This window comes from Heterodontus francisci, chromosome 31, assembly GCF_036365525.1.
Source record: "Heterodontus francisci isolate sHetFra1 chromosome 31, sHetFra1.hap1, whole genome shotgun sequence".
Taxonomy (NCBI): Eukaryota; Metazoa; Chordata; class Chondrichthyes; order Heterodontiformes; family Heterodontidae; genus Heterodontus; species Heterodontus francisci.
Genome location: NC_090401.1, coordinates 26,542,594 through 26,798,944, shown reverse-complemented (window position 1 = coordinate 26,798,944; position 256,351 = coordinate 26,542,594). Strand labels below are relative to the sequence as shown.

Below are 256,351 nucleotides of genomic sequence, written 5' to 3'. Positions count from 1 at the left end.
CATTAAAATCTGAGTGGATAGAAGAGTGGAGTAATGTTGCTCTGGGAAAGAACAATATTGCACAGTGCAATGAACTGGTGAAGTACTGGATTATGTGAACGGATTCCCATATCATACAGTGTGAAATACATTGCCCATTACCTGCAACATATTTGGACTACTTTTTATCACGCATGTTTTAAATACCCAGCTTAATAACTTAGTAAATTCCATACTATTTTCTGCTATGGCTGCACATATTTTATACGTAGTGTAAAATGTTCGCCTTGCCTTCTGTTTGTGCCCTGGATATTGGACCTTCATCAACACCACACATTTAGTTAAAGGCATCATTGTGTATTTTGAGTTACTTGTTTCATCCATCTCATATGTTTGATGAAAGTTTCTCAAAATTACGTGAGTGACAATACTTACTTCCTTGGTTGTAACGTGCTTTGGGATATCCCGAGGTCCCATCCAAAACCCTATATTAATACAAATTCTTTCTATATTTCTTCTTCTTTTGTAGATTGAGGATCTTCCGTTATAAAATTGTCCTGATTCCTAAACAATATCAAAGTCTTCTATTTCCCTAAATCAAACACCAGATACTGTATAATTAAGCCGTGAAAATAGATATTAAGAATAGGTCACATGTAAACATTACAGTGCAGTAGTTTGGGAAAGGGGAAAGTAGCCCCTTTGTCCCCATAGCTGGATGTCTACAACTTTTAATTGATGTATTCCCAATGAGATGAGTGACATCAGTCTAGTCACATTAAAGAATTGTAACAATAAAAGTTACATTTTATTTATAATTGTAATTCCTTAGAATGAAAAAATAGAGGCTACACAGCAATCAGATATGTACTTAATTACATAAATAATTCAGGGGAACAGTCAAACAAAGAACTAATGAGAAACACACAATAATACAATAAAATATAAATAAGAATCTTACCAAGTTGAATTTTACCACAGCAAATGTAAATCCAGAAAAGCAACCTGATATATCTTGAACCAATTTCCATTACAATGACTATAAGAAACTTCACAATGTTGTCCATACATCATATCCATATGTTTGCATGATGTCTCGTAAAGCTATATACATACATATGAACATCCGAATTAGGAGAAGTCAGCCATTCGGCCCCTCTAGCCTGCTTCGCCATTCAATAAGATCATGGCTGATCTGTGAGTCTCAAATTCCACACTCCCATCTACCCCTGATAACCTTTGATTCCCTTGCCTATCTATCCCACCTTAAAATTATTTAATGACCCTGCCTCCACCACCTTCTGAGACAGAGTTCCAAAGTCACACAACCCTCAGAGAAAAAATGTCTCCTCATTTCTGTCCTAAAAGGGCGACCCCTAATTTTAAAACTGTGCTCCCTAGTTCTGGACGCCCCCATAAGGGGAAACATCCTTTCCACATCCACCTTGTCAAGACCGTTCAGGATCTTATACACTTCAATCAAGTCTCCCCTCACTCTTCTAAACTCCAGTGAAAACAAGCCCAGTCTGTCCAACCTTTCCTCATAATACAACTCGCTCATTCCATATTTTTCATTCTATAAGAGAGATTATATACCATTCCCTCATTTTTTGTGCATTATACTGTAGGGTATGTTTGTACTTTTTTTGGGGGAGGCAGAAAATTTTGTATCTCCTATAATCAGAGGCTGATTGCTTTCTTAAAACCACTATGGAATTAATGTATTCTTCATTATTATTGATGGGCTCTTCGTTGTGTCAGTCATTTTCCTTGTGATAATCTTTTCATTAATGAAAATATAGTGAGCATTATTAATTGTGAGTGAATTATAGAGTATGGAATCCTTGTAATTCATCAACTTTCAATTGTTCATTGAAGCACAACCATGTCTGTGATACAGGGTGTCAATATGTTGCTGACCTAACTAATTATTGCACACCTACAATATTCAAATTTAGTAAGACAGTTAACCAATTCCCTTTAAAGAAAGACAACTGTAAATAATCCACTTATTTATTCCATACATGTACTTTGTAAAACTCTACATCTTGTTTAGCAGATGAGCGTGGTTCAGTAACCAATGCTGGGTTATTTCTAACTTTGATCAATATGCAATAATTAATTCTAATATATCCTGTACCTCTAAACATGGCAATGTTAATAACAACTTGCATTTATATATTTATTATAACATAGAAAAACATTCAATTTGAAGACACTTTAAGGAGGTGTAATCAGATAAAGTAGATGCTGAGGCAAGAAAGAAAATATTTCAAAGGGATGACCAAATGCTTTGTTAAAGAGGTGGGTTTTGACAAAGGTCTTAAAGGAGGGAAAGGAGATGGATAGGTGGTAGGGTTAAAAGAGAATTCTAGACTGTGGTTGGTTTAAAGTTACAGCTGCCAATGGTGGGATGCAAGGAGTGATGCACAAAAGGCCAGAGTTAGCAAACCAGTGAGTTTTGGTAGAGGGGAGAATTTTACAGCTGGAGGAGATTATAGAGATGGGGAGGAATGAGGCCATAAAAGGCATTTAAATGCGGGGATGAGAATTCAATTGGATGCACATAAAAAAACGAGCTGATGGAGGTCAATGAGGAAAGAAGTGATGGGTATACAGGAATTAGTGCAGGAAAGGATATGGGCAAGAGAATTTTTGATGAGCTAACGTTTACAGTGTGGAGAATGGGAGGCCAGCCAGGAAAGAATTGGAACAGTCGAGTCTAAACGTGACAAAGGCGTGAATCAGAATTTCAACAGGAAATGGGCTAAGGCAGGGTTGGAGGTGGGCGATGTTATGGAGGTGGGCGATGTTATGGAGGTAGGCGATGTTATGGAGGTAGGAGTAAGCTATGTTTCTGATGGAGATTAATTGTCTATTTCCATTATGGTTTATGTATTCAACTGGGATAATGGGGATATAATATATGCTTAGTAGCAATCTTAATCAATATTAATGTTTAAATGGAGTCTCTATCCTACATCCCAATTTATAGAGCCTCAAGTTGTTAACTATTGGATCAACACATCCATTGCATATAAAGTCAAATTTACATATACATAATATTAAATGACAGGCCTAAAGGCTGCTAAAGTTCAACAATTCTTTACAGTTTAATGGTGTAGCCTATTTGGTAGGAAATTGAAACTTAGAACCTTTTGTTAAGTCCATGAACCTGTTTACAATTTTTATTTAAAGGATCTCCTGCTAAGTAAATCAAATTTATTTGCATAATAGGTAATGGCTGATGTGATTCTATCTCAAATAATCTGTCAAATTAACCTGTTTAGTCTTTTCCCATCACTAATTTTGTTCCCCTTTTCTTCTATATGCATTGGCCTTTTACTCGGGTACAGTTCCACAGGCAGCAGTTCACCTTTGGTACTGCTCTAAGTGAAAGACATTCATGTGTGACCCTTGACACTACCAGAGAGCGTCAACTGGATGCACTGGAATAAATTTGTTGTCTCGCAGCTATTGGATTGGACCAATATGTTCTTTAAGATATCTTCTCAGAATTTTCCCAAAATACTTACCCAAGAACATTAATTAAGGTAGGGTTGGGGAAGTGGAAGCTATGTACCCATTGCCTAAATGTTTAAGAACTATTTATCTGTTAATGCATATCAACATCGTTGCAGGTTCACTACCATTTCTCTTGGTTATAAAAAAGGACAGTCATGGAATAGTTTGAATTGAGGGTTATGGAGAGTTACATGGAATTTACAGCACAGAATCAGGCTGTTCAGCCCAACTGGTTATGCTGATGTTTATAAAAGCAAAATACTGCGGATGCTGGAAATCTGAAACAAAAACAAGAAACGCTGGAACCACTCAGCAGGTCTGGCAGCATCTGTGAAAAGAGAAGCAGAGTTAACGTTTCGGGTCAGTGACCCTTCTTCGGAACTGACAAATATTAGAAAAGTCACAGGTTATAAGCAAGTGAGGTGGGGGTGGGGCAAGAGATAACAAAAGAGGTGCAGATTGGACAAGGCCACATAGCTGACCAAAAGGTCATGGAGCAAAGGCAAACAATTAACATATTTTCATTAACATATTGTTTGCCTTTGCTCCATGACCTTTTGGTCAGCTATGTGGCCTTGTCCAATCTGCACCTTCTCCTTTGTTATCTCTTGCCCCACCCCCACCTCACTTGCTTATAACCTGTGACTTTTCTAATATTTGTCAGTTCCGAAAAAGGGTCACTGACCCGAAACGTTAACTCTGCTTCTCTTTTCACAGATGCTGATGTTTATGCTGCACACAAGTCTCCTTGCACCCTACTTCAATTAACTCATCTAAGGGTGCTTAATCTTAACCATGTTCTAAGTCTTTTACAAGGACAAAGTATTGCGAATGTTGGAAATACGAAATAAAAGCAGAATATTCTAGAAATGGTTCTGGCGAGGGGTCACTGACCTGAAACTTTAACTCTGTTTCTCTCTGCACAAATGCTGTCAGACCTGCTGGGGAAATATTTTCTGTTTTTTTAAAATATATGTATTTTAGTTTTCTTTAAATATTGAAAGAATGTTTGAGGATAAATACAAGTATAATTGTGTATACTGGTCTTTTAGCTTTATTTTTTTTAAATCCACAATTTTCCTGGAAAATAAAATAGAATGTTTATTGCTAATAAAATGACAACGTTTAAAGCATGGTGGTAGCATTATTTATGTATGTCATGGAGACTAAAATCATGTCAGTAACATGCAAACAGTTGGCCTCAAATCCCTCCAGCAGGTCACAATGAACCATTTTACTTACAGCAAGAAATCTTGAAGATACCAAGAATACATCTGAAAATACAAAGCTGCCAATAGGTATCTCTGCAGGATTCCAACGGCAACACATGATAGGAATTTAATGTGAGGTACTATGGTTTTCTTCCTGGAAACATGTAAAAGAGGGGAGGGGAGTCTTATTAAGTTGTATCTTGTAGGATAATTTGTCACACAGCTTGTGCCGCAGATCTAGGTAGACGAACACAGTCCACCCTGAATGAGCAGTGCTAACAGTAAGATACAATTTATGTTCCAGCTCATGAGTAGTAAGACTCCCAAGAATCACTCTCTGAACTGTGCAGCTTTTCAATCGTCCTGTTGTCTGTAGTGTGGTGTGATGCCAGCAGCCAATGGAAAACAAAATGCTAAATGAGAGAACTGCTTTATTCTTATTTGAGAGGGATTTCTGTCTGATTCCACCCTACTGCCCTTCAGCCTCCCACTGCCCCCCACCCCCACACACACAAACACTCACATTTTTGACTGTCTTCCCAATTTCCATCACATTAGTTTGTATTTTTTTCTGATAAGTATATATGAATACTCCATTATTTTTCATCTGTAACGTTTCTGGATTCTTTCATTTCTGTTCAATCTCCTATTTTCCCTATTCACATCTTTCCATTACCTTAAACTTCTTAGGATTGACCTACTTGCTGATTGTCACAATCTATTTCCATCATGTGTCCCTCTGATTCCAGTTTGTTTTTAAAGTTCTTCAATTGCCATCCCTCCTTCAAAGAATATCAATGCGAGATAGTACAGTGTTAATCATTATGTAAATGTGTATCAATGTAATGTACAAAACTGCTGGTGGATTATTTCGATATGTGTGTCCCCATCTCGAACCTCCCTTTCCTCTCCAAAGTCCGTGAACATGCTGTCACCGCTCAAATCCATGCCCATCTTTCCCGGAACTTCACTTTTGAATCCCTCCAATCAGTTTTCCAACTCTGTAACAGTACCAAAATGGTTCTTATCAAAGCCACAAATGACATCCTATATGACTGTAACAAAAGTAAACTATCCCTCTGCAGCCCACAACACAGTTGACCATACCATCCTCTTCCAATGCCTCTCCACTGTTATCCAGCTGGGTGGGACTGCACCCACCTGGTTCCATTCTTATCTATCCAGTCAGAGCCAGAGAATCACCTGCAATGGATTCTCTTCCTGCTCCCACAACATTAACTCTGGTGTTCCCCCAACAATCCATTTTTGGCCCTCATCTATTTCTCACCTACATGCTGCCCTTTGTGAACATCATTTGTAAACACAGCATCAGTTTCCACATGTGCGCTGGTGACACCCAGCTCTACTTCACCGTTTCTTTCCATTCCTCTACTGTCTCTGAATTATCAGACTGCTTGTTCAACATTCAGTATTGGATGTGCAGAAATTCCCTCCAACTAAATGTTGGCAAGTCTAAGCCATTGTCTTCAGTCCCCACCATAAAGTCCATTTAAGAGCCACCAACTTCAACCCTCTCCTTGGCAACTGTCTGAGGCTGAATCAGACTGTTTTGCAATCTGGGTGATATTTTTAACCCTGAGATGAGTTTCTGACCACATAGTTGTGCCATCACTATGACCACCCATTTCCATCTCCATAACATCGCCCGACTCTGCCCCTGCCTCAGTTCATCTGCTGCTGAAACCCTTTGTTACCTCTAGACTTGATATTCCAATCCACTCCTGGCTGGTCTCCCACATTTTACCCTCCGTAAACTTGAGGTTATCCAAAGCTCTGCTGCCCGTGTCTTAACTTGCACTAAGTTCTGTTCACCTATCAGCCCAGTGCTCACTGACCTGTGTTGGCTCCCGTTTAGCAACCTTACCTTTAAAATTCTCATCTGTTTTTTTCCAATGTCTCCATGGCCTCATCTCCATCCTAACTCTGTAATCTCCTCCATCCCTACAACCCTCTGAGATACCTGCACTCCTCTAATTCTAGTCTCTTGAACATCCCCAATTTTAATCACTCCACCATTGGCCATGCCTTCAGCTGGAAAGGCACTAAGCTCTGGAATTCCTTCTCTACACCTTTCTTACACATTTAAATGCTTCTTAAATACTACCACATTGACCAAGAAGCTGCCCTAATATCTCGCAGCTCCGTGTCAAATTGTGTCTGATATCGCTCCTGTGCATCACGCTTTGGGACGTTTTACTAAGTTCAGGACGCTATGTAAAGACAAGTGTGTGTGTAGGTATAGTTATAAAGGTTGCGTTATAGTTTGATTTACCTTTGCAGCGGCAGTGTCAGTTTGTTACATAAAGCAGAAATTAGGGCTCTATCTGACTCTGGAGCCAAGTAACGGAGACTCCCTCCTGACGTTTCACTCCCCCTGTCTCCTGCGTGAGGTCTGCTGCTCCGGATTTAACTTGAGTTTCGATATGAAGACGCTGTGATTTATAGTGCAAATGCGTAATAATCTTTCTCAACCATCTGTACACTTAAAAACTGACTTCTGATATTGTATTTAGCACTACATTTATAATATTTACAATATGGGGGTGGGTGGGGGAGTAGAGAGAGCCTTGGAGACCACCCAGACAGTATCAGCTTAATCCTGTGACATACTTGCCACCTACAGGCGCCTCTCTGCAACACAGCACAATTTTATATATATATATATATATATAAGAGAGAGAGAGAGAGATATGGGGAAATTACTTTTTGAATAACCAGCTCTACGGATTGCTTGAAAAGAACTTGACTTTTTATTTTGACAAACATTTACATTATGTTCAGCAGTCTGGTATAAACGTGTTACAAAAACACTTCACTGAACAGATTTCAATCGTTAAAAGGCAACGTAGGTGGTTTAGGCGTCTGATGCACCTCGTGGAATTTAAAATGAAACTAATTTATAGACTGCAGCAACACCGATAAATAAATGGAATCCTATCGCCCGAGAAAGTTGGTGAAGACTCAGAACTGGAAAACAGCTAAATAAGTGGGTTTATTGGGAGAGTGGTGAAATCCTGAAAAATACTCCGCTTCATGGCAATTTCCGTTATTAATATTCTGATGGGGTACATGTTATACTGCATATAGGTAACTGGCATTGGTTTTCTTCACCCCAGTTAGGTATGAACTGTGGTTACTGCTTGGCGGCTCCAGTCCCTTCAGTCACCAGCTGCTTGATTCCAGCTGGAGCCTCGGTGAGAGTTGAGCCGAGCCCAGTGCGGGGCTTTCGAGCAGGACATCTCCACCTGGAGACTTCCCTGAACTTCACGGAGTGCAGCAGCTTCCAGTCTGCCACCCACGCACGGCTATGTGTCCACACAGATAAATAATATCATCTGCACCTCGACATAGCAGCTCCTGTAACCCATGTTATTGCGTCGGACGCAGAGGGAGGGGACATCAACAATGGAGACCACACATTTAAAATAAGAACTTGAAAACATTTTCAACTTCAATAAAAGGGTCGTCACTTTTCACATACGATTAACCCCAAACCTCTGCACTTGGACCAATATTCAAAGGAAAACACACACACAAACCTGGCCTCCTGCGCCTGAGGCAAACATACGGTTTTCTGACCATAAATATAGTTTTTAGAAAATACGTCAAGTGTTTGTTTTTAAGCAGCAAAATAAACAGAGGTTTGTAAGAAATAGTCAAGAGGTTTACTTATACCCGGGGTGGCTGTCTTTCAAATCAAATGACAAAGCAATAATTTGAAACAATGCACTTACTCAGTGCCCATTGGATATGGTGGAAGCTTTTCTCCCCGGGGTGCCTTGATGCTCGAGACAGGTGCACATTCAGCCGAGAGCGTGTGGATAAATAAACAAGCATGCAGGTGCAGCAGGCAGTTAAGAAGGCAAATGGTATGTTGGCCTTTATAGCCAGAGGATTCAAGTACAGGAGCAAGGATGTCTTGCTGCAATTATACAAGTCCTTGGTGAGACCACATCTGGAGTATTGTGTGCAGTTTTGGTCTCCTTGTCTGAGGAAAGATGTTCTTGCTATGGGAGGGAGTGCAGTGACGGTTCACCAGACTGATTCCTGGGATGGCAGGACTGATGTATGAAGAGAGATTGGGTCGATTAGGCTTGTATTCACTAGAGTTTAGAAGAATGAGAGGGGATCTCATAGAAACCTACAAAATTCTAACAGGACTTGACAAACTGGATGCAGGAAGGATGTTTCCGATGGCGGGAGAGTCCAGGATTAGGGGTCACAGTCTAATGATAAGGGATAAGCCATTTAGGACTGAGATGAGGAGAGATTTCTTCACCTAGAGGGTGGTGAACCTGTGCAATTCTCTACCACAGAAAACAGTTGAGGCCAAATCATTAAATATATTCTAGAAAGAGTTAGATATAGTTCTTAGGGCTAAAGGGATATGGGGAGAAAGCAGGAACAGGGTACTGAGTTTGGATGATCAGCTATGATCGTATTGAATGGCGGAGCAGGCTCGAAGGGCCAAATGGCCTACTCCTGCCCCTATTTTTCTATGTTTCTATTTTCAACAAATCGGTAAATGTTCAATACAACTGCTGTAAGGCAACTTTTTAACAACTTAATATTGGCAGCATTTCTGATTGAGTAAATAAAAGGATGAGAAGGATTTGCGTATGTCAATCTGGATGAATAGTCATTTTTTTAAAAATGGACATCTCTGGTCATAAAGAACACAAAACTAATGAATGCTGTCAGACTCCGGATCTGAACAGAATAAGCTACCTGAAGATTTGAATATACTTGGGAATTGGACAGACAGGTGACAGATGAAATTCAATGTAGAGAAATGCAAAGTGCTTCACATGGGGACAAAAAAAATCCAGAAATGGCCGATTACTAAATGGAAAGAAAATAATAATGTCTATGGAAAATGAAAGAGATCTGGGGTTCTGATTGACAATAAATTGAAACTATCACAACAGAGCTCTTTGGCAGTGTGGAAAGCAAATTATATACTTGGTGAGGGGAGGGGAATTGGAAGGTCAATATCGAGCCAAAATAGTATGTGAATCCTGCCACTGGTGTGCCTGGACTCAGAACACTGTGTTCAGTTCTAGTTGGCACAGTACAAAAAGGATACTGCAGTTATTAAGGGATACAGCAAAGAGAAACCAGAATGAATGAGGGGATGGAGGATTGGATTATGAGGAGCAATTATGTGTTGTCACTGGAAAACAGAAGGTTGAGAGGGGATGTGAATGCTGTTTTTAAGCTCATAAAGGAACTAGATAATATTGACCATGACAAGCTATTTTACCTTTTCCAGAACAGTAGAATCAAAGGATGCAGCCTTGCTTGACAGGGAGTAAACTCAAAACTAATCTGTGAAAACACTGGGCTGGATTTAAGCGGGTGACGCGCTCGGAGCAGGGTTGGGGGCAGTCCCGTGCAGGAAACCTGGAAGTAAGTGCAGTGCGTCTGTGAGTGGATTTTCACCCAACTACTGCATTACTATATGATCTGAGGGTTTCTTGACCAGTTAGCATCAGCGGATATGATAATTCCCCACATGATGCAATTTCAATGTCACTATTTAAAGGGAAATGCCAAACATACAAGTTGAAGCAATTGGAAGTGGGAAGGAGAGAGAACCAAGTCCTGCCTTGGCAGGTGAAAGTCAAAGGCTGCACCTCACTTCAACAGGGCTTCCATGGGTGGCTCAGCTGCACAGGAGGGGAGGAAGAAGAGCTGAAGAGCAATAGTCATTGGGGATTCGTTACTTAGGGGAACAGACAGGTGTTTCTGCGGCCATTGACATGACTCAAGGATGATATGTTACCTTACTGGTGCCAGGGTCAAGGATGTCACAGAGCGGCTGCAGGACATTCTTTTGATGGAGAATGAACAGCCAGAGGTCATGGTCCACATTGGTACCAATGACATAGGTAAGAAGAGGGATGAGGTCCTGAAAGCAGATTTTAGGGAGCTAGGGAAGAGATTAAAAAGCAGGACCTCAAAAGCAGTAACCTCAGGATTACTTCCAATGCCACGTGCTAGTGTGCATAGAAATAAGAGTGATTGAACACGTGGCTGGAGAATTTGTGTAGGAGGGAGGGTGTCATATTTTTGAGGCAAATGGGACTAGTTCTGGGGCAGGTGGGACCATACAAGATGGAGAGGTTGCACCTTAGCAGTACCAGACTAACATCGTTGCAGGGAGATTTGCTGGTGCTGTTGGGGAGGGTTTAAACTAGATTGATGGGGATGGGACCCTGAGAGGGAGCTCAGATTGGAGGGAAGCAAAACTGGTAACAGGAAGTAGAAAAGCTGGAAGCAAAATTCAAAGACAGATGAAGCGAAGACAGGCATCAAATAGGATCAGAATATGGAATAATGTTAAGAAGATAATGTTAAGGGCACTCTATCTGAATGCATGTAGCATTCACAACAAGGTAGATGATTTGAAGGCACAAATAGAGGTAAATGGATATGATTTAATTGTCATTACAGAGACGTTGTTACAAACTGACCAAGACTGGGAACTTAATATTCAAGGATATTCGTCATTTGGGAAGGATAGGCAAAAAGGAAAAGGAGGTGGGGTAGCACTCGTGGGAAGGGATGAAATCAGTACATTAGTGAGAGAGGATCCTAGTTCGAAGGATCAAGGTGTATAATCAGTTTGGGTGGAGCTAAGAAACAGCAAGGGGCAGCAAACATTGGTGGGAATTGTTTATAGACCACAAAGAGTAATGCTAATGTTGGGCACAGTATAAATCAGGAAATTAGAGATGCACGTAACATGTGTAATATAGTAATAACGGACAACTTCAATTTACATATAGACTGGGGTAAACCTAATCAGCCCTAATGCTGTGGAAGATGAATTCCTGAAGTGTGTACGAGTGGGTTTCTGGAGCAGTACGTTGAAGAACCAACTAGAGATTGGGCTATTTGAGATTTAGTACTATGTAATGAGAAAGGGCTAATTAATAAACTTGCTATAAAGGAGCCTTTGGGAAATTGTGACCATAATATGATAGAATTTTACATGAAGTTTGAAAGTGATGGAGTTTATTCTGAAACTAGGGTCTTAAATCTGAACAAAGGAAGCTATGAAGGTATGAGGGGCAAGTTGGCGATGGTGGATTGGGAAAATACACTAAAAGATTTGATAGGAGACAGGCAATGGCTAGTATTAAAGAAATATTACATAGCCTACAACAAATATGCATTCCTCGAAGACACAAAAACCCAACAGGAAAGATGAATCAATTGTGGCTAACAAAAGAAGTCGAAGATTGCATTAGATCAAAATAGTGGCTTATAAGATTGCCAGAAAAAGTGGTAAGCCTGAGGATTGGGAGCAATTTAGAATCAAGTAAAGGATGACCAAGAAACTGATAAAAAAAATGAAAAGAGAATATGAATGAAAGCTAGCGAGAAACTTAAAGGCTGACTGTAAAATCTTCTTAAGGTATGCGAAAAGGAAAAGATTAACAAGGACAAATGTGAGTTCGTTACAGGCAGAGAGAGGAGAATTTATAATGGAGTATAGGGAAATGGTGGAGAAACTAAGCAATTACTTTGTGTCTGTCTTCATGTAGGAAGATACAGAAAATCTCCCAGAAATAGGGAATCAAGGGATTGTGAAAATGAGCAACTGAAAGAAATTTATACTAATAAGGAGGAAGTACTCAAAAAATTAACTGGATCGAAGTTTGCTAAATCCCCTGGACCAGATGAGCTACATCCTGAAGTGTTGAAGGAGGTGGCTATACAGATAGTGTATGCATTGGTGGTGATCTTTCAAAATTCTATCGATTCTGGAAAGGTTCCTGCAGACTGGAAAGTAGCAAATGTAACCCCACTATTTAAGAAGGGAGGGAGAGAGAAAATGGAGAACTACAGAACTGTTGGTTTGACATCAGTAGTAGGGAAAATGTTAGAATCTATTATAAAGAATGTGATAGCACTTAGCACATCGAAAATAATGATATGATTGGGCAGAGTAAACATGGATTTATGACAGGGAAATCATGTTTGACAAACCTGTTTGAGGATGTTACTTGTAGCATAGATAAAGGAGAACAAGTGGATGTGGTGTATTTGGATTTTCAGAAGGCTTTTGATAAGGTCCCACACTGGAGGTTAGCAAACAAAATTAGAGCACAAGGGATTGGAGGTAATATACTGCGATGGTTTGAGAATTGCTAACAGACAGAAAACAGAGATTAGGAATAAACTGGTCATTCTCAGGATGGCAGGCTGTTACTAGTGGGATACCACAAGGATCAGTGCTTAGACCACAGCTGTTCACAATCTTTTTAAAATATTTGGATGTGAGGACCAAATGTAATGTTTCCAAATTTGCTGATGACACAAAACTAAGTGGGAATCTAAGTTGTGAAGTGGATACAAGGAGGGTTCAAGGGATTTGGACAGGCTAAGTGAATGGGCAAGAACATGGCAGATGGAATATCATGTTGTCATGCAAGCCCTCACCAGATGTGGTGGAGTATTGCAGGAGTTGCCACATGTGCCAGGTTGAGGGAAACCCCAACCTACAGTGAAACTTACACCCCTAAGTCCTGTACTGGTGTTAGGAGGACCCTCCAGCAGAGGGCTAGTGAACTGTAAAGGACCCCCACCAAGAACAAAAGGGGACATGCAAGCACACAACTGGCAAAAGTTTAGAAAAAGAAGGTAAAAGAGTAAAGAGGGGAGGCTAAAGGAAGTCCGGGAGGAATCCCGGATGAAAACCCCTATTGTCTGGTCAGTCAACCCCAAAAAATTTGAAAAGTTAGACCCCAGATCCTCCTATGTAAGTTCAGACTCTAGAAGCACCCCGCCAGAGTTGCTAACAGCATTTACAGGAACCTGCAGAGATATGGAGAGACCTCTAGGGAGGAGAGAAACTGTGAGGGTGATGCCTCACCTAGTCAAAGTGCCACAGGAGAGTGAGTGCAGTCATGTCTGCACACATACCTGCAGGCAGAAATGTCCCAGAGAACAAAGGGGAGATTAACACATAGTCAGAGGACAAGGGAACCACCCATCCTCTGAAGGCAAAAGTCTTTGCATGACTCAGCACAGCACTGAGAGAAAGAGAGTTCAGGATAGACCTGCCCACTACTAACTCTCCTGAAAAACAAATGACCTCAACAGGAACAAACCCCGAGACAGTCATGGCAATGGGCAAACTGAAGAAAAGCTTCCCCAAAGAACCACATGGCTACTGGGGTGCCAAAAAATGGGAAATTAAAGCAGCACTGGCACCCAGAAAAGACAGTTTTAATCAGCTTTAATCATTATGAATGGATGGAAATGAATGAAAGAAATGCATGGTTTTTATTTCTGTATCTTATATTTCTCTCAAACATTTTAATGAAATGCGCCGGTTTTTTTTCAAATCACATTTCATTCCCCTGGGTGTGGAGGTGTCATGCAGGCCCCCACCTGCCAAGAATGAAGCACATAATTTCACCACATGGACATTAATCTTAAAATTGTTGCTGGGAAGAAAAGAGGGCCTATCACAAGGAATTGCCAGGCTCTCACCGGAAAGACCTTTTTTGCATACCAGCAGACAACATTGAACCAAAGGAACCAGACCCTGCGTCCCCAATACACAGAAGACATGGTCAAACCAGTTTAGTCACATGACTAACTGGCTGCTAGAGTTCTTTGAATTTAAACTTGCCACAGAGAATTTGAACTCAGAAAGCTGTTTGCTCCTGGATTGAAAAGACCTCTCTCCTGTTTGCTCCCATCTCTTTCTAATGGAACTGAAGACCCATTGAAAACACATGAACCCCAAGAGAGAAAAGTCTCCTACAGTGAACAAGGTTTAAGAAGAATACTGGGCCCCAACGAAAAGCAAGACTACCTACAATCAGGAACTCTACAGCGAGCTCGAAGCACAGTAAAATAACTCTCTTCAGAGATTGCCTCAAACCTCTCCACTATTTTTCTTCTGTTCTTTTCTCTCTCTATTTGCATGTGCATATCGCGTTTGTATGCTAGCGTAGGGCACGCCGTGTTTTCGTAGGCATTAACAAAATTAGAGTTTAAGTTAAAGTTTTAATAAAATTTCACCTTTCTTCTCAAAACCTAAGGAAGCCTGTTTGTGCTAATTTCTTTGCCTTATAATTTGAAAGCAGTGAACAAAGATTCACCAAGGGGGATCTCAAAACGCAGTGTGTTTAAATCAAACCCTGTTACAACCAGACCAGATGAAGGCTAAAAGGGACCCCTAGAAACCTTTCTCACCTGGTCGTAATAATGTAAATAAGTGTGAAGTGATCCACTTTGGCAGAAAAAAACAGAAAGACAGAGTATTTCATAAATGATGAGAGGTTGGGAAGTGTTGATGTCCAAAGGGGGTCCTTGTTCATGAGTTACTAAATGGTAGCATGCAGGTGCAGCAAGCAATTATGAAGGTAAATGGTATGTTGGCCTTCATCACAAGGGGATTTGAGTACAGGAGTAAAAATGTCTTACTGCAATTGTATCGAGCAGGGTTGTCCAAAATCTTCATGTGGTAGGGGTGGGGAACGAGCACATCACAATATTTGTCTTACATCGGGAACAGTGAGACAATTTCAGACAGATAAAGGCATTAAAAAATTTTCTTACTATTAATCAAAACGTCAACAAATGTACATTTTTTTTGAAGAAGCTTGAAGTGAGAAAATACATTTATTGACTTACTTTCTCATCACTATGTTTGGACACTGATTTAGTGAGATACATGGCATCTTTTGCTTTCACAAGTAGTCAATGTGAAACTGACAGCATGATATTTTTTCAAAGTTGTTCTGAAATTAGAAGACAATGGAAAATTTCCCATCTCTGAAATACATACACGGGCTGGGTGGAAACTTTTGGCAGGCTAGATCCTGGTCTGCGGGCCGTATGTTGGACACCCTGGTATAGACCTTGGTGAATCCGCACCTGGAGTATTGTGTATGGTTTTGGTCTCCTTAGCAGTAGGACTGTGGTGCCGCACTCCTGGATTCAAAGCAGGAAGTGGTTCAATTACCTATTCGGGGCAGGAAAGGCACATTCACCTACATCCTGATGTGCACATCATCCCAACTCCCTCAATCCACTTGTCAAGCCTACTCCAGCAATCACTCTTCATATCAACTTACAGCCATCCCTCTCTATGAATTTCCTCATCCCCATCTGTCTATTCATCACTGACACCCTCATCCTTATGCAATGTCATGCTTCTCTCTCATATTCACCCCCAACAAAATGTTCTCCATTCATCCATTCAACAGATGCTATTAATCTCACACATAGGTCTCTTCTTTTCCTCCTTGCAGCAAACGAGAGAAAAAAACACATGAGAGAGGCAGAGAAATGGAGGTGGCCCTCCAACCATTTCATAGCTGACCAGTGCAGAGGAGCAGGTGCCGGAAATCAGTCGAGTCTTGGTGTGCCTGGCCATCAGAGATGGGGGGCCTCCCAGCTACCTGGTGCAAAATTAAATATCAGACAGCCATCGGGCATAAAACACATACTCATGTTCACTTATAGAATCATAGAATGGTTACTGCACAGAAGGAGGTCATTCACCCCATCATGTTTGTGCCAGCTCTCTGCAACAGCAACTAACCTAGACCTACTCCCTGGCCTTTTCCCCATAGCCTTGCATTTTTCTTCTCTTCTGTTAATTATCCATTTCTCTTTTGAAGGCCTCAATTGAATCTGCCTCCACCACATGCTCAGGCAGTGCATTCCAGGTTCTAACCACTTGCTGCGTTAGAAAATTTTTCCTCATGTCGCTGTTGCTTCTTTTGCCAATCACCTTAAATTGGTGTCCTCTGATTCTGGATCCTTCTGCCAATAGAAACAGTTTCTCCCCATCTACTTTTTCCAGACTACTCATGATTTTGGACACCTCTGTCAACAGCCACTGAAATATGATTATGTGCATAATAATAAATTCAAACATTCTTACCTTCATAGTACTCATTCGGCAGGCGGACCTGGGAGAAATCGCATCCTGAGTGGGACCTGAAAAGGAGAGAGTAGGGCTCGAGGCCCTTACTTACCTGGAGACCGGAATGGCGGCGGCTCTGTCTGTGTCTCCGCATGCTGAGATTCAAAAGAGGAAAAAAAAACTTAGTGACATTATGGGAAATCTGCAAGGTGATTGGTTGGGTAAGTAACAGCTTTAAAAAAAGGGAAAGTGTTTTTTTTTGGAAAAAAACCTCAAAACCTACCATATAAGTGATAAGGCTAGTACTACTAAAGTGTTTTTTTTTAAATTAGTGTAATTTATTAAGGACTTTAGATTGTAGTGGGTAGTGTTTGGAGTAGAACAAGGAACCTACTGCAATTAGTATTTTTTATAGGGAGTAACTAAGTAATCTAAAGGGTAAGTCATGGCAGGAGAGCTCACACCTGTGATATGCTCCTCCTGCGCTATGTGGGGAATCAGGGATGCATCCAGTGTCTCTGACGACCATGTGCACAGGAAGTGTATCCATCTGCAGCTACTGGCTACCCGCATTATGGAGCTGGAGCTGCGGGTGGATTCACTGTGGAGCATCCGCGATGCTGAGGACACATGGATAGCATGTTTACGAGGTGGTCACACTGCAGATAAGGGCAGCACAGGCAGAAAAGGGATGGGTAACCACCAGGTGGAGTAGTAGGTGCAGGCAGGTTGTGCAGGAGTCCCCTGTGGCCATCCCCTTCTCAAACAAATATATCACTTTGAATACTGTTGGGGGAGATGACCTCCCACGGGAAAGCAGCAACAGCCAAGTTCGTGGCACCATGGATGGCTTTGCTGCACAGCAGGGGAGGAAAAAAACTGGGAGAGCCATAGTGATAGGAGATTCAATTGTAAGGGGAACAGACAGGTGTTTCTGTGGCCGCAAACAAGACTCCAGGATGGTATGTTGCCTCCCTGGTGCTAGGATCAAGGATGTCTCTGAGCGGCTGCAGGACATTTTGAAGGGGGAGGGTGAACAGCCAGTGGCCGTGGTACATGTCGGTACCAATGACATTGGTAGAAAAAGGGATGAGGTCCTGCAGGATGAATTTAAGGAGTTAGGAACTAAATTCAAAAGCAGGACCTCAAAGGTAGTAATCTCAGGATTACTTGCTGTCCATGTGTTAGTGAGTATAGGAGCAGGAGAATAGACCAGATGAATGCTTGGCTCGAGAAATGGTGCAGGAGGGAGGGATTTAGATTTCTGGGACATCGGGACCAGTTCTGGGGAAGGTGGGACCTGTACAGGTGGGACGGGTTACACCAAGGCAGGACTGGAACCGGTGTCCTCGCAGGGACATTTGCTAGTGCTGTTGGGGACAATTTAAACTAGAATGGCAGGAGGATGGGAACCTGAGCGGGGAGACTGAGGAGGAGGAAACAAGGATAGAAACGAAAGACAGGAAACAAAAAGGCAAAAGTGGAAGGCATAGAAATCAAGGGCAAGAAACAAATCGGGCCATCGTGCGAAATAATGGTAAGATGACTACGAATGTTAAAAAGACAAGCCGAAAGGCATTGTGCCTCAATGCGCGAAGTATTTGCAATAGGGTAGGCGAATTAACCACGCAAATAGATGTAAATGGATATGATATTGTTGCGATTACGGAGACAAGGCTACAGGGTGACCAAGGATGGGAACTGAACATCCAGGGGTATTCAATATTTAGGAAGGACAGGCAAAAAGGGAAAGGAGGTGGAGTAGCGTTGTTAGTAAAAGAGGAAATCAACACAATAGTGAGGAAGGATCTTAGCTCAGAGAATCTTGATGTGGAATCTGTATGGGTGGAGCTAAGAAACACCAAGGGGCTGAAAACGTTGGTGGGGGTTGTATATAGACCCCCAAACAGCAGTGGTGATGTAGAGGATGGCATTAAACAAGAAATTAGAGACGCATGCAATAAGGGTGCAACTGTAATTCTGGGTGAGTTTTATCTACATATAGATTGGGCAAACCAAATTAACAATAGTACTGTAGAGGAGGAATTCCTGGAGTGTGTACGTGATGGTTTTTTGGACCAATACGTTGAAGAACCAACTGGAGAACAGGTCATCCTAGACTGGGTATTGTGCAATGAGAAAGGATTGGTTAACAATCTTGTTGTGAGGGGTTCCCTGGGGAAGAGCAACCATAACATGATAGAATTCTTCATTAAGATGGAGAGTGAAAGAGTTGATTCCGAGACTAGGGTCTGAATCTAAATAAAGGAAACTAAAAAGGTCTGAGGAGCGAGTTGGCTATGATAGATTGGGGAACATTACTTAAAGGGTTGACAGTGGATAGGCAATGGCTAGCATTTAAAGGGCGCATGGATGAATTACAACAATCGTTCATTCCTGTCTTGCACAAAAATAAAACAGGAAGGGTGGCTCAACCGTGGCTTACAAAAGAAATTAAGGATAGTATTAGATCGAAGGAGGAGAAATATAAAATGGCCAGAACAAGCAGCAAGCCTGAGGATTGGGAGCAGTTTAGAATTCAGCAAAGGAGGGCAAAAGGATTGATTAAGAATGGGAAAATAGAGTATGAGAGTAAGCTTGCACAGAACATAAAATCTGACTGTAAAAGCTTCTATAGATAAGTGAAGAGAAAAGGATTAGTGAAGACAACTGTGGGTCCATTACAGTCAGAAACAGGAATTTATAATGGGGAGCAAAGAAATGGCAGACCAATTAAATACATACTTTGGTTCTGTCTGCACAAAGGAGGACACAAATTACCTCCCAGAAAATGTTGGGGAACATAGGGTCTAGTGAAAAGGAGGAACTGTATGAAATCAGTATTAGTAGGGAAATGGTGTTTGGGAAATTGATGGGATAGAAGGCCGATAAATCCCCAGGGCTTGAAAATCTACATCCCAGAGTACTTAAGGAAGTGGCCCTAGAAATAGTAGATGCATTGCTTGTCATTTTTCAAAACACTATAGACTCTGGAACAGTTCCAATGGATTGGAGGGTAGCTAATGTAACCCCACTATTTAAAAAAGGAGGTAGAGAGAAAACAGAGAATTATAGACCGGTGAGCCTGATATCAGTAGTGGGGAAAATGTTAGATTCCATTATAAAAGATGTAATAGCAAAGCACTTGGAAAACAATGGCAGGTTCGGACAAAGTTAACATGGATATACGAAAGGGAAATCATGCTTGACAAATCTATTGGAATCTTTTGAGGATGTAACTAATAGAATAGATAAGGGAGAACCAGTGGATGTGGTGTCTTTGGACTTTCAGAAGGCTTTCGATAAGGTCCCACATAAGAGATTAGCGTGCAAAATTAAAGCACATGGGATTGGGGGTAAGGTACTGACATGGATAGAGAACTGGTTGGCAGACAGGAAACAAAGAGTAGGAATAAACGGGTCTTTTTCCGAGTAACAAGCAGTGACTAGTGGGGTACCGTAGGGATCAGTGCTTGGACTCCAGCTGTTCCCAATATATATTAATGATATAGATGAGGGAATTAAATGTAATATATACAAGTTCGTAGATGACACAAAGCTGGGTGGGAGTGAGGAGGATGCAAAGAAGCTCCAGTGTGATTTGGACAGGTTGAGTGAATGGGCAAATACGTGGCAGATGCAATTTAATGTGGATAAACGTGAGGTTATCTACTTTGATGGCAAAAACAGAAAGGCAGATTATCTGAACGGCGATAGATTGGGAAAGGGGGAGGTGCAGCGAGACCTGGATGTCCTTGTGCACCAGTCACTGAAAGTAAGCATGCAGGTGCAGCAGGCAGTTAAGAAGGCAAATGGTATGTTGGTGAGAGGATTCGAGTACAGGAGCAAGGATGTCTTGCTGCAATTATACAAGGTCTTGGTGAGACCACATCTGGAATATTGTGTGCAGTTTTGGTCTCCTTATCTGAGGAAGGATGTTCTTGCTATGGAGGGAGTGCATCAAAGGTTCACCAGACTGATTCCTGGGATGGCAGGACTGATGTATGAAAAGAGATTGGGTCCATTAGGCTTGTATACGCTAGAGTTTAGAAGAATGAGAGGGGATCTCATAGAAACCTCCAAAATTCTAACAGGACTGGACAAACTAGATGCAGGAAGGATGTTTCCGATGGTGGGGGAGTCCAGGTCTAGGGGTCACAGTCTAATGATAAGGGGTAAGCCATTTAGGACTAAGATGAGGAGGGATTTCTTCACCCAGAGAGTGGTGAACCTGTGGAATTCTCTACCACAGAAAGCAGTTGAGGCCAAATCATTAAATATATTCAGGAAAGAGTTAGATATAGTTCTTAGGGCTAATGGGATCAAGGGATACGGGGAGAAAGCAGGAACAGGGTACTGAGTTTGGATGATCAGCCATGATCATATTGAATGGCAGTTCACGCTCGAAAGGCCAAATGGCCTACTTCTGCTCCTATTTTTCTATATTTCTATGTTTTTATCTTCCACAGGGCCTTCATGCATGCTGCAGAAGTTGGTCCAGGTCATTGATGATGACTCCTGAGAGGAGGTGATTCTGTCTGAGGATGCCCGTCATAAAACTCTTGCAGACCGTGCACCAGCTCAGAAATTCAGAGCAAGGCAGATAGTTGGGTTTTCACCTGGTAATTCACACATCACAAGTGGTCAAGAGCAGATAATGGAGACAGGGACACTAATGGAGAGGCCACATCAGAGGATGCAGGATGCTCCAAGCTCTGCTTAGATTGCCGCAGTTGCTATACCTCAGGGACCATCAACAAACAGGATATTTCTGGAGTGGCAGCAGAGAACGTGCGATGTACTGGCAGATGTTCCTGCTGCACTGTGCATGCTTTCAGAGAGAGTGGAGGGGTTTGTCTCATGCACAAGTGGCATGATGTCGCAGGTCATTGCAATGATGTCTTCATTCATGGAAAGAGTGGCCACCTGCATGAAGCATCAAATGCAGCAATCACATAAGTGCTTACAGGCCCTCACCAATTGCTTGCATGCTAGGAATGCCACCTTAAATTGGATGAATGATACCCTAGGCTTAGCCGTTCATTGCCCCACTGATCTGTAGCAAAGTGTTCTCCAGTTCATTTCGAGCAAGGAAGTGTGGCCGGGCCAAAAAAAGGATGATGGTGAAAGTGGACATGGATATGGGGTCTCAGCTCAAAATGCATCCAGCTCCATTGTTCCTCTTGAGTCAGGACCCTGCTTGCTGCCTTGTGTCTTGGCGGCTGCGCATGCCTCTGCACAGGTGTAGACAGAGTAGTCTTTGACAGGACCCTCCTGGGCTCCAAAATCCAGAGGACATCCGCCAAGACCACCTCAGCAGTGTTGTGTGGCACTAGCACCGTGCTAAATGGGATAGATTTCGAACAGATGTAGCAATGAAAAACTGGGCATCCATGAGGCGCTGTGGGCCATCAGCAGCAGCAGAATTGTACTCCATTACAATCTGTAACCTCATGGCCCAGCATATCCCCCACTCTACCATTACCATTGAGCCAGGAGACCAACCCTGGTTTAATGAAGAGTGCAGGAGGGCATGCCAGGAGCAGCACCAGGCATACCTCAAAATGAGCTGTCAACCTGGTGAAGCTACAACACAGGACTACTTGCGTGCCAAACTGCGTAAGCAGCATGCGATAGACAGAGCTAAGCGATCCCATAACCAACGGATCAGATCTAAGCTCTGCAGTCCTGCCACATCCAGCCGTGAATGGTGGTGGACAATTAAACAACTAACTGAAGGAGGTGGCTCCACAAATATCCCCATCCTCAATGATGGGGGAGCCCAGCACATCAGTGCGAAAGATAAGACTGAAGCATTTGCAACAATCATCAGCCAGAAGTGCCGAGTTGATGATCCATCTCGGCCTCCTCCTGAAGTCCCCAGTATCACAGATGCCAGACTTCAGCCAATTCGATTCACTCTGCGTGATATCAAGAAACGACTGAAGGCACTGGATACTGCAAAGGCTATGGGCCCTGACAATATTCCGGCAATAGTACTGAAGACCTGTGCTCCAGAACTTGCCGCGCCCCTAGCCAAGCTGTTCCAGTACAACTACAACACTGGCATCTATCCTGCAATGAGGAAAATTGCCCAGGTATGTCCTGTACACAAAAAGCAGGACAAGTCCAACCCAGCCAATTACCGCCCCATCAGCCTATTCTCAATCACCAGTAAAGAGATGGAAGGTGTCATCAACAGTGCCATCAAGCAGCAGTTGATGAGCAATAACCTGCTCAGTGATGCTCAGTTTGGGTTCCACCAGGGCCACTCAGCTCCTGACCTCATTACAGACTTGGTTCAAATATGGACAAAAAAGCTGAACACAAGTGGCAAGGTGAGAGTGACTGCCCTTGACATCAAGGCAGCATCTGACCGAGTATGGCATCAAGGAGCCCAAGCAAAACTGAGGTCAATGGGAATCAATGGGAAAACCCTCCGCTGGCTGGAGTCATACTTAGCGCAAAGGAAGATGGTTGTGGTTGTTGGAGGTCAATCATCTCAGCTACAGGACATCACTGCAGGAGTTCCTCAGGGTAGTGTCCTAGGCCCAACCATCTTCAGCTGCTTCATCAATGACCTTCCTTCAATCATAAGGTCAGAAGTGGGGATGTTCGCTGATGATTGCACAATGTTCAGCACCATTCGTGACTCCTCAGATACTGAGGCAGTAGAAATGCAGCAAGACCTGGACAATATCCAGGCTTGGGCTGATAAGTGGCAAGTAACATTCATGCCACATAAGTGCCAGGCAATGACCATCTCCAACAAGAGAGAATCTAACCATCTCCCCTTGACATTCAATGGCTTTACCATCGCTGAATCCCCCACTATCAACATCCTAGGGGCTACCATAGACCAGAAACTGAACTGGAGTAGCCATATAAATACCGTGGCTACAAGAGCAGGTCAGAGGCTAGGAATCCTGAGGCGAGTAACTCACCTCCTGACTCCCCAAAGTCTGTCCACCATCTACAAGGCATAAGTCAGGAGTGTGATGGAATACTCTCCACTTGCCTGGATAGGTGCAGCTCCAACAACACTCAAGAAGCTCGACACCATCCAGGACAAAGCAACCCGCTTGATTGGCATCACATCTACAAATATTCTCTCCCTCCACCACTGCGCACAGTGGCAGCAGTGTGTACCATCTACAAGATGCACTGCAGCAATACACCAAGGCTCCTTAAACAGCACCTTCCAAACCCGTGACCTGTACCAACTAGAAGAACAAGGGCAGCAAATGCATGGGAACACCACCACCTGCAAGTTCCCCTCCAAGTCACACACCATCCTGACTTGGAACTATATCGCCATTCCTTCACTGTCGCTGGGTCAAAATCCTGGAACTCCCTTCCTAACAGCAGTGTGGGTGTACCTACCCCACATGGACTGCAGCGGTTCAAGAAGGCAGCTCACCACCACCTTCTCAAGGGCAATTAGGGATGGGCAATAAATGCTGGCCTGGCCAGTGACGCCCACATCCCATGAATGAATAAAAAAAGTCAGAGCAGGGATCTGAGTAGCCTGCCTCAACCTCTGCTGAAGCCACTACAAAGGAACAACTTCCTAGAAATGCTCAGAAAAGCAACTGCAAATATTTACCCTGGGGTATTGCAGTTGTTTCATTCCTGATATCACTACGCTATCTGCCCCCCTATGGGATCTGACAAAAGAGACCACCAAGTGGGAATGGACGAAATCACACCAACAGGCGGTATACCAGATCAAACAATGTTTGACAGCAAGTTGCACAAATGGCTATTTCGACCCTGAGAAAGCCACCCAGCTAGTTGCGGATGCAGGCCCGGATGGCTTAGGTGCAGTTCTCATACAGAAAGACAAGACAGGTAACCCATCATCGTTGCGATGGCAAGCAGATCACTAAGCCCTGTACAGCAACGTTATTCGCAAATAGAGAGGGAAGCGCTCTCAATAACCATACGTGGATAACCATATGCGCAGCAAGTGTCTTCAATTACAGCATCTTGAGCCCCGGGTTTTGGAACTTGAGCAGCAGCTGGCGACACTGCGGTGCATCTGTGAGGATGAGAGTTTCGTGGATAGCATATTTATAGATGTAGTCACCCTGCAGCTTAAAAGTATGTAGGGAGAGAGGGAATGGGTGACTGCCAGACAGTCCAGAAGAAACAGGCAGGTAGTGCAGGAGACCTCTGAGTGCATCTCACTCTCCAACCGGTATTCAATTTTGAATACGGAGGAAAGTGATAGTTGGGGAGTGCAGTGAGAGCTAAGGCCATGGCACCATGGGTGGCTCAATTGCACAGGGGTGCACAAGGAAGACTGGAAGAGTGATAGTGATAGGAGATTCGATAGTCAGGTGAACAGACAGGCATTTCTGTGGCCAAAGACGTGAATCCAGGATGGTGTGTTGCCTCCCTTGTGCCAGGGTAAAGTATGTCACTGAGTGGCTGAAGAGCATCCTGAGTGAGGAGGAGGAACAGCCAGCAGTTGTGGTCCACATTGGTACCAACGACATAGGTGGAACGAGGGATGTGGTCCTGCAGAAAGAGTTTATTGAGCTGGGTAAGAAATTAGCAAGCAGGACCTCACAAGTAGTAATCTCCAGATTACTCTCAGTGCCACGCACAAATGTGTACATGAATAGAAGGATAAGGCAGATGAATGCATGGCTGGAAAGTTGGTGCAGGAGGGAGGGCTTTAGATTCTTGGGACATTGAGACTGGCTCTGGGGGAGATGGAACCTTTACAGGCTGGACCGGTTGCTCCTGAACAGAGCCGGGACTGAGTTCCTTGTGGGATGTTTTGCTGGTGCTGCTGGGGAGGGTTTCAACTAGTTTGGCAAGGGATGGGGACCTGAGGGTACACACAGTTGGGACAAAAGCAGAAATGAAAATGGAAGAGAAAATTAGTGGATGAGTCTGGAAGGCAGAGGAAACAAAGGTTAGAAGATAAAGAAAAAAATTTGGCAGTGCTCAAGGTATCTACTTCAATGCAAGGAGTGTAGCAAGTAAAGAAGATGAGCTGAGGGCACAGATAGACATGTGGCAGTATGATATCATAGCTATTACAGAAACATGGCATATGGAGGGACATGAATGGCGGCTCAATGTTCCTGGTTACAACGTTTTCAGACATGATAGAGAGGGGGGTAAAAAAGGAGGGGGAGTGGCAATTTTGGTCAAAGAAACAATTACAGCTGTAAGGAGGAATGATATGTTAGAATGTTCATCAAATGAGGCCATATGGACTGAGCTAAGGAACAAAAAAGGGGCAATCACACTGCTGGGAGTGTACAATCGACCCCCAAACAGTCAGAGGGAGATAGAAGAGCAAATATGGGGGTAAATTTCTGAGAAGTGTGAAAACAATAGGGCAGTAATAGGAGGGGATTTTAACTACCCGAATATTAACTGGGATAGTTTTAGTGTGAAAGGAATTGAGGGAGCAGAATTCTTGAAGTGCATTCAGGAGAACTTTTTTGACCAGTACATAGCAAGTACAACAAGAGAGGGCGCAGTTTTAGACTTAGTTTTAGGAAATGATGCTGGGCAGATGGAAGGAGTGGCAGTGGGAGAACATTTTGTTGGTAGTGATCATAATTCAGGCAGTTTTAACATAATAATTCCATAATAATTATGGAAAAGGACAAGAATAGTACAGGAGTTAGAGTTCTCAATGTGTGCAGGCGCTGACACCATTTTTAAAGGGCTTTGAGTCCTACTGTTCAATTTAAATATTTAAAGAAACAGTTAATAAAAAATTTAATTTTGCCCGTCTCCCACCCCCCCAATAACCATAAAATTAATTACTTGCCCTCTCCCCACAAAACATTTACCTTGACCACCTGACCTGCCCCCCCCCCACCCCCCGAAAGTGCATAAACTTTAACCTAAAGCCCTTCACACCATCCCCTACACCAATGATGTTTCTTTGACTCTGTTTTAGTGATGTGGCTGTCATGATTGAACAACTGGCAGTGTGTGCAAACTGTGGGATCTGGGAGTAGGGCATGCAGCAGTGCTAAGGACTCGACGTTAAAGTGAAGTCTGAGTTGTGATTAATAGAGGTTGGTAGTAGGTGTGTGATGGGAGTGTGATGCATTAAGCAGTGTGTGAGGCTAGTGGTGCAGTTGGTGGAAAATGGCATTTGAAGATGCAGACACTGACCTTGACCACTTGTGTGAGGTCATTGATCTTTTTGCAGCACTGCATCCAGATCCTCAGGAATAGATTCTTGACTGTCACAGCTGTCTGTTCCTACTTCCTTCACAAAATTTGTCTAGAGAGCCACCTGGACCCCTGTGGATAGCTGATATCATTCATCCTGTCCACCTCCTCCATCAAGTCGTCCAATACAGCATCAGAGAGCTTTGGAGCAAGCTTTCTCCTTGGTTGCACACTAATTAAGTTTTCTTCCTGCTCAGATTCTCTTCCACAAACTCTTCTGGCATCTACTCCAGCCAGAATTCTTCCCTTTAAGAGGTGCAAGTTGGTTTTAAGGAGTGCAGGCTAGCTTAAGTAGTGCTCGCATTGCATAACCTTGGGCCCACTGCTAAGGTATGCAGCCACTCAATAGCACACTTAGCAATGGCTGTGGTGGGGAAGAGACGGTCGCCCACCTCCTCCTGGAATGTGTCTTTGCAAAGCAGGTGTGGAAAGAGATGCAGTGGTTTTTGTCGAGGTTCATCCCAAGCAGCTCTGTAACACAGGAGTCTGTGCTCTACGGGCTGTTCCCAGGGACGCACACCGAGACAAACATCAACTGCTGCTGGAGGACTATCAATTCGGTGAAAGACACCCTTTGGTCTGCCCGAAACTTGCTGGTCTTCCAGCGCAAAGAGTTGTCCACCACCGAATGTTGCAGACTGGCACATTCCAAGGTCCAGGACTACGTGCTGAGGGACGCACTAAAGCTTGGGGCAGCCGCAGCAAAAGCTCATTGGGGAAAGACCACAGTGTAAGGTCCCCCCACCAAGCTGAACTGAGGGGCTGGATCCATGGGAAACCCCTCGAACTGTATCGGGGAAATTTTGTGTGCTGTAAATGTAAAAATGTATATGGCATGACAATGAAACGGAAGAGTTATGAGGCAACTCATGATTGTATAGAAGGAAACTGATCACCTTTGCACTGTTTGTATTTTTTGACTTGACGCTGTTTTAAACTGTTTGGGAATGTAATTTTTACAGATTTTTATGAATAAAGTATATTTTGGAAATAAAAAAAAACTTAGCAATGGCTGCATGCAGCAATAATCAAAATTAGCAGGCAGCACAAAGTTGGCATCGTAAACGCATTGGAAGCAACAGCGCAGGTTAACCAAGCATTGCGATTCTCACACCTGTTTTCGGGGGCTGTTCAGTTCAGCCCCCACAGACTTCAAATGACTACTCTCCATTAAAAATAAATACATTTCAAATACCTTCCATCAAGTAAGATTAGTTCTAAAAAACATTAAACTTTCAACAATGCGAGTCACTGTTTTTAAATAGGTTAACCATGACGTTGAATAATTAAGTAATTTTGAGCATATACAACATACAGGACTTGTAGGCACAAATCTACATCTCTGGTACAGCTTGTTGGTAAACAGCATACTACACAGTGAGCAGCCTCAGTCAGTCAGTTTGATTTCTAAACATGCTGCATAACTTGTTCCTCTTTTATAATATTAACTAGTTAGCACAATCAAGTTCCATTGCTTTTGTGGCAGCATGCTTACCTGATTCAGGAGATTGTGGGCCCCAATTCCATTAGAGGACTTGAACACATAATCTAAGCTGAAACTTTTGTGCAGTACTGAGAGAATGCTGCATTGTTGGAAATACTATTTTTTGGATGGCGCATTAAACCAAGGCCCTGTTCACAAAACTACTTTTTCCATGGAAGATCGAGGTGGTATACAGACAGACATTCATTCATTCCTCAACCATCACCAAAATTGTGCAATGTGCCAATTGGTCACAGATTGACCTGCCAAAACATCAGTGATTGCACCTCGTTAATTAATTAGTTTGCTGCAAAGGACTTTGTGCTGTTCTGAGGATGCAGAAGGCATTGTATAAATGCAATTCTTTTTAACTCAGTGAAATAATAGAAAGACACAGGTGGAAACGAATATAACAGAGCATTTTTTTCCCTGAATGCAGACATGTAAATACATTTTTTGTGATGCCAGGTTTCATGCTTTAGCTAATGGTAATTTTTCTTTTGCACTTCTGAAAGATTGACACAGAATATATTTCAAAGTTTGTTTGTATTTGAATTGGAGGCAAACTTTTAACTGGGACTTCATTCACAAAATATTTTATTTTACAGACATTCCTATAAACAAGTAGCTCAGCCCCTTGAAGCTTTGAAACAAAATCAAATATGGTTAAAAGCAGCAAACTGTATCCATCATAATGACCACAGGAGATGGCCAAGCCATACATTGAAAACTAGTTTGTTATCCTGCTATCAGTAATGTGGTTATTCTGAGCCATTGCTTTTCTTCAGTTATTGAATTGAATTGCTTAGTGATTATAGGAAGAAGAACAGCAGTGTGCAGTACTCTGTGCTTGCTTTGATTGTGCATATGTGTGCTTTTGCTTCACCAAACTTCAACAATGAAAGGAAGCAGTGAAAACAAGACCCCCACTTGCACTGCTATGAACAAAGAGCAGCCTTCAGTATAAAGCGTCTGTCTTCACAAAAGAGGGGGACAATGCAGATATTGTAGTTAAGAAGGAAGAGTGTGAAGTATTGATGGGATTAGCATCCTTCAAAGTTGATAAATCACCAGGGCCAGATGAAATGTATCCTAGGCTGTTAAAAGAAGCAAGAGAGGAAATAGCAGAGAATCTGACCATCATTTTCCAGTCCTCACTGGATACAGGTGTGGTGCTGGAGGATTGGAGAATTGCTAACGTTGTACTTCTGCTTAAAAAGGGAGCAAAGGATAGACCGAATAATTACAGGCCAGTCAGTCTAACCTCAGATGTGGGCAAATTATTGGAATCTATTCTGAGAGACAGGATAAACTGTCACTTAGAAAGGCACAGGTTAATCAAGGATAGTCAGCATGGATTTGTTAAGGGAAGATCTTGTTTGACCAACTTGATCAAATATTTTGAAGAAGTAACACGGAAGATAGATGAGGGCTGTGCAGTTGATGTGGTCTACATGGATTTTAGCAAGACTTTAGACAAGGTCCCACATGGCAGACTGGTTAAAAAAAAAATCCCATGGGATCCAGCGAAATGCAGCAAGGTGGATACAAAATTGGCTCAGTGGCAGGAAACAAAGGGTAATTGTTGACGGGTGTTTTAGCAACTGGAGGCCTGTTTCCAATGGTGTTCTGCAGGGCTCAGTACTGAGTCCCCTGCTTTTTGTGGTGTATATTAATGATTTTGATGTAAATGTAGGGGGCATGATCAAGAAGTTTGCAGATGACACAAAGATTGGCCATGTGGTGGATAGCGAGGAGGATAGCTGTAGGCTGCTGGAAGATATTGATAGTCTGGTCAGATAGACAGAAAAGTGGCAAATGGAACTCAACTTGGAAAAGTGTGAGGTGATGCATTTGGGGAGGTCAAACAAGGCAAAGGAATACACAATTAATGGGAAAATACTGAGAAGTGTAGAGGAAGTAAGAGACCTTGGAGTGAATGTCCACAGATCCCTGAAGGTAGCAGGACAGGTCGATAAGGTGGTTAAGAAGGCATATGGAATCCTTTCCTTTATTAGCCGACGTATAGAATACAAGAGCAGGGAGGTTATGCTGGAACTGTATAACTCATTGATTAGGCCACTACTTGAGTACTGTCTGCAGTTCTGGTCACCTCATTACAGAAAGGATGTAATTGCACTTGAGAGGGTACAGAGGAGATTTACGAGGATGTTGCCGGGACTGGAAAATTGCAGCTATGGGGAGAGATTGGATGGGCTGGGGGTTGTTCTCCTTGGAACAGAGAATACTGAGGGTAGATCTGATTGAAATGTACAACATTTTGAGGGGCCTGGATAGAATGGAGGTGAAGGGTCAATTCACCTTAGCAGAGAGGTCAGTGACAAGGGGGCATAGATTTAAAGTGATTGGTAGAAAAATTAGAGGGGAGATGAGGAAAACCTTTTTAATCTAGAGGGCGGTGATGGTCTGGAACTCACTGACTGAAAGGGTAGTAGAGGAAGAGACCATCAACTCATTCAAAAGGAGTCTGGATATGCACCTCAAGTGCCATAAGCTGCAGGGCTACGGACTAAATGCTGGAAGGTGGAATTAGAATAGGTGGATTGTTTATCGGCCGGCACAGACACAATGGGACAAGTTGCCTCTTTCTGTGTCTTAAACATTCTATGATTCTATGAGTGGAAAAATGTATTTGCATTTTTTCCCTTTGCTATTCCATTTTCTCTATTTATCTTTTTCTCCCTTTTTCTCTTTTAATCTTCTGTTTTGGCACAATTTGAGAGTGTTGTAGTTGTGGGGGTAGATTTTTACTTTTTGACTAGGTAAGTCCAAGCCCACACCAGAGGCAGAGGAGGGAGTCCGATATCTGACCCTGGGTGATCCAATCCTGGAGTAAGGTGGTTAAAGGCCTAAGGGATCAGAAGCCAGGTTGGGAGCTGGGGTGTTGGAGGCCTCAGGTGTTGGAGAGAGGTCAGAGGACTCTGGTGAATGTCGGAGGTCTCAGTGAGAGATTGGAGTCCTTGGGGGTGGGGGAGGTTGTTGGGGGGAGGAGGAGGGGGCACAACCAATTGGAGGGGTTGGGCAAGGTAGATGTGCTGCATCCAGCATGTAAATAGAAAGGCACATACCTCCTAAATCAAGCGGGGTCCTCACCTTCCTGTAGCTGCTGGGTTTCCTGAGGTCCAGGAAACCTGGCCTTTCAGAGTTAAATTGGAAATGGTACATAATAATGAGGCACACAGCCTCATTATAATATTTTAATTGCCAGCACGCATCCTGGGAGCAGGTTTGCTGCCTGTCCATCAATCCCCATTCACCACCATTTGAACCGGGATTGGGTGGGTCGGAGGCCAGTTGGGGTTGGGATTCAGATTTTTAACACTTTAACCTACATATGACCCAAACCCGCCTGTTTTTTGGGGTTAAAAATTTCTCCTTTATTTTCTCGAGTTTCACTAGAACGTTTTCACATATGTAAAAGTTTCAAAGAGAAAACATGCAAGATTGCAGTCCTGGGACTGAGAGCATGATATTGCAATCTTTCTTTCAACTCCTGGTAAATGTAGGATTGTTGTGCAGGAGGATGGGGGGTTGTTTATCACTCATGATAATTAACTTTACCACAAAGAGATTTACAGTTAAGACGATATCCTGTTGGTGGTATTCTATCATTTGAAGGATTTTGAGATAATTACTTGACATTTCTCCAAAAGAGAACATGACTTGATATACCTTGAAAAGAGCCTGTTATTTCACATATCTTGAAAAGACTTGTATGGGTCAGTAGATCAATCTTGGAAAATCTGGTGTGAATCAGAGGAATCATGCGATGCCCTCTGGTCTTACTTATGAATTGTGGTCAATCGGGACAGTTCAAATAATTTAAAGCTGTGAGTGTGTATACATGTGGTGTATCATGATTAGCAGAGATAATGCTCATGAACGTATGGATAATGATGACAGGAAAAAGCTTGATGCACAAAGAAAGGTAACCTATCAGGAATGATGATCACCCAAAAGACAAACTATGGGTGGTTGAAGAGTACAATCATGCCAGCAGTCACATGCTGCCCATACCACTAAGGAAGAAGATAGAATTAGCTCCTTAATGTGAGCTGATGGTGAGGAAATATCCAAGAAGATATACATTGGGAAAAACCCTTGAGAGCAAAGAGACTGATCACCTCAGTTTTCGAGCACTGTTCAGCCCATCCAAAGGTTGTATGTATCTAATCCTCTAAAGTTAAGGGAACTGTATCGTAATATGCTGACAATTGCATGAATAAATATATGACAAACTAAAAAGTAATGAGTGTTGTGAGAACAACTAAATTTGTTTGAAATTCATTACACCACTCAGTATATTAAGACAGTGAGATCGGAAAGTGAATACACTTACACATTTGATTTGCAGAAAAAAAGGAATACAGACAGCAGAAAGATCTGGGCACCTGACTTGATAGTGTGAACAGAAAGAAAAAAAATTGTTAAAAATAATTCTCCCCCCCCCCAATCAATTCCCAGTGGATAAATGCATTGCTTGATGTCGTGCTGAATCACACAGACCTTAAAGATCTTAGCCAGGGCAGTAGTGGGAGCATTGCTACCTGCATCACTATCCCAAGACTTGGAGATCTGAGAAAGAAAAGGAGGAAGGTGGGTAGAGAGAAAGAGAAAAACAAATGGTCACCAACCTGAAATATTAATTCTGCTTCTCTGTCCACAGATGCTGAGTATTTCCAGTATTTTCTGTTTTTATTGCAGATTTCCAGCATTTGCAGCACTTTGCTCTTGTAAAAACAAATGGTTGCTCGCCAGTGATTCAGGCTAGAAAGTTCTGTCACCTTCAAATAGTATGCTATTTGCAAAATGTCTCTGTATGGGTCCACACATGAAAAGTGGCTATTTGTATGAGGCTTAGGAGGACGATGAGTGCTTGTGAGTCAATATACCAGAATGTGACACCCTTCAATACAGGATAGCAGAAAAATGGAAGAAAAATAATTTGTTTCTGAATAGCATATAAATACATGGCTGCAGATATACTGATGGATGGGATGGCTCCAGCCTTACAGTCGAGAGGGGACTTAAAGTTCGAAAATAATTTTCCTATTCTCCACCATTAGTCTATTCCACTCACAGCAGCAGCATACCAGTAACAGTAAGTGCGGCAGCCATTAGGGAAGTTGTTCTACCTGATATTTGCTCTTACTAATGGGAAAAAACATTAGAGAACTATCTGGTTCAAAAATAAAATGGAATGTCCAGCAATTTATTTCTGTATTTCAACTACTTTTGCTTCCAGCAGAAATTCCCAGTGAAAGAATGAGGTGTTGCATTTCTCTCCAATCAGCAACAGTAAAGTAAATACTAATTCGCTTTAAATTAAAGTAAAATATTGGTATCTATAGTTTCACAAAAATTTCAGGCAAAGTAAAATGATACAATATTTTGCTATCTTGTAAGAAGAGTAATCATGGAAAGGAAATTGAAAATATTAATAAATGGGCACAGTCATCAGCCGCATTGTTGCTCCCTGATCTTGAGAGACCCACTGACATGCAAAGTCAACAGCCTAAACAAGTGTGATTAATAATTTATTTTGAAAAATTAGAATGTATCACTGTTTCCTGAAAGTCAAACAGTTGCGAAGAATTAGTAAATTCAGCATCCTCCTTTTTTTTCCTAAAATAAACTTAATTCATAAAAATCTGTAAAAATAAAACTTAACAAAACAGTTCAAACAGTTCCAAGTTGACATTCCAGAAAGTGCAAAAAAAATCAGTTTCCTTCAATACCGAACATGAGTTGCCTCACGACCCTTCCATTCCATTTTACATGCAATGTACATTTGCATTACATAGCAAAACCATATTTTGGTGCATACAGCCCGAGGGATTTTACACAGATTCCAGCCCCTTGGTTCACTATGGCGGGAGGACCTTACACAGTGGCCTGCACTTTGGAATGTGCCAGTCTGCAACACTTGGTCATGGACAACTCTTTGCTCTGTAAGACCAGCAAGTTTTGGACAGACCAAAGAGCGTCTTTCACCAAGTTGATGGTCCTCTGGCAGCAGTTGATGTTTATCTCGGCGTATGTCCCTGGGAACAGACCGCAGAGCACAGACTCCTGTGTTATAGAGCTACTTGGGATGAACCTTGACAAAAACCACTGCATCTCTTTCTACACCTGCTTTGCAAAGGCACATTCCAGAAGGCGGTGAGCAACAGCCTCTTCCCCACCACAGCCACCTCAAGGGCAACGTGCGGAGGTGGTGAAATTCCGGGCATGCAGGAAGGATCTGACCGGGAGGGCCCTTCTCACCACCAGCCAAACTATGTCTTGGTGCTTGTTTGAAAGTTCTGGAAGAGCAGAGCGGACCTGGGAGGAATCGGCATCAGAGATGGAGAGGATAAATCCAGCCTGCGGCTCGAGGCCCGCACTTACCTGGAAGAGCGGAGTGGAGCGGACCTGGGAGGATAAAGACAGACACAGTCCGGAGTGTTTAAAAAAAAAGCATCAACAGTGACATTACAGGAAAGCTGCAAGGTGATTGGTTGGTGAGTAACTGCTGTTAGGGAATAGCTCTAAATAGCTGGCTCAGTAACTAAGGTAAGAAAGGTCTACAGTTTATTTTCATACATAGTAAGTAGTGTTTTTTAGCGAGTTCAGTAGTAACGAGGAGCAGGGAAGAAGGGTCCTAGAGTAATTAATATTATTTGATATTAAGCATCTTCCAAAAGGTTTAATTTAAAGGGTTAAGTCATGGCAGGAGAGCTCCTCATGCTCTATGTGGGAAGCCGGAACAATTCCAGTGCCCGGGACCAACATTTATGGGAAGTGTCTCCAACTGCAGCTCCTGGAAGCCCGGGATTCAGAGTTGGAGCGGCGGTTGGGGACACTGTGGAGCATCCGCGAGGTGGAGAGTATCGTGGATAGCACGTATAGAGAGGAGGTCACACCGTAGGCTCAGACTCCACAGGCATGAAGGGAATGGGTGACCATCAGGCAGAATAAGAGGACTAGGCAGGCAGTGCAGGAAGCTCCTGTGGGCTATTCCCCTGCAAAACAGATATACTGCTTTGGATACTGTTGGGGGGAATGGCTTCTCAGGGGAAAGCAGCAGCAGCCCAATTCGTTGCACCACGGTTGGCTCTGTTGCACAGGGGAGGAGTAAAAAGTGTGGGAATGTAATAGTTATAGGGGATTCAATTGTAAGGGGAATAGATAGGCATTTCTATGGCTGCAAACAAGACTCCAGGATGGTATGTTGCCTCTCTGGTGCTAGGGTCAAGGATGTCTCAGAGCAGTTACAGGACATTCTGAAGGGGGGGCGGGGGGGTGAACAGCCAGTGGTCGTGGTACACATTGGTACAAACGACACAGGTAAAAAAAAAAGGATGAGGTCCTAAAAGCAGAATATAAGGAGTTAGGAAGTAAGTTGAAAAGTAGGACCTCAAAGGTAGTGATCACGGGATTACTACCAGTGCGACCTGCAAGTCAAAGTAGAAATAGTAAGAGATATCAGATGAATACGTGGCTGAAGAGATGGTGTGAGGGGGAGGGTCATTGGAACTTGGGACATTGGGACTGGTTCTGGGGGAGGTGGGACGAGTACAAACTGGACGGATTACACCTGGGCAGGACCAGGACTGATGTCCCAGAGGGAGTATTTGCTAGAGTTGTTGGGGAGGGTTTAAACTAAAATGGCAGAGGGATGGGAACCTTTGCAAGGAGTCAGAGGAGGGGGGATCAAAGACATGAACAAAATACAGTAAGGGGAATAAGAAAAGTGATAGGTAGAGAAATTAAGGGCCAGAATCAAACAGGACCACAGTGAAAAATAATGGGAAGGGGACAAGTAAAGTTAAAAAGACAAGCCTGAAGGATCTGTGCCTTAACGTGCAGAGCATTCGCAATAAAGTGGATGAATTAATCGCACAAATAGATGTAAATGGGTATGATATAGTCGGGATTACAGAGACATGGCTGCAGGGTGGCCAGGGATGGGAAATGAGCATCCAGGGGTGTTCAGTATTTCAGAAGGACAGACAAAAAGCAAAAGGTGATGGAGTTGCATTGCTGGGTAAAGAGGAAATTAACGCAATAGTGAGGAAGGATATTAGCTCTGACGATGTGGAATTTGTATGTGAAGAGCTGAGAAACACTAAGCAGCAAAAAACGTCAGTGGGGGTTGTATATAGACCCCAAAACTGTAGTGGTGATGTTGGGAATGGCATTAAGCAGGAAATTAGAAGAGCATGTGATAAAGGAACATCTGTAATTATGGGTGAATTTAATCTGCATATAGATTGGGCAAATCAAATTAGTCACAATACCGTAGAGGAGGAATTCATGGACTGTATACGGGATGGTTTTCTGGACCAATACATTGAGGAACCAACTAGAGAACAGGCCATCCTAGACTGGGTATTGTGTAATGAGAGAGGAATAATTGACAATCTAGTTGTGCAAGACCCCTTGGGAATGAGCGACCATAACATAATAGAATTCTTCATCAAGATGGAGAGTGACATGGTTGATTCTGAGACTAGGGTCCTGAATCTTAATAAAGGAAACGACGAAGGTATGAGGCACGAGTTGGCTCTGACGGATTGGGAAACATTACTTAAAGGGATGATGGTGGATAGGCAATGGCAAACATTCAAAGAGCGCATGGATGAACTGCAACAATTGTTTATTCCTGTCTGGCGCAAAAGTAAAATGGGAAAGGTAGCCAAACCATGGCTTACAAGGGAAATTAGAGATACCATTAGATCCAAGGAACAGGCATACAAATTTACCAGGAAAAACAACAGACCTGAGGATTGGGAGCAGTTTAGAATTCAGCAAAGGAGGACCAAGGGATTGATTAAAAGGGGAAAATAGAGTACGAGAGTAAGCTTGCAGGGAACATAAAAACTGACTAAAAGTTTCTATAGGTATGGGAAGAGAAGAAGATTGGTGAAGACAAATGTAGTTCCCTTCCAGTCAGAAACAGGGGAATTTATTATGGGGAACAAAGAAATGGCTGATCAACTAAATGCATACGTTGGTTCTGTCTTCACAAAGGAGGACACAAATATCATACCAGAAATGTTGGGGAACACAGGGTTTAGTGAGAGGGAGGAACTGAAAGAAATCAGTATTAGTAGAGAAATGGTGTTGGGAAAATTGATGGGATTGAAGGCTGAGAACTCCCCAGGGCCAGATAATCTACATCCCAGAGTACGTAAGGAAGTGACCCTAGAAATAGTGGATGCATTGGTGGTCATCTTCCAAGATTCTATAGACTCTGGACATTTCCTACAGATTGGAGGGTAACTAATGTAACCCCACTATTTAAAAAGGGAGGTGGAGACAAAACAGGGAATTATAGACCAGTCAGCTTGACGTCAGTAGTGGAGAAAATTCTAGAGTCCATTATCAAAGTTTTTTAGCGGAGCACTTGGAGAACAGTGGTAGAATCGGAAAGAGTCAGCATGGATTTACGAAAGGGAAATCATGCTTGACAAATCTACAAGAATTCTTTGAGGATGTAACTAGTAGAGTTGATGAGGGGGAGCCAGTGGATGTGGTTTATTTGGACTTTCAGAAGGCTTTTGACAAAGTCCCACATAAGAGATTAGCGTGTAAAATTAAAGCACATGGGATTGGGGGTAGTGTTTTGCGATGGATAGAAAATTGGTTGGTGGACAGGAAACAAAGAGTAGGAATAAACGGGTCTTTTTCCGAATGGCAGGCAGTGATTAGTGGGGTACAGCAGGGATCGGTGCTAGGACCCCAGCTATTCACAATATATATTAATGATTTAGATGAGGGAACTAAATGTAATATCTCCAAATTTGGAGATGACACAAAACTGGGTGTGAGGGTGTGTTGTGATGAGGTTGCAGAGAGGTTTCAGGGTGATTTGGACAAGTTGAGTGAGTGGGCAAATGCATGACAGATACATTATAATGTGGATAAATGTGAGGTTATCCACTTTGGTAGCAAAAACAGGAAGACAGATTATTATCTGAACAGCTATGAACTGAGAGAGGGGAATATGCAGCGAGACCTGGGTGATCTCGTACACCAATCGCTGAAGGTAAGCCTGCAGGTGCAACAGGCGGTAAAAAAGGCAAATGGTATGTTGGCCTTCATAGCGAGAGGATTCGAGTACAGGAGCAGGGATGTCTTGCTGCAATTATACAGAGCCTTGGTGAGGCCACACCTGGAATATTGTGTGTAGTTTTGGTCTCCTTATCTGAGGAAGGATGTTTTTGCTCCAGAGGGAGTGCAGCGAAGGTTTACCGGACTGATTCCTGGGATGGCGGGACTGACATATGAGGAGAGATTGAGTCGGTTAGGATTATATTCACTGGAGTTCAGAAGAGTGAGGGCGGAATCTCATAGAAACCTATAAAATTCGAACAGGACTTGACAGGGTAGATGCAGGAAGGATGTTCCTGATGGTGGGGGAGTCCAGAACCAGGGGTCATAGTCTAAGGATACGGGGTAAACCTTTCAGGACTGAGATGAGGAGAAATGTCTTCACCCAGAGAGTGATGAGCCTATGGAATTTGCTACCACTGAAAGCAGTTGAGGCCAAAACATTGTATGTTTTCAAGAAGGTGTTAGATATAGCTCTTGAGGCGAAAGGGATCAAAGGATATGGGGAGAAAGCAGGAACAGGTTTTTGAGTTGGATGATCAGCCATGATCATAATGAATGGCGAAGCAGGCTCGAAGGGTCGAATGGCCTGCTCCTGCTCCTATTTTCTATGTTTCTGGTGATGAGGCATTCTGCCAAATGACTTTGGCAGTCTGCTCGGGGAACCAGCCGACAGGATCCACCATCTCCTTTTACCCTAGGGCCTTGAGGACATTCCATGCAGACGAATGCCTGATGGATTGGTGGTCAAAGGTGTTTTTCTGCACAAGCTTTTCCATGAAGGATAGGTGGGTACGGCACAGTCCAACTGGATTTAACGTTCCGCGGCAATGTGGCCAGACCCATCCTTCACAACACCTGGGACAGATAGAACCTCAGCACATAGTGATGCTTGGCGTTTGCATACTGGGGTTCTCCGCACAGCTTGATGCAGCTGCACACAAAAGTGGCCATCAGGATGAGGGCAACATTGGGTATGTATTTTTCCCCATTTATCTAGCAGTTTGAACATCGTGTCCTTGCAGACACGGTCCATGTTGGATCTCCAGACAAAGCAGAATATGGTTCGGGTGACCGCCACAGCGCAGGACTTTGGTATCGGCCAGCCCTGCACCACGTATAGTAACAATGTGACTGCCTTGCATCTGATGTCCAGGTTCTTACTCACAATGAAGAGAGAACGCTGTTCCCACATGCTCAGTTTATGATTTCCCATGGCAACTCACTCCTTGCAGGTTTTGGCACAGAGGCTGACCCCTCTGAACCATATCCCCAGCACCTTCAGGTAACCTGCCCTAACGATGAATAGGGACAAAGGATCGGTCAGCCCAGTTCCCAAAGAACATGGCCCTGCTCTTGCCACGATTTTCTTTGGTTCCCGAGGTCAGTTCGAACAAGTTGCAGATGCTCATCAGCCTGCAGACGGACAGCAGGTCCAAGCAGAAGACGGCGAAGTCGTCCATGTACAGGGAGGCTTTGACCTGAGTGCCTCCGCTGCCTGGGATTGTCACCCCTCTTGTGCCCGCATCCTTCCTAATGGACTCAGCAAAAGGTTCGATACAGCAAACAAACAAGACAGGGGAGAGAGGACAGCCCTGTTTGACTCCAGATTTGATCTGGAAACTTTCTGATTCCCATCCATTGATTGAGACTGCGCTACTGATGGAGCACGTCCATTTTATATATATGTATGCACGATATCCTGTCAAAAGCCTTCTCCTGGTCCAAGCTGATGAGGCAAGTGTCTCCCCTCCTGTCCTGCACATAGGCAATCATATCCCTGAGTAGTGCGAGGCTATCAGAGATCTTCCTGCCAGGTACAGTACAGGTCTGGTCAGGGTGAATCATCAACTCCAGAGCAGACTTGACCCGACTGACGATGGCTTTGGACAGAATCTTGTAGTCTACATTAAACAGTGAAATGGGCCGCCAATTTCTGATTTCCATCCTCTCCCCCTTCTGCTGGTAGATGAGGGTGATGATGCCTTTCCTCATGGATTGTGATATGCTGCCGGCCAGAAGCATACTCTCATACGCTTCCAGCAGGTCTGGGCCAATCCAGTCCCCAGAGTCGAATACAACTCAACCGTTAAGCCGTTGCTTTCAGGAGTTTTACTTGTGTCGAAGAACCTGACGGTCTTTGTCAGCTCGTCCAGAGTTAGCGGTTTGTCCAGACTGTCCAGCATGCTGTCATCTAAGACCTCCGTGAGAGATGAAAGGAAAGGCTAGGAGGCCGTGCTATTCATGGGCTTCATGTCGTACAGCCCAGCATAAAAGGATTTGCTAATCCTTAGTATGTCAGACTGCGATGATGTTACCGAGCTGTCCAAATGCAGCATCCTCCTGTTTGTTGATTCTGAGGAATAATTAACATAGTGTGCCCTGATGTAATTGCAGAGGGGACCTGGTTAGAAACAGTTACTGGTACAGTGCACTGGATCCAAGTTGGAATGCACAACACACAAACCCTTTATTTGTAACTGTAATGGAGAGGAAGTCAATTCAGCTTTGTGCATCTCCATACGATGTCATCAGTGCTCACTGTTTGAACAAAATATTCAAAGACAGTCAGAGCAATGACCAACTAAGAAATAAATCAAAGCGAATTTGAATATTAAAAATGGATATTGAGACAGCATATTGAAGTACTGCAGAATCGTGGGATGCAGATCACATGAACAATTTCGTACACTGCTAAATTTCCAACCTCAGTAGCATTAAGCCAAGTAGTTCCTACGAGGGAGTAAAGCACAGGGGGAGAAAGAGATCAGTTATCTGGGCTGCTGACACATATCTCTTGGGAATCACATTAGAGTGACACTGATGGAGGCTCTATGATCATTTTTGTACTTAAAAAATAGACAAATGAAAGAGTTTTATTTCAAATCAGTAAAACAGTGTAATTTGGTCTTTAATCTTTGACGTTTCTATCTCTCCCCTACCACCTGTTATGCATAGCGTATACATGTAAGTAACCAACAGGACCCAACGGAATAATACACAAGTAAACTTGCATGTGTTGTATTCAATCATTCAAATACTTCTCCTGTAAGCTGCTAAATACGGATGTATTTAATATTTCTACAGATATTAATTCACAATGTGTATTCCACATCACTTAGTTGTTCAAAATAGGCCTTTTCTGTTTTTCTATCTTTAAAAAGGTATAAAACTCTTTTCAAAAACGAACCCAAAGAATATCATGAGTGTGATACACAGAACACTCAATGCTGCCTCATTCAGTTTGCATTTCAATTCCACTTACAAGGTCGACTATTATTTAGTCAGTCTCATGCAACGAATTAAAATTCCTATTCCAAAGGGAAGCATCGCATATCGTTTATGCAGTAATCAGTTTGCAAGCCATAGATTTAAAAAAAAATACAAGAGGGACTCAAGTTCAATAGCGACCTTATCCAAGCATCTCATCTCTAGGTACAACAATCACATATCCATTTAACTTTATTTCAAACATCTGAAATGAACTGGTCACAAGATCCAAGAACGGATAAAATCTGCACAGTAGGAAAAAAAGAACAAGTTGAAATAGGTAAAGAAAGCTTGACAGCTCCCCACAAAGAAACTGCTATATTAATCAAACAATAACGAAATATATTAAATAAGATGATACACAAGAGCTAGATTCTCGCAAGAATAAATAAAAACAGTATTCCAATAAAATATTGGGGCATGATTATCTCTGCACAATGCCTGTAACATAATCATTAACCTGTGCATTAAAAAAGATTGATACTGTTACATATTAGTAGATCTTCCAAGGCATTGATCACAGTGAGGCAGAAGGTTATGCTGGTCTATGGGGGTGTGGAAGACCATTACTGTAAGAATCTGGAAAGAAGTTTGTAGAAGAGCTCCTCTAAAATAATGAAGTTAGTGCTTTTTGATTTTTCCTGGAAAATAGATAAATAGCTTCCTTACTACAATTGTCTGTAAATAAAGTTCTGTTCAGAGTGCAGAAATCATTAAATATATAAAACTTGAAAGATCAAATGAATGTAATTTCCGAATTTACCAAATTACCAAGCCAACATGGGAAGAAAGCATTCAACATTAGAAGCTTGCCCAGAGGAGTGAAGCAACCTTGTATTTACGACCAATTAATATAGGCAGAATCTTCATGTCCTTCAGACAAACTGAACACCAGAGGATACGACAGTACTTAGAGTTATCAAAAAGTTTTATGCGAGTCAACCTCTTTCGATTCAGGACTTTTATTGAGAACCCCTCCAAATTGAATAACAGTAGAATCTTTCTAGAAGGTGCTACAGTCTATATGCATCTTGGGTGTTTTATAAGTTCTGGGATATATATTAAAAAAGTGGTGTAGCCATTTAGAATACATTATAGGAGCCACTCAAAGTCATTCTCCATTTTACTGGTTTGCTTTTCAGCTGTTTCTGTTTTGGTCATCTTACTGTACTCAGTGACCAGCTGCAGGTATCAGTTAGTATCCAGTACTAACTTTCAAAGTTACCTGAAAAAAATGCTGTGTTCATGTTTTGTCTTGGTTTCGAACTTTTATACAAAAATATGTCAAAATCTCTCTTTTTTTGTTCCTAGACTCATTTCCTGGATAATTTGGTGTTCATCTGTAAATTTTCATTGATATACAGCAATGCATAATGGGGCTAAGACTTACTAACAACAGGTGATAGCACACACTGCAAGTGGACAATCTTGCTGTCAGAATTGTAGATGCAAATACATGCTGGTTGCTGTATCTTAGAAAGCTGGAAATGCTTTTCTTCTCTTTGTCATTACCTTCGGGTACAAACATCAAAAATACATTTACTGCAATAGTGTGTGTCCCCTAAATCTGATTGAACACGCTTCACCCACAGCCAACATGTGGATGAATAGCAATGGGAGTTATGCTCATTGGATTATGTGATCGATAATCTGTCTACAACTGGGGAAATAAGACGCTGCCTAGGACCCTTGTATAAGAGTGCACAAAAAATAAACTTCATTCTGAAACCACATCCCAGAAACAAGAAGCAAGCCAAGATGGGAAGAAGGCAGAATCTTCATGTCCCTCTGCCAAAGGGAACACCAGAAGACACATATCAAAAAATGTACTCAATCATTAAACACACACACTTCCCAATTTTTGCAGGGGAACATCATCAAAACTAACATCCAATATATTTTCCATAATCTGACTATGAAACAGAAAACAGAGAGTAGGGGCTAAAGGCAAATTGGCAAATAGTGGAAGTGGTGTTCCATAGGGATCAGTGCTGGGACCACTGTTCACTATATATATCAATGATTTGGAGTCGGAAATTGGAAGCACCATTTCAAACCTGGTGCATGACACCAAATTGAAGGATATAGTTAATACAGAGGAGGACTGGAACAAAATATAGGAAGGCATTAATGTGTAGAATGGGCCTGTAATTGGTAAATGATCTTCAATATAGACAAGTGTGACGTAATATATTTTGATAGGAAGAATAAGGAGGCCACATACTCCTTGGAAAGGAGGGCTGGAATTTTTTGCCACCATCACCTCCCCCAATCCCACCCCGAGAGCAGGCTGGGAGGCAGGGGGGTGGTGGTGGGAGGGAGCGTAAAATCGAGTGGGAGGCAGGGGGTGCTGCGCCTGTCGCTGGCCTGCCCCCGCTGCTATTTTACCAGTGGCAGGGGAGGTGGCAAACGGCCTGCCCACCCCAGGCCAATTGATGCCCTTAAGTGGCCAATTAATTGCCACTTAATGGCCTCCTCCTGCCGCTGCTGGCTTTTTACCAGCAGCGGATGGGCAATTCAGCATCTGAGAAGGCTGCCCAGTAAAACCTGGCAGCCTACTTGCTGGCTGGGGTGGCCCTCCTGATCGAACACTCTGTGCCCCACAGAGTGCCCCCCCAGCAGCATGGGCCGCCCCCGCTAAAACTAAAACCCCTGCCCTGCTCTCCAACTCCCACCCCCCTCCCCTTGCTGGGGCCGAGCCAATTTTCTCCGATGACGCCCAAACCTCATTTACTTTCCTGAAGGACAACATCCATAGTCCTCATTGCGGGGTGCAGTGCCCGCTGTGGCCACCATTCCGGTGGTGCTGCTGGGACTCAAGAGCTGCTGGCCCTCTGATTCGCTGGCAGCTCTTGGAGGCGCGACTTCCTGCCTCAGAGGGGCAGAAGTCCCGACCGAGACCAATTAAGGGCCTGTGCCACACAAAATTGCTGCGTGGCTACCAGACCCGGCAGAGGTGGGCTCACCTCCGACTTTTTAACTGGTGGGGCACTGCCTCAACGTAAAATTCCGGTCCAGGTGTCTAAATGGAGTAGACTGTAGAGGAACAGAGGGATCTGAGAGTACAGTTACACAAGTAGCAATGCAGGTTAAGAAGGCCATTTAAAAAAAAAAACAAAGGACAATCAAAATTTCGAGAAGGATAGAATTGAAAAGCAAGAATGTTATATTAAACTTGTATAGGAACCTGGTTAGACCATACTTGGGAGTATCTTGAACAGTTCTGGTCTCCTTGTTATAAAAAGGTCATGGGGCACTGGAGAGGTTACAAAAGAGGTTTACAAGGATGATACCAGGAAAGATTGAACAGGCTGGGTGTCTTTTCTGTAGAAAAGAGAAGACTGAGGGGTGACCTGATAGATATCTTCAAGATTTTGGAAAGTTTTATAGGGTAAATGCAGAGAAAATGTTTCCACTTGCAGGCAAGACCTGATCTAACTGCCATAAATATAAGATAGTCACTAATAAATCAAATAGGGAATTCAGGAGAAACTTCTTTACCCAGACAGCGGTTAGAATATGGAACGTGGCACCACATGGAGCAGTTGAGGCAAATAGCATAGATGCATTAAAGGGGAAGCTAGACTAGTACATTGGGGAGAAAGGAATAGAGGATATATTGAGGGGTTAGTTGAAAAGGATTGGGAGGAGGCTTATGCGGCACATAAACACTAGCATGGACCTGATGGGCTGAACAGCCTGTTAATGTGCTTGAAAATACTTTGCAATTCTTAGAAATAGAAACACTTGACAAACTCCACATGAATGCAATAATTTCTTGATGTTTATGAGGTAATTTTTGTCTTTCCACAAAAGTAGAATATTGTACTTGTTAGCTCTTAGTAATAAGTGGCCATGATGGTATAGCAACACAATGATGTTTGCCAGTCATGTTTTCTTTTATTGATCCACCCGCTGGATTAATGTCACATGTATAATGACATGCATTCTGTATAAAACTACAGGAAAAAATACTCCAAGGAAGCTTAACACCTCCACTTCTGAGTCAAAATATGAACTGTCAGGACTGTAATATCACCAGAGATATGCAAAGCATTTCTATTCAGAATTTGTTTTGAATTTTGTGGTATGCATTAAGTTAGGGAACACAAGTTTTCTGGAGTACTTTTTGTTTCACAATGATGATGCACATATACTTAAAAAATCTTGTCACAATAAATTTCATGAACATCCATAAACAATAGTTTCATTTCTGCACTGTATTAATAATGGGCCAGAATTTGCTGTCAAAATAACAATGAGCTGAATTCTAACTGGTGGCGGGACCAGATGAAGGCGGTGTTGCAGTTTGTCACATGTATGGCTGTGTGACCATGATCACGCGGTGACTGACCCATTTGAATGCAGGAGGTGCAGGGCCCGTCCCATTGGAGGACAGGGGCATGTGGCGAGATGCTGATGATGTCATCGGTGAAGATGAACGCAGGCACTGATGCCATATTTAAAGTGCTGCCAGCCCTTTTTAAACTGTTGCTTCACTGACTGACTTTGCTGCTGACTCCCCTGCTTGGAATCCCTGTGCTGCTGTGCTGTTGCCGCCCCCCCCCCACCCCACCCTCCTGCCTGGAGTCCCTGTGCTGCTGACCCCCTACTTGGAGTCCCCATGGTGCTGACCAAGGCCCCATAAAGCCAGGCGCTCTCGGGAAGCTGAGGCACCATGTCAGGCAGAAGACACCAGGTGGACCCATGGATCAGCTATGACTCCCTGGGGATTTTCCTCCCGACTGTAAGGGAAAAGCAGGAGCTCCTCTTCCCAAAGGAAGCCAGGAAGAGACCCTCCTGCTTGACCAAGCAAGCCTAGACAGTAAAGCTTGACTCAGGTATAAAATTAAAACCTGACTTGGGCCCAACCCGACCACAGCCAAACCGAACCCGACCCGAGCCCGAGTCCTTTAATTTTTTTTCATGACCGACCCAAACCGACCTGACCTGACCCAACACAAATATCCTTCATCCCTTCTGGCAGCAGGCTATTCCTGCAGATAGAGTTGTGGGGAATCATGGGTAAGCCTGATCCCGTGACTTCCCGGAAGCAGCACTGTCCTGCCCGACCCAACCCAAGCCTGAATGCTTGACTCAGAATATAGACCCGACCCGACCCAAACCCGACACATGTAGTCGGGTCTAGTCGGGATCTGGTTGGGTAGCCAGGCTTTAATAGACGGAAATCATAGAGAAGGTCAGCTGCCATGCGGTTACTCTCTAAAACTGGGTCCAGTGCCGCAAGAAGGTCAATGAACTCCTTTGCTCTGCAAGGTGAGTCCTCCATAACCATCCCAACTTTGGGGCTTGCACAGGGTCATGTGGATGGGAGCATCACATGATCAGGGAACAGCTGCAAAGGGGGTGGCAAACAACTGAGGCAACAGCAGATCATGTCAGATGTACGTCTGCATCTCCAAGACAGCCTGCCTTCTGTCCTTGCTTGCCCCTGCATGTCCTTTGAGAGCAGACGTGGGGAAGAGGCATTTGGGGGCCCCCATCAGGGACCATAGTGCTGCCACCAGAACAAGTGTCCTGCTGGTCTCCATGGGAAGATGAACAGTGTCCCTCTTTCTGCTCACAGAAGAAAATGGCTCACAACACTAAGGAAATGGTGAAGACTGGAGGTGGGATTCCGGACATCTGAGAACTGGCCACGGCAGAGGAGGAGGACCTGGAACTTGCGGGCTCCCAGGATGGCCAATCCATAACAGATGGAGAGCCTAGAGTGACCACCCAAGAGAGTGGAGGCACTGTGGTCTTGTGGCAATCACTGACCTTCCAGAGAACTACATCACACATGGCTGACATGGGCAGACCAATGCAGCAGAACGCCTCAATATTTATGCTTTCTCATGTAGGACGGGGCACCTTGCAGGGAAGATTGTCTGCTGGTGCTGCTGGAATCCCACTGTCTGCTGAGGATGAAGAGGAAGAATCCTCAGCGGGTGCACCGTCACACTGTTCCCTGCACATTCCACCAGTGCAGAAGCTCTCACCTCGGTGGGTATGTGCTCATGTTTAGATGCTGAGTCACAAGCAGGTGACAGCACCACACACAGTGCGAACAGCTGACAGAGGCCGTGACTGGCGAGGCCACTGACAATCGGGGGACTGTGTCAGGCCTGGCCCATGCTGAGCCCCCAGCTGATGACGAGCCTCTGGTTTCGGCAGCACAAAATAGATGGAGTTTCAGAGAGAGCTAAGGGAACATCTGGCGGAGCGTCCAGAAGCAATGCACCGTTACGAGTGGACGATAGAGTCCATCCATGCCATGACTGCTGCCATGTCTCAGGCGTGCAACCACATGGCTTCCTCTATTGAGAGGCTGGCGACCCTCCTAGAGAGCCAGATCCCAGAGATGCACACAGACCTGCATGCACTGACCTTGACCATGAGTTCAACGCAGCAGTGGCAAGGCGAGAGGGGGAGCGAGATGCCCGATGTTTACTCCAGGTTCTCGTCCATCCATGGTCATCAGGGATGTTCAAGTGAGACTTGAAAGGGAGGAGGAGAGGCTGACCTCCACAACTGGGGGCTCCCCTCAGGGCACTCCAAGTGTGGACAGTGGCTTCCCTGCCCCTCCATTAGTAAACTCAGCTCCAGTAGCTGTGACGACTGAGGAGGCTCCTGCACCTATGCAGGAGCCCCTCAGCCAGCTGGGGCCCTCCAGGCCTCAGGCCAAAGTCACTCCAGCCCTCGGGGCAGCACGTTCAATAGCTGCCTCTACCTCAGCTGCCAGCACAGGCGGAGCACTTCATAGAAACTCATGGAAGCCCATGAAGAAGAGCCCTTAGACGCACTTGGGGTTTCACGGGTGTGTGCAACTTGCTCTTGTTATTAGGTATTGTAAATGTTTCAATAAATGGAGGTCACTTTCACTGCTGAGAATCTCTCATGCTTTCCCTGCTGCTATGTCAGATGCCACCTTCACCCAAGCTCCCTCCAGGGGCTGCCAGTGCAGGGGCAGGTTTATATGGGTACCTTCTCAGTTTTGTACATGTGCCTAGTGAACCTGGGCAGAAGGTACAGGAGTACAATAGGAAGAGGTGACACACAGCTCCTTGGAATGGGCATCATGGTCGCAGAAAATGGGTATTTATGGGATTGACCCGAGCGTCCCTTGCATGGCTCTCAATGGCCTCACCTCCAGTGCAAAGGCTTCATCATCCCACATTACATGCTCAGCATCTTCTTCCATATCCTCCTCATTGGATGGGAAATGGCGATCAAACATGTCCTCTTGATGTAAGGCTTCCCCCCTCTGCAGTGCTAGATTGTGCAAAGCACAGCAGACCACCACGCTATGCAAGACCCTCACTGGTGCATACTGCAGGGCTCCACTGGATCGATCCAGGCACCGGAATCTCATCTTCAGCAGCCCAATGACCAACTCAATTGTTGCTCAGGTGGACCCGTGGCAGGTATTGTATATCTCCTCTGCCGAAGTGCGAGGGTTCTCCAGAAACATAAGCAGCCATGTCATCAATGGATAGCGCTTGTCCCCAAGAATTCATCCCTGAAGACAAGCGGGGGGCCAGAAAAGCTGTGGCACCTGGGACTGTCGAGTATAAAGGCACCGTGGCTGCTTCCTGGGAAGGGGGCACACACCTGCAAGAAACGCTTTAAGTAGTCACAGACCAGTTGAGCGTTGATGGACTGGAAGTCCTTCCTGTTGTTGAATGTAGCTGGCTGCTCCGTGGGAGCCTTGATGGCCACATGCGTGCTATCAATGACATCTTGCACCTATGGAAATCCAGCGATGGCCCTGATGCTGATGGCCCTCTCCATCTGACTGCCAGGGTCAGTCCAGTACCACACATAGTCACTGGCCCTCTTGAACAGGACATTGATCATCCCCCTGATGCAGTGGTGAGCTGCTGCCTGGGACACCCCACACATCTACCTGGTGGATCCTTGGAAATAGCCAGAGGGGTAAAAGTTGACTGCCACGGTGATCTTCAGGCCCACAGGCATAGGATGTCCACCAAAGACCGTAGGTTTCATCTCATCCTGCAGCATGGCACATAAGTTGGTGATAGACTCCCTGGACAGCCGCAGTCTTCGCTGACACTGACGTTCAGACATCTTGAGGTAACTGAGTCACGTCCAGTACACGCGCTGCCATGCATAAGCTCTTTTTGGCACAGATGGCTGCTGTAGCTCTCCGAAGTTGATCTTCACCAGATTGCCACTGCCTGGCCCTGCCTCTGTCTGAGTCTCTGCTGCACAACACGGGGATCTACAAAGACTGGGTGAATGAGCCCCATTCCAGCTGGTCGCGCCCCTTCCTGTCATCTGTCCTTGGAGAGATGAGCTTGCCTTTGGAGCCATTCCCTTGCCACTCCCCTCTGATCAAGGGCTAATGCCCCTCTACGCCCACCCTTGCCGCACCCCCTTTGCACCCACCCTTGCTGTGAGGGCTGCGCCAATGTTGAGCAATGGCCGCTGCACCCCCGTGCCCCTTCGTGGAGTCATGTAACATTCCCCATGGCTGTCTTCCCGTGGCAGCACTAAGGTCTCGCCTCGGTGCTGCCACCTTTAAATGGCCAGGAATCTGAAAGCACGTGATCCCCCTGCACCATTCACTCAATAGGAAACCCCCATTAAGTTCGAGGCAGGCTGCTGCAAATGCATGGTAAATACCTTTGCAGCAATTATAATTGCAGTCCCGCCTCATAGTGGTAACATCACCTTGGATCTATCCTGCCACTGTCAAAATCCAGAACTGACATCACGAAGCCAGGCTTCCTGGTGGGCGCATCCCCTCCCAATTTTTTGGACCCCGATACCTCCACTCCCACTCCTGCTGGCTGGATAACATTCAGCCCAATGAGGCTAATGGCACTCAGTTATTTATACACAAATAGTATGGCAACTTCAGGGAGGGACAGTTAAATGTGGATATACAAAAGTCAATGTTCGAGATGTGCCGTTCCGCCATTAACTTCAAGAAAACAGCATTTTATTGTCTGCCTCATCACTGGCATACATTGAACGGCCGGATATTTATGCATTTGCACAGTAGATATGCACTAAATTCACCACAGAAAGTTGTCTTGTCCATTTCAGTCTAAGATACCCTTTTAATGATGTTGCAAGTATTATTTACTGCTAGTCAACTTCTCTGGCACTGAAAATTAACTATGACAAATGTGCAGTCTCATTCCTTCAGGCTTGTACTATGGCAGATTGTAAAAATGCAAAACTTTGCCTTTTACTTTTTTCTTACCTTCCCTTGCTGTCTCTTTTCTCTCTCTCAATCCATTTTTTCTTTGCCTCTCTTCATTTCTCTTTCTGTACCTGATTTGACATTAGATTTGCCAACTCCAATATATACTTACTTCTCAGTTCTTGTGCTGCTAATTTTACAATCCTTCAATCTGATTAGTTCAGGAGGGTAGCAGGCTGATGAGGGCACTGAACCCTGAAAAAGGGTTTGGCCCTTCACGAAACCTCATCTTTAAAAGCAAGGGTATGATCCTTCAAGAACCTTGCTTTTAAAAGGTAATTGCAACTGGAGTGAGGATAGACATTCCCCAGATACCTGAGCAAAAAAGGGTGAGATTCCAGAGAGGTAGAGTAAACTGAAAGCTGTGGTGTGATTTTGGTTTGTGTTGTGTGAATTATGAAAGGATTTTGAAACATGGATTGTTCAAGGACTACTGTTCATCGGAGAAAGGAAATTTTGGGACAGTCAGGCCATGCAACAGGAGGTATACAGTTGGTTCCCAAATGCCTGGTTTCCTTGCTGCAAAGTTACCAGTTTGGACTTTCAGTAACATGCCATGCAAAAAACATAAAAATCTAAACATGCATGGGCAAGTCTAATTAATTTCAGACACCAATCAATGCCCTGATACAGTAAATTATGGCCCAATATTTTGAAATAGTGTGATGAAAAGACCTCAGAAGTTTCATGAATGTAAAGTTCAAAGGTATTGATTGCTATTGGAGTGAATTCTGATGAATAACCTGAATAACATACCAAACACCCCTCCTTCATAAGTATTTTTCTGTCTCCATATTGCCTCTCAAATGCTCAGTAATTCAATGCCTCCAGCAGTTCTAATGAAACGTTACTGACGTGATAAGTTAATTCTGTTTCTCTCTCCACAGATTCTGCCTAATCCACTGAGTATTTCCAGTATTTTCTGTTTTTAATTAGGGATCCTTCTATATTGTGATGACTTTCTGGCATTTATGTTTTATCCATCAGATTCTGGAGTTAATCTTTGGCTTAGTGCTCTCATTCCTGCCACTGAAGTTAAAGAATTTGAGCCCCATTCCAGCCAGCCCTAGTGAACAGAGACTACAATATGGTCTCTAAGTACTGGGTTGGCATCCAGTGGGGTATTTACATCAGGATAGAGACCACTGGCTCAGTGGTAATATTCTTGCCCAAGTCAGAAGTGTGGGTTTGGGCCATATTCCAGACAGGCTCATTGAGTAGAGCAGAACATTGGCTCTGAATACTGGGTTGATGTTCAACAGGGCTGCTTGCATTTCCACTCCCCACCCCCACCATTATAAAGAGTAAATGACCCTCTTTAGCCATGGTTGCAACTCACTGAGGAAAAGATCTTCCAAAGATAGAAACTGTGAGGCAACAGGTAACTACGTCATCTACGCTTCCCTCGTAAGTGGCTCAAGAAACTCATGTGTGAGACTTGAGTTAGAACACAATGATCAGATAGATCTCGCTTTCCAAAGTGACAGTTGTTGAAAATAACTGAGGAAAATAGGGGAAAGTAGTCCTGAGACATGCCTGTTGATCTGATATTGCATGAACCAATCAGATCATTCAGTCGTACTCAAGGCTAATTACATGTGTTGAAGAGAAGAAATTTTGAAATGAAAACATTAAAAAAGTAGGTAAATACAATTTTTTAAATTGTTATATGAAACAAATTTTTACAGGGAAGTACTTCAAGTCTGCAATCTGTACATGGAGTATAAAATGTAACACATGATGTTTAAAACCCCATATTGTGGGAAATAAAGAACAAAGAACAGTACAGCACAGGAACAGACCATTCGGCCCTCCAAGCCTGCGCCGATCTTGATGCCTGCATAAACTAAAACCTTCTGCACTTCCGGGGACCGTATCCCTCTATTCCCATCCTATTCATGTATTTGTTAAGATGCCTCTTAAACGTCGCTATTGTACCTGCTTCCACCACCTCCCCCGGCAGCAAGTTCCAGGCACTCACCACCCTCTGTGTAAAGAACTTGCCTCGCACATCCCCTCTAAACTTTGCCCCTCTCACCTTCAACCTATGTCCCCTAGTAACTGACTCTTCCACCCTGGGAAAAAGCTTCTGACTATCCACTCTGTCCATGCCGCTCATAACTTTGTAAACCTCTATCATGTCGCCCCTCCACCTCCGTCGTTCCAGTGAAAACAATCCGAGTTTATCCAACTTCTCCTCATAGCTAATGCCTTCCAGACCAGGCAACATCCTCGTAAACCTCTTCTGTACCCTCTCCAAAGCCTCCACGTCCTTCTGGTAGTGTGGCGACCAGAATTGCACGCAATATTCTAAGTGTGGCCGAACTAAAGTTCTGTACAGCTGCAACATGACTTGCCAATTTTTATACTCTATGCCCCGACTGATGAAAGCAAGCATGCCGTATGCCTTCTTGACTACCTTATCCACCTGCGTTGCCACTTTCAGTGACCTGTGGACCTGTACGCCCAGATCTCTCTGCCTGTCAATACTCCTAAGGGTTCTGCCATTTACTGTATACTTCCCACCTGCATTAGACCTTCCAAAATGCATTATCTCACATTTGTCCGGATTAAACTCCATCTGCCATTTCTCCGCCCAAGTCTCCAACCGATCTATATCCTGCTGTATCCTCTGACAATCCTCATCACTGTCCGCAACTCCACCAACCTTTGTGTCATCCGCAAACTTACTAATCAGACCAGCTACATTTTCCTCCAAATCATTTATATATACTAAAAACAGCAAAGGTCCCAGCACTAATCCCTGTGGAACACCACTCGTCACATCCCTCCATTCAGAAAAGCACCCTTCCACTGCTACCCTCTGTCTTCTATGACTGAGCCAGTTCTGTATCCATCTTGCCAGCTCACCTCTGATCCCGTGTGACTTCACCTTTTGTACCAGTCTGCCATGAGGGACCTTGTCAAAGGCTTTACTGAAGTTCATATAGATAACATCCACTGCCCTTCCTTCATCAATCATCTTTGTCACTTCCTCAAAAAACCCAATCAAATTAGTGAGACATCACCTCCTGTTCACAAAACCATGCTGCCTCTCACTAATAAGTTCGTTTGTTTCCAAATGGGAGTAAATCCTGTCTCGAAGAATCATCTCTAATAATTTCCCTACCACTGACGTAAGGCTCACCGGCCTATAATTTCCTGGATTATCCTTGCTACCCTTCTTAAACAAAGGAACAACATTGGCTATTCCCCAGTCCTCTGGGACCTCACCTGTAGCCAATGAGGAATGCAGTGAATGTCCTCATAGTTTAACATCTGTAACAGGACAGCATCTAAAGTGGGGAGACGCTGAGGTGGTAGGGAAAATGTGAGGGGAAAGGTACTTTATGATCAAGATCCCTTTAAATTCAGTGCCCTACAGGACCTGCCTGGGTCAGCCCCTCCCTCTATACAGTGTCATTCAGCTCTTTGTCTCCAATCAGCAGCAGTCTGTTCCATTCACCTCAGGAAAACAAATCTGAAGCATTTCATTTGTCCATGAACAAATTATGCAAAATGTCAGTGTTATTTTCCAATATAAGATTTGTTCTATTTTAACTCTCCTTGTCTCCCTCATTTTCTGTTTGTTTTTCCCTCCTTTTCACCTCAGTCTGTATTTTCCTATATTTCTCCTCATCTTTTTTCATATTTTCTATTTCCTACCAATCTAATCCTATCTTCAACACTCTCAAATTGCCTGCCTTGTTTCCTCCATTACAACAGTGACTACATTTCCTTTTATCTGTCCTACTCAGGATGTTTTTCTTTTCATCTTAATCCTACTCCTTTTTTCCTATTCCTTCCTTTCTTCCTAATATCATTGGTTCCTCATGGTCTTTTCCCCTCCGCTTGTCCTTTTTTCCACCTTATTTGTTATTCTCCATATTTTATTTTTATCCTCTCCTTTTCTACTCTGCTGCATCCCTCTCATGTTTTTGTTCTGAACTTTCCTCTGCAGAACTCCTTTTCCTGTTTCAATTTCCCTTTTCTTGTCTCTTTTATTTTCTACTTCCCTTTTTACGATCTTGAACTGGTTTTTCTGTTGGCTGTTGGAGGCCTATCATCACAGCCCCAGGACATCACTGCAGGAGTTCCTCAGGGCAATGTATAGGCCCAAACATCTTCAGCAGCTTCATCAATGACCTTCCCTCCATCATAAGATCAAGAATGGGGATATGTTCGCTGATGATTGCACATTGTTTAGTAACATTCAGAATTCCTTGGATAATGAAGGAATCCATGCCTGCACACAGCAAGACCTTGACAACATCAGGGTTTGGGCTGATAAGTGATATTCATGCCACACAAGTGCCAGGCAATGACCATCTCTACTGAAAGAATTTAAGCATCTCCTCTTGACATTCAACTGCATTACCAGCGCTGAATCCCCCACCATCAACATCCTGGGGGTTACCCACAACCAGAAACTTAACTGGACCAGCCACATAAATACTATGGCGACAACAGCAGGTGAGAAGCTAAGATTCTGCAGCGAATAAATCACCTGCCATCTCCCCAAAGCCTTTCCACCAGGCACTAGTTAGGAGTGTGATAGTATACTCTCCACTTGCCTGGATAAATGCAGGTTCAACAGTCCTAAAGACGCTTGACAGCATCCAGGAAAAAGCAGCCCACTTCATTGGCATCCACCACCTTAACCAATAACTCCCTCGATCACCAGCACACTAGGGCTGCGGTGTGCACCATCCACAAGATGCACTGCAGCAACTCGCCAAGCCTCTTTCAATAGCACCTTCCAACCCTGCGACCTCTACCAACTAGAAAGACAAGGGCAGCAGGCAGATGGGAACAGCACCACCTGCAAGCTCCCACCCCAAGTCACACACCATCCTGACTTTGAAATTTATTGCTGACCCTTCATTGTCACTGGGTCAAAATCCTGGAACTCCTAACAGCACGATGGGTGTACCTACAGCACACGAACTGCAGTGGCTCAAGAAGGTGGCTCACTAACACCTCCTCAAGTGCAATTATGGATGCGCAATAAATGTTGGCCTCACCAGTGATGTCCACATCCCATGAACAAAGGAAAAAACAACATTGCTCTCATTGTCTACTAACCATTTAATAGACTGCATTATACATCCCTTGGTATATTCTGCCCCATCTGCAGGATAGAACAACAGAGGTGGCAGGCAGTGGTATAGAGTTGGGAAGTTGTCATCCTGGAGACATCAACATTAACTCAAAACCCCAGGAACTCTCATGTCACCAGGCCAAACATGGGCAAGGAAACCTGCTGAATATCACCTATCACCCTCCATCAGCTGATGAATCAGTACTCCTTCACATTGAAAAGCACTTGGAAGAAGCACCAAGGTTGGCAAGAGTCCATACTCTGGTTGGGAGACTACAATGCCCATCATCCAAGATTGTCTTGATAGTGCCGCCACTGACCGAGCTGGCCAAGTCCTGAAGAACGTAACTGCCAGAATGGGCCTATGTCAGGTGATGAGAGAACTAACACAAGGGAAAACCTACTTGAACTCATTCAATCTGTCACAGATGTATCTGTCCATGACATTGTTGGTAGCAGTAAGCACCACATAGTCCTTGAGGAGACAAGGTCCTATCTTCACACCGAGGACACCATTCATGGTGTTGTTCAACAATCCCATGTTCTAATTGGGATAGATTAAGATCAGATTTAGCAACTCACAGCTGGGCATCCAGGAGGCACGTGGGCCAGCAGCACCAGCAGAAGAATTGTATTCTGCTAAAATTTGTAAACTCCTGGCCTGACGTATCCCTTCACCATTAGGCCAGGCAACCAATGCTGGTTCAATGAGAAGTATAGAAGAGCATGCCAGGAGTAGCACCAGACATTCCTGAAATTAAGTGTAAACCTGTTGAAGCTCCAACATGGGATTACAGACATGTTAGACAGAAATAAACGATCTCACAACCAACTCTGCCATCCGATCACATCCAATCGTGAATGGTTGTGGAAAAGTAAACAACTAACAGGAGACACCGTGAAACTCCCCATCCTACAAGATCATGAGCCCATCCCGGTCTTCAGCCAAATCAATTCACTGCTGAGTGCACTGGATACAGCAAAGGCTATGGGCCCTTAACATCCTGCTATAGTGCTGAAGACTTGTGCTCCAGAACTAGCTGTGCTTCTAGCTAAGCTGCACCAGTAGATGTACAATGCTGGCATCTACCTGAAAAGGTGGCAAATTGCCCAATGTAAATGCTGTTCCTCAAAAATCAGGAAAAATCCAATTCGGCCAATTACCAGCCCATCAGTCTACTTTCAATCAATAGCTAAGTGCTGGAAAGTGTCATTAACATTGCCATCAAGCAGCTTTAATTGCTAATAGCCTGCTCACTAATGCACATTTGGCATTCTGCTAGGACCACTTAGCTCCAGACCTTGTTCAGCCTTTGTCCGAAGGTGAACAGAAGAACTGAATTCCAGAGATGAGAAGAGGGTAACGCCCCTTGACATTAAGGCAGCACTTGACAGAATACCACACTGAGGATCCCTGGTAAAACTGAATTCAAGATGGATCGGTGGAAATCTTTCCACTGGCAGGAGTTATACCTAGCACAAGGAAGATAGATTTATAAGCCAAGCATCTCAGCCCCAGGATATTGCTGCAAGAGTTAGATTCACAGAAAGTTTAGGACACAGAAAGAGGCCACTTGGCCCATGGTGTCTGCGTCAGCTGAAAAACGAGCCACCCGGCCTAATCCCACCTTCCAGCTTTTGGTCCGTAGCCCTGCAAGTTAAGGCACTTGAGGTGCATATCCAGACTCCTTTTAAATGAGTTGAGGGTTTCTGCCTTTACTACCCTTTTGGGCAGTGAGTACCAGACACCCACCACCCTCTAGGTGAAAAACTTTTTCCTCATCTCCACTCTAATCTTTCCACCAATCACTTTAAATCTATGCCCCCTAGTCACTGACCTACCTGCTAAGGTAAATAGGCACTTAACATCCACTCTGTCCAGGCCCCTCACATTTTGTACATTTCAATCAAATCTCCCCTCAGTCTTCTCTGTTCCAAGGAGAACAACCCCAGCCTATCCAATCTTTGCTCATAGATGCATTTTTCCAGACCTGGCAACATCCTCGTAAATCCCCTCTGTACCCTTCCAGTGAAATTACATCCTTTCTTTAATGAGGTGACCAGAACTGCACACAGTACACAAAGTTGTGGCCTAACCAATGATTTATACGGTTCCAGCATAACCTTCCTGCTCTTATAGTCTATATCTCGGCTACTAAAGGAAAGGATCCCATATGCCTTCTTAACCACCTTATCGACCTGTCCTGCTACATTCAGGAATCTGTGGACATTCACTCCAACATCCCTCACTTCCTCTACACCTCTGAGTATTCTCCCATTAATTGTGTATTCTGTTGCCTTGTTTGACCTCCCGAAATGCAGCACCTCACACTTCTCCGGGTTCAATTCCATTTGCTACTTTTCTGCCCACCTGACCAGTCCATCGATATCTTCCTGCAGCCTACAGCTATCCTCATCGCTATCAACCACACGGCCAATTTTTGTGTCATCTGCAAACTTCTTGATCATGCCCCCTACATTTACATTCCTCGGGGTAGTGTCCTGGACGCAACCATCCTCAACTGCTTCATCAATAGCCTTCCCTCTATCATAAGGTGAGAACTGTGGATCTTCACTGATGATTGTATGATGTTCAGCTCCATTTGCAACTCCTCAGATACTGAAGCAGTCTGTGTCCACCTGCAGCAAGACCTGGACATCATCCAGGCTTGGGTTGATAAGTCGCAAGTAATATTTGTGCCACACAAGTGCCAGACAATGACTTTCTGCAATCAGAGGAAGTCGAACCACTTGACTTTCCTCCACTTGACATTCAATCACATTACTGTCTTCAACCCCTTGAACAGCCTGGGGATCAATAGCCTTCCCTCTATCATAAGGTGAGAACTGTGGATCTTCACTGATGATTGTATGATGTTCAGCTCCATTTGCAACTCCTCAGATACTGAAGCAGTCTGTGTCCACCTGCAGCAAGACCTGGACATCATCCAGGCTTGGGTTGATAAGTCGCAAGTAATATTTGTGCCACACAAGTGCCAGACAATGACTTTCTGCAATCAGAGGAAGTCGAACCACTTGACTTTCCTCCACTTGACATTCAATCACATTACTGTCTTCAACCCCTTGAACAGCCTGGGGATCAACTGTTGACTCGAAACTTAAATGACCAGCCATATGAATGCTGTGGCTACGAGAAGAACAGAAACTGGTTAATCAACAGTGCATGACTCACCTCCCATCTCCCAAAAGCCTTTCAACCATCTGCAAGGCACAACTCAAGATTGTGATTGAATACTTCCCAGTTGCCTGCATGAATGCAACTCCAACATTCAAAAAACTTGGCACTATCCAGGAAAAGCAGTCAGCTCGATCGGCACTCTACCCACTACCTTAAACATTCATTAGCCTCACCACAGACTACAGTAGTTGCAATGTGTACCATCTACAAGATGCACTGCAGCAACTCATCAAAGTTCCTTCAACACCACCAAAATCCATGACCTCTACCACCTTGATGGATAAAGGCAGCAGGTACATGGGAATACCACTACCTCCAAGTTCTTTTCCAATCGCATACCATTCTGGCTCGAATGGATATTACTGTTCCTCCATCGTTGCTGAGTCAAAATCATGGAGCTCCCTACATAACAGCACTGGAGGAATACCATCACCACACATACTGCAGTGGTTCATGATAGCATCTCACTACTATCTTCTTAAGGTCAACTAGTGGCAAGAGAACCAACACGAGGGAAAATCCTACTTAACCCTGTCCTCATCAATCTACCAGTTGCTGATGCATCTGTTCATGAGAGAGAGTATTGAGAGGAATGACCCACCGCTCAGATCTTGTGGAGAAATTGTCCCGTCTTAACACTAAGGGCGCTTTGTTAACATGTGGAAGTGCCGCACAACCATGCTAAATAGGATAAATTAATAACAGATCTAGTAGCTCACTACTGGGCATCCTTGAGCCATTGTGGGCCATCAGTAGCAACAGGAGAATTATATTCCATTACAATCCATAAGCTCATGGCCTAGTATCTCCCTCACTCTACCATTATCACCAAGCCAAGTGACCAACCCTGATTCAATGAGAAGTGGAGAAGTACATGCCAGGAGCAACACTAGGTATTCCTGAAAATGAGTTGACAATCTGGTGAAGCCACACCACAGGACTACATACATACTTAACAGTAAATGCGGCATGCTATAAGCAGAACTAAGAGATACCACAACTAACGATCAGATCAAAGCTTTACGACCATACAAGTTAGGAGCAGAAGTAGGCCATTCGGTCCATCAAGCCTGCTCCACCATTCAATAAGGTCATGGTTGATCTGTTTCTGTCACGAATTCCACACTCCCATCTATTCCCGATAATCTTTGATTCCCTTGCTTAACAAGAATCTATCTACCTCCACCTTAAAAATATTCAATGACCCCGAACTCCACCACCTTCTGAGGCAGAGAATTCCAAAGTCATACAACTCTCAGAGAAAGAATTTCTCCTTGCTTCTGTCCTAAAAGAGCGACCCCTAATTTTAAAACAGTGCCCCCTTGTTCTGGACTCACGCACAGGAGGAAACTTCCTTTCCACATCCACCTTCACCTTGTCAAGACCGTTCAGGATCTTATGTACTTCAATCAAGTCTTCCCTCACTCTTCTAAACTCCAGTGAAAACAAGCCAAGTCTGTCCAACCTTTCCTCACAAGACAACCCGCTCATTGCAGGTATCAATCCAGTGAACTTCCTCTGAACTGATTTCAACGCATTCACATCCTTCCTTAAATAAGGAGACCAAAAATGCACATAGTATTCGAGATGTGGTCTCACCAATGCCCTGTATAACTGAAGCATTACATCCTTACCTTTATTTTCAATTCCTTTCATAATAAAGGATAGCATTCCATGAACCTTCTTCATTACTTGCTGTACCTGCATACTAACCTTTTGTGACCCATGCACAAGAACACCTGGATCCCTCTGCACCTCGGAATTCTGCAGTAGTTCCCCGTTAAAGAAATACTCTGCTTTTTTATTCTTCCTGTCAAAGTGACCAACTTCACATTTTCCCACATTATACTCCATCTGCTAAATTTTTGCCCACTGACTCAGCCTTTCTGCAAACTCCTTATGTCCTCTTCACAACATGCTATCCTACCTATCTTTGTGTCATCTGCAAATTTAGCTACCATGCCATTGCTCCCCTCATTTAAGTCATTGATATAAATTGTAAAAAGTTGAGCTCCCAGCACAGACCCCTGCGGGACTCCACTTGTCACATCCTGCCAATCAGAAAAGGACCCATTTATGCATACTCTCTCTTTTCTGCCAGCCAGCCAATCTTCTATCGATGCTAATATGTTACCCCCTACACCATGAGTTCCTACTTTGCACAATAACCTTTTATGTGGCACCTTGTCAAATTCCTTTTGGAAATCCAACTACAATACTTCAATGGCTCCCCTTTCTCCACAGCGCATGTTACTTCTTCAAAGAACTCCAATAAATTAGTTAAACATTATTTCCCTTTCACAAAACCATGCTGACTGTTCCCTATTACTTTGAGTTTTTCTAAGTGCCCAGCTATAGCCTCCTTAATGATCGATTCTAACACCTTCCCCACGACAGACATCAAGCTAAGTGGCCTATAGTTACCTGTTTCCTGCCTCCTTCCCTTCTTGAATAGAAGGGTTATATTTGCAACTTTTCAGTCTGATGGAACCTTTCCAGAATCTAGTGAATTTTGAAAAATTAACACCAACGCATCTACTACCTCATTAGCCACCTCTTTTAAGACCCTAGGATGAACCCCATCAGGATGAACCCCATCAGGACCCGGGGACTTTTCAGCCCGCAGCTTCATCAGTTTGCGCAGTACCGCTTCCTTGGTAATTGTAATTTCATGAAGTTCCTCTCTTCCTTCCACCTCCTGATTTACAGCTATTATTGGAATATTTTTTGTATCCACTATAGTGAAGACAGAAGCAAAATATTTGTTCATTTCATCCGCCATTTCCTTATTATCTACTATTCACTCCCCATTCTCACTCTCTAGAGGACCAATACTCACTTTTACTTACTATTTTCCTTTTCAAATACCTATAGAAACTCTTGCTATCCATTTTTACTTTTCTAGCTAGCTTCCTCTCATACTCTAATTTCTTTCTGCTGATTAACCTTTTAGTCATTCTCTGCCGTTCTTGATATTCTGACCAACCATCTGATCTACCACTCATCTTTGCACAATTATATGCTTTTTCCTTAAGTTTGATGTTTTCCTTAACTTCTTTAGTTAACCACGGATGGTGGGTCCTCCCCTTAGAATTTTTCTTTATAGTAGGAATATACTTATTCTGAAATATCCCCTTAAATGTCTGCCACTGCTTCTCTATCGATCTATCTCCTAGCCTAGTAACCCAGTTCACTTTAACCAGCTCAGCTTTCATGCCCACATAGTTGCCCTTTTTTAAGTTTAAAATACTAGTCTTAGACTCACTCTTCTCTCTTTCAAAGTGGATGTAAAATTCAATAATGTTGTAGTCACTGCTACCTCATGCTGCCTTCATACTGAGGTCATTAATTAATCCTGTCACATTACACAATACCAAGTCTAATATAACCTGCTCTCTGGTTGGTTCCAGAATGTACTACTCTAAGAAACTATCTCGAAAGCATTCAATGAACACATCATCCAGGCCTCTATTGTCAATCTGATTTTCCCAGTTTATATGTAAATTAAAATCACCCATGATTATTGCTGTCCCTTTATCATAAGTATTTCTCCTTGTATACTTCGTCCTACATTGTGGTTACTGTTACTTTGCAACTCTGCCACATCTAGTCATGAATGGCGGTGGATAATTAAACAATTAATAGGATGTGGAGGCTTCATGAACATTCTTATCTTCAAAGATGGCAGAACCCAGCAGGTGAGTGCAAGAGACAAAGTTGAAGTGTTCGCAACCATCTTCAGCCAAAAATGCTGAGCGGATGATCCATCTCGCCCTCCTCCTGAGGTCTCCAGCATCACATATACCAGTCTTCAGCCACCTTAATTCACTCCACATGCTATTAAGAAACTGCTGAAGGCATTATATACAGTATAGGCTGTGGGCCCTGACAGCATTACAGTTGTAGTGCTGAAGATTTGTGTTGCAGAATGAGCTAAATCCCTAGCCAAGCTATTCCACAGTACAGCTACAACACTGGAATCTACCATATAAAATGGAAAATTTCCCACTTGAGTCCTGTCCACATAAAGAAGGGCAAATACAATTCGGCCAATTACCTCCCCATCTGTCCACACGCAATCATCAACTAAGTGAAAGAAGGTGTTCTCGACAGTGCTATCAAGCAGCACTCACTCAGCAACAACCTGCTCACTGATGCTCAGTTTGGGTTCCATCAGCGCCACTTGGCTCCAGACCTCCTTGCAGCCTTGGCCTAAAAATGGAAAGAAGGGCTGTAATCCAGAGGTGAGGTGAGAATGAGAGCCCTGGACATCAAGCTTGCATTTGCAGAGTGTGGCATCAAAGAGCCCTAGTAAAATTGAAGTATATGGGAATCAGGGAAAAACTCTCCACCAGCTGGAGTCATACATATAGCACAAAGGAAGATGGTTGTGGTTGTTGCAGACCAATCGTCTCAACCCTAGAACATTGCTGCAAGAGTTCCTCATGGCAGTGTCCTGGACCCAACCATCTTCAGCTGCTCCATCAATGACCTTCCCTCCATCATAATGTCAGAGGTTTACTGATGATTGCACAGTGTTCACTTCCATTTGCAACTCCTCCAATAATGAAGCAATTTATACCCGCATGCAGCAAAGGCCTGGACAATACTCTAGGCTCGCTCTGATAAGTGGCAAGTCACATTCGTGACACACAAATGCCACACAATGACCATCTCCAACATGAGGGAAGAATATAACCACTTTCCCTTGACATTCAACGGCATTGCCATCACTGAATCCCACACCATCAACATCCTGGGGGTTATCATTGACCAGAAAATTAATAGGACCAGCCACATAATACTGTGTCTACAAAAGCAGATCAGCGACTGGGTGTTCTGTGGCAAATAACTCACCTCCCATCTCTCCAAAGCCTTTCCACCATCTACAAGACAAAAGTCAGGAGTGTGATGAAATACTCTCCACTTGCCTGGATGAGTGCAGCTCCAACAACACAAGTAGCTCGACACCATCAGGGACAAAGCAGCCGGCTTGATTGGCAACCCATTCACCAGCTTAAACATTTACTCCCTCCACCATCAGCGCACCAGGGCTGCAGTATACCATCTGCACAATGCACTGCAGCAACTTGCCAGGACTGCTTTGACAGCACCTTCTAAACCCATGATCTCTACCACCTCGAAGAACAAGGGAAGCAGGCACTTGGGAACACCACCAAGTCCCCTCCAAGTTCCCCTCCAAGTCACACACCATCCTGACTTGGAAATATATCACATTCCTTCACTGTTGCCTCGTCAAACTCCTGAAACTCCATCCCTGACAGTGCTGTGGGTGTACCTACAGCAGTTCAAGAAGGTGGCTCACCACCATCTTCTCAAGTGCAATTTCAAATGGACAATAAATGCTGGCCTCACCAGTGATGTCCACATCCCATGAATGAACAAAAAAAAATCATTGCTCATTGTCTACTTAGCATTTAATAGACTGCATTATATATCCCTGGCTATATCCTGTTCCAGCTGCATGATAGACCCGCCAGAGGTGGTGGGCCAGTGGTATCGAGTTGGGAGGGTGTGTCCCTGGAGACATCAACACTGGCGCCAAACTCCAGGAACTCTCATGTCACCAAGCCAAACAAGGGCAAGGAAACCTGTTGATTACCACCCATCGCCCTCCATTGGCTGATGAATCAGTACTCCTTCACATTGAACAGCACTTGGTAGAAGCACTGAGGTTGGCAAGAGCACAGGGTGTACTCTGGGTGGGAGACTATAATGCCTATCACCAAGAGTGCTTCGATTTGCCATTGACCAGTGGCAAAGTCCTGAAGAACATAACTGCCAGAATGGGCCAATGGCAGATTTGAGAGAACAAACAGAAGGGAACCTGCTTGACCTCACCCAATCTTCTCAGATGCAGCTGTCCATGATGTTGTTAGTAGCAGTAAGCACCACATAATCCTTAGGGAGACAAGATCCTGTCTTCAAACTGCAGACCACCCTCCAATGTGTTGATCAGCAAACCCACCATACTTAATGGGATAGATTAAGAACAGATCCAGCAACTCACAACTGGGCATCTTTGAGGTGCTGTGGGATATCAGCAGCAGCTGCAGTATAGTATTTCCACTACAGTCTGTAAGCACATGGCCTGGCATATCCTGCACTGTACTATTACCACCAAGCCAGTCGTTCAATGAGGAGGGTAGAAGAGTATGAATGGTGGTGGACAATTGAATAAATAACCAACATTTCCCATCCTCAAAAATGATGAACCCATCTCAGCCTCCTCCTGATGTACCCAGTATCACAGATGCCAGTCTGCACCCAACTTGATCCAAATTGCATGATCTCAAGGAGCAGCTGAATGCACTTGATATAGCAAAGGCTGTGGGCTCTAACAGCATCCCGGATATAGTGCTGAAGATGTGTTCCAGAACTAGCCGCAGCTCTAGCCAAGCTGTCCCAGTAGAACTACAATGCGAGCATCTAGTGGAAAATTGCCCAGGTGTATGCTGTTCCTCAAAAAGCAGGACAAATCAAATCTGGCCTATTTGCAGCCCATCAGTCTACTTTCAAACATCAGCAAATGATGGAAAGTGTCATCCGTATTGCCATCAAGCAGCACTTATTCACTAATAACCTACTCACTGATGCTCAATTTGTATTCTGCTGGACCACATGGCTCCACTTTGGTCCAAACATGGAGAAACAAACTGAATTCTAGAGATGAGGAGAGGTCAACTCCTCTTTGACATCAAGACAGCCTTTGACTGAATGCTGCACCAAGGAGTCCTGGAAAAACTGAAGTCAAGGTGAATTGGGGGAAATCTATCTGCTGGCTGGAGTTACACCGAGCACAAGAAAAATAATCCTTCTCCTGAAATCCCAAGCATCACAGTGGCCAGTCTTCACCCAACTTGATTCACTCCACGTCATATCAAGAAATAGTTCAGTGCATCAGAACACCACCACCTATAATTTTCTCTAAAAATACACACCATCCTGACTTGGACACATAGCGCCACTCCTTCAATGTCACTGAATCATAATCCTGGAACTCCCTAACTAACAACATTGTGAGTGTGTCAACACTACACAAACTGGAGTGCTACCTTCTCATGGGCAATTTGGGATTGGCACTCCCTGAGGCATGCCAATCACATGCCAGCAACACCCACATCCTGTGAATTAATGAAAAAAAGTTTTTCTGTTTCAGTTTTACTATTTTATCAATCTTACCTTAGTTCTTTTGACTTAACATTAATTTTCCGTTTGACCATTTTCCATTCTCTTGTCCTCTTTTCGTACTATTTTATTCTCCACATCTCTCACTTGGTTCCATATTTATATCTGTCATTTACTACTTAACTTTCCTCCCCTTGTGTCACATTTTTCTAATTGCTTGCTTTGTCCTCTTTAATTGCTTGTCCATGGTTTCTTCCTTATCAGTTCCTCACATTTCTCTTTTTTATTGCCCTATTGAGCACTACATCTCTCTTATATTTTTTAACCATTTCTCACCACATCTTTCATTATAAGTTTTGTTTAACTCCTCTTCCCTCATTTTGTACTCACACATTTTTGTCTCAATCTTTCCTTTCATCTTACTCATTTTTCAATATCGTGTTTCTTGTTTTTTGTAATTGTTGCTTAATTTTTCATTTACTCAATTCCGGTCTTTCAATCTACCCATGCAACTCCTCATTGCTTTCATTTTTGACTTATCTATTACTTTCCTAACCTGCATTTTCTGGTTCAGTTTTATTATCTGGTCTCTCATCTCAATTCTACTTACCTCTTTACTGGTTTCCTTTTTCTCGCCTTCTCATACCTTTAACTTTCTATCGTTCTTTTCCTAACTTCATGTTCTCGACTTTATGATTAACTTTTTCACTCTTCATCACAACTTTCTTATCTATTTCTCTCTCTCATTTGTTAAATTCCTATTCACCATTTCCTCTTCAGAACTGCTTTCTCAGTTTACCTATTCTCACTGCAAATTCCTCTCCTCTCTTTCATTTTCCTTCTTCCCTTCCTTTCCTCCTCTTTGCTCATCATGCTTACCTTTCCCTTTCCCCAGCTTTCATTTTCAACTTTTTTCCTTCACTTCTCACCCATCTGATGAACTCCTTTTCTTTTCAATTTTTCTCTCATTGCCTTCTTTTTCCTCTATCATTTTCTGTCTCATTTATTAAGGGCCATTTAAGGGCCTCTTCCCATTGCCACTGGGATCTTACCCCTGGGCGGGGGTGGGGGGATGGAGGGGCGAGGGGAACTTCCACCAGGTCGGGAGGAAACCTTGTAAAATGAGGCATGCTCCCTATGGGCTTGGGGGGCCCTCCTTCGTGAGGAATTTATGGCCCATGCAGGACCCTCACCGGGAACAACTTTATCTCCTGGGACGCACCTTGCCCCAGATTGAACGACCATCCCATTCCATTCCCTCTCTCCGCGGCCTTCCGGACTGGCCCTGAGGACCCCACCTCACCTCTGTTCTGGGGTTCCACTGCTGGGCCTAGTTCCGAGGCCTCTGCTGTACTGGCCCTCTGATTGGCCCGCAGCTCTTGGAGGTGGGATCCCTGTCCCTTTTATGTCTTTAAAGGGACGGGGATCCCGCCTCCTAAAAATCTGACTCAAAAAGACCAGAGGATGGCTCCAGGGGTTGGGGGTGGGGCGGGGGGGGGGGTGGGGGGGGAGGTGGGGGGGTGGGGGTGGGGGGCGGTGGGTGGTTGTGCATTCAAAGGCAGAGGTAGGGTTTTTCTCACTGTTCTGGCCCAGCAGCAGGAGCTTCGCCTCCAGCATAAAATCCAGACCAATGTGTGTGACCAGTTGTCTCTGTCAGCATGAATGGAGGCTGCCAATAGACCATGTACGTACACACTGGATGTTCAGCCGTCGTCATACATACCTTACAACCTTGGACTCATGGCTTAACTGCAGGGGTTCTTGTTCTTTTAACTGGCTTTGCCAGACAGAATACCCTGGCCTATATATCACAATCATGTTATATAAGTTTAGGTCAAGCTATCAACTTTTGAGTTAAGGAACCTGTCTTAATGGAAATGACAGACCAATAGGAACTGTTGGCATCAGATCTTTTGGGCTGTATGGGAGCATATGTGGATTATGCAAATTGAATGAAATCCTGATATGGGACGGGGCAACATGTGCAAGTGAGTACAGTTAAACAGCCTGAGACCTATAAGCCTCCTATCCATGGACAGGGAGGGACAGGATATCAGTCACACACAAACATGATTACGGCTGGTTAGCAGGGGTTGAGAAGATTAATGGGCCACAACACTTCCCCCCACAACCAGTATCCCAAGCCAGATGCTGACCATCTGATGCTGAATTCGGTAACTCCAGTGTGCTCACCCATTGCATGTGAAGGGTCGATTCTGTTCTAATGAATTTCACCCTATGCTTAATGATTCTCCACCCTGAACACATCAAATGGGTATCGGAATATCCAAAAGGCATAGGAGGACCAGCATACGCTTGCTTTTACGTTCAACGATCAACAATATACAAGGACATGTCGACCCCAAGGGTTCCACAGTTAACCCACAATATTCCACAACCCAATGGTGTGAGCGGTGAAGAATCTCTCCAGTCCAGTGTGTTTGCTGCAACAGCTGGATGATTTATTGTTAGCCCAAGAAACAGCTGGTGTTCACAAGGAACTGTTGCTGGAAATACTGCAGCTGCTGCAGCAAGCAGAGCTGGAAATAAATCCAAGAAAAGCCCAGCTCCTACAGCCCAGCATTACTTTTCTTGACATTGCTTTGCCATGGAGCAAAAAGTAGACAGCATCGAGAGGTTTCCTCTGGCAACATCACACATTGCTTTGAGATCCCTTTAGGGGCTTGTCGGTTACAAGATTGTTCATCCCACAGTTTGTGGAAGATGCCAAAGAACTGTCTTATCTCTTAAATGCACATTTCCCCGATGATCAGAGGAAGAAAAAATGAATGGCAAAAAAATGAAAGAGCAAACCAAAGTTGTGCAGCAGCTCAAGTGTGGCGTTATGCAAGTTATGTGCTTGTTTTTTTCCTGAACCCTCATGATCTTTCTGCTCTGAGGTTGCCACCATGAGCAGAACGTCACAGCTGTCTTGTGCCAGGAACAACACTCACTGCGGACAATTCAACTGCATGTGAAATAACCTGGTAAAGGTTACCCACATTCTGCCCAATGTGATCGAGTCTCTGTCCAAGGTTGTTGTTCATAAGCCCTGTTATTCCCTTGTATCAAGCTGTGATGAAAATTTATTTTGATATTAAACGTGCCAGAGAAAGACAACTAATGGTGCATCCGCAAAATGCCATATTCCAGTAAATTCTGAACCAACAGTTATTGAGAACTGTTTAATGATGATGTCAATTATCATGGTCAGCATTAGAACATTGGACATTTGAACATGAAGCAATCAAGAAGTCACCTCCACCCCTCTTCCTCCAGGAATTTCGGATGTTAAGCGTAAAGTCACTTTTTAAGTTTAGAGCAACAGTGAACACTATTCAGAAACATAATCACGAGTATAAGGCATATTTATTTTGAAATACCATCTAATAAAAAGAATTTGATTTCTGCAATCACTGTAAATCGATGGCCAGAGAGTTTTCTCCTTCATAGCATAAACACCTATTGTTGCAAAGCTGTGTATCCCCAACTCATCTTGGACAGCACAATATCTTCGAGCATATCTATAGGATAGTAACAGCTTTTGAACTGCAGGCACTTCCTCTTGTTAAACTTAGTGCTGATTTTGTCACACCTGTGACACTTTCTCATGCCTGCGCAATTCCTAAGGCCTATACTTAAACCTGCAAAAAATTGCTCTCAGTCAAGCTATAACATGCTTCACACACTTTTCTTAATATAACTTTCAGTTTTCACAACTCTAGATGGAACTTGTTACGGTCAAGTGAGGAGAGGTCGAAGGGCTTCCCTCTTTTCCCTCCCCTTCTTTGACCACAACAGGTTTAATTCTTTCTGAAAATGGATGTACTAAGCAATTCAGTAAGTGTTTGATTACTTGCTTTCTATAATCATAACAAGAACCAGACAGGTTTTCGAGAGTTAACAAAGAAAGAAGTTAACTTTATTGTATCTAAACTGAACATATAAAATAATAAATAATGTGCCAACTTTCACTCACACACACTCTGTAGGTTTACACACATATAAATAAGTTGCAGAGTGGGGAAAGGTAGATTGGTTGAGTTAGAGTCCATAAAAAAGGTATACAGTCAGTGGTGTTTGGTGATTCAGCTGGTTTTTAGCTGGATTCAGTGGTCCTGAGGCTTTTAGTTTGAAGAGGTAGATGACTGGTTCAGTGAGTCTCTTGGAAATAATGATGCGGGTGATTTCCTCCAATGGGGTTTCGGCTTGGTAGATGGAGTATGCAAAGGTGGTCAGTCAACAAGCAGAATTTGAAAGCTTTCGAGCTGGAATGGAAAGAGAGAGAGGGAGATAGAGAAACCCCCACTTCGGTGCTGCTCATGTCAGAGTCCAGTTGCTTCTTCTCCGCTGCAGAGAAAAACACCAGCTTAAATCCACAGATGAAGAGGAGTTTGTCACATGACAGTCACTCAGTCATTCAAACATAGCAGCTAGCAGTATTTCTCTTCTTTCTGAGAGAAAAGGTAGTTCCTTTAAACTTCCTTGGTCTTGGTTCTTGCTGGGGACTGAGCAGACATTTTGTCTCTCTCCTCACAGTCCTTTGCAATTTGGGATGCAGGGTAGCAAACTAGGTGATCATCTTAAGCTGAAAGGATGACTTTATTGGCAGCTTGTCTTTTTAAAAATGTCTTTTAAAAAAATACAAGTTCAGGTCTCCAGCCAGTGAACCAAAGAAAATTATCATTCAACAAAACACATTGGTGTAACAAACTTCTCCCATTCTAAAATTTATGTCTTCCAGGTTTCTTCATTGAGAGTTGTAAGCCTTTTTCCTGACTCCAATAAGTTCAAGGTATTTTCCACACTCCTGCAAATCTGTATTTTATATTTTAAAAAATCTGGCAGAGGATTTGCAGAATCCCGGCAAAAAGAGGCCATTTCCATGGTTTGTTCATGCTTTTACTGATCTTCTGTCAAAGTTACGGTAGGAGACGTTGAAAATCCCATTCCATCACCCACCCCTCACCTTCCCCATCATCATCCTCCCACCCCACCTCAGTAGTAGATTGTTATAGCTGAGCATTTTGTTATACTGCCCTCTCTGCTGGGGAGATGTATATAAAATTAATTCAATAATGGCTACTTGCTGTGTTAAGTCTGCCTCAGTGAAATACACAACAACCCTGCACATACCTGCATGTGATTTTAAGCTGCAACCCTTAATTTCTCTTGTTACTTTTCCTACTGAAAAATTCTTATATTCATATTTACCAATCTATTTTCCTATAAATTGTCTCTTGTTGCTATGTAATTACAAACACTGGCCACTAGAGAGTTCCATTTATCTCTTACACACAAGTCACTCAAAATGATTTCTTAAAAAAGTGCAACAACTGAAAGAGTGAACATAATTACCTCTCCTTGACATTGAATAGCATTACCATTACCAAGCCCCCTCCATCAATAACCTAGGAGCCACCACTGTCCAGAAATTGAACAGGATTAGCCTCATAAATGCCATGAGTACTAGAGCAGGTCAGAGGCTGGTAAGCTGTGGTGAGTTGCTCACCTTCTGACTCCCCAAAGTCTCTCTATCACCTACCAAGGCACAAGTCAGGACTGTGCTGGACTGTTCTCCATTTACCTGGATGGGTCCAGCTCTAACAAGACAAGAAACTAGACACTATCAGGGACAAAGCAGTTCACTTGAGCAACAACCCAATCCACTGGCTTCAGCATCCATTCCCTCCACCATCGGCATTCTATGGCTGCAGCGGCGCTTGAGATGGCTTGGCCATGTGAGCCGCATGGAAGATGGCAGGATCCCCAAAGACACATTGTACAGCGAGCTCGCCACTGGTATCAGACCCACCGGCCGCCCATGTCTCCGTTATAAAGACGTCTGCAAACGCGACATGAAATCGTGTGACATTGATCACAAGTCGTGGGAGTCAGTTGCCAGCATTCGCCAGAGCTGGCGGGCAGCCATAAAGACAGGGCTAAATTGTGGCGAGTCGAAGAGACTTAGTAGTTGGCAGGAAAAAAGACAGAGGCGCAAGGGGAGAGCCAACTGTGCAACAGCCCCAACAAACAAATTTCTCTGCAGCACCTGTGGAAGAGCCTGTCACTCCAGAATTGGCCTTTATAGCCACTCCAGGCGCTGCTTCACAAACCACTGACCACCTCCAGGCGCGTATCCATTGTCTCTCGAGATAAGGAGGCCCAAAAGAAGAAAGAAAAAAGAAGTGTGTATTATCTGCAGGATGTACTGGAACAACTCACCAGGGTCTGTTCATGAACCACTTCTATTCTCTGTGCACATCAATGATTTGGATGTGCAGTTAGAGGAAGTGGTGTCCAGATTTACAGATGATATTAAAATAGGAGGTATGATAAACAATCCCAAAAAGCTGCAAGGGGATATTCATAAGATAAAACCCACAAGAACTGGATGGTACAAATGCCAGCTTCCATATTGAAATTTTTTTTTTTTTAATTCATTCTAATTTCAGTATTTCCAAAAGAAAACATTAATTTTGAATCAAACAAAAAATCCTCAAATTACCTTGCCCATAATTTGCTGACAAAAAGATGTAAACATTTTTATTGTTGACATCTGTGAGGGAGATGGAGAAGCTGTAGAAAACAGGCAGGTTAAGAGAACGAGAGAGATGGTATTGTTGGATAAAAACAGAAAGGTCACAGAAACATGATACTTAATAATAGTACAGGACTGATATACTCTAGAGGCTAATCAGGTGCTTCTGCTACATGCCCCCTCTCCCCCTCCAAGTATGAGAAGTGACTCACTGTAATATTTGCAGTATAGGCTCCTCAACTGGATAGCCCTCCAAAATTAAGAAGTCTGCCTGTGTACTTTTTTTTGCCTGTGCAGAGACATCGTGCAGGGATAGGGGTGGGGTTGCTGACTGAGGTTCTGACTGTGTTGGCATCCTGATAGACAACACAATCATTCCATAATTACCTCAACTATTGGGCACCATTTAGCCAGACCCACTGATCTACATGACAGCAGACCCAAATGAAGCAATGAGATTATTAAGGCCTTAGGGTCTTTTCCATGGTGCTCCATCGGAGATGTCCCTGAAGCTGCCCATTCTCCTGGACAGACAATTCCATGCAAACACAGCACCTTTGTAGATACAAGACTGCACTAGCTATCATTTGTTAAAGGACGATTTAAGGTCTGTGACAACTACACCCATCCCTGATGCTCAAAAAGGATCCTTTTGAAACAGGTTTCCTGTGATCAGGATTCCTGGCTTCATCAGCTAAGGGTGACTATAAACCATACTTCCTGACAACAGATTCCTTTTACTACTGACTTGACTTCTTGCACATCACTCAGCCTACTGTCTGCAATCAAAATTCTACATCTTGGATGTATCCAAGTAGATGATTTGCTGGGTTGAAGTGAGGGGTAGTGGAGGCTGGCATGTGCTGGCTTCCTCAGGTTTACTGGAATCTAAGCCAGCTTCACTTACACAAGAGGAGGCAGAAATGTCACAGTGCTGTCTCAGTGACTATTCTTGAGATGTAGTATTCCTTTAAATGACTGATATAGAAATTTGCTTCAGTATGTTGTTTTCTTCCAGTGAGTGACTGAACAGGAATGAAACAAAAGAGAAGTGAATACAAACACTGTTGTACTCTTCACTTCTCTATGTTTTCACAATGTTCTCTCTGCCCTGGATCTTTTCAGTCTGATCTTCAAAGGGGGAAAGACAGAAGTTATGGATGTCTGCTCCCATGCAGACTTCACCTCATTACATGCAGTATTTTCCTGCAAACAGGATAGATACATTTGACAAATTTTAATTACCAGGAAGTCATGCAGGATATCCATGTATCTGTGTACACCGCATAGTATGTTCAATTATATGAATATGCATCATTTCGGTGCAGTAGATCAAAGGCTTATTTGGGGGAAGTATTTGAGATTGTGAAGGAAGGACCGCATAGTGGAAAGGGCAGCTGCTGTGAAGTATATACGTTCAAAGTATATACAATATAGCATCTATGTATGGTTCTGGTGGTATCTACTACCTTGACACAACTGGTGAGGTCATTAAAATTTTTGCAGCACCATCATTCCCTTTTGCAGCCAAAAACATATATGCCCTATTAAACTGCCACTCCCTGCTTATTAATGAATGGACTCCTAATGACATGTGTTGTTCACAGTGGGAATTCACCAGCAAAATGAAAATTAGCTGACCCAGAAAACATACATGGACTCAGCACACTAATCATCAGGTGTGTGCTAGTAATGCACTGTCTAATCCATGTTACAAATGGCAGCTCCATTGTGCTTCATTGTCTAAATTTCTAGAGATGCAAGAGAGAGAGAGAGAAATGTAGAAAAAGCTTAGAACAGGAAAGAAAGAAGAAACCACTTAAAGTCAAAGGAGCAAATAATCTTCCAGAGAGAAAAAAAAAGAAAAAAATTACGTGCACTTTTTTTCCCTTTTTGTTTGAGGCAATGGCTGGGACCTGTTCCCGGAGTGCTCTGCAATACCATTTAATAGTTAGCAGCTGCAAAGTGACTGCACATGTTTCAGGTGACTGGTTGTCTGATCTACCTTCCCTTTAAGAGAACCTTGACTTCCAGTGTGGGGGCAAGCCTAAGAACAGAACTAGATTGCATCATTCCATGGAGCAGTATTGAAGCATTCCAACAAAAAATGAGCAACACTGCTATAGCTGTACCAGCAACAAAGCTTTAAGATCATTCACTATATTTACAGAAGTAATGGTTTCACACTAGCAGGCTGTATGCTTTTGAATTGTGAATGTGTTGGTTCATTGTTAAGACAATAAAGAATTACTTACACTTAATTGCATCAAGAATTCCTTGCAATGCATTTGTCAGGTACCATTTCTTCTAATTGTCATGCAGGTCCCTACCTGGCAAGAATGAGACATTAAAACTTTAAATTGCAGCTGGGAAGAAAAGAGGGCCTATCACAAAGAATTGCCAGGCCCCTCGCTGGAAAGACCTTTTTTGCATACTAGCAGACAGTGTTGGAACAAAGGACTCAGTCCTTGCTTCCCCAATACACAGAAGACCTGGTCAGACCAGTTTAGTCACATGACTAACTGGCTGTTGCAGGTTTTTGAGTTTGAACTTGCCACAGAGTTTGAAAACTCAGAAAGCTGTTTGCTCCTAGACTGGAAAAGACCTCTCTCCTGTCTGTTCCTATCTCTTTCTCACAGAACTGAAGACCCATTGAAGACACGTGAACCCCAAAAGAGAAAAGTCTCCTATAGTGAACAAGGTTTAAAAAGAACACTGGGCCCCAACAAAAAGCAAGTCTACCTACAAAAAGTCTACAGTGAGCTCCAAGCACAGTAACAAGAAACTCTTCTGATATTGTCTCAAACCTCTCTATTTTTTTATTCTGCTCTTTTCTGTCTCTGTTTGCATGTATTTATTGTGTATGCATGCTCGCATTGGGCTCGGCATATATCCGTAGGCGTTAACCGAATTAGAGTTTAAGTTTAAGTTTTAATAAATTTCACTTTTCTTCTTTAAACCTAAGGAAGCCTGTTTGCGCTCATTTCTTTGCCTTATAATTGGAAAGCGGTAAACAAGGATTCACCAAGGGAGAGCTCAAAACACAATGTGTTTAAAAAATAAACCCTGTTACAATAAGACCAGGTGAAGGCTGAAAGAGACCCCTAGATCCCTTTCTCACCTGGTCGTAACATAATGTTGTATTCTTTTACCTTCAGGAAAACTTTATTTCACTTTTCCAGTACCACAGTGTTTTAGTCAAAACTGGCAGTTGATCTGTTCCCATACTAGTGCAAATATTTGTCAATAACTAATCACCAGGGTGAGCACAACAACAAGGTGAACCAACTGCACCATCAATTTCCCATTCCTCCAAACTGTGTAACAGAAACACATTCACAGTGACTGAGTTGAGACCAGGTTCGTCCATGTTCCTATAATAGTCATAGAATTAGAGAAATTTACAGCTCGGAAGGAGGCCGTTCGGTCCATCATGTATCCACTGGCCGACATGCTGCATCCTGCCTAATTCCACTCTCCAGCTCTTGTTTCCATAGCCTTGAGGTTACAACACTTCAAGTGCATATCCAAGTACTTTTGAGATCTTATGAGGGCTTCTGCCTCTACCACCCTTTCCAGCAGTGAGTTCCAGATCCCCACCGACCTCTGGGTGAAAAAATCTCCCATCAAATCCCCTCTAAACCACCTACCTCTTACCCTAAATCTATGCCCCCTAGTTATGGACCACTTAACCAAGGGGAATAGGGCCTTCCCAATCACGCTATCTAGACCCTCATCATTCTATACACTTCAATTAGGTCTTCTCTCAGCTTCCTCTGTTCCAAAGAAAACAAGCTTAGCCTATTGAATCTTTCCTCAAAACTAAAATGCTCCAGTCCAGTCAATAACCTCATAAATCTCCTCTGTACCTACTCTGGTACAATCATATTTTTCCAATAGTGCAGTGACCAGAACTGCATGCAGTACTCCAGCTGTGGCCTAACTAGTGGTTTATACAGTCTGGCATAACCTCCCAGCTCCCATATTCTATGCCTTGGCTAATAAAGGCTCATATCCTGAATGCGTTCTTGACCACCTTATCCACCTGTCCAGTCATCTTCAGAATTTGTGGACATGCACTCCAAGGTCTCTCTGCTCCTCTTCAATTCTCAGTATACCACCATTTTCTGTGTATTCCCTTGATTTATTATCCTTCTCCAAACGCATTACCTCATACTTTTCCAGATTGAACTCCATGTGCCACTGTTTCGTCCACCTGACTTGTCCATTCATATCGCCCTGCAGTGTACAGCTTTCTAACTTTATTATCAACCACAGATCAATTTTTGTATCATCTGCAAATATTTTAATCATATCCCCTACATTCAAGTCCATATCATTGATATAAACCACAAAAAGCAAGGGACCTAGTATTGACGCTTGTGGAACCCCACTGGATCAGCCTTCCAGTCACAGAAACACTCATCGACCATTCCCCTTTGCTTCCTGCCTCTGAGCCAATTCTGGATTTCTGGATCCAACTTGCCACTTTGCCTTGGATCCCATGGGCTTTTAGTTTTGTGACCAGTCTGCAATGTGGGAACTTATCGAAAGCCTTGCTAAAATCCATATAGACTACATCAAATGCACTACCCTTATTGATTTTTTTTAACAGGTAACAAGGAGGGTCAATCATGTTAGTCAGACATGACCTTCCCTTAACAAATCCACGCTGACTGTCTTTGAATAATCTGAGTCTTTCTAATTAAAGATTTACCCTGGGCCTCAGAACTTTTTCCAATAATTTTCCCACCACCAAGGATAGGCTGACTGTCTATAATTACTTGGTATATCCCTTTCTCCCTTTTAAAACAATGGTACAATATTAGTTTTGCTCTAGTTCTCTGGAACCACACCTTTAGCCAGAGAAGATTACCATTTTTTCTCTTGCTTCCATTAACAGCCTTGGATACATTTCATCTGGGTTAGGGGATTTATCCACTTTCAAAGATGTTAAAGCCCTTAATACTTCCCTGCCTATGTTAATTTCATCTAGTATTCCACACTCCTCCTCCCTGATTGCAATGTCTTGTGACAGAAACCACACCTGCTAAATGAAAACATATTAATTTCGTCATATGGAACATTATTCGAACATTTACTAGACATTGAAACAACTTGTTTAAAAAGATCACAGGACTGAGTGGCTGAAAACATGGCTGCACATTTGCATTCCGAGAGACAGTTGCCCAGAGAGACAACAGAAATACTCCTGGATTCAGTTAGCCAGATGGGTTTTGTCAATAGTGATGATCAAAAGACGGAGAGTCATTGAATGTGTAAGAGCCAGCATTCCAGCACCCCCCAAACCCCCACCACCCCCACTGAATATGTCTGGTAAGCTTGGAAGAATCCACAAACCTCACCGGCGAGGCTGTTTCAAACAAGGAGCTAGTTACATGACTAACCTGCTGGCCAACTTTGAATTTTTTGAATTGTGCCCGACACAGAAAGGAGCTGATTGTAAGTTGAGAATGAAGGAGGAAGATGTCCCTCTCTCTGTTTCTCTCTCATGCAAAGTTCCAGGGACCCACGGAAGTAATTTAAGCCTCAAGACAGAAGACCCCTACAACCTTCTGGTACCAGCGAAACAAGTTTGAAAGTGTGTACTGGGCCCAAACTAGAACTGAAAGACTTAACTTCAATCAAGGACTTTACATCCAACCCAAAATCAGTAACTGAATTCCATCTACTATTTCACACCTTTCCCCTTTAATTCTTTCTCCGCCTCTGTATTAATTTATGTGTGTGTTTATTGCGTATGCATGCTAGCGTGGTCGTGTTGAGTATTTTTAGTAGTTTTAACTGAGTTGGAATTTTAAGGTTAATAAACTTACACCTTTCTTGTTTAAACCTCAGAAAAACTGTCTGGTTGATTCTTTTACAATTACAATTAGAGAGAAGTGAGCAAGGGGTTACTGAGGGGAAGCTAAAAACACTGTGTTTTAAAAGTTAAACCCTGTTACGGCCAAACCAGGAAAAGGCCAAGAAGGGAGCCCTATTCCCCTTCCTCACCTGGTCATAACAGTTTGCATCGTCCCTTTCTTTTGTGAAAACAGACACAAGGTATTCATTAAGAACCCGTACCAATGTCCTCTGCCTCCACACACATTACTCTTAAGGTCCCCAATAGGCCCCACTGTTTCTTTAGTTATCCTCTTGCTGTTGCTATATTTATGAAAAATCTTTGAGTTTTCTTTGATTTTACTTGCCAATATTTTTTCATTCTCTCTCTTGGCTTTCCTAAATACCTTTTTAATTTCACCCCTACACTTTTTATACTCCACTCAGTTTTCTGTAGTACTGAACCCTTGGTATCCGCCATAAGCTTCCCTTTTTGTGCTCCAAACTCAGTCTTACCACTCTAAAAATGCACTGTAATAAATACACTACATATCGAGTAAAACATGAGCGACATGCAGATCAATAAGATTATAAAGTCAATTTGGAAGATTTTCTTCCAAATCATTACCTGAAAACAGCCAATCACTGAGCGCAGAATGGCAACATTACAATCTGGCTAATTTTCCCTGTCTGAACCTTTCCAACTGCCATTTTTATTTCCTTCAGAATCAATTAAAATTTTTGACTGGAACATTTGAGGTGGTGGGGGGCACCCCTCCCACCCCACCCCGCTCCATTAAAAACCAACTCTTCTCATTTGGCTGCTGCAGTATCATGGCATTTCCTTTCCCACATTGATGGATGACCAGCGATCAGTAGAGATACAACGGGGAGTCTGCCCTACAAACTCAATTGATTTGGCAATCAGTTATATCATCACGCTTCACCAGATCATTTGATAAAGGACGTAAGAAATGATTACTTGCCCCTCCTCAACCTTAATCAAACATCCCAGTAAGTATCTTATCTCCTTACACTGTGATTTTGAGTCTCTTTGTGAGACTGCTGAGTAATGTCAATTTGAGGTCATATTTTGAGCAATGAACATTTAACTTCTGCGAGATGGGAAGTTACTAATCAACCCTATTTTAAGTGAAGAACTTTAATCCTGTCTGTCTGAACAGAGTTTGATCTTTCCCCTAGTTTCAAAGAGTGGTTTAATAAAATCCTCACTTATCAAATTGACTGAAAGTAGAAGAATTTATGTATTTTATAGCTTAACTTTGTAATAAATTTAAGAGCAATACATTTAACAAGAAATGAGATTCACTAGTTTTACAAAATTACAAATCTGTGGGGAAAGTTTCATATGCTGGCAGCACATATGACAAAATTCAGAGTTTTGCCTGTTGGAAGAAAAATTTAGTAAAGTTGGCCATTGCTTTCTCACAGCCTTATCTTTTAAGGCTATTTTAAGAGATTTTATATCAAAAGATTTGTAACATTTTAGCGACATAAAGTTAAGTATAGCTTGAAGTGAGGAAGAAGACTAATTTCAGTCAACGCGTTCATAACACACTGTCACTAATGAATTATGTTCAGCCTGAATGGAAATGTTTATCACCTCACACACTTGGTTACCTTATGATTTAGATGGAACATTTGCAGTGGATTCCTACTGAGATTAATGCTTGATTGCTCTTTAAAGGGGAACAAGCATTGCGAGGTAGCTACGCAGGAAGCATCATATCATGTATCAGATACAACTTTTAACATAGGTTCGTAACCTCAAATGTTTGCAGAAGGAAACAGTTCAATTCTTTATATTAACTTTAGCTGTGAAGTGAGTTTCTGTTAGTTAAATGGACTCCAGTCAGACAGTGTTTCAGCTGATGAGGAGAAGCCACAAAATGCCTCTGTTACCTCTAGCTTTGAAAGGACACCTGCCACAGGTCAGGAAAATTATGAGCATGAGTTAAGCTTAGTGAGTTAAAGCTGAAGTCCAGCGATTTGAATGAGCTAATACTTTGAAAGATGCAGTTTCTTACGTACCTAAAGTGAAAGGTATAAAAAGAGGGGTGTTAGAATAGATACTACAGAATTCAACAAGGTTTGGCCTGCTGTCCCCCTCATTTCGAAACGTGATGCAAGGAATTCTCTCGGACATTGTATCTTAAGTGTCTCAAGCATGTGTGTAATTATTGGTAATGTTTATTGTTGTGTATATGTAATTGTTAGTAATAATAGTTATCATTGAAAATTTAAATTCCTAAGAAAGCCAATAAATGCCATTGAACCCCATTATCTGTGGAATAACTTATCAACTTGAAAGTAGAAAAGTTCATTCCCTAATATTTGAATGAGTATTGAAGTTGAAGTCACTTTTCAGAGAACAAAACTGTCGGTGATATCAAGCATTTGGAAACATAAAATTCAAAATTACTGTTGGCGATATTAGTGGACAAATGCTTAAATGAATTTGTATTATATTTTTGCTGTCTACCATTTTAACAGAGATGTCAATCAATTTAAAATGGAGCAGTTACTGCCTGTGGATAAAGGAATATCATACAAAGACATAAAATATTCTTCCTTTAATATCTCCACAAATAATTTCTAGGCTATATATTTTTTTCTATATTGTTATTTTTCTACCCCAGCGTTACAGGCATGAAAAGGTCAAGAAATGCCCATCAGGCCCACTCCATCCAGGTTTTAAAAAAAAATCATTCATGGGATATGGGTGTCGCAGGCAAGACCAATGTTTGTTGCCCATCCCTAATTGGCCTTGAGAATGTGATGGTGAGCCACCTTCGTAAACTATTGCAGTCCATGTGGTGTAGGTGCATCTACTGTGCTGTTAGGGAGGGAGTTCCAGGTTTCTGACCCAGAGACAGTGAAGGAATAGTGATATATTTAGGATGGTATGTGACTTGAAGATGAACCTGCAGGTGGTGGTGTTCCCAGCATCTGCTGCTTTTGTTCTTCTAGGGTGATAGAGGTCATGAGCATGAAAGGTGCTGTTGAAAGAGCCTTGGTGCATTGCTGCAGTGCATCTTGTAGATGGTACATACTGCTGCCACTGTGCGCTGGTGGTAGACGTGGAAGGAATGAATGTTTAAGTTGGTGGATGGGGTGCTGGTCAAGCAGACTGCTTTGTCTTGGATGGTGTTGAATTTCTTGAGTGTTGTTTAAGTTGCACTCTTCCAGGCAAGTCAGAAGTATTCCATTACACTCCTAACTTGTGCCTTGTAGATGGTGGACAGGCTTTGGGGAGTCAGGAGGTGAGTTATTTACTGCAGAATTCCCAGCCCCTGACCTGCTGTTGAAGCCACGATATTTATGTGACTGGTCCAGTTCAGTTTCTGGTCAACGGTAACGCCGGGATGTTGAAAGTGGAAAGTCAAGGGGAGGTGGTTATATTCTGTCTTCTTGAAGATGATCATTGCCTGGCACGTATGTGGCATAAATGTTACTTGCCATTTAGCAGTCCAAGCCTGAATGTTGTCCAGGTCTTGCTTCATGCAGGTATGGACTGCTTTGTTATCTGAGGAGTTGCGAATAACACTGAACACTGTTTAATCATCAAATAACATTCCCACTTCTGATCTTATGATGGAGGGAACAGCATTGATGAAGCAGCTGAAGATGATTGGGCCTAGAACCCTGCCCTGAAGAACTCCTGCAACGATGTCCTGGGACTGAGATGATTGCCCTCCAACAACTATAACTATCTACCTTTGTGCTAGGTATGACTCCAGCCAGTGGAGATTTTCCCCCCTTATTCCCATTGGCTTCAATTTTACTGGGGCTCCTTAACACCACACTCGATCAAATGCTGCCTTGATAAAGGACAGTCATTCTCACCTCACCTCTCAATTCAGTCTTCCATCTGTTCATGCACTTCCTCACCATGCAGTCATTTGGGACAGCAAAAAACAAAGATAACTGTTTCCAAATACTAAAATCTCTGGCAGCCTCTTCACAGACTCCTGCAGATAATAAGGCAAGTTCTAGGAATCCAGTTCATAATCCATCCTAATCGCAGCTAATGAGCAACTTAACCTCGATAACTGGATTTGCTCTCTTCACTCAATAACTTGGCAAATTTCCCTTTAGAGTGCATTTGTAATATAATATTACAATTGTAGTGCCAAAGCATCGTGGTTTTGCTTTGCACAGACGCTGCATGTCTAGTGTTACTCTAGACTGAGTAGGGTGCCATGCATTACCTGACAAATGATTTCCACAAGTAGCATGATTTCTGATAAAGGGTCGCAGACCTGAAATGTTAACTCTGTATCTCTCTCCACAGATGCTGCCAGACCTGCTGAGTATTTCCATCATTTTCTGTTTTTATTACATGATTTACACTCCAAATTTAGCACTACTGTGAAGTGGTTTTAGTTTCACATCAGTACTTAACTTGTGGAGCACGAGTGAGTGCATTGCTAAAGGAGTCATGCATGCTTACCCACCACAAGCTTCAGCAGTTTGCTCCAGAGGGTGATGACTTAGCAAAAAGGAAATACTTCCTAGCATGGAACTCTTTTTCTGCAGACTTTATAGGCATGACTTATCGCTCTACGCATAATGTTTCCAACTGGAGTGAGCGCAATCCCTTCATGATTTTAAAAATCTCACTAAAATTCTCTCTAAGCCTGCATATTATCAAAGTATATAAGCTTAATGTTGGAAACCTTTTCTCATAACCAAGAGCTCAAGGTTCGATATCATCCTGTTCTACAATGACTGCACCTTTTCCAAAGCCTCGATATCTTTCGCCACATGCATAGATAAAAATTGACAAAATATTTTAAGTCGCCCAAGTGTAGTGCTCTTCATTTTGCAATCTATGGTCCTGGCAATACAAGTTGAAACACTATCTGCTTTCCCTGTAACAAGCTCATCCTACTTGTACACCTTAATGAGCAATCAACTCTAGTCTCTTGTTATTTCTGTTACCTTTAGTGATGATTACACCTGCATGGTCTAAGTATACCTGAAGTTCCGTAACCTGGAGTGCACTTGTCCACATTAAAACCACATGTGCCACATACATTGGACCATTCACTTCTCTAAATTATTCTGTAACCTTATGATTCAATCTGAATTATGAGCCCACCACATACATTTTCATATCAATGAATCTCATTATTGTTCCATTTCAGGCCTCTTCTCAATCATGAATAAAACAAAAATTAACAGCACTGATCACAATGCAGAACATACAATATTCCTCTCATGACTAGGCTCCAATTCAACAGTTCCTATTAATAATAACCAATTTTTAAAAGCTAGCTATTCAGAATAATAGCTGTCGTATGATCCCACATGATCTAGATTTTTTGTAATTGTGGTCTGTGTTGTACTTTATCTAATTGTTCTTTGGAAGTCTAAATATTTGTAACTATCTTCATACACCATTCTAGTTGCTTCCTCAGAAGTGCTTAAACAGATTAGAAACAAAATGTGGCTTCTGAAAGCTATGTTGGGAATTTCTAATAATCGCCAAACTCTTCCAGTGAGCGTAAATCACATCCCATATAAATACTTTTAACAATTTCCTATAATTGATGCCAAACTCATGTACCTGTAATTACAGGGCTCTGATTTCTTCTGATTCTTAAATAATGGATCACATGAGTGACTTTCCAATCAATAGGAACCAACCAAGACCTCAATTAAGTATTGAATATATGAGCCAGGAGCTTACAAATGACCTCTTCCCATTCAACTGAGCATAGAGCGCTGCAATACTAGCAACTTTCAGCTTATTAATCTTTCCTAAAACCTTTTCTTGCAGTTTCTTAAATTGAAGCAAAGACAGCACGCACCAATTTTGCACTACTGGAACTGTGGTGCCATTTTTATTAGAAGTGAAAACTGATATAAAGCATCTCCTTAGATCTTCAGTCTATCTTTATACTTAATTTGCCCCAATAAATGCCTCAAAAGACCACTGAAATCCTTGATTGTTTATAGACCACAATAATTGAAACCTTGTCATTATGACAACAAATGTTTGCCATTTTAGCCTTCCTAAATTGGCTTTAGATGTCTTGAGTTGAAGCCTTTATATGTAGAGCATATTTCTAAAAAAAAAATCATTTAAACTCTACAAATACCTCCACTTCAACAATTAGACTTCATTTTACCTTGAATCCTTTAAGCCCCGATCTTCAGCAAAGATTCAAAATGTTCCATTTATTTTTCATATTACAATTTTTCTTGCTTAAGAGCATCATATCCGAATCCCCAAATCATCACTCATAATTGACAATATAGTCACACTAATGTTATGTATTATCATAAAATGATCAGCAGCATTAAGTCACTTCATCCACTGACATCTAACACAACAATCAATATTCCCCAGGTCCCCAGATGTTTCCTCACATAACGATTGGATATCATCTCCGGATCACGAATAAGTAGTGAATCAATTCAGCTGTACCCTCCATAACATGTTGAAGAAGGAAGCAATAATTAATAGGATCAATAAATAATTTATCCTTACCTCTGTCTGCACCCGTGTCGCTCTTTGGAATACTTAATAATCCCCCAATAACAACACAAGACTGTTCTGATGCTCTTCTAATTTGTTCATCAGCTTTGCAGGCTTATAAATTACAATAACTGTAATGTCAAAAGGTATGCCAGCTATTAATTCAAACAGCACATTTTCAGTGTCGGGAATTATTGCAGCATTAGATGTTTGCATGAGGCTGTCATATTTTTCTGTCTTGATGATATGCTGGTGCTGACACTGGGCACATACATTGAATCTCATTACTTGTTAAAGTAGGACATTAGAAAAATCAATGGCTATGGAACAATGCAAAGTTCCCAGTAGTAATTTCCCAGCCACTACATTTTCTGATCATCTTATTTTGACGTGTTAGTATTAAAACCAGGATGGATAAATCCATTTCTGTTTCTTCCTTTATTTTACCTGTTGTGCGCTCAAAATAAAATGGCTAAATCAGATAAATCATAGCTCCAAAATTACCGTTAGAGTCTGTCCACTGTTTCTCAGTCAATGATTTAACCACATTTTACTTTAGAATGTGCACTTTTTGAAAAATGGGTGAGAAAATAAATTGTATATTATAATCAACAGCAAATGAAGGTAGAGTGCATTTAAACCAAACTTTTGACCGAAGTATAAATCTTTATGTGTCAATGTATTAGAGAATCATCCCTCCCTTGTCATCAGGATTCACCTGTCTCATTTAAACAGTTTCATCAGGTCCAGGCCTACTGCAGGTGCAGTCCAAACTTTCTGATTATATTTCAGGTTTTCAGCATCCACAATATTTTGCCTTTGTAGACGTTTTCTGGGCAGGGACCAGAAAAATTCACTCTCGGTATTGCTGTAGTTTCCTTGGGAGAAAAGGGAAGGAAAAGTTCAGGGGTGGGATGGCATGTGGAATGCTCAAATATGCCCAGGTCAGACACAACATGGATTAAATACAGGATGAAACTATCTCCAAGAATGTGGCTTGATCAGAATTTCAGGAGGACATCGCTAATGCACTAAATAGACTTTCATTCCATCTGGATTTGAACCTTCTTCAGCGATGTTGAGGAGTAGTTTTCCATTTAACTGCATCAACCAATCCCTCAAATATCTAACGTATATTACAGAAAACAGTGCATCGTACCAATATAGTCCTTCAATGCAACACTTATACAAAGTATTAAAAAGAAAATTTGTATTGTACAGAGAAACACCCTCATGAAAGGATACCATTCTCATCAGTAAGAGTCAGAAGATCTGTACTTACTGATTGACCTTAGCAATACCACATAAGAAAGACAAAGAAAACCAAGCCTTTCCAACCTAGATTTTAACTTGCTATCTGAAATTTCCAACAACCTTCTACATTGCAAATCTTCCTCACCAAAATCTAACTACACTTTGATTGACCTCATCCTGTATTCACTTAACAGCAATTAAATTTTGTGTCCTTAAAAGGACACCACTTTATCTTAACAATAGAGTAATACATTCTCCATTAAATGGTATAATGCTCCAGCTTTTATGAAACATTATCTCATCCAATTGTATAAAAGGGAGTCTCTTTCTTTCGAACTTTAATAATGATTAGATTAGATTAGAGATACAGCACTGAAACAGGCCCTTCGGCCCACCGAGTCTGTGCCGAACATCAACCACCCATTTATACTAATCCTACACTAATCCCATATTCCTACCAAACATCCCCACCTGTCCCTATATTTCCCTACCACCTACCTATACTAGTGACAATTTATAATGGCCAATTTACCTATCAACCTGCAAGTCTTTTGGCTTGTGGGAGGAAACCGGAGCACCCGGAGAAAACCAATGCAGACACAGGGAGAACTTGCAAACTCCACACAGGCAGTACCCGGAATCGAACCCGGGTCCCTGGAGCTGCGAGGCTGCGGTGCTAACCACTGCGCCACTGTGCCGCCCTGTGAGTAATGCCACAGTAAATTGATTGAAATGAGGTGAAATTTCTGTCGAGTTTCCATAGTTCTCAGCAGCAACAACCTTTGTTATCTGATGGCTGAATCATAACATATGCTGACCCAGGTAAAGGGGTATTTGGATGGCTGATTCATAATACTGGTTTTATGTCCGGGGGAAAGTTCAAAATCCACCCCAATTTTTCCAGCACAGTGTAATGGAATGTAACATTGTTTTGTGCTACATAAAAATGTGAAATGAACCTCTTGGGGATTCCTTACAAGTTCTGTTTCTATTGGTTTTTTAAAGGAAGACCTAGGGCTGAATTTTCCCAGGTGGGTCGCGATCCCAATGGCAGCCTCAATTCCAGGTTGGGAGCCTGGAAGAGGCCCTGGCAGCACATCAGACGGAATTTTCCGGGAGGCGGCCAATTATGAAGCAGTCAGCGGGAGCTCTGTCCAATTAGGGACAGCGGCTAAGCTCCAGCATCAACAGTCCGTTCAGTACGGCCAGTGGGTCGTCTTCATCGTGTAGACAGTGCTGAGGGGCCAGCAGCAGTAGTGTCAGTGGTACTATGAAGGCACTTTCAGTAGGAGGGCAGCGGCTGCCATTGCAGCAAGAGCTTTATTAGTGGAGACCTCAGTCTCCATGGAATGGAAATGACTGTAATGGAATGCCTTCTGCTTGTGGAGATAAGAGCACTGTGATTTAATGCCAGCAACTTAATAAAATGCCTCGCATGGATCATGGCTTGGACCTCCCGCAGTGAAGCTGCCTCTGCTGAATTTTTGGGCTCCTGACACAACGGGGCCCCATGCACCATCGGACAAGTTGTAATCCATGTCCACAATACAAGCTAATTGCCCTATTAAGTGTCCTAATTGTCTACCTGCTGCTTCTGGGCGGGTAGCCATCACTGCTGGGACCTCACCTCCAGCAAAAGCGTACTGAGGTGGGAACATGTCCCAGACCCTGCCCGTCACAAGTTGATCTCATTTTCCTCGTCCCCAACCCCTCCGCCTCCAAAGCCGTATCCACGGGGCTGGGAAAATTCAGCCTGTAGTGTCTCTCAGTGTTTGATTTAATTTTCCAATGTTTTGAGCAGAGTTGAGAGGAGCAAGGTGGGGATGGAAAGAAAGAAGAAACAATTGTTCACTCGGAGGTAAGATGAGCTTACATGGTTTATCTATAGATTTATAATTGTCTATCTGATATATTCAACATTGTGCATACTGCATACATTCTTCGATCATGGTTTTCAATTAGTTATTGTCATTATGTTTTCATTCCAATGCATTTCTATTGATTTTACTTGCCTCTGGTTTAAGTCCTCCATGCCTATTCTTCAAACAAACCAATGTTACCCAAGTGCTTTTGAAACTTTCTAGATCCATTTCTAGTCTGGTGGCACTGTGGGATAATTTCAAGCTTATATAAACCTTCAGTTGCTCCAAAATTCAACTCTTTTTGGATAAATGAACTGAAATTCTGATGAGGAAAGACTTTCTGATGCCAAAATTCTGTTGAGATGCTCAAGCTGCAGGGAAGATGCATTTTGGGACAGAACCTAAATCTGCTGGTTTTCTGTCCTGTGCATCCTGCATTCCAGTTGGAGGCATGGGCTAGTCTTCAGTGTCTTCCTGAAGACTGCTGACGACTTTAAGGTGGGTGTAGGGGTATTCCCAGGTATCTTGAAAATGCTTCCCATTGCACTTTTCCAAAACCCAACAAAAGCCATGCCTGCTGAAAGCAAGTGTGGCTCAATTTAGTTTAGTTTAGTTTAGAGATACAGCACTGAAACAGGCCCTTCGGCCCACCGAGTCTGTGCCGACCATCAACCACCCATTTATACTAATCCTACACTAATTCCACATTCCTACCACATCCCCACCTGTCCCTGTATTTCCCGACCACCTACCTATACTAGGAGCAATTGCTAATGGCCAATTTACCTATCAACCTGCAAGTCTTTGGCAAGTGGGAGGAAACCGGAGCACCCGGAGGAAACCCATGCAGACACAGGGAAAACTTGCAAACTCCACACAGGCAGTATCCAGAATTGAACCCGGGTCGCTGGAGCTGTGAGGCTGCGGTGCTAACCACTACGCCCCTGTGCCATGTATTGGCATTACATGGACCACACACAGCATAGAGAGAAATAATAATCTCTCCCACAGGGAATCAAATATCTACTCTGGTCACAATTTAAACGGGCCACATTTTGTACATAATTCCTTTTCAGCCCACCAAAATCCTCAATTCCCTCCACCTCTGTCTGCCATTTGGAGCGGTAGGATGCTTTACTTTCTTGACACTTCTTCGGGACAGGTACCATTACGTTGTCTTTCCAGTATGGCCACCTGCACAAAATAATTAAGCGACATTGTCCGGTGATTTAGAGTAAGACCTATATCCGCAGTAAGGTGTTTCACTGTACTGCATTTCTGGCATGGAGGTGCAACTATAAAAGATGTCATGATGACTGCTTTTGTATTTCTGCAGTAAGTAGCTGGACCATAAGGGTCAGGAAGGTACCTGTCAGCACTGAGTTGAATGATCTCAGCTGCAATAACATTAGGGGCATTACAGTTCCTGAGATCAGAAGAGAAAAATTTGTCAAACTCATAATTGGTGCCTCGTGACTTTGATTGAAAAGCATTGGAATGTGGGCATACGGTGAGGTGATATCTCCCTGGTCAAACAGCATGCTAACTGTCCCTGTAAAGCATGTCCCTGTAAAAATGGTGGTCACTTGGGCCAGATAACAGAGCACCACCAGTGCTGATGGAAACACATCCCGAGCAAGGTGGGGAGAAAAGTAACAGCATTTCATTAAATTCAGTTAAATTTCCTGTGGACTAAGCACTAACACAGCACAATTCTATATTAAAGAAAAACTACAAAGTCACCAGCATGAGAGTTAGCTGTGAAATGATTTTAACTGGTTGACAGATGATTTATTGGCGAGTTTCATACTTAATTGCTTCTAATAGCAATAGGCATAAATTCTTATTATATACTAAAGATAAGTGTTGCAGCATAGTCTTAAATCTGCATATTGTTGGGATTCTAATCTAATTGAATTTTTTGAGCTTGACCAATCTAATTGAATTGTTTGATGCAGTAACAGAGAAGGTTAATGAACGGAATGCATTGGATGTTTTTTATATTGATTTTAAGAAAGCATTCGATAAGGTACCACATAAAAGGCTGGTTAACAAAATTGAGACTCATGGAATAGGAGGATCAGTGTCCCATTGGATAAAAAGTTGGCTTAAGGATAGAAAATAGTAAGTCATCGTAAATGATTGTTTTTCAGACTGGAGGATGGTAGACAGTGGTGTTCCCCAATGATCAGTGCTGGGAGCACTGCTTTTTTTGCTATATACAAATGACTTGGATCTTGGAATACAGAGTAGAATCTCAAAATTTGCCGATGACACCAAACTTGGAAGTGTAGTAAACAATGAAGATGATATGAACTGCCTGCAACAGGACACAGATAGGCTAGCAGAATGGACAAACAGGTGGCAGATGGAATTTAATATTGACATGTGTGAGGTGATGCATTTTGGAAGAAGGAATAGGGAGAGGCAATCTATACTTAATGACACAGTTCAAAAGAGTGTGTAGGAACAGAGTGACCTGGGGGTGCAGGTGCATCGATCTTTGAAGATGGCAGGACATATTAACAGAGTGGTTAGAAAAGTATATGGGATCTTGGGCTTCATAAATAGAGGCATTTTATACAAAAGCTGGGAAGTTATGCTTTGCTTAGACCCCAACTGAAGTACTGCGTCCAGTTCTGGTCACCACACTTCAAGAAGGATGTGACAGTCCTTGAGAGGGTGCAGAGATTTACTAGAATAGTTCCAGGGATGAGGAAATTTAGTTACAAGGTTGGTTAGAAAAGCTGGGATTGTTCTTCTTCGAACAAAGGAGATTGAGGGGAGATTTAATAGAAGTGTACAAGATTATAACAGGCTTAGAAAAGTTAGACAAGGAAAAACTGTTCCCATTAACTAATGGTACAAGGACCGGAGACAGAGACAGAGACAGAGACAGAGAGAGGAGCACGGCAGGAGCGTAGGTTTAAAAAGTGATCCAAAAGCCCAGAGTCACAGACCAGAGACAAAGCGAGAGAGAGAGAGAGGACCAAGGCAGGAGCAGAGAGAGAGAGGAGCATGACGGGAGCAGCAGAAGCAGAGCAGGGAAAAATCGAAAAGTGGCAGGGAAACAGAGAGTCGCCGGGGTGAGTATGCAGGCAAGCTTTTAATATAATTTAATTTAAATCAAACATAGCATCAAGTTTGCAGTAAGTGTTTGCGGCTCGAAGAGCTTTGGCTCAGAGTCATTGAACTGGAGTCCGAGCTGCAGACACTGAGACACATCCGAGAGGGGGACGTTATCTGGACATTTTGTACCAGGAGGCGGTCACACCCCTTAGGATAGGGTCTTCTAATTTGGTCAGGGGTCAGGGACAGGAGTTTACGGCTGCAGCTGAGGCCGGTAAGGGGAACCAGAGGACAGGAGCAGGAGCCTCAGCCTTTGCAATTGCCCGACAGGTTTGAGGTTCTTTCAGCTTGTTTGGATGAGAGTGGGGGCTGCAGGGCGGATGAACAACCTGACCATGGCACCATGGTACAGGAAACCTTCAAGCGGAGGGAGAAAAAAGGAATTTAGTGGTAGTAGGGGACAATATAGTGAAGGGGATTGACTCAGTTCTTTGCAGCAAAGAGCGAGAGTCCAGACGGCTGTGCTGCCTGCCTGGTGCCAGGGTTCAGGACATCTGCTCAGGGCTGGAGAGGAACTTACAGTGGGAGGGGGAAGATCCAGTTATCATGGTCCATGTAGGTACCAAAGACATAGGCAGGACAAGGAAAGAGGTTCTGCATAGTCGGTATGAGGAACTAGGCGCCAAATTAAGATGCAGAATCTCAAAGGTAATAATGTCTGGATTATTACCTGAGCCATGTGCAAATTGGCATAGGGCAAATAAGATTAGCGAAATTAATGCGTGGCTCAAAGACTGGTGTGGTAGAAGTGGGTTCCAGTTCGTGGGGCACTGGCACCAGTTTTGGGGAAAGTGGTGGCAGTACCGTTGGGACATTCCACACCTGAACCATGCTGGGGCCAGTGTTCTAGCAAGCTGCATAACTAGGGAAGTAGAGAGGGTTTCAAACTGAATCGTGGGGCAAGGGATCAAATTTGGGAAGATATGGTAAATTGAGGAGTAGAGACAAGACAAGAGAGAAAGGTATTAATATGGGAAATGATAAACAGACTGTGACAGAAAGGGGCAGGGCATACAAATCTAAGAGTAAATCAACAGTTAAGGCTAGAGGTGACAAAAATACTAAAAGAACAAAACTAAAGGCTCTGCATCTGAATGCATGTAGCATTCAAAACAAAACAGATGAACTGAGAGCGCAAATAGAAATAAATAACTACAATCTGATAGACATTACAGAGATATGGCTGCAGGATGACATAGATTGGCACCTGAATATTGAAGGGTACATGGCATTCAGGGAGGGTAGGGAGCTAGGAAAAAGTGGAGAGGTAGCTCTGTTAATTAATGATGGTATTAGCGCAATAGAGAGGGATGACCTAATTTCAGGAGACCAGGATGTAGAAGCAGTTTGGGCAGAGATGAGAAATCATAAAGGCAAGAAGTCACTTGTGGGAGTGGTGTACAGGCCACCTAACATTAACCACACTGTAGGATGGGGTATACAGGAAGAAATAATGGCAACCTGCCAGAAAGGTACAGCGATAATTATGGGGGATTTTAACCTACATATAGTCTGGAAAAATCAGATGGGCAGAGGTAGCCTAGACCAAGAGTACGTAGAATGTTTTTGGGATAATTTCTTGGAACAATACGTTCTGGAACCAACCATAGAGCAGGCTATACTAGACCTGGTTTTGTGCAACAAGATAGGATTAATTAATGACCTCATAGTTAAGGCACCCCCAGGTAGCAGCGATCATAATATGATTGAATTTTACATTCAGTTTGAGGGAGAGAAGAGTGGGTCCAAGACTCGTATTTTCAACTTAAATAAGGGCAATTATGAGGGCATGAAAGCAGAGCTAGTTAAAGTGAACTGGCAAATAAGGTTAAGGGAGGGATGCAGTAGCAGACATTTAAGGGGATATTTCAGAATACACAGAATAGATACATTTCAATGAGAAAGAAAAATTCCAAGGGTGGGACCTGCTATCCATAGTTAACTACAGTTAAAGATAGTATCAAACTTAAAGAAACTCCGATAATTGTGCAAACAGGTCAGAAAATTGGACAGAATATCAAAAACAGCAAAGAATGACTAAAAGATTGATAAGGAGGTAAATTAGAGTACGAGAGAAAACTAGCTAGAAAAGTAAAGACAGATAGTAGGAGTTTCTGTAGATATTTTAAAAGGAAAAGAGTTAACAAAGTGAGTGTTAGTCCTATAGAAAGTGAGTCTGGGGAATTAATAATGGATAATAAGGAGATGGCAGATGAATTGAACAGATATGTAATTGGTCTTCACTATTGAGGATACAAGTAACATCCCAGTATTAGCTGTGAGTCAAGAAATGGAAGGGAGGGAGGAACTCGAGAAAATTACAATCTCCAGGGAAGTGGTACTGAACAAGTTGTTGGAGCTGCAGGCTGACAAGTCCTAGAGTCCTAAAAGAAATGGCTAGTGAGATAGTTGATGCGTTAGTTTTAATTCTCCAAAATTCCCTAGATTCAGGGAGGGTTCCGTTAGATTGGAAATGAGCAAATGCAACTCCTTTATTCAAAAAGGGAGGGAGACAGAAAGCAGGAAACTACAGGCCAGTTAGCTTAACATCTGTCTTAGGGAAATGTTAGAAACTACTATTAAAGACGTTATAGCAGGGCATTTAGAAAAATTCAAGGTAATCAGGCAGAGTCAACATGATTTTGTAAAACGGAAATCAAGGTTAACCAATTTATTGGAGTTCTTTGAGAGAGTTACATGTGCTTTGGATAAATGGGAACCGGTGGATGTATTGTACTTAGATTTCCAGAAGGCTTTTGATAAGGTGCCACATCAAAGGTTATTACGGAAAATAAAAGCTCATGGCAAAGGGGATAACATTTTGGCATGGATAGAAGATTGGCTAGCTAACAGGAAACAGAGTAAGCATAAATGGATCATTTTCTGGTTGACAAGATGTAATAAGTGGTGTGCTACTAGGATCTGTGCTGGGACCTCAACTTTTTACAATTTATATAAATGACTTAGATGAAGGGACCAAAGGTACTGTTGCTAAATTTGCTGATGACACAAAGTAACTTGTGAGGAGGACATAAGGGGCCTACAAAGGGATATGGATATGTTAAGTGAGTGAGCAAAGACCTGGCAAATGGAGTATAATGTGGGAAAGTGTGAAATTGCCCACTTTGGCAAGAAGAATAAAAAAGAAGCATATTATCTAAATGGTGAAAGATTGCAGAGCTCTGAGATGCACGGGAATCTGGGTGTCCCAGTGCATGAATCGCAAAAGGTTAGTATGCAGGTACAGCACGTAGTTAGGAAAGCTAATAGAATGTTATCCCTTATCGCAAGGGGAATTGAATACAAAAGTAGCGAGGTTATGCTTCAGCTATACAGGGCACTGGTGAAACCACATCTGGAGTACAGTACTGGTCTCCTTATTGAAAGAAGGATTTGACAGGCTGGGCTTGTATCCGCTGGAATTTAGAAGAGTAAGAGCGACTTGATTGAAACATATAAAATCCTGAGGGGTCTTGACAGGGTGGATGTGGAAAGTATGTTTCCCCTGTGGAAGAAGCTAGAACTAGGGGGTCACTGTTTTAAAATAAGAGGACGTCCATTTAGGACAGAGATGTGGAAAAAAAAATTTCTCTCATTGGATCGTGAGGCTTTGGAATTCTCTTCCTCAAATGGCAGTGGAAGCAGAGTCTTTGAATATTTTTAAGGCAGAGGTAGATAGATTCTTGATAAGCAAGGGGTGAAAGGTTATTGGGGGTAGGTAGAAATGTGAAGTATTCAGTTCAGCCATGAACTTATTGAATGGCGGAGCAGGCTTGAAGGGCCGAGTGGCCTACTCCTGCTCCTAATTCGTATGTTTGTATGTAAGGACTAGAAGACACAGATTGAGGGTTTTGGGCAAGAGATGCGGGGGAATATGAGGAAGAACTTTATAATGCAGAGAGTGGTAATGACTGGAATTCGCTTTCCACAAGGGTGGTAGGGGCGGAGACAATCAATGACTTCAAAAGGAAATTGGATGGCCACTTGAAGGGAATATATTTGCAGGGCTGCGGGGATCGAGTGGGGGAGTGGGACTGACTGGATAGCTCATGGACTCGATGGGCTGAATGGCCTCCTTCTGTACCGTAAATGACTCTATGACTCTCTGGTGCAATGCTATACATCATATAATAGTTTATTCATTCCAATTTCCCCACATAATGAATCCTGGACTTAATATTCCCTTAAAGGTGGCTGGAATTCACAGTTGGAAAGGATTTTTACTGATAATAGTTATATGTGAAAGTTTTCACCAGCACATTTATGAATAATCAACATAGAAACTGATCAGAAGGCACAATACTGGTATTCACCAAATTATTGAGTGATTGTCAGCTGAGTGCACAGAAACTCATGATTAGGTTGCAGAGGTAAGATGTCAAGTGATCAAGGCACAAAGCACCATTGAAAATGCAGGCTATGTCGGCATAAATCTCAACATTCACACTGGCATCAAAATGATTCAATAAAATTAAGATAGAGCATATCAAAATGATGCTTATAGCTCTGATTGAAGTAATTATGGACAACTTGTTGGATGCAAAATAGGATTATTCTCCACATGTCAATGAATATTTAAAATAGGAAGAAGTGACAGTGGTGGATTGGATCATCTACAAGAAGAGATAGTGATCTTAGCAAGATGTGGAAATTCACATCTTCTGTGGTAAATGAAGGTCATATAGATATTGAAAAGTGTTGATAGTGTGCACAAGAATGAATCGACACCTCAGAGATAGTAGCAACATACAGATCAAGCAGTTTGTACAAATTTAGATACAAACCACAATCCACATTTACTTACACTGAAACCATGGCAACAAATAGGAATAGATTTATTTACATCCAACTGACAAAAATGTTCGTCACAAACTTCTATTCTAACTTTGTTTAAGTAGGCACCCTGCATAGTACAGCAAGCAAGATTATGATGAATGCAATGAAATCTATATTTGCAAGACAAAGAATATTGGATGAAGTCTATTCAGGTCATGGTCCATAGTTCATTCGTGCAGAATTTGCTGCATTTGCCTATGACTTAGGAGTTCCAACTCTCACTTTGCATGATCGGATTGTTCAGTGGAAACATCAGTTCAGATGACAAAGTCTAGCCCAATAAAACAAAACACAGCAGTCAAGATCTGCACAAGTTTCTTCGATTAATCATTAAAGTGAGTTAAATCACTGACAAAACTACTCTTGAATCATCGGGTAAGATCAAATTTGCACATAAATGAAAACCTGCTTCACTCAGAGAGTTCAGTGAGGAAGAAGCTAGTGCAGAAATTTAAACAGAAAATACACTGTGACCACACGCATTCACCTCCACTTTCAACTGGTGATCAGGTCTGGCTGCAGAACCCCTGACACGACATGGCTTAAACAAGGGCTGGTAAATGAGCTCCCTGAAGACAGGCTGGGAGATGGGAGGCCTTTTAAAATGGCAGCGGAAGGCATCTGGAGAGGAGCCTGATATCTTCCCGCTGCCATGGGATATTCTGAACGGCCCGCCGATTGGAGGTGTGTGGCCATTTAAACAAATTAGTAGATCGATTAAGGGCTGCTTCCTGCCCCTGCTGGCATTTTACCAGCATTGGGACGCGCCCCTGCAGCGTGGGGAGACCACCAGGTTAACTGTGGCAGCCTTCCAGTGGGTTCCTGGGGCGGGGTGGGGGGGGGGGCTGCGTGGGGGTGTGGGGGCCTTCCTTAATGGCTGCTCCATGGTCCACGGGGGGTCCCCCAGCGGCAACGGCTGTCCCCACAGCTCCGCGCACCACTGGAAGGTTCACCCCTCCTACCGCTAGGGCCTGCCTGCCTGGCCCAGGCACATTAACTACAAAAAACTTACTTGGCTTTCAAGGGTACCTCAACATAGAGGTGCCCTCTTCTTTTTCCAGCAGCCTCAGCAGTGCCCACATCAATTGGTGGCGTTGCCGAGGCTGCCGAGTTGCCAGCCCTCTGATTGGGCCAGCAGCTCTGACAGGCAGGTCACCATCCTCAATTGAGGATGGCAGTCCCTGCAGCGGCCTCTTAATTGGCTGCCCTGGTAAAATGCCACGCAGGGTCCCGCCACCTATCCGCTTGGGCTTGCAGCCTGCTCTCAGTCCTGGCAGCGGAACGACCCTGGAGTTGAGAAAATTCCTGCCAAAGTGTCCTTCAATAAAAACAGCAGCTATGTTATACTCGGTGAAGATGAACAATGACTCTGTTTGTTGCCTGAGATATATGCACTCATCTAATTCTGGCTTCTTGAGCATCTCCAATTTTAACTGCTCCACCATTGATCGTCATGCCTTCAGCTGCTTAGGCCCTAAGCTCTGGAATTCCCTCTTGAAACCTCTCCATATCTCTACCTGTCTTTCCCTCTTTTAGACACTCCTTAAAATCTACCTCCTTGAGCAAGCATTTGGCCATCTGCACTAGTATTGCCTTATAGAATCATAGAAAATTTATGGCACTTAGCTCATTGTGCCTGCACCAGCTGACAAAAAAAACCACCCAGCCTAATCCCATTTTCCAGCATTTGGTCCGTAGCCCTGCAGGTTATGGCACTTCAGGTGCACATCCAGGTACCTTTTAAATGAGATGAGGTTTTCTGCCTCCAGCACCCTTTCATGAAGTGAGTTCCAGACCCCTACCACCCTCTGGGTGAAAATATTTTTTCCTCCTCTCCCCTCTAATCCTACTACCAATCACTTCAAATCTATGCCCTCTAGTCATTGACCTCTTTGCTAATGTCAATAGGCCCTTTACATCCACTCTATTCAGGCCCCTCAATTTTGTACATCTCAATCAAATCTCCCCTGAGCCTTCTCTGTTCCAAGGAGAACAATCCCAGTCTTCCAATCTTTTCTCATAGCTGCAATTTTCCAGTCCTGGCAACATCCTTGTAAATCTCCTCTGTACCCTCTCTAGTGCAATTACATCTTTTCTGTATAGCGGTGACCAGAACTGCACACAGTATTCAAGTTGTGGCGTAACTAATGTTTTATACAGCTCCAGCATAACCTCCCTGCTCTTATACTCATGCCGCTGCTAATAAAGGAAAGGATTCCATATGCCTTCTTAACCAGCTTACTGTCCTGTCCTGCTGCCTTCAAGGATCTGTGGACATATACCCCAAGGCCCCTCACTTCCTCTACACCTCTCAGTATTCTCCCATTAATCATGTATTCCCTTGCCTTGTTTGACCTCCCCAAATGCATCACCTCATAATTCTCTGCGTTGAATTCCATTTGTCACTTTTCTGCCCGCCTGACTAGTCCATTGATATGGAGTAATAGAGTTTTAGAGCACAGAAACAGGCCCTTCGGCCCAACATGCCTGTGCCGACCATCAAGCACCCGTCCAAAACTAATCCCACTTGCCCGCACTTGACCCGTAGCCTTGTATGTTATGACGTTTCAAGTGCTCATCTAAATACTTCTTAAATGTCGTGAGTGTTCCTGCCTCTACCACCCCTTCAGGCAGTGTGTTCCAGATTCCAACCACCCTCTGGGTGAAAACATTTTTCCTCAACTCCCCTCTAAATCTCCTGCTTCTTACCTTAGATCTATGCCCCCTAGTTATTGACGTCTCCACTAAGGGAAAAAGTTTCTTCCTAACTATCGTATCAACGCCCCTCATAATTTTGTATACCTCAATCAGGTCCCCCCTCAGCCTTCTCCGCTCCAAGGAAAACAACCCCAGCCTATCCAGTCTCTCCTCCTAACTGAAATGCTCCAGCCCAGGCAACATCCTGGTGAATCCCCTCTGCACCCTCTCCATTGCAGTCACATCCCTGCTATAGTGTGGTGACCAGAACTGTACACAGTACTCCAACTGCAGCCTAACCAGCCTTTTATATAGCTCCATCATAACCTCCCTGCTCTTATATTCCATGCCTCAGCTAATAAAGGCAAGTATCCCGTATGCCTTCCTAATCACCTGCGCTGCTGCCTTCAGTGATATATGGACAAACACTCCAAGGTCCCTCTGAGTCTTTGTATTCCCTAGGGTCCTACCATCCATTGTATATTCTCTTGCCTTGTTAGTCCTCCCAAAGTGCATCACCTCACACTTCTCAGGATTAAACTCCATTTGCCACAGCTCCGCCCATCTTGCCAGCCCATCTGTATCGTCCTGTAATGTAAAGCCTTCCTTCTCACTACTTATATCTTCATGCAGTCTACAGCTGTCTGCCTCACTATCAACCATGTGGCCAATTTTTGTGTCATCAGCAAATGTTTTAATGATTTCCCCTACATTTACATGTAAATTGTTAATATATACTATAAAGAGGTGATTTATTACAGAGCCCTGCAGAACGCCACTGGAAAACACCCGTCAACAATTACCCTTTGCTTCCTGCAACTGAGCCAATTTTGTATCTAGCTTGCTACATTCCGCTGGATCCTATGGGCTTTTTTTTGTAACCAGTCTGCCATGTGGGACCTTGTCAAAAGCCTTACTAAAATCCATGTACTCCAAATCAACTACATGACCCTCATCAATCCTCCTAGTTACTTCCTCAAAAAATTCAATCAAGTTAGTCAGACACGACCTTCCCTTAACAAAACCACGTTGACCATCCTTGATTAATCTGTGCCTTTCTTAGTGACAGTTTATCCTGTGTCTCAGAATTGATTCCAATAATTTGCCCAATACCGAGGTTAGACTGACTGGCCTGTAATTATTTGGTCTTTCCCTCGCTCGCTTTTTAAACAAAGGTACAACGTTAATCCTCTGGCACCACACCTGTACCCAGTGAGGACTGGAAAATGATGGTCAAACCTTCCGCTATTTCCTCCCTGGCTTCTTTTGATAGCTTGGGCCACATTTCATCTGGCCTTGGTGATTTCTCAACTTGCAAGGATGCTAATCCTATTAATACTTCCTCTCTCCCTATGTTTATCACATCCAATACTTCACACTCCTTCAGCTTAACTATAATGTTTACATTGTCCCAGTCTTTTGTGAAGACATACACAAGGTATTTATCATGAACCATACCCATGTCTTCTGCCTCCACACATAGGTTACCTTTTTGGTCTTTTATGGGCCCTACTCTTTCCTTAGTTATCCTCTTACTCTTAAATGATTGATAAACATCTTTGGGTTCACCTTGATTTTGCTTGCCAATATTCTTTCATGCCCTCACTTCTGCCCTACTTTCCTTTTGATTTCACCCTTCCACTTTCTATACTCCTCTCTGCTTTCTGTAATATTGAGTTCTCGGTGTCTGTCATAAGCTTTCCTTTTCTGTCTTATTTCACCCTGTAAGCTCCTTGACATCCTTGGGGCTCTAGATTTGGCTGTCCCAGCCTTTTTCTTCATGGGAACATGTTTACTCTCAACCCCCTGAATCTCGCCTTAGAATGCTTCCCATTGCTCTGACACTGATTTACCTTCCAGTAGTTGTTTCCAGTCCACTTTCGTTTAATCACTCCTCAGCTTAGTAAAATTGGCCTTACCCCAATTTAGAACTTTAACTCCTGATATATCTCTGCCCCTTTCCATAATTATGTTAAAAGTAACTGAATAATAATCATTACAACCTAAATGCTCTCCCACTGCCATTCCTTCCCAGCCTCATTACCTAAAACCAAGTCCAGAAACCGTGTCCTCTCTTGTTGGACATGCTACATACTGGCCAAAAAGTTCTCCTGCATGCACCTTAAGAATTTTCTTCTCTCTATTCCTTTCACACTAAAACTATCCCAATTAATATTGGGGTAGTTAAAATCTCATACGATTACTGTCCTATCGTTTTTGCACTTCTCAGAGATTTGCCTGTGTATTTGCTCTTCTATCTCACTCTGACTGTTTGGAAGTCTATAGTACACTCCCAGCAGTGTGACTGCCCCGTTTTTGTTCCTACACTCAATCCATATGGCCTCAATTGATTATGCTTCTAACATATCATCCCTTCTCACAGCTGTAATTGCTTCTCTCCCCAAAATTGCCACCCCCCCTCCCTTTTTATTCCCCTTTCTATCTCATCTGAAAATCCTGAAGTCAGGAACATTGAGCTGCCATTCCTGTCCCTCTTTAAGTCATGTTTCCATAATAGCTATGATATCATACTGCCACATATCTATCTGTGCCCTCAGCTCCTCTGCTTTGCTCTACCCTAACCCTAACCCTTGAGCACTGCCAAACTCTTTTTTATTTTTTATCCTTTGTTTCCTCTGCCTTCCAGACTCACTCACTAACTTTCTGCCTTCCATTTCCATTGCTGATTTTGCCCCATCTGAGTCTACTCTCAGGATCCCATCCCACTGCCAAACTAGTTGTCACCCTCCCCAACAGCACTAGCAAACCTCCTGGCAAGGATATTGGTCCCGGCCCTATTGAGGTGCAAACCATTCAGCTTGCACAGGCCCCACCTCCCCCATAACTGGTCCCAATGCCCCAGGAATCTAAAGCCCTCCCTCCTGCACCATCTCTCCAGCCACACATTCATCAGCTCTAACTTCCTATTTCTATGCTCACCAGCATGTGGTACTGGAAGTAATCCGGAAATTACTACCACTGAGTTCCTGCTTTTCATGACTTACCTAGCTCCCTAAAATCTGCTTTCTGGACCTCATACCTCTCTTTCACCTATGTCGTTGGTACCAATGTGAACCATGACCTTTGGCTGCTCACCATCCCCCTTAAGAACGTCCTGCAGCCGCTCTGTGACACCCTTGATCCTGGCACCAGGGAGGCAACATATCATCCTGGAGTCACGTCCATGGTTGCAGAAATGCCTGTCGGATCCCCTATCGAATCACCTACCACTATTTTTCTCACACTCTTCTTCCTTCCCACCCATGCAGCTGAGCCACTTGTGATGCCCCGAACTTGGCTCTTGCTGCCCATCTCTGAGGAACCATTGCCCAAACCAGTGTCCAAAGTGGAAAACCAGTTCGTGGACAAGATAGGCTCAGAGGACTCCTGCACTACCTGCCTGGTCCTCCTAGACTTTCTGGTAATCACCCATTTGCTCTCTGCCTGCACACTCCTAACCTGCGGTGTGACCATCTCCCTAAAAGTGCTATCAATGTAGTTCTCAGCCTTGCAGATGCACCACCGTGACTCCAGCCGCCGCTCAAGTTCTGAAACCTGGAGCTCAAGTTTCAAGCTGGTGACATTTCCTGCAGACATGTTCGTCAAGGCCACTTGAAGTGTCCACGACTTCCCACATACCACAGGATGCACATTCCACTTGGCTGAGCTGCCCTGCCAAAACCTAACCTTACTTTTAAAATAGTTGCTAGTAGAATATAGAATTACAGACCCTCATTCACCAATCAGCTCCTTCTCCTGTTCTCCTGTAGGTAATTAAGTGTTATTTAAAAATTTTATGCAGCTATTTACACACAGTCCCTTACAGTGGATACTCACTAACCAATCAGCTTATGAGTTAAGTTGCACTCTCCTAGCTTGGAGGCAAAGGAAAAAAGCTCACCAACTACTGGAGGCTGAAAAAGGTAGAAGAAAAGAGCACCTCCTTCTCCCCTTCCCTCAATTCCCTCACTTACCAAACTCCCAGCTTCATACTTTGTGCCCAAGCCTCACTCTGTGACATGTTGCACTCCAGACCCCCATATTTATACTATAATACATGTCACAGACCTGAAACATTAAATCTGTTTCTCTCTCCATAAATGCTGCCAGATCTGCTGAGTATTTTGTAACAACCGATTGTTCCAGTCAAAGCCCCCAATCAAAATATGCGATTCTGATTGTGGTAGGAGAAGTGCACTGTTAATTCAATTCTGACCCTCCACAGATCACCTAACATATCATTTTAAACTTTCCAAATTAAAGAAAGACCCAGCCAAATTGTACTAGCTATTAACCCCTGAATGAGGCTAACTAAACCATGTGTCTTTAAATTAATAAATTAAATGTTTAATTAAAAAGCAATATTCTTAAACACTATGAAGATATAAACAACATTTAAAATAGAGAAAAAAAGAATCTTTGCAAATTTACAGTCCAATGTTGCATGAAGTCCTCACAGCCATTTGATGGGGAAAAAAGATTCTTCCACAGTAGAACAGTCAGTCGTCTAATTCCAGCAGTAAGTGATGCTTTCCTTCCCTCAGCGATGGATTTCAATAATGAACAACTTGCAAACACTTTCAATAATATCAATCTGACTTTAGAATTTTTGAGGGATAAAAGGTTGTCACAGTCTAACTTCCTTTCCTTCAGTTTAAATTACCAGAGATCTCAGTTTTGGCTTGACTTTTTTTAGAACTGTGAGAGATAATAATAATTAAACAGACAAAATTCTCTTCCTTCTGTTTAAATGGCAGAGAGCTCTTCTTTCAGCTGTTGGTCTGTGTTCTCTGTTAGAACAGACTGTCTTCAACTAAAAAGCCAGTTCAAAATTGAATTGTAACATTGTATATCCAGTCCTGGGTCCCTAAATGGCTGCTGCCGGGTAACCAGGATGCATTCTTTGAAGCTGGTTGGTTCCCTCTCCATATGGTTGTATCCAATGGCAACAAAAATGCATTTTATCTAACTCCTGAACTTGCTCATTCTTAAAGCAGTACGGCTCCTTTTCCAGCCTTAAAGACACATCACATATTCTCCCGAGAAAAAAAAACTACAGGACCATGATAATTTCCAGCACTTTCTGTTTTTATTTCAGATTTCTAGCACCCACAGCTTTTATCCCTGTATTTATATTACTTGAAAATCAGAGATGTGTCAATTTTACTGCAGCTACAGAAATCATAGAAACATAGTACTGAAACAGGCCCTTTGAGTCTGTGCTGACCAACATCCACCCATTTATACTAATCCTACATTAATGCCATATTCCCTACCACATCCCCACCGTTCTCCTACCACCTACCTACACTTGGGGCAATTTACAATGGTCAATTTACCTATCCACCTGCAAGTCTTTGGCTGTGGGAGGAAACCGGTACACCTGGCGGCAACCCGCACGGTCACAGGGAGAACTTGCAAACTCCGCACAGGCAGTACCCAGAACCGAACCCAGGTCGTTGGAACTGTGAGGCTGTGGTGCTAACCACTGCGCCACTGTGCCGCCCAGTTTAAATAAGCTGTTTAATTAACAAACTGATGTGGCTCAGTGTCAAATTTTCCTTTATAACACTCCTGCTGACTGCCTTAGGATGTTTTATTATATTCAAGGCATTCTATAAATACAAATACAAGTTGTGCTGAAATACATAACGAGTCAGTCATCAACCGAGGAACAAAATGAAGGAACATTTGAAACAAATGAGAAAATATCATTACAACATAACAAATAGACACCAAGTTCAGCACTGTTGGTTAGGCTTAACTAATTTAAATTTGCTCTGAGAACAAGTGATTTGGTGGGGATGGTGAGGGAAAGGTGCCGATATTAAAATATGGTATCATCTGGTTTTGAGAGCCGTTACTGCACCTGAATTAAACATGTGAGGGATAATTCTCAGTGGGAGCTCTGCAGTGGATATGTGCAGGCAAGTTCTTTGTGTTTTTTTGATATGCATTGGTGTTGGTGAGGTTCTGCACTGCTACCTTAACCAACCTTTTGTGTGGAACTTGCAGTTACTTAAACTGATTTAATTTGACAATGGACATGAAGTCATCCACATCAATTCCACTGTAAGATCTATTCTCGTGTGGCAAGATGGTTTGCCTGTTATGCAGAAAAAACTATAGGTGGATGTCCAACTATCCTCACCTTCATCCCGTTGTGTACTAAAATGCTAGAACTTCTTCATTGGAACTGTGCTCATATCAGAGGAATCCAATGCATAAAGGTTGCAGCCAGTGAATAGGGCTGGATACCTTCTAATCTCAAGGGTGCCTCGATCTAAAAACTCTGAAATGGGAGGCTTAATTATTATGTCAGGAGAAATACCCCAAAATTTTACAGTCAGTCGTGAACCAACAGTGCCAGCTGTTCAGTACACTTACAAATGGCCACAGACTTTCTATGCATTTTTGCACAGAAATTTGCAGTGATAAAAAATCCAAAAAGAGCCCTCTGCAGGGATTTGGACCCTGTCTTAACCAATCAGATTGAAGAGTCCTTACTGAAACACACAGGGCTAAATCTTCACTCACAAAAACGGGTGGGTAGGGTTTGTGACGGAGTTTAAAATATATGGAACAGGAACTAAACCTGCCTGCTTCCAGTCTTAACAGAGGTAGAAGTTCACAGGAAGTGGGTTGATCATTTAAATATTATAGTGAGGCTATGTGTCTTTACTTTGATAGTCATTTTAGAGTCATTCTAGATTTAACCACAGTATCCCAGACCTCAGGAAACTCAACAGCTTAATGGAGGTGAGAAGAGCTGAATCTATGAGGCAAGTGCCTTTAAGCACTGCTGGTGGGGCTGGAGAAACAAGAGTGTTTCCTTCAGGTCCAACAAGCTACCTAGTAAACTCCATCCCACTACAGCTCCCACGATGTCTGCTCCCCCAACTATCACAGAGAGCCTCTGTCCTCCTGAGCCCTCACACCCTGACCACCTTGGGACTTTTCCTACCCCAACCTCCCAAGTGATTGGGATCCTCTGCACCAACAAGGGACCACACCCCAAAAGTGGGACCCCTGAACCACATTGGTTGCACCCATGCCCATGCGATCGAGACCCCTGGACAAAAATGTGAACTATTCCCTACGATTCAGAACCCCTACCTCCTTGAAAACAACCATGCTATGACCGCCACCCCCCATTTCTGTAATCTGGAACCACCCCCCGTGAGCTCTCTCGCTCTCCGAGGCTTTGACCCTGAGAAGCAGGATTCCCTCCTGAAAGGCGTCCAGTCTATCGGTCAAGCTGCCTCTGGGCAGGAATTATGCAGGGCCTCAGAGGACCCCCCTCCAGGTTAAAATCCAGGCTGCAGAGTCTGAACCAGGATGTGAAAGTGAGAACAGTTTAGAGATACAGCACTGAAACAGGCCCTTCGGCCCACCGAGTCTGTGCCGACCATCAACCACCCATTTATATTAATCCTACACTAATTCCACATTCCTACCACATCCCCACCTGTCTCTATCACCTACCTATACTAGGGGCAATTTAGAATGGCCAATTTACCTATCAACCAGCAAGTCTTTGGCATGTGGGAGGAAACCGGAGCACGAGGAGGAAACCGACGCAGACACAGAGAGAACTTGCAAACTCCACACAGGCAGTACCCGGAACTGAACCTGGGTCACTGGAGCTGTGAGGCTGCGGTGCTAACCACTGCGTCACTGTGCCAATGTCATTCACAAAAAACAAAATAGAGGGAAAGAAAGATGGGATGAAAACAGAAAGATAAAAGAGACAAAAAGAGAAAATAAAAAAAATTCTTAATTTTTTAAATTATCAGCAAGAACTAAAGTCTGAAGGACTGAATCTCCACACTTGTAAGAGTTAATTTTCAGTGCCAGAGAGGTTGTCAACAATGTTATCAAGCAGCAGTTACTCACTGATCCGAAGTTGGGTTCTGCCAGGACCATTTGGCACTGTAGTGTTGTAGTGTTTTGAAATTGCAATTGCATTGTGCATTGTGTACTCGAGAGGCTACTGTGGAACACACATGCTAGAAAAGAGAATGTTAAACTAAGACAGAATAGAAAGAGAAACCTTTATGTTCAGCTGCTGCAGTCTTTGTCTCTGTGTCTTTGCATCATATCCTATACCAAACTCAACTAAACCTCACGCAAGTCCTGAGGACATCACAAGCTCCAGACCTCATTACAGCTTTGATCCGAAAGTGGACAAAGAGCTAAATTCCAGAGGTCAGGTGAGAGTCCTTTGACATCAAGACAGCTTTTGACCAATCACCAAGGAGCCCTAGTAAAATTAAAATCAATGGAAATCGGAGGTGGGAGAATCTCTCCATCAGCTGGAGTCACACATAGTACAAAGGAAGATGGTCATGGTTGTTGGAGACCAAATATCTCAGGCCCAAGCCACTAGTCCAGTAGTTCTTCAGACAGCGTTCTAGGCCCAACCGTCTTCCGCTGCATCATCAATGAACTAATCTCCACCAAAAGATCAGACATGGGGATGTTTTCCGTTCATTGTACTTTATGCAATTCAATTCGTAATTCCTTAGCTAATGAAGCAGTCCATGCCTGCATGCAACAAGACATGGACAACATTTAAGCTTGGGCTGATAAGTAGCGAGTGACATTCATGCCACACAAGTGCCAGGCAATGACCATCTCTAACAAGAGAGAGCCCAAACATCTTCCCTCACCATCAGTGGCATTACCATCATTGAATCCACCCACCATCAACATTCTGGGGGTCACCATTGAATGAAAACCTCAATAGACCAGCCAGAGTGGGTCAGATGCTGGGAATTCTCTGGCGACTGACTCACCTCCTAACTCCCCAAAGACTTTTGACTATCTACAAGACACAAGTCAGGAGTGTGATGGAATCCTTTCCACTTGCTTGGATAAGTGGAGCTCCAATAACACTAAAGGAGATCAACAACATCTAGAACAACCAACCCGCTTGATTGGCACCCATCCACTACCTTAAATATTCATTTCCTCCATCACCGGCACACAATAGCTGCAGTGTGTACCACCTACAATATGCTCTGCAGAAACATGCCAAAGCTTCTTCGCCAGCATCTCAGAAACCCACAACCTTCACCACCTAAAAGGATAAGCACAGGCAGTACATGGGAACACCACCATCCTGAGCTGAAATATACTGCCATCCCTTCATCATTGAGGGGAGGGGAGGCGGTGGCGTAGTGAGGGGAGGTGGTTACCTAGTGGCATTGTCATGAGTAACCCAGAGATCCAGGGTATTGCTCTGGTCACATGGGTTCGAATCCCACCACAGCAGAAGGTGAAATTTGAATTCAATTAATAAATATGGAATTAAAAAGCGAGTCTAATGATGGCCATGAAGCCATTGTCGATTGTTGTAAAAACCCATCTGGTTCACTAATGTCCTTTAGGGAAGGAAATCTGCTGTCCTTACCTGGTCTGGCCTACATGTGACTCCAGACCCACAGCAATGTGGTTAACTCTTACATGCTCTCTGAAATGGCCTAACAAGCCACTCAATTGTATCCAACCGCTACAAAGTCAATAAAAAAGAATGAAACCAGACGGACCACCCGGCATCGACCCAGGCACTGAAAACGACAATGGCAAACCCAGCCCTTTCAACTCTGCAAAGTCCTCCTTACTAACATCTGGGGGCTTGTGCCAAAGTTGTCCCACAGACTAGTCAAGCAGCAGCCTGACATAGTCATACTCACGGAATCATACCTTACAGACAATGTCCCAGACACTGCTATCACTATCCCTGGGTATGTCCTTTCCCACCGGCAGGACAGACCCAGAAAAGGTGGCGGCACAGTGGGATACAGTCGGGAGGGAGTTGCCCTGAGAGTCCTCAACATCGACTCCGGACCCCATGAAGTCTCATGGCATCAGGTCAAACATGGACAAGGAAACCTCCTGCTGACTATCACCTACCGCCCTCTCTCAGCTGATGAGACAGTACTCCTCCATGTTGAACAGCACTTGGAGGAAGCACTGAGGGTGGCAAGGGCACAGAATGTACTCTGGGTGGGGGACTTCAATGTTCATCACCAAGAGTGGCTCGGTAGCACCACTACTGACCGAGCTGGCCGTGTCCTAAAAGACATATCTGCTAGACTGGGTATGCGGCAGGTGGTGAGGGAATCAACAAGAGTGAAAAAAATACTTGACCTCTTTCTCACCAATCTGCCTGCCGCAGATGCATCTGTCCATGACAGTATTGGTAGGAGTGACCACCGTACAGTCCTTGTGGAGATGAAGTCCCACCTTCACATTGAGGATACCCTCCATCGTGTTGTGTGGCACTACCACCGTGCTAAATGGGGTAGATTTCGAACAGTTCTAGCAATGCAAAACTGGGCATCCATGAGGTGCTGTGGGCCATCAGCAGCAGCAGAATTGTACTCCATTACAATCTGTAACCTCATGGCCTGGCATATCCCCCACTCTACCATTACCATCAAGCCAGGAGACCAACCCTGGTTCAATGAAGAGTGCAAGACGGCAAGCCAGGAACAGCACCAGGCATGCCTCAAAATGAGGTGCCAACCTGGTGAAGCTACAACACAGGACTATCTGCAGGCCAAACTGCATAAGCAGCATGCGATAGATAGAGCTAAGTGATCCCATAACCAACGGATCAGATCTAAGCTCTGCAGTCCTGTCACATCCAGCTGTGAATGGTGATGGACAATTAAACAACTAGCAGGAGGAGGTGGCTGCACAAATATCTCCATCCTCAATGATGGAGGAGCCCAGCACATCAGTACGAAAGATAAGGCTGAAGCATTTGCAACAATCTTCAGCCAGAAATGCCAATTTGATGATCCATCTCGGCCTCCTCCTGCAGTCCCCAGCAGCACAGATACCGGACTTCAGCCAATTCAATTCATTCTCCGTGATATCAAGAAAAGACTGAAGGCACTGGATACTGCAAAGGCTATGGGCCCTGACAATATTCCGGCAATAGTACTAAAGACCTGTGCTCCAGAACTTGCCGCGCCCCTAGCCAAGCTGTTGTGCAGCCACCTCCTCCTGCTAGTTGTTTAATTGTCCATCACCATTCACGGCTGGATGTGGCAGGACTGCAGAGCTTAGATCTGATCTGTTGGTTATGAGATCACTCAGCTCTATCTATTGCATGCTGCGTATGCAGTTTGGCCTGCAGATAGTCCTGTGTTGTAGCTTCACCAGGTTGGCACCTCATTTTGAGGTATGCCTGGTGCTGTTCCTGGCTTGCCGTCTTGCACTCTTCATCAGCTGAGGGATAGCTACAACACTGGCATCTACCTTGCAATGTGGAAAATTGCCCAGGTATGTCCTGTACACAAAAAGCAGGACAAATCCAACCCGGCCAAATACCACCCCATCAGCTCAATCATCAGTAGAGTGATGGAAGGTGTCATCAACAATGCCATCAAGTGGCACTTGCTTAGCAATAACCTGCTCAGTGACGCACAGTTTGGATTCCGCCAGGGCCACTCAGCTCCTGACCTCATTACAGCCTTGGTTCAAACATGGACAAAAGAGCTGAACTCAAGACGTGAGGTGAGAGTGACTGCCCTTGACATCAAGGCAGCATTTGACCGAGTATGGTATCAAGGAGCCCTAGCAAAACTGAAGTCAATAGGAATCAGAGAGAAAACTCTCCGCTGGCTGGAGTCATACCTAGCGCAAAGGAAGATGGTTGTGTTTGTTGGAGGTCAATCATCTGAGCTCCAGGACAACACTGTAGGAGTTCCTCAGGGTAGTCTCCTAGGCCCAAGCAGCGATAGCTGCTTCATCAATGACCTTCCTTCAATCATAAGGTCAGCAGTGGGGATGTTCTCTGATGATTGCACAATGTTCAGCACCATTCGCGACTCCTCAAATACTGAAGCAGACTGTGTAGAAATGCAGCAAGACCTGGACAATATCCAGGCTTGGGCTGAAAAGTGGCAAGTAACATTCGTGCCGCACAAGTGCCAGGCAATGACCATCTCCAACAAGAGAGAATCTAACCATCTCCCCTTGATATTAAATGGCATTACCATTGCTGAATCCCCCACTTTCAACATCCTAGGGGCTAACATTGACCAGAAACTGTACTGCAGTAGCCATAGAAATACCGTGGCTACAAATGCAGGTCAGAGGCTAAGAATCCAGTGGCGAGTAACTCACCTCCTGACTCCCCAAAGCCTGTCCATCATCTACAAGGCACAAGTCAGGAGTGTGATGGAATACTCACCACTTGCCTGGACGGGTGCAGCTCCAACAACACTCAAGAAGCTCGACACCATTCAGGACAAAGCAGCCTGCTTGATTGGCACCCCACCCACTCACTCACATTCACTCCTTCCACCACCAACGCACAGTGGTAGCAGTGTGTACCATCTACAAGATGCACTGCAGCAACTCAACAAGGCTCGTAGACAGCACCTTCCAAACCTGCGACCTCTACCAACTAGAAGGACAAGGGCAGCAAATGCATTGGAACACCACCACCTGCAAGTTCCCCTCCAAGTCACACAGCATCCTGACTTGGAACTATATTGCTGTTCCTTCACTGTCGCTGGGTCAAAATCCTGGAACTCCCTTCCTAATAGCACTGTGGGTGTACCTACCCAACATGGACAGCAGAAGTTCAAGAAGGCAGCTCACCACCACCTTCTCAAGGGCAATTAGGGATGGGCAATAAATGCTGGTCTAGCCAGCGATGCCTACATCCCATGAATGAATTAAAAAAAAAATCATTGCTGAGTCAAAATCCTTAACTCCCTACCTGACAGCGCTAAGGCAGTACCTTCACATACAAACTGCAATGGTTTAAATGGATCACCATTACATTCTCAAGGACAATTAGGAATGGGCAATAAATGCTGGCCTTCTAGTGACACCCACATTCCATGACTGAATAAAAAAAACAGGAAAACAATCACTTACACTTAAACGAACAAGTTCCAACTTTTTCTGGCACATTTAATGGGTATCTAATAGTAAATATCCCAAGTTGAAGCCCTTTCATTTATTTGAATGCTGAGTCTCTCAGCAGGATACCGTCACAGCAAAGTTTCTGGAGGAGCAGGGCAGCTCGGACAGCAACTTCCTGATTCCCACATTTAACTGTGCATGTACTGGAGCTGGAAGATTTTTCTGCAATAACCGTGAGCGCTGATTGTCTGACTGTTATTTTTTATCATAAAATCTGTGCCAAAGACATTTCAGGATTTTGGCAGAAGGAGTTGAGGATAGCAACTGACATGAACCACCCTTCTAGATGTATGTATTGGAAATTGCAACTTGTGTAATAGGACATATGTGTTTATTACATAGTAATTATCCCACAGAAACAGGCTATTAAGTGCATAATTTCTCTGCTATTGCAAATCATCCATTGGAAAACAATGTGAATTCGATATTGCAATCTGTATATATTGCCAACTGTGCAACAGCCCCGACAAACAAATTTCTCTGCAGCACCTGTGGAAGAGCCTGTCACTCCAGAATTGGCCTTTATAGCCACTCCAGGCGCTGCTTCACAAACCACTGACCACCTCCAGGCGCGTATCCATTGTCTCTCGAGATAAGGAGGCCCAAAAGAAAAGAATATAGTGGGTCTCGAAGCAAATGTTTCTGGGTTGCCATCGGATGTAGTTGGAATCCTATTTAGATTTCAGCGCACAATATTGTACGAAGTAGTGTTATCGTTAGGTTTGGGCTACCTTATGAAAGGTGCAGATGACCATGTCATTTGGCATCCGACTCACTGTAGGAAATCATATACAACTGTTGAAAGGGACATAGTGCTTAAAAAGCCTGAACCAGAATACATACATCTACTCAGCTACATTTCCACAGCACCCAATATATTCCAGTTAGCACCGCATGCAGGCGGATAGCTAAAGTTCATCATCAGGATAAACTGTTTCCAATTCAAAAATGGTCACCTGTCTGCATGGCTATAAGCAAAGCATAAGGTACAATCAATCATATCTGAAATGTTTGAAATTGGAAAATTATGCAGAAAAATAAAATCTGTTTGATGCATTTTATGTTGGACAGCTGTGGGAAATATTGTTGTTTGATGTATCAGCCAGTTATGGAATTATAGATGATAGTTCTGACATACAGTGTAAACCTGAGTTAGATTTTTGTATGCTCCTGGCTACAGAAAAAGCAAGAGCTATTAAAACCACAAGCATAATTGCAGTACCGTGAGATCTTTAGCTGAAGCTTCAAGTGCTCTTTGAACAAATTAGCTATCTCTTAAGAAAAACAGAAACTGGAAACAAGTTAAAATGTTCGAGTAATGTCTCAGACTGAAACCTTTCCAGTATTACTTGATTTGGAATAGATCAAAGCCTTTCCAGTCAATTTTATTTTGCAGCTAAGTGGAAAAACATCATGTTCTCAAGCTACAGTAAACAATTGGTTAATGTATTAGCTGCAAAGGGAAATAAGTGAGCTGTTGTCAGATTTCTGAAAAATTTTCTATAACTAGGCAGCAAAAAATGGTTAAGAGTGAGTAATAAATTAACTCACAACTACTTGGCATTGTCCTGTGATGGTGCTGTTTAAGTAAAGATCTCATTGTGGCCCTCATGGTCTGCTGATTAGGGTAATGATTATCTGGTCTGTGTTGCCGAACTAGTCTCCAAGTTCAATCCCCAGGCTGTGCTGAATTTTCAGGTCTCAAACAGGATGGTACAAGGGTCTGCTACAATTGTCCTCTGCTCCTACTGACATCAGTAGTAGGGAAAATGCTAGAATCTATTATAAAGTGTGTAATAACTGGACACTTCGAAAATAATGGTAGGATTGGGCAGAGTCAACATGGATTTATGAAAAGGAAATCATGTTTGACAAAGCTTTTAGAGTTTTTTGAAGATGTAACTAGCTGAATAGATAAGGGGGAACCAGTGAATGTCATGTATTTAGATTTTCAGAAGACTTTCAATCAGGCCCCACGCAAGAGGTGAGTCAGTAAAGTTAGAACAAATGGAGGTAATATACTGGCATGGATTGAGAGTTGGTTGACATACAGAAAACAGAGTAGGAATAAATGGGTCATTTTCAGGTTGGCAGGCTGTGACTAGTAGGGTACCGCATGGATCAGGGCTTGGGCCCCAGCTATTCACAATCTATATCGATGATTTGGATGTGGGAACCAAATGTAATATTCCCAAGTTTGCTGGTGACACAAACCTAGGTGGGAATGTGAGTTGTGTGGAGGATGCAAAGAGGCTTCAGGGGATTTAGACAGGCTAAGTGAGTAGGCAAGAATATGGCAGATGGAATATAATGTGGAAAAATGTGAAGTTATCTGCTTTGGTAGCAAAAACAGAAATGCAGAGTATTTCTTAAATGGTGAGAGATTGGGAAATGTTGATGTCGAAAGGGACCTGGGTGTCCTTGTTCATAAGTTACTGAAAGCTAACGTGCAGGTGCAGTGAGCAATAGGAAGGCAAATGATATGTTTGCCTTTATTGCAAGAGGATTTGAGCACAGGAGTAAAGAAGTCTTGCTGCAATTGCATAGAGCCTTGGTGAGACTGCACCTGGAGTATTGCGTGCAGTTTTGGTCTCCTTACCCAAGGAAGGATATACTTGCCATAGAAGGAGTGCAACAAAGGCTCACCAGACTAATTCCTGGGATGGAGGGATTGGCAGAGTTGATGCAGGAAGGATGTTTCCCCTGGCTGGGGGAGTCTAGAACCAGGAGACACAGTTTCAGAATAAGAGGTAGGCCATTTAGGACTGAGATGAGGAGGAATTTCTTCACTCTTTGGTGATTCTTTGGAATTCTCTGTCCTAGAAGGCTGTGGAGGATCAGTCATTGAGTATATTCAACACAGAGATCGATAAATTTCTTGATATTAAAGATATCAAAGGATATGGGGATGGTGCAGGAAAATGGTGTTAAGATAGAAAATCAGCCAAATCTAGTTGAATGGTGGAGCAGGCTTGAGGGGCTGAATGGCCTACAACTGCTCCTATTTCCTATGTTCCTGTGTTCCCCAAAATTGGGGGATTCTGAGCCGACAGTATAACCAAAATCTGATTGTTTTCTAAAGCATTTAATTACTGAAGATGTAAAAAACCACAAATGTAATACATTCTAATTATTTACAATTATAGCATTTTATTTGGGACAGCTACGCTATCTTTGTATTAACAATTTGGATCATTCAGGATTATTCCCTCATCTCAGACTCACAGAATCATTACAGTGACGAGGAGGCCATTCAGCTCATTGTGTCGGCATCGGCTCTCCGAATTAGCAATTCATTTAGTGCCACTCCCCTGCCTTCTCCCTGTAACCCTGCACATTCTTCCTTTTCAGATAACAGTTGAATTCACTTTTGAATGCTTCAGTTGAACCTGCCTCCACCACACTCCCAGGCAGTGTATTCCGTACCTTAACCACTTGCTGCATGAAAAAGTTTTTCTTCATGTCACTTTTGATCCTTTTACCAGTTACTTTAAATCTGTGCCCTCTCGTTCTCGATCCTTTTATAAGTGGGAACAGTTTCTCTCTATCTACTCTGTCCAGATCCCTCATGGTTTTGAATACCCCTATCAAATCACCTCTCAGTTTTCTCTTCTCCAAGGAAAACAGTCCTAACTTCTACAATCTATCTTCACAATTGAAGTTCCTCATCCCTGGAACCATTATCGTGAATCTTTTCTGCACTCTCTTCAATACCTGCACATCCTTCCTAAAATGCGGCACCCAGAACTGGATACTGAGGTTGAACTAGTGTCTTATACAAGTTCAACATAACCTCATTACTCTTATACTCTATGCCCCTATTAATAAAGCCCAGGACAATGTATGCTCTATTAACCACGATCTCAACCAGTCCTGGTTCAATGATTTATACACATATACACCAGGTCCCTCTGTTCCTGCACCCCATTTAGTGTTGTACCCTTTATTTTATGTTGTCTCTCCATGTTCTTTTTACCAAAATGAATCACTTCACATTTCTCTGCATTGAACTTCATCTGACACTTGTCTGCCCAATCCATGAACTTGTCTGTCCTTTTGAAGTTCTACACTGCCCTCCTCAAAGTTCACAATGCTTCCAAGTTTCATATCATCTGCAAACTTTGAAATTATGCCCTGTACACCAAGATCTAGGTCATTAATATATATCAGGAAAAGCAAGTATCATCCCTTTCACATATTTTCATGGCAGCTTCTGTTTAAAAATAATAGGCCATCCTTACCAAAAACCAACAAGATGAACCAAGGAATAAAAGTCTTCCGTCAGCAGGTACAACCTATTTTGGACAATGCAATTCTCAAGCTACCTAGCATCAAATAATCTATTTGTTTTGCACGAATCACCAGAAATCTGAAAAAGGTAGTTGCAATATATTTTTAATTAAATCAATTATATGACGCTCTCATTGATTCCAGAATATAGAAACAATCACTCTCTTGGTGCTCTGGGTTATGTCATTTTAATATCTACACTGTATTCAGTGTTTCCTATTCTGTGATATTTCATTTTTTCCATTTCAGGTTTGATAGAAAAGATTGGCTTTGTTTTCCCTTGCAGCCAGCTTCTTGCCACTCCAAATGTAGAACAAATTTCCTTCCTTAATAAAACGGAAATGTTCTCATGCATTTTAAATTCCAACCTTTATATACCTTAATCCTAACGAAAATCAGTTTCAGATCTATTTTTGGACACCCCAAACTTGTGTAAAACACTTCCCAGCAATAAAACCAAACTAAAGCCAACATTAATTCATAACTCACAAGCTCATGATGATGCAGCAAGCTATTTGATTTTTAAAAAATTAATCGTACATCATAGAGAACTGCTAACCAATGTTCCCTCTGATTTTTTTTGCCGTCTGCAGGTGATTTATTTAAGTGCATGCCCTCTTGAATTTTTATTGCGCAGCCATGTATGTGTGGTAATGTAAAGGGGCCGACTTGTGCTTGGCCTGCACGAGGACTTTCGGGTCAGTGCAGCTTAGTGGGAACATTGCTGCTAACATATCAGCATTCAAACACTGTCTCCATCATATACAATGGTAAATGGTCCTTCATATTGAAGTGTTTTGTGCCAGCAAAGCATTACTTTTTTTTTTGAATTGTAACATTTTGCAAATATTGCAAAATATTTAAATTTATGGATTATAAATGTCAATGAGATGGTGCAAGGACAAGGTAAGCAAAGATTTTCCTCAGATAGTAGATTGAAATTGGGAAAGTAAATCAACCAGAAAGCATTCTTGCAGACTTCTGGAGTGGAATAGACAACGATAGGAGCAGATCATGGGCTGTATGATCCTCTCCGTGATGACTTTAACAAGAGTGAAAATGAGCAAACAGGTAAGCAAGGCTGAGAAAAATCAGCAAGCAGCCTTTTGCTCACTAACGCGACATTTTCCTTCTTATTGAGCATGTGTTACTGAAAATTGGGTTAAGAAATTTTGTATTTTTGAGCAGGAATTTGGAGGCAGAAAATATCAAGTGAGTTCTGAATTCGGACTCAATCCGAGAATTAGCAAAACAAAGGTCAAGATTTGTAATCTGTGCATGCAACACAATTATTCTGTCCGAGACGATTGGTGCAGAGCCCATGGTTAACTATGTCATAATGCAGAGGTAGTTGGAGGACAGGGTAGCTCAGGTTAATACTAGTTACAGAACAAACTAACTCACAGTGGTAAATCTTCCAGAAGAGATTTAGCAATCTTGGCATAATGGAGGAACAGAACTTGGGTTCCTTGATGGTAATGATCAAGCCTTACGGTGCTCTAGCCAAACTGTATCCTGAAAGTAGCATTCAGTTCAGGCTGCCTAGAAATGTGACATTCAAAGCCTGGTGGCAGTGCAGAGAAGGGTCTTCTCCAATATTAGAGGCCTAAGTGAACAGTGCAGTCAACAGAGCCTCCATATCCAAAGGATTATCCTCCACCATTTCCACCACCTCCAGCGTGATGCCACGACAAAAGGCATCTATCCCTCCCTTCCCCTGTCAGCATTCCGAAGGGATCATTCCCTCTGCGACATCCTGCTTCACTCCTCCATTACCCTCACCATCTCGTCCCCTTCCCACGGCACCTTCCCCTGCAATCGGAGGAGGTGTAACACCTGCCCATTTACCTCCTCTCTCCTCACTATCCAAGGCCCCAAACACTCTTTTCAGGTGAAGCAGCGATTTACTTGTACTTCTTTCAATGCAGCAAAGTGGTTAACTCTTAGATGCCCTCTGAAATGGCCTAGCAAGCCACTCAGTTGTACCTAACCGCATCGAAGTCAATAAAAAGGAATGAAACCGGACGGACCACCCGGCATCGACCTAGGCACCGGAAACAACACCGGCAAACCCAGCCCTGTCAACCCTGCAAAGTCCTCCTTACTAACATCTGGGGGCTTGTGCCAAAGTTGGGAGAGCTGTCCCACAGACTAGTCAAGCAACAGCCTGACATAGTCATGCTCGGAATCATACCTTACAGACAATGTCCCACCGGCAGGACACACCCACTAGGGGTGGCAGCACAGTGGTATACAGTCGGGAGGGAGTTGCCCTGGGAGTCCTCAATATTAACTCTGAACCTCATGAAGTCTCATGGCATCAGGTCAAACATGGGCAAGGAAACCTCCTGCTGATTACCAACAACCGCCCTCTCTCAGCTGATGAGTCAGTACTCCTCCATGTTGATCACCACTTGGAGGAAGCACTGAGGGTGGAAAGGGCACAAAATGTACTCTGGGTGGGGGACTTCAATGTCCACCACCAAGAGTGGCTCGGTAGCACCACTACTGACCGAGCTGGCCGAGTCCTAAAGGACATAGCTGCCAGACTGGGTCTGCGGCAGGTGGTGGGGGAACCAACAAGAGGAAAAAACATTCCTAACCTCGTCCTCACCAATCTGCCTGCCGCAGATACTTCTGTCCATGACTGTATTGGTAGGAGTGACCACCGCACAGTCCTCATGGAGACGATGTCCCGCCTTCACATTGAGGATACTGTCCATCGTGTTGTGTGGCACTATCACCGTGCTAAATGGGATAGATTTTGAACAGATCCAGCAATGCAAAACTGGGCATCCATGAGGTGCTATGGGCCATCAGCAGCAGCAGAATTGTATTCAAATACAATCTGTAACCTCATGGCCCAGCATATCGTCCACTCTACCATTACCATCAAGCCAGGAGACCAACCCTCGTTCAATGAAGTGTGCAGGAGGGCATGCCAGGAGCAGCACCAGGCATACCTCAAAATGAGGTGCCAACCTGGTGAAGCTACAACACAGGACTATCTGCGTGCCAAACTGCATGCGATAGACAGAGCTAAGCAATCCCATAAACAACGGATCAGATCTAAGCTCTGCAGTCCTGCCACATCCAGCCGTGAATGGTGGTGGACAATTAAACAACTAACTGGAGGAGGTGGCTCCACAAATATCCCCATCCTCAATGATGGAGGAGCCCAGCACATCAGTGCGAAAGATAAGGCTGAAGCATTTGCAACAATCTTCAGCCAGAAGTGCCGAGTTGATGATCCATCTTGGCCTCCTCCTGAAGTCCCCAGCATCACAGATGCCAGACTTCAGCCAATTCGATTCACTCCGCGTGATATCAAGAAACAACTGAAGGCACTGGATACTGCAAAGGCTATGGGCCCTGACAATATTCCGGCAATAGTACTGAAGACCTGTGCTCCAGAACTTGCCGCGCCCATGGCCAAGCTGTTCCAGTACAGCTACAACACTGGCATCTACCCTGCAATGTGGAAAATTGCCCAGATATGTCCTGTACACAAAAAGCAGGACAAGTCCAACCCAGCCAATTACCGCCCCATCAGCCTACTCTCCATCATCAGTAAAGTGATGGAAGGTGTCATTAACAGTGCCATCAAGCAGCACTTGCTTAGCAATAACCTGCTCAGTGATGCTCAGTTTGGGTTCCGCCAGAGTCACCAAGCTCCTGACCTCATTACAGCCTTGGTTCAAACATGGACAAAAGAGCTGAACTCAAGACGTGAGGTGAGAGTGACTGCCCTTGACATCAAGGCAGCATTTGACAGAGTATGGCATCAAGGAGCCCCAGCAAAACTGAGGCTAATGGGAATCAGGGGGAAAACCCTCCGCTGGCTGGAGTCATACCTAGCGCAAAGGAAGATGGTTGTGGTTGTTGGAGGTCAATCATCTGAGCTCCAGGACAACACTGCAGGAGTTCCTCAGGGTAGTGTCCTAGGCCCAAGCATCGATAGCTGCTTCATCAATGACCTTCCTTCAGTCATAAGGTCAGAAGTGGGGATGTTCGCTGATGATTGCACAATGTTCAGCACCATTCGTGACTCCTCAGATACTGAAGCAGTCTGTGTAGAAATGCAGCAAGACCTGGACAATATCCAGGCTTGGGCTGATAAGTGGCAAGTAACATTCGTGCCGCACAAGTGCCAGGCAATGACCATCTCCAACAAGAGAGAATCTAACCATCTCCCCTTGACATTCAACAGCATTACCATCACTGAATCCTCCACTATCAACATCCTAGGGGCTACCATTGACCAGAAACTGAACTGGAGTAGCCATATAAATACCGTGGCTACAAGAGCAGGTCAGAGGCTAAGAATCCTGAGGTGAGTAACTCACCTCCTGATTCCCCAAAGCCTGTCCACCATCTACAAGGCACAAGTCAAGAGTGTGATGGAATACTCTCCACTTGCCTGGATGGGTGCAGCTCCAACAACACTCAAGAAGCTCGACACCATCCAGGACAAAGCAGCCCGCTTCATTGGCACCCTGTCTACAAACATTCACTCTCTCCACCACCGATGCACAGTGGCAGCAGTGTGTACCATCTACAAGATGCACTGCAGCAATGCACCAAGGCTCCTTAGACAGCACCTTCCAAACCCGTGACCTCTACCAACAAGAAGGTCAAGAGCAGCAAATACATGGGAACACCACCACCTGCAAGTTCCCCTCCAAGTCACACACCATCCTGATTTGGAACTATATCACCGTTCCTTCACTGTCACTGGGTCAAAATCCTGGAACTCCCTTCCTAACAGCACTGTGGGTATACCTACCCCAAATGGACTGCAGCGGTTCAAGAAGGCAGCTCACCACCACCTTCCCAAGGGCAATTAGGGATGGGCAATAAATGCTGGTCTGGCCAGTGACGCCCACATCCCATGAATGAATTTAAAAAAAGTATACTGTATTCGCTGTTCACAATGTGGTCTCCTTGACACTGGGGAGACCAAACGCAGACTGGTTGACCACTTTGCGGAACACCTCCGCTCAGACCGAAAGCATGACCCCGAGCTTCCAGTTGCTGGCCATTTCAACACACCCCCCTGCTCTCGTGCTCACCTCTCTGTCCTGGGATTGCTGCAGTGTTCCAGTGAACATCAATGCAAGCTCGAGGAATAGCATCTCATTTACCAATTAGGCACGCTACAGCCTGCCGGACTGAACATTGAGTTCAATAATTTCAGAGCATGACGGGCCCCCCATTTTACTTTTATTTTTAGTTACTTTTTTTTCCTTTTTATTTTTTGTGTTTATTTTATTTTAGTTTGTTCAGTTTATTTCTATGTGCCTACCCACTGTGTTTTTTTTTATGTTTGTGCTTGTGGCCGTTCAGTTTTCAGTCCATTAACACCCTATCTATACTAATGCTTTGTCTTTCAGCATGTCATTAACATATTGTTTGCCTTTGCTCCATGACCTTCTGGTCAGCTATTCTGTGACCTTGTCCTATCAATGCCTTCTCTTTTGTTATCTCTTGCCTCATCCCCGCTTTACTTGCTCAAAATCTTTTACATTTCTTATATCTGCCAGTTCTGAAGAAGGGTCATTGACCTGAAACATTAACTCTGCTTCTCTCTCCACAGATGCTGCCAGACCTGCTGAGTATTTCCAGCGTATCTTGTTTTTATTTCAGAAACTTAGTCCCTTCAGCCTACAAAAGGAGGCACCTGATCAGCAATCTTACACAAGTGTATGATTGTTAAAGTTGTAGGAAAAGTTCACTGAACATTAGTCAAATTGAACTGAGGATGTCATACTAGATGGGCACGTGTTCAAATGAGTAAAATGTAGATTTAGGATCAATATCAGGAAATTCCTCTTCATTCCAGGAATGATCAGTGTAGAATCAATTTTGAGATAGAGTAGTAGAAACAAAAACCTGGGGATCTTTTGAAAATCAATTAGATGCTTCACTAGTAGCTAATATCAGGACCTCTGGTGGATGAATGAAGATGGGCCGAATGGCCATAACTATCTTGTAGTGATATAGGCGACACATGATGCAACAATAGCTGATTAAATCAGTTGTGCAGGCAGGAGGTTTATTCCAAAAATCTCATAAAACAACCAACAGGCCAACTGCTTGTCAGCCTGGTAGCAGGTGATATTATTTTTGGTAGACAACAGCATAAAGGAATATGGAACCAAGGTGGGTGAAATGGAGTTAAGATACAGATCAGCCATGACCTAACTTAATGGAGGAACAGGCTCAAGGGGTTGATTGGCCTACTCCTGTTCCTATATCCCTCCTTTCCTCAGTTCCTCAAATCAATCAGAGATCAAAGATTGAGAGAAATAAATCCCAAATTATTCATTGATTCGCAACTGCTTTTCACACAATAAAACAAAATGACAGACTGCAAAATATATTAAAAAGTTACATTATTTCTTTTCAGTCTGTGCACTGTTTCGGTGACAGTGGTCGAGACTTTTCCTGAAATGTGCGGGCAGGAATGACGGCAGATAGACATTTAAGCCCGCGTTAGCGTGCCCATTTCCCAATGTGAAACTGACACACTGAAAGTTTAAAAGGCATCGAGGAAAGCGGGAAGAGGAAAGCGGGAAGAGGAAACCCACCCACAATGGATAAATGGCTAGCTAAGGCTGTTAACGATCTTGTTGTAGCTCATTAAGGGCCAGTTTAGAATTTTCTTTTTTAAGGTACGGGATCCATGTAGGGCCTCAACCATGGCAGGGAAGAGGAGGTGCTAACTCAGTGGGAGCGAGTCAGAACAGCAGGACAGCAGTCGGAGACACCATGAAGAGGGTAAGTCCAGAGTAGGCCCTCATTCACAGGCAACCAGTTGTATAGCATCAGGAGAATTATCTGTAATATCCTGCCTCTGGAGAAGGGCATTTTGGGGGACAGCTTTGGGAGGATCCATGGATCCTTCTGCATACTGGCCTCACAGGTTCATGAGGGAGAGCTTCAGGAAGACTCCAAATTCCAATTGAAGGGAAGGAAGTACCTAACAGGTAATGGGATGAAGCTACTCTAAGGTAGGGTCAACTAGTGACGAGGTGCAACATCTGCAAGAGCAGAGGCAGATGCCTGGGCAACAGGGGCAGTGGGGTGGGGAACAAGGGGCAGGAGACAACAAATGTGACACCCTTAGCATAGGGTCAACTGCCAAAGGAGAAGCTACCTGGACATGTCGGTGTGTCAGTGCCACAGAAGGCTGTGCTTGTCCAGGCAGATTGTTGCAGAAACTGTTGCCATGCCTTCCCATGGCTGTAAAAGTCATAGAGCCCTTGTACTTTTTTGGAAGCGGTTCCTTCCAAGAAGCGGCAGCAGACATTGGTGGCATCTCACAAGCAGCAGCACATCATTGCATCATGGAGGTAATGGATGCTCTGTTCAACAGGAAAGGAAATTACATTGAATTCAAGGCGGAATGTGGCACTCAAGCTGAAAGGGCAGTGGGATTTGCCTCCTTCGCTGGATTCCCTCAAATGCAGGGGATCATCAAATGCACCCATGTGGGCATCGAGGCGTCGACTGATTGGCCAGGGAGATTCCTCAATAGGAAGGGATTCCACTTGCTAAACCAACTGGTATGCGACCATAGCAAGTGGTTTATGGAGGTGACTGCATGCTATCCTGGAAGCTGCCATGACGCCTTCATCCTCCGGCAATCACAGGTGCCGCAGCTCTTTATGGAACCATCGAAAATCCGTGGGTGACTGTTGGTGGATAAAGCTTGTCCCATGAAGAGATGGCTGATGACACCTTTGTGCCACCCCGCCACGAATGCCAAGAGATGCCACAATCGATGCCACCTGAGCACAAGGGTCATCACTGAGCATGCCATTGGCTTCATAAAGATGAAGTTCAGGTGTCTTGACCGGTTGTGTGCCACCCCTCCAGTACACTCCCTCAAGAGTCTTGTGCATTGTGGTGGTCTGCTGCACTCTCCATAACATGGCCCTGCAGAGTGGTGTGGACCTTGAAGCGGGAGAAGCCCTGGAATGGCACAGATCCTTGGAGGAGGAAGAGAAGGAGAAAGACAAGTAGGAGGAGAAGGCTGATGGAGAACTAGAGAACAGTTCCCACTCTTTGCAGGGATGTTACCGTGGTAGGCTCAGGAGGCGGTGTGTTCATCAGGATGTCAGGGATGCTAAGGGCACTCCGATCCAAACACATTTCACTTGAGTGAGACTCAGTCTGCAGGACATTTGAGAGGAGAGTCTCCTTCATCTGAGTAAGAGCAGGCATCCATTAAGAACAAAAGTCAGCAACCTTCCAATGGCACAATCACTGCAAGGCTCCAGAATCTCCACCTGACACACTCTTCCCCAACACATTGCTTTGCTTTGCTAACTATTATTTTCCATTCTCCTGCCTTTCGCCATGATGAAATGGAAACATACAAGTCTGCCTTAGGGCAACAACATGCCCCGTGCTTTATCACATAACAGTTTAATGTGAAACAACAGATACAACAGAAACACCCGTGACCCATAAAGTGACCTCACCAATGTGATGGTCTCCGCTCATGGCCAATCCCGCTATGACTGACAATGGTGGAGGCAGACTGTTCGCTGGTGCCTGTCTGGGACTGATATACCCATGGTGGTTGGCCGCGTCCTGGAGGTGTGAGGTGAACACCTCCAAAGGTTGCTGCAGCAACATCACTGCAGGGGCAGCCTTTGCCACAGGGCGTAACTCGACAGATGCTTCCTCCAGTGGAGGCCATGGAAGTAGATGATGACGACGGAGTCCTGTGAGGGGTGGCCCCCTCATCACCATCTGTTGCCTCCTCACCCTTTCATGACACCCTCGCCAACAACTGGGGCACAGCTGGCATCCACTCCATGATTCTTTGCGCCATTTGGACCACTGACCAGTCAATGCTACAGACATGGCATGCATTCTGTGCATGTCAGTGTGCTGTTCCCCCATCCACTCAGAGTGAGGTTGCTTAAGGTTGGCAAGTCTCTCAAAGGAGGAGCTCATGCATGCAAAGTATTGAGACATTGTGGAGCATGTGAGATGAATGAACTCCTCCTTTCTCACCCCATGACTCTACATTGCCTCAGGTAACTCTGACATCTGGGCACACATCTCACATTGATTCTCCAGGTAGAGCTGCTTGCTTAGTGACTCCCGAGGTTCTGCATCTCCGCCCCGCTGAGCAGGGCTACGCCTGTCCTCAATCCTCTGAGGGGGCCTGCCCACAGCTGATTCTGCCTTCTCTATCTCCTCCTGCTCTGAAGTGATGTGCGCTTCACCCCGTGCCATCGTTTTTAATACTGCACGAGGACTCACTGAGGTGCGAGTATCTGTGTTGATGGAGAGTGTACAAGAAAAATGATGGTGCAGGCTCCGATCTTTCTTCCTCTTCTGACTCCTCCCAACATGTTGGTGGGGTGTCAAGTCCTCCACCTCTGCTGCTGACCCTGTGGGAGACAGAAGAGAAGGTGGTCATGAGAAAATGGTACAATCAACAGATGCTTCTGCTGCTTAAAATAATAAGTTGACAGCTTATGCATTGAAAGCTTGTTGCATGGGGATGATTTTCATTCATGCCCTGAACCTGGAGATGTTGAGATCTTTTCATACTGTCTATATTGGACTCTTATTTCTCCATATCCAACGTCCTGGTGGATTGCCACTCTAGCCAGATCAAGGGCCAGCTCCTCAAAATGCATTAGTGACACGAGCTGGGATACCCCACCATCCAAATGTGCCCTCTCGCTCTCCCTGGTATTGTTCTCCCGTTTGGCCTGTAAGATGCCTTTAAGACAGTGCCTCTCTCTGTCACCACTTGCAGCTTTTCATTCACATAAGATGTTGCAGTCTTCAGTGTCGCCTACTGTCCAATAGTACTAGGGTTATGATCTTTGCTTATGGGTCATGAATGCTGCTGTGCACATACTCTCCTATGGTCAGGAGAACTCTAGGCGCTCTAAGGATGTTCCTCCCTTTTGCATTCTAGTGACTGCTGACCAGGAGACACGCCATCTGCGTCTATCTTTGGACTCACCTTGCCAGACATAAGGAGGTCGTTGAAATTTTTCCTGCACTAGACCCAGTTTCTCCTCACCACTCCTCTGCTGCTGACCTCATGAGCTATCTCAAGCCATGCCTTCTCGGTCTACCTTGCAGGCCTTCTTGTGCCACATGCAGGGAATAGAATATTTCTCCATGATATCATCCCCTCCAGCAGCAACTCAAGTGAGGAGTCAGAAAAATGGGGGGATGCCTTGGCACAGGACCCTCCTACCCACTGCCTAGCTCGTTCCATTATTGAGCAAATGGCAACCACAGCAATGGCTGCCGCCTGCCCTTTAAATTGGGCCCACTTCTTCCTGTGCCCTGCCTCCTTCCTGTGCCCACCAATACTAGTTGGATGGCAAACCCAACCCTGGGCCAATTAACTTTATTTTCAATTGAAATAGCAACGTGTTGTGTTGCCGGCGCAGTGCAGGGTCGGGACCTGAAAATGAATGCGACGTCGGGGTCCTGACCCGTGAATTGAAATCCCGCCACTGAGCGAATCTTTAAATTGGACAAGGGTGCAAAACAGCCTCGTGTTATACACCCTGCCAATCTGCTGTTCCATTGAAGCTGTATATGTGTTAAATGTATTTTTCTCTTGTAGTTACTTTTTTGTGAAATTTCATTTCTACATGTAGTTTCTGTGATTTATCGTTAAGTGTTCTCCCAACTGAGACAATAAAATTGGAGTGTGGCTGTTCAACTAACTGGCAAGCTGCAGAATTCAGAAGATCCACTGTCTTTGTTATTTCCCTTGATGTTCCCATTAATGATTGGAGCCGCGGCTCCGAGAGCCTCAAACGTGTGTAGACACAAGCTGGAGATGAAGCAACTTAACACTAGAATGCACTATGCCCAGACAAGGTGGTTACTCTACCAATTAGGAACTTGGCCTGCACTGATACCCTAAATCTATTAGTCTCAGTCTTGAAAATTTAAATTGACTCAGCATCTACAGCCTTTTGGGGAAGTGAGCTCCTTGCATGAAAAAGTGCTTCCTGATTTCACTCTAATTTATGCCCCTTTGATTTCCCACCCGAGAGAATATTTTCTCTGTATCTACCCTATCAAATGTCTATCATTTTAAAAACTTGGATTTGATTACAATGAACCTTCAAAACTTAATGGAAATACAAGTCAGGTTTATGCAATCTGTCCTCATAATTTAACTCCGGCATCATTCTCATGAATTGGTGCTGTTCCCCTTCCAAGGCCAATATACATTCCCTGAGGAATAATATGTAATTGGCCTCATCTCACTAAAGTGTTTTTTCAGTCTGCCAACTGATAGATTAGAAGAGCACATGCCAGGACACATTTGGAAGACACGCTAACCAATGCGCATCATAAGGGCAGTGGTGGGGTGAGGGGTGGGGGGTGATGTGGGGAGTGGGTCATTGCTATTGATACCTGTCCCAAGATTATACTATCACATGATTAGATCTTGAGCAATATGGGTTCATTCCTGAATGTAAGATGAGGGGATTGCTTATGGGAGTCACCAATACTGCTGCACCCAAGGGAATATCTAAAGTAGACCCAAAAATTCGAACACTTGGGTTTCCTGTTCAAATTTGCCATATCTGGGAACCTTGTTTAATATCTGCAGATATGCTTTATTCCCTAAGTAATCACTCTGAGTTGGATTTATTGGATTTTGTATAATGTTAATTGTATTATTGAAGAACAAAGGTACTTTTCCCCATGTTAAATCATTTTCAAAACCAACCACATTATTATGGCAAAATAGGTAATGAATTAACTGTGATGACAGCAGATAATTTGATTTAATATTGCATAAAGGTACTGAAGTATTTACGACGTTTTTTCAAATGGTGTAGCATTAGATTTCTTATGCTGTGTGTAGATGAGACCAGCTACAAACCATTATTACATTCTGCCACTATTTGCAACTAACTGGACTTGCATTGTGTAGTTACAGTAATAATAGTTTTATCTTTCCAAGACCCAAGTCTGAAGAACACCAAATTCAGCCACGATTAATAAATGTACTATTAATGAGGTTGACATTCAATGCCCTCATATGTACCCATATAGTGCCATATAGTGCAAACTGTTTAATCAGTAAGTCAGAGTGCTCATGGGTACCATTTAAAGTAATGGACTGAACCTTCAGCATCACTTTATCATTCTGCTATGATTCTGGATTTGAAATCACAGCCTCGCGCATCAGTTACAACATCAGAATTATTGAAAGAAGAAAGAATGCAGAAGCTAGCGAGCGATAGTAATGTGAAAATAAATAATTAAATAGGTTTTGTGAGAAAATATTTTTAAATAGTTCTAAAGCAAATAAATTTGAAATTGCATCGTCTGCCATTTTTATATAAAAAGTGTTGGTGAAAACAGAATTTGAGCTGAAGAACTGAAAGTCTATAGGTTAGGAATTGCTGAGAGAACAGTTTGCTTTGAACCCTTTTCACTTTTTTGTAAATCAACCTTGAATAAGGCTTTTCACCATGTGAAGAGAAAGAAAAATAATAAAAAAAAAGATAAAAGGGAATAACTGATTGCCTGGGAATTTTGTCTTTATCAGCTATAGATCACTATCAGACAACAAAGAGAAATTTTGCAGCACAGCCAGCAAAATCATTTGAACTTATTACAGTTTCCTGTAATAGGAAAGTAAATTGTCAGTGAACTTCAATGATAAAATTCTCCCCTTATAAACTCTTTTGGTGTATGCTGTGAAAGAAGCTTGGGCCATCTTAATTGAATGTTGGTTGTATTAATTGATGTTATATTAATTCAATGATCTTGTTCGAGAAAATGTTCGGAATGGGTTGTGATGCAGTAGCGATATTCTTCTAAAGAAATATCTGAGAATCATTGCATCAAACATTCCCCATCACACAGTATATTTATCATTTCTGACCTAGTTGTATTTAACATGGTCACTGATTACATGTTCCAAAAGCCTAGAATTCCACTTTTAATGAAAGAAATGGGAGAATATCGACTTCTCTCAATAATCAATAATCCACTAATGAAATCAGGGAAATGTGTAACTCTGATTTATGGGAATGACATTTTGTTAACAGGTCATCAATTATGGAGAAAAAAAAGCACAATTCTCCTGTCTTTCTGTTAAAAGTTTTATTTTAGCCTTTTAAGTGTCCCATGAAGTGAGCATAGTCTTTGTAGTAGCATTCACATCTCTGAGTAAAAGATAATGGGTTTCAGGCCGACTCCAGAAAAGGAGAGTTCCAGTCTCTGAATACTGGGTTGATATCCAGCAGAAACCTTGTATCTAAGTGATCTTCCATCATAGTCTAGGTGAGCAAGAGGCTCCAGCCTCTGAATACCGGAATATCTTTCAGGGAGAGGCCCGCTATGGGCCTCAACGCCAGGAAGGCCCCACCCCATTTTACCGGCAGCAGCGAGGCCTTGTGGTGGCCTCCCCGCCCCATGGTGACGGAGACTTTATTTAAATATATTAATTACATTTAAATTAATGAATAATGACTTACCTTGTCGCGATGGCTGTCCCATGCCGATATTCTGGCTGGTTGCCAGAAGTCCCGTGCCTTTGGATCTCCGATCGGAGACCTGAGGGGGAACACTGTTGGGGAGTGGGGAGGAGTGAAGTTTTCCGGCCGGAAGGGAGCAAGCAAGGAAAACTTTTATGATTGGCTGAGGGGATGGTGGCAAGGGGTTGAAGGGCAACAATAATAAAGTTTGGGGATGAAAGGTCGGGACCGGGAAAAAGTCTTTTTGGAGGGGAGAGGGAAATAAATATCTTATTTGGTCATTGGTGGGGGGTGGAAGAGTGGCTTCGATCTTTCATTGACTGTTTTCATTTAAATTCAAAGTGCAGTTCTCTTTAAAAATTTAAATTACCTGTCAGTGCATGAAGCACTTTAAAAATGGCACTGGCGCTTGTGTGGTGGCGACGGACGACATTGCCAGGGATGAAGTGCGTGTGCCATGCACTTATTGAAGCTCATTGCTGAGAATGGCGGTGAGCTAATAAAATTCAGCCCCTAGTGGGGTACTCAGGTCTGATGAGAGTGGAGTAATGACCTCATGGCACCTATCCAGACCTGGATTGAGAGTCAAGCCAATGACTTGTTCACATAAAAGAAAAGGTTCTTGTTATCGAAAAACCAAGAGCACGATCTTCTGGTTGTAAAGCAGTGAAACAAATGGGTTATCTCATGGGCCATTAGGAATGGAAGGAAAAGAGAATAAAGTATTCTATTTCATAACACCTTTACTACAGCCTAACAAGTGCACGTAAACATATAAAAGTTATGAGAAAGAAATGAATTAATATCTAGTTGTGAGGCGGCCAAATTTCTCACGCATAAATCCTTATTTATTTTATGTTCTCATTAATTCAATGACTGCTTCATTAATTTTTTAGAGGAAGAGTAGATAGTTTGTAGAGAACTTTTTTGATTACTATTTGATGATTAGGGTGTGTCTGATACATGCACAAACACCATAATTAAGAGTTTCAATTATCCAAACATGTCAATTTGACCTGAAAGAGACACAACTGCCTCCTTCCTTCCTCTTTCAAATCATGCATCTGTCATTAGATAACTGACAAGCACATATTCTAGCCCTCAGTTGACAGTTAGGCACTAGGAATTCTTCTTTAGTGTCATGGCCGGAAAAGACTTTTTCATATTAACAGACAGTGATTGTAAAGACAAAGGACTATTCCCTGACACATTCAACCCACAATGGACCTTGATCACCAGGTATTGTGTGTAAGAGGGGCATTCCAGAGACTGCAAAGTTGATACAATCCAAGACATGGTCAGACCAACTAGTCACATGACGAACCTGCTTGGCAAACTGAGGGGTTTTCCTGAATTGTACAAACAGTTTGAACTGAGAAAATCTGTTTGCTTCTGGACTGAGAAGATCTCTCCTGTCTGCTCCCATCTCTTTCTCTCAAGCCTTTGAATCCACTGAAGACACATGAACCCCAAGAGAAAAAAATGACCTACAGTGAGCAAGGTTTCAGAAGAATATTGGGCCAACGAAAAGCAAGATCTATCTACAATCCAGGATTCTACAGTGAGCTCGAAGCACCGTAACAAAAACTCTTCAGATATTGCCTCAAACTTTTCCACTTTATTTTTCTTCTGCTCTTTTCTGTCTCCATTTGCATGTGTATTGTGTATGCATGCTAGCGTGGGCATGTCTTGTATCCATAGGCGTTAACTGAATTAGAGTTTAAGTTTAATAAATTTCAACTTTTCTTTTCTAAACCTTAGAAAGCCTGTTTGTGTTGGTTTCTTTGCCTTATTTTTAAAAAAAAGCAGTGAACAAGGATTCACCAAGGGGGAGCTAAAAACACAGTGTGTTACCTGTTACGGTAAGACCAAGTGAAAGCTAAGAGGGACCCCAGACACCTTTCTCACCTGGTCGTAACACTGAGCAATACAGCTCATCATACAATTTGTGAGTGCGTTGCCTTTGTTGTCATGTTAACAGCAAGGATAACCACAATCCAAATAGTGTTAACAGTTGGAGTCGCACAGCTGCAGCAGCAACAGCTTGCCTTATGACAATCCAATCAACATAGGCGCTTGAATACACGAGGATATAAATTAGTTCAACTGCAATGGTGGCTGGAACCTTTTGCATCTAATTTCTGGATTGGGTTCAAATGTTAATTCGTAAAACTGCTGGACACTTGATATCCTATTTTTCCCCATTACCTTCTAATTTCTCCCCCAGTGGTGTTAACCCAGTTGCAGAGATTCTTCCAGTATTCTCTGTGATGGGTCAGCAAAAAGTACAGATGAAGGATACCAAGATTAATTACTTCTTTTCATTTTAATATCCTACATATCTCCATCGGTTCCCTTTTGTTCCCATTCTAACCTTTTCTCATAACTCAGTCTTCTAAACTCTGGAGGCAAGCTTCAGGGTCATGGAGAATGAGCTAATCCACATCTTTGTTCCCCTCACTCAAATTAGATGATCTCACCTCTCCATATTTATTCATCCAGTAGCCCAGGTGAGTATTGAAGAAGCTATGGCCTATGACTTGATCTTTTAACTTAAAAGTTCATCGGTCAAGGTTCCTATTGGTTGAATTTCTGGGCCATCGTCCATCCTCAGTTTGTGGTTATTTTTCCCTTTTAGTTTAGGTTCTCTCAAACTATGCTTATCGGGCTTTCTTGGAAAAGTCCCAAACTTCTCATTGATTGAAAATGTTGTTGGTGTGCTGAATATAGGTAGACTAAACAATAACAGTTTATTCGGACTCAGAAAATGGGTTCCCAGTCAGTCAAGCAGATCACAACCCATGCTGAAATGAAACTTGACAACATTAATAATTACCATGCTGTTTCAGCAGATTTCACTGCCAAACAATTAGGCAAGGCAGTTGGCATCAAATAACTGTTGTGCTACAGAAGCCACATGAGCTCTGGACGTACAGGTACTCATTTGCTTCATAACAACAAGAGAGCAAACAAATGAATGTGAAGAATGGCAGACTCAGACTCAGACACAGTACGTGAACAAAATAAGAGCTCAAATTTAAACTTTTTAAACAGCAACTGATTAATTCTGAGCCACCAGTACAGACAGGACAGAGATACAATTTCTAATGGAACAAGGGAACAGGTAAATAACTTACTCAAAATATTTCAGCTTACAAGTTGTCCAGTTTCCATTGAAATGTAACTATTATGGGATCCCATGGTCTAGTCTCCACTCGAAACTTGGAGCTGCAAAAGCCACTAACTTTGACCTTGTTTTGACTGCTTTCTAGCTCACTGTCAAGAGTCCTTAGCAACACCAAGAGATAGCTGTTCTATTAATTGTTGACCTATTGTTGGCATGCCCAAATCATTTCCAAACTTGCCTTGTCCACCCCAAACTGCCCTGATTCTCTTCTAATCTGCTGTGCCTCATTCTGTGCCTTCCAGGTTGACCCTGGATAGTTATGCCCTCTCCCATTTTGTTGTGTTATTATTGTATTTACTGACTGCAAAATGGTTTCAGGTTGAGGACAGGGTGTGAACTGGTTGGTCGAGGATGAGTGAAGCTGCCTGGGAACAGGACTGAATGTCAGGGCAATGATTCATGACTTGTATCCTTCCTCCCCCACCCACTCACCCCCAGAACATCTCCTGCTCCCCCAGTGGTTCTTACACTTCAGTGCCTTCCTATAACCTAGTGCATGTTGCCTAGCATCCTATTGTGTATCCAAGGTTCTATCTAGTGTGAAAAACTCCATGGGAGATATATTGTTATATACCTAGTTAATATGCCAAAGATGTCCTCCTAACACCATGTTTCCATACTGTCTGCTGATCATGTTTCTACCTTTTATTGTTGCCTGTCTTTTGTACTTAACTTACATTAATTTCTTCCAGCTGCCACTGCAAGTTAGTTTGCACAGTGCTTGAGTCATCCTATCTCACATCCCGAAGCCAGGTGATGCTCTGATCACAGACTGATAGTTCAAGCCACCTGAGGCAAATTCCATTTTGGTTCCTTGCAGTCTGGCCTTTAGTTCCTTCAGCACTTAAAAAAAAAAATTACTTTAAAAATATCAAAAACAGGTGTCAGCTCAGCTCCATTTGATTCTTGCCTTTGAGTCAGAAGGTGAGGAGTTCAAGCCCCACTCCAGCACATAAACTAGGCTGACACTTCAGTGCAGCACTTGAGGGAATGCTGCATTTTTGGAGGTACCATCTTTTGGATGAAATGTCAAACTGAGGTCTTAACTGCCTGTTTAACGAGTGGGAAGTTCTGATGTCCAGGTCAACCAACACCACTGGGAATCATTGCTGTTTGTGGAAACTTGTGCACAAACTGGCTGCCACTTTTACCTGCATGTACAGTAACCACACTGCAAATGTAATCCAATAACTCAAACAATTTGGGATGTCCTGAAAGGGTAAAAGGTGTTAAGTAAATCCAAAATAAAAACAGAAAATGATGGAAATACTCAGCAGGTCTGGCAGCATCTGTGAAGAGCTAACATTTCAGGTCAGTGACCCAATGTCAGATTCAGATGGGATGAAAATGGTTCTAATGAAAGGTCTTGAAACATTGGTCAGAATTTTACACCACCCCAACGAGCAGGATGTTGGCGGTGGGGTGGCGTAAAATGGAGCGGGAAGCTCCAGAAGGCTTTCGCGACCCACTCCTGCCTCCGCCGCCCTTTACAAAGGACGGGGGGTGGGGGGGTGCGAGAAATGGCCCACCTGTCCCAAGCCAATCAAGGCCCTTAATGGCCACTTAAGGGCCTTTGTCCGCCACCATGCGGATTATATGCGTGGCAAACGGGTGTCCTGGAGCTGGGAAAAGTTGCCTGGAAATACCAGGCAGCTGATGATCGTCCTGGGGTGGGTGTCCTGCTCATCAGGCACAGCCCACCCCCACTACCCCAACCACCCCCTGCATCCAACACACCCCCTTTCCCCCCAGCTGACCACCCTTGCCTCGCTGGGGCCCGACCAATTACCCCCGGCGAGGCAAAAAAACTTACTGAACTCCTGGCAGTTGGACTGCAGTCCCAGCAGTGGCCACCACTACCGGTGGTGCTGCTGGGACTAAGAGTTGCTGGCCGGCTGATTAGCCGGCATCTCAATGAGGCGGGACTTCCTCCCTCAAGCGGGTGGAAGTCCCGCTTCAGAACAATTAAAGCCTGGGGACCCGTAAAATACGGAACGGATTCCCAGGCAAGGCGGAAGTGGTTCGTTACCAACTTGTCAGTCGGTGGCCAGCTCCCGTCTGCCCAACGTAAAATCCCAGCCATTAACTTTGCTTCCGTCTTCACAGATGCTGCCAGACCTGCTGAGCATTTTGTGTTTTTACTTCAGATTCCCAGAGTAGTGTTGTGCTGTGTTTTCTTAAATCTTCATAAAATGAAGATTCAACGCAAACACTATTTATTGTCTTACTTATCTATATTGCACAATCTCTGGTCCATGTCTTTTCCTCTCTGGTGTGTGTGCTCTTTGCAAGCCCTGTATTGAATGTATCTCTCAGAATGGCGTTGTCTCCTTATTTATGTATGATGCTGTCATCAGTTGCATCAGTGGCCTGGTCTCTTAAAGGTACGGTTTCTTAAAGGTGAAGTCACCACAACACAATGTTACACCCAGCATTCATAGTATCTTGTTTTCATATTTGTGTTAAATAAATCCGAGTTCTTTCCAGTTTCCACAGGTGCTACATTTCCTACAGGGATTTCCGACCACTGTGGGACATCCCACAGCCACTGGGTCCCAACTCTCAACCTTAATCAGCCAAGGCCCTGATTCCATGGCATCAAAAATAAAGGCTCTTGAAATGAGCGTGAAGTGGCTTTAAACTCCTTAAACAATTTGGGCATTTTTTTTAATAATGTGGTGAAAGCACATAAAGGATGTAAAGTCAGGTTTTGCTGGCAGCTTTTGATTGAATGTAGGCTGAACTTCATATCGGACATTTGCACACTCTGGAGAAATATCTGTTTTGTTTAAATGGCATGAACTTAAGTAAAGTTGAAATAAATGTCCACTTCAGCTGGGAAACGCTTCTAGATTTCCTGTAAATTATAAAGAGGAGGAAGTGAGTGAGACGATTTTCCTTAGCTTTCCACTCCTGCTCACTCTTAAATTCAATTATACTGTTTAAAGTACACATATCTTCCTCCCTCCAACATTTTGCAGTCTACACCCACTCAGAGTGAACATGCCTTTCTGCATCTCCTTGCTCCTTCTGGAAAGGCCTTGATTTAAAAATTCTCATCCTGTTGTTCAGATCTTTCAATGACCTCACTATTCCTGATTTCTATAAACTCCTCCAGCCCTACAACCCTCCATGATCTCTGCAGTCCTCCAATTCTGGTCTCTAGCACATCCCCAATTCTCAACACTGGTGGCCTTGAATTCAGTTGCCTAAACTCTAAGCTCTGGAATTTCCTCCTTAAACTTCTCTGCCTTTCTACCTCTCTCTTCTCTTTTAAGTCGCTTCTTAAAAACCTCGCTCTTTGACCAAGCTTTTGGTCACCTGTCCTAATATTTCTTACATGGCTTGGTGTCAAATTTTTGTCAACTAATGCTCCTGTGAAATGCCTTGGGAACATTGTTACAATGTTAAATCATAAAATGATACAGAGCACAAGGCGGCCATTTGGCTCATCGCGCCTGTGCATGTTCTTTGAAAGAACTATCCAATTTGTTCCATTCCCCTGCACTGAAAATTTTCCCATTCAAATTTTTATCCAATTCCTTTTTGAAAGTTGTTCTTGAATCTGCTTCTGCCATCCTTTCAGGTAACGCATCTCCAGATCATAATTTGCAGGGTCAAAAAAACTCATCTCACCTCTATTGCTTTTGTCATTACCTTAAAGAAGCTACATAAAAGCAAACTGTTGCTATCGATTTTCCACAAAATATCAAAAACAAGTTTATTGTCTCTTTAAAAGATTTCTTGCAAATCTGAAAATGTACACCCTTTCCCCACTTTCTCACTCCTCCTCTCACAACTTCATAATCCCTGAATAATTGGCACAGCATTGTGCAATGCAACAGTTTGGGGATATTTATGTGATGTCTCTCACTGCACTGATTTCACAGCATAGGTAGGATACACACATTGAAGGGAGACTCATTACTGCTCTTCCCATATTTCTGATGATCTTGCCTCAGAATAACACTGCAAAGTTAGGAGCTGATGACCTATCTTCCTTCTTTTAAATGTGCTGGTCTAGGGAGATCAAAAGGAGAAAAACATTTAGAGGGGAATGAAATCGTTCCTCCCAAAAGCGAAGTACAATGGGGTATTCACTATCACCCAAAGTCAGAACATACCCTCGTGAATCTATTACAAACGCAATGCAATGGTTGGACTGCAATTGGGTCAAAGCCTGCAATTCAGCTGTGACTGTATCTTTATGGGTTTTTTTTTAAAGAGAATGCCAGGGAATATATAAAACTTGAAAAGGTTCAACAAATTTCTGAACTAACAATCTGCAAGAGTAGTGTTAGCTAAAATCAATCAAAATGAAATGAAACATTTCATCCATTCTCATTTTTTTTTCTTTCTCAGCAGTAAGATTTCTGAAAAAATTGTACTTTCATCTGTCGCCTGATTGCAGCTTGTTGTTTAATTTCAAAACAAAATCTCTTATTCTCAAATTCTTGCTCTATCAGAGGTTATAAACACATGGATATATAACAGTAAATGTACTGCCCCTTAGTGGCTATGAGGTTTTAAATACAATGGATATATTACAGTAAATGTACTGCCCCTTAGTGGCTGAAATCTATATTCAGCATTGATCCCTGCAAGTACAATTCCTCTCGCTAAACTGAAACAACTGTTTACATCAATGAATCACTTTACAATAAACTTCATGTTGGTTAGTTTTATACTTCAGTGTCTAATTATTGTTCCGATCAGATGAGAAAGAGGTCTTTGGTTCCCTTTCAGACCTGGTCCTACTGTAACAAGGTTTAATTTTAAACATACAGTGTTTTTAGCTCCCTCTTGGTGAGTCCTTGTTCACCACTTTCCAATTACAAGGCAAATAATCCAGCACAACAGGTTTTCTCAGGTTTAAAGAAGAAAAGTGAAATTTATTAAACTTAAACTCTCATTCAGTTGACATCTACGGATACACAACACGATACACACATGCAAGTGGGGACAGAAAGAGCAGAAGAAAAATAAAATGGAAAAGTTTGAGGCAATCTCTGAAGAGGGTTTTTTGTTACTGTGCTTCGAGCTCGCTTCAGAGTCCTTGATTGTAGGTAGATCTTGCTTTTCATTGGCGCCCAGTATACTTCTTAAACCTTGTTCACTGTAGGAGACTTTTCCCTCTTGGGGTTCATGTGTCTTCAGTGGGTTTTGGAGTTCCGTGAGAAAGAGATGGAAGCAGACTGGAGAGACTGTGGCGAGCCAGCCAGGAGAGGTCTTTTCAATCCAGGAGCAAACAGCTTTCTGCCGACTCTCGGTTCAAAACTGTACAATTCAGAAAAAAACCCAGACTGCCAAGCAGGTTAGTCATGTGACTAACTGGTTTGACCACATCTGTTTGTGGATTGCATTGAAGCAGGGGATAGCTCCTTTGTTCCATGCACTGTCTATTAATATGCAAAAATATCTTTCCAGCCAGGGGCCTGGCAAACCCTAACCACAGGCCTTCTCGTCTTCCCAGTAACAATTTGAAATGTAATGTCCATGTGGCGAAATTAATGTGCCTCATTCTTGGCAGGTGAGGGCCTGCATGACACTTTCAACATTTTGCAGTGTGACAGGAGAGGTAGGCTTGTTTGATAGTTGCTGATATCACAATGTAATTTTATTGTTAAAAAATATCAAGTTATGGTTTGAAGTAACAGCAACCTTTTTTTGAATAGCACTGTTTTCACAGGAAAGCATCCTAAAGTGCAGTACAGGAGATAAGAATTGATTTCTGAGCTTTTTAGGGGAAGGTTAGGACAGAGTGACCAAAGTCTTAAATCAAGAGATAGGTTTTAAGAAGGCTTTTAAAGATGTGGAAGAATGTAGAGTGTGGAGATGTCTGAGGAAAGAATTCCAAAACTAAGATCAAGGTAACTGAAGGCTCATTGCCAAAGGTCGAATGGAGAGGGGTGGGAGGATAGGAGGAAATGCACAGAATTCCAGAATCAGAGGATTGGAGATCTGAGGTAGGTGAAGGTTACAGAAATAGGGTAGGGCAAAGAAATGGAGGGATTTGACGACAATTACAAGAATGTTAAATCTGATTCTTTAAGTAAAAGAGTGCCAAAAAAGGTCAAAGAGGATCGGGTGATGGCAGATTGGGAACTAGCATGGAAAAAGAATGCAGGAAATTTTTAGATGATTCTGGTGTTTATAATGGGTCCGGGTCGAAAGCAGGCAAGGAGTTGAATAAGTCAGTGCTACAGACTGATAATACAGTCTGGAAAACCAAATGTTAGCAATATATTAGCTAAAATGGTATTAGTAGCAATTTCCATTCTGATAAGATTGGTTAATTTATTAACTATGAGTGTTACGACCAGGTGAGAAAGGGGTCTAGGGGTTCCCTCTCAGCCTTTGCCTGGTTTGACGGTAACAGGGTTTAATTTTTTAAAACACCGTGTTTTTAGCTCCCCTTCAGTGAATCCTTGCTCACTGCTCTCCAATTGCAAGGCAAAGAAATCAACCAAATAGGTTTTCTTAGATTTAAACAAGAAAGTTGCAAGTTTACTAACCTTAAAACTCTAATTCTGTTAAAACTACTATGAATATGCGACGCGATGTGACCACGCTCGCATGCATACGCGATAAACACACATGCAGATAGAGACAGAAAAGCAGAAAGAATAAAGGGGAAAAGCTTGAAGTGATAGCTGGGGTTCATTTACTGTCTTTTGAGTTTGATGTAGAGTCTTTGATTGCAGGTAAATCTTGCCGTTTCGTTGGGGTCCAGTGCACGCTTTCAAATTTGTTTCGATGGAGCAGTCTTCTCTCTTGAGGTTTAAGTGTCTTCAGTGGATTGGGAAATTTGTGAGAGAGAAAGAGAGCCAGGGAGAGAGACTTTCCTTCTCTGTTGTCTTCAAAGCAGTCTCTATCTTCAAACTGTCCTATGAGCACAATTCAAAAACCCTCAGCCAGCAGGTTAGTCTTTCGACTAGTTGTTTTTTTTTAACAAACTCTCCTGCATTTTTGTGGATTCCTTTAATCTTAGTAGGCACCTGCAGTGGCAGGGGGGCGGGGGGTGGTAAATGGAATGCTGGCGTGTTCCACCTTCAATGTCTGGTGATGAAAATCCATTTGGTTTAATTGGATCAGGGAGCAGTTCCATTGTCTTTTTCTAAGCAACTGTCTTTTCGAATACAAATTTTTCCAGCCACTGCTGATCTCTTTAAACAATTCATCTCTTCAGTCAAGCAACAGTTTAAATTTAATGTTTTATATGACCAAATTAATATGCCTCATTCCAGCCAGTGGGGTCTTCATGACAACGAAAAACATAAATCATAGATTATCAGCAATGTTTCTGTATTTAAACATTTGTGTTTATCTGAATTTAATTCTTAAAGCTGATTTGACAGTAACATTTTGTCAAAAGTAACTTCCTGCATTCACAGTAATAACTATCATTTCAGACCAATAATTTTAATGACAGTTCTTGTAAACTTGCTCTCCAGTTATTACTTTCCATGTCATTCTTGGTCGGCCATTTTTTGTAGAGTCTTAATGTATGGTACCAGTTGCATGTTGAACCTTTTGTTGTGACTACATGGGTGACATTGCAGTGAGAGGTGATGGAGCAGGATATTCTATGAGTTCGCCCTGTCTTAAAATGACCTCAGTCAGGTAACTTGCTCTTTAAGAACTCTTATTTTGATGCAACAACAACTTGCATTTATATAGTGCTTTTAACATAAAGCATCCCAAGACACTTTACAGGAGTGTCATGGAACTAAATTTGAAACTGAGCCACACAAGGAGATGTTCGGCCATATCACAAAAACTTGGTAAAAGAGGTAGATTTTAAGGAGCACCTTAAAAGGAGGAAAGAGGAGAGGCAGGGAGGTTTAGGGAGGGCTTCCAGAGCTTCGGGCCTAGGCAGCTGAAGGCACAGCCACCTATGGTGGAGTGATTAAAATCAGGAATAGTCAAAGGCCAGATTTGATGGGCTGCAGAGGTTGCAGGGCTGACGGAGATTATAGAGAAAGGCAGGGATGAGGCAATGGAGGGATTTGAACCAAAGATGAAGATTTTAAAATTGAGGTGTTGCTTGACTGCGTGTTGATGTAAATCAGTGAGCACACGAGATATGTGAGCAGGTTTTGATGTGAATTAGGATATGGGCATTGGATTTTTAGAGATACAGCACTGAAACAGGCCCTTCGGCCCACCGAGTCTGTGCAGACCATCAGCACCCATTTATACTAATCCTACACTAATCCCATATTTCTACCACATCCCCACCTGTCCCTATATTTCCCTACCACCTACCTATACTAGGGGCAATTTATAATGGCCAATTTACCTAACAACCTGCAAGTCTTTGGCATGTGGGAGGAAACCGGAGCACCCGGAGGAAACCCACGCAGACACAGGGAGAACTTGCAAACTCCACACAGGCAGTACCCAGTATTGAACCCAGGTCGCTGGAGCTGTGAGGCGGCGGTGCTAACCACTGCGCCACTGTGCCGCCCATTGGAGTTTTGAATGACCTCAAGTTTATGCAGGGAAGAATCTGGGAGACCAGCCAAACAACATTGGAGGGGCATGGAAACAGAATTCTGTGATGAGCTGTGTCAAAAGCTGCAGACAGGTTGAAGAGGAAGAAGAGGGATAGTTTACCTATGTTATTGTGAACTTGGATGTCAGATGTGACCTTTGTAAAAGCCGTTTTGGTGCTATAATGGGTGTGTAAACTACTCGGAGGAATTTAAACAGGAGCGATGAGAAAGATGATCATGGATTTGGGAAGCGACAGCACATTCAAAGCCTTTGGAAAGGAAATGGAGGTTTAAGATAAGGCAGGAATTTGCAAGGATGGAAGGGTCAAGGATTGATTTTTTTGAGGAGAGGGGTGATGATGGCAGATTTGAAGGAGAGGGGGACAATCCCTAAGGAGAGAGTACAATTAATAATGTCAGCTAATATAGGAGCCAGGAAGGCAATTTGAGTGATCAGCAGTTTAGCAGGGAGAGAAGGTGGTGTAGTGGTAATGTCACTGAATTAGTAATCCAGAGGCCCAGGCCTTGGAGACACAGGTTCAAATTCCACCATGGCAGCTGGTGGAATTTAATTAGTAAAAAAAAAATCTAGAATTGAAAGCTACTGTCAGAATTGGTGCCATGAAACTATCGGTTGTCATAAAAAATAAAATCTCTTTCACTAATGTCCTTTAGGGAAGGAAATCTGCTGTCCTTACCTGGTCTGTCCTACATGTGACTCCATACCCACAGCAATGTGGCTGACTTTTAACTGCCCTCTGAAATGGCCTAGCAAGCCACTCAGTTCTAGGGCAATTAGGGAGGGGCAACAAATGCTGGCTTTCCCAGCAATTCTCATATCCCAAGAAAGAATCTTTTAAAAAATTAGGAACAGCATCTGGAAGGCAAGAGGTGGGTCTCGTGGACAAGATGAGCTCGGAGAGGGCATGAGGGGAGACAGGAAAGAAACTGCAGAAAGATGCAAAATTAGGGAAACCTGAGAAAAAGTTAGTAGGCTCATTGGCTGAAGAGAGGGAAGCAGCTGAGGCAGCTGCTCAGATGGTCTCCATTTTTGTAAAAAAAAAGTCCATGAGCTCATGCACCTAATAGGCTAAATTTAGTGAAGCTGTTTGGAGGGGGAATGGAGGCGTGTGGGAACAGAGAATAGCATCGGATGTGTACGCCTAGAAATCCGACATCATGACGCCAGTTCCGAATTCAGTCAGTGGCGGGAAAGCACCAAGGTGGCATCGCCACCCCGAAAGGACAGGAGTGCAATTTAGATTGTAGAACAGTTTGTTTTAATACATTAGCATGTAATTGATAGTGATTCAATGCAAAGCTTGGAATTTAGTAGAGGACAGGCAGCCTTTAAGTACCAGGTGGGTGGCAGTACCAGGTGGCCATACTACTGAGTGAGAGCATCGAGTGGCCATACTATCGGGTGAGAGGGTTGGTTATCAGCAAGCATTGGCACTGAGGACCATTAGCGAGATAGCCGAGAGGAGTCACAAAGGAAAAACTGCCAAGACAGCTTCATCTCTGCAAGGACAGCACTCTGGAGGCATACCGATCACCTGGCATGTGTTTCATACACCCTGTCTTTGTGGATCTCTGTGGCGTGATGCAGTGCCTCCGATGGAGGGGGAGCCAGGAGGCAGCTGCACCCGCCCGTGAAGGTCTACAATGTGAGCAGCAGCAGGTGGCCATGCCAAGAAGCGCCCACCTGCGTCAGAGTGTACTGGACTCAAATCAGCTACCTACAAATGTCTGAGCGGCATTATCAGCGAAGACTACGGCTCTCCGGGGAGGCCGTCACCGACTTAGTTGCCCTGCAGCAGGACGAGTTGTGACCTATGGGATTCAGTGGTCTCCCTATGCCCATGGCCTTGAAGATCACTGTGGCACTTAACTTTTACGTGTCTGGATCATTCCAAGGACATGGGTGGAGTCTCCCAGCGATGCATTAAGGAGGCGACCAATGCCTTGTTAAAGAGGGCCGATGACTACGTACGCTACTGGACTGACCATGGTAGTCAGACTGAGAGGGCCAATGGTTTCGGGGCCATCGCTGGATTTCCCCAGGTGCATGGTGTGATAGATTGTATGCATGTTGACCTCAAGGTTCCAACGGACCATCCAGCTGCCTTCATCAACAGGAAAGGCTTCCAGTCAATCAATGTCCAGTTAGTCTGTGACCACTGAAAGCATTTCCTGCAGGTGTGTACCCGCTTCCCAGAATGCACCATGATGCCTACATACTTTGACTGTCCCAGGTGCCGCAACTTTTCAGGCACCCCGCTTGATTCTCAGGTACAAGGGCTATGCATTGAAAACATCGCTACTGATGCCTGTGAGGAACCTTCGCAATTGAGTAGAGGAGCACCTGCTCCACCCGAGCGACCACTGAGCTGCTGAAGATGTGATTTTGTTGCCTGCATTGATCCAGTGGAGCTCTACAGCTTGCCTCAGCGAGGGTCTCACATATCGTGGTGGTTTGCTGTGCTTTGCACAATCTTGCACTGCAGAGGGGGGAAGGCTTGCATGACGAGGACATGATTGGCTGCCTCTCCTCAACTGATGAGGAGGACGCAGTGGAGGGTGATAAGCAGGCAGCGCTGGATGTTTAACCCCTTGCACCGGAGACCAGACACATTGAGCGATGGGCCAAGGAGGCAGGAGTCTCATACTTACCCGCTTTCAGCCATCATGATGATCTCTCAGAGTGAAATGAATAAAGTCTCATCTCAAAGCATGCAGTCTGTCGCCTCCATTCTATTTGTGCTCCATGCATAGCACCAGCTTAACTACGCGCTGTGGCCCATGAGAGACACTAATCAAAAGAGGGCTGTCTTCACATTGGCACCCACGAAGAGGAAAGGGTGAAGTCAGCATCTCACACTTAAGGCATGAAAGAAAAAGCATTTTCCGCAATGAAAGTTAACTTCAAAAACAAATAACTTGAGGGACAAATCAAATTTCAAATGTCAAACCCCCTGAAACCCCAAGTGTGTCTCAGAGGTTTTCTTTATACATTTTCGAGTGCTTCTATGATGTGTGCTAGCAGCTGGGCTGGAGGCAGGCTGCTGATCAGGCTGCCCCTTGGCCTGTGATGACTTCTGTAGCCGTGCTCTGGCTGCCTGAGGCCTGGAGGCACTGGCTGCCAGAGGATTTTTTGCACAGGTGCAAGACTCTCCTCATGCATCACAGCTACTGGAGCTGGGGTCACTGGCGGAGGGACTGAAGAGCCCCTGTCCACAATCAGAGCTCCCTGAGGGGATTCCCCCACTGTGGAGCTCAGCCTCTCTTCCTCCCTTTGAAGGCTCACTTGAACCTCCCTGCTCTCTAGAGAAGGACGACGAGCTGGAGAACACTCCAGGGACCTTGTCCTTTTCTCAACTTGCCACTGCTGCGTCGAGCTCATGGCCAAGGTGATGGTTTGCAGGTCTGCATGCATTTGTGGGATCTGATGCTCCATAAGGGTCACCAATATCTCGATGGAGGAAGCCATGCACTCACCTGCCTGAGACATGGCAGCAATCATGGTATGGATGGACTCCTCCATCGTCTGCTCGTGGCTGCGTGTGGCCTCTGGCATCTCTGCCAGATGTTGCTTTACCCCTCTCTACAACTCCAGAATGCCCTGTGCTGTCACAACAGAAGTTCGTCATCAGCCTGGGGCTCAGCATGGGCCTGACCACCCACAGTCCTCCGACTGTCAGAGGCCTCTACTGTTTCAGCCAGCTGTTAGGGCGCGTGTGCAGTCCTCTCACCAGTTTGTGACCTTAATTCTACAGCAGAGCAGAAACCAACCAAGAGAAAGTATCTGTGCTGGCGGAAGGTGCAGGAGATTCATGTGACGGTGCATCCTCTGACTGCTCCTCCTCAGAGGTTGAATGATCTCCCCCTTCTGCTAGAGTCTCCTGCGGTCGCTGATCTGCATGACAGAACACAAACATGTGTGGGGTTAGTCTGTGCTGGCTTCATCATGTTAACCATGTGTGATGTGGATCTCCAGAAGTGAACTGTATCTCGTTTGAAGACAATCCTCACTCTCTTGTGCTAAGACGCCAGTATCTCCATCAGTTACTGTTCCTCCTCAGCTGTCAAGAGATGCCAGATGTCTGGTATTCCTCCACCAGTCCACGATGTCTCCCTGCTGTTGTGGGCCCTCTTGTCCTACAAGTGGAAAGAGGGAATGGTCACACTTCACAGAGAGATCAATTTGACAGTTCTGCTAGTGGCAGTCCCTTGTCCCCTGCTGGGGTTTCCTAAAGAGCTCATCCTCCCATGTGCTCTCAGGGAGTTAATAGGGGTGAGCTGTGAAAGAGGGTGGCCTGGGGTTGAGATGCAGCAATGCATCTCGTCAGGATGAGATGAAGCTTAACCCTTTTGCCAGTGCCTTTGTTGCGCCTTCTTCCCCACATCCATTTCCTCCTGTGTATACAAATGCAATCCCTAAAAAGGAGAGGGGTATGGAGCAGTCACCTTGGCAGAACGAAGGAGGTTGTTGACCCTCTTGCGCATTGGACCCATGTTTGAGGGTGGATTCACCGCACGGCTACTGACCATCTCTGTGATTTCCATCCAGACTTTCTTGGTCAGGCGGGAGGACCTCTTCTTGCTATCACTGGGGAAGAGGACCTCCCGCCTTTTCCTTGCAGCCTGGAGGAGAATCTTGAGAGAGGCATCATTAAACCATGGGGCCACCCTGTATCTTGCCTCTGCCATCCTGTGGCATCCTTCACTGGTGTGGTGGTGGTGGGGTGTGGCAGCTTCAGCAGAGACCAGGAAACTGCAAATAAGTCAGCAATGCAAGCAGAGCTGGCAGGGCTTTAAAATATGGCACCAGCACCTACTCTGGAGTCATCTGACGTTGTATTCGGCACTTTGAATTCTGCCCCCTTGAGTGATTGGTCAGGCCCTGTGCTTCCATTATGTAAAATGGCCACCCATCATGTGATTGCAGTGGGCTGGCCACACACATGACTAGTGGGACTGGCACCCACTTCCAGATCCGCCATTGGGACTCATGACAGGCTTAACAAATTCAGCCCATTGTTGGAGGCAAGGGTGGAGGAAGGAGGGGAGGATGGTTTAAGAAGACAGTTAGTGATGGAAAAGAGAAGCTAGGTGCTCGCTTTGCCTTCCTGGATGATTTTTGAGCAATGGGCATTTTAGTGACAGAAAGCCAGGTCGGTAATTCTTTAAGTAGTTCAGTCAAATTTGGCAATGAATGGTTAAACTAATGGTTTGCCAAAGGTGCTCAAGTCTGCGAGCCTTGCACTTAAGGGAGTGGAGATAAGAGGTATACTAGAGGAATGATTAGGGTGAGAAAGAGTAATGCTTCTACTTGGGACAAGGACATCAAAGATGGTGGAGAGGGTGTGATTTAGCAAATCAATAACTGCTGAGATTGCATGATGGATTACATAAAGGATGATCAAAACTTTAGACTGTTAAGGGATTTAAAAACATTACAAAGACTGATGTGCTCAGAGATTTGTTTACTGGCATGGGGATTGGGAGTGGGGTTAGCATGCTTGAGCCTAATACAGACGAATACAGAATTGAAAAAGATGAGCAGCTCAGCATCATGAAATGAACCTTTCTTGATCGCATCCGAGCTTGGATCAGTGATCAACATGTTTCATTAAAGAGGTCATGAGGCTGAATTCCTCCTTGTTGGGGTGCTGAATTATGATCGTCACAATGGATTCGTGCTCAATAAGTTTGCTAAACTTCATAAATGGTAAATGACTAAGAGTAAATTGGAGCATTCTTCTGGATTCAGCAATTGGTCACACTACGCATACAATTCTTGTTTTCATGGAGATAATGGATTATACCCAGAAACTCAGATGCAGTATCTTGCCATTGAACACTTTAAATCACCTATATTTATGTACAGTTCTTAACAATGTATTCTTCTAAATCAATTAATGATTAATTGCACTCATTTACACAGAAAAAATAGTTAGGCATACTGGCAGCTGACTTTGCTCACGTCATCTCCAGTTACACAACTCATAGTTTGATCTATTTTCATCTGCCTAGTCCAAAAAAAATACATAATTTTATGAATGATCTCAGCAGCACTAGTAATGTTGCACTTATTACTCTCACCACAATATTCATTTGAAAATCTACCATCTATTATTAAGAAGATAGCATGTTTAATGAAATGTTAAATTGTGTACCTCTTGTAAAATGTTCAATTTAACTGAATGATTGATTTCTTTTTGCAAGTAAAGGTTGCACTCTGTCAGATTACAGTTCAGGCTTCTAATTTGCAGCATTAGTATAAATCCTTAGCTAGTAAATGTGCCATTGTACAGCATCCTGCATCATGCACCTTCTGCAAAGCAGCTTTAAGGCTGTTAGAATATAATCCATTACTTTCAATGTTATGCTTTGCTAGATTGAAGTTTATCATTAACTTTTGCTCACTTATGGTTTTATTCCTCTCTTTAGAATTAATGAAAAGATGATGTTGAAAGTATGCCTCTTACAGTTAGAGCTATTGTTATCTTCGAGGTCCATACAGTGAGTCACCATTGAGAGGAACAGAAAAAGATCGGGCTGAATCTTAATTCCCAAAAACAAGTAGGTTGGGGTCGTGTCAGAAATTAAAATTCAAAAAGTCTGAAATAGGAACCCAACCCACCTCGAGCCTGCCCACTTCCGTTTTTTAACACAATTGGGACAAAGGGTGGTCAACCAATCCACTCGCGAGAGGCGGTTTGGTCATTTAAATATTATAACGAGGCTTCCTACTTTATTTTGAACGGTCATTCTGTTTTTAAACTCATGTCAGCTGGGTTTCCAAGCCCTCAGGAAATCAGCAGGTGAAAGGAGGTGAGACAGCTGAACTATGGCATAAGTGTGTTTACAGCACTGCTTGTGGGCCAGGAGGGGCAGGACTGGTCCCTCCAGAACCAACAAGCTACTCAGTAAATCCAACTCCTCCCTATTCCCTGAGATCTGTCTGCTCCACCCCAGCATTAGACCCCTGCCCAACTCCCATGATCAGGACTTCCTCACCTATCTGTAACACCCACTGACTAGTCTATCTGTTGTTGTCAGATGTAGGCTAGTGCTGCAGGCTTTCCACTCAACAGACCTCTAGTCAATGAGTCAGTCAGTCAGTCTGCCTAAAGAAGCCCTGCAGTTAACAAGTACAGGGCATTTGAGAAACCCACATTCCTGACCTCAAAACAGCACCCCTGCATGGAATACTCCTCTGGGCTAAAATTCAGGCAATTGTGTTGAGACTAAGAAGGAGATGGTGGGGGTGGCACTGTAAGCATTTGCACAAGTATGTGCCATCCATGTGATTGAGTAGAATAATAGGAGTATTGGGGCAATACTTGATTGAATGCATTTTGCCACAGTTTTTTAATATTTTATTCAATGTCTTTTCTCATCTGCTGTTTTAAGTTTGTTAATTGTTTTCTCTATCTATACAAATGTACATTACTTTTGAGACACTTTGAGTCATGCTTTTGGTCGTGATTGGAATTAAACTGAATATTCTGTAGGCTCATTACCCGTGAAAAATCACATGAAAAATTGGCACTTTGAGTTTATGGCCCATTTTAGAGATCAATATTTTAAAGGTGCATGACAGTGCATATATAGTAACTTCATTTCAGTTTTCAGAATTGGGGAAAACTGTGTGGATTTATTTTAACTAAAGCTTACTTGTGATGAATAGAGGGAGCTTGTTCAGCCTAGAAATTACAGATGCCATGCTGTGCGGTGGTCGAGCATGTTTGAACTTTTCAAAGTGCCTACTTATTAGCTGTAATGCAATTAAAAAGTTATTGTTTTATGCAATTATGCATAGTTTTATTTTAAATCAATTCAAACATTTAAGAAACACTCTCTTCCGAATTTGGTTACCGCAAGTTCAAGACCTGCTATTGTGATTGGCTCCTCCCCCACCCCCGAAGGTTTCAATCAGCAAAAAGTAATTTGGAATAAAAGAGGATTTATCTTTTTGGATGGCAAAGTGTTGCCTTTGGCAGGGCTGATCCACTGGATTCTGGCAGAGGCTGCGATGAGGCAATAACCCTTAGAAATAGTTAGTATCTGACTCCATTCTAAATTACACCTGGGAATCTTGCAGGGCCAGATAAATAAAGCTCAAAATGAAACACCGCCTTTAGATCTTGCAGGGAAATACAGTAAGAACCCTTGGATTAAATCAGCTCAGGTGGGCAAAGGTAAGGGCTCATGGCCCAAAGATGCTCTTAACAGAAAAGAATAGGGTAGCTTGTGATTTTATCAGGGCAAATGGGTAGTCCCACAGTCACTTCGTAATAAGGTGGCCCATTTAGTACATTCCTCAGGTGGGCGATAGCTGCGTCCCAAGGCTAGTGCAGCAAATAGAATCATAGAAAGGTTGCAGCACAGAAGTAAGCCATTTGGCCCATCATGACCATGCTGGCTCTCCGTGAAAGCAACTCAGCTAGTCCCACTCCCCTGCCTTTTTCCCTGTGATCCTGCAGATCTTTTCTCTTCAGGTAATTATCCAATTCCTTTTTGAAAGTCATGGTTTTATCTGTCTCCATCATGATCTCAGGCAGTGAATCCCAACATAACAAAAAGCCCGGGAGAGCAGCAGCACAAAAGGAGAGGCCTGGGAGGGGAGCCGCACCAAAGGAGAGGCCTGGGGGAGGAGCAGCAAAGAGGAAAGGCCTGGGGGAGGAGCAGCACAAAAGGAGAGGACTGGGGGAGGAGCAGCACAAAAGGAGAGGACTGGGGGAGGAGCCGCACAAAGGGAGAGGACCGGGAGAGGAGCTCCACAAAAGGGGAGCACTGGGGGAGGAGCCATACTGTGATCTGTGATCGGACTGAGAATCTGAACTGGACAAGAAGAAAAAGAGTTGCAAAGTGATGTCACAGGACAAAAGGTCACGTGGGGCGAGTATACTGGTAAGCTTTTAATTTAATTAAAATTAATCAACTATAAAGTAAGACTAAATTAATGAATACAATAATCTAAAGCCATCTTGATACTTTATCATATAATTAAAATCACCACTCAATTAATTAATCAGATCTGGGGGATAAAGTTAAAATTAAGTAGCAAGGGTTAGTAACACGAAGGGTTCTGAATTTTTTTAGCAAATTACAATCTGGTGCTATATAGATAATAAGAATTAAGTAAAAACATTTATGTTCACTCTCTACAAAATAGACTGGCATCAGCACAAGGGAAGCAGCTGATTGGCAAGTAGCTGGTGAGTGTTCATTTGTTTCAGTCTTAAGTTTATTTTGATGAAGTCAGTTAATTCTCTACTAAATAGAGGCATGGCAGGGCATCTCAGACCCGTGGAATGCACATCCTGTTCCATGTGGGATGCTTCTTGTGTATATGTGCAGGAAGTGGCATCAGCTGGAGCAGCTCGAGCTCCAGGTTTCAGGGTTTGAGCAGTGGCTGGTATCATTGTGGTCCATTGCGAGACAGAGAGTTTTCTGGATAGCATGTTTTTGGATGTGGTCATCCCACAACTCAAGGGCATGCAGGCAGAGAGGGAATGAGTGACCACCAGGCAGTTGAGGAGGACCAGGCAGGAAGTGCAGGAGTCCCCTGTGTGTAACTCGCGATTCAACCGGTATTCAGTTCTGAATGCTGGCGAGAGTAATGGTTCCTCTGGGGAATGCAGCCAGAGCCAAGTCCATGGCATCATAGCTGGTTCAGCTGTACAGGAGGGGCAGCAGGAAGATTCGGAAAGCAATAGTGATAGGGGCTTCAATAGTTAGGAAACAGACAGATGTTTCTGTGACCACAAACATGAATCCAGGATGGTATTTTGCCTCCCTGGTGCTAGAGTCAAGGATGTCACTGAGCAGCTGCAGAACACTCTGAGGAGGGGGAGTGAACAGCTTCCGGCCATGGTCCATATTGGTATCAATGACATAGGTAGAAAGAGAGATGAGGTCCTGCTGGCAGAGATTAGGGAGCTAGGAAAGAAACTAGCAAACAGGACCTCAAAGGTAGTAGTCTCCAGATTACTCCTGGTGCCACGTGCTAGTGAATATAGAAATAGGAGGAGAGCAGATGAATGAATGGCCAGAAAGATGGTGCAGGAGGGAGGGCTTTAGAGTCTGGGACATTGGGATTGTTTCTGGGAGAAATGGAAGGTCCACAGGCCAGGCGTGTTGCACCTGAATAGAGCTGGGGCCAATGTCCTTACGGAATGGTTTACGAGTGCTATTACGGAGGATTTAAACGAACTTGACAGGGGTGTGGGAACCAGGAGGTAATATTAGAGAGGTAAAGTAAGGTACAATAATAATTGAGAGAGACAGATAGCACTAGAATAGGAAATGGTAAGGTATTAGGTGAGGCCAGAGTGAGAGGAAATGCAATAAGGCCTAAATTGGGTTTACACTGCATGCAGGTGAACACATGGATGGCTGGATTTTCTGGAGTAGGCGGGGCTCCCGATGCCAGGCCAAAATGATGGGGGGAGCCCCTGCCTCGGCCATTCTGTGCCTCCCTGGAGCGATCTTCCAGTCTTTTGCAGGTTTAGTGTTCCATGTTAGGATCCCTGTTCCTTTAAAGACTTGGTTCCTGCCTCCAACAGTTGCCAGTCATCACAGGGCTGGCAGTTCAGCTGTATCAGCAGTGCCACAGGGAGCAGCGGCTACTGCTGGTATTGCAGAGGCCTTGGACCCAGGGCCAGTACTGGAACTCCAGACCTCAGGTAAGTGAGGCCACAGATAGCCCACGGAAAGAAGGACCTCCCCAAAAGCCCGCAGGAACGACACCTCATTTTACAAGGTAACCTAACTGCATGGCGGAGGAACTGCCTCACTGCTGGTTAGATCCTAGCAGTGGCGGGAAGAGGCCCTTAAGTTGCCATTAATAGGTTACTTAAGGGCCTCAACTGTCCTCTGGGCGGGTAGGGCATCATTGGCCTATCCCGCTCTCGGCAAGATAGTTTGGCACCGGGCCAGTGATGGGCCCTCCGCCCCCCCGTCGCCATTCTATGTGTGCATTCACCTCTGACCATGTCTCAGGGAGGCACATAAAATAAAGCCTGGAGTGGGTAAATAAGGTTGGTGAGCTGCAGGTGCAGGTAGCCATGTGGGAATATGGTGTTGTGGCGATAACGGAGACCTGCCTCACTAAAGGACAGGACTAAAAGGTGTTCAGGAAAGAAAGGAGGAGGGGTAGCAGTATTGATTGAGGAGACTATTACATAGAAAACACAGAAAATAGGAGCAGGAGTAGGCCATTTGGCCCTTCGAGCCCGCTCCGCCATTCATTATGATCATGACTGATCATCCAACTCAGTAACCAGTTCCCGCTTTCCCCCCACATCCTTTGATCTTTGATCCCTTTCGCCCCAAGAGCTATATCTAACTCCTTCTTGGAAACATACAATACTTTGGCCTCAACTGCTTTCTGTGGTAGCGAATTCCACAGGCTTACCACTCTGTGGGTGAAGCAATTTCTCCTCATCTCAGTCCTGAAAGGTTTACCCCATATCCTTAGACTATGACCCCTGGTTCTGGACTCTCCCACCATCAGGAACATCCTTCCTCCATCTACCCTGTCAAGTCCTGTTAGAATTTTATAGGTTCTATGAGATCCCCCCTCACTCTTCTGAACTCCAGCGAATATAATCCTAACCGACTCAATCTCTCCTCATCCGTCAGTCCCGCCATCCCAGGAATCAGTCAATAAACCTTCGCTGCACTCCTTCCAGAGCAAGAACATCCTTCCTCAGATAAGGCGACCAAAACTGCACACAATATTCCAGGTGTGGCCTCACCAAGGCCCTGTATAATTGCAGCAAGACATCCCTGCTTCTGCTCTCGAATCCTCTCGCTATGAAGGCCAACATACCATTTGCCTTTCTTACTGCCTTTTGCACCTACAGGCATACCTTCAGTGACTGGTGTACGAGAACACCCAGGTCTCGTTGCATATTCCCCTCTCTCAGTTTATAGCCGTTCAGATAATAATCTGCCTTCCTGTTTTTGCTACCAAAGTGGATAACCTCACATTTATCCACATTATACTGCATTTGCCATGCATTTGCCGACTCACTCAACTTGTCCAAATCACCCTGAAACCTCTCTGCATCCTCCTCACAACTCACCCTCCCACCCAATTTTGTGTCATCTGCAAATCTGGAGATATTACATTTAGTTCCCTCATCTAAATCATTAATATATATTGTGAATAGCTGGGGTCCTAGCACTAATTCCTGTGGTACCCCATTAGTCACTGCCTGCCATTCAGAAAAAGACCCGTTTATTCCTACTCTTTGTTTCCCATCTGCCAACCAATTTTCTATCCATCGCAATACACTACCCCCAATCCCATTCACTTTAATTTTCCATGCTAATCTCTTATGTGGGACATTATCGAAAGCCTACTGAAAGTCCATAATCCACATCCACAGGCTCCCCCTCATCAACTCGACTAGTTACATCCTCGAAGAATTCTAGCAGATTTGTCAAGCATGATTTCCCTTTCATAAATCCATGCTGACTCTGTCCGATTCTGCCACTGTTCTCCAAGTGCTCTGCTATAAAATCTTTGATAATGGACTCTAGAATTTTCCCCACGACTGACGTCAGGCTGACTGGTCTATAATTCCCTGTTTTCTCTCTACCTCCCTTTTTAAATAGTGGGGTTACATTAGCTACCCACCAATTTGTAGGAACTGTTCCAGAGTCTATAGAGTCTTGGAAGATGACCACCAATGCATCCACTATTTCAAGGGCCACTTCCTTAAGTACTCTGGGATGTAGATTATCAGCAGTGGGGATTAATCGGTCTTCAATCCCATCAATTTCCCCAACACCATTTCTCGACTAATACTGATTTCCGTCAGTTCCTCCGTCTCATTAAACACTGTGCTCCCCAACATTTCTAGTATGATATTTGTGTCCTCCTTTGTGAAGACAGAACCAAAGTATGCATTTAGTTGGTCAGCCATTTCTTTGTTCCCCACAATAAATTACCCTGTTTCTGACTGTAAAGGACCCACATTTGTCTTCACCAATCTTTTTCTCTTCACATACCTATAGAAACTTTTACAGTCAGTTTTTATGTCCCCCGCAAGCTTGCTCTCGTACTCGATTTTCCCCTTCTTAATCAATCCCTTGGTCCTCCTTTGCTGAATTCTAAACCACTCCAAATCCTCAGGTCTGTTGTTTTTTTCTGGTGAATTTGTATGCCTCTTCCTTGGACCTAATGCTGTCTCTAATTTCCCTTGTAAGCCATCGTTTGGCTACCTTTCCCGTTTTACTTTTGTGCCGTATTTTTCGTAGATTTGGGGGAAGGTTCCGCTAGATTGGAAAATAGCAAATGGAACTCGTTTATTCAAAAAGGGAGGGAGACAGAAAGCAGGGAACTATAGGCCAGTTAGCTTAACATCTATCTTGTAAAATGTTAGAAGCTATTATTAAAGACGTTATAGCAGGGCATTTAGAAAAATTGAAGGTAATCAGGCAGAGTCAACATGGATTTGTGAAAGGGAAATCATGTTTAACCAATTTACTGCAATTCTTTGAGGGAATTATTTGTGCTGTGGATAAAGGGGAACCGGTGGATGTACTGTACTTAGATTTCCAGAAGGCATTTGATAAGGTGCCACATCAAAGGTTATTGCAGAAAATAAAAGCTCATGGTGTAGGGGGTAACGTTTTGGCTAGTTAACGGGAAACAGAAAGTAGACATAAATAGGTCATTTTCTGGTTGGCAAGATGTAACGAGTGGTGTGCCACAGGGATCTTTGCTGGGGCCTTAACTTTTTACAATTTATATAAATGACTTAGATGAAAGGACCGAAGGTATGGTTACTAAATTTGCTGATGACATAATGATAGGTCGGAAAGTAACTTGTGAAGAGGACATTAGGTGGCTACAAAGGTATATAGATAGGTTAAGTGAGTGGGCAAAGATCTGGCAAATGGAGTAAAATGTGGGAAAATGTGAAATTGTTCATTTTGGCAGGAAGAATAAAAATGAAGCATATTATCTAAATGGTGGGAGATTGCAGAGCTCTGAGATGCAGGGGGATCTGGGTGTCCTCGTGCATGAATCGCAAAAGGTTAGTATGCAGGTATAGCATGTAATTAGGAAAGCTAATAGAATGTTATTGTTTATCGTGAGGGGAATTGAATACAAAAGTAGGGAGATAATGCTTCAGCTATACAAGCCATTGGTGAGACTCCATCTTGAGTACTGTGTACAATACTGGTCTCCTTATTTAAGGAAGGATGTAAATGCGTTAGAGGTAAGACAGAGATTTACTAGACTAATACCTGGAATGGACGGGCAGTCTTACGAGGAAAGATTGCACAGCTAGGTTTGTATCCACTGGAATTTAGAAGAGTAAGAGGTGACTTGATTGAAACATAGAAGATCCTGAGGAGTCTTGACAGGGTGGATGTGGAAAGGATGTTTCCCCTTGTGGGAGCATCTAGAACTAGAGGTCACTGTTTAAAAATAAAGGGTCGCCCATTTAAGACAGAGATGAGTAGAAATTTTTTCTCTGAGGGTCGTGAGTCTTTGCAATTCTCTTCCTCAAAAGGCAGTGGAAGCAGAGTCTTGGAATATTTTTAAGGCAGAGGTAGATAGATTCTTGATAAGCAAGGGGGTGGAAGGTTATCTGGGGTAGGTGGAAATCTGGAGTAATCAGTTCAGCCACAAACTTGTTGAATGGTGGAGCAGACCCAAAGGGCCGAGCGGCCTACTTCTGCTCCTAACTCGTATGTTCGTAAAACTAACCTCTTTTTTTGCTAAACTCAGGAAAACCTATCCGATTGGTTCTTTTAATGATCCTAGCACGTAAATCGTTAAGCACTCACTGAATTGACAAGTATATCTACTTAAAAAAAGAAATAAACCTGTTGTGTTAAAACAAGCAGAGGACAAGAGGGGAGCCCTTCAACCCCTTCTCACCTGTTCTGAGCAGCAGTTACACTTGTTAAAAAGATCATTAAGACCTTTTTGAAGGGGGACGGTAGAATATTGAAAAGGATGAATGGGTTTTAGAAACTGTCAGATTCTGAACAGCTGAGGGGAGAAAGGTACACAGTGGACAGCCAGCCAAGGCTGCCCCAGGGCATCACCCCAGCCCCATAAGACAGTCAGTGGGACAAAGGGGGGTCTCGGCACTTGCTAAGTCAGTACCCTTAGCTAAAGGCCCGCTCAAGTCAGGAAAAAGAACCCGACCCGTAGGCGACCGACCCACAGCAGACCCGAGCCTGACTCGACCCGAATCCCTCCAATTTCGTCCTGAGCCCGACCAGACCATCCCTTTACTTAACTTCCGACTGGGATGCTCCACGAAGCTGCAGCGCGTGCACGATGGCGTCATAGTGACGTCAATCGCACACTGCGCAGACCCAGTTTCGTCCCGGACTCCCAGCTTAGTTAAGTTTTTTATTTTTAATACTTACTGGCAGAGCACTTACCCTGCGTGTCCGACCCGACCCGACCCGGGCCCAAAAGCCAGACCCGGAAGAGGGGCCCGACCCGACCTGAACCCGACGCATGTCGTCGGGTCCCGTTGGGTTTGGGTTGGGTAGCAGGCCTTTACCCTTGCCGCTGCAGTGACAGGCAGTGTGGACACTCAGCACTCGGGCATCGAATAAAGTTGCCACCCCCTGGCATCATGGGGGAAGATGAGTGGGGGCAAGCCTGTCAATCACAATAGGATGGTCACTTGTCTAAAAGAAAGGCAGCAGCTGGCATTGGGGGCACAACTGTCAGATCTTGGGCCAAGTAGCAATGAGGGGCAGCACCCTCTGCAAGAAGGGTGGAAACCCCGGCATCAGGAGGGCACAGGAAAGGAAAGAAGCGTAGGAAGGCAATGAAGGCCATACCCTCAATACAGGATCTACTGCCAAAGGCAGAGCTACATGGAGATGACAGCGACCAGTGCAACAGAAGATTGTGACTCTCCAGGCAGATAGTGACATCTGTGCCCTTGCCATTAAAGACCTCACAGCACTGGTCACCATGCCCTGCCAGTTGCCATTAATGTCACTGTGGCCTTGAACTTCTTCGATCTGGTTCCTTACAAGGATCAGCCGTAGACCTTGGTGGCATCTCAAAAACAGTTGCACACCACTGCATTGTGCTAGTCAATGCTGCCTCCTTGTCAGACCTGGAGAACACATTCATTTAATGACAGACACAGCGTCCATCATTTAGTAGATCGGTAACAGAGAGTCATAGACACAGGAAGACTCCAAGAACAAGGGGGGAAGAATTTATTTTCAGACATAGTGCTTTAATACTTGAAATTCTTTACACCATATGTAACTATTGACAGCAACTCCAATATCATGTAAAATGAAACTGGATAAACAAAAAGTAAGGATATAAAAGGGTATTGAGAAAGGAAAGGGAAATGGGATGAGTGTGAACCTGTGTTTTCGCTAACTGCACAGCCTGAAAGGTACCATACACTGCTGCCCATTTTGTGATCCACTGAAGCTGAACTTTACCTCCCTTGATTCTACGACAAGCAATTAAGCAATAATATACCGAAAGATAGAAAATCGAGGACTTCCATGTTGTACTTGAAACAAGTTAAACAAATCCTCATAAAATTCTAACAAGTTATTAGAAAATATTTCTGAAGGGGCCATACAAACATCCTGAAATAGTCACTAAATTTTCAAATTATATCAAAACAATCAGACGCTGCAGAACAGATACGGGGAGTTAAAGGTTTTATTCAAGTCATACGAACTGAAAATGACCATGACATAGTTGTTTCGTCTGACGTAGGAGTTCTAATTGAAGCATTACCATTGATTCCTGAAACATATAACAAGCTTCAACTACGACAATTGATTCACCATTTCTATAAACTCAAGACAAAAGGACCAATCTTGGATTGCAATCGAAATCGAGCACACAGTGGGCATTGCAATTGGGCTGTCCACCCAATCAACATCATGATGGTCAAGCTTCATTAGCATGTGGCTGAGAGTGCTGGATGGGGACTCTGAGCGAGCTCACTAGTCGGAAAGGGCAGGAAATTGGCCAGCTCCTATGCCGAGTTAGCTGACAGTAAGGAAATACGAGATGATGGGGAGGAAATCCAGAGGGCTTGGGGAGGCGTGAATGGGCCAGCAGCAGAATTATTATTTCAGGAGGTATAAATCTTAAAAATCAGAACAAAGTCATTTAGGAGTGAAATCAGGAAGCACTTTTTCACAACAGAAGGTAATAGAAATCTGGACCTCGCTCCCCCAAAAGGCTGTGGATGCTTGGTCAATTTAAAGTTTCAAGACTGAAATCAACAGTTTTGCTCTGTAAAGGTATCAAAGGATATGGAACAAAGGACAATGAAGTTGAGGAACAGATCAACCATGATTTAACGGAATGGCATAACAGGCTCAAGGAGCTGAATGGCCTACTCCTGTTCATATGCAAGAATCTCTTCCCAAACACAACTCAATTGACCTCATCCATGTATTTCTTGCTTTTTCTGTCCTTTGCAATACAGGAAAACAGGGGCTTCACTTCTGACCCCTTTCATGTGCAGCAGGGCAGCCAAGAATGGAAAACCCATCCTGACTTTGCTGACGAAGCAGAGATTTCAACCCACCAGATGTGAATGCAAGTTACAACTGTCTGAATGTGTTAAAAGCTTAATTATTTGCTATTTCAGTGGTTCGGCTATTATTTCTAAGTAAAACAAATGAGACACCTGCTCCCTCAACCCCCTTTTCCAATTAATTCAGTCTTTTCCATTATTCAAAAAATGGTGCTGGCACTGCACTGTGTGCATTATAATCTTTGAATCTTGGATTTAACTTCATTTCAAAACATTTTATTAGCTGAATTCATGAATCCATGGAAGTATAATTGACAGGAATACAAAAACAACTCAGCATGTTTTAAAGTTGCGCTGCACAGGCTAGCTTCAACTGACATGGAGAACATATTGAGCCAGCCATGAATGAGAGATGCAGAGCTCATAGTTTGTACTGTTCTATGCTCAGAGAGATCAGTAAGCATTGTGGAGACATGCTTCCCAACTGTTGTATGCATGAAAAAGCAGAGGTTTGATACATTTCATAATCCAATACCCAAGTCAGGCAGCTTCGTAGTATTCCAGGACTGTTGACTGACTGGCCAAGAATAGATCACTAAATGAACTTGGGGAGAGGCAACCTGTCAGTATTGACTGGAGTTCTTCCCATTCAGTTCCAGATAACCCTGAAAGCTAAGGTCCGAGTTGGTATTGTAACCACCCAGGATGGGCACAGTGCAATGTAGAGTTACTTTGCTGCATCTCCAGCAATATTCTGAGGCATGTTGTAAGGGCTGGAAGGCTAGGAACAGATGAAGCACTTGAGGAATATAAAGACAGTAGGAAGGAACTTAAGCAAGGAGTTAGGAGGGCTAAAAGGGGTCATGAAAAGTCATTGGCAAACAGGATTAAGGAAAATCCCAAGGCTTTTTATACATATATAAAGAGCAAGAGGGTAACCAGGGAAAGGGTTGGCCCACTCAAGGACAGAGATGGGAATCTATGCGTGGAGCCAGAGGAAATGGGCGAGGTGCTAAATGAGTACTTTGCATCAGTATTCACCAAAGAGAAGGACTTGGTGGATGATGAGCCGAGGGAAGGGAGTGCAGATAGTCTCAGTCATCTCATTATCAAAAAGGAGGAGGTGTTGGGTGTCTTGCAAAGCATTAAGGTAGATAAGTCCCCAGGGCCTGATGGGATCTACCCTAGAATACTGAGGGAGGCAAGGGAAGAAATTGCTGGGGCCTTGACAGAAATCTTTGCATCCTCATTGGCTACAGGTGAGGACCCAGAGGACTGGAGAATAGCCAATGTTGTTCCTTTGTTTAAGAAGGGTGGCAAGGATAATCCAGGAGATTAGAGGCCGGTGAGCCTTACGTCAGTGGTAGGGAAACAATTAGAGAGGATTCTTCGGGACAGGATTTACTCCTATTTGGAAACAAACAAACTTATTAGAGAGAGACAGCATGGTTTTGTGAAGGGGAGGTCGTGTCTTACTAATTTGATTGAGTTTTTTGAGGAAGTGACGAAGATGATTGATGAGGGAAGGGCGGTGGATGTTGTCTATATGGACTTTAGTAAAGCCTTTGACAAGGTCCCGCATGGCAGACTGGTGCAAAAGGTGAAATCACACGGGATCAGAGGTGAGCTGGCAAGATGGATACAGAACTGGCTCAGTCACAGAAGACAGAGGGTAACAGTGGATGGGTGTTTTTCTGAATGGAGGGATGTGACTAGTGGTGTTCCGCAGGGATCAGTACTGGGACCTTTGCTGTTTTTAGTATATATAAATGATTTGGAGGAAAATGTAGCTGGTCTGATTAGTAAGTTTGCGCACGACACAAAGGTTGGTGGAGTTGCGGATAATGATGAGGATTGTCAGAGCATACAGCAGGATATAGATCGGTTGGAGACCTGGGCGGAGAAATGGCAGATGGAGTTTAATCCGGACAAATATGAGGTAATGCATTTTGGAAGGTCTAATGCAGGTGGGAGGTATTCAGTAAATGGCAGAACCCTTAGGAGTATTGACAGGCAGAGAGATCTGGGCGTACAGGTCCACAGGTCACTGAAAGTGGCAACGCAGGTGGATAAGATAGTCAAGAAGGCATACGGCATGCTTGCCTTCATCAGTCGGGGCATAGAGTATAAAAATTGGCAAGTCATGTTGCAGCTGTACAGAACCTTAGTTAGGCCACACTTCGAATATTGCGTGCAATTCTGGTCGCCACACTACCAGAAGGACGTGGAGGCTTTGGAGAGGGTACAGAGGAGGTTTACCAGGATGTTGCCTGGTCTGGAGGGCATTAGCTATGAGAAGAGGTTGGAAAAACTCGGATTGTTTTCACTGGAACGACGGAGGTGGAGGGGCGACATGATAGAGGTTTACAAAGTTATGAGAGGCATGGACAGAGTGGATAGTCAGAAGCTTTTTCCCAGGGTGGAAGAGTCAGTTACTAGGGGACATAGGTTTAAGGTGCGAGGGGCAAAGTTTAGAGGGGATGTGCGAGGCAAGTTTTTTACAAAGAGGGTGGCGAGTGCCTGGAACTTGCTGCCAGGGGAGGTGGTGGAAGCAGATACGATAGCGACGTTTAAAAGACATCTTGACAAATATATGAATAGGAAGGGAATAGAGGGATATGGGCCCCGGAAATGCAGAAGGTGTTAGTTTCGGCAGGCATCAAGATCGGCGCAGGCTTGGAGGACCAAATGGCCTGTTCCTGTGCTGTACTGTTCTTTGTTCTTTGTTCTGAGCCGCAGCTTTAATCACTAATGGGAACATCAAGGGCAGTAATAAAGACAGTGGATCTTTTTTCTGTACCTTATCAATTAGTTGAACAGCCACACTCCAATTTTACAGTCTCAGCTTGTAGATCACTTCACGATAAATCACTGAAAGCACATATAGAAATGAAACCTCACACAAAAGTAAACACAATAGAAAAAATACATTTGACAACATGTACGGCTTAAATGAAAGCTTCAAAAACTTAACTAAACCAGCCATATAAATACTGTGGTGACAAGAACAGGTCAAGAATTGGGAATTCTGCAGCAAGTAATTCACCTCCTGACTCTCCAAAGCCTGTCCACCATCTACAAGACACAAGTCAGCAGTGTGATGGAATACTCTTCACTTGCCTGGATGAGTGCAGGTCCAAAAACACTCAAGAAGCTTGACACCATCCACTCTATAACTGCAACACCCAGATGAAGGTTCTGTAAATAGTTTGCTCTGTACTGTACATACTAGTTTAGCTGTGAAAAACCTGTTAGAGATCTTCAACAAATTCGATTCCATGCATCTCATTTATGTTGCATCAGACAACATGAAGAACTCATTACAATGAGCTTCTGGTTCCTCCATCATGCCGAGATCGCTGAATTTCTTCTGGAGTATTTACCACTGTGAGTTAGTTTGTTCTGCAAATAAAGTGTAGCTGAGCTGCCCTGTCTTCCAGCTACCTCTACACTATGAGATAGTTAACCATGGGGTCCGCATCAATTGTCTGGGACAGAATAATTGTCTACTTTGCACATATTTATAAATTTTGCCCTTTGTTCCGCTAATTCTAGGACTGAATCTGAATTCAGGACTCACTTGAAATTTCCTGCCTCCAAATTCCTGCTTAAAAGTACAAGAATTTTTAAAACTCAATTTTCATTAACACTTGCACAATAAGGAGGAAAATGTAGTGATAGCGAACAAAAAGCTACTTGCTGCTTTTTCTCAGCCTTGCTCATCTGTTTGCTCATTTTCACTCTTGTTATAATCACCACAGAGAGGATCATACACCCCATGATCTGCTCCTATCATTGTCTATTCCACTTGAAGTCTGCAAGGATGCTTTCTGGTTGATTTACCTTTCCATTTTCAATCTCGCTTCTGGAGAAAAATCCTTATTAATCTGTAATTTGAAATATGGTGCAATATTTGCAAAATTTTACAATTAGAAAAAATAATACTTTTCTGACAGAAAACACTTCACTGCAAATGACCATTTAATTGTGTATACCTGATCTTCTTCTTTGGTCTCCTTGTCTCGGGAGACAATGGATAAGTGCCTGGAGGTGGTCAGTGGTTTGTGGAGCAGCTGATATGATACCATTGTATATAATGGAGATATTTACTGTCAAGTTATATTAGCATTGTCTCTTGCCACTGTCTGAACACTAATATATGTTAGCAGATCCCCATGATGTACAATTGATTTAAACATTTTCAAATGACTTGATGCACAGTATGAGTTTGTGAGTTATGAACTCATGTTAGGCTTAAGTTTAGTTTAATTGATGGGAGATGTTTTACACTAATTTGGGGTGTCAAAAAAACAGATCTGAAACAGATTCTTATTGGGATTTAGGGTATATAAAGGCAGGAATTTAAAATGCATGAGAACATTTCTGATTTAGTAAGTAAGGTAATTTGTTCTGCACTTGGATTGGCAGGAAGCTGGCTGCAAGGGTAAACAAAGCCAATCTTTTCTATCAAAGCTGAATGCTCCTCCTGGCCTCTCAAGAATGAAAGAAAAAAAAAAGGCCATTTTTAGAGTGGGCTGCAGGGGTCATTTTAAGGCCCACAAGTTAAGTTGCTTGATGCAAGGTAACAATGAAAGAAGCATGTGCTGTCTTCATCCCGCCCATTGGTGCATGGATATCTCATTGGATTCCCACAATGGCTGTAGGAACTCCGATTTAAGACTCTGGTCTATTTCAGGCGGGACACTGGATGCCTATCTTCAGTCCCACTCAAAGATTGTATCAGACATGCCTTGGGCGAAATGTCAGTTGGATACGAATCTCGCCAATTTTTGTGTCACTGCCAACTTGTTCTTGCCAGGATACAGAGTGAGCTGTAGGCAAAAATAAGTCCAACAGATTCAGATCTGAGGTTCGTAGCTACAGTGTTAATTCGAAGTCACCAGTACCAGGTTAATACCAGCTGTTGCAAATCCAACTTTTCCAGCCATGTGAGAACTCCGTACAAGTATATGCAGAGTTCCACTTCAACAGGATAATTTTGCGCTCCTTAACCCAAATATGCTGACACTAATTATAATGGGGTCACTGTTCTCCAAACTATCCAACTCAGCAACTCTGTCTGAAACTTGGCAGTCATTAAGCTGTATTTAGTGCACTTCGTATTAAAAAAATAATTGCAAACATTGGGCTGGAAACTGGTTTCAGTTTATTTTTGGGCTCAAGCGTCACGGTTCTCTGTCCTCCAAGCTCCCTGCAGCCTGTGCGCACAGCAGGGTGCCCTGGCAGCATTATTTACCATCATATGATCCAGGCAGCCTGTTCCTCCCTGCCAAGATGGTGCAGTCTGAAGCCGGGCCTTGTAGGCCCAGAACTGCTTGAGATTGTTCTGTAAGGCTATCTACAGTCTCTATCACTGAAAGTCATTAACATTCTCTCAGCATGTTGCAGCCCTAGGGATAGCACTGTGTAGGAACACAAGGACAGGCAAAGGCACCGTAAGACAGGCACTAAGGAAATGCATAAAGATGAATAGTTCATTGTTGCTTGTATAATTGAATGTGCTGTTGGATGAAGATGTTTTGTGAAGGTTTTTGTTGGTGACTTTTATTGTTTGAATGTTGGACAAGAGGACTTAATGGTGGGGAGTCTGCAATTGGTGTAATGGTGGCAAATGGGGTGGGGGGTCCATGTTGGGATGGGGATGTTTGTTTCATGTGAAACAGGACCTCACCGGACACACTCTCTTGCTGTGACCAGTTGCACGGGGTCCATGTTACTTCCTCCTCCTCCTCTGACCCCACTCCCAAGGTAGTGGGTGGGTAGGGCAGACTGTTGTGGTGTGAAGGCATTGTGGCTGCTGCCAGGATAGCAGACATTCACCGAGCTAACCTCTTAGTGCAGTTGCGCACCAATTGCATACTTATGGCATGGTGGCCCTTGCAGTTTTTGTACCTCCCGTTGTTGCCATGGGGGGGGGGGGGGGGGCACGCAGAGCCATGTGTGTCCAGTTGATGATGCCCATCACCATTGGGAATCCTGCGATTCTGGCAAAGGCATGTGATCTTTCATCCTGCTCGTCTCCTGAGGGAGAAGAGGTGACGCTCCCTCACCTTAAGTATATGGCCTCCGTCAACTTCCGGATGCTGTGATGACTTCCATATTGTGAGGTATTCACAATGTCTCCTGCTGCTGCCTGAAAAGATGCTGAGGCATAAAAAGGTGAGGATTCCAGCTCGGGTGGAAATAGATGCACAATTCCAAGACCATCTCCTTAGAAAATCTGAGCTGCCTCAGGCATTGCTTCTGTCTCATGCAAATGTAGGGGTATTTCACCTGGAAGGCCCATGGTGGGTAGGACCTTTGATGGAGTGTCATCCTTCGGCTCCCTCCATGCAGAGCTTGCCCTCTCTGCTTCCTATATTGCATTTGCTGGTCACGTTGCAAACCAAGAGGTACTGCAAAAACTATCGCCATTTGTATGTCCAATTTTCCTCTCTCTTCCTTGACTGTAATCACCTCTGTGGCCTCTGTAGCGTTATGGAAAATAATTTTGCACCCAACTGCCAGGTAACACCTTACAGTGCTTCCACTAACTCAATACAGATAAGTGAAAAGCACCTCACCTGCAGCTTGTTGAGTGGCCCATTTAATAGCCCTAGTTAAGAGCCCATCTTGCCTTTCTACACTTGTTTCTTCTTGAGTGATGAGTGCGTACATGGATAGGACCTGTGTGGTCCAAGTTTTCAATCCTGACATCACATCAGCTGGTTAGAATGTGTGACATCAGGATAGCATCCATTCCCAGCATTCCAGCACACACATGGGATGCAGTTGTGTGTGCCCTTCTTGTACACTAATGCCCCGCGGGCCGTGCAAGAAGTGGCAGGTGGCCTAACGGAACAAGGCCTCTGTAGCGTTATGCAAAAGAATTTTGCACCCATTATATTTAAGTCAGTATTTTGTACTTAAGGCTGGAGTATACAATGGTTGGTACAAAATCCAACAGCCTCCTGCAGATTGTCTCATACCTCAAGCTTTAGAGCACTTGATCATTCCTCTTGTATACTGTAATCGTACAATTCTAAATTGCTCAGATAAGGAACTCTATAGAAGTGAAAATAAATGGGTTGTTGTTTTCATGTATAAGATTTTTATGGCTGGATAAATATACATTGAGTTTAAGCCAACTGTTCAAGAACCATTGGATTTACCCACAGAAATCCTACAATTACCAAATGTGTTGCTCACCATAATGTCTTTTATGTACAGCAATATATACTACAGTGTATGCTGAGTGATGGAGTTACAATGGGACAGATGGGAAGTGCCTGATCAGATTAGCAGTTTAATGGTTCCATTAAAGCTACCAATTACAACATAGATCAATCCCTCCCTTCTATAGTATCAACACATCTGCAAACAAACAAGCCTTGTGAAAAGAGTCATGAATTATACCCCATAGATTTTTTGCTAAGAGGTAATCTAGATAGTGATTTACTCATTGAATTAAGTGACTATTCACAAGGTCTCAAACAAAATGTGACAGGATGAAGAGCAACTCAACTTCAAAGCAGCAATATATACAATGCACGTCTATTTTGGAGACAATATTTTTCCTAGATCACAGATGCCATTGAAAGTTGTAAGAGACTGCAGAGATAATAGGGCATGAAACTTTATGCAAGACTGAATCAATATGGAGAGCTCAAAATACCCAGAGACACTTTTCCTCTGGAAGTAACTGCGGACTTGGTGGCTTGTGATTGTGACTTTGATGTCAAGTGCATGGGATAAACAAAGAAGCCACTCTAGGTAAGTGCAAAATTGTAGGTATCAGCTGGAAAGTAATTCATCCCATGCTAGTTGGTGAGTGGATTTCACGCCCCCCCCCCGCCCTCCCCCACCCAGTCTTATTTATAAAAAAGGCCCTAATTGTGGGTTGCTCTGTGCTGTGGACATCTACACACTAGAAACTGGATTTAAACTGCAATTCTCTTAGGACACCATTAAATGTCAAAGGAAAGAGACATTTGGCCAACCATCTAACTTAGGCTTAAACCATGATCAAAGAGGAATGCAGTGATATAACCTGTAGAGCAATTAATTCAGTCTTGGAATGGGCAATAAATGCTGGCCTAGCCAGTGACACCCATATCCCATGAACGAATGAAAAGACTCCAAGCTCCCCTCATTATCTATGCATATTATACAAGTAGTGGCTCCTATTAGATTAGTTTATTTTGATCACAGATATTTAAGAATATGCAGGACTGGAAGAGATGGTTTCAGTCTATTTGGCAGGGCAAAGAGTTCAAAAGCAGCATACAGTGTTGGTTCAATATCTCTATCCCTCAATTGAATTTCTCCCCAATTGCACACCTCCCTGGTAGTCCATTCCAAACAGTCACCCCTGTATGAAAGAGATACATCTGATCTGTCCATTTTCCTGTGTCTCATCCTTGAAATTCTTGCCAATTTCCTATCTATTTCCAGGCTGTGCCCTGAATCCTTACAGATTGGTCTAAAAGCCTTCCATATGGACCTTTGGCAAATGCTTTTGGAAGTCTCAGTACATTATGTCACATGGCAATTAACTGTCCAACTGAGACAACATTTTCTTGAAGAAGTCTAAATAAGGTTGGTCAACCAGGATGTTCCACTTCCGAATCCATCTTGTGACCTGCAGGAATGTACAGTGTACTTGTAAAGAGAAATTTCCTGACTTGGTCCCACCCTAGGACAGATTAAGTCCAAGTTATAAGTTTTCTCTGTATATGCTTATATTAGGTATCAAAAATGCACTGATTGAAAAACTGTTTATTTAGAAAAGAGACATGATTGTGCCCCACAGAACTAAGAAGAACCAAATACTAAATTTCCTTTTCCAAAGCTAAATATGCTCAGTGCAACATGGTAACACTATGCTATAATAAAAATAGAAAATGCTGGAAATAATCAGCAGGTCTGGCAACATCTGGGGAGAAAGAAACAGTTAACGTTTCTGGTCGATGACCTTTCATCAGAACATTATTACACTATGCATTGGTCTGTTAACTTAAGCAGTTAAAAACTATCAAACATCTATTGTTTCTTGTGCAGAGATCCCAACTAGCCATTAGGAGTAGGTAGTGAGCAACAGGCAGGAGAGGATTTAAAAAAAAAAAAATTTTATTGTTAAAAAATAAAGAACGATTTATCCCAGCACCAACTCTAATACTGAGAAGAGTCAAGAAATGGTATGTAGCATGGAAGGACCTGAATAGAAAATAATGGAAAGATTAACATCTGTCATAGAGAAAATGTTAGAAGCTATTATTTTTATTTATTTTTATTTAGAGATACAGCACTGAAACAGGCCCTTCGGCCCACCGAGTCTGTGGGCCTCGAGAATGCTGCTTATAACCCATTTATACTAACCCTACAGTAATCCCATATTCCCTTCCACCTACCTACACTATGGGCAATTTACAATAGCCAATTTACCTATCACCTGCATGTCTTTGGCGGTGGGAGGAAACCGGAGCACACGACGAAAACCCATGCGGTCACAGGGAGAACTTGCAAACTCCGGACAGGCAGTACCCAGAATTGAACCCGGGTCCCTGGAGCTGTGAGGCTGCGGTGCTAACCATTACAGACGTTATAGCAGGGAACTTTGAAAAATTGAAGGTAATCAGGCAGAGTCAACTTGGTATTGTGAAAGGGGAATCATGTTTAACCACTTTATTGCTGTTCTTAGAAGAATTAACATGTGCTGTGAATAAAGGGGAACCAGTGGATGTACTATACTTAGATTTCCAGCAGGCATTTGATAAGATGCCACATCAAAGGTTATTTTGAAAAATAAAAGCTCATGGTGTAACATATCAGCATGGATAGAAGATTGGCTAGCTGACAGAAAACAGAGAGTAGACATAAATGGGTCATTTTCCGGTTGGCAAGCTGTAACGAGGGGTGTGCCACAGGGATCAGTGCTGGGGCCTCAACTTTTTACAATTTATATAAATGACTTGGAAGGGACCGCAGGTATGGTTGCTAAATTTGCTGATGACACACAGATAGGTCGGAAAGTAAGATGTGAAGAGGACATAAGGAGGCTACAAAGGGATATAGATAGGTTAAGTGAGTGGGCAAAGGTCTGGCAAATGGAATATATTGTGGGAAAATGTTAAATTGTTCATTTTGGCAGGAAGAATAAAAAAGGAAACATATTATCCAAATGGTGAGAGAGTGCAGAGCTCTGAGATGCAGAGGGATCTGGGTGCCCTAGTGCATGAATCGCTTAAGGTTCGTCTGCAGGTACAGCAAGTAATTAGAAAGCCAAAAAAATGTTATGGTTTATTGCAAGGGGAATTGAATATAAAAGGAGGGAGGTTATGCTTCAGTTATACAGGGCATTGGTGAGACCACATCTGGAGTATTATGTACAGAATTGATCTCCTTATTTAAGGAAGGATGTAAAGGCATTGGAAACAGTTCAGAGAAGGTTTACTACACTAATACCTGGAATGGGTGGGTTGTCTTATAAGGAAAGGTTGCTCAGGCTAGGCTTGTATCTGCTGGAGTTTTGAAGAGTAAGAGGTGACTTGATTGAAACATATAAGATCCTGGTGGGTCTTGACAGGGTGGATGTGGAAAGGATGTTTCATCTTGTGGGGGTAACTAGAACTAGGGGCCGCTGTTTAAAAATAAGGGGTCGCCCATTTAAGACAAAGATGAGGAGAAATTTTTTCTCTCAGAGGGCTGAGTGTCTTTGTAACTCTTCCTCAAAAGGTGGTGGAAATAGAGTATTTGAATATTTTTAAGGCAGAGGAAGATAGATATTCTTGATAAGCAAGGGGGTGAAAGGTCATTGGGGTAGGCGGGAATGTGGAGTTGAGGTTACAATCAAATCAGCCATGTTCTTGTTGAATGGCGGAGAAGGCTCGAGGGGGCCGAGTGGCCTACTCCTGCTCCTGATTCGTATGTTCGTATGTATGATTGTAAATAAAAATTCATTTTAAGAAAGAGGAATCATTTCTTTATGTCCTCATTGTAAATTGAATCTCTGCATCCAACTCCCTCGTTTTAAACTGAATTTAGTACAAGCTACCAAAAGGCATGTATATGCTGTTTTGAATTCTTCCAATAGAAAGTGGCAGAATGACAGCACAGCATGTAACTAAAAGAGAACAAAAAAAGAGAAAAATGACGCAATAAATGCACATTTCTTTTGTTGCATAATGCTATCCAACAGATTACATGTTATCAGTGCACATAGAACATGATCTTTCTGAAAACTGTCTGAATGATTAGAGTTATCCCTGATGTGCCCTGAAGTATCATTGAAAACTCCAATGCACTTGCTGCCATAATACAAACACATGAGAGGGTTTAAAAGGGTGATACTTTTTTATGCGACCTGAAGCGTATGAAGAGCTAAGGAAATGTTCAAAATGGTCTTGCTTCTAACACGGCCATTGTTGTGACACAAGATTGTCGGAAAAATGCTTTTTGAGATTCTGTTGTAAAAATGCAGCAACTGACTCAGAATAGATGGTAGAGAAATGAAAAAGAAAACTGCAGCTAAATCAGCATCTGAAAACTAGAACAAAACACAACGGCTTAACATTTTGGCTGGTACCACTGATTGAGATTTGCAGTATTCCCGTCGAGGCGAAGGCAATTGATATGTTAATGTTCTGTGATGGGTACTGGATGAAAGGATTAGTCTTTTATTTGAAAGTGGGAGAGAAGGAGTTATGGGAGTGCTCATAAAGGTAAATATGTTAAACAGAGGACTTCAACAACAACTTGCATTTATATTGTGCCATTTTTACATCCCACCCATTTTTGGGACTTAAAATATGCCCCACAGTTTCGGACTCCTGTTCAGCAACATTCTGTAGGAGCTGAAAAGGCGCGAGAGCTCACTATATTTTATTTGCATCGTAGAAAAATATTCATATGGCCCCGTAAGAATTTCTACCACATAAGCATACTGAATCCAAGTTCAGGGCTCATTTTCATTTCTCCTTCTCCCCATACAACACTGCATGGTTTTCTCAGGACAACCTTCAACAACTGTCTTACTAGTTCCAAACAAACCAATTTTCTCACACTATTTTATGAAGACTTGGAGTCGCAATAACAAATGAGAAGTTTATTACCACTTTATATTTGCATTTTTCTGAGCTGTTTACTCAAAGCTTTCCATTATTCATAACATCCAACAGGAAGTTTAGCCCTTAATACTTTGCTGCATTAACTGACTGCAGAATATGGACATTGCAATTGCCTGGGAGAAACTGCATTCAGCTTGATTGGAGTCAAACAATCTTTAGGGGTATGAGTGTATAATCAGAGCTTAAGGTTAAGTTTAATGCTTACTTTACAGTTTACTTCATCAGTATCACGGGTGTGATAACAGAGTTTGAAAATATCCATGTGACTGTTAACGATCAGTAGAACAATATCAAATTCAGGTTTAAAAAAATCAAGAAAACAAATGCAAATATATTTTGCTGCATACATAAATACAATGCAAAAGTGTAAAATTCATTTCAATCATAACATGGAGAAGAAAAAGATGAACAAGATTACTGTCTGTAAATATATTCCTACAACTGTTGTTTGAAAAGTATACCTATTCAGGTTATTAGGAGATATTTTAGTTTTAATGCATTACTTTTTTCTGCAAGTTCAGGCTTCTACTTGCACCCTGAACCACATAGGTTGTAAGGTGGCCAATGTAAATCCTGGGGGAGCTCAATTCATTTCAATAGGAGTTGACACTTCCAACTGAGCTGGAGGTTGGTCTGGAAATTCTGTAGTCAGGCAAGCTAGTCACACCTTTTATCCCCTTTAGCACATAATTATCAGAAGGGCCAATGGAAGTAAGTCCGGCTCACTTCACAATTTCTTACAAAGAGATGAAAGGCATCTAAAATTAATTAAAGATCTTCCTTAGTTTGATATTACTCAATTTTCCACATCAATTAGAGTAAATATTTATCCATCATGGGGGGATTATTGTACTCTGGTGTCTTAAAATAATTAGCTTCACGTGTTGATGAATTTTGAGATTATTTAGAAGATTCTATTTGTAAATGGTTTCTGCATGCACCAGGAAATCATCATTGGTCTTAAATTGTGTGCTGGATGGGTAGTATCCCAATCAGTGAACCCACTTTGGCCCCATACATCTTTTAACATTGAGAAACAAAATGAATATTTAAAATGTTACCTCTACCATGACCATGTTAAATATCCACTGCATGTGGTCGGAAGATGGTGGAAAGTGCTGTGAATATTAGTTGGGAAAAGATACAAAGAGCAAAATATTCTTCTTGTGGGCCTCGAGAATGCTGCTTATAACACACTGTTGGATCACTGAGACACCATGAGGCAGCATTCAGTGATGAATGGAAAGATAATTAAGAACTTCCATTTACAAAGCACCTTTCACAATCTCTTGATGTCCCAAAAATACTTTACAGCCCGTGGATTATGATGATACAAATGAAGTCAGCCTCTTAGTTTTTCTTAAAGAAAACTAAGTTCACGCATGGGTTGCCAGTTTTCTGACTAATTCCCATTTCCCTGTTTTAATACATTCAGTGTGGGAATGCTACAGAGCTACTGAGGCAGAGAAAAAACATAATTTCATGAGGGCAGCCATTGCTGATAGAGCTGTGCCTGTAACCTCACCGGCTAGTTTACCATGAAGGGATATCTAAACATGCCTCAAGCAACTGCAAAGAATTATGATGAACTTGAATGTCTTTTTATCTATTTTGATTTTTTTTGATTCATTTGTGTGTCTTTGTTTAACGTTAGTGTTGATAATGTTACAAGGGGAATTAACATAATTGAGTCATTGCACTGGACAATGTAACAGTATTCAATTAACACAAACAAACACACATTGGACAAAGCAGAAGCACTCCCAATCTAAGGTCTGTGCCTTTCTGTTAATGGAGCAAAATAACTGAAGTTTTAATGATATCCATTATCCTAAATTTTCACCAGGATAACATTGTTGTAATGTGAGCAGGGCTCACAGGGCTTTCAGCATATTCCATTTTTCCAAAGCCAGAAAGTTCAGATTTCTATAATGCTATTTTTTTCACACTGATGTTTGAAGTAATAACCCATTCACAGTGGAAATTACTTCCTTGATGGGCATTGATACAATAACTAGGAGCAAGGTTTTATTGTAGTCAGTGGTTTGCTCAATGTTGAAGTGAGAGAGGTTTTTTTTTGAAAGGTTTCTAACTAATTTTGTGGAGTGAATTGGAGCTTTTCTAAAGTTGTAGACAGAGAGAGGGAAAAGAAGGGGAATTATAAAACTTATTACACTCATTTCACACTGCAGTGCTCACCAACATTGCTTTTTCAAATGCTGTTTATTAGATTGAGAGCTAGTACTTAATAAAGCTACCCTCCACCCTGCTGTCCCTCCATTTGAATTATATATAAATATATATTATAAATAAAATTTCTACGTCACATACAACTTGGGCTGTCTTGTAACCTTCCTCTTCGGCAGTCCCTCAGGAACGAGGATGACTTTCTTCCACACCAGGGTTGTGGGATCCAATTCTGGACCTGCACACGCTGCCACAGGTGGTGTTTGGTGAGGCGAGTGAATGGGATGTTTGAATTTCTGAAAGTTCCTTTTGCCGTTTGCACTTGGTCACTGCCTGGGCATGCAATGTTGTTTGAACTGGCTGGCACCTTCGCTGATGCTTCTTCTCCATTTTGGGCTGTTTCGGGCAAGAGATTCCTACGAATCAATGGAGATGTCACATTTTTTCAGGAGACTTTAAGAACAACCTTGTCGTGTTTCCTCTGCCCCCCTGGTAGCCGCTTACTGTGATGAAGCTCGGAGTAGAAAGCTTGTTTTGTGAGTCTTGTGTCAGGCATACGACAATGTGGCTTACCCAACAGAACTGACTAGCCATGACCAGTGTCTCGATACTGGGGACGTTGGCCTGAGAGAGGACACTGATATTAGAGCGCCTGTCCTGCCACTGAATTTTCAGGATCTTGTGGAGGCACCACTGATGATATCTCTCCAGGCCTTTGAGATATCTGCAGTACAGTGTCCATGTTTCTGATGCAAATAGGAGGGAAGGTAACACTGCGGCCCTGTAGACCACGAGCTTGATGCCAGGTTTGAGGTCTTTGTCGTCAAACACTCTTTTCCTCAGACAACTAAAGGCTGCACTGGCACACCGGAGGCAATGCTGTGGTTCGTCCTCGGTGCCTGCCCTTGCTGACAGGAGGCTCCCAAGGTATGAGAAGTGATCCACATTGTCCAGTGGTTCGTCGTGGACCTAGATAGTTGGGGGGCAGTGTTGCGCTGCGGGAACAGGCTGGTAGAGGACATTTGTCTTCCGGATGTTCAGCTTAAGGTCCATTCTTTCATATGCTTCCGTGAATGCATCGACGAGGGTTTGAAGCTCGGCCTCGGAGCGTGTGCATACGCAAGTGTTGTCAGCATACTGCAGTTCGATAACTGAGGCAGTTTCATACCGAAATTATGTCCACGCCACACTCAAATTCTAAACAAGACTTCATTCTTGATCAGAACCATTTCTAGATGCAACCAGAAAACGTTGATGCAAAGCATTATCTTTATTCTCTCAATGGAGACCACAAGAACCCACCCCTTTCCAAAAAATAAATGTTAAACATTTGTAGAATATAGGAGGAACTGGCTAGTAATACAACACAATTGTCAGAGCTGACACACAATGAACTGCATCATGGAGCATTGGAATTTGTATTGTCACGCCAACTAGCTTTGTTGAATGATAATCTTCTTTAATCTATTGACTGGAGATCTGAATTTATATTTATGAAGAAATTTAAAAGAAGGAACAGATAAAAATGACGACTTTTCTGGCAGCTTAGAATGACCACCTAATTTGCAACACTGCATCCGACATTGCAAGGCCTGTGAGGAGGGAGATGAAATGTTTGCTCATTCCCCAGAAAGAACGAAGACCCAGGAAGTTAAAGGGAATGGTTTGTTCTTTTTCTTTTAGCAAGAAGAAATACCGAGAACTACTAAGTTTGAATGACTGAGTGATTGTCATGTGGCAAGCCCTCCTCATCTTGGTTTTAAGCTTATGTTTCTCTACAGCAGAGGAGAATCTTCTGGACTCAGATATGTGCAGACCCAAGTGAGCAGGTCCCCCCTCCCCTCACCCCCTGTCTCTCCATTTCAACTTACAAGCTTGAATTCTGCCTGTTGAATGACCACTTTTGTATAGTCCAGCTCCAATCAGAAACCCCGTTGGAGGAAATAGTCCACATCACTGTCTCCAAGAGAACCACTGAAACAGTCATCTACCTCTTCAAAGTAAAAACCTCAGGACCACTGAATTCAGCTAGAAGCAAGCCGAATCACCAAACACCACAAAGTATATACTCCTTTTTTGTCTGTGTCAACCAGTCTACCTTTCCCTACTCTGTAAACTATTTGTGTGTGTATAAACCTCCAGTGTGTGTGTATGAGTGAAAGTTGGCAAATAGTTTATAGTTTTCGTTAGTTTTGTTTAGGTACAATAAAGTTAACCTCTTTCTTTAACCTCAAGAAAACCTGTCCTATTGGTTCTTGTTACGATCATAGCAAGTAAGTAATCAAACACCTACTGAATTGCCCGGTACATCCACTTTAAGAATTAAACCTGTTGTGGGCAAACAAGGAGAGGAAAAAGAGAGAAGCCCTTCCTCACTTGACTGTAACAGTATTCATGGCCATACTCTGAGCTCAAATCTCATGGGGAATGCATCACAGAGTCACCTAGGCCTGATTTTTCTTAACTTTCTCTTCTTTCAATTTTTCCATTTGACAAATTCACCCACTTCCTCAACAGTTAGCTTTATTAACTGCATATCCCAAACTTCAAACCAGCCCCAAGCCTAGGTGCTGCCCTCTCCCTTGAGTGGACCCAAAGAAAAAACCTTCCCCTCAAGTTATGAGAAATGCTGTTGCTAATTTAATATTTGTTGCTAGAAATTGCTAGCTAACCTATTTTAAGATATAACAAATTGCTACTGAAAGATAGAAGAAGTAATGAAGCTGTGAAAGCACTCAAATATCTCTGAGGTTTTGAAACACTGTTGTCGGCTAACCTTGGTATTTTACATTTCCAAATGATAGACACCAGGAATCAGTTATGTGCACTGCTTTAGACCCAAGGGATAATACCACACACAAAGCAAGTAGTTATCAAACTCCAACTGAAATTGTACTGGAATTTTCTCCGGGGTATATGATTAGAACAGTCTTGATAATCAAGATATATAAATTCTGACAACAATGATCACTACAAGAAGGGAAGATTATGAAACATTTTGTAACCTTTTAAAATAGCTTCATTCATTTGTAAAATGTCACTTTCATATACATCATAATTCCTCATGGGAGTACTTTTTCAGCTTATCTTGCCTGTTGGCAGTCTGCATAGAATCAAATTTCACTGCAATTTAAATAATTTGATTCAACTGTGGAGATCTTTCATTTGTTTCCCCTGTTCTAGAAGAATCACCAAAATGGAATAAGCTAACCTTTGCCAACAGAGTTTCCCTCAGTTGAGGCCACTAGAGAAACAGTGAGACTAGCAGGGAGTGTCAAGCATGTCAGGCTGTCAAAGAGGTGCTCTGTACTCTCCCACCAGCAATCACACTTCCATATTTGCAGAGAGCAGCAACATACCTCACTTCAGCAACTGTGCTGCTCAGTGTTTCTTTAACTTCAACAGACCCCTGGTGGCAGCATGGAGATTTGAATGCTCGATGAACTGTTATGCTGGAAGGTTCTTCAGAAGCACCCCAATCATCGCATGTCATATATGTTACAACATTAAGGAAAGTACGTCAGTGTTTCCTGTTAAGCCATACCTGCCAAGATGCTAAACATTTATGCAGGCTCTGGAAAACCTACCCAAGAACAAACATGGAAACATGTGCCATTTGCTGTGAAAGCAAGTGTGTTGATCATTTAGCATAGTGGTTGCACATTCATGGAGACAGTAATGGCCAGCTGTGGCTTAAAACCTACCTGCAACAGTGCTTATCTATAGGATTGGGTATTATGGAGTGGCATAAAGGACAACATAGGAAATACTAGACAAAAAAAAAAGGCCAGGGCCCATCTAGTTCATCTATAACTCACTTGATTAAGGTGAGTGGAAAAAAACTGCGGCAAGTGGAGCTCAATGTGAGGAAGTGCAAGGTCATCTGCTTTGGACCCAAGAAAGATAGATCAGAGTATTTTCTAAATAGCCTGGAACTGCGGAAGAGCAGAAAGATTTAGGAGTCCATGTACAGAATCACGAAAAGCTAGCAGACAGGTAGAAAAAGTAATTTGAAAGACTAATGGCACATTAGCCTTTATCTCAAGGGGACTGGAATGCAAAGGAGTTATAGTTATACTACAGTTGTATAAAGCTCTGGTTAGACTGCTTCTGGGGTATTGAATTTCGTCTGGGCACTGAATCTCAGGAAAGAAATATTAGCCTTGTAGTGGGTATAGCACTGATTCACCATAATGATACAGGGCTAAAAGGGTACATTATGAGGGCAGGGTACATGAACCACACTTGTGTTCCCTGAAGTAGAGAAGACCAAGAGTGATCTAATTGAGGTGTTTAAAATACTTAAAGGAATTGATGGAGAAGAAACGATTTCCTCTGGTGAAGGAGTCCAGAGCAAGAGGGCTTGACCTTAAAATTAGGACTAAGCCTTTCATGGATGATTTCAGGAAGCACACAAAGGGTAGTGGAAAACTAGAACTCTTTCCCCGCTTCCCTCCCAAAAAAAACCATTGGGGCTAGATCAAATGAAAATTTAAAACTGAAATTGATAGATTTTTGTTAGGCAAGGGTATTAAGCGATATAGAACCTAGGCAGGTAAATGCAGTTGAGTTAGAAACCAGTTAATTGAATGGCAGAACTCAAGAGGCTGAATCATATACTCCTGTTTCTATATTCCTTCCTACCATCCTATTAGTCGTTTGATACAACAAAAGTTGAGTTGTTGACAATCATGGCAATCAATCTCTATCATTTATAATACAATAGACCCACTTACAAGGCAGGAAAACTCCTAGTGGAAAGCTTTAGGAACCATGGGTCCAAAGTCACCTGTTCCTCCATAACATGCTACAACTACCATATGTCATTTTGCAAATTACACATATGCTATATTCCAAGTTTTTTTCTGAAAGCAATCAAACTTGCCTTTGAATGAAGCAACATTACCTGGTTCCACTGATTCCTCCGAGGGCCTTTTCCAGAGGTTTTTATTTTTATTCGTTCATTGGATGTGGGTGTCACTGGCTCGGCCAGCATTTATTGCCCATCCCTAATTGCCCTTGAGGAGGTGGTGGTGAGCCGCCTTCTTGAACCGCTGCAGTCCATGTGGGGTAGGTACACCAACAGTGCTTTTAGGAAAGGAATTCCAGGATTTTGACCCAGTGACAGTGAAGGAATGGCGATATGGTTCCAAGTGAGGATGGTGTGTGGCTTGGAGGGGAACTTGCAGGTGGCAGTGTTTCTATGCATTTGCTGCCCTTGTCTTTCTAGGTGGTAGAAGTCACGGGTTTGGAAGGTGCTGTCTAAGGAGCCTTGGTGTATTGCTGCAGTGCATCTTATAGATGGTACACACTGCCGCAGTGTGTTAGTGATGGAGGGAGTGAATGTTCGTGGATGGTGTGCCAATCAAGTGGGCAGCTTTGTCCTGGCAGATGGTGTCAAGCTTGTTGAGTGTTGTTGGAGCTGCACCCATCCAGGCAAGGGGAGGGTATTCCATCACACTGCTGACTTGTGTCTTGCAGATGGTGGACAGGCTTTAGGGAATCAGGAGGTGAGTTATTCATTGTAAGATTCATAGCCTCTGACCAGCTCTTGTAGCAATGGTGTTTATATAGCTACTTCAGTTTCTGGTCAATGGTAATCCGCAGCGATGGTAATGCCATTGAATGTCAAGGGGAGATGGTTAGATTCTCTCTTGTTTGAGATAGTCATTGCTTGGTACTTGTGTGGCGCGAATTCTACTTGCCACTTATCAACCCAAGTCTGGATATTGTCCAGGTCATGCTGCATTTCTACACAGACTGCTTCAGGATCTGAGGTGTGGCAAATGGTGCTGAACATTGTGCAATCATCAGCGAACATCCTCACTTCTGACCTTATGATTGAAGGAAGGTCATTGATGAAGCAGCTGAAGATGGCTAGGCCTAGGACACTACCCTGAGGAACTCCTGCAGTGTTGTCCTGAAGCTGAGATGATTGACCTCCAACAACCACAACTATCTTGCTTTACGCTAGGTATGAGTCCAACCAGCAGAGAGTTTTGCCTCGATTCCCATTGACTTCAGTTTTACTAGGGCTTCTTGATGCCATACTCGGTCAAATGATGCCTTGATGTCAAGAGCAGTCACTCTCACCTCACTGCTTGAGTTCAGCTCTTTTGTCCATGTTTGAACCAAGGCTGTAATGAGGTCAGGAGCTGAGTGGCCCTGGTGGAACCCAAATTGAGCATCAGTGAGCAGGTAATTGCTAAGCAAGTGCTGCTTGATAGCACTGTTGACGACAACTTCCATTACTTTACTCATGATGGAAAGTTGACTGATCGGGTGGTAATTTGTCCTGCTTTTTGTGTACAGGACATACCTGGGCAATTTTCCACATTGCTGGGTAGATGCCAGTGTTGTAGCTGTACTGGAACAGCTTGGCTAGGGGTGCAGCAAGTTCTGGAGCACAAGTCTTCAGTACTATTGCTGAAACGTTGTCAGGGCCCATAGCCTTTGCAGTATCTAGTGCCGTCCGTCGCTTTTTGATATCATGTGGATTGAATCAAATTGGCTGAATACTGGCATCTGTGATGCTGGGGACTGCAGGAGGAGGCTGAGATGGATCAGCCACTCGCACTTCTGGCTGAAGGTAGTTGCAAATGCTTCAGCCTTATCTTTATGGTTTACCACTCATACACTGAAATAATGGCCTCGATTTTAACTTACCTGACCCACCAAGAGTGTCATGGGGGGAGCATGATGGGGGTCCAAAGGCTGTGGGGACACAGAAGTCAGGAGTCCCCCACACCATGTGCATGACTTCACTAATTGGTTTCCCCACCCAAAAGCCAGCCTGATTGACAGGCTTGGCTTCCAGTCGGATGGGGAACAGGTCGGTGAGGAGCGTAAGAAAAAGATAGGCTCATGCCTGGCGTGGGGGAAGAGAATGCCTGATCATGGGGGTTGCCCAGTTAGGCACGTTGGATCCAGCAAGTCGGTGTAAAGGCACCCACCCCCTGGATCCACCAGCCCTCGCCTGGTTGTGGCTGCCAGTTTTCCCGAAGCTTAGGAAGCCCAGCCATCCATGGTTAAAGTTGAATAATGGAACAACAATGAGTCTTGCAGCATTATCATATTTAAGGTGACCACCTGCCTCCTTGGAGCAGGTTGGTCACCTGCCCACCTCAGTTAAAGACAGAAGTGGGCAAGTTGGAGGTGTATTTGGGTCAGGCTTCTGATTTTTAATACTTTAACCCCTCACCCGACCCAAACACACATTTTGTTTTGGTTAAAATTCACCCCAGGCTTTTGCAGAGCTGTTTTGAATTTACAGCCTCTTTCCTCCTGGCAATCATCTTGTGCTGTGTCATTTCAACTGAGGCAGTCAAACAGGAAAACAGGTCCTGGGCTGCTCAGTCCTCTGTCCACACTTAGACCTGTGCTTAGAGTCCCTTTCCCTTCCAAGTTCTCATCTCCTAAACTTTTAGCCTTGAAAAAGGCTGCTGAGAGATCAAGATGCCTTTTCATGTTCTCCAAAATATTCTGAATTTTTAGTCCCTTCTATTAATGATTCTTATTCCTTTCAATTTGATTAGAATAGTGGAATACTGGAATTTCCCTTGACCACTGAATTTTGCACCTGGAATTATAAACAATTATGCAAATGACCAGAGAGCAGAAAATTGAATGTTATTTGCAACTTAGATTCAAAGAGATTGTAAAGCAATGTAAAGCAAATTGGAAACTGAGGAACACTGGACTACAAAACTAATCTCAGTCTCTTTTATATTCAAATAAGAAAATTGGTAAGTCACACTGAGTTAGTTAAAGAAAAGACATTCCTGGAATAGTTTAAAGTGTTCGAGCCATTGGATAAGCATTCAATCTTAAAAAAAATACTCCAGGGATGAGTTGCCATGGTTCTCAGTTTAATTACCATATAAAATAGACTTCTAGTGAATGAATGCTTCATCTTAGGGGAATAAACAAAAACGGATAGAAAATTCTCACCTCACAAAAAAAGCATTCCGCCTTTCGGTTAGTTAAGCAATAAGAAGTCAAAATCCTGAAAATGCCTTCCTTACAGCACTGAGCCTTTGACTGTGTCCAAACCATTTCCTGCACTCCTCAACTCTTCCCCTCCCTCCCAGAATGGCAACAGAGTTCTCCTTGTCCTCACTTCCCACCCCATCAGCCTTCACATTCGAAGGACTATCCTCTACCATTTCCAGCACCTCCAGCGTGATGCAACCGCCAAACAGATCTTCCCCTCCCTTCCTGGCAGCATTTTGAAAGGACCATTCCCTCCACGACACCCTGATCCACTCCTCCATCACCCCCGACACCTCGTCCCCTTCCCTAGGCACCTGCGCATGTAATCACAGTCGGTGTATCGCCTGCCCTTTTACCTCCTCTCTGCTCACCATCCAAGGCCCCAAACACTCCTTCCAGGTGAAGCAGCGATTTATTTGCACTTCTTTCAATTTAGCATGCTATATTCACTGCTCACAATGCAGTCTCCTCTACACTGGGGAGACCAAATACAGATTGGGTGATCGCTTTGCGCAACACCTCCGCTCAGTCCAAAAAGCATGACTCCGAGCTTCCTGGGTCACCACCCTGCTCTCATGCTCACATTACTGTTCTCGGCCTGCTGCAGTGTTCCAGTTAAGCTCACACAAGCTTGAAGAACAGCACCTCTTCTTCCAATTAGGCACTCTACAGCCCTCTGGACTCAACATTGAATTCAACAACTTCAGACCATGACTGCCATTTTGATTGTTTTTGACCATTTGCCAATCAAACTTGTTTTCATGTTTTTGCTTTTAGACAGAGATGTTCATTATTCTGCCATTAACACTCTCTCTGGACAAATGTTTTGTCTTTTACTATTTTATGGACGGCACAGTGGCACAGTGGTTAGCACCGCAGCCTCACAGCTCCAGCGACCCAGGTTCAATTCTGGGTACTGCCTGTGTGGAGTTTGCAAGTTCTCCCTGTGTCTGCGTGGGTTTCCTCCGGGTGCTCCGGTTTCCTCCCACATGCCAAAGACTTGCAGGTTGATAGGTAAATTGGCCATTAGCAATTGCCCCTAGTATAGATAGGTGGTAGGGAAATATAGGGACAGGTGGGGATGTGGTAGGAATATGGAATTAGTGTAGGATTAGTATAAATGGGTGGTTGATGGTCGGCACAGACTCGGTGGGCTGAAGGGCCTGTTTCAGTGCTGTATCTCTAAACTAAACTATTGCTATTACTACTCCCATTGCCTTTTGTTTCATGACCTCTTGATCATTTAATCTCTCCTGCCCTCTGCCCTATCTCAGACCTTCCCTTTTGTTCTTCCCCCCCTCCCCTCTTTCACTTGCTCTAAGCCTATCACATTTCCAACCTTTGCCACTTCTGAGATCTGAAACATTAACTCTGTTTCTGTCTCCACAGATGCTGCCAGACCTGCTTTTTCAGCACTTCAGCACTTTCTGCTTTTATTTCTTGTTGCATCCAGCACTGATAGTTTCATTATCTGAGGAATTGCAATGCAACTGAACACTGTGCAATCGTAAGTGAATATCCCCACTTCTGACCTTATTGATATGGGGAAGATGATCATCGATGAAGCAGCTGAAGATGGTTAGGCCTATGACACCACCCTGAGGAACTCCTGCAGTGATGTCATGGGGCCAGATCATTGTCCTCCAACAACCACAACTATCTTCCTTTGGTATGACAGCAACCAGTGGAGATCTTTTCCCTTGATTCCCATTGACTTCAATATTACTAAGGCTCCTTAGTACCATACTCAGTCAACTGTTGCCTCGATGCCTAGAGCAATTAATTTCATCTTACCTCCAGAATTCAGCTCTTTTTGTCCTTGTTAGGACCAAGGCTAAAATGAGGTTGAGAGCAAAGTGGTTCTTGCTGAACCTGAACTGAACATTGGTGAATAAGTGTTGCTCGATTGTATATTGACAACACCTTCATTCACTTTGCTGATGATTAAGAGCAGGCTGACAGGGCAGCATTTGTCCAGATTGGAATTGTTTTGCCTTTTGTGGATGGAACATACAATTGTTGCATAGATGCCAGTGTTGTGGTAGTACTGGAACAACTTGGCTGGAGGTGCACTAATTCAGGAGCACAGTTTTGCAGCATTACAGCAGATTGTTGTTGGGACTTGTATAATAAGGGTATCAAGGATTAATCTTGAGAGGATGTAAAGATTACCGCCCACCATGATGATGTAAGAGATCATATGGGAGAGACTCGAGAACAGTTACAGCATGGCTTTTGAAGGAGACACACAGGCGAGTGTGGAGTGTATATAGTTACTATACAATAAAGATTAATGTTTAAACAGTACAGTCAACAAACCTCTCTGGCTAGACTCTATACAGTGGCAGCATAAAGAACCAAATATATAATATGGTGAACAGCACTGGGATCGAAGTCCTATACCCAGAAGAGAAAATTTGAAGCGTCTATCATCCTTCAGCCAGAAGAGAAGAAACTTTAAACCAACTAGCCGAAAAGAGAAAGACTACAGACCTGAGAAGGCTGAGAGAAGCTATATAGAATGGAAGTGTGACTGAAAAGCAAGCGATCAAGTGAGTCATTGTACCGAAAATCAAGAAATCCCTGTTTAAAAAAAGCCTTTTGCAGAGCTTAAAAAATTAATTTTCTAAAGGTTCCGTGTGAGCAAGAGAGAACAAAAAGGGTAAAGCCCAATCCCTCACTCAGGCTGAACATGAGGGCGAGGAGTGGGAAAACCCTGACAAGTGCTCAAGCTGAAATACAAGTCCGATAGTGAAGAAAAAAAGTGCGAGAAACCCCCGAACACAGCAGAGTCTCCATTAATGCAGCTAAGCTGAAAAAAAATCTTTAAAGCAGTCAATCTTGAAGGTAAATAAATAACCTCTTGCTCTCAAAAAGCAAAGGGGAAAACTTGTGAACCGTCTATCGATCGGCAGTTAAATTCCAATAGGCAGCTGTGTAGACATTTCAGTGAACTGCTTAAGCAAAGGGAAAACCCCTAGAGAACCTATAAAAAAAAAGGAACACTTTCAAGCACATGCTAGACTCCACCAAAGCAAGCTAGCCTGAAAAAAAAAGTTTATTAAAGGGGAACACTCTAAAAAGCCTATAAAAACTTTTAAAAATGGATCAAAATTTGGGACAGGGAGTTTCAAAAGTTACGAGGGAGGCAATCAGACTCAAAACTGGGTATTATGGAGGAAAAAGGTTCCTCAGATACAGAACTGCATCGAAATTGGACAGCAAGTCTGAAACAGTGCAAGCGAATAGATCATTACACTTAATTGGTGCTGTAGCTGATGATATAATAGCAAGACAACGTATTGATGAAGCAGAAGTCAAATCCGATGAAGTCTTAAAAACTTGTAATTCCTATTTTAATTTGCGCAGTAATAACAGACCAATCTTGCGAGATGAGAAAAGATCTTGGTACAGGAGACCTTCAGTTCCTTCACCAGAGGGCTGAATGAGAGGCACCAGGAAAAAAGGTACACCGGGGGGGGTGGCGGCAGGGGGAAGTGGGTGAGGGGTGGAGAGCGAAAGACGCCTTTAAACCCTGCCAGCACTGTGGTGCAAAAACATCCCACAGGCATTAACACTGTCCCGCCAATAGTGCAGAATGTCCAGTTTGAAATTAGTGATATGTCCGTTGGCATATACGTCAGCTGACCAAAATGCTTGATTCAGATCATTGATCTTGCCCAGAAAATATTTTGATTGGTTTGCTGCAGGAGGTTGCTTAACGTCATTTACTTCTCTATTCAGAACTACTTTTCCTTTAGAGGTTGAGGTAATCAAGATTTTATTTTGGCACATCTTAGAGCCCTATTTTTCTGCAATAAAAGCATTCTGCACTATTGGCAGAATAGTTCTGAATAGAGAAGTAAATGACGTTAAGCAACCTCCTGCAGCAAACCAATCAAAATATTTTCTGGGCAAGATCAATGATCCGAATCAAGCATTTTGGTTAGCTGACGTATATGCCAACGGACATATCACTAATTTCAAACTGGACAGAAACTTAGTTACATGGCCCAGGAGATGTTGTACTTGAAATAAAAGGGAAGTTAGAAGCAATGCTTCAATATGAGGGAAAGCAGATGTGAGAAACACTGTATGTCCTAAGCAATCAGGAGTTCTCACTCTGAAGTAGAAGAGCTTGTATTGTCATCTTATAAAGAAATTTGAAGAAGATAAACAAGAGAATCCAGGAGCTAAGACAGAGGGAGAGCACCCTAACCTGACCTGAACACTGCAGTGAGTCCGGATTCCACCCGAGAGCCCGCACAATACGGAGAGAACCCACACAACACAGCACAGCCTGCCATGCCACTCAAAGACTACAAGAGCAAGAAAGAGAAATGCAGCAAGTTCCTACAGGAGTGCTACATGGACAGAGAACTTGGAAAGAAGCAAGTCCAACAAATTTGTCAAATACACAAACAAGATCAAAGAAACCCATTACTTTCAATCCAATTCCCAACTAGACCGTGGGAATGGTTGACAATGGATTTATTCTTCTTTGAGGGAGGATCCTATCTAATTATAGCTGATTACTTCTCAAGATGGATCAAAGTTAGTCATCAGATTTTTACAAGAAGTTTTCGCAACACATGATATACCTGATCAGATAGCATCTGATAATGGACCACAATTTGCAAACGGTTATTTCATGCACTTTGTTGAAGAATGTGGATTTATTCACCTAACAAGCTCTCCTTAAGTATCCACAATCAAATGAAGAAGCTGAGTAAGCAGTCAGAACCATTAAAACTATGTTGACGAAAAATCAAGATTTACAATTTGCACTACTGACATACAGAACTACCCCATTATTGTGCGGATTAGCACCATCATAACTCTTAATGGGAAGAAAACGTCAAACACAACTTCCAATTCTACCCAAGAAATTACTTCCAGGATTGCAAAGCAAGGATTATCAGTAAGTACAAGACAAAGAAAAGTCGTATCAAAACAAACAGACCCATAATTATAACAGAAGATACCGGACAAGAAGGGCAAAAGGTATGGGTAAGAGACCAAACAGAGAAAAGGGTAATTCTCTAGAAAGACGAGAATCAACAGCAATGTTATCTATTACGAACCTTATCAAGAAAGGTTCTATACGGAGAAATAGAAGGAATCTTATTCCTTTACATCAAAGAAATCAATCAGTCATACATTTAGACAGACTCATGTGATGAACCAAAAATTTAAAAAGCACAGAATACTACAAACCTTATTGAAGGCTGTCCAAGTCAAGAAAAAAGGATCAGAGAAAGACTATCAATCTTCCACATCTGATGAAAAGAAGATCAGAGAGAGTTGAGAAGCCTCCTAATAGGTTGAATCTATGAAGTCAGAGACTTGGGGTAGCATGTAAATAAAAAAGTGAATGTATGTAAATATATATTTGGAGAAAGACTTACGGGAAGACGTAGTATAAGTGTATCAAAGGGTTAATCTTGAGACAATGTAAAGATTACAGCCCACCAAGATGATATAAGAGATCATGTGGGAGGGACTCGAGAACAGTTACAGCGCGTCTTTTGCTGGAAACACACAGGTTAGTGTGGAGCGTATACAGTTACTACACAATAAAGATTAATGTTTAAACACTACAATCTAAAAACCTCCCTGGCTAGACTCTATACAGTGGCAGTATAAAGAACCAAATATATAACAGGGTTTGTAGCCTTGGTTCCATCAAGTGTGCTCATCCTTTTCTTGATATCACATGGAATAAATCAAATTGGCTAAAGACCGGCATCTGTGAAGGTAAGGATCTCAGGAGGAGGTCAAGTTGGATTTTCACTCTGCATGTCTGGCTGAAGATGATTCTGAATGCTTCAGCCTTCTCTTTTGCACACACCATGCTGAGCTTCCCATCCTTGAGGATGAGGATCATCATGACTCCTCTTCCTCCCATTAGTTTTTTTAAAATTATCCACTACTATTCATGACTTGTTGCCGCAGGACTGCAGAGTTTTAATCTGATCTGTTAGTTGTGGGATCACTTGCTCCCTGCACCTTTGAGCGAGAGCGTTGTGGTTTCCAGCCCCACTCCAGGTTCGAAGCAGATTATCTAGGCTGATAATTCAGTGCAGAACTGGGGGAATGTTGCACTGTTAGATATTAAACTGTTGTTATATCTTTCTGGTGGACACAATAGATCCTATGGAAATTTTCCAAGAAGAGCAGGGAATTTTCCCAGGGTACTAATCAATACCACCAAAAGACAGTTTAAATCTCGATTTATATTACTGGTTATTTGTGGGACCTTGCTCTGCCACAACTGCCTATACAACAGTGACTGCACTTAAAAAGTAAATTGTTGATTGTGAAGCACTTTAGGACTCCCAAGGACACGATAAAACTCATACATAAATGCTTTCTATATAATGTAGTCTTCCCACTTCATTTTTTATTTAAAGCGTTGACTCAGAGCTTCATGTTGTAAGATATATCAAAAGCTGTATTTACACTAAAAATGAGCAAGTAGGTTGTTAAGTTGATAAAACTGGTGTAAACAAGATCTTTAAAAAATGTTAAGGGATCGATTTTGACATTCAATATAAATGAGTGAAAATCACATCCTAAGAGTTCTAATAAGAGGAACTTACTTTTGTGGGGGAGGGGGTTTAGAAAATAAGTCACGTTCTTGTGTGAAATGTGTTTTTATCACTAACTGCACAGAGTTTGACTTCAGTGATTTTTATAACATTAAATATGGAAAAAAGAGTGGCCTTTTTATCTTTCACTCCTCAGAGTACAGCTAACCAGGGATCATCATTCTATTTTCAAGAATGCTCAGAAGTTGCATCACCCAGAGGATGCAGTCCCAGAGCAGTCCTAACTCAATGCATTGCAAAATGCCTCAGATTTGACATGTTCTATTTTTGCCTGAATTCCAACAAAGTGACATGGATAATGATACAGAATGGTATTTAAAGTGGTGTTCCTGGGAATTGAAGTGGATAAAAGGTTCTCAATAAAATTATGTATACGAGGACCTGTCTCTATGTTAGAAAATTCAAGTTTATGTTTTCGCAGTGAAGCATAGGAGGTACAATAGGTTCGGAGCAAGAAAAGGTTCAGCACTTATACCAGCTGCTGATTTGCAAGGCTGAGGTCATAATCCCAATCCCGACAAATGTCCAGAATGAATGACATCGATGAGCATTAGCGAAATTGAGTTAGGCGTTGGTAATGCTTCCCAGACCATCCAAAAGCACAAATTTTCATCGATCTGAGGAGATGAATTTTTGAGTTGGACTGTCTTACTGACCTGACCAAAGGGGGGAAAGGCGGCTGTGGCGGTGAGGAGAGAAACTACTACGTTTGGAGGAAAATATTGAGAATTTGTAGAGAGAAAAAGAGAAAGATTTGGAATGGCCCAATCTATCATAAATTATGAACAAAGTAATATATTTTCACTTGCAACATATGAAGTTTACACAAATAATTTAACAAATCCTATATGTCCAAAGCAATTGCATTAGAAGTAATAGAAGTGTGACACAAGTATCACTCAAAGCTATGAGCATTTTTTCGAGCTTTACAAAGTATGTACTGCAGTAGGATTTACATTTTAATTTGCCTTCTTCGTGCGCCTTCATCAACTGATGAACCAATATGAATGATGAGTTGGGGAAGACGGTGAAGCCCTGAATGCTTCAGCGTCCTTTCTGCATTCAATATGGTCTATCAGCTATCATATAGCTCTTTCTTCAAGACTTCATCTGTTGTATGCTTAATATTTAGTACACAATCTATTACAGTAGCCAGCCTTTCCACAACTTTCTATATGAGGAAATTTATGATTGAGTCATAGTTGGAGAAATGATTTTTAAAAATGCCATTAACATTATATGCATTTAAGCAACTATACTCTAACAAACTGTATTTTATTTATTTTTATTTTTTAAGAGATACAGCACTGAAACAGGCCCTTCGGCCCACCGAGTCTGTGCCGACCAACAACCACCCATTTATTCTAACCCTGCAGTAATCCCATATTCCCTACCACCTACCTACACTAGGGGGAATTTACAATGGCCAATTTACCTATCAACCTGCAAGTCTTTGACTGTGGGAGGAAACCGGAGCACCCAGCGAAAACCCACGCAGTCACAGGGAGAACTTGCAAACTCCACACAGGCAGTACCCAGAATCAAACCCGGGCCCCTGGAGCTGTGAGGCTGTGGTGCGAACCATTGTGCCGCCCAATATAGTCTAATGGCACTCTTAGCAAACCAGATACTTCCAGTTAGAACAGACTTTGGAATGCTGTAAGAATACAGTTATGATTTACATTATTCTAATGCAGAACAAAGACAGAACAGCTAATGTAAGCAGAAACTGTGTGTTTTCCCACTCAATGACATTAATAGCATTAGAGAAGATGTAGTTTAAACTAGCACTGGGAAAATATAAGTACCGTTTTAAATTTATAGCTTAACTAGTTAAAGTTACTTAATATAACTGCAAATAATTATTGAATAAAAACATTAACTAATTAAATAAATAAAGTAAGGCTAATCTAAGATATGGCAGAGCAGGTTGAGTCACTGGACTGCAGAATTTGTGGGAGTTTGTGGAAGGCGAGACTGTCCCAAGCAAACATGTCTGCAGGAGATGTCTCCACCTCAAATCGATCTGGCTCAGAGTCATTGAGCTGGAGTGTTAGTCGGAGAGACTATAACACATAAGGGAGGAGGAGGAGGAACTTCTGGACAGTTTTATCCAGAATACAGTCACACCCCAGAGGAAAACACAAGTTCAGGAAAGGGAGGGTGTGACTTTAAGAAGCCAGGCAGTGGGGATTTAGGAAACATTGAGAAGAAAATTCCCAGGCAATGGTCCTGTTCAACAGGTACGATGTGCTTGCTACCTGTGAAGACATGACGACTGGAGGGAGGACAGACAGATGCAGACCAAAGCACCGTGGCTCAGAAAGCTGTCCAAGGTGGGGGATAGAGCAGATTAGGGGATTCTAATTAATGGAATAGATAGCATTCTCTGCAGCCAAGAATGAGAATCCCATAGGGCGAGTTGCCCATCCTGTGCCAGGGCATGGGATATGTCACAGCAGCTGGAGAGGAATTTGCAAAGAGAGGGGGAACATTCAATTGTTGCGGTCCATGTTTGAACAAATGACATAGGTAGGAACAGACTGTAGCTCCTGCTGAAAGAGCATCAGAAGTTAGGCTCTAAATTAAAAAGCTGAGCTCCAAGGGTGATAATCTGTGGATTATTGCCTGAGCCGTGTAAAAACTGGCATCGGAGCAGACAAATCAGAAGAATTAACATGTGGCTAAAGGGCTGGTGTGGGAAAGAGGGGTTCCTTTTCATGGAGTTCTGTGACAAGTAGGAGCTGTACAAGAAGGATGGGCTCCACCTGAACAGGGATGAGATCCATGTCCTAGTAGAAAGGGTAAATAGGGAAGTAACAAAGGCTTTAAAATAGTAAGATGGGGGGAAGGATCTACACGAAACTTAAAAAGCCTAAATGGAAACAAAACAGGGAAGGATAGTATAAGTGTTACGGTCAAGTGAGGAGAGGTTGAAGGGCTTCCCATTTGTCCCTTTCCTTCTTTGACCACAAAAGATTTAATTCTTTCTTGAGGTGGATGTACTGGCCAATTCATTAGGTGTTTGATTATTTACTTGCTATGATCATAACAAGAACCAATCGGATAGGTTTTCTTGAGTTAGCAAAGAAAGAGGTTAACTTCATTGTACCTAAAGCGAACTAATAAAATAATAAACAACATGCCAACTTTCACTCTCACAGAAATACTAGAGGTTTACACACACAAAAAATAGGTTACAGAGTGGGGAAAGGTAGATTGGCTGAGTTAGAGTCCATAAAAAGGTATACAATCTGTGGAGTTTGGTGATTTGGCTGGCTTCCAGCTAAATTCAGTAATCCTGAGACTTTTAGTTTGAAGAGGTAGATGACTGGTTCGGTTAATCTCTTGGAGATAGCAATGCAGATGATTTCCTCCAACAGGGTTTCTGATTGTAGCTGGAGTATGAAAGGGTGGTCAGTCAACCAGCAGGATTTGAAAGCTTTCAAGCAGGAATGGAGAGAGAGAGAGAGAGAGAGAGAGAGAGTCACACACTTAGGGTCTGCTCATGTCAGAGTCAGTTGCTTCTCCTCTGCTGCAGAGAAAACACCAGCTTAAAACCACAAATTTGGAGGGGCTTGCCACATGACATTCACTCAGTCGTTCAAATACAGCAGTTAGCAGTATTTCTCTGCTTGCTGAGAGAACAGGTAGTTCCTTTAAACTTCCTGGGTCTTGGTTCTTGCCGGGGACTGAGCAGACATTTCATCTCTCTCCTCACAGTCCTTTCACTGTAGGATACCGTGTTAAAAACTAAGTGATCATCTTAAGCTGAAAGGCTGACTTTGCTGGCAGTTTGTCTTTCAAAAATGTCTTTTAAAAAAAATATAAATTCAGATCTCCGATCAGTGGATGAAAGAAAATTGTCTTTCAACAAAGCACATTGGCATAAGATAGGAAAGAGTAAGTAAAGGAGGACATTAATGGCAAGGAAATACAATGAGAGAACAGGAATCTAAAAAGATGATTCAACATAAAGTGAGAGGAAATCCTATGAAAAATTAGTTAACATATCTGTACAGCAAAGCATGCAGTGTCTGTAATGAAACATGTATTGAGAGGAACCAAACATCGTAGGGATTACTGAGACATGGCTACAGAAAAATCAGGACTGGGAATTAAACACTGCAGGATATAACATATTTAGAGAAGATAGAGAGGAAGAAAGGGGAGGTGGACTAGCTGTACTTATGAGGGATAACATAATGGCAGTAGAAAAAAGGGACACTGCTATCAGCAAGACAAAAACAGAATCCAGATGTGAGTTCTACAAATCACCTAATAGTGGAAGGGAGGTGGAGGAAGAAATATGCAGACAAGTTAGGGAATTGAGTAAAAAACAGAATAATCATCATGGGGGTTTCAACCACCCTGATATTAATTGGACAGAAGAGGCAGGTAAAGGTGATAAAGGAATGGAGTTCCTACAATGTGTACAGAACTCCATCGAACCCAATATGTAAAAAGCCCAACAAAGGAAGATTTGCTATTGGATCTAGTAATGGGAAATGAACCAGAGCATTAAGAGATGTAAAACTAGGGGAAAGTCTAGGCAATAGTAATTATAATATACAAGGTTTTAAGATAATAATAGAGAAGGACATATGTATGGCAAAAAGTAGGTTAAAAGATTGGAGAAATGCTGATTTTGAGGGGCTGAGAATAGAACTTGGGAAATGATGTAGAACAACGATGTAGAACAACAATGGGAAATGTTTAAAACTGTCTTCAACAGAGTGCAGGAAAAATATATTCCACTGAAAGGAAAGAACAGACTAAACACTTGTGAGACTCTATGGATGAATAAAGACATAAGGGAACAATTGAGGGTTAGGAAAGAGGCTTACATTAAGGACACAGACAGCAGAGGAGTGTGTGATGAGAGTATATGGAGAGGTTAGGAGAGAAGTTAGAAAACAATTTGGAAGGCAAACAGGAACAAGGAGCATTAAACAAAATAGTAAAATATTTTCCAGCTACATCAATAAGAAATGTAAGACTGTGATGGGAAGTGGACCATTAAGGGATAGACAGGATAATACCACAGGTAGCGATAGAGAAATGGCAGAAATATTAAATAAATATTTTGCTTCAGTATTTACTTGGAAGACAGAATAGGTTGACACGACATTGAATGATAAGATGAGTGATGAAATAAGTGCATTTAATATTTTAAAAAAGGATGTATTGAATAAACTAATCAAACACAAAGAGGATAAAGTCCGTGTTCCATATGAATTGCATCCACACATTTAAAAGAATCTAGGGATGAAATAGCAGAGGCATTACTACATTGTTTAATACATTAGAAAAAGGTTTAGTGCCAGGAGACTGGTGGATAACTAATGTTTTTCCTATATTTAAGAGGGGGAACAGAACATTGAACTTTTTGAGGAGATAATGAGAGAGCAGACAATGGTAATGCAGTAAATGTAATTTATCTGAATTTCCAAAAAGCCTTCGATAAGTTGCCCCATAAGAGACTCATGAATAAAATCAGAGAAGGCAGAGTAAGGGGACAAGTGGCAGAATGGATCGCTAGCTGGCTTCAAGACAGAAAGCAGAGCATGATAGTTCTGCAGAGTAACAAGGTGGGAAGTGGTGTTCCATAAGGATCAATACTGGGACCACTGCTGTATACAATTTACATTAACAATTTGGACTTTGGAATCAAAAACACAATTTCTAAACTTGCGAATGACACCATATGGGGTGGGGGGGGGTGGTTTGTGGGGTATAGTCAACACTGAGGGGGACTGCAACAAATTACAGGAGGACATCAATAAACTTGCTGAATGGGAAACTAATTGGCAAATGAAGTTCAAGACAAATAAATGTGAGGTAATTCATTTTGGTAGGAAGAAAGGGAGGTCACTTATTACTTGGAAAGTGCGAGTCTAGGTGAGGTAGAGGAACAAAGAGATCTTGGAGTACAAAAACACAAATCACTAAAAGTTGCACCACAGGTTAGCAAGGCCATTAAAGAAAAGCAAACCAAGTACCAGGATTTATTTCTAGAGGTCTAGAATCGAAAGTAGGAAAGTTATGCTAAACTTGTATTGAACCTTGGTCAGGCCACGCTTAAGAGTGCAGCTCTGGTCACCATATTATAAAAAGGATATAGAGGCACTGGAGAGGGTGCAGAGAAGATTTACAAGAATAATACCAGAAATGCATGGGTATACATCTCAGGAAAGGATGAACAGGCTGGGCCTCTTTTCACTCAAAAAAGGAAGGCTGAGGTCTTAAAAATTATGAAAGGTTTTGATAGATAAAGAATGTTTCCACTTTGGGAAAAGCATAACTAGAGGCCATCAATATAAGACAATCGTCATGAAATCCAATAAGGAATTCAGAAGAAACTTCTGTACTTAAAGAGTGGTGAGAATGTGGAACCTGCTAACACAGGGAGTGGTTGAAGCGAATAGCAGAGATGCATTTAAGGTGAATCTAGACAAGCATATGATGGAGAAGGGAATAGAGGGTTACGATGATAGATTTAGATGAGGAAAGATGAGTGGAGGCTCGAGTGGAGCATAAATGCCAGCATGGACTGATTGGGCCGAATGGCCTGTTTCTGTGTCATATAACCTGTGAAATCCTATATGAATTTCAGGGCCTATAAAATTGTACAGTAAGAATAGGTACATATAGAGATTGTTAAATAAATAAGCTAGTTGGCATTTTGATACAATATGGAGCTAAAAATGTTGTTGAGCCTGTGTGCTTTTTAACCTTTTATCACAGCGGGGGCAGTGGAAAAAGAAATTACTGCAGTACGAATAGGGGACTAGGTTCCTTTTACCATAGAGATTGTAAAAGATAAGACATCAAAAGCTTGTCCAGCAAAGGTTGCAATTCAAGAACAACAAATGTAACAGGGTTATCTGTTCAACAATACTAATTAAAAAACTTTCAATACTGCTGGTTTAGAAGATGGATTTTTGCAATATATTGATTGTAATTACAAATGAGTTGAACAAAAGAATATAAAAATAGGAGGAGTAGGCCACACAGCCCATCAACCATGACTAGATTTCTACATCAACTCGACTTTGCCGTTCTATCCTTCAATACCCCTAGTGACCAAAAATCTATCAATCTTAGTCTTGAATGTACTCAACGACTGAGCATTCACAACCTTCTTGGATAGAGAATTCCAAAGACTCACAGAACTCTAATTGAACAAACTTCTCTGCATCTCAGTCCTAAATAGTCCCACCCCTCAGCTTGAGACTATGCTCCCAGTTCTACACTATCCAGCCAGTGTATGCAATGCTCAGCATTTACCTTGTCAAGCCCTCTCAGAATGTTATACGCTTCAATGAGATCACCTCTCATTACTCTAAATTCTGTGGTGAATAACTCACCGACTGACTCCCCAAAGTCTGTCCACCATCTGTAAGACACAAGTCAGGAATGTGATGTAATACTCTCTATTGCTGAGATGAGTGCAGCTCTAACATTCAAGAAGCTTGACACCATCCAGGACAAAGCCACTTGCTTGATTGGCACCCTGTCCGCTACTTTAAACATTCACTCCTTCCACCACCAGCATACTGTGGGCAGCAAAGTGTACCATCTACAAGATGCATGGCAGCAACTTATCAAGACTCCTTTGACAGCACCTTCCACACCCACAACCTCTACCACCTAGAAGACCAAGGGCAGCTGACTTATGGGAACACCACCATCTGCGATTTCCATGCCATCCTGACTTGGAAATATATTGCTGTTCCTTCATTGTTGCTGGGTCAAAATCCTAGACTCCTTTCCTAACAGCACTCTGAGTGTACCAAAACCAAATGTGCTACTGCAGTTCAAGAAGGTGGCTCACCATCACCTTCTCAAGTGCAATTAAAGATGAGCAATAAGTGCTGGCCTTGCCCACTGTTGCAGTATGTCTTTAAGTGGTTATGTCTATTGTCTGTACACATCAGACAGGATATGATGTTGTCTGTCACGTGGCACAATAGTTGGAATGTGTTAGTTGGCCAAGCAAACTCTCCAGCCATTGTGTATATACTATTGTAATTTTCGAATAAAGAACTCACAGTATAGTTTACCATTCCTGCTTGAGTGATTGGTGAGTTTGTGTTTGAAGGATAGAAGGAAACACAACACCCACATTCGATGAATGAATAGCCCATTTTACTCAATCTCTCCTCATAAGACAACCCTCTCATCCCAGAAATTAATTTAATGTACCTTTGTTGTACCCTCTCCAAGGCAAGTATATCATCCCTTAGGTAAAGAGATCAAAACGACTTGGTACTCCAGGTGTGGCCTCAACATAGCCTTATATAATTGCAGCAAAATTCCTTAATCTAATATTCCAAACTCCTTGCAATAAAGGCAAACATATCATTTGCCTTCTAATTGCTTGCTGAACCTGCATGTTGACTTTCTGTGATTCATGTACAAGGACACCCAAATCCCTCTGAATACTAACATTTATTAGCCTCTCACCTATTAAAACATTTAAATAATAAACTGTTCAGTAGCAAGCAATGCTTGTGTAGAATCACAGGCTTTAAAATGTTAAGTATGTTTCAAAAATGAGACTGTGCATTTAAGGATGCAGTAATCTTGCAGCTATTAATCAGAGACTGGTATTTTCGACTGTTGTGTGAAGTTCAGACCCTTATTATGTAAATACCAATCACAGTCTGAGCAAACTTTAGTGTCAACAAGCTCTCCAGCAGATAATGTTCAGGAAGCATGGTTAAAAGCACTCCAAACAAAGATTTCAAAGTTCTTGTGAATTCCGATGGACTGATGAAATATCCTAAAAATGCAACTACTTAGTGGGCTGGAGTTGTACTACATTCAGTGCAAGCCTGAAATCAAAGTGAGATACCTCCTGATTGATGTTGTGTAATGCCTTTAAGAGTGATGTCCCTTTCACATCTTAGTATGCTAATGAGCTGAGTACCAGGATGCATTCATATGCCACTCTCACTCTGTAACTGTAACACCAAGAAGCAAGTCCTGTAAATAGATAGCTCTGCACTGCATATACCTGTTAGCTGTTAATAAACCTGTTTGAGATCTTCAATCAACTGAATTCCACGCATCTCATTTATGTTGCATCTGACAACATAAAAAGCTTCTCATTCTAATTAGGGTCTCACATTGCTTGAGAGAAGGACGTGTGTGAGCTGGAGCATGAAACCCCAGTGATGTTGTACACCCAAAGCTATTTTGCATTCAGTACAAAAGTCGCAATATAAATGTACCCTGGAAAAAATGTGTGGAATGACATTAATTGTGGGGATGGGTAGAATGCACTTTCAAAAATGGCTTTAGAGTTACAAGGGGATTTCTACTCCCCCACAGTGCATGTAGTATGGTCATCTCATACCACAAAGAGTGGGTGGTTTGGTAAATGAAGAAAGGGAATTGGTTGCAAAAGGGAGTGCTTTTTCTGAGTTGGATAGTTAAGGCACATTATTGATGCAGCTTTACTGTAAATTTGTTTTGTGCTACACCTCATCAGAGAGTGCTGAATAGTGAAAATGGGTGCTTGAAATGAGAGAGTGTTCAGTTCTGCAGCTCAGCACTTGGACTAGTGCACAAATTCACCATAAATATAAAAATGAGAAAATATCATGTCATTTAATTCACTCAACGTATTTACTACACAGAAAGATATTCACAACAGCAAATTAGTTCTGGTTCCAGAAGTAATTTTTCAAAATTGTTATTTTAATGAGTGGGGTGGGGGTGGGTGGTGGGGGGAAAAGAGAGAGAGAGAGAGAGAGGTTGACAATTGAGAGGTTGATGGGGTGGGGGCAAAGTGGGGAAGTGGGCAATTAGGGTTGAGGGTGGCCAAAGCAGTCCTTGAGGGACTGGGGGAAGCACTCTTGCTCCTCCTGGCCCATAAGAGTACTGAAAAAAAACACATATCTTGTGGAGACAGCAGCTCCTGCCTTCATTTCCTTGCCTGGTTTCCTGACCCTTGGGAAACCCATGCAGCAACGGGCAATTTTAAAATCGGGTTTTCAATTGCATTGTGGGAACCAGATTTAAATACACTAATTAAGTGTCCATCGTATGCAAATATTGCGATGGATGCCCGCAGCAGCCTGGGGATGCAATGCCTGTATTTAACTTTAACACTCCCCACATCCTGCCCATTATGTTAGGAATCATTATCAAGACCAGAATATGGCAACATTTCAAATTGAAAACATTATTGTTCAGCTACTGCAAAAGTTAAGGAGGAAAGACTTGCATTTTTGTAGCATCTTCCATGACCTTAGGATTTTTCAAAGCACTTCACAGCCAATGATATACTTCTGATCTATTATGGGGAAAAGCAAGATCCCCCAAATTCCCAACTAAGCTGCTTTAGTGGTGTTGGTTGAGGGTTAAAGGTTGATCAGGACAGGGGGAGAACTTACATGCGCTTCTTTGAATGGCGACACAGGGGCTGGGATTTTATCCAGGCGACAGGGGTCTCGACCGCTGCCAAAACCACCAGCGAGAACGCTACGTTGTCCCTTCTGTGGGAGGCCCTCTGCTGTCCAGTTAATGCTAAACTGGCACTTGATTTGGCTGGCCTCCCACAGAAAGAATGACGCAGGGTTCTCGCCAGCGCTTTTGCCGGAAGTCGAGACCCCCGTCGCCCAGATAAAATCCCACCCCCTGGGACACCATTCAAAAAAGTGCCGGGAAGTTCTCCCACTGTCCTGACTAACCTTTAGCCCTCAGCTGACACAACTAAACGGGCCTCCCATGGGATCGAGGACCCTGGCAACGGAAGTCCTGCCCTCTGAAGGCTGTCGGCCAATCAGAGGTCAGCAAATCTTTAACTGAACAGTGCTATTGCAAAGGCGGTGGCTGCTGCCCGTGGAACACCCACCCAAAGCCTAGGAGAGGCACTGGACCAAGGCAGGCCAGGGCAGGAGGGGTCACACTGCGTGGGGGTCAGCAGCAATGGCAGGGGGGTTGGCTCTCAGCGGAGCACCCCTCCTTCTCAACGCTGGGTCCCTTGTTCAAGCATTGTGTCTTTTAACAAGGGACCCTCACCCCCAGGGCCGGCAAGCAACCTGCACCGGTTTTCTTACCTTGCTCTCTGTGCGGCAACAGTCCCGCCCTCCGCTGTGCTGATACCAGCGAAGGCTGGATAAGGCCTTTAATTGCCCATTTAAGGGCCTCAATTGGCAATGGGGCAGAAGGCTATTCACAGGCCTTCCCACCCCAGACTTAATTTCAGTGGAGACAGGAAGGTGGCGGGGATCCATCCCACTGCCACCATCCCACCCAATTACATGCTCTCCCCACCTCCAAACCCACTGGAGACAGCATAAAATTCCACTGGGATCTTTCACATTTGCCTGAGTGAGAAGATCAGATTTTGATCTAACATCCTATCGGAAAAACAGAAACATTCACGGTACGATGAGAAGGAAAAGAGAAGTTTTTAGCAAATACAAGGAGAGCAAATCAATGGAAGCTTTAGTGGAGTACAGAAAGTGTAGGGTGGAGCTTAAGAAAGCAATTAGGAGAGCAAAGAGGGGATATGAGAAAGCTCTGGCTGGTATAAGTAGGGAAAATCCCAAGATATTCTATAAGTATATCAATGGGAAGAGGATAACCAAGGAAAGAGTAGGACCCATCAGGGACCAAGGGGGAAATTTGTGGGTGGAGCCAGAGGACATTGGTAGGGTGTTGAATGAATACTTCACATCTGTCTTCACCCAAGAGAATGAGTATGTAGATATGGAATTCAGAGAGAGAGACTGTGAGGTTATTGAGCAAATTGTCATAGGGCGTGACAAGGTAGTGGAGGTTTTGGAAGGCTTAAAAGTGGACAAATCTCCAGGTCTGGACGATTTGTATCCCAGGATGCTGTGGGAGGCGAGGGTGGAGATTGCAGGGGCTCTGACCCTAATTTTTAATTCCTCTCTGGCCACGGGGGAGGTGCCAGAGGACTGGAGAACAGCTAATGTGGTCTCACTATTTAAGAATGGTCGTAGAGATAAGCCTGGGAACTACAGACCAGTGACTCTCACATCAGTGGTAGGGAAACTATTGGAGAAAATTCTGAAGGAGAGAATCTATCACCACTTGGAGAGGCAAAATTTGATTAGGAATAGTCAGCATGGCTTTGTCAGAGGGAGGTCATGCCTAACAAATTTGATTGAATTTTTTGAGCATGTGACCAGGTGTGTAGATGAGGGTAGTGCAGTTGATGTAGTTTACATGGATTTCAGCAAAGCCTTTGACAAGGTCCCACATAGGAGACTTATCAAGAAAGCAAATGCACATGGGATACAAGGTAACTTGATAAGGTGGATTCAAAATTGGCTTAGCTGTAGGAGACAGAGTGTGATGACAGACAGCTGTTTTAGTGACTGGAAGCCAGTGTCCAGTGGCGTACCACAGGGATCTGTGCTGGGTCCCCTATTGTTTGTCATTTATATAAACGACATAGATGACTATGTGGGGGGTAGGATCAGTAAGATTGCGGATGACACAAAGATTGGACGAGTGGTTAACAGTGAGGTTGAGTGTCTTAGGTTACAGGAAGATATAGACGGGATGATCAAATGGGCAGAAAAGTGGCAGATGGAATTTAACGCTGAAAAGTGTGAGGTGATACACTTTGGAAGGAGTAATGTGACATGGAAGTATTCAATGAATGGCCTGACACTGGGAAGTTCCGAGGAACAAACGGACCTTGGCGTGTTTGTCCATAGATCTCTGAAGGCAGAAGTGCAGATTAATAGGGTGGTGAAAAAGGCATATGGGACACTTGCCTTTATCAATCGAGGCATAGATTACAAAAGCAGGGAAGTCATATTGGAGTTGTACAGAACTTTGGTAAGGCCACAGCTGGAGTACTGTGTGAAATTCTGGTTGCCACATTATAGGAAGGATGTGATTGCATTGGAGGGGGTGCAGAGGTGATTCACCAGGATGTTGCCTGGGATGGAACATTTAAGCTATGAAGAGAGGTTGGATAGGCTTGGGTTGTTTTCACTGGAACAGAGAAGACTGAGGGGTGACCTGATCTAGGTGTACAAGATTATGAGGGGCATGGACAGGGGGTGGATAGGGAGCAGCTGTTCCCCTTAGTTGAAGGGTCAGTTACGAGGGGTCACAAATTTAAGGTGAGGGGCGGGAGGTTTAAGAGGGATTTGAGGAAGAATTTTTTTACCCAGAGGGTGGTGACAGTCTGGAATGCCCTGCCTGGGAGGGTGGTAGAGGCAGGTTGCCTCACATCCTTTAAAAAGTACCTGGATGAGCACTTGGCACGTCATAACATTCAAGGCTATGGGCCAAGTGCTGGCAAATGGGATTAGGTAGACAGGTCAGGTGTTTTAATGTATCGGTGCAGACTCGATGGGCCTGTATTATTCTGTGAAAAACAGTATATTTGACAGTGTGGTACTTCATCACTATTACACCGGAGCACCAACTTGGATTCTGTGTTCAAGTCCTGCAATGGGGCTTGAATCGCTGTCCTTACACAGGCTACCACTGAACCAAGGCTGACGATTTATTCAAAAATGTGCATGTCTAAAAAACAAGTCAAAGTTTCCGTCATTCCTTTACTTCATCAAAGCTATATGTTTTCACAAACTAGTCTGGTCAGCCAAGACTCATTGCATCTTGAATGCTGAAAATATATTTTTTTAACCACATCACAGAATTGTTACAGAATGGAAGGAGGCCCATAGAGTCTGCACTGGCTCTCTGAGTGAGCCATTCCCCTCTCCTCTCCATACCCCTGCAAATTCTTCCTTTTCAAGTAACTATCTAATTCCCTATTGAATGCCTCCACCACACTCTCTGGCCACATTTTAAATTAGCTAAATTGTGCAATTCTGAACAAGAAATTGATACATTACAGGGAGATTGAAACATAACTATATTCAGGGGCCTTAAAAGTCACTGTAGTCCACACATATTCATTCTTTTCTTTGGTATTTTCTTCATTAGTTTCTCCCAAGCATAATTTCTCTCTCTCTCTTCCTTTACTGGTGTGCCAACTCACTGGTACAATCAGCTTCTCTGCAGGAAAGTTTTTGTACCATAAGCAGTTCAGTCCATTGCATTATAAATCAATAAAAGGCTCTGATATAATACTGAAGCATAAAGATTTCAGTTTATTTCTTCTCCTGAGATGGTGTATATGTATCACACAATGGTACTTTGCTGGTCTGGTTCAAGGCTGATTAAATTTTAAACAAATATGATAGGTGCTTCTCAAATTGACCTTTGTGATCATTTGATCGACAGGCAGCTGATCCTAGTTATATGCCATTGTGCTGTCCTCTCTGCAGAGTTGCATTTACTCGACAATGGGCAGAAGGTTCTGGATGGGGGTTCCAGCTGTGAACTTCATAACTTAAGATTGAAAAAATAATAAATTGAATCTGAAGACTTGTTTTGCAAGTTTTGTTGATTATTCTTCCCTTCACAATAAAAAATGATGATGTCATTAGTTTAACATTACTTGACAATAAATGCACAGAAACATCCACCCACAGAATGACATGGAGGACTGGTGTTTTTACGCTTTTCTATTACATATATAAATGTGCTAGCTCCTTCTAAATGACTGGACCAGAAATAATTGCTATAAACACCCAAAGTACTGTAGATTGATTTTCTACTGCATATTCCTCCATTAAATTTAACAAGCTTAATGAACTTCCATCCTTTCATGCATAAAGCAGATCAGAAAAAGAATTTAAGCTACATTGATGCATACAACCATCACACAAAACACAGCAGTGCTCTGAATCGTTCAGCTCCACTCCGAATTTTCATTGATATCAATGTTTGTTTTTTTCCGTCATCAGTAATATATTGTTTGCATGTATTTATTTGCTGGTTAGATGCATGATTGCAGAGCATATATTTTTGAAAATTGCACAGAAGGCGTAACACCCTCATCAACTAAAATTTGATGCTTTAAAAGCTGACAAAGCAAAGCCAATTTCCAATTAAATTGGTTTTCGTGGAAAATGATTAGTAAATGTCATTAAATTTGCAGTAATGTACTGCTTTTTACCCAGCAATTAGCAATAACTTTCACTTTAGGTAATTGCTGTAAAATAATTCTCCTTTGCATGCCATTTATGCTTGTTACAAATTGTAAACAGGGGCATTATGCCCTCCTTGTTCCCATAGGGAAGCTCAAAACAAGCAAATTGTTTGGAAATAAGTAATTATTGTACTTAGTGTCCCTAGTAATTTAGATTTCCTAACATTATATTTGAGTATTGCTGAAAATAGAGACATTATGTTGAAACTTTCCGTCTTGCACTCATCAGGACAACCCGCAAGAATACCAATGTTAGTGAAAACAACAAATGTATATTCTATGAGAAGACAGTGCTGATTGGTTGGCAAGTGAACTCTGATTGATAGAGGCATTGCCATGGAGAATGCAACAATTAACGGTGACTGACAGTTAACTGCCAAGCTTTTTGAAATTTAAACCAGGCAGCTCGACTCTGATTGTTCAAGGCATTGCCCTGAGAAATGAACCAGCGAATGGCTGTCGCTTGTTTTTTTTTCCAGCTAAAACAGGCGCAATATTTGTGCATATTCTTTCTGTCTGCAAAGAACAAGGCCCTGTGCATTAATATATGTAGCATCCAGTAAGCGCAAATGCATCACACTGCGAGCCCTACTGACACTCTTAAATTGGTTTTCAGCGTAAGTCTTGGCACACTGCGGATTATTTAGCAAATGTTGTCCAATTGTGGAATCACATCTAATGCTGGACACTGTGTTTTGAGTTTTGCAAGCACAGGCTGGTTGGGTACGGCCTGTACCTTGCCAGTTGTGAACAGCAGAAGGGACATGCTGTTTGATACAATTATTACTAAAATTATATTTTGCAATTAGGAACTGCAAAAATGAACCTGAATAAGTTAGTCGCATGCATTCTTCTTAGTGATACCTGAAAGGACTCAATGCAGTAGAAATACATCATAGTCGGTAGCACAAAGCGGGCATTAATGAATTGGCCACCCACTCATTGATGGAACTGAATATTAGATTGGGTACAACAGGTGGTCAATTCAATAATGCCCGCTTTGCGTTACCACACAAGACAAATTTCTAGACCAGCATGTAGCTGAATTTGTCCATCCCTGTTTGTAACAGTGTCAAACAATACCGATATACTCTCTCGTACCAATGTAAAAGGTGTTGGATTAATTGGGACATTTAGAAGGTGGAAAATTCCAGAAACTTGCTAAAAATACTTAGTTTTTTTCACCTCTTTTGAAGATAATGGGGTAATTTTCAACTTCACTTCCTGAGCAAAGTGCATCTATTGCCCAATATAGAAGGTAGGCAGTTTCTATATTAGGCGAGTGATCCATGCTGCTTTATTGCCAAGGAGCAGTCAACCGACTAGTTCTGTCCACATTCAATCACCAGTTTCTCTGAGCTTTCCCAGCCCAGCCTCTGGCACCATCTCTCATTCTGAGCATCACCTTACTTGCCTGCTCATTCAGATCCTAACTTCTGTCTCCCTCCAAACTTGACTAAGTTCAGACCCAGGTCTACCTGTGTCTTCCAAGCCCAAGACCAGGGTAAGGCATGCTCCTTTCTAGACTGGGCACTAGCTTCCCCAGTCCTTCAGAGCTCAGCTACAGCCTATCTGATGCTTCCTATCTCAGCACCAGCTATACTGCAATGTCTGAACCCAAAAACCAGCATGCCTGCTACCATTGAGCCCAGCCCAACCCCACCTGAGCTTGACTGTTCCACCTGATCTGCAGCCTCCCTGTTTTGTTGGAGCACATTTCTTGTTTGCCAATTCCCTCTGATCCTCGGCCCAGGCTATGTCTTCCTGCTCCTTTCCATTTAAGGCTGTCCCTCCCAAACTGATCATAACCATAGTTGGTCCATTTCATCCCTGTCGAAGACCTGCACATTGCATCTGGAACCTGATGTCCCACTTTGAGCCTTGTTACGACCAGGTGAGAAAGCGGTCTAGGGGTCCCTTTCAGCCTTCACCTGGTCTTACCGTAACAGGGTTTAATTTTAAACACACTTTTTTATAGCTCCACCTTGGTGAATCCTTGTTCACTGCTTTCCAATTATAAGGCAAAGAAACCAGCACAAACAGACTCTCTCAGGTTAAAGAAGAAAAGTTGAAGTTTATTAAACTTAAACTCTAATTCGGTTAACGCCTTTGGATACACGACACGCCCACGCTAGCATGTACACGCGATATACACATGCAAATAGAGACAGAACAAAGCAGAAGAAATAAAGTGGAAAAGTTTGAGGCAATATCTGAAGAGTTTTTGTTACGGTTCTTCGAGCTCACTGTAGAGTCCTTGATTGTAGGTCAATCTTGCTTTTCGTTGGGGCCCAGTATTCTTGTTCGCTGTAGGAGACTTTTCTCTCTTGGGGTTCATGTGTCTTCAGTGGATTCAGAGGCTTGTGAGAAAGAGATGGGAGCAGACATGAGAGATCTTCTCAGTTCAGGAGTAAACAGACTTTCTGAGTTCAAACTCTCTGTGGCCAGTTCAAAAGAAAACACTGGAACAGCCAGGTAGTCATGTGATCAGCTGGTCTAACCAGTCCTGGCCCTTGTGGACTGTATCCTCCTTAGAAGGCCCTGGAATACGCTTCCTCACCTTCGATGTCTGTTAGGATGTAAATGATTTTTTCCAGCCACGGCTGATCTGTTTAACAAGTCATTTCCTCGCTCCAACAACAGTTAAAAATCAATGTTCATGACAAAATTGGCGTGCCTCATTCTTGGCAGGTGGGGGCCTAGCATGACAGCCTATGCAAACATACATGCTTTTTCTCGCCTATTTCCTTACACACCCAACCTCAGTCCCTCTGTTCTTTCCCAGCACTCGACCCTAGTTTCAAGTTTTGGTTTCCAAGTTATTTCTCTCTTACCTGCACATGTTGCAGTAGCTCTCCAATATGCCAATAGCAATTGGGAATGTGGCTCCAGATCAGCACCGAATGGAATACCAATAGCCTTGTTAGAATACATCCCATCCCAACCCATTTGCTTCATCCCAATTTGAGCCCTTTCCCCAGCCTAAACCTCACCCTTCCTATTCCCCCAGCCTGCAGTCTTCTGTTTCCTTTGACTCTTTCAAACCAAAGGAGAGACAAGATGCCTTCTGCAGCTATCAGGAATGCAGCAGGGGGAAGCGGAGTGGAGGTTTGGGGAGCGGGAGTGTCAGAGCCCCAAGTCCAGCTACAGACATCCAGTGGAGGTCAGAAGAAAAGAATGAGAGATGTACAGAAAGAGAGACAGCAAGAACAACTAGATATAGTAAAATGTTTATGGGAGGCACATTGAAAGAGAGAGAAAAACATAGAGAAAAATAGACAAAGTGTAAGAGTAGGAGGAGCTGGAGCCATTCACAAGAGAGAGAAAACAGTGTGAAGGACAGACTTAAAGAGAAAGTGACGAGTCAAAGACAGATAGGTAACAATGAGTAAAAGGGTGTAACCATAGAAAAAGAAAGAATGGAAGCCAAATAGAAAAACAGAAAAAGGGAAAGAGGAAAGAGAAAGGATGAGAGAGTGAGAAGCAAGCTGAAAGGCTGACAAATGAACAAAACAGATATAGTGCCTCAAATTTTCTCTGTGAGCAATGCCTTTGGAGATCGGGCCCCCTCCCCCAACTCTTTTTCCGGTACATTGATGACTGTATCGGTGCCGTTTCCTGCTCCTGCCCCGAACTGGAAAACTTTATCAACTTTGCTTTCAATTTCCACCCTTCTCTCACCTTTACATGGTCCATCTCTGACACTTCCCTTCCCTTCCTCGACTTCTCTGTCTCCATCTCTGGGGATAGACTGTCTACTAATATCCATTATAAACCCACCGACTCCCACAGCTACCTCGACTACACTTCGTCACACCCTACCTCCTGTAAGGATTCCATTCCATTCTCCCAGTTTCTCCGTCTCCGACGCATCTGCTCTGATGATGCTACCTTCCATGACGGTGTTTCTGATATGACCTCCTTTTTCCTCAACCAAGGATTTTTCCCACTGTTGTTGACAGGGCCCTCAACCGTGTCTGGCCCATTTCCCGCACCTCTGCCCTCAACCCTTCCCCTCCCTCCCAGAACCGTGACAGGGTTCCCCTTGTCCTCACTTTCCACCCCATCAGCCTCCATATCCAAAGGATCATCCTCCGCCATTTCCGCCACCTCCAGCGCGATGCCACTACCAAACGCATCTTCCCCTCCCTTCCCCTGTCAGCATTCCGAAGGGATCGTTCCCTCCGCGACACCCTGGTCCACTCCTCCATTACCCCCACCACCTCGTCCCCGTCCCATGGCACCTTCCCCTGCAATCACAGGAGGTGTAATACCCGCCCATTTACCTCCTCTCTCCTCACTATCCCAGGCCCCAAACACTCCTTTCAGGTGAAGCAGCGATTTACTTCTACTTCTTTCAATGTAATATACTGTATTCGCTGCTCACAATGAGGTCTCCTCTACATTGGGGAGACCAAACGCAGATTGGGTGACCACTTTGCACAACACCTCCGCTCAGTCCGCAAGCAGGACCCTGAGCTTCCGGTTGCTTGCCATTTCAACACTCCCCCCTGCTCTCATGCTCACATCTCTGTCCTGGGATTGCTGCAGTGTTCCAGTGAACATCAACGCAAGCTCGAGGAGCAGCATCTCATTTACCGATTAGGCACACTACAGCCTGCCGGACTGAACATTGAGTTCAATAATTTCAGAGCATGACAGCCCCCCATTTTACTTTCATTTTTAGTTATTTTTTCTTTTTTACATTTTTTACAATCTTTTTTTTTTGCATTTATTTCATTTCATGTTAGTTTGTTCAGTTTGCTTACCCACTGTTTTTTTTCATGTTTGCACTTGCTGCTGTTCAATATTCAGTCCGTTGACACCATATCTGTACTCATGCTTTGTCTTTCAACACACCATTAACATATTGTTTGCCTTTGCTCCATGACCTTTTGGTCAGCTGTGTGACCTTGTCCAATCTACACCTTCTCCTTTGTTATCGCTTGCCCCACCCCCACCTCACTTGCTGAGAACCTATGACAGTTCTAATATTTGTCAGTTCCGAAGAAGGGTCACTGACCCGAAACGCTAACTCTGCTTCTCTTTCCACAGATGCTGCCAGACCTGTTGAGTGGTTCCAGCATTTCTTGTTTTTATTTCAGATTTCCAGCATCTGCAGTATTTTGCTTTTATTTTAGGTTTGTCACTGATTTTCTTTGAAGTAGCTGCATCCAGTCCACTTTCACCAGGTCACCTCAGAGCTTTGTAAAATTTGCCTTCCCCCAATTTAGAACTTTTACTCCTGTTTTATCTTTGTCCTTTTTCATGATTATGCTAAAACTAACTGTATTATGGTCACTATCTCCAAAACGGTCACCCACTACACTTCATCCAGCTTGCCCAGCTTCATTACCAAAGACTAAATCTAGAATTGCGTCCCCTCCCGTTGGGCTTGCTAAAAAAGTTCTCTTGAATGCAGTTCAAGAAATTTGCGCCCTCTGTACCCTTCACACTGTTTGTATCCCAGTTGATATTAGGGTAGTTGAAATCCCCAAATATTATTGCCCTATAGTTTTTGCACTCAGAAATTTGCCTACATATTTGTTCTTCTACCTCTCTCTCACTATTTGGGGGTCTGTAGTACACTCCTAGTAGTGTGGCTGCCCCCTTTTTACTTCTGAGCTCAACCCATAGGGCCTCATTGGATGATTCATTTAGCATATCATCCCTCCTCACAGCTGTTATTGATTCCTTAACCAACAATGCTACACCCCCTCCTTTTTTATCCCCCTCTCTATCTTGCCTGAAAACTCTATCGATGGATGTTGAGCTGCCATTCTTGCCCCTCTTTATGCCGTTTCCATTATAGCAATGATATTGTGTTGCCAAGTTATCTGTGCCCTCAGCTCATTGGCTTTATTTGCTATACTCATTGCATTTAAAAAATACCTTTTTAACACTGCCAAATTCCTGTGCTGTACATTTCTGACCTTTGCTTCTTCTGTCTTTCAGAGTCGCTCACTAATTTTCTGCCTATATCAGTAAATCACGTAGTTTCACACTGGCTGCTTAAGCACCAATACCACACAGCCTTCGAGTGCAGCGGAGCTGTATCACACCTGCACAACCATCTGTGCTGCTTTGAAGGGTGGAGAAATTCATAGATAAATATGACAAGTATATGAATGGCTGCTGTATTTTGAAAGGGTCATAGATCAAATATAATATCTCGGCGTCATTCTCAATCAAGGGTGATTTGAGCTATTGGATGCTAAATACTGGAAATGGTGATTTCTCTCAAGGGACTGCCACTAATTATCTCTTCACTCATGCATCTTTAAATTAGTAAGGTATAAACACAGCACACGTGACCATGCAGAGAATAGATTAGAAATATACCATTGCAAGTTTGACAATTGTACTTTGGAATAGAAACTCAAGCATGAAATATGGTACAGTTATTGAATTTTATCAATGCAGTATGTGACTTTCTCAGGATATTAATAAATAGCTGTGGACAATTAGAGCTATCTACTTGCCACCATTTTCCAACCTACAAGGAGTTGGAAGTGTTGAGGTGGTGATGAGTGGGGGAGTGGGGGATAAAATTAAGCAGAGAGCCAGTGCATTTGCATCACTAAAGCTATGTGATAGCCAGGATATAGAGAATGCTGCTCAACTATCAGGTTCCTGTTTAGATCACTCTGCATATGATTTTTTTTTTCCAATTCCATCATGGTGAGCCACCTCGAATTGCCAAAGGCCATGTGGTAAAGGTACAGCCATAGTGCCGTTAGAGAGGGAGTTCCAGGATTTCAACCCAGCAATAGTGAAGGAACAGCGATATATTTCCAAGTCAGGATGGTGTGTTACATGGAGGGGAATATGCTCTTTTAGGTGGTAGAGGTTGCAGGTTTAGAAGGTAACCTCAAAGAAGACTTGGTGAGATTATGCATCTTGCAGATGGTACTCCTGCCAGTGTGCACCAGTGGTGGAGCAAGTGAATGTTTAAGATAGCGAATGGGGTGCCAATCAAGCGGGCAGCTTTGTCCTGGATGGTGTTGGGGGTGAGTGAGTATAATTACTGTGCAGAGTCAGAGAAAGAGTATTCATGCTGCAGAGTGGAACATTATCATCCTTTTCGCACCCACTATCAGCAGTAGTGATTGCCGAGTGGACCACATCTCAGTTGCACAGCAAGACTCCCTCTGAACTACACCAACAGCAGGAAGAATGAGAAGAGGTAATATAACAAAATGGCACAATTTTAAAGGGGATGCAGAAACAGCAAGACCTAAGGCATATGTAGGCAAATCGTTGAAAGTGGCGGGACAAGTTGAGAAGCCTGTTAACAAGGTGTACAGAACCCTTGGCTTTATAAATAAAGGCATAAAGTACAAAAGCAAAGTAATTATTGCGTGTTCAATTCTGAGGACCACACTTTAGGAAAGCTGTCAAGGCCTTGGAGAGGGTGGAGAGGAGATTTACTAGAATAGTACTAGAATTTGGGACTTATGTTGTATAGAAAGACTAGAAAAGCTGGGATTGTTCTCCTTAGAGAAGAGGAGATTAACGAGAGATTTAGTAGAGCTGTTCAAAATCATGAAGGGTTCCAATAGAGAAATTAAGGAGAAACTCTCCCGCATTGGCAGCCTCCAGGAAGATCGTGACTGACGTCCCACCGTAGCCACTTCCAGGTTTCCAAACTGGAATTGAGCTAGACATTGGGGGTCCTGATACCTTCAACAAAATCCAATCCATTCTGTGGTCTTGTTGAAATACTGAGATTTAATTAAGCTGCCTCAAGAACCCAATTTCTTACTTTACAGAAATATGAGGCTAGTTACTAAATTTCTCTAGTCCAGAAATAAAAACAGAAAGTACTGGAAATATTCAGCAGACCTGAAACGTTAACTCTGTTTCTTTCTCCACAGAGGCTGCCAGACCTGCTGAGTATTTCCAGCACTTTCCGTTTTCATTTCAGATTTCCAGTATCTGCAGTATTTTAACCTTTATTTCTGTACTCTAGAGTCTTAATGTGACATTTCTATATCAAAAGTATATTACATAGTATGCTGTGTACAATTTGCACTGTCTTGGGCTTTCTACGCATCATTAATAACCAGAGGGAAAAATAAAACTTGCTGCAGAGAATACTGAAATCCATCCCTAATGCTCACCAGGTCAACATTTATCCTTTAACCTACATCACAAAAAGAGATTGTCTGGTTGTTTAATCTCATTGCTGTTTATGGAACCTTGTTATGTGCAAATTGACCACCACATTCCTATATTACGATGGTGACTGCACTTCAAAAATACTTAAATGGCTGTGAATTGTTTTGGGATGTCCAAAGGTGATAAATACATCAAAAAAGGAGATTTGGAATGGGAATGTGAAAAAGTCCATCTCAATTGCCTTGTCATACAGCATGTACTCAGACACTCTACATCAAGTCCATATCCTTTGATTTCTTGTTAAAACGGAAAACCATCCATTTCTTCATTGAATCTATCAACCAAGCCCACGCTTACTGTTCTAGGTAGCATTTTATTTAATAAGCCAACAACATTCAGATATAAAACAGTTATTCCTTCGGCAACATTTTCTTTGAATAGTAGCAAGCATGATTCCAGGGTATTTTCTCTCGGTTCAACACAAAAAGGCCCTTCACATTCGTTTCAAGATGTTAAAGCTTCAATAATATTACATCCCTTTTTCAAGACAGAACCAATAATAATTTTATAGTGATTAAGATCGGTAGCTTTTTTTATTTGTTCCTCGGATGTGATCGTAGCTGGCAAGGCCATCATTTATTGCCATCCCAATTGTCCTTGAGAAGGTGGTGGTGAGCCATCTTCTTGAACCGTTGCATTCCATGTGGTGTAGGTACACCCATAGTGCGATAGGGAGGGAGTTCCAGGTTTTTGACCCAACAACAGTGAAGGAGTGATATAGTTACAAGTCAGGATGGAGTGTGACATGGAGGGGAACTTGCAGGTGACACTGTCCCCATGCATCTGCTGCTGCTGTCCTTCTTGGTGGTAGAGGTCGCAGGTTTGGAAGGTGCTTTCGAAGGAGGATTGGCAAGTTGCTGCTGTGCATCTTGTGCACCGGTGGTAGAGGGAGTGAATGTATAAGGTGGTGGCTGATTGGCTGATCAAGCAGGCTGCTTTGTCCTGGATGGTGTCAAGCTTCTTGAATATTGTTGAAGCTGCACTCATTCAGGCAAATGGAAGGTATTTTATCACACTCCTGATTTGTGTCTTGTAGATGATGAACAGGCTTTGGGGAGTTAGGAAGTGAGCTATGACTGCAGAATTCCCAGTTTCTGACCTGTTGTAGCCACAGTTAAGTTTCTGGTTAATGGTGTCACGCCAACTTGCTTTGTTGAATGACAATTTTCTTCAATCCACTGAATGGAGATCTGAATTTATATTTTTGAAAAAATTTAAGAGAGAACAAATGAAGGATGACTTTGCTCACAGCTTAGGATGGGCACCTAGTTTGCAACAAAGTATCCTACATTGCAAGGCCTGTGAGGTGGAGACAAAATGGCTGCTCATCCTCGAAAGAACTAAGAGCCAGGAAGCTTAAAAGGAACTACCTGTTCTTAGCAAGATAAACACTGCTACCATGTTTGAATCATTGGGTGATTGTCATGTGACAAGCCCCTCCCCATCTGTCATTTTAAATTGTGTTTCTCTGCAGCAGCAAGCAGCTTCTGGACTCTGACATGTGCAACCCAAGTGGGGGCCCCTCCCTCTCTCTCTCTCTATTTCACCTTAAGAGCTTCGAACTCTGCCTGTTGACTGACCACCTTTGCATACTCCAGCTACAATCAGAAACCCTGTTGAAGGAAATTATCGGCATCGCTGTCTCCAAGAGTCCCATAACCAGTCATCTACCTCTTCAAAATAAAAGCCTCAGGACCACCGAATTCTGCTAGAAGCCAGCCAAAATTACCAAATGCCATAGACTGTATACCCCTTTTTCTATGGACTCTAACTCAACCAATTTACTCTTCCGCACTCTGTAACCTATCTATGTGTGTGTGTAAATCTCTAGTGTTTGTGTGTGGGTGAAAGTTGGCATGTAGGTTATTATCTTCATTAGTTTGGTTTAGGTACAATAAAGTTAACCACTTTCTTTGTTAAACTCAAGAAAACCTGTCCGATTAGTTACTTGCTATGATCATAACAAAAACCAATCAACTGCCTCCTGAATTGGCCAGTGCATCCACTTTAAGAACAAATTAAACCTGTTGTGTTCAAACAAGGAGAGGGAAAAAGAGGGAAGCATACAACCCCACCTCACTTGACTGTGACAAACATTTGAGAGCTCATCCGGGTTCAAACCCAAAGACAAATGGGAAATTGGAAGCAGGAAACCAAATTGATCCCCAACAATAATTTAAAAAATCCTATACAGGTTTTCTTGTGGTTTTCAGTGCTGGAGTACTAAAATGTCCACATTCGAGGCCAGTACCTTCCTTGAACAGAGTAAACTAACTTGGGCCAGGTTAAAAGCCCTATTTGTTGAAGAGTTGAAGGATGCAGCTAGGCAGTAAGAGATTACCATCCATTCAAAAGCTAGGAAGCCTGAAATTCTAAAACTTGTGGCCAACCATTTTAAAATTGACACTGAAGAACCGGAGCCAGGCATAGAATCTGAAAAGGACAAAGTGACATTTGCTAAGATACACTAGAGCAGAGGAGAATAAAATTAGAATTTCATAAGGAGAAAGAGTAGAGGGAGTTTCAGGAATGAGAACCTTCCAGAAGGAGAAGGAGGAAAGGGAGTTAAGGTGGCTCCAACTAATTCGGGGAAGACCCAATACAACCAGTGAAGGCACTGCTAGTGAGGGAATTACCCCCAGGTCAGGACTCGGTGCTGAGCTCTTAAAGTTTCCCAGTTGATACCAAAGTTCAATGAGGGGGATGTGGGACTTTTTCTTCTCTTTTGAAAAGCTTGTAAAACAGCTGAAGTGGTTGGCAGAGAGCTGGACATTGTAATGGCGAAGCGAACGAAAAGGAAAAGCCCATGACATTAATGTAATGTTGCCTGATGAGAGTTCATCAAACTATGAGATGACTAAATATGCTATCCTGAGCACAAAGGAGCTAGTACTGGAGGTATAACACCAAAATTTCCAAACTCTCCGAAGGCAGCCTGAACAAACGTATCTCGAGTTTGAAAGAGTTAAGCTGCTTGCTTTTGACCAGTGGATACGGGTACTTAAGGTAGAATTCACCTATGAAAACCTTAGAGCAGTGATCATCTTTGAGGAGTTCAAAAACTTGCTTCACCTTTCCATAAGAAACCACATGGAGGAACAGAAGGTTCCAAGAGCCAGGCAGGCAGCAATCCTGGCTGCTGAGTGTACACTTAAACGCAAGTCCTTGCCTTAAGGGAAACCCTTCCCTCGTCACCTCCAAAAACCTGAAAAGGATAGGAGGTGTGAGGATGATAGCAAGATGAACAGCCATGGCCGTGAAGGGAGAGCTAGAAAGACAGGGGACCCTCCTCAGGCCAAAAAGGAAGGTGCTAAGAACAGGAGTGATGCCCGAAAGACTGTATGCTTCCATTGTAACAAAGCAGGTCACCTTCGAGCTGACTGCTGGAAGTTACAAGGAAAGCCCATAGGTTTAGTCAGCATACAGCAGACCAGGAAAGCACAGCAGACCAGGCTGTGGCTTTAACTGTGGCAGTAAAACCCAGTAAACATACCACTGAGAGTCTGGGAAACTTAAAATCCCTGAGAGTTACCAGGATTTTGTTTCCAGAGGAAAAGTGACCCCATACCCCTCAAGTAAGGCGAGTAAGCCCATAGACATAGGGGTCACCCAATCCCTTCTGCTAGAGTGCTAGTAAATGAGATCAGAAGAAATTATATGCCCATACCTTTATACTAGGTGCATCTGGAGCGTGACCTTGTTTCAAGACCGGCAACCATGGGGATTGTCTCAAGTTTACCTGTGGACGGGGTTGACCTGCTCCTGGGTAATGATCTGGCAGGGCAAAGGTGGTAGCTTCCCCAGTTTTTAAGCAAGACTGAAAGAGGTCAGGGAGACAGAGAAGTTACAGGAAAAGGTCCCTGGCATTTTTCATGACTGTGGGGCGACCCAGTCCAAGGCCAAACATGCTCCGTCGGAAGAGACTGACCTGGCACTGCAGACAGATGATCCTAGTGTCTGGTTATCTGAAACCTTCTTTGGGAAGTTTGAGGTCTTCCTTGCTCAAGGCTCAGCAAGCTGACCCAGGGCTAAAAAAGAGAGTTAGTACAGATTGCCCAAACTGAAGCTGAAGCAGAGGGAGTACCAAAGTGCTACTATTAAAAGGATGAGGTGCTGGTGAGGAAGTGGAGACCTCCTCACAGACCTGGAGATGAAGAATGGACAGCGGTTCACCAAGTAGTGCTGCCACCAAAGTACCATAGGGAAATAGAGAATCAGAGATGAGATTCTAATGGCTGGACATGTTGGTATCAGAAAAACCCAAGCCCGCATCAGACAGCATTTTCACTGGCCACAAGTACGTGGTGGAGTTCTGTAAAACTTGCCACAAGTGTGAGGTTGTGGGGAAACTTCAACCTGCAATAAAACCTGCACCCCTAATTCCCACACCGGGTTTTGGGGAACCATTCAGCAGAGTGCTGATAGATTGTGTGGGACGCCTGCCAAAAACAAAAGGGGGCTACCAGTATCTTCTCACCATTATGGATGTGGCTACTCGATTTCCAGAGGCTATCCCTCAAAGAACCATCTCTGCCCCAAGGTGTTGGTGGAGGGGCTTCACCTGATATGGGCTGCCTGATGAAATCGTGTCGGATCAAGGCACAAAATTTTATGTTCAGTATTTTTCAAAATGTCATGGATACCCTGGGCATAACGCAGCTAAAGTCCTCAGCCTACCACCCACTGTCACAAGGGGCTTTGGAGTGGTACTACCAAACCCTGAAGACAATGATCAGAGCATACGGCTTTGAATATCCCCATGACTGGAACAAAGGGCTGGAATTTCTTCTGTTTGCTACCAGGGACTCACCCAATGAGTCCACTGGCTTTTGTCCCTTTGAATTAGTTTATGAACACAAGGTGAGAGGTCCTCTAAAACTAATCAAGGAGAGTTTTTTGGGACCCAGGAATAAATCCTCCCTGTTAGACTACATCTCCATGTTCTGAGAACAGCTGACAAGAGCCTGTGTAGTGGTTTAGGAACACCTAAAAATGACTCAGACAGCAATGAAAAGGCAATAAATATGCCAAGGCCAGAACATTTCAGCCCTGAGACCATGCGTTAGTGCTATTACCAATACAGGGAGAACCACTGAAAGCTCAGTTCAGTGGTCCATACAGAATAGTAAGGAGAATTAGCAAGGTGAATTATATAATTGACACCCCAGATCATCGCAAAAATCAAAGGCTATGCCACATTAATATGTTAAAACAGTATCACAGCCAGGAAGGGGACAAAAAAGCACAAGTCTGTCAGGCAGTCAGGAAAGAGAAGGGTGAAAGGGACAGTAAGGATGAGTTAGAGGGAGACAGGGAAGATACCCAAATCAAAACCCTTCCTGTCTGGTTAGCTAACACTGAAATGATAGGGAAATTAAACACCGTACTCTCCTATTTAAATGCAGAACAGAGAGGAGACCTAATAAGGCTGCTCACAGTGTTTAAAAGGATCTGCAGAGACAAAACAGGGTGCACAACTCTAACCCTACATGATGTGAATGTCGGAGAGCCCCTTCCCATAAAACAAAATTCCTATTGCCTAGATCCCAGGAAACTGACCCAGATTGGGAAGGAAATTCAGTATATGTTGGAGCACAAGCTGACTGAGCCCAGTCAGAACAGTTGGAGCCCCCCAGTTGTGCTTTTGCGCAAACCAATGGTTCAACAAGGCTCTGCATTGATTACAGAAAGATTAATGCAGTGACCAGAGCTGATTCCTACCCAATTCCCCACCTGGAAGACTGTATGGAAAGAGTAGGAAATGCCACTACATAACCAAAATTCTTCTTTCATTGGCCTCCTTGTCTTGAGAGACAATGGGTAAGCGCCTGGAGGTGGTCAGTGGTTTGTGAAGCAACGTCTGGAGTGGCTATAAAGTCCAATACTAGAGTGACAGACTCTTCCACAGGCGCTGCAGATAAAATTGGTTGCCGGGGCTGTTACACAGTTGGCTCTCCCCTTGCGCCTCTGTCTTTTTACCTGCCAACTGCTAAGTCTCTTCGACTCGCCACACTTTAGCCCCGCCTTTATGGCTGTCCACCAGCTCCGGCGATCACTGGCAACTGACTCTCACGACTTGTGATCAATGTCACAGGACTTCATGTCGCGTTTGCAAATGTCTTTAAAGCGGAGACATGGATGGCCGGGTCTGATGACTGGGTCTGATACCAGTGACGAGCTCGCTGTACAATGTGTCTTTGGGGATCCTGCCATCTTCCATGCGGCTCACATGGCCAAGCCATCTCAAGCGCCGCTGGCTCAGTAGGGTGTATATATGCTGAGGATGTTGGCCACCTCGAGGACTTCTGCGTTGGAGATACGGTCCTGCCACCTGATGCCAAGGATTCTCCGGAGGCAGTGAAGATGGAATGAATGGAGACGTCGCTCTTGGCTGACATACGTTGTCCAGGCCTCACTGCCGTAGAGCAAGGTACTGAGGACACAGGCTTGATACACTCGGACTTTTCTGTTCCGTGTCAGTGCGTCATTTTCCCACACTCTCTTGGCCAGTCTGGACATAGCAGTGGAAGCCTTTCCCATGCGCTTGTTGATTTCTGCATTGAGGGACAGAACACTGGTGATAGTTGAGTCTAGATAGGTGAACTCTTGAACCACTTGCAGAGCGTAGTCGCCAATATTAATGGATGGAGCATTTTCTGACATCCTGTCCCATGATGTTCGTTTTCTTGAGGCTGATGGTTAGGCCAAATTCGTTGCAGGCAAAATAGACTTGTTAAAAGGGTACTGGCAGGTTCCCTTAACCACCTGAGCTGAAGCAATCTCGGCTTTTGTCACCTCAGACAGCTTATTCCAGTGTCAGGTGATGCCCTTTGGATTAAGAAATGCCCCAGCCACCTTCCAAAGGCTAAATGAAACATAGTGTGACTGGCCTGCCCAACTGTGTAGTGTACCTAGATTATCTATTAGTGTACAGTGACACCTGGGGGGGGGGCCACCTAGACCAGTTAAAAGCCCTCTCCCGAAGGTTACAGTTAGCTGGCCTCATGGTAAATCTTGCAAACAGCGAGTTACTAAAGCTCAGGTAACCTACCAAAGGCATGTTGTGGGTCAAAGGCGAGTGTTGGCCAGAGAAGCAAAAGTACAAGCACTGATAGATTTTCCCTTCCCCATGACCAAACAGCAAATAATGCGATTTTTAGGGATGTGTGGATTTTACCTCAAGTTTATCTCAAGTGTCAGCACAATAGCTGCCCCACTGACAGATATATTACAGAAAAAAAAAGTTAGTGTGGTGAGGGAGGTGACAAACAACTTTAGAGAGGCTGAAAGCCATTTTAACCGGCTCTGGCAGCTCCAAACTTTAGCAAACCATTTAAAGTGGTATTGGATGCTATTGACCGAGGGAGTAGGTGTCGTTCTGCTCCGAAATGATGAGCGAAGCATTGAGAGACCAGTTGGGTATTTCTGCAAAAAAAACAAACATCAAAGGAGATACTCCACTGTGGAGAAGGAAGCCTTGGGAGTGTTGCTGGCTCTTAAAAAACTTCAGGTATATGTCCACAAAGGATAGAGACCGTAACTTATACCGACCCCAATACTTTGACCTTTGTAGAGAGATTCAAAACACATAATGCAAGGCTTTTTCCTTGGCGAAGGCTTCTGCAACCTTACCACCTAAAGATTATCCACACTGCAGGGAAAAGCAATGTGATAGCTGACGCTTTAGCTGGGGTTTAGCTCTGCACGGAACCATCCCGGATGTTAAAAAAAACTGTACCAGATCATGGCTATGACAGCGAGACTGATGAGTGTGTGTGTACAGTTTCTTTTTAATTTGTCGCCACATTTCATTTTGTGTGCTGGGGATGTGTCACATCAACTTTGTTGACAATAATTTTCTTGAATCTACTGCCTGGAGATCTGAATTTGTATTTTTGAAGCAATTTAAGAAGGAACAGATGAAGGATGACTTTGCCAGCAGCTGGGATGGCCACCTAGTTTGCAACACAGTATCCTACATTGCAAGGCCTATGAAGTGGAGAAGGAATGTCTGCTCATCCCAACAGAAACCAAGAACCAGGATTTTAAGGGAACTACCTATTCTTTTTAGCAAGAGAAACACTGCTACCATGTTTGAATCACTGGTTGACTGTCATGTGACAAGCCCCTCCCCATCTGTGATTTTAAGCTCGTGTTTCTCTGCAGCAGTAAGGAGAAGCTTCTGGACTCAAGTTGGGGCCCCCCTTCTCTCGCTCCATTTCAGCTTATAAGCTTCAAACTCTGCCTGTTGACTGATCACCTTTGCATACTCCAGCTACAATCAGAAACTCCATTGGAGGAAATGATCTGCATTGCTGTCTCCAAGAGACCCGCTGAACCAGTCACCTACTTCTTCAAAATAAAAGCCACAGGACCACCGAATTCAGCTAGAAGCCAGCCGAATCACCGAATGCCACAGACTATAATACCCCTTTTTTCGATAAGCTCTAACTCAAATAATCTACCTTTCCCCACTCTGTACCTATTTGTCTGTGTGTAAACCTCTAGTGTTTGTGTGTGAGGGAGAGAGAGTGAAAGATGGCGCATAGTTTCTTATTTTCATTCGTTCAGTTTAGGTACAATAAAGTTAACCTCTTTCTTTGTTAAACTCAAGAAAACATGTCTGGTTACTTATTTGCTATGATCAAAACAAAAATCAAACACCTACTGAATCCACTTTTTAACAATGAATTAAACTTGCTGTGGTCAAACAAGGAGAGGGAAAAGAGAGAAGCCCTTCAACCTCTCCTCACTTGACTGTAACGATGGTAACCCCCAGGATGTTGATGGTGAGGATTCAGCAATGGTAATGTAGTTGAATGACAAGTGGAGATGGTTAGATTTTGTCTCGTTTGAGATGGTCATTATCTTGCATTTGTGTGATGTGACTGTTACGTGCCACCTGTCAGCCCAAGCCTGAATGTTGTCCAAGTCTTGCTGCGTGCGGGCACCAACTGCTTTAGTATCTGAGGAGTCACGAATGATATTGAACAATGTGCAATCAGTGAACATGCCTACTTCTGACATTATAATGGAAGGAATGTCATTGATGAAGTAGCTGAAAATGGTTGTGCCTATGATGCTACCTTGAGAAACTCCTGCGGTGATGTCCTGGGGCTGAGTTGATTGGCCGCCAACTACCACAACCATCCTCCAAGCTGATTCCCTTTGACATCAATTTTGCTAACACTCCTTGATACTACACTGAGTCAAATACTGCCTTGATGTCAAGGGCAGTCACTGTCACCTCAGCTCTAGAGTTCAGCTCTTTTGTTCATATTTGGACAAAGGCTGTAATGATGTCTGTAGCTGAGTGGCCCTGGCAGAACCGAAACTGAGCATCAGTGAGCAGGTTACTGCTGAGTAGGTTCCGCTTGATAGAATCATCAGTGACACCTTCCAGCATTGAGAGTGGACTTTTGGAGCAATAATTGGACAGATTCTATTTGTCCTGCTTTTTGTGGACAGGACACACCTCAGCAACTTTTAACACTGTTGGCTAGATACCAGTGTTGTAACTATACTGGAGCAGCTTGGCTAGTGGTGTGGCTGGTTATGGAGTTTAAGTGCTACTGAAGATGTTGTCTGGGCCCTGAGTCTTTGCTGTATCCAGTGCCTTCAGCCATTTCTTGATATCACGTGGAGTGAATTAAATTGGCTAAAGACTGGGATCGGTGATGGCGGGGACCTCAGGACGAGGTGTATATTATTTGTTAATTAGTATTGGAGAATTTACACATGTCTTTAAAGTTGCAAGCAGATAATTGCATGGAGTAATTACTAATTGTTTCATTAATGGTTTTAATTTAGTGTTCATTTTTGAATTAGATAAAATTCTTTGCATCCATAACCAAGGGATATAATTCAATAACGAATGGTGTATAAATGCACTATCCTTCAGAGCATTTGATTGTGGCTAATGCCACAATTCCTCCAACAATGAATTCCTGATCTCAATTTATCCATCGGGAAAGGTACCTTTTCACAGGAAAAAAGGGAAATTTGGAGGTCAAGTTAACGTAATCCCACTCTGCAATATTGGATCATTTCATTACCAGAGATCTAGGAACAGGTACATTATGTACACTCTTGGGTAGAAATACAGGAAAACAGACACAAATGAGGGAGGGAAGCTATCGAGGTGAATTTTACCAGACCTCCCACCCCCCCAAGGTCAGGGGTCGTGGCGGAGGGGGCATGGAAAATGCCTCCGGGAGAGGCCAGCCATGGGTTTCGATGCCGGGAAGGCCCTGCCCCATGTTACAGGCGGTGGCGAGGCCTCGTGGCAGACCCCCGCCCAATTGCCTGGTGATGGGAGCAGGATTTAGATATTTAAATTAATTAATGACCTACTTGGTCCCATCAGCCGTCCCGCTGCCATATACCGGCCAGTTGCCGGGACTCCCACACCTTCGGATCTCCAACCAGAGGTCCGATTTCGGACACTGGTGGGGAGGGAGGGCGGGGAGGAGCTAAATTTTCAGGATGGAGTGGGGGGAGCAGGGTGAAACTTTTTTGTTTGGTCTAGGTGGTGGTGGGAAGGGGTAAGGTTCAAAGATTATAAACTTTGGGGCAGGGAGAAAGTTTGGGACTGCAAAGTAAGTTCTTTTTGGGGGGAGAGAGGGCAAGTAATAATTTGTTTGGTCATTGGAGAGGTGGGACAGGGTATTGAAACTTTTCTTTAAGTTTTTCATTTTTAATTTACAATTCCTATAACTTTAAAAATTTCAGTGAATTGGAAGGGCTTGAGTTATACGATTGCATGACCTGCAGATTCTAACAATGAAAATGTTTACTGTGTGAATTGGATTTTGCAAACTCTGATATGCATCCCTGAGTGGATTAAATTTACTTTGCTGAATAGACATGCTTGGAAAATAGTGTGCGATAAACTCAAGAGAAGAAATCTCACACTCTGACTACCAACTCATCAGGAAACCAAAGCTTTGACCTCTAACACTTGCCCAGATTTCCAGGTCTGGGGATTGACCAGTTGAGCTTCAATCACACTGGCTGTGTAGGTCCTACCTACCTAGGCTTGTGATCCTTATTATGGGCTTCCCTGGAAGCCATCCCATGCTGGCTTGAGATAAATAAAACCATCCCACTATTACACTCAATTACTGCTCTAGAATACATTAAGAAATGTCATTATCTCAAACTGGTACAGCATATGAGAAACATCATTCAAGGCAGATGCTTTTACTGGGTCTAATTTACATTCTTCAAACATCTGTGTTCTATCTGTGTTAAAACCGTCGAGACAAAAATTTAATGTAATTGCAAAATTTCTCCACAGGTGAGGGCTTAAATTAATTTGGCAGGGTAGAGGAATTCGGATGTAACAGCAGAGGGAAGAGACAAGGTGCATACAAAACTAGGTTGGACAAACAGTAATAGAATAATGAATAGTATACAAATCCGTAGCACTTAAAGCAGCCAGAAGTACTGCACAAAGAACAGCCAGGCGCTGCGCAAATGACTACTGGCAACACCTATGCAGTCATATTCAGCTGGCCTCAGACACCGGAAACATCAGAGGAATGTATGATGGCATTAAGAGAGCTTTTGAGCCAACCATCAAGAAGATCACCCCCCTCAAATCTAAATCAGTGGACATAATCACTGACCAACACAAACAAATGGACTGCTGGGTTGAGCACTACCTAGAACTGTACTCCAGGGAGAATGTTGTCACTGAGACTGCCCTCAATGCAGCCCAGCCTCTACCAGTCATGGATGAGCTGGACATACAGCCAACCAAATCGGAACTCAGTGATGCCATTGATTCTCTAGCCAGCGGAAAAGCCCCTGGGAAGGACAGCATTACCCCTGAAATAATCAAGAGTGCCAAGCCTGCTATACTCTCAGCACTACATGAACTGCTATGCCTGTGCTGGGACGAGGGAGCAGTACCTCAGGACATGCGCGATGCCAATCTCATCACCCTCTCTAAAAACAAAGATGACTGCAACAACTACCGTGGAATCTCCCTGCTCAGCATAGTGGGGAAAGTCTTTGCTCGAGTCGCTCTAAACAGGCTCCAGAAGCTGGCCGAGCGCGTCTACCCTGAGGCACAGTGTGGCTTTCGTGCAGAGAGATCGACCGTTGACATGCTGTTCTCCCTTTGTCAGATACAGGAGAAATGCCGCGAGCAACAGATGCCCCTCTACATTGCTTTCATTGATCTCACCAAAGCCTATGACCTCGTCAGCAGACGTGGTCTCTTCAGACTACTAGAAAAGATTGGATGCCCACCAAAGCTACTAAGTATAATCACCTCATTCCATGACAATATGAAAGGCACAATTCAACATGGTGGCTCCTCATCAGACCCCTTTCCTATCCTGAGTGGCGTGAAACAGGGCTGTGTTCTCGCACCCACACTTTTTGGGATTTTCTTCTCCTAACTGCTTTCACATGCGTTCAAGTCCTCGGAAGAAGGAATTTTCCTCCACACAAGATCAGGGGGCAGGTTGTTCAACCTTGCCCGTCTTCGAGCGAAGTCCAAAGTACGGAAAGTCCTCATCAGGGAATTCCTCTTTGCTGACGATGCTGCTTTAACATCTCACACTGAAGAGTGCCTGCAGAGTCTCATCGACAGGTTTGCGGCTGCCTGCAATGAATTTGGTCTAACCATCAGCCTCAAGAAAACGAACATCATGGGGCAGGACGTCAGAAATGCTCCATCCATCAAGTGGTTCAAGAGTTCACCTACCTAGGCTCAACTATCACCAGTAACCTGTCTCTAGATGCAGAAATCAACAAGCGCATGGGTAAGGCTTCCACTGCTATGTCCAGACTGGCCAAGAGAGTGTGGGAAAATGGCGCACTGACACGGAACACAAAAGCCCGAGTGTATCAGGCCTGTGTCCTCAGTACCTTGCTCTATGGCAGCGAGGCCTGGACAACATATGTCAGCCAAGAGCGACATCTCAATTCATTCCATCTTTGCTGCCTCCGGAGAATACTTGGCATCAGGTGGCAGGACCGTATCTCCAACACAGAAGTCCTCGAGGCGGCCAACATCCCCAGCTTGTACACACTACTGAGTCAGCGGCGCTTGAGATGGCTTGGCCATGTGAGCTGCATGGAAGATGGCAGGATCCCCAAAGACACATTGCACAGCGAGCTTGCCACTGGTATCAGACCCACCGGCCGTTCATGTCTCCGCTTTAAAGACATCTGCAAACGCGACATGAAATCCTGTGACATTGATCACAAGTCGTGGGAGTCAGTTGCCAGCGTTCGCCAGAGCTGGCGGACAGCCATAAAGGTGGGGCTAAAGTGTGGCGAGTCGAAGAGACTTAGCAGTTGGCAGGAAAAAAGACAGAGGCGCAAGGGGAGAGCCAACTGTGTAACAGCCCCGACAAACACATTTTTCTGCAGCACCTGTGGAAGAGCCTGTCACTCTAGAATTGGCCTTTATAGCCACTCCAGGCGCTGCTCCATACACCACTGACCACCTCCAGGCGCTTACCCATTGTCTCTCGAGATAAGGAGGCCAAAGAAACAAAGCGCAGGGAATAGAAGAGGAAGTCAAGTAGCAGGGAGTTGAATTGCATGTATGTTAATGCAAGGAGAGTTTTTACAAATAAGGTTGATGAGCTGCAGGCACTATTATCACACGAGGGTATGAGATAGTGGCTATGATGGAGATCTGTCTGAAACAATGGCAGGAATGGGGACAAAACTTTCCTGGCTACCTTGTGTTCAGGAGGGATGGGGAAGGAGAAAAGAATGGTCGGGGGTGAGTGACAGTATTGATGAAGGATAAAATTGCATTCCTTCAGAGGGATCATACACTAAATGGTTCAAAGACTGAATTGATTTCGTTAGAGTTAAAGAACAGAAAAAGAGCTGTTACATTGCTTGGTGCTTAATATAGATCCCAAAATAGTGAGAAGGAGATAGACGAACAAATCTCTAGGAAAATTTCAGGGTAATGAAAAATAATAAAGCATTAATAGTAGAGGACTTCAACTACCCTAATATAGACTGTGTGTATGTGTGTGTGTGTTTGGGGGTGGGGGGGTGTGGAACAGGGTAAAGAGAGTGAAGAATTCCTAATATGTGTACAGGAGAACTTTATCAGTATGTTTCTGGAAGAACAAGGAAGGAAAACAGTGCTGGATTATGTTCTAGGGAATGAAGTAAGACAAGTAGAGTATGTTCCAGTGGAAGAACATCTGGGTAATAATGATCATAATATAACGATTAGCTGCTACAGTAAGGGACAAAGAAAAATCAAAGGTGAAAATATCTAACTGGAAGAGAGCCAATTTCAGTGATTTGAGAAGGGATCTCACACAGATGGATGGGAAACAAAAGACAGGCCAAGAAAAGAGTAAATGAGCAATGATAGGCCTGCAAGCCAGAGATAGTCTGGATACATAGAACATAGAACATAGAACATACAGCACAGAACAGGCCCTTCGGCCCACAATGTTGTGCCGATCCTTTGTCCTCTGTCAAGGACAATTTAATCTATACCCCATCATTCTCCTTTATCCATATACCTATCCAAAAGCCTTTTGAAAGTCCCTAAAGTTTCTGACTCAACAACTTCCCCGGGCAAGGCATTCCATGCCTCGACCACTCTCTGGGTAAAGAACCTTCCCCTGACATCCCCCTTATATCTCCCACCCTTCACCTTAAATTTATGACCCCTTGTAACGCTTTGCTCCACCCGGGGAAAAAGTTTCTGACTGTCTACCCTATCTATTCCCCTGATCATCTTATAAACCTCTATCATGTCACCCCTCATCCTTCTCCTTTCTAATGAGAAGAGGCCTAGAATGTTCAGCCTTTCCTCGTAAGACTTATTCTCCATTCCAGGCAACATCCTGGTAAATCTCCTCTGCACCCTCTCCAAGGCTTCCACATCCTTCCTAAAATGAGGCAACCAGAACTGCACACAGTACTCCAAATGAGGCCTTACCAAGGTCCTGTACAGCTGCATCATCACCTCACGGCTCTTAAATTCAATCCCTCTGCTAATGAACGCTAACACCCCATATGCCTTCTTCACAGCCCTATCCACTTGAGTTGCAACTTTCAATGATCTATGCACATAGACCCCAAGGTCTCTCTGCTCCTCCACATGCCCAAGAACCCTACCGTTAACCCAGTATTTTGCATTCATGTTTGTCTCCCATAAGGAGAAAAGAGAAGGCAGGCAAAGCTCAATCTCCCTGGATGACAAAGGAAGTGAAGGTTAAAATAAAACAAAACAAAACAAAAAGGAAGTTTATGACAAATATCAGGTACAGAATACAATCGAAAACTAGGCAGAAAGAGTGCAGGGGAAATTTAAACAGAATATGAGAAGGGCAAAGAGAGAATATAACGATCAGGGGGGTTACATAAAAGGGAACCCAAAAATCTTTTATAAACATAACATTTAAAAGGACAGTTAAAGCAATGGTGGCAGTGATTAGGGACAAGAAAAATAATCTTCTTGTGAAGGCAGAGGGCACGATTGAGGTACTGAATTAATGTTTTGCAACTATCTTCACAAAAGAGGATGAAGTTAATATCATTGGAAAGGGAGTAGAGTTATTGAATAGGATCAAATAGATGGAAAAGGAGATGCTGAAGGTTGGCATCATTTAAAGTCAACAAATTATCCAGTCCAGATAGGATCCATCCTATTTTGCTGAGGGAAGCAAGAGTGGAGATAGCAGAAGCTCTGATCACTATCTTTCAATCCTCCTGACTCCCCAAAGTTTGTCCACCATCCACAAGGCACAAGTCAGGAGTGTGATGGAATACTCTCCACTTGCCTGGATGAGTGCAGCTGCAGCAACGCTCAGGAAGCTCAACACCATCAAGGACAAAGCAGCCCACTTGGTTAGTACACAATCCACCACTGTCAACAATCACTCTGTCCACCACTCATGCATAGTGGCAGCTGTGTATACCATAGACAAACATAGAAACGTAGAAAATAGGAGCAGGAGTAGGCCATTCGGCCCTTCGAACCTGCTCCGCCATTAAATACGAACATGGCTGATCATCCAAACTCAGTACCCTGTTCCCGCTTTCTCCCCGTATCCCTTGATCCCTTTCGCCCTAAGAACTAAGTCTATCTCTTTATTGAATACATTTATGATTTGACCTCAACTGCTTTCTGTGGTAGAGAATTCCACAGGTTCACCACTCTCTGGATGAAGAAATCCCTCCTCATCTCAGTCCTAAATCGCTTACCCCTTATCCTTAGATTGTGACCCCTGGTCCTGGACTCCCCCATCGGGAACATCCTTCCTGCATCTAGTCTGTCCAGTCCTGTTAGGATTTTGTAGGTTTCTATGAGATCCCCTCTCATTCTTCTAAACTCTATCAAATACAAGCCTAATCGACCTAGTTTCTCTTCAGACATCAGTCCTGCCATCTCAGGAATCAGTCTGGTGAACTGTAGCATCTTACCATGCCTCCTTCAACAACACCTTCCAAACCCACGACCTCTTTCACCTAGAAGGACAAGGGCAGAAGATGCATGGGAACACCACCAACTGCAAGTTCCCCTCCAAGCCACACACCATCCTGACTTGGGAATGGAAGTGGAACAGAAAACTAAAATGTTACGACCGGTGAGAAAGGGGTATTGTGTTCCCTCTCAGCCTTCACCTCGTCTTACCGCAACAAGATTTAATTTTAAACACACCAGTTTTTTTTTAGCTTACCCTTAGTGAATCCTTGTTCACTAACTTCCAATTAGAAGGCAAAGAAACTAGCCAAACAGGTTTTCCTAGGTTTAAAGAAAAAAGGTTGAACTTTATTAAACTTAAACTCTAATTCGATTAATGCCTACGTATATGCAACATGCCCACACCAGCATGCGTACGCGATACCCACATGCAGATAGAGACAGAAAAGAGAAGAAATAAAGTGGAAAAGTTTGAGGCAATATCCGAAGATGGTTTTGGTAATTGTTCTTCAAGCTCACTGTAGAGTGCTTGATTGTAGGTAGGTCTTGCTTTTTGTTGGGGCCCAGTATTCTTCTTAAACCTTGTTTGAGGTAACAGACTTTTCTCTCTTGGGGTTCATGTGGCCTCAGTGGGTCCAGAGGCTTGTGAGAAAAGAGATGGGAGCAGACAGGAGAGGTCGTCTCACTCCAGGAGCAAACAGTCTTTCACAGTTCAGACTTTTTGTACAATTCAGAAAAACCCAGGTTGCCAAGCAGGTTAGTCATGTGACTAGCAGGTCTGACCATGTCCATTTGTCGATTCTCTTGTCTTAGCCGACCCTGAAATCTCTCTGCTTACACACAATACCTGGTGCTCAAAGTCCATTGTGTATTAAATTAGAGCAGGGGAAAGCCTCTTTGTACCTCCAAGCACTGTTAGTATGCAAATGTTTTTTCCAGCCACAGCTGATTTGTTTAACAAGTCAATTCTTCGCTCCAGCAAGAGTTTAAAATCAATGCTCATATGACAAAATGAATATGCCTCATTCTTGGAAGGTGGGGTCCTGCAAGACAAGAGGATTACTAATATTATGCTCGTATTCAAAATGGAGGAGATATAAAAACCTGGTAACTATCGGCCAATCAGTTGGATGTCAGTGGTGGAAAAACTACTCGAGACCATTGTCAAGGATAAACTTAATTCTCAATTGGAGAAACATAGATTAATAAAAGGGACAGCCAGCTCAGATTTTTTGAAGGCAAATCGTGTCTAACTTTTCTTTTGTTTTCCTGGGATGTCTCGGGCAAGGCCAGCATTTATTGCTCACTGCCACCCCACGTAAAATTGCAGCAGGGCAGAAGAGGATCGGGAATGGCATCCCCCCACCACCAACCCAATTGTTGGGGGCCATAAAACTCCAGCCAGTATTTTGAAATGAAACCATACACCATGTTTGATTCTCACAAAAGAACCCTATAGAAGTTGCAAATGTCATGTTGAACAACAACTTTCCTTTGTAAAACAAAGTGTTTTTAACATAGAAAAATGCTCCAGGCCACTTCAGACATGCAAGGAAAAAATATGGAAGCTGAGCTTAGAAAGAGATATGAGCAGCTTGATCAAAAACATATGTTTTAAAATGGGTGTTAAAAGGAGGAGAGGGTGGTTGAAATGCAGAAGGATTTAGGACAGGAATTCCAAAATGTAGGATCTAGGCAGCTGGTAGCATTGATACTAAAGGTGGGGTGATAGGCAGTGGGGGGGGGGGGGGGGGGGGCGGGGGTGGAGGGAGGGGAATGGAGCCATTATAGGCTTGTGAGGACAGGGGAGGTGGGTAGTAGGGTTTTGGATGAGTTGAATATCACAAAAGGCGGAGAATGGGAGGCTGGCCAAGAGAGTGAAATAGTTGAGTCTGGAGGTGGCAGACTTGAATGAGGGTTTCAGTAACACATAGGTCCAGTTAGGTGGAGACTGGTGATGATACAGATGTGGAATTTGGCAATCTTTGTGACAGAGACAATCACTTAGCTGAAATAGAATGTGAGGTAGTCTGGTTCAGCTAGGGACTTGGCTGTAGAGGTGGACGGAGTCAGAGGCAAGGGTATGGAATTTGTGGCAGAGAGTGGATAATGGTGAGGGTACAGAAATTATGACAGGGACTGAAGGTGATGGGTTTAGTCTTTACACTGTGTTCCTGAAGGAAATTGCAGCTCATATCAAGAGTGAATACTGGGCAAGTAGCCTAACAACACAAACAGTGGAAGGGTTAAGAGAGGTGATGGAGAGGTAGAGCTAGTAAGCTCTCCAGCAAAATTTTCTTCTGATGATTCGCAAATATATCAAAAATACATTTGTACTGAAGGAAAGTTATTACTGATTGACTTTCCAGTTGCTACTTATCTACGGGTAAAAATTTGAGAACCCGCTCAATATGTTCCAGCTCCGCTTTGAGTTTTACAATACTAGTATCATGCTCTAAATTGCTTCACTCAAAACCATACATTTTTTTCAGGTTCCTTTTATCAGGTTTCCTGCTGTCTTCCTTTTTCAATGTATCAAGCTCATGACACAGCTCATGCATCTAGCTTTTTGCATGTTTAAAATGTCACAATAATACTGTGTCATTTAAGTCCATGTGCAAGGCTACCTCCGACTATCTTCATCTCCTTCCTGCCTTGGTTCTGCACCTGTATTTCTCCCCTCACAAATGAATCAGAAATCTGTCCCTACTTAACAGGCAGTTCGATCACCCTACTCCTGATATTGTCAAACACCAATATGACGAAAAGTAATAATCACAATAAAATGTCATTATAAGGGACTCTTGTAGAAACATTATTATGGAGCATAACTCAAAATTGCTTTAAAAGTAACAGAAGCCACACAATATTAGAGCGTATTATTTGTCCACTGCACATGGAAACATGCCTGCCCATAAGCACAGTGCAATCCAAAACTACACAAGCTTCACAAACTATGTATAGAAACTTTAAAAAAATTCAGTTGCAAAGTAAGAAAATCAAAAGTATATCATACAACCCAGATTTGAAATGACTATGGAAATGACCTACATAAGATGAGGAAAAGGAAAGTGCAATTTTTAAATATCAGAATGTAACTGCACTAGCGAGCTCATTTTACACATCTGTGCTCTAGCTGGCTGCTAGCCAGACAACCAAATGATCAAGTCTGGTGAAGCTGAATATGAAACCATGCATGTGAGGTCCTTATGGCAAGCCAGCTCATCACGAGGGACTTCAGATTTGTTTCAAGGTATCTCTGAATTATTTCCAGAGTCCTAAATAACTGGAAATATTTGATCAGTTGAAAGAGTCAGAGATAATATGGCACAGAAGGAGGCCATTTGACCCATCGAGTCCATGCTGGCTCTCTGGAGAGGTATTCAGTCAGTCCCATTCCCCTGTTCTATCCATATAGCCCTGCAAGTTTATTTTCCTCTAAAGAGAAAGCAAACATGTGTGGGACCTTCAGTAAGGTGTTAACTTTTGGGTAAACAAGGCTGAGACAAACTAGTTGGACTGGAAGTGTTCATTATACTGGCCATTAAAGCAACAATTTCTGCAATGAGCATAAATTCACAGCCAGTCTGCCAAAATTGTTCAGTTTGTAAACCATCAAATATGTTTAGAAGTCATTGGTAATGCTAAAGGAGCACCATATTGCTGACTGCTCCCAACATAATTTAGCACAAAAATGCAAATTGAAAGCTAGGAAAAGCAAATGTTTGATAAAAAAGCATATCGCAGATCTTTCTATTCCATGTCATCAATGCTGAGATGTAACCTTACTCTTGCAGACAATATAAAAACTTTTTAAAACTAATTGTCCCAGGAATATAGCCAGTCTGAAAACACTCCACTTTGATATCAACATCCTTTTAAGTGACCTTTAATGATGAAGTCTATTTTAGGAACCTGAGTAGGCCATTCAGTCCCTTGGGCTTGCCCTGCTAAAAAAAAAATCAATCCATCTCAGTCTTACAAGCTCCAATTGACCCAGCATCCATAGCATTTTGGGGACAGAGTTCCAAATGTGAAAAAGTGCTTTCTGATTCTGTTCCTAAATGACCTGGCTCTAATTTACGATTATGTCCCCTTGTTGATACTCCCACCAAAGGAAAGAATTTCTCCATTTCAACAACAACGTGCATTATTATAGCACCTTTAACATCGCAAAAACATCCCAATGTGCTTCGTAGGAGCATTATCATACAGAATTGAATTGCGTCACATAAGCAGATAGTAGGACAGTTGATCATAAGCTTGGTCATAGAAGTAGGCTTTAAGGAGCAACTTAAAAGGAGGAGAGAAAGATAAAGAAGTGGAGAGGTTTAGGAAGGAAATTCTAGAGCTTAGGACCTTGACTGCTGAAGACACATCCACCAATGATGATAGTGCAGGAGTGGGAAGAGAAGCCATGGCAGGAGATTGTCTGGCTACTGGATAGATAAAAGTGGAACCAGGCTAGCAGAGTCCCACCCAGTTGGACAACAGAGGAGAGGCATTGGAGGAGGATGGTGTGGCCAACTATGTTGAAAGCTGCAGACAGGAAGAGAAGGTGGAGGAGGGCTATTTCACCATGGTCACAGTCACATAGGATGCCATTTGTGACTTTGCTATGGGCCTTTTCAGTGTTACAGCAGAAACCTTATGAGAGGGATTTAAACATTGAGTTGCAGGAAAGATGGGCATGGAATTGGGAGGTGACAACATATTCATGGACTTGAGAAGAAAGGGAGTTTGGAGATTGGACTACCCTATTAAATTCTTTTAACATTTCCATCACCTCAATCTCCTACACTCAGAGGAACACTGCATTTCATTGGTTTGATGAAATCACAGCTTTTAACTCTTTGGAAACCTCTGTTTGCTGTAATATTACTTTAGTTTAAAAAGGTAAAATTAAAAGTAATTTGCTTAATTAGTTAATTAAAAAGCTCCTTGAAATGGGTACATTTTTCACATTGCACAATGCTGATAAAGAAGCATCTTTTGAAATGCTGAGATGTGTAACTTTTCCTTTGGGGCCTTCTGGTGTAATCACTCGCTTCAAACCCATTTTCTGAAGGAAAACAAAATGCCTCTGCTCTCACTGTGAACATCCTAATGAACAACAAAAACCAGAGAGATGTTAGAGCGGGAAATTGATTAAATATTTAAATCCATTTACTCTTGCAAGTACCCCCTCGGGGGTAAACTGTGTGCAAGCATGAACCTATAAAACAAGATTTGAAAAGAAACTGCCCATTGTGGTCATGGAGACTGGATCTGCTAAATAGCAACAAATTGATGTGCAAGCCATGGGATTCTAGAGACAAAATTAAGTTCCTTTGAAGATGAGTGGACTAATGATTTAACTGGGTAATTCTTCTAATTGATCATCACATTAACCAGTGGTCACTTGAACAGACACTCCACTAATCACTCATCCATAAACCAGCTTCTCCTCCTGCCTGGCTGCAGCTTCATGCTGGGATCGAGACTAGAGTCCAACCTGGCAAAAACAATTATACGTTTGAATTTTTAAAAAATCCCATTATTTGCTGCAAAATTTGCTGAACTAAGTCTTGGCTATGCCCTTGCCACAAGGACAATACAAAAAACATAAACTGAAATCCCTCTTTATTGGGGTTGAGATGATTTGTTTCAGGCAAGAGGAGATTAGTGTTCACAAACTGCAGAATGAGGTTGTGCCTCACAGGTGCCAGATAATCCAGAAGTTAGATTATCACTGTAGTCAAATAATCTTTTGCTTTTGTCCACATTTCTTTCATTCCTTTAACAATATGACTCGTGCAATAAGTACTGAGAACAGTATTGAGGAACTGCGAGAGTGATTTACTAAATGAAGTGAGGGAGCTGCTCTAATCACATCAGTAGACACATAAGGGCTGATATTGCATTTGGGTGTTCCCAGAAGGCAGGTTGGGAAATCATTAGCCCACACTCTGGGTTCCTGATCTGCACTCTCTAGACTGCCTTTCGCTGTGAATGCTTGACAGTGGAATTAGCCAAATAAAGAAAAAGAACGAACTTGCATTTATATAGTGCCTTTCAAGACTTCAAGGCACCCCCAAGCACTTTACAGCCAAATGAAGTGCTTTTGAAGCGAAGTCACTGTTGTTATGCAGGAAAAGGTGCCAGACTGCGATTTCTTTTCTAAAATGTATTTTCATTCATTAAGAAAAGATATTTTTCTATTTTCTCCTTTAGACCCTTTGGTCTTCTCAGATTGTGGATTATCTCTGGAAAAGCACCACTCTCAGGCCTCCAATTGTACTGCACTAAACTGGCAGCTGGGAAGTGCATGAGCTCAGCCTTGGAGCAGAGTTTCCTTCCATCACTTACTGCCCCACTACAGCAATGCAAAAATGGTCATGAAACAATAATTAATGACCAACAGTCAAAAATCCACCATTGTACTGGCACAACATCTTAAAGCCTTACATGGCCAAACCATCAATGATTTTCTAATTTTGAATTGTCTATGTTCAATTAGCTCCTTCAAGTTTTAGGCCTCAGTTATGTAAACAACCTAACAACAACATTCTGCAGCATATCTGAAACAAAGCAACAAAACAAAACATAAGTTCTGATGAAAAGTCACCAATCTGAAAAGTTAATTCAGTTTTTCTCTCCACAGATACTACCTCACCTGAGTATTTCCAGCATTTGCTGTTTTTATTTATTATAAAACATAAGGATGTTTAAATTAAATGTAATTATTTAGATCTGTTTCATTTTTTAAAGACAGACTTACAGGGAAACTGCCCTTCAAAGTAATGTGAAATATTGAAATATTATCCTGTCTGAACCTCCAACTTCTATCAATCTGAATTATCTCCACTTATTGGAATGTTTTCTAAATCTGTTAAATGCCAATAGAATTGAAATTCAGAGACTACCTTCAGCCATTTTAGATAAAGTCATTGACACATTACATGTGAATCTGCTATTAATATTTGAGAATGGCACAGCCTCCATTTCAGGCCCTGGATTGCTTCTGGACAGTCTCTCAAGGTACTTTTAATCTCCAAAACTGCTCAGACTTATCTTTCCCATAACACTGAAGTCCAAGCAAAAGATTCAAGATTTATCTTTAGAACTGATGGCACTTACCCTTCTAACTCTGTTAGCTTGGCTCAGTGGCAGCTTCTGAGTCAGAAGGTTGTGAGTTTAAGCACTACTTCACAACTTCAGCACATAATACAGGAGTCTTTAAGATGAGACAATAAACAAAGACACTTACCTATACAGTTGGGCACAAAACATCTCATGGTAATTCTTCAAAGCAGGGTAAGGAGTTCTCCCAGTGGTCTGGCTACCACTTCTCCCTTAACCAACAACCCCAAAACAGATTTGATTGTTTGCCGAATCTTTCCGTATGTAAATCAACTGTCACATTTTCCCACAAAACAAGTAACTACAAATCAAGGAATTCATTACCTGTGAAGCATGCTGTGGCACTCTGTAAATGCAAGATATTTCTCTCTTTTCTGTTCCAACTTATCTCTTGAAGCTCACAGCATTTCTGCCCTTTTTGAAATCTGACATTATTGAACTCATTCATCCCAAGCAAGCCAATGGAAAGAGACAACTGGAAAAATTGCAATATGTTTATTCAATTACTTTGCTGACAAGTCAGCATACAAGCTTCAGATTTGGAGATGATTCTTTGAATGCTGCTCAGAATAGCTTTCCTCTGAATTACTTGAGCTTAGTTTGAATACTTTTTCCTTCTTAAGAAGAATTTATTTGTTCCCTCTTTTTACTTGAGGCGGTTTTTAAAGCTGTCTAGTAGCCTGCATTTCAGATGCTCATGTGAGAAAGTCCAACGGCTTCCTGCCCCTGAAACCTACCTGCCATAGTTAGGAAGCAAGTTTAATTACTTCAGTTGCATTGCCTCATCGGAGAAGGATTGGCTTCAGGCAATATTTTTCCAAACTGTTTGATGTATGGAACTTCTTAGAAATGTTCACACGCTCCAATGATATCCCTGTCTTAATGATGCCTACTCAAACAGTGCTATAATAGCGGAGGTCCTTTTTAATATTGGCAATGGAAACAATATGGAAAATGAGCAGAACAACAAATAGAAAATTCACAAGGCATTTTGACACTCCAGTGGTGAAGCTTAGTCTTCACAATGAATCAGCCTATAGGCAATTACTGATATCTAATCATACTCTTAGACCATCTTCTAAGTATTCTGCAATTACTTTTGCCCCAGACTTTCGAAATGCAATTATAAAGTTCCAAGAGAAATTTATTTTCTACAGAAAACCAAATCCAAATCTTGGAATGATTTTTAGATTGGCTGTGGCACTATGCTGCAGAATAATCAAAAACCAAAGCTCATAAGGCTTGATGACTGAAATCTCTCTGTCTGTCAGTTACACCAAGCAGTCCACAGATGTTTCCAAAACATGGTTGACAGACTAGGACAGTGCAGAAGAATGTACATAAATACTTGGAAAGGAAATCCCGAGGGTTAAAGTCTCTTTCCTCAGTAGTTACCTCACTATAACAGCCCAAATCCAAGGGCTTTTCTAAACAATTGTAAGCCCAAAAATGATGGTAATAGTAGTGCTTGAATGCAGAACACATTACATTGGAATGTAGGAACAGGAGTAAGCCATTCAGGTCCCTGAACCTGTTCTGTCATTCAATTCGATTATGGCTGATCTGTACCTCAATTCCCCTGCTCCATATCCCTTGATATACTTAACGTAATAAAAATCCATCAATCTCAGCCATGAAAATTGATCCAGCATCCACAGGCTTATGAGGGAGAGAATTCTATATTTTCATGACCCTTTCAGAAGAAGATGCTTCCTGATTTCATTTCCAACTGGCCTAGCTCTAATTTTAAGATGGTGCTATTTTTGTTCTGGATTGCCTCACTGGAGGGAACAGTTTCTATGTATCTACTCTATATTATCCTGCTATCTATCATTTTAAGCACCTCATTATCTTGTCATGGTCCTGTAGTTTTTTTTGGAATATGTGGTTTGCCTTTAAGGCTTGCAAGGGATCAGTAATGCTTTAAGAACCAGCAATCCTTGGGAGTTATAGGAAAGTGCATTCTAATTACCATAGAAACAGCCACTGGGAGTGAGTCTCATGCGATACATTTGTTATAATTCAGTTTTGAACTGGCTGTTAGTTGAAGACAGTTTGTTCTAACACAGACACAGAGAACAGCTGGTGTTAGCATCTGGAAAAAGAGCTCTCTACCATTTAAACTGAAGGAATGGAATTTTAGTCTGTTTAATTATTATCTCTCAAAATTCTAAAACATCCAGCCAAAACAGAGATCTCTGGTAATTTAAATTGAAGAAAGGGAAGTTAGACTGTGACAATCTTTTATCCCTCAAAATCTCTCAACTCAGATTGATTCTGTTGAAAGTGTTTACAAGTCGTTAATTGTTGAAATTTGCTGGAGAAGGAAAGCAACATTCTGTGAAGACTTCGAGCAACATTGGACTGTAAATTTGCAAGGACTCTAATTTTTCTATTTTAAATGTTGTTTATATCTTCATAGTGTTTAAGAATTTAGTTCTTCCATTTAAAGAGTTAATTTGTTGATTTAAAGACACCTGGTTTGGTTAGCCTCATTTGGCGGTGGGGGGCGGGAGGTTGCGGTTAATAGATGGTACAATTTGGCTGGGTCTTTCTTTAATTTGGAAAGTTTTAAATGATATGTCAGCTGATCTGTGGAGCAGCGGGATTGAATTAACAGTGCGTCGGTCCCACCACAATCAGAATCTTATATTTTGATTGGGGGCTTTGACAGGAGCAGTCGGTCCTAACAATATTACCTCTCAATCTTATCAATTCAGGGGAATGCATTCTCAGAATTTAAACCCTTTAAGCCTTGGTATCACTGTGATAAATCTTTGCTGTATCCCTGCTAAGGCCAATATATCCTTCCTGAGTTGTGGTGCCCAAAACTGAACGCAATATTCCAGATGAGGTCTGACCAAGGCTCTGCATATTGTGGCATAAATTCCTCCCCTTTGCATTCCCGCCCCTTGAGATAAAGGTCAACATTCCAGGAGCCTTTTTGATTACTCTTTGCCCAAGGATATCAAGGGATATAGCGTAATGGAATTGAGATACAGATCAGCCAATGACCTGGGGGCAATCTAATTTAAATAATTTTGGACAGCTTCCAGCAGAATTCCCATTTGTGTTGAAGAGCCCAGTTCAGGGAGGGTGGGAAATAGTTGCTTCAGGTGAGGCAGTAGTGAAACTGATTCAGTTTCCCTTCTGGGAACCTATTGCCGACATTTAAAAAACAATACAGCAAAAGGAATATAATCAATCGGCCCACAATCAATTACACTCTCGGGGAACAAAATTTAAATCTTCCCACCATAACAAGACTGTGCATGAAATACACTGACAGAACCAAAATGGCGCTTATCAAAGTCACAAATGACATGCCACATGACTGTGGAAAAGGTAAACTATCCCTCCCCATCCTTCTCAACCTGTTCAATACTGTTGAGCACAGCATCCTCCTCCAATGCCTCTCCACTGTCATCAAGCTGGGTGGGACTGCTCTCATCTGGTTCCATTCTTACTAATTATAGCTGGAGTATCACTTGGAATGGTTCTCTTCCTTCTCCTACACTGTTACCTCTGGTGTCCCCCCGGATCTATCTTTGGCCCCCTCCTATTTCTCATCTACATAGTACCCCTGGGCGACATCTTCCGAAAGCACAGAGCTAATTTTCATACGCCGATGACACCAAGCTCTACCTCACAACCACCTCTCCACCATTGCTAAAATGTCAGACTATTGATCCGACATCCAGTATGGACAAGCAGAAACTAAATGTTGGGAAGGCGTTGTTTTCAATCCTCACTCCAAAATCTGTTCCCTAGCTTCTGACGTGATCCCTCTCCTTGGCAACAGTTTAAAACTAAACCAGACTGTTTGCAACCTTGGTGTCATACTTGACCCAGAGATAAGCTCCCAACCACATATTTGCGCCATCACCAAGACTGCCAATTTCCACCTCCACATCACCTGACTTCGCACCCAAGGCATCTGCTGCTGAAACCTTCATCCTTGCCTTTGTTATCTCTAGACTTGACTATTCGAATGCACACCTGAATGATCTTCCACATTCCTGAGGTCATCCAAAACTCTGCTGCCCATGTCCTAACTCACACCAAGTCCCATTCATCTATTATGCCTGTGCTCATTGACCGACCCTGGCTCCCAGTTAAGCAACATTTTAATTCCAAAATTTTCATTCTGGTTTTCAAATCCCTCCATGGTTTTATCCCTCTCTATCTCTAATCTCCTCCTGCCACAAAACCCTCAATATCTGTACGAATTTAATTCAGGCCTATTGAGTATTCCTAATTTTAACCACTCTACCATTGCTGACCACACCTTCAGTTTATAGGCCTCAAGCTCCAAACTTCCCTCCCTACATCTCTCAGCCTGTCTACCTCACTTTCCTCCTTTAGAAGGCTCCTTAAAACCTACCTCTTCGACCAAACTTTTGATCATCTGACCTGATATCTCCTTGTGTCTCTTGACATCATTTTGTTTTATAATGCTCCTGGGAAGTGTCTTGGAATGCTTTATATTTATATAGCACCTTTAATACAAATCATTGGTGTTGTTTTCTTGTTATTAGCATGTTACTGAAACAGGCTCAACAATAAAGTGCAGATCTAGGACATTTGGACTTACTTTCTGTTACACACTTTTGTCACACTTTCCCTATCACGCTATGTTGAGAATATTCCTACTTATTCAAATGTTCATAATACCCTTATCACTTTAAAAACAGCATACCTTCCACGCATTGCTCGTAATAAAATATTCCTTCAATTTCATTGGAATAGGGTCATCTTCCAAAAACACATTGGGGAAATTTTGACTTTGAGCGAGAATGTGAAACATCTAATATTGATTCAGGTACTCGTTATACATCTCTCACAATTTTCATCAAATAGAGAAGAAAATCGGAAGAGATGTGTAATGGGTGACTGAATCAATATCACTCATATTGCACTGTTGCCCAAAATCAGAATTACACCCGCACCAACCACCCCACCACCACCCCCCCCCCCCCCACCCCAACCCTAATATTTGAATTGTATCAAATATTCACTATATTCTTATACTATACTCCCAGGCAGAGCTTAAACAGAGAATATTCAGGGACACACTTGGAAAACCTATTGCTTCAGGCACTGACAAATAAGGCAATCACTTGTCTTCTACCAGGGCTACTAGAGAAACACCTCTCCTGTTTTACTTCTGGAACCCAGTGTGTTCTAGAACAGATGGGATTTTTAACACTGCCTTTTTATCATTTTGAGCACCTTAATTGGGTCATCCATCAACCTTTTAAACTCAAGGGAATACAATCCAAGTTTATGTAACCTGTCCTCAAAACCTAACCTTTTAAACCCCATCATTCTGGTGAATCTGTCTAAGGACAATATCTCCTTCCTGAGTCATGGTAGCCTCAGGAAGGAGACAGGTTTCTTTGGAACTAAGCAAAGCAGGTGCAATTACATGCAGTTACCATGTCGTCACACCATCATGTTGAAATCCAGGTACACCCACCTGGATATATCTAAAGAGAACTTGTTTCCTCCTCTATAGGGAAGGCAATCGTCAAGTTATGCTGTTTGTTTAAGCCTGACCATTCAACCACTTTCATCAGTGTTCTGTTTTGGCTACAAAGAGAACCCATCATTAAATTTCTGTGTTACTGGACCCTTTCATATCTCCACCAAGGCCAACTGCCATTGTAGTCACATTTCTGTGTACCAATGCATCAAACAAGTGACAGAAGCCTTGTTTGCTGGAGGAAAAAGGTACATTATGTTCCCCAAGTTTAGAAAACAGCATAACAGGGCACAGTTTTACCAGGTGACAAGTTTCGTAAAAAATGCAGGATGATGTTGATGACACACATGTCCATCTGGATCTCTGATACTAATCTTATGCTACACATAAATCTGAAAATCTATTCACTTTTACATGCCCTTGGATGACAAGAACCGAATACTGTAATTGAATGCAAAATATCCTGGTAGCACCCAAAACGTCTTAATTTTATTGCAGTACACCACCCACCATTATGTGACGGAAGAATGAGATTTAAATGGATGGCTCTTTGGTGTCCAAATGTACCTTCAGTATCCTGATGACTCCATTGACAAAGCCAAGGACATTCACAGAATGCAGATTGTTACAGACAGGTGCGAAGTGGTGTGGGTGGCTTCGACTTTTCACCTCCCAACTGACCACAATCATGTTTTGTTAAAAATGGTGCATTAGTCTCTGAGTATTTTTAGGGTCAAATAAACAGACAAAATGACAGATTTTTTTCTTTAAAAAAAATATACTTTGAACAATTCCCGAAATGGTCATAACTTCACCCACACACACATTCACACATGCATACACAAGAATGATAGGTAGAGAAAATGGTAGGATGCAATTAGAGTGCAAGGTGATCAGAGTTCATGGTTTACAGAATATGGTTGAATTTTCTACAGAGGAAACACTTTTTTCTTCCTAAAAGGTACAGGCCTGAATGTTTGCAGTCTTGAACTTGCTGAGGTGTTGTAGAGTTCTAGTGGTTCAAACTCAGCCCACAGTTGTTGGTGTGAATTTGTTTTACCTTCACAGATGGAGAGTCTCAAAGTCAATATCATTTCTCTGCTGCAGTGGTTGTTCAGTTTGTGTTCAGCAGGATTCTTCTATTTAGCTGGATCTCTCAGCCTCCGGCTGGAAACAATGTCCTGTGGTCTTGGCTTGATCTCCCTTCCTCCAGAGGGTTACCTTTGAAGGTTAAAAATCTATCACATTTGAGTTTCTGTCAGGTTTTGCAAGGCCCTCTTCCCTGGCGTGACCACATAATGGTTCAGGATATGGAAAACGCTATCTATTGATGTCTGAATGGGGACCATTTTGTTCTAATGGTTCTGCTACACACCTATTCATTTTTGTTTGGGCTGTGAGTCAGTCTGTCTCCAGAAGCCTTTGTTAGTTCATTCATGTAGATAGGAATCATCAATATGCAATGGTGCTCCTTTCAATTTCAATGGGTTCTCCACAGAGCTATTTCAACAGATGGAGGTGTGGATGGCCAATACAAGAGTCACCTGACTGCTACTCCATTTAGTCTGTGGTACAAGTGTCCATGTTCTTGTGGTTCAGTTTAACAGTTGATTTTATTTTCATAATTCCTCTAATTCATTGTTTATTTCATCACAGCTCCTTCAGAGCATGACAAGATACTTTGAGGCTCATGTTGTCCAGCCAATGGTACATTCCACCAGTACCTATCTCTGCAAAACTGTCCAATATTGCCTAAACTAATGCTCATTTAAGTGCATCCACTTTGTCATGATTGTACATCACTAAGAGCTTTACATGATGGATGTGATCTCTTACTGCTGAGACATGAGGACCCTGCATCTATTGACATTTCTGGTACTTTGCTAGCTGCTTGTTCCTGCCTGCTATCTTCCATTACCTGAATGCTCACTTCCTGATTTATTTCATCCTTCCCTCCTTGGTTTTCTCTTCACCCTCCAATCACTGTTACTTCCTACATAATGAAGCATACGACAAGCATTCAAATGCCCCATGCTTCCATTCTTCCCTCTCACTAAGTGTTCCATCTCACTCTCCCATCTGCATACCACTTCGTAACACTGCAACCAATGGTCTCCAGCACACAAACTCTTCTGCGCATTCCCTCGTATGAGGAACTCAAGTCTCCAGCCTGAAAATTTGCCCCCCTCCCCGAATGCTATGACTAACGCAACACGGGATTCCCTGGTTGCCAAATAATTAAGAGCATTATTTTAAAATACAGGCAAATAATGGATGCTCTGTTAATATCACTTGCTTGAAGGTTTATTTTAAATTTATACTGCTCCCTGCTGTTAAAACATCCTACTCAAGCTGCACTGGAAGTTCAAAAGTCAGCCAGAATTCTTCCATTTCCACTTCAACATGTGAAATAAAATCAGTGGAAAGATTCACATATAAAGATCAGCAAATTAAATTTGACAATTAAATACAATGAGCAGATTTAGTATTGTTAATCTTTTAAATACTGAGTTTTGATACACGATAATTTTTCTGCATTTTATATATTAGTTTTCTTCAACAATCTTATATTAGGTTCTCTGAGCACGATCCCTTGATTTATTGGGTTTTCCATCAATTCCTATAGAGACAAGATCAGGTTTCACTGGATGGAAAGCTCATTCGAGTTCTTCCATCCAGACAAAAATGTACTGCCTTCAGCATAGGAGCCAACTATTTCTTAAATTACTTCAAATCTTTTGCCTCCACTGCCATACCCAAGTTAATTATATGTGTTGCTCACTCTTTATCTGAAGGATGCCCTGATTTCCATTCTGAATTTGCCTTTTGCCAATTTGAACATGAATCCCTTTCTGCAAATGTCACTGTTTTAATTAGAGCTCTGAACACATCTTTCATAGACATTTACTATTTTATAGAAGTCGGATCCCTTTAGTAATCACCTTTAAAGCTAAGCCTTGGTTTCTATACTCCTTACTCATAATCTCATCATGTGAGCTTTCAGCATCCATGTTATTCTCTGGAGTGACTCCAGAATGTGAATGTCTTTCTTTTGTATTGGTGACTAAATGTGGCCACAGTATTTAGGGTACAGCCAGACTATTAATTGTTCATACAAAAGCAAAATACCACAGATGCTGGAAATCAGAGCATTAAGTTTTATTATGAATTTTTCCACCTTGTAATCTATTGATTTGGCTGGATCACCCAATATGCTATTTCCTTTGTTGATTGCATTGAAGGTAGATAGGAACAGGTGTCTGCAACTCAAGCCTATTCCACCATTCAATTAGATCACAGTAATATGCATCTTACCTGCATTTACCTGCTTTGGTTCTATTGTAATGCAATCTAGGTATAATAGGCTTGATTAAGTAAAATTTGGAAATAGTTAGTGTATTCTGCCTTTTAGAGTTAAACATTGAATAAATGGTAGTTTTCAGAGCTCACTGAAGTTCCCCTTTAAGATGGTCGAGTTAACTATTTCAAGGTCCCTGTTAGAATAGAATCTCTGTTGTCAGGGACTTGGAAGATAACAACATACATTGAAATATCCTGTCAGTAAGAGGTAGCAACAAATTTAATTGGTTTGTTCAGACAGGTCAGCTCCGGACGTTGCTGTAGGTACCACAGAAAGAGCAATTAACAATAAATGAGTGTACACAAAGGAGCAAAGGGTCAAGTAAAAACAATTATGAACATTTTGACCAGATAAAAACTCAACTTCAAATTCCAGTAAAACATTAAGTGGAAATGGTAATTAAAGATATGGATTTCAAAAAGGAACACAGGAAGGTCACATCTATTGCAAAAGTCATAAGACAGCTTAGAAATAGTGTAAAAATACAAGGTTTTGTAGCAAACACTTAAAGGTGTTGTATCCTCAAACAACACTACTCACCCCATGCCTTATTCAGGGGATTTAAGGTACAAGTGTACTTTAAATTTTGATGGATATTCTAAAATAATTTTGCTACAACATTAGCAAGGTTAAACTTTTGGATTCTATGTTAGAAATAAGAATGTGTTACATCTCTCAGTAATATTTGATATTGTGATAAACTTAACCACATTGCATGTTAAATTATTAAATATATAAAAAGTTCATAAATCGTCTCATATAGTATTCTGTATACAACCACAAGAACCCCCTCTCTGTGTCTCTAAGTGAAGAGATACATATTGAAGCGAGTTTCCCAGACCCTTATAATATCTGGGATATTTATGACTTAGCCATAAAATATTAGAAATAGGCTATCCGAAAGATGGTAAAATTCTCTGCTGGTTTTCTTTCTTTGAGAGAAAGAAAGTGCAATTCTTCAGACCCAAATAAGTGTCTGAGAATTTGTCTGGTTTGAGCTCGATTAAAAGGAGATTCATATGGAGGTACTCCTGATTTGGTTTAGTCCTTACAAGGGGCTAAAATCATAAATCACTTCACTATAATCCCATGAATATTGTTCTGATCAGGTGAGGAGGGGTCAGAAAGCTGGCCCACCTGTTTTAGTTTTTTTTTCCTGGAGACAGGGTTCTAGGTGGCTTTCCTCCTGAGTCTTTGTCTGGAGCAATGGTAGGCTTGAGGGTTCCACAGTTGCAGATTTCAAACTTGCGATGTTGGAGACAGACACACAAGAGACACAGAGCCTTACTGGGGTTAGCACTCAAAAGCGTTTCTGCTTCAAAGTCTCAGGAGCTTGCCCTTTTTGCAAAAGACTGTTAGTTTTTCCACAGATGGGGTGGGGGGGGGGGCAGTCACATGATTGTCCAGTGTCCTCATTTGCAAGTTAATTAGATTCGAGTCTAGGCATTTTCAATCTCTTGAGTCTAATGTTTCAATGTTCACCCCCTGGAGGTATGACTCCACTGTTAATGTTCCAAGATGGCTTTGAATGTTTTGCCATTAGAAAACAAGCTGTTAGCTGTTTCCAAATTCATGAGGCATTGTCCTGGATGCCACCTTGTTAAACATGCATCTCCAATTCAATATCCTGGAATGTGAGGTATTTCAATGCAAATTGTGGCCGTCTTGGCTGCCAGTTTTTTTTTTAAAGTTAACTCCTGACTTGTGCCTTGTCGATGGGTGGACAGGCTATGGAGAGTCAGGAGGTGAGTTACTCACCATAGAATTCCCAGCTTCTGACCTGCTCTTGTAGCCATGGTATTTATATGTCTGGTCTAGCTCTGGTCAATGGTCAGCTCCAGGATGTTGATGGTGAGGGATTCAGCAATCACAATGCCATTGAATGGCAAGGGAAGATGGTTGGATTCTCTCTTTTTGGAGATGGTCATTGCCTGGCATTTGTGTGGTGCAAATCTCACTTGCCACTTATCAGCCCAAGCCTGAATGTTGTCCAGGTCTTGTTGCACGTGGGCATGGACTGCTTCAGTAGGTGACGAGTCACAAATGGTACTGAATACTGTACATTCATTAGCAAACTTCCCCACTTCTGACTTTATGTTACAGGGAAAGTCACTGATGAAGCAGCTGAAGATGGTTGGGCTGAGGACACTGCCCTGAGGAACTCCTGCAGTGATGACCTGGGGCTGAGATGATGGACCTCCAACAACCACAACCATTTTCCTTTGTGCTAGGTGTGACTCCAACCATTGGAGAGTTCCTCCCCCCACCACCCCCATCCCAATACCCATTGGCTTCAATTTTGCTGTGGTTCCTTGATGCCGCTCTTGGTCAAATGCTGAACTGATGTCAAGGGCAATTATTCACACCTCATCTCTAGAGTTAGCTCTTTTGTCCATGTTTGGATCAAGGCTATGATGAGGTCTGGAGCCGAGTGGCCCTGGGTGGAACCCAAACAGAGCATCGATGAGCAGGTTGTTGCCAAGTAAGTGCAGCTCGATAGCTCTGTTAACGACACCTTGCATCACTTTGCTGATGACTGTGAGTATACTGATGGAGTGGCAATTGGCCAGATTGGATTTATCCTGCTTTTTGTGTACAGGGCACACCTGGGCAGCTTTCTACATTGTTAGTTAGTTGTCTGTGTTGTAGCTGTTCTGGAACAGCTTGGCTAGGCGAGTGGTTAATTCTGGAACTCAGGTCTTTGGTACTGGAGCTGGGATGTTGTCAGGACCCATAGCCTTTGCTGTATCCAATGCCATATCTTTTGCACTGACGTGCTGGGCTATACCTGGCACCCCCAATTGGGGATAGGGATGTTTTTGGAGCCTCCTCGCCTTATTAGTTGTTTACTTGTCCAGCACCATTCTCAACTGGGATGTGGCAGGACTGCAGAACTTTGATCTGATCAGTTGGTTGTGGGATTGCTTCCACTGTTAAGTATGCATGTAATCCTGAGTTGTAGCTGCACCAGGATAGCACCCTGACTGCACTTCCTCACACCCATTTCGTGTAAGGACTCTATTCCATTCTCCCAGTTTCTCCATCACATCTGTTTGGATGATGCAACCTTCCATTCTAGCACTTCCAATATGTCTTCTTTTCTCAAGTGAGGATTCCCCTCCACCCCCACCAACCATGGTTGACAGGGCCCTCGACTGTGTCCATTCTATTTCATGCTCTCACCCCTTCCCCTCCCTCCCAGAGCCACAATAGGGTTCCCCTGGTCCTCGACTTCCACCCAACCAGCCTCCGTTTTCAATGGACCATCCTCCATCATTTCTGTCACCTCCAGCATGATGCCACCAGCAAAAACATCTTCCCCTGCTTTCTCCTTTCAGCATTCTGAAGTGACCATTCCCTCCTTGATACTCTTGTCCACTCCTCAGATACCCTAACACCCCCTCCCCAGTCTATGCAAGTGCAGGAGATGCTACACCTGCCCTTTGACCTCATGCCTTCTCACCATCCAAGGCCCCTTGGAGGTGAAACTGAGATTTTACCTCATCTTTCAACTGGGAACTTTACAGCCTTCTGGACTCATTGAATTCAACAATTTTAAATCATAACCCCTGTCCTCATTTTGTTTCCTATATCTTTGTTTTTTTTCCCCTTTTGTTTCCCTCTTATTTGCTTATCTTTGCTTTCAGATGGCAGCTATTCAGGATTCTGCCATTCAACTTTTTCCCAATTCTGAAGAAAGGTCACAGACCTGAAACATTAACTTTGTTCTCTCTCCACAGTTTCTGCCACACCTGAGTATTTCCAGCATTTCTGGTTTTATTTCAAGAAGTTAAAAACACTTAATATTCTTCATTTTTAATTTAACTTTTCAGGTAGCAAACTGATTATTGATTTAACACAGAACCTAAAATAAAGATAAACAAACTTGTTTTAAAAATATTTTTTTTAAAAATGTGATTTTTATCACTGCAGAGAAATTTGGCATTATAAAAATATAACATTAGCTTCTCAGGGTCACGGTGTTTAACAGTAATTATGAAACTAGTAGGCCATTAAGAACCCAGTTACACCTCATTCACAAGGTTTAACTTGTTCAATGGTTCTTACAGCAGGTTTGACAGTCTAAGAGTGGAAGTTCTCATCAATTCATAAATATCCCATTAATTAGAGGCTGGGGGGGGGGGGGGGGGGTCCTCAACTGTACACCCTCTGGATTTCTATATTGTTCTGCACATGTGTGGGCTCCTGAAGCTGCTGTCAGTTTCAACGGAGTAATGACAGTGAAGAGGCCAATACTTCACTTGGTATTAACTATGGTCAGTTCAGCACCTTTCTGAAAATGCAACTTCATAACTAGCTTGCAGAGTGCACCTTTATAAGAAACTTTGTCATTGTCACAATCTCAGCCCCCATACACCATACTGCCATACTCCAACCTCCCTCTTCCATGTTCTGGAAAATTCACAAACCATTCCATTTTACCATATGCATGAAAAGCAAGGGAAAACCTTAATTGTATGGCAGAAGAATTAAAGTGACAGTTTTGGGATTCGTATCAAGTCAAAACATTGAGGGGTTATTCTGTTGTAAGAGTGAAAACAGGCACCAATTGGATGCTCTGCTGATAAGACATGTCTGTTTGAAAGTCTATTTTTAGCATGCAATTTTGGGCTAATTTTTTTGATTACCATAACTTGAACTTGCTTGGAGGCACTACACAGACATTTGCAGGTTTAGCACTCAAATGCTGATTAGATGCAATTTTCGTGGAGCAGTATATGTGTTCTCCTTGCAACCACTTCCCCTGAAGATGTGGCATGCGCTGGCTGACACACAACAGCCCATTTCAGGATGGCTCAAGGACTGTGTGATAACGCACACAGGTTCCCAGACGTGGCATTGGAGGCGACTGTGGAGGAGGTCCAGAGGATGAGGAAAGTCCTGTACCCACGCTGGGGGGCGGGGGGGGGGGGGGGAGGAGGGAGTCTACCTTGCTCTCATGTCCCTCTCTCCTACAGCAGCTGGTGCTGCTCTGCCTGGCCTTGTCCTCCTCCCATTCCTCTTGCAGACAAAGGTGGAACCTGTAATGTGTCCAATAATGTAGAATGGCACAGTACTTTTATTAAGTGAAGTCTTCCTAGAATTTCCAGAAAAAAAATTGACAGCGTTAGTAAAGCCTTGAAAAAATGTGTTTTGGAAAATCTCCTGGGTATTTCAAAAGTCCTCTTAAAACCCCCAGTAGCAGATGAACAGTAAAAGGTGATTAAACCTTTAAGTAGCATTAGAAATACTCAGCAACAAGTTGACTCTCAATAGCTGGTCGCTGTTAGGAGAGGGTGCTAGATTAAGTTTTTGCCATCAAAATGCTATGCAGCCTCAAAAATCAGAGCAAGCAAACAACTTAAGTGGCAACCAGCTGTTTAACGATTCGCCAGGCAGCCAATCTTATTGCAAGTTTCAACTGAATTACCAAGATGGCGTCTTGTGCAAATGTGGGCAAAACAAGCGTTTCAGCTCAACACCCAATCTTGGCCACCTCGGAGGCTCTTTGGTGCCTAAAATATCCAGGGAAAATCATTGTTTGAGTATTGGACTTATTTTTTAAAATTTTTGTCTGAGATTCATGAAATAAGATTGGTAAAGCTAAATATTAAAAATTCTCCAGAACAATAAAACAAGATCTGTGCCAAAAATGTTCTTACCCTTGAAATAGTTGATGCAATATGTCCAAATGAACAGGTGTTTATTTTTACAATTTACTGTGTACAATACCGTAGTGTGATATTGTAAAGTACTGCAGCATTGTCTTGGAGCCAACAGATTGTCACAGCACCCAGCTGCCATTTGCGACAGAATCTGCTATAAATCACAAGAAATTCCAAGCAGATTGCTTCTATTTCAGGACTGCTTTTTAACAAGATCAATGAGATGCTGTCAAAAAGTAATACAAGGCTATGAGAGGCTTCTATGAATGGAAAGGTTTACACCTCTGTATTTGTTTTTTTCCTAGTCATTATAATAAACACTCTCGCTTAAAGAGACATCGAGCCAAAAATTTGTGACCCTTCCCACAGTGACAGACTGCATGGCCATAAATTCAGCTGGGACCCAGATAGGTGAGTCCTGGCCTATTATCAAAGCTCCCACTTGGCCCTGTTGGGATTGAAATCTCTACCCTCCCCAAATAGGTCATCAATGTAAGAAAGAGCAGAGCTCGGAGTGAGAACTCCAAAATGCCTGTGTCCCTAGCCTCTGAAATGGCATTGACACCTGGTAAGCACAAAGAATGAACCACCAGCTTCAGGAATGATAGTTGAAGAGCCCACGTTGAGGGTTCAGGCTTGGAACATGGCCTGAATCTCCAAGATTCATTGAAAAAGGTTTGCTTATTTCAGTGTTTTCACAAAGCAGGGCCAGAGGGCACAGTGCTTCTCACGGGGACCTTCCTATTCTTGGGACGTGGGCGTTGCTGGCAGGATCAGCATTTATTGCTCACTCCTAGTTGCCCTTAAGGTGGTGGTGTGAACTGCTGCAGTCTTTGTGAAAGTACTCCCACAGGCAGGAACTTCCAGGACTGTGACCCGGAGACAATGAAGGGACTTTAGTCTGGGTGCCCCAAGCCTTGGAAAAGGCCTGTTTGGAAATTCTGACTTGGTTGGGGCTCGGCAGAGACAGCACTGAGCCTATCTAGTGCTCTAGTAGCGGTGCACAGGAAAAAATCAACCCTTTTGTGGTTACCTGTCTGTCACTTCCAGATGCTGAATGACCTATGTACTTCTAGCTTTTTATATTTTTATTTCCAATTCCCAATCTTTGCACTTTTTGCTACTTCTCTACTTGACGAATGTTGGACACAAAATTCTATTATAGAATTTCCTTGACTTCAAGGCGAAAAAAAAAGAGAATAGAAAAAGACTTCATTTATATAATGCCTTTCCCAACCATAGGATGTCCCAGAGTGCTTTACAACCAATGAAATATTTTTTGACATGTCATTACTGTTGTAATGTCAGAAGCATGATAGCCAATTCACGCATAGCAAGCTCCCACAAACAGTAATGTGAAAATAACCAGATAATCTGTTTTTGTGAGGTTGATTGAGAAATAAATATTGAGTAGAACCTTGGGATAACTTCCCTGCTTCTCTTCTAGATTTATAGCTTGCTATAGCTGGTCTTATATGAAGCATTTAATAAAGTTCTGAATGAAAGGATGCTCATTAAGTTTAAAGCAACAAGAATTGAAGACTTTGAAGTGGATAAGAAATTAACTGAAGTGTAGGACATTGTGCAGTGTTTTGAAAGTTGCCTTTGTACTGTTATTTTTTGCACAGATGCAAAGTAGTTTTGAATGCACATCAAGGAAAAAGTGGGAGATATGACAGCACACCTCAGAGGACTGCTAAGCACCATGAGACTGTCACATATCAGTTTGAGTTCTCAAAGCATGCAATACAAATCCTGCCTAATTTATATTAAAAACCGAAATTTAGAAATTCAGTGGAATCTGGTCAAATTTGTAGGTGATGCCCAATGATTTGATATGATCAGTGGCAATCAAATCTGAAAAGACAGTCAAGGACTAACAGAATATAGTCATGGAGGAAGGGTAGCAATGAAATTAAAAATAAATGGTAAATTATTGTATATTGGAAGCAAAGGTGCATGATGTTGTTACTACATGAATGATATGCAAATAGTTGAGGATGAAACTGAAAGAGATATGGGGGTGGTTGTATATGGTACCATGTTGAGTTTTGGCCACCGAGGTGGAAGAGACACCTTGAGTCCTGAGGTTGTTGCACAGAAAAGCTACGAGGCCTCAGGGTATTGCATTATAAGGAACAACTGGATAAACTTGGCTTCTTCAGTCTTGAAAGGAGGGAACTAAGCGGAAATCTCTAAGAGGTATAGAAGAAAATAAACAACTGCGGCAGGGCATCTAATGGCATCTGCCATTAGTTAGACTTGCCCTTGCAATGCTTTGGTTTTTCAAATCTTTGCAGAGCAAATTGCTGAAAGTGTGCACTGATAACAGTGCAGTGAAGGAAACATGGAATTTGGAATCTCAGTGAACAGGGCAAGCAACTGTGTAACTCCTGAAGCAGTCAGATTGCAGGAATGTGAAATTAACATCTCAAGGACGAAGAAGGAATTGTAAATTGGAATGGGTTAATTCAATGTCAAATCAGGGATAGAAAGAGAAAGAGAGAGCAAAAATGGATTGAGAGAGACAGAATTAAAAAGATACAAAGAGGGAAAGTAAAAATCAAACAAAAATATTTTACATTTTTAAAATCACCAAGAATAATTTAAAACCTGAAGGAATGAGACTCCACACTTGTAATCAATACTTTTCAATGCCAGAGATTGTTAGCAATTCACAGTTATCATATTAAAAGGGTACTTAGTTTGAAATGGAAAAGAATTAACTTCTTGTGCCAAGTTTATATTGTATCTAATGCCCAAATACAGCAACTTCATGGCATTCAATGCATGTCAATGGTAAGGCAAGCAGCAAAATGCCATATTTGTGAAACTAACGACACAATGTACAGCAACATTTGGACTTCTGTGTTCAGTCGCACATCTGCCCTCACCTGAAGTTGCTGTAGCATTTGCACATAAATAATAGCAAGTGCCAGTAGCATCCCGGTTATCTTGATAGCAAATTATAGGGGATGACCTCAGATAGAAAAGGAAAATCCAGAACAATAGGGTAGATTTTACTGCCTTTTATAATAGTCGCCAATATTAATTTCAATGGAAGAAAGATCAGTCCAGTGCAATACTCACCAACAAATTTTTCTTTCTGTGGTCTGTCCAAGCAATGCTTAAAAACAAAAAATCTAACTCCTTATTTCAACTTAAACCATGACAGTACAAACAGTAATCACACTGGTGGAAGACAAATGTATAAGAACATAAGAAATAGGAGCAGGGGTAGGCTATTTGACCTCTTCAGCCTGCTCCGCCATTTACTAAGATCATGGCTGATCTTCCACTTCAACTCTACCTTCCCCTTAAATTCACTTAGTACCCAAAAATCTATCGATCTTTGTTTTGAATATACTTAATGACTTCCACAGCATTCACAGCCCTCTGGGATAGAAAATTCTAAAGGTCCACAATGAAGAAATTTCTTCTCATCTCAGTCTGAAATGGTTGATGCATTATTCTGAGACTGTGACCCCTTGCTCTAGAGCTCATGGTATCAGGAGTAATATATTAGCATGGATAGAGGACTGGCTAACTAACAGGAAACAGAGACAGGAAAAGTGGGGCATTTTCAGGTTGGCAAACTGTAACGAGTGGATTGCCACAGGGATCAGTGCTGGGGCCTCAGCTATTTACAATTTATAATTGGGTGAAGGGACCAAGTGCAGTGTAGCCAAATTTACAGACGATACAAAGATAGGTAGGGGTGACAGAAACGTTAATTTAGTCATATGGAACACTGCTTGAAACCTTTTACTGGACATCACAAATAACTTTTTAAAAGCAGAACTGAATAGCTAAAGATGGCCACTCACATTTGCACATGAGAAGCCAAAGGCCGGCTGGGATACTGAGGTAATTACCCAGTTGAGCCAGAACAATAGGGGCACACTCTGGTTCAACCAGCCAAAACGGTTTGTCAATAGTGATGATCAAAAGCCGTCAACACCCTTTGACTTTGAAAGAACCAAACCCCCACCCCACCAAGTATGTCTGCAGAGCTTTGAATTTTTTTTAAAAAACCTTCCCGAGACTTCAGTTTTCAGATAAAGGGGTGGTCACATGACATACCTGCTGTTGTAACACTGAGGTTTTGAACTGTGCCTCAGGAAGGAAACAGACTGCAACTGAACGCCAAGAAGAAAGCAGCTCTCTCTCCGGCAAAGTCCCAGGGAAGCCACGGTGGCAGCTACTAAGTCTCAAGACTACAGAACCTTAGAGGCAACGAAGATGACAAATAAAACCTCTCTTCGACCTTCTGGAACCAGAGAAACAAGCCTAAATTGTGCACATGGCCCCAGTGGAGATTCCAAGACTTCAACCTCAATTAAGGACATTGCAACTCAGTATTTGAATTCCATTTATTACAGATTTTACTTCAATCTCCCAACTCTTTCTTCCCCTCTGTATCTATTTGTGTGTGTGCCTCTCGTATGCATGGAAACGTGGCTGCGTCATGTATTTTAGTAATTTTAACCAGTCGAAAGTGACAAGGTTAATAAACTTACATTGTTCTTGTTTAAACTCAAGAAAACTTGTCTGATTGGTTCATTCGTAATTATATTTGAGGAACAGCGAGTAAGTTCAACCACTGTGTTTAAAAAGATATACTCGATTACAGCCAAACAAGCAAAGGGGCAAAAGGGGAGCCTGAGACCCCCTCCTCACCTGGTCGTAACAGTAGGAAAGCGAGTTTTGAGGAAGACACAAAGGACTGAATTTTATGAGCCCTCTGATGTCGGGTGTCATGGAAAATTAGAATCATAATTATAGCATTATACAGCACAGAAACAAGCCCTTCGGCCCATCGTCTCTGTGGCGGCCATCAAGCATCTAACTATTCTAATCCCATTTTCCAGCATTTGGCCCGTAGCCTTGTATGCTATGGCACTTCAAGTGCTCATCTAAATAGTTCTTAAGTGTTGAGGGTTCCTGCCTCTACCACCCCTTCAAGCAGTGTGTTCCAGATTCCAACCACCCTCTGGGTAAAAAAACATTTCCTCAAATCCCCTCTAAACCTCCTGCCTCTTACCTTAAATCTATGCCCCCTGGTTATTGACCCTTCCGCTAAGAGAAAAAGTTTTTTCCTATCTATCCTATCAATGCCCCTCAAAATTTTGTATACCTCAATCAGGTCCCCCCTCAGCCTTCTTTGCTCTAAGGAAAACAACCCTAGCTTATCCAGTCTCTCTTCATAGCTGAAATGCTCCAGCCCAGGCAACATCCTGGTGAATCTCCTCTGCACCCTCTCCAGTGCAATCACATCCTTCCTAGTGTGACCAGGCAGGTACACAGTACTCCAGCTGTGGCCTAATTAGCATTTTATACAGCTCCATCATAACCTCTATGCTCTTATATTCTATGCCTCAGCTAATCAAGGCAAATATCCCATATACCTTCCTAATCACGTTATCTAACTGTGTTGCTGCCTTCAATGATCTATGGACAAGTACACCAAAATCCCTCTGACCCTCTGTACTTCCTAGGGTCCTACCATCCAATGTATATTCTCTTGCCTTGTTAGTCCTCCCAAAACGCATCACCTCACACTTCTCAGGATTAAATTCCATTTTCTGCTGCTCCGCCCATCTTACCAGCCCATCTCTATCGTCCTGTAATCAAAGGCTTTCCTCCTCACTATTTACGACACCACCAATTTTCATGTCATCTGCAAACTTACTGATCATACCTCCTATTTTCACGTCTAAATCATTAACGTACACGACAAACAGTGAGGGTCCCAGCACCAATCCCTGCGATACACCACTGGTCACAGGCTTCCACTCACAAAAACAACCCTCGACCATCACCCTCTGCCTCCTGTCACTAAGCCAATTTTGGATCCAAGTTGACAAATTGCCCGGATCCCATGGGCTCTTGCCTTCTTAACCAATCTCCCATGTGGAACCTTATCAAAAGCCTTACTGAAGTCCATGTAGACTACATCAACTGCTTTACCCTCATCTACACATCTAGTCACCCCCTCGAAAATTTCAATCAAGTTAGTTAGACACGATCTCCCACTGACAAAGCCATGCTGACTATCCCTGATTAATCCCTTCCTCTCCATGTGGAGATTAATCCTGTCCCTCAGAATTTTTTCCAAGAGTTTCCCTGCCTTTGTTAGACTCACCGGCCTGTAATTACCTGGTTTATCTCTGCTACCCTTCTTCAATAATGGCACCATATTCACTGTCCTCCAGTCCTCTGAAACCTCTCCTATGGCCAGAAAGGATTTAAAAATTTGTGTCAGAGCTCCTGCTATCTCCTCCCTTGCCTCACACAACAGCCTGGGATACATCTCATCTGGGCCTGGGGATTTATACACTTTTAAGCCCACTAAAACAACTAATACTTCCTCCCTTTCAATGCTAATTTGTTCAAGTATATCACAATCCCCGTCCCTGATCTCTACACCTACATTGTCCTTCTCCATAGTGAACACAGATGAAAAATAATCATTTAAAACCTCACCAGGTCCTCTGGCTCCACACACAGATGGCCACTTTGGTCACCAGTAGGCCCTACTCTTTCCCTGGTTATCCTTTTGCCCTTAATATACCTATAAAATGCCTTGGGATTTTTCTTTATCTTGCCCGCCAGTGTTTTTTCATGTCCCCTCTTCACTCTCCTGACTACTTCTTTTTTTTTTAAGTACCCTCCTACACTTTCTATAATCCTCAAGGGCCTCTCATGTTTTCAGCACTTTGAATCTGCCGTAAGCTTTTTTTTTCCCCCTTATCCAATCCTCTATATCCCTTGACATCCAGGGTTCCCTGGACTTCTTGGTCCTACCCTTCACCTTTACAGGAACAGCTCGCCACAACCCACGAAGCTGGGAAGGCCCCGCCACATTTTACCAGTGGCATTGAGGCCTCAGTGTGGCTCCCCCCACCCTCGCTATTCGGCGGCAGGGCCTTCATTTTAATATTAAAATTAAATTAATGCAAATTACCTTACCTTAACCCGACGGCCGTCCCACGTCGATATTCCGGCCGGTGGCCAGATCTCCCACACCTTCAGATATCCGTACAGAGGTCAGAGGCGTGACACTAGTGGGGAGGGGGTGGGGGAGGA

At 43.0% G+C, this 256,351-nt stretch overlaps 3 long non-coding RNA genes across 4 annotated transcripts; 2 read left to right on the top strand and 1 right to left on the bottom strand.

Moving 5' to 3' along the window:
* Nucleotides 1-95,601: 95,601 nt before the first annotated feature.
* On the bottom strand, nt 95,602-112,141 carry LOC137347101 (uncharacterized). The gene is made up of 3 exons (XR_010968864.1): nt 111,981-112,141; nt 106,971-107,083; nt 95,602-96,648 (listed from the first exon to the last, which is right to left on the bottom strand). It is a non-coding gene; the product is annotated as an uncharacterized lncRNA (long non-coding RNA).
* On the top strand, nt 111,995-253,718 carry LOC137347104 (uncharacterized). The gene is made up of 3 exons (XR_010968868.1): nt 111,995-112,201; nt 249,568-249,673; nt 253,384-253,718. It is a non-coding gene; the product is annotated as an uncharacterized lncRNA (long non-coding RNA).
* LOC137347102 (uncharacterized) lies at nt 132,740-184,815 on the top strand. 2 transcript variants are annotated; one of them, XR_010968866.1, is made up of 4 exons: nt 132,740-132,947; nt 139,715-139,931; nt 147,962-148,093; nt 182,733-184,815. It is a non-coding gene; the product is annotated as an uncharacterized lncRNA (long non-coding RNA). The 2 variants fall into 2 exon arrangements; XR_010968865.1 differs by lacking the exon at nt 182,733-184,815 and having other exon boundaries at nt 147,962-149,275.
* Nucleotides 253,719-256,351: the final 2,633 nt, after the last annotated feature.